The sequence below is a fragment of the Psittacula echo genome, assembly GCF_963264785.1.
Source record: "Psittacula echo genome assembly, chromosome: 3".
NCBI classification, from domain to species: Eukaryota; Metazoa; Chordata; class Aves; order Psittaciformes; family Psittacidae; genus Psittacula; species Psittacula echo.
The window spans coordinates 6014751-6303108 of record NC_137736.1 but is presented as its reverse complement, the minus strand read 5'-3'; the positions used below and the strand labels follow the sequence as shown (position 1 = coordinate 6303108).

At 42.5% G+C, this 288358-nt stretch overlaps 10 protein-coding genes across 11 annotated transcripts in view; 6 read left to right on the top strand and 4 right to left on the bottom strand.

Annotated features, from left to right (window-relative positions):
- LOC308219351 (transient receptor potential cation channel subfamily V member 6-like) overlaps positions 1-18471 on the bottom strand; it is a gene marked incomplete at both ends in the record, with an annotated part of 19756 nt that extends 1285 nt beyond the window's left edge. Inside the window, 13 exons of the mRNA XM_080614186.1 lie at positions 408-676; positions 1588-1654; positions 1910-2075; positions 2361-2437; positions 3568-3654; positions 3974-4186; positions 4966-5112; positions 5979-6154; positions 6363-6461; positions 6985-7125; positions 8068-8190; positions 8692-8789; positions 18341-18471. Coding sequence (XP_080470312.1) covers positions 408-676; positions 1588-1654; positions 1910-2075; positions 2361-2437; positions 3568-3654; positions 3974-4186; positions 4966-5112; positions 5979-6154; positions 6363-6461; positions 6985-7125; positions 8068-8190; positions 8692-8789; positions 18341-18471 — 1794 coding nt within the window. The remainder of the gene's footprint in view (positions 1-407; positions 677-1587; positions 1655-1909; positions 2076-2360; positions 2438-3567; positions 3655-3973; positions 4187-4965; positions 5113-5978; positions 6155-6362; positions 6462-6984; positions 7126-8067; positions 8191-8691; positions 8790-18340) is intronic.
- Positions 18472-41592: 23121 nt separating this feature from the next.
- Positions 41593-62072, bottom strand: KEL (Kell metallo-endopeptidase (Kell blood group)). 2 transcript variants are annotated; one of them, XM_080613800.1, is made up of 18 exons: positions 61326-62072; positions 59407-59548; positions 57761-57964; positions 57064-57188; positions 56312-56458; positions 55071-55133; positions 53929-54117; positions 53388-53533; positions 51985-52108; positions 51367-51477; positions 50211-50309; positions 49526-49603; positions 48992-49095; positions 47945-48055; positions 45630-45697; positions 45240-45397; positions 44893-44988; positions 41593-43622 (listed from the first exon to the last, which is right to left on the bottom strand). In XM_080613800.1, the coding sequence occupies exons 1-18, from the start codon at positions 61341-61343 to the stop codon at positions 43446-43448; spliced, it is 2160 nt and encodes a 719-aa protein (XP_080469926.1). In that variant the 5' UTR covers positions 61344-62072; the 3' UTR covers positions 41593-43445. The 2 variants fall into 2 exon arrangements, with proteins under 2 accessions (XP_080469926.1, XP_080469927.1); XM_080613801.1 differs by lacking the exons at positions 59407-59548; positions 61326-62072 and having other exon boundaries at positions 57064-57186; positions 57761-57849.
- Positions 62073-74677: 12605 nt separating this feature from the next.
- On the top strand, positions 74678-105096 carry LOC308219276 (antigen WC1.1-like; the record flags this gene model as incomplete). The annotated part of the gene is made up of 16 exons (XM_080613937.1): positions 74678-74744; positions 79108-79422; positions 91921-92226; positions 93472-93786; positions 94419-94730; positions 95240-95557; positions 96291-96605; positions 99092-99406; positions 100175-100237; positions 100324-100638; positions 100819-100854; positions 101151-101288; positions 101563-101658; positions 102225-102308; positions 103603-103755; positions 104252-105096. The coding sequence occupies 16 exons, from the start codon at positions 74678-74680 to the stop codon at positions 104350-104352; spliced, it is 3249 nt and encodes a 1082-aa protein (XP_080470063.1). The 3' UTR covers positions 104353-105096.
- LOC308219320 (scavenger receptor cysteine-rich domain-containing protein SCART1-like) lies at positions 86467-90692 on the top strand (the record flags this gene model as incomplete). The annotated part of the gene is made up of 4 exons (XM_080614079.1): positions 86467-86512; positions 86637-86954; positions 87688-88002; positions 90490-90692. 4 exons carry the CDS (start codon positions 86467-86469, stop codon positions 90690-90692), a joined length of 882 nt encoding a protein of 293 aa, XP_080470205.1.
- A 3104-nt stretch (positions 105097-108200) lies between the features above and the next one.
- Positions 108201-113887, top strand: GSTK1 (glutathione S-transferase kappa 1; the record flags this gene model as incomplete). The annotated part of the gene is made up of 8 exons (XM_080614241.1): positions 108201-108266; positions 108800-108881; positions 109649-109777; positions 110106-110206; positions 110391-110426; positions 111899-112015; positions 112557-112650; positions 113847-113887. 8 exons carry the CDS (start codon positions 108201-108203, stop codon positions 113885-113887), a joined length of 666 nt encoding a protein of 221 aa, XP_080470367.1.
- Positions 113888-125941: 12054 nt separating this feature from the next.
- LOC308219240 (rap1 GTPase-activating protein 1-like) lies at positions 125942-148760 on the bottom strand (the record flags this gene model as incomplete). Its single annotated transcript, XM_080613871.1, has 17 exons — positions 125942-126062; positions 128479-128582; positions 129810-129956; positions 131461-131595; positions 132239-132325; positions 132500-132571; positions 134760-134915; positions 135161-135290; positions 135917-136017; positions 136274-136357; positions 136448-136501; positions 136789-136867; positions 140185-140288; positions 145538-145729; positions 145810-145848; positions 146946-146993; positions 148743-148760. 17 exons carry the CDS (start codon positions 148758-148760, stop codon positions 125942-125944), a joined length of 1671 nt encoding a protein of 556 aa, XP_080469997.1.
- A 20774-nt stretch (positions 148761-169534) lies between these two features.
- On the top strand, positions 169535-171520 carry TMEM139 (transmembrane protein 139; the record flags this gene model as incomplete). The annotated part of the gene is made up of 2 exons (XM_080612702.1): positions 169535-169782; positions 171112-171520. The coding sequence occupies 2 exons, from the start codon at positions 169535-169537 to the stop codon at positions 171518-171520; spliced, it is 657 nt and encodes a 218-aa protein (XP_080468828.1).
- Positions 171521-174945: 3425 nt separating this feature from the next.
- Positions 174946-192699, top strand: CASP2 (caspase 2; the record flags this gene model as incomplete). Its single annotated transcript, XM_080613651.1, has 11 exons — positions 174946-174991; positions 175236-175380; positions 178846-179013; positions 181983-182058; positions 183493-183581; positions 185055-185231; positions 186863-186991; positions 187731-187821; positions 191656-191805; positions 191897-192006; positions 192565-192699. Exons 2-11 carry the CDS (start codon positions 175249-175251, stop codon positions 192697-192699), a joined length of 1257 nt encoding a protein of 418 aa, XP_080469777.1. The 5' UTR covers positions 174946-174991; positions 175236-175248.
- Positions 192700-213002: 20303 nt separating this feature from the next.
- On the top strand, positions 213003-248150 carry CLCN1 (chloride voltage-gated channel 1; the record flags this gene model as incomplete). Its single annotated transcript, XM_080612634.1, has 23 exons — positions 213003-213209; positions 218392-218545; positions 218997-219128; positions 220655-220783; positions 220887-221020; positions 221921-221998; positions 225381-225459; positions 228285-228410; positions 230025-230109; positions 233044-233145; positions 234944-235028; positions 235439-235588; positions 238183-238252; positions 239756-239866; positions 239994-240207; positions 240908-241041; positions 241542-241768; positions 241890-241995; positions 243394-243476; positions 244221-244259; positions 245236-245340; positions 247183-247269; positions 247752-248150. 23 exons carry the CDS (start codon positions 213003-213005, stop codon positions 248148-248150), a joined length of 3036 nt encoding a protein of 1011 aa, XP_080468760.1.
- A 15038-nt stretch (positions 248151-263188) lies between these two features.
- FAM131B (family with sequence similarity 131 member B) lies at positions 263189-269374 on the bottom strand (the record flags this gene model as incomplete). Its single annotated transcript, XM_080614240.1, has 6 exons — positions 269270-269374; positions 268023-268058; positions 265378-265471; positions 264605-264802; positions 264147-264290; positions 263189-263727 (listed from the first exon to the last, which is right to left on the bottom strand). The coding sequence occupies exons 1-6, from the start codon at positions 269321-269323 to the stop codon at positions 263189-263191; spliced, it is 1065 nt and encodes a 354-aa protein (XP_080470366.1). The 5' UTR covers positions 269324-269374.
- Positions 269375-288358: the final 18984 nt, after the last annotated feature.

The following is a 288358-nucleotide window of genomic DNA, read 5'->3' as shown; positions in this document are numbered from 1 at the left end:
TCATGTGTAACAACCAAAGAGCTAGGAAGATCCAGGATGGACGAAAAAGGTTGAATGGGTTTCTAGTGGCTATTTGAAATAAGGTAGGAATACCCACAGAGCAAAGGCATACTGTATGATAGTTTCACATGGGAAGATGTGGAGAAGAGTCTTGAATTTAATCACTTCAGAGTCATAGAAAGGATAAAAGAAATTTGGTGGATGATGTACAGAAGCTGTAAAACAGAATTAAAAGAACATGGCTTATTGTATTAGCCCCTGAGAAAAGTGAAGGCCAGGGAAAGGTTTTAAAGTACCTTCTTTAGAGCATGGAAGGCAGAGTAATTGCACTGTCTAGCACATTCTTCTTGGACAACTTTTCCCCTTCTTTATTAAAAGTGAACACTTTACCACCTAAGCTAGATTACCTGGGCTCTCCAGAGCTCATCCCGTTCATGGGCCACTCTCCAATGGGTGTCACCCATCATGGCAATTAGCAAGTTGAGCATAAGGAGCGTGGCAATGATGGCAAAGGCAAAGTATACCACACTGTACATAAAAGGCAGATCCACATCATAATTTGCAGGGCCATCAATGATAGTGAGGAAAAGCTCAAAGGTGGTGAACAAGGACATGGGATAATTGTAGAACTGTCCAAGGTTCTCAGGGTTCTCTGTCTGGAAGATGATGTAAAAAGCTGGAGGACAGCAATAGGAGAAAAAAAGAGAGAGAAAGTTTAAACAACAGGAATCACAATCCAAGAGCAACAACAGGGTCCTGTAAGGGATGCTGGCAACAAAAAGTTGTCTGGGAAGGAGCTACATGTGTTTCTATGCTAGCGCAGTACCCAGCATAACAAAGACAAATCTCTCACTAGAATCATTGGACTTCATTCTAGAATTACTCAGAATTATTTTATTGCCTTTGTTCTCAAAATAGTGATTTTCTCTTCTTCAAGGGCATAATAAATCATGAATGTTAATCTCATTTTCCAAAGACAAGTATCATAAATGCAGTATGTTTGTAAACCTTGACTTATATATGTGTGTGAAATTGTATGGATTCTTCTAATTTCTATTACCCTAGAAAGAGAAAGAATTCAAAACTGAACTTGCATGAGCAGAAATCAGTACTGGAAAAGTGACCATACTCAAAGAAATAGAGGGTATACATCATCATCACCTTTGCCAGCTAACTCAGAGGACGACCTGAGAACAAATCAAAACACACACACTTCATACTGAAGAAGATGGCAGGGCATTACTAAGACGGAGGTGTTGGCCACATGGAGGTGGCTGGTCTCTTCTCCCAAGTAACAAGCAATAGGACAAGAGGAAATGCTTCATGCTGTGCCAGGGGAAGTTTAAATTGGATATTAGGAAAAAATTCTTCCCCAGAGGTTGCGCAGGCATTGGAACAGGCTGCCCAGGGCAGTGCTGGAGTTACCATCCCTGGAAGGGTTCACAAACTGTGTAGATAAGTCTCTTAGTGACATAGTTTAGTGGTGGCCTTGGCAGTCCGGGCATAAAGGTTGGACTTGTTGATCTTAGAGGTCTTTTCCAACCTGGTTGATTCTATGATATTGCCAGTTTAATTTTGTAAACTCACCTGATGCAAAGCCTAGTATCACCACAGCCATGAGCCAGCAAAAGCGCATGAGATCTCCAAATATCATCTGTAGAACAAAGACAGAACCATCATAAGGCCCAACTGTCCCACCAAGTCACAATATAATCCTATGTAAACCATTTTCCAGATTCTAAGACTATGAGTGGACTAAAGAAAACTTCTGCACTAAAGAAAGAACGTGAAAGTCCCAAACCATCTGCGCAAACAAGAGCTTATCCATTTGCCATTAACATTAGTCCTTTGCAGTCTATCTGCAATGAGGGGTCATGATGTAACAAGCCCATATCTATTTGTCTTATACCTTCTGGATCATGATGGTAAAGGGTCCGAGCATCTGGAAGCCTCGTGCGAAGTACATGACATTACACCATCCTAGCACCAGGGCAAAGGACATGGGCACCACCTCACCAGTTGTGCTGGTGAGACGCATCACCATGGTTACTAGAATCATGCAAGCATATGTGATGCTGCAAAGGAAGAAGAGACAGTGAAAAATTTCAGTGGAGGAATTTTACCCTCCTTTTTGTTTCATTTTCAAAAATTCCAAGATGAGCACGTACAGCCACCAGCCCCAGAGGCAAAGAACTCTCAGCACTACATGTCAACTCTACATGTCTACTGGCTCCCTACACAGCAGCTGAGCCAATAGAACAAATAAAGAGAAGGAATACTCTAAAAGAATGGAGCAAGTGACTTATCTGGCAAAAGACAGCAATGGAGAAAATGAGATACTTCAAAAGTAGTGTACTTACACAATTATGTGGAAAGGCCCTCCTAGGATGGTTTGTCCAAAGTATTTTGCTGCTCCAACTCTAAGGATATCTGGGATCTAAGAGAGACATCCTATTCACTTTAGGACTCGGATGAATTCCGTTATACTATAAAATGTCATGGTTATCACCAATATTCACAGGATCTTGGGACCAGCTGCATCTGCTTGGCTGATGCACAGATTGATTACTATATTACTTTAAAAAAAAATGACTGAGTCAGGTGGACCACTCTTGTGATAGGACAGAGATTGCTAGAAAATCTAAGAACACTTGGGCAGATCAAGAGACTTCAGTATGTGGCAGAGAGATGTTGCAGCACAGAGCTGTGAGCCTGAAGCTCATATAGATTACTGACAAGAGACCAGACAAACAGCTGAGAGTCAGAAACTAAGACAAGAAGAGCTTCTTGAGTTTGTTCTGATTCTTACTGTGTTAATTGTAGTATAGTTCTAGAGTCATGACCAGCACAGGAAGAAGGACCTGTCCTTCCAGAACAGATATGGGCAAAGAAAAACCTGTTTACAAGTCCTGTATTGTTTCAGTTATCCTTGGCACCATCATTTGAGTTTTCGCATGTAAAAGATTCAGTCTTCTTTTTCATGTTGTAATAAAATCAAGTAGGGTTGGTATTTGTTTTCATTTAAATAACTTTGCCTTTTGTTTGAGAAAGAGAGAATGAGAGTTCACGGCAAGGAGGACACCTAAACACCTCCACCTCTGAACTCTGGCTGAGTAAGGCTCCTGTTACAGATCCACACAGTCACTGATCTCCGATTAAATACAAACTTTTCTGTGTATGCACAGAAATCACTTCATCCAGCACCTTTAAACACATGAGTATTTCGCGGTGCTAGGTGGAGAATCTCTAATAATCCAATGCAACAGCTGGGATTCAGCTGGATCCACAGCTGGTGCTAACAGAACAGTGGCATTACCCTACAGATAGTATTTGAGATTGCAGCCAATCCTTCTGATTGCTTCTTCCACACCTGGAGTCTTACATTATCACAGTCTCTGTTTCATCCAACAGATACTGTTAGCAGTGTCTATTTCGATAGACCTATATCAAAGCACTTAGACTAAGCAAATAACCCTTGCCAAGTTGTCAGCACAATCACATGCCTATTTAGTAAGTAAAATCTGTCCTGATGAAACTCAAAACTATAGAGCTCACTGTTTCTCTTACCTCAAGGATCAAAATTACTACAGCTCCAATGACCGTGATTAGCTCCCCCACTAGTCTTAGCTCATCTTCATATGTCATGTATGATTCCTGAAAAAAAAGTGAAAGGAAATTAAAACTGAATTTTAAAGGAAGTGAAAGGAAATTAAAAAAGAAGACGGATGAAGGGAAGGCCCACTGTTGGTGAAATAAATATGACTAGGACTGATCAGGCCACAGGAACCAGACCAGGTCCAGCAACTGAGAACAGATAGTACACCATATTTCTCGCTGACAAAGGTCAGCTGGCAGAAAGAAGGAAAGCTGCAATAGCTGGGAACTGGGAAAGACTTGGACTTTCCAGTTTAGTAGGTTAGATGAGAATTGCCTAATGTTGCCTATGGGGCCCTGACTCCTATAGACACAGTACCTGCAGCATTTTCTGGACGTAGATTGTATTGTCTCTGCTGCTTGTTTTGTTGCCTGTTCGGGGTTTCAGAGGTCGGTAGACGCAGCACATAGTGAAGCAGACCATGTAGAGTATATAGAACAAAGCCAGGAAACAGAAATAGGGACGACCATACATATTCCACTTCAGGCTCACCAGCTCCTTCACAGGTGTTAGGTCCAAGATTTGGCGTGCCTGAGAAAGACAGAAAGAAGGAATTAACTGCCATAAGGGTGTTTGTTTATAAGCAAAGTAAAAATGCATACAAGTAAAAAAGATTCGATAGATGGAAATAATACGGGATGGGGAGGACTGTACTAATTAAAGTGTCTTCTTGTTCATTTCCTGTCCTATTAGTATTATTTAAAGTGATTACAACTGGTAGGATGGTGTCCCTTGAAAGTCTTAGAGTTCTGCCTAAGCTTGCCATTACATTTGCTACTTTAATTTTTAGTAATACCTTTACAACTTTTGAAGCCTGCAGCAGAGATTATTTGCCTACTGTCATTAAATGAAGAGAATGAGTGGTTTTAACATGCACTCGAGTTTCGGATTTCTGAACACAATCATGTCTCAGAGAGACATTGTGAGAGTTAATCAGAATCACAGTTACAGAAAGCTACTTGCTAGAGCTACTGTAGAGGTACTTGTCACTGATACATTTGAGCCTGCTGAAAGAGAGAACCATTTACTTGAATCACACAATGTCATTTCCTGTATCTTGCTCATGCTAAGTTCTTTCAATCATCTTCAAGTTTTATACCTCAGAAAAAACTGTATATAAATCAGATGTATATACATCAGATGTAGCCAGGTCATTAATAAGCATTAATACATTTTATGTATTCCCTGCAGCACATGGTACAAAATCCTTGCTCTTGGTACTATTAAAAAAGCTTGAACCTTCGAAGTCATCATTCTTCTTTTATAATCACCATGGTCTGCACACCAAACGTATGTGGTGCCCACAGTACCTCTCTCTTCTTGGTTGAGACAATGAGTTCAAGGAAGGACTGATCTTCAGCCCAGGAGTCAATCTCTGTGAGATCATAGAGAACAGTGGTCAAGGGGCCAAAGGACCAAAGACTGTGCTTCCGCTTCTGCATAAGGTATTGAAACATCTGAGAAGAAAAGAAGCAGCTTGAGGATATCAGGAACTTTCCAGTATATAGTGTATTTGCAATGAGAACAAACTTGTCAAAACCTTTTAGTTACAATGGATTTGCCTTGAACTCGGCAGTTGTAGCAGTTCTCATATCTCTCAGGAACAATTACAACAGGTTAAGAAGTTGAAGAACTTTTTCTGATTCCCATTTGATTATTAGCTCACGCTTGAGGTAAAGGATGAGTGTTTTTTATTTTAAGTTCTAATCAAACTGCTAACATTATTTAACACAATTATACATCCTGACAATAGATTTCATATGGAATTATACATTGATTAGGAAAAAAACCCACCCTTTTGTACTTTTCTACAAGTTATCAGGAAAGAGGTGTTGCAAGGGAAGTGATCCTGTCCTTCATAGATCTACAGAGGTAACACTAAACACCTTTGTCTTCTTGTTAAGGGAAAGGGCGAGAGTTTACATTAAATACTGAGTTCTTGTCTATTAACAAATGTCTGTGAGTACCCGAATAAGTTTCCCATGGGTCACATTTAGGGTAATGAAATCTCAACAAAGATAATAATTTCAGCTAGGCTTTCCAAAAAACTAATGGGGGGGTGGGGTGGGGGGGGTGGGTGTATCTTTATGTTAACACCTTTTCAACTCAAATGCTTCAAAAATTGAGTCAAAAGAGTTATTCTCTAAGTACTCATTTCTTTCATTAGGATAAAGAAATTTCTTACAAAGGATTTTCTTATAAGGGATTTGTTATGTGTCTTCTGCCTCCTAAGAACATGCACAGACTCCCTTGGTCCGGATGATGTCATTTCAAGTTCTCCATTTCTCTTTTATATGGAAGCATCTGTATCACAGAAACTCACCACAGTGTTACCCTCAACTCCAGCCAGTTTGAATGGAGTTAGCCCCTCATTGTTAGGAATCAATTCAAGTGATCCTGGTCCCTCTTTGTTCCTATCATAGGAGAGTATCAGGCTGTACATGTGGCAGGCAAACGTCTTATTAGGTTGGAGAACCAGGATGTGAAGAACAGTATTACCTATGAAGGAAGCAGACCAAATAAAATATGTAGAATTGCCCAGCCCTGTGCAAGACTGGCAATTGACTGATGGCTTTAATTTTCCTCACATCCCTCATCCCTCAGCCATTTGTAATGAGAGAAAAATATGTGCATGCACAGATAACAGAATCTGATTTAAAACATCCATATACACTGTGTCCAATTCAGTAAGCCCCACAGCACATACCCAGGTAATCTTGAGCTCTAATATCAGCTCCATTTTCAATGAGCAACTGCACAATTTCCTCATTTCCCACACAAGCAGCAAATGATAAAACATGCTCTCCTGCAAAGAAAGGAACGGGGAGAAACAACGTTAAGACTCCAGGAGGCAGAGGAGGTTAAAGTATGATGAGGGAAAGCTATCCATGCTACCAAGCTAGAGGATATGAAACAAAGAGTTACCTCAGGTAACCTGTAAATTTCCTGCCCCACTCCTCATTCTACTCAGAAAGGAAAGGATGCCTTCCCCCCTCAGCACTAAAAGAAAGAGGTGTTCTTTCCAGAAGATTACCTTCACAAGAAGGTTGACAAGTAAATTGCAGTATATGCTGCTAGGAAGAAATTAAATTATTTAAATGCAATATATATTTTTGCATACATGCAAATATTTAAATTTGTATGATTTATATATTTATATTTCTATAGTATTTACATACACAAGTGGAGCATTACTGTCTGCTAAAAGATGCGTGCTTGATGACACTTGGAGACACGAGTCTTTACTCAAGCAGTTTAGATGAGGACTAAAGCTAGCCCCCCATATATCCCTCATCACTCTGCTGGTTCCCTCCACCTTTCGACTGTACCGAAATAGAAAAGATTCTGGGATCTGCGCCTGAAGAAGTGTCCAGTAGCCCTTGCTGTGCAGGCATTAGCTCCTCTCTTGAGTAAAGCCTTCACCAAGATGATGTTTTGGTTCACTGCTGCAATGTGGAGAGCTGTCTGGCCTGTAAGACACAGAAATAAAACCTTGCCTTCCAAGAAAGCAGCTTCAGGCTGATCAGTAGCCTGCAGTTCACATTTCAGTCATGGTAAATCTAAGGTTTTGGGACCGCACTCATAGAGGCTATATTATTTAGCTTTGAAGTTATCCCTGTTGTGTGCGAAAGGTTGAACTACAGCTTTTCCAGTGATTCCATTCTACTTAGCTCTTCGTATGAATTCATGAAAACTGACTTTACAACTTGCCAAAAAAGAAAATATGCCAACAGGATGCACCTTCTAGATTTTTGCTGGGGGAAAACAAGACATGCCACACTCTTCCAGAAATTACACTGAAAGCTGTGTGACTGATTATGCTTCCCTTCATGGGACATAAAGACCAGGTCAAGGCAAAGCTCCCATAGAAGACTTATTTTAATCGTTCGAACTAGGTATTAGAAGTTTTAAAGCCCCACCATTATTATTTTTAGTGGTTTCAAGATTCTGTCTGGCCTTTCTGAGTAGTCAATCAGAACCATCCTTTAAAACTGTGGCTCAGATGAGACTCAAAAGCATTGGCCACATTTTTTTCAATCCTGTTCTTTGTCAACCAAAACCCCATTTTTTCTCCTTTCAGAGATGGGTAAAGTTGCCTTCTGTTACAAATGAGTATGCTAGAAAGTAAAATGTACATTTCCTTGCAATCCTGCTGTAGCAAACAGGCCCATATGTGGTTAAGGGTTTGGCAGTTACGCATATGCATGTTTGTACTTGTGCATACTTGGGTTTAATATAATTCCACCTTCCACAAATGGTCAGGAGCCATTTGTATGTTGGCTTTGCTTTGTAACTGTTTGGCACTATATTGAATTAGGAACAGTATAAAGCTGCTTTCTTAAAAGCACAGGTAATACTTCCTCTCTCCCCCTGCAGGGAATCCTGCCCATCTTCATTCCCTAAGATGTCACCTTCATAGAGCTCTGATGTCATCCTCTCATTGATAAGCTCAGGAGCTGCTTCCATCAGAGTCACTGCTGCCTCCATGTTATCATACAAGGCAGCTACATGAAGGGCAGTCTCCCCCACTGCACCTAGAAACAGTAGGAGAAGCATGTGAGTCATTCTAGACAGTCAACTATATCTGACAAAAGCAGAAATTCATATATTGGGGTTGAGAACTGTGGGAGTGCTAGTCCCTCCTTGAGTACTGCCGGATGCCACCTCAACATATGACATGGTAACAGCCTCAAAACTACAGTCTCTGTCCTTCACTCCATCAAAACCTAAAAGCTGAACAGAGACTTCATGTTTTTGTAAGTGACAGCAGTCTGAGGCATGAAGGGGATGAGCACACAGTGCTTCCACAAAAAAGGCCCGTTCAAGCTGTAAACCTCTAATCTTCCCATTCCTTTAGGGTTTGATGAGCTCTCCAAGTTGGAAAACTCACTTTGTTGCAAAGCTGCTAACACAGAGTTAAGTAGTTTGAGTTTGCTAAGGCAAATGTTTCAGCAAACTAACAAACATACTATTCTACTCGTTGTAACAGACTCTTGCTTCCGCAGAAAACCATTTGTCGCAAATAATTGAGTTACCTCTCTGATAGATATCACATGTTCCATCAGTGAGAAGTTTCCTAATGGCTGGGAGGTTGTTCTCTTTGGCAGCCTGGAGGAGTGGGGATTCCCAGATCCTATAGTCAAGAAAAAGTGGCTGATAAGGAATGCCGTTAAATACATGCTGCCTTTCTCCAGAGCTGTCATGTTCTTAGCTTGAGACAGTATGTATCTTCAACGTTTTCACTGAAAGATCAGTAATGCACATCTACCATCTGAGGTATTTTTTGAATGCAAAAAAGCCTGTCACAAGCAACTGTAGTTCTAAAAACCCAGGTAGTTCATAATCTTTTGATTTACTGACACTTAACCATATGGTGGCAGCAAAGAGAAAGACAGGAAAAATAAATGACCAACTCCAAAATGTTTCTGGTTTAGATATCCTACATGTAGAGGCACAGAAAAAAGCAAATGATGGGTCATGGGACCTCACTTGAAATATTGTGTTCTGGTGTCCCCAACATAAAAAGGACATGGAACTGTTGGAACAAGTCCAGAGGAGGCCATGATGATGATCAAGGGACTGGAGCACCTCCTGTACGAAGACAGGCTGAGAAAGTTGGGGCTGTTCAGCCTGGAGAAGAGAAGGCTGCGTGGAGACCTCATAGCAGCCTTCCAGTATCTGACGGGAGGGCTACAAGGATGCTGGAGAGGGACTCTTCATTAGGGACTGTAGTGACAGGACAAGGGGTAATGGGTTAAAACTTAAACAGGGGAAGTTTAGATTGGATATAAGGAAGAAATTCTTTACTGAGAGGGTGGTGAGGCACTGGAATGGATTGCCCAGGGAGGTTGCGAATGCTCCATCCCTGGCAGTGTTCAAGGCCAGGTTGGACATAGCCTTGGGTGGCATGGTTTAGTGTGGGGTGTCCCTGCCCATGGCAGGGGGGTTGGACTTGGATGATGTTAAGGTCCTTTCCAACCCTAACTATTCTATGATTCTACATGATAACCCTCCTGACAGTAGACTGGTCAGCTCAGGAGCCAGTAAAAGCCAGTAGATTTTTTCACACAGCATCTGAATTACTCCAATAATGAATGGAAAAGAAAAAGTGCCAACAAGCATTCACTCCATATTGTAACAATGCTTTAATTGTATAATTAAAAGAATGAGTTCTGAATGTAGCTCCTCACCCTAGAAAGTTATGAAGAAAAATTTAGAAGCTCAGTAACACTATTTTTTTCCTCTTACGCTGAGAAAATACAAGAAATTATTGAGAACTGAAATGTATGCCAGTCCTGGGCATGCCATCAAGCAAGTGCCAGGCTGAATGGTTCACTTATAGTTGAAGAATGCCCTTGAGCCTTCGGGTTACTTTGCAGATCCCTTGGAGCTGATGAAGAATTTACAAGTACAGTCACCAAACTTCACTACAGCAGGATCCTTTGGTGCAAACGGCAGGTGAAGGGAGGTGATCCTGCCCCTCTGTTCAGCTCTGATAAGGCCATACCTAGAGCCCTTGTCCAGTTCTAGGATCTTCAATACAAAGGACGTATTGACCTACTGATGACAGATCAGCAAAAGGGCTCCAAGATGATTACAGGACTACAGCATCTGTCGTATGTGGAAAGGCTGAGAGAACTGGGACTGTTTAGCCTGGAGAAGGAGCCATTCTTGTCAATGTAAGTACCTGAAGGGATGGTGCAAAGAGTTACCTGCAACGCTTGCTCAGCATCCAAATAAGTTTTGCCAGTGTTCAAAATAACGAGTTGGCCACTCAAAAAAAAAAAAAAAAAAAAAAAAAATCACAAAACCCAAAATCTACTGATTTGGGGTAAATGTTTATGTTATCCTTGAACATTTTCAGATTTATCTTTTATTTATGAAAGATGTCTTGGGTGGTTTTTTTAATTTTTGTTTTTATATGAATAAATAATTCTAAATAGCCCAAGTTCAGGAATTAAAGATTTAAGAACACCCTCAAACCCAAAGAAACAGCCTATCTCTTATGAATTTCCAGTATGAAATAGAAAGAAATTCCTCTCTCAAAATGAGGTGAGCTCAGTTTTAGATCTCCGTGCAGGTACAAATTTTATGCTCTCTCACCTCTGCTGTCTTGCAGTGCAGATGTTTAATTTATTCTTAATTATCTAGTACGGCTCAGGCCATGCTGTAATCTGTGATGTGGAATCCGTCTAAGAAACGTAGTAGAACAGTGACAAATTCAAGCTGACATGAACGAGGAGGACGCCAACCCTTCTTTTCCTACCAGCCCCAGTCTGTCCTTTCAGTACAGTGCAACAGCCGCCAATGGACTGGATGTTGGTCTCACACACATACGCACACATAAAAGCATGTGGAACAAATACATTAGTCCAACCATATACCTGGAGATATATTCAATGCTTTCTCCTTGTGATATCTCAGATTTTTCGCCTTGTATTCTGGTATTATTTAGTTACAAGATTTTTTGGGAAATTTAGTTTCAGTTTATAGGGCAAGTACTATATAAAGCAATAGACATTTTGCATTATTAATGACACTGATGTTAGAGTACGTTACTTATGAAAAAACTCTATCGTAAGCCACAAGCAAACCCACACCAGAGAAAAAGGCAGAGAGGATATAAATGGCCCATTGCACATTACGTTTTCTCAGAACTTGTGCTTATTAGGTATAGGGTAATTTAACCATAAAGCTATAGGAAAGCAGGTGCATAGATTCTGTGGCTCACAGAAAGATGTATTTCTTGATTTAAGTTAGTCTTTTATGAAAAACAGGATCTTGAAGAAAGAAAAAATATTTTATATGCCTTTGTCTCTAGATTTTATCTACATGAAATGTGCAAGTTCTGTGCATTTTATATCAGAAAGATACTGGCTCACTTGAGAGAACTTGGGAGATAAAACAAAAGGAACAAAATATCAGAATTACACAGATAAATAGGAATCATCTGAATTAAGTGTAAATTAATGGGCATGGGCTACAAGTAATAAAAGTAACTAAACGTTATATTTATCATTCCATAAAAGGAGCATTTCCTGTCATCAACAGAGCCCCGTTATCTAAGTCACTAGAAATTAGACTAGAAAAACACTAATGAACAAAGGAGAAATAAAAACATTCAGAATATAAAGAACCAGTCTGAACAAACGAGGGAGCTGTTCTAAGGTATTTTTATGTGTCCTTCACACTCTTTGCCTTGCTGTTTTGGGAAGAATTCTTTCTTTATCTTACTCACATGTCAGCTGCATTAGTTGCTAATTACAAGATGATTTGATAAGAACATTGCATCTAGGATCAGACAAAGAGGAACAAAATAAAGTGTAGCTCTGAGCAAAAGTTGTAAGAGTCAGTATCAGAGAAGCAGGTTGCCACCTCTGCCATTATTTTGGCTGAGAAAGATACTGTCTTCCTGGAGACTGTCAGGGTTCAGGAGGCAGGAAGTGGGAAGGAGGTGGGGTTTCAATAGTATAAACAATGCTATAATTAATATGTTGATGCTTTATGTGGAAGGCCTTTATCCCTCAAATGACCTCAGAGAGGAGGATTGATTGAGTAAGAGACAGTGTGGGAGGACACAAACAAAATACCTTTCTCACAAAATTCTCCAAAGCCCTTGTAAACAGCTAAGTACCTTACAAGCCCACTAAGAGGGAGACACCAAATAACTACCATTCATGGCTATTAGAAATACAGGGCAAAATTGTCAAGCCTTTCTACTTACTATAGGAACCTCCAACGGGGCTTGAAGAACCAGAGGCCAAACAGCAAGCTGGTAAAGATCCCAGAAGTGTTGATGAATGTCATGGCACACTGCCTCCGATGCCTTAAGGGGCCATGACTTACATGATTATATCATATGCTTTTACTCTCATTTAATTTTCTGTCCCATGATTGCGGAACCATTTTACTCTCATTTAAAACACACGATTATAATTATAAACTCATTTTTAATACATTACATGTACTGAGCATATAAATGTTAACTACTAAGTGAGACAAAGTCACTAATATAAAAAGTCTAAAAAAGTCACCTGAATCTAGATCCTTCAAAACATTTTAATTTCTTTAAGATCTGGACATTAAACCGATTTTATTCTTGACCCATCAAACACAGCATAAATTTTACTTTTTACAACTCTAGTTCCTGTGCATCAGAGCAGCAGCAGGTAAAATCTGTAATTTAGTCTCTTAACAGAGCTGCCTACAGTAGATGCTTCATTTCTGCAAAGTGCCATTGTGTCACTGGATGGAGAGTGTTGCTTTCAGAGAATTACTCAACTGAGACCTATTTAGATGCTCTGAGAAGATAAATCAGCACATCTAACTTAAGCTCTGGTTCTAAATCATTCCTTTCTTCAGCTATGGAGCCAAGGGACACTAAACTACTAATTTAGCCAGGTAAGTTAGGTCTGGTAACGCTAGGTAGTACTGATGTTGCCTTATAGGAGCAGTTTAGGTTAAGCACAGCTACATAGCTAACCACTAGTTCTCATGGGCTATGAAACCCACAACACTACTTACCCAGAAGTGCTTCTGGGTTCTTCTTACTGAGCTAAGTAATATAGCTATGTTGGGACACTTAGTAAACCTTGATCATGCATTACTGTCAGCCAGTATTCTTAACAGGTGATTCAATGATACGCTCAGGAAGCTGTGAATTGTTTTTCAATATAGGAGAGGACAAAGGCAGGAACACCCCAAAATTCATTGTGAAACAAAGAGAAGTTAGAATGTAGGTCAGATTCTGACTGAAGGAGTCATGTAAAACAGTTTTAAACAAGGTTAAGTATTTCACAAGCACTTTCTGCTGGTAATACGTGCCCTTTCGGATTTACAGCTTCTTCAGCACTTCCTTTGGAGTGCATCCTGTTCTTTTGAAGAGCTAAAGAATGCAATGACAAGTCCGTCAGTCTAAACTGTTATAAAAAAAAGAATTTGGATTTATGGGATTATTCTTTTAAAACAAGAAAATATGTTAAACATGTGAACTGTCTGGACAAAAACCAATCTGAATCTTCTTTTCCAAGACTGAGCTCACCAGAGATGTAACAGAGCATCTCTTTCTCTTCTTTCCTTCCCTTCCCACATTCTATTACTTGAGTCATTCACTGTAGGGAATTTTCCTATTGTTTGCTCTAGTTTAAGTTTGGCATCTGTTAGCTTCATGTTCTATCCCCATGACTATGTCAGTTACTGAAGGTCTAAAGCAATTCTTTCTGTGCGAGTTATAAACTCATCAGCAGGGTATTATTTCAGCTTTCTTTTCTTTCCCTGTTACAGTGCTCAGAATATCCATGCTCCATACCTCATCATGAAATCACCATCTTCTCCCTCCCCTCTGCTAGTATATTTATGTAAATGTGTGCTAGACATCAGGAGAGCAGAGGAGTGCTCATAGGAAGCAAACCAGCCAGAAAGAGGATCAAAGCAATCATCTAACAAGATGCTAAAGAATGAGTTGGGAATTAATAGCACAAAGTAAAAAGAAGACAAGTAGCGGGGCTTGGACAATCAGGGTCAGCAAATTTCTTCAGCACTGACAGAAAGACTCAGCAAATTAACTGGAACCTCTTGTATGTTGAAGCTCCTGCATGGTAAACAGAGCTTCTCTGGAAATTAACAGGTTACTCATTACCAATACTATTAGACAAGAAACTGATAGGGAAGTATTATCTCTTACTCCTTTAGCTATCTACCACACTAAGCAACAGGAATCTTGCTCAGTCTCTTCCATCAAGGCAACCTCCTTGCATTAATCTCATTTTTTTAATGGTGCATCTGAGACCATTCAAGAATAATGTCAACTAGCACTGGAGAGTAAAGAGCCACAAAAAACCTGGGAACTAACAGGGGCCTGAAGTTTTTGTTGCAACATTTTTTGAATGATGATAGCTTTCTGCAAGTTATATAGATTTTCTCAAGCACCTCCAATGCATTATTTCTCAAAGCAGTTTTGTGTTGTTAATTATTGTGCAAAACTGCTTTGGTTTTATTTTTGTTAATGTACCACTCAAATGTCATTAGAATGATTAAGCCTCAGAACATGACATGAAGGCCAGGTGATACCAGTAATCCCTAAGCAACAACTGGGAGAGAGGAGACACACAAAATATAGACTATTTATTGATCAAAGTTATAAAGGCAGGCAATAGCAGAAAGAAATATAATGTAATTGTCTCCTGATCCATGTAACCACTTGCTCTAACTTATTTATTAGTTATTTTTTATGAAAAGTGCAGTTTTTGTATGGTAGAATTTATAAAATTAGATGCCAAGGAGATAAACCTCTTCCTCTGAAGTCCAGACTTAAAACAAAGAAAGGAAGCAACAACTCTTATAGGGGATCTATTAGACTGTGACAGGCATGTGATTCCTGCTCCCCTGTGTCAGACCGGGATTTTCACACGTATTTATCACTTTGCTCCCCATGACTATGAGCTATGTTGGGGTTTTATGTTTGTAATCTCTAGGCTGTATAGATCCCAAAGTATATGCCCAAAGATAATACTAGAAAAGACGCATGAGATGTGACCACTGTCTCTGGGATTCTACACTGACCTACTGACTGTTTAAAACAAGAGTTTTGAACAGAAAGAAACCAGCAGAGTAAGGCAAAATAAACTCAAAGTCCTCTTTAATTATGAGATCAACTGCTAATAAGACTCAAAGACTTATTACACATGAAGAAAGAGAATGGACAGCAACTCAAGTGAAGGTGAGAATAACAAAAGGAGTTAGCTTTCAGGTATAATCATCACCAGTTGCAGGATGGACTATTCATCAGGGTCTGTAGTGAAGGACAAGAGGTAATGGGTTGAAACTTAAACAGGGGAGGTTTAGATTGGATATAAGGAAGAAATTCTTTACTGAGAGGGTGGTGAGGCACTGGAATGGGTTGCCCAGGGAGGTTGTGAATGCTCCATCCTTGGCGGTGTTCAAGGCCAGGCTGGATGAGGCCTTGGGTGGCACGGTTTAGTGTGAGGTGTCCCTGCCCAGGGCAGGGGGGTTTGGAACTGGATGATCTTAAGGTCCTTTCCAACTCTATTCTATGATTCTATGATGTGACAGGAAAAAGCATTGTTGTCTTGCAGACTTTCTGTGTGTAGTCAGAGCAAAGTAGTTACTAAGTAGTAACGTATTTACCATTGCCTTTCAATATGATAATAGTAGAATTTAACTGCTGTTTATTACTGTATATAATTCAGCACCATTAACTCTGAGAAGAGCTCAAGCTGAAGCCACAACACTGCAATTCCACACAATTCCACACAACAACTTAACAGGATGAAGTAAAAGTCCTCATCTTACAACAATTTTTACACAGAAGCAAAGATTTCATAACAGTATTTCCCATAGTCACCACATACATTTTCCTGGTATGTATTCCTCTCTGTACATAATTAAGAACATGAAATCAATAAAACCGATGCCAGTCTTCTGCAAAAATTTCATTTTCTTTCTCCTCAAACTCCGAGTATCTCTGGGGACAAGAAAGGAAAGGAAAGAGTAGGATAATAACAGGGAGAAATGGTCCTGCCCGTCTCTGGAAAAGAGTATCCATATATTGGCACTATGTAATTTCCGACCAAATACCAGACAACTAATTAACGTTAGTTGAAAGCTGTAGGAAACATAGACCTAAACCAGCAGGGAACAGTTGTGCCCCATGCAACCCAGATTTCACAATGATATTGTATGCTCTACATGTGTTGTTACATGGAGTTTTATAAAGAAACACAGAAATGTTAGTTTTGGGGAGCACTGGGGTTGCACCAAATTGCTCTAAGAGAAGCTTACTGAGAAAGGTCTATATGCCTAACAGTTTTTCTGTTTCCTCTATCATTAGCAACACACAAGATGATTGTGGGCCTGCAGCACAAAACTAATGAGGATTGTCAAGCAAAGGTTGGATGGCAATCCAATAGCAGCTTATCTGAAAGGAAGCAAGGAAAAGGAAGGAGCCAAGCTTGGTGAGGCACTGGAATGGGTTGCCCAGGGAAGTTGTGAATGCTCCATCCCTGGCTGTGTTCAAGGCCAGGTTGGACAGAGCCTTGGGTGACATGGTCTGGTGTGAGCTGTGCTTGCCCATGGCAGGGGGATTGGAACTGGATGATGTTAAGGTCCTTTCCAACCCTAACTATTCTATGATTCTATGATAAACCCTTCATGGTAACAGCACATGGTAAAACAAGGGGCTACAGCATCAAATGATGATTTTGGAGGCTCAGGATGAATATTTGCAGAAAAACCTTTTCAGGAGGAGGTTGCTACAACACTGTAATGGGTATCTGAAGGTATAATAGAATATCTGTCCTGGGAGGCTTTCAGGACTGAACTAGACAAAACCAGAACAGTGTGATCTGTTGCTGGCAATAGTCCAACTTCAAGTGGGAGGTTAGATAGGGACCTCCAGATGCTCCTTCCAAATATCTATGACTTAAAAATGTGAAGATAATGTTATAATTATAAAAGTATTAATATATTTTGACTTTTGCACACATTTATTTGGATATTACAGAATCTGCTGAAAACTTATTTTTCAGTTACCTGTGATGCTTTTCATGAGCATTCTATGGAGACACTATTGTTCCCACTATCCCTCCCATTTTAAGTGTATTTAAGTCCCACTTCCCTGAAGTAAAATAGAAGAGGCTTTTGTTATTTGGTTAGAAGCTAGATGATGATAGATGCAAATTCTTTCCTTAAAAACATATGTATATTTGTCCATTTTAAGGTGCTTTCCTACTTACTTCTATACATGCATGTGTGTATACACACATATGTATGTATGTGTAGATAGACAGATTTTCTCCCACACAACCACCTTTTTGTGCCCAGAGATGTTCAGAGTTTTGTGAGGAAAGAAAAAACAAATCTTACCAGGCACTGGCAGCAATTTGTTATTTGAGTGCTGCAGTGTTTGCACATGCAGAAACAACAAGCATCAATGAAAAACAGATGCAGCTGGATTTCCATGAATGCTCCTGCACCACTGTGTGTGGAGGGAGCAACCCTGCACAGCAATAACAAACAGCCGAGGTTCAATATTTACGTGTGAAGGCACAGGCAGTCTTCTTGATAACGTAAGGTCTAAGAGGTGTCACTGTACGTGTTGACACCCAGGCTACGGGGGCGAGAAACAGCAGTCCAACCCAGGAAGTGACTGACCACCAGAATGTGCAACAACACGAAGTCCACTCTATCCCATAGTAGAGACAGCTTTTAGACATACAGAAAGCACAATCCTTGCAACATACCCAGTATTTCAGCTGACTGCAGTACATGTCCCACACACTCTTAATAATAATTAAAACCAAAAAATCCCAAGCAAAGCCAACAACAACAAACACAAGCAAAAAACTCCAAACCAAACCTTTCTCCATTTTCTTGTAAGCTTTACCAATGAAGCAGGAAAGACAAAAGTGCATTATTCATTTATGACTGAAGTCCTGCACTCAGGGTAATTCAATTGCAACCTAGTAAACCCACCTGTGAAAGCAGATAAGATTGGAACTCCAGAAGCATTCCACCTTGAAAGAAGAAATCTGATACAGAAAAGTGCTCCAGGGTTGTTTAAAGTTTATCTACTGGTAGAAAAGCCTAAGAGAAAAGACTGAGAATCAGCTACGGGGAGAGAGCAGCAGAAGAAAGGGAAGACAAAAAGGCTGAAATGCACTGTACCTTTTCTGCTGGAGTAAGTAGATTTCATCCAGATGTTTATCCCAGGATTTTTTGCCTTGCAACTTCTGACTTAGTCCATTCCAGATCCGGAAATAAAAGGGTTTGCTATCCTCAAATAAAGGAACCCCCATAGCACGTCCCTTTTTCTTTCTTACCTAGCTGCCTGGTGGCCAACAGTCCACACTTTGAAAGAAGACAGCAAAGGCTCCCTGCAAGTCAGCACTCCTCAGCCCTAGTCTGCTGCTTACCAAGGAGATTGTCCCTCAGCTGCATCACCCGATCAAAGTACATGTAAAAAACACAAAATAAAATCCCTTGTCCCTAGCAGACCATGCCTGGAGCCTCATCAAGTGCTTAGTTTCCAAAATAGCCCAACCCAGAGGTGTGTCTGATTTAGAAGTAGCTCACCAGCAGCCTACCCCTCACAAAGACCCTATACAGCCCTGAAGAATTCATACAGCATCATGTGCTAGGCTTCTAGTATTTAATTTCAGAACTTAGAAGTAATCATCCTCCTTATATCCAATGCTTCTAGTATTTCATTTCAGAACTCAGAAGTAATCATCCTCCTTATGGATCTCTGAATTCCTCTGGAAAGCAGCATGTAAGCAATTTTGAAATAAGACAGCTGAACAAGTCAGGCAAAACACCTTTAAGGTGAGTGAACATGTGGGAACGTGCCCTAAAAGGCACTGTACTCTGGGAAGGTAGTATAGAGGAGGACACACCTCCCACCCCAGCTGTCTGCAAATCCCATTAAAGAAATTATCATTATAGACTCCACCTTTTCTACGTCAAGCAAAATCACTTCACTTCTCAAGTTGGAAGAAGAGTTTCTGTAGATTGATGTGTAAACTTCATATGTTTCATTTTTCCTTAATGTTCTACAATTTCTCATTGTTTCTTCATTTATTCACATTTCTTCTGAAAAAAAGCTTATTTTGGAAAAGGAATGAAAATTTCTATTTACCAAAAGCTAGGTTTTGCTATGGAAAAATACCATCAAGGTCATGGGGGAGAGTCTGCAAAGCAGTAGTCAAAATGAAGGAGAAAAACATGCTTCCTCTTGTGAAGAAGCTGGAAGCTACTTGGAATCGAAAAAACCAAGCTCCTAGCTTCTAATCTTCTTCCCCTAAAGACTTCTCCTAATATTCTTGTATCTTGAATCAACAGAAATGTCCCTTCATTCTTACTCCTGAAATAAGTGGAAAAGGATTCTGCTCAGGGTGCCTCTTCCTAGGCAGAATCAGTAGGTAAGGGAGTAAAGTGCGTAATGCAATACAGCTGAGCCATCTCTTCTGGTTTATTTAGAGATTACTTAGACTTATCAAACTTATTACAGACATTACTTATCAAACAGACTTTGATAAGTAACTTAATAACAGACTTATCAAACCAGGACTCACATCCAAACTTTTGTAAACTCTTGATGTATTCTATCCTATAAAAACCTAAGTCACCACTCAGAAAAAAAAAAAACACAACAATGCCTTAAGGCAAACTTGAGGAATCATATGAAAATGTAAGATTCTCTGAATTGTCCCATTCTAAGGACAGAATTAAAGGAAGTTAAACTGTCATAATGGGAAAAATGTATTAGTTGCCACATTGAGAGGTCTAAGTACAACAACAGCCAGATATTATGAGCAAAATGTGAGAGGTTTTTAACAATATCAATAATATATCCATTCTAACATTCTTGCGGGGAGAAACACTCAAAGTTGAGAAATGTATTTAGACACTGAAGTGTTAAGTGCCTATGATAGACAAACGCAATCTCTATTTTCCTGGGCTGTTCTCCCAGGCAGAGAATACTTTCTAGTGCTTCCCCAAGGAGTAAGAGCCCTAGAAGACTGGTATTAGCAGGACAAACAAGCAGTGACATATTCCTCTTTTCTGGGCAGACAGCACGCAGACAGCAGCTCTAAGATACAAGTCAGACAGCATGCTGAGGAGAGAGTTCTCAGCTAGCCATGAAGGCAAGAGAGACTGATCAAACTGCAAACCAGTATCTCAGGTGAACAGTCCACATTGTTGAGGGGTGTCTCTTACAACTCTCATTATAGCTTCAGATTGCAGTAAATCTGGCTCAATAGTTTTCCTTTACCCATTTGGATGGATACAAAGTCTTAATACCACAAAAGAGTATTTTCTTGTAACTTAGGATAGAGGAAATTTTCAGAGGTAATAGAATTCAGAGTTGAAAGATGGATGAAATATGTAAGACTATTGCATAGAACAAAATAGCTTTATCAGATCATGGCCATACCTTATAAGCAGTGCTGGGCTTTCAAACTAGCAGGAAGCTGTAAACAGTTTTCAAAATCTCATCTATAGGACCTGATAACACCTAGTAGTTGAGGGGTGCATTATAAGTATGTACAATTTTGGTGTATGTATCGCATACCTGATATCTGCTTGTAGCTCTTTGTATCCCTTTCCATGGCTTCCAAGTCGTACTACAACTCTGGCACCTAGCCTCCATTATCAAGGCCTACCTTTATCTCCTGACATTATCCTAGTTCTACCTGTTCCTTGTTCCAGATTCCTACTGCAATTAGGGTTTTTATCCTGGCTGCCAGTGATGCCCTTTCCTGGTGTGTGTCTTGACTTCTCTTGTTTATGATGGGCTGATTCTGACTGACCTGATTCCAGGAATCTTTTGATTCCAGCTTGGCCCTACCTAACAAACATGACAGCTGACGTCAAAATCTCCTTATACTCACTTTCTCTGCTATATTGATAGGTCATGAGTAGCAATGTAAGCATGAAGAAGTAAAAAGCACAACCTGGCTGAATTTGTTCTCATACCACAGTGCTAACAACAAAATATTAGGAGTAGACTAGCAATGATAGCACAATGTTAGTTCTATGCAGTGAAGAATCACTCCATGGTTCTAGGGGATTTATATTTTGCACATAGCACACTTAGGATGTGCTGCCCTTTGTAGAGCGATAGAAAATGTGTAAATAAGCCAATATGTGGAAATACTTTGGCAACAACCAAGGAATTCCTATTTTCATCTATCTGCTACAAATACAACGGAACAGGAAAGCTACTTTAGCCACTTGGGATCATGACCTTGCCAGAGACACCAGGCTACACTTTTTTAAGTGCACTGCATTTGTTTTAGGCCAGCCTAGATTAAAAAAAACCCACCACAAAAGCATAAATCTGAATATGAAAGAACTGACTTTTGGTGACCCTAGAATTTAAGTTAGACTTTACCAGTAATATGCCTGAAAAGGAAAAATCATTACAGAAAAATTACAGTAAAAGACTACAAGAAAATTTCCTACATAATCTCCAGCTTTCTTTTCATCCCAGGCACCTCCTCAGTTCCTTCCTTCTTTTAAACATAAACCAAAATGGCTACTTCCTGGCCTACTATGAAAGTAATTTCAGTGCTAATGTAGAGACAGACGTAATTTGCACAGTACGTGGCATGGATTCTTTTCCTTCTTAATGGCCCTGACCCTTACATTCCAAGTTGTCACAAAACTCCTATTAACCTTCTTGGGAATTTTGAGTGCTGAAGGTATGTAGGATTGAATCCAATGTGCTTATCTGATGACAAATCAGGATGGGAGTGCATGTTCTTTTTTCTCTTTATGCTTTTCTCTTACAGTTTCTTTAGAGGTGGGAGGGAATTTCAAGAGCTGCGTGATATTTTAGATTTACTGCAAAGATGAAAGTGCAATCCTAGTCTTTAACAAAATCCATGAGAACATGAACTGCACTTTGCAGGAAACAGAGAAGATAAAATATACACCATAAAAGTAAGGATGTCTGCTAAACCTAAAGAGAAATTATATTAGCTGCACATGGTAGAAGTTCATAATTTTTATCTTTTAAAAAGATTTTCAAGGTTTCTGATAAGCACAGCTAAGTATGTAATGAATGGTATCAAGAAGAATAACACAAAGTTGATTTTGAAGAGGAAGGGAAGAAAGGGAAATCAACTCACTTACTACGATGAATTTAAATTCTCTTCTACATTTGCCTTCCAAATTTGCACCCCAAATCCATGTTGAGCATCTGGTAGACAAATAAAATAGCATAACTAGATGCTTAGCACATCTTCAAGCACTGTACAGTCACTGATTAGCCACGTTGTCTTGGCTAACATACAGCCAGCCCAAGTTTTCTACATCAGAGATACGCATTGACCCTACACTTCTGCTTGGACAAAATTTCAGCACAAAGACTTGCCTGTGTAAGGGACAGCATCAGAGCCACAAGCTGCCAGGCCATTTGAGAAGCTTTTATTTTTCCACTGCATGTTTCTCCCTGTCTTGTTCTATGTATTCTTTCTGAATCACATATATGCCCAAGCCTTAGAAATAAAAGAAAAAGCATCTTTTGCTCCAGTTCACAAAAATCTTTCACCTTACTTCTCATAAAGATTTGCTCTCAAGAAACTCCTACCTCAGATATCAGAAGAGAAATTCTGTTGTTTCAGCAACAGCAAAGATAAAAGTGCCTGGAATGCATACCCGAGTTTACACTACCATCTTAAGAGCAAGAGTGGAAGTGCAGCCTAAAACCAGACCAGTCTTTCAGTATCGCCTCTGTATATTTCTGTTGTACTGCAGTTCTTTGCCTGAAATTGCAGCATCTAATAAAAATTCTGAAGATGTGAATTGTGAGAGAAAAGAATGAGGCAAGCAGAAGTACAGGGAAAAGCAGTGAAAGTAACAGTTTCTGAGTCCAGACACGAGGCAGAAAAGAAAGTCAAGAACTTACAAAGTTAGCAGTAAGCAGTGATGGATTTTCTCCATGAGTATCATGGATGATCTTTCATCTGAGAAGGTTGTAATAATGACTAGCCAACAACTGCTTGACTCATTGCAGATGTGTTAGGGAATCTTGCTGGACTGTGATATTTCCAGTTGTTCAAGTTATAGTATCTTACTTATGCAGCACAGGAAAACAAAGCTGTGGACGATTGTATGCAAATGTATGGTATTACATAGAGTTTCGTATCACACAACTGGTACCTAAAAACAAAACTAAGTAACAGAGAAGAATAACTACATATTCAGAAGAAACATCCTAATAGTGTCATCTCCACCAGAACTCGTCTACTGTGTAAATAGGAATTACTTAACTGTGGATAAATCGCAGATAACTCAGAAGCAACTTAACAATGCATTATAAACTATATCAGGACATAGGTGTCCTTTAAGATTCTACTATATATTATGCAACTAATCCTGATATGCAATTCTGTGAATCAGTCTCCTGTTCTGAAGGGGTGCAAAAGGCTGGATTCAAGCTTGTTTCAGATAAAAAATTATGCTGAATTATCTTTATTAATATATGTGTTTATTCTATGTGAACGTGTGTGTGTAGTAAGCCTGGTTAAGAAGAGACTTGAAGTGGAGTGGGTCTCCACTTTTTGACTTGGAGTAGCAGAAGCAAGATGACCTGCTTGTGGCAGAGAACGGCAGCAGAGGAACGGACAGCTTTGAAAGATGCATTCCCAAGGTTCTGGCGAGTTGGGTGAGAGATCAGTAATAGCTCCATTGCATATTATGGAAAATCCTGGTGCAGCAGCACAAAGATCACTAGGCTTCATAAAACTGACCTCACAGACGTCTGCCACAGACTTTCAGCATTTACTGGAAAAGCTAAAGGAAACAATAGCAAGAACTGAAGACCTCTGGTGAGTGCAGCTATTTTGGCAACACAAAGGAGAACTCTAAGTGAAATAGGATCACCAAGAAACTTCCTAAGTAACCTTGAATGAGTGGGTCAGTAGGATTTCATCTCACTGCAGAACCCGGACAAGTGACCTGGATGTTTTCCTGCTACTGTGATTTGAGCTACTAGCTTAAGTTGGAGAAATTTATGTTGGTGAGTTGGGAAGCTCATCACAGTTCAGGTAACAGACCAATCTCCCAGCTGCCTGCTGAAGGTCTCAGGTACTCAATAAAAGCAAAAGAATATCCCTTTGGAAAAGATGGAACAAGTGAGGGCTTGGAACCTCACCAAGACTGTAGACTTACACAAAAATTGTGACAGTAGGATTTGAAGCTGTAAGATACTGAAATCAAGCCCTGCAAGCTTTCTTATTTGGATTTCCTCAAAAGAGGTCTGCAATTTTAAGATAGCCCAAGAGTGTTACTGGGAACCTCTTGAGCCCCACCACAGAGGGGAAAAAACATTGGCAAAAAAAAGAAGCACCTCATTAATTAGTCTTACCTCATGGTCAGGAATGCATAATACCAAAGCCCTTAATTCCATAACTGCAAAGTCCTGTATGTGAGGCTTGGAACTGGTAGACCCTGCTGATGATAAGGATTCAACTTTGGTCCTGGTTAACATGGCAAATCTGAGCCCAGTTAAATATCTGTCCTGCTGATGTCTTGGTAGGGCCATTGAAGTATACATCACAGGTTTCAGGGCATACTGCAAACATCTGTAACATCCCAAAACAAAGCTGAACCATTTCACCTCTTTTTATTCCCTTCTTCTACCTCGGTTAAGTCCCTGAGTGTACTAATTGGCTTTAATGGCCCTGACCAGCCTCACCTGTGATGCCCACACACGTACTCATCACAGGCTGTGAGCCTCCAAGGCTTCCCTGGTGGTAGTTTGGACCTTTCCTTCTGTCCCACCCTGCTTTGCCCCCAAAACTTGTTAAGGATAGAGTGAATTTCTGCCTTCCTTATCCACCCTTGCCTCCCAAGCCCTCCCAGCTTTTAGGGACATCATAGGCAGCCTGACCTCCACTATCCAACCCCAAGTTTCCCATGCCTTCTGTCCTTCTCAGTACTCAATGCTTGGTTCTGTGTCCCTTGAAATAGTCCTATGAAAACCCACAATAATTAAACCACTCTACAAACAGTCCTCTCTGGCCCTGTAAGGTGTGAGAACATGTGTTGCTAGAAGGGGACACTATTGTTAGGTTCTCGAGAGCACTAATAGGTTTGATGGCCCTGACTATTCTAACCCAGAGCCTTCACAAATACATGGGCACATATGCCCTGCCCATGAGCATAAGAGCTCCATTTAAGATCTGTCTTGAGCTTTCAGTTCCTGTCTGAGCTATTTTGTAGGAGCACAAATTTTTAGTTCAGGTACATCTATGCTTGTATTTGGTCATGGGCTCCAGATATCTGAACCCTGACTTCTAACTTGACTTCAAACTTGCTTTGTCAACATGGACCTACCTAATGATAAGTGGACCTTGGTACTATCACTGGGCATCATCCTAATTAACAGATTAACTTCTTAGATTGATCTGAGACATGCCTCATCACTACAAAATTGCCAGACAATTTAGGCTCTTGCTTGAACCTGGCTACCATCTCCATGTCTGCCTACTCAAAGTAGTGTGGGGCTGTACCCTAGTGATGAGGCACCTCTACTGCCTGGTGTGAAGTCATGCTCAGCATCCTATCCTTAGGGCACAGCCTGCCCTTGCTACTTCTTAACATTTCCCTCAAAATTTAAAAGGTCCTGTAAATACCTCTGCCCTTATCACTCTTCAAATTGCAGTATCAAGGATTGTCCCACTGAAGTCTTGACCTGTTCTGGAAGTTTTAGCAGTACAGTAGAGCATGGGAAGAGGCCAGATTTGACTGATTGGTCTGCAAAATTGACTTTGACAATCCACTGTACCTAAAGTAGTATTGAATTAGAAACAAGTATCTCTGCTCACATGAACTTGTTGCTTTCAGCAACAGTAAAGAAATAACTACTGAAAAAATGGTAGAGTCCATTTCTGATGTCTGAAGAACTGCTTATAGAATCTTCCTGGCAGAGAATTGACAAAGGAGCCAGTGGTTTCTTGCTGTTACTATTGGCAGGCCTTTGATTAAGAGAGTATACCAGAGCCTGATCTTAAGCAGACAGAGTTCGAAAAGGCCTCCTCTGAAAAAGAGCAGAGAAGATAGAAATGTTCCTCTCAAGCCGGTTATCCTGAAGAAGGATATTCATCAAAGGACTTGTCCATAGACAGTGGCAGTATTTGTCTATTAATCATCTTTGGTTAGCTAACCCAAGTAAGGCTCAGGTTACTGTGTTACTGTGTGACTAATCCTGTTCTTTCTGTGCAGTTTTGGTATTACAATAGTTAAGAAAAATTCTGGAACACTGTAGCACTCATTGTCCTAAGCTTCTGGGAAAAGAACTGTTATACACCTCATGGAAAATTTATAGTAGAACCTGGACAGTGCTATACGCAAAATGGAACCTATTCAGGGAGAAGGCGGTGAACTTTAAATTAAATTTTAACAGCATTGACAAAAGAAATGACAAATCTCCTGTAACATGGAACTGGTTGGTTTTGATTTAGTGAAATATTAAAGTAACTACTGAAACAAAAATAATTTATTTGTAAATTTAGTTGCTTATTAGGAGTTAGTTATTTTCCCCTTTATTTCTGCTGGAAAAGTTGTTGGTTGAGATTTTCTTGTTGTTTGGATTTTTGTTTTTCCTCAGATTCTGTTTTTACCCTATTTAATAATGCAGAATTATTCTTTTTTGTGGCTGCCTTAATACTGTGCTGGATCAGAAAGTTTCATTTCGTTACAATTTTTTTTGCAGTTTTCATAATATATTGAGAGTTTCTTCACATTCATGTTATCTAATTAGACTTCATCAGTTAATGAATTTTGAATCTGATATACCATGACACCCAAAGAGTTGCAAGACCTGTATTTGCATTGGTGATTTGCTCTTCCCCTCCAAGAAGCTGAGAGCATAAACAGGCTTGTCATTGCAACCACACAATTAAGAACATGATGAATGATGAAAATGAAACATTACCCTCTCTTCCCCCTGAGAATGTTGAATATACCAGAAAGCTGTTCCCTAAAGCAGACCTGCAATGAATTGAAACTGAGCACAGCAAAAAAAGTTATTCTGAGAAGTTTCTTCTTTTTGTTTAGTTTCGATTTGGTTTTCCCTGCCAGGATCAGTTGATTTATTTCTATCACAAAGAGTCTCCTGAAGCATACAAATCTTATGTTTGCAGTGGCAGCTAACTCGGTTCTTCAGGGAAAGAAGTTCCGCTGACTCACATAACTCTGAATATGACAGATACTTAGATAACAAACTCTTAGATCAGTGTTCTATCTTTCTGAGGGTTTCTAAGAATAGGACTTGAAATAAAAAGTTACCTTTCCCTTTGTAAGTATGATTCATGATGTTTTCCTGGCAGTGGCAATGGACCAAGCAATTAAAAATGTTTAAATCTTCCTTAAGCTAGATCTTAACCAAGGATTTCTTTTTGTTGTTTAGATGAACCAAATGACACTTTTTCCTTGAGTGAACAAGGAAAATATCAGTTGTGTTGCTAATGGGAGTATGAGTAATGTGTCACAAAGATCACAACAAAGCACCACAGCATTAGAGATGACTCAGTAATAACCTCACTTCTTCTTGATTCAGTCCTTATATCCCAGTGTGGAGGTGTGGTCACTATACATCCACTGACACTAAACACAAGCTCAGGGATCAATGTAAATAAATAACAAATGCATATTTTATTTTAATTATCCTCAAGGGTTTCTGTAGTGGGTGTCCTAGTTTTCAACCTACTTATCTATGAAACACAACAAGAGCTGGTGTAGGGGTAGCATGTATGCTTTGCTGTTCCTTGTGTCCTGTGTGTTAACTAGCAGAGATTGACTGTCCTCTACTGGACTAATGAAATTTCACCCACATTGTTAGCGGTATCACAAATACATTCAAAGTGTGCAGACAACACCGAAGTCTGGGGAGATTTTGTTATGCTGGAGGGCAGGGCTGCTATTCATAGACTACTTGATAAAATGAAGTAACAGGCCAACAGGAAGCACATGGAGTTCAACAAATACCCAATCTGGGGTCTGGGATAGGAAAACCTCTACATGTCAGTACAGGTTAGGGAAAGATTGGTGCAGACCGTCTCTGCAGAAAAGGTTCTGCAAGTTGAACATAAGCCAGCAGTGTTCCCTTGCACCAGTGAAGGTCAACCACACACATTAGCAATACTGTAGACAGTATGTCAGAGAAATTTTTATTCCCTTCCATTTCAGAGGGGTTACACTGCATATAAGAGACTTCTTCCAGGGCTGTCCCCCACCCAGTGTAGGAGAGATGCTGGCAAACTGGAGTGTGTCAAATAAGGGCCACTAAGGTGGACAACAGTGTGAGAAGAGACTGAGGGAGCTGGGTTTGTTTACCATGGAGATAACTGAAGGGAAGGAAAGGAAAGCCACAGGTCTAATTGCAGTGTCTACCTTAAAGAGGATCATAGAGAAGATAGAGCCAGACTCTTCTAAGAGGTACCAAGGGCAAAAAGCAACAACTTTCAAGCCCTGCAGTGAGGGTGGTTCACCGGTGAGGTAGGTTGTCAAGAGAGACTGTGAAATCTTCATTCTTTTGAGTTTTTCATAACCCAGTGGAATGACACTTTGAGCAAGCTGATCTAGTTCTGATGTTGGCGCTGCTTTGGGCAAGGACAAGTCCAGCCTTTTAAAAGGCTACAAATCTATGGAAGTACGTTTTGAAACAAAAACATTTACAACTCTTTAAAATTAGTATTTTGTTAATTAAAATATGAACTTCCTGGTCACTGGTGTTATTGCATCTAGAGCTGTACAGCCATCAAAATTACATTAATGTCATTATTTTCAAGCATTAGCCAAAGCAGATACTGGAGGTGAACAACTCGTTAATAAATGTGACCCTGCTGTCCTTCAGGGGGTTTTGTGTGAAGCAGCTTTATTTGTATTTTTAGCTGAGACATGAATGCTGTTTACAAACACACTTCAATTTGTGATATAGTCGTGAGTTGGTATAATTAAAACAGTCAATTGTGCTTACAAGTAGCAAGAGCTAAAGCTACATCTCTTATTTCTGCTGAAGAATATTTTTTAAAAGCTGACCTTCGCAAACAAGAGGAAATTCACTTTTAGTATTAATATATATTTTTTTTAATAAACTGAAGTGTACAAGGTTTGGAGGATTTGAATTTTGGGAAAATAAACTTGCAAAATCTCTATTTGCTGGGGGAAAAAAATGGAGAATTCGCCTTTCATAACACCTGGAAAACAACTGTCTTCCCAAGGTGTACCCTCTACCAAATAATTTAAACCTTGACTTATTTGGGACATACACACGCCAAGGGTACAACCAAACTGTGTTCACCACTGTATCTCTCTGTATTAGCTAAAGGATTTTGGATCAGAACCTGTCTCCAAGGAGCCACAGCAGCTCAGAATTCAGTGCAAACATATGCTGCTGCCACCAACCATTCTACTAATTTAGAGCTATATCTGGTATCTCACCACTACACACTGCAAGGATAAACCTACTTCCACAAAGACCATTTTAGCTTTCTGCACACAAGATTCCCCTATGAACCGTTCCGCTTCTTAAACTGGTATCTCTCAAAACACATATTTATAGTTAGGAAGAAGCAACTTCTCAGCTGCAAATCGCGGTATCAGAGACGAGTTGCTGGAGATTCAAGGCCATTGTTCTAAAAAAAGAATAATTAAAAGGTGGCATCACATTTTTTGGAAAGGAACTTCTTGAGGTGTCAGAGTGGCCTCTCACTTAGAGCAGGACCTTCACAAGCACTGATTCACCTCTAAAGTAGGCGATTCCCCATAAATAATGGCAGCATTAGGGCTCAAGTCTTTGCCCATCTTCTGACTTTAAGCCTGTAAGATCAGAGGTCATGTCTCTAGAACTGCTGTAAGAACCCTGTATCTGGGTGACCTTCATGCAAACCCTGGGGAAAAGACCACAAAGTATTTTTCCACCTGAACATCCCTCGTGCCCCCACGGCATTTTTCCATAATTTGCCCTTTGGAGTCACCAAGTTTACTGAAAAAGAAATGCTAACTGGATACACTTACTCCATTTGGCCTCTCCTCTATGTATGAGTGCCAAGGAAAATTGTTTTAAAATGTATTAAAGCCTTTTTTGCCTCTCAAGTTCCTTCTGAAGTCAGCTATAAATACTTACTCCAAATCAACTCTCACATGATGCCATATATAAATTTCATTTATTTATAGATAAATAAGCATATATGATAAAATTATAAAATTATAAATTATATATTTATATAGAAAAAATATAAATGTAATAAACTGGTTATTTCTATTACAGACCAGATCATCTGTTTAGTGTTTTAGTTCCAGTCTTTACAAAGTCACCTCTTGCTCTTTTCTTCTTTAGGCTAGATAGTATTTTTAATCTTTCCTTATTTGGAAATATCCTTTTCCCAGCACTGTGAGACATTTTCATTCCCACCATCCAGTAACAAAACTCTGGTACCTGTTTCTTTTTCAGGAATAACATTATCAGAACTTGGAGTATGGGAAATGTGTACATATAATCAATACACCTGAAGGCCTTATTTTGTCCACCGATTTCCACAGTTCACAAAGCACAACTGATCTGCAGATCTGTGAGTGCAGTTCTGCAACTATTTCATGGACACTTCCAGCTCCATAACATTTTTGGTCGAAAGTGCCTTTGGAAAGGGCACATTACGGTTAGGGAAGAGTTCAGGACTGCAAGTTAGTTACCATTAAAAAAGAAGAGAAGTAACAATACTGACAGTATAAATTTAAACTTCTTATCTGAAGTGGTAGTTCCTTCAGCTACTGCAGCTATGTCTGAAACCATCTATACCAATTTCTTTGCCATGGTACAATGAACTCTTGGTTGCATTGTTAGTTCACATGTTGCCATATAATGAGTGCTTCATAAAGATCTTGGTGATGACTATGAATTGGGACAGTCATTCAGCTGCTGTTGGTTTTCTGCATTAACTGTGGCAGAGTTTTAAATAATAAATAATAACAACTTTAAATAATAGAGAAATGATAATATGATAATAAATTATAAGAGAATTTAACACTAAATAAATTAGATGCTAATTTTTTCCATAGCTATCTGCCCCAGAGGAGTGATATACAGTGAAAGTTTACCCAAATGTACAACTGACTTTAAAAACCAGAAGTAACTTACTATAGAGCTAATAAAGATCAGATGATGTTGCAATTTTAAGAATAATTCTCACTACCAGGAAGCAAATATGATTTCTACCATTTTATCTTTTGTGTCAGTTCTTTAATATCGCTTATGGTCTGTATAATATTATCCTTTCCTATGAAACTATATAAAGTATTTTTTATTTTAATAGCATATTGATCATGCTATGTAGAAACAGCAAACATTTCCAGCCATGAGTAAGCAGCTACAGGAGGAAACCCCTAAGAATAGACCTTTCAACAAATGTTATTTCACATGAAAAGAAGCTCAGAAGGCAGTCATGTAAGTTACTAACATAAGGTGTTTGTGCTTTCCCACCTTAGGGGTTCACTTGTGTGGAAAGAAGGAGAAACTATAACAGAAAAATCTCCAAACAACTTCTATTTGTTTCCCAGGGCGAGACCACAAGATGCACACAAAGAAACGCAGTATAAAAAGCCAAGCTCAGGTGTTGTAGTGGTGGGCACGGTTCAAATTCCAAAACCTACAGATTGCAGATTACACTTTCAGAATACGTTCACTTGCATTATAAACAATATCAACGTATTCCCATTTTGGAAGGACTATCTGTAAAAGGGGGGCCCCTAGATTTAAAAGAGCTTTATCCAGTAGATAAAGAGAAGCACCTAACAGAAGATGTAGATAATGCAAAGCATCTCAGATCATATCTTTGCAGCTGCAACCACTACTTGTTCAGTCTGTCCTGCGATAGTCCTCTGAGTCCAAATGCTTCAGTAGTCCACAAATACTTCTCTCTCCCTCTCCAGACAACACTGTTTACACAATTCCAGTAATTTACCAAGAAACAACATTGGAACATTCAATTTTGGGTTGACTGGTTTTGTTCCAGCAAACTGAAGGGGAAAAAAAGAGAAAGCACTCAAACTTCTAGAGTACTGTATTGTGCAAGTGCCTACGTCAGGCACCCTGAAGACTGTTTGTAATACTCCCACTTAGCTCCACGAATGCAGTTACTACTTGAGCAAAATCTTGGCTCCAAATGAAGCCATTTCTATTTTGCAACTGACTTCTTTCCAAAATCCAAATCCAGTTACATTTAAAGCAGTAGTGCAATCTCTTACATCTCTCTATTCCATTAGAGCAATTCAGTATTGCCAATCCAGGCTTATAAATACAGAAGGAAGAAAGAACGAGACTGGAAGAGTGAATCTTCTCTGAACAGAGAGAAACTGGTATCATGTCTATCCATGGGAAATTTAGAAGTGAAAGTCACTAAGGTTAACACACAGTGTTCCATGGTTATTTAGAAAACATGATTAGAATATCAAGAATGAAATTACTGATTTTCCTAATAATAATATTAGGAATAATAATATAGTTTAGACAATAACTATTTATTTAGTTCTTTTAATACTAAATATTCTTCCTTGCTAGTAAGAGTGACTGAAATGTATTACATGACACAGACTGTGAAGCTTCAGGGGCAGCTCACAGTAACACCTCTGACAGAAGTGAACTATCACAGTCTAACACAAACTACCTAATTATCTTGGATCTCCATCTTATCATTGTGCTGCCCTCATTTACCCCTAAATCAAATTACAACCTGAAAGGAGACTGCAGCAGTGATTTGTGTACCTTATCTAATGAATAGTTACATGATGTGGTCAACTCTAGAACAGGTTCAAGAGAAATTAAGACAGAACCTTGTGTAATTGCCCATTCATAAAGAAAACATGTGAGAACAATGCCACTGATGTTTTGCCTGGGGAGAAAGCGATTCAAGGCCCTGACAATGCACCTGATGACTTCTGCATTCCCACAGCAGCTATACCATTCCTCTTCTCTGTAGTTTCAGTAAGCACGTGGAGAGTTGCCTCACATTCAAATTTGCAATAACCTTGGGTATATGTAGCCTCCACCCATTCGTAGGTTGCAATCTATTGCCATAATGATATATATTAATTTATTAACCAAAATTGAGTAATTACAGTTATCTATTCAATTAAATAATCATGAAATTGTATCTTTTTCCTTCGGCCTTAGATCGCTTCACAAATTAAGAAAATCATATAAGCTGAATAAAAACCAGAGGGTTGTATATATGCAGATTCCATGGGAAATTAATATAACTTGCATTGTACGAGCACTACACTGCTTGCTGCATAAAAACCTTTGAAACCTACAGTACATGTTGGACTGAGTCTCTGGATTTTACCAGCTACTGAAAAAGTGACTTCCTAGATTTCATTCCTAAAAAAAGAACCCTGAAACATTAAGCAAACATGTTCAGAGGGCAGAGAAGAAAAGGCAAAAAAAAGGTAGAAAGGCAAAGAAAACTTCTCACACTGTGTTTCTTATAATCTGAAAGGTAGTTTATTAATTTCCTTAAGAACTTGCTCAAAAGGCTGTGACTTTCTGAAATACTAAGAAGCTGAAACTCTTTTGAAGTCATTCATGGTTTGTCTTGTGTCTGAATTCAGCCAGGGCAGCCTGAAGTAAATTAGAGAGAAAGCGTAAGAATGCTTTAAACCAAACATAACAGTCATTTCAACATTCATTGAATGCACAGGGAGATGGTTGATGATTGCCATAAAGAAATGATGTGAAGCTTGACAAGCCAGACGGAAAGGTGCTTCAAGAGTTAAAGCTTCTGCCTAGGCTGCTGCTGACTCCTCTGCTACTGCTGAAGGCATCAGGTTCTTCATGCATTTTAAAGCAGAGGCCCGGCAGGGGGTGGAATGCTCCGATTTAGAAGCTCCCAGCTGTGAACTTCCTTTGTTATCTGAATTCCCTTTGTTCAGAGTTACAAGCAGGGGCGCTTGTCCCACTTAAATCTAGATATTTAATATTTCGTTAAGTCTGAGTTAATGTAGAAAGCAATTTATTCTATCCTAATTCAGCTCTTCGAGGTGGTTGAGAACGATTGCCTCCTGGAGGCGAGTCGCTATTAAAGAAGACTAGGTTTAATACAGACTTGATCACACTATGGATGTTGCATATGCTTCCACTGTTATTATTTAAATAATTAATAGCAAACAGGACAAGAGCAGATGAAAACACATCCAGCAGATGGCACAAGGAGAGAATGAGAGAAGAAAGTGGCAATACAGCTCAGACTTCAGGGTAAATCCAATTCACACTTAAAAAGAAAGTCATCAGCCAGTGTTACCATCACTCCCAGCTCAGGAGCTTTTAATTTGTTGTTATTGTGTCATGGTGAGATAGATGAAACCTTTGGGGCAAGGATGTTATCTTCATCTCTTGAATGGGATGATACAATCTGACTGCTGGTATCTGCTGTTAGAAGAAGCAAGATATTTCCATCTTCAGGATCCAATATTAGTGGTGGAAAATTGCCACATTTTTCCAAACACTGCTCTTTTTCACCCCTCTAAGTTTTCTGTGTATAGCTTAGAAGCTGTGAATTCTCCACAAGAAAGCAAAGAGTGCATGCCTTCCTGTGTCATGCATGTGACAGTAACAAAAACCACATCCCAACAGACTGGTTACCTTCTGATAATAACCATGACAGACAAATAAAAAGAACCATCTGCCAGGGTGGAACTAGTTCCTCAGAATTTGCAGTGCACTTTTGGACTCCCTGCAGCACTGGATCAGTAGCCATAATACAGAAGTGTCTGCAGGCACTCCACCACACACTTCCACTCTACACCATCTGTGGCCTAAGCTGAAGCAGTCCATTATCCCAAACACAGAACTTCCAACGTCTGTTATTCCTACCTTGCAGCTGCCCCGTCATTCCCACCCTATGGTCCAAAAAACCCTCTGTCAATTCTCTGTCCTGCCCTGCATCTCTGCACTTATTTCTGTTCTGGGATCTTCTCACAGATCTGCTTGTGCCATTTTCCCCATATCTGTTCCCTGGCTGTTGTAGTTCTGGACATTTCTAAGGGGATCTGCTTTCAGTCATTTTCTGGAGTTCCCCGTTACAGACTGGAGCATCCAAAGTTCTCCATCTCTATCAGTTTCCTAATCCTGGCATCAAAATCAGTCAGTGGGTGTGCCTTTAGCTGCAGGGCACTGTCCTGTTCTCTGAGGAATACAGCCTTGGGGTAGGATGCAGAAATTCACTGATTATGATCTTTCGGACCATTTCCTTTCTTCCCTCCATTGGCTCTTTTTTGCCTCAAGGCCCTCACTGCTCCATCTTGGGAATGACTTTACAGCCTCCTCCGCCTCCTTATTACAAATCCAATGGGGTTTTGACCTCACATAGGAGAGTCATCTGATACAGACAGTGATAACCTTCCTGGTGCTGCCAATTGTCCTGGGCTTCACTGGACCGGAGAGTTGCTTTACTACATTTCATGCACCAGCTCTTTCAACCTGATGAGGTTTCTCCCATTAACTAGTCTTATCCCCCTCCCCCAGCCCAATCTGAGAGCAGTGGCCAATGTGCTGTACTGGCTTGGGTATTTTCATTGTCTTTGCACCTCACATTGGGTTATGTTGCACAAGTAGCTACTGGAAGAAAACATGAAATATTGAGTCAAAATCCCTAGCAAGATAAATTACTGCTATGACTGCAGGGTCTGGAGCATCTCTCATGAGAGGAGAGATTGTAGGAGATGGATCTGTTTAGTCTAGAGAAGACTGAGAGGCAATCTCATCAACGCAGATCAGTATCTCAAAGGCAGGTGCCAGGAAGTTGGTGCCAGACTCTTTTCAGCACTGCCCAGCAACAGGACAAGGAGCAGTGGCCATGAACTAAAACACAAGAATTATCACCTCACCATGAGGAAGAACTTTACACAGAGAATGGAAGAGCCCTGGCACAAGCTGCCCAGGGGATTATGGAGTCTCCCTCTCCGGAGACATTCAAAACCCGCCTGGACGTGTTCCTGTGTAACCTGCCTTGGCAGGGGGTTGGACTGGATGATACCCAGAGCTCCCTTCCAACCCTAACAATTCTGTGATTCTGTGACTCTAGTTTATCCAATTGTTTCAGTGTACTCATCTATCTCATAGGCTGCTCATTCCCCACCACTCTAAATCCACTGTATGGACAGAGGAACCCATATCCATTTTTCTTTTCTATCTTGAAGCCTCTATTTCAGAGGTGTCCCAGGGCAGTGCTGCAGCCTACACTAAGAATCCACTCTACTGGCTGCAGAAATACACCCGTATCTCTTGGTCTGGTTAGGAAAGCACAGCCTTAGGAAGGAATCTGTTGTCCAGTGCAATCAGTGTGACCATAAGCAGACACAACCATGAGGATTCCAGCAAAGGACAAGGCCATGCAGAGTAAGATTTTTTGAATGGAAGCCAGTCTTCTTCAGAGTGGAAGTGATGCAGGAAGTGATGTTAACCTACTAAGTGTGTGAGCACATCAGACTCAGATCAAGATATGTCCAATTTAGGCACAATATCCAACAACTTTTTAAACAAATCAGTTCGATTCATTTATTGAAGATAGATTTCTATGGTGTACAGCAATCTTTGCTTCCACATGGGGTGGCAGTGCTAAAAAAGTGCAATTTAATTCTGGGAATAGAGATGAAGTAGAAAAAAAGTCAATAGTAATTTAATTCTTTCAACTTTTTTTGCTCTATTTTTCTTGTACTGAATGGATACATACTTGTACCCACACACACAAAACACTGTAACAGGGAACATTCGGAGAAATGCACAATACAGGGTCTGAGAGGCACAGCTGAATATCCTACTGCTGTAAGCAATACTGAGTAAAAATCCTCTTTGATAGACAGCCTGGTTCTGTTCTCCATGTGTTGTCCTTCTTTTTTTTTTTTTAAACAATTTTGCATTTTGATTTTTTGAGTTGTGTTTAAGCAGCGCTTCTATTGGCTTGAATCTTTCTCGTTTCACATTTCATCTTAGTACATCCATTTCCTATTTCCACTATACATATTCTTTGCTGGTGAACATATATAACCACAAACCAAGGAAAAGAAGAAGCAGAACTCTCTGAACTCAAGCAAGGACTGCATAGTCACTGTGTCTCTTCATAAGGCATTGTAAAACCTGTATAAAGCTTCTATTGAATTTGTAGTGTTCGGCAGTCAGTAAAGGGCAGTCTAGCCTTCCTCTATCCCATCCCAATCATTTGCTTCTACTACCTAGCTGCAGACTAGCCTTTGTGTGACAGTACAATTAACTGGATCCAAAACTCACCTGTTAGAAAAGTGACCCAATAAAACCTGTGTTTTAAATGGTTTTACGTTATGTACCTCATTAACTGAGCCAGACCAACATTGGTGTCAGCACAGGAGAAGATGTAGGAATAAGCCTACTGTGACAGGATCCCTTGCTGTGGCAGCACTCTGGACTTACTCCAGAATGAATATATTACCATGACCTCAGCAGTAGTATGAGTTTCCACATCTGGCATCTATTTACTTACCTACTTTGATTAAATAAAGAATTTCAGAGGTGCAGGTGAGGACTTGAAAGTATTCCACACTCCCTGTGAGGAATGCAGAACACCTTTGATATACAATCTTACACTGAATTGGATACAGATTCCTTTAGATCCAGGGATCTCTTTAGGGAACTTGCCCTGGGAAGTTGCTTTACTAGACACCCTGTGGGTCTGAAAGTTCCACATTCCAGTCCAAGTCCCTCTTACTCTGTCCAATGTGCTCTATCTTCAGATCTGTTGAGGCTTTCATCCTTCTCCTGTGTCAGAGTATATAGCTACTGATACCCAGTATATTGATCTCACTCCTGATACATAGTATTCAGTAGGAGACAGGACATAAGAAATTTTTGCAGCCATGTAATACTCAACCTTTCAACTTAATGAATACTTCTGAAAAATTCATCTTCTAAGATCCTGATGTCTGCTTCCAGACAGCATTTTCTAGGCTGAGTGTAAATCCTTTTGAAGACCAAAACTGGAAAAAAAACCCTTTAATGTTTTGGATAGCAAGCCAAATGACCCAAGACCACCACCTGGTGTAGAAATCTCAGTGTCTTTAAATCAGTGTATATACCCTTGCGAGTGCTTACTTCTGTAGTGACTTTCATAGGCCTGAGATAATTGTTACTGTGATTTGACAAGCTAAATTCCTGACTTGCCTAAATTCCAGACAGGTTTTTGAGCATCTCAGAAAAAAAAGGGAGGATCTTGAATAAACCCACCACTATTAATAGTAGAAAAGGGGAAAAAAATGAAAAAGGAAGACCAACAGTAACACGAAACTGTATAAATTCAGGAAGTGTGGAAGATATTTGATACAGCAGACGATAGTTTGAGTTAAATGTGAGTTTGAAGATAGGTAGAAAATTGTCTCCCAGGCTACATGGTGGAAAGTCATCAATGGAGTCTTAAAATACAGTCTGGACATAGACTCATATTAAAGCAAATTGGCAAAGTGAATGTCAAGGGTTAAAAAGCCTTGAGATTCCCTTCCCTTCCTCCTTCTCCCCCAGTAGAGTAGGTGCTTTGTAACGTAAACTGTTTCTGTATTGATGTTAGATCACCATCTAGAGGATATTTTAAAACACATGCTTGTCATTTTCCTGGTTTTTGTTTTTAAATGTATTTCTATTCACAAAGGCAGTTGCAAAACACTGATCGATTAAGCACTGAAGTGGAAAATTCATTACATTTTTCTTTCCCCTCTAGTTGCACCAGTCTTATAACTGGACATTTCCTGTCCAGTTTCAGTCAGTTACTTGTGAGCACTACTTGTAAGGGGGAGATGTTCAGGATTGTGTGACTATTCACATCAGCTTTCACACTCCTTTCATGCTTTAGGATGCTGTTAGCTACACATGAGCAAAGTCCACAGTGTTTCTGCCTAACCACCTATGACACCTTTGTATGGAAGACAAGTCCAATGATGTCACAATGTGTCCCCAGTGAGACCGGTGCTAGAGAAATCACTACTCCATTGGCTGAAAAGGAGTGAGGAGCAAAAGTGTCTTGTGCTGGACAGGAGAATTGGATGGCGGGTAAATTAACCCTGACAGTTTTCCTGGGATTTACCATCTATATGATGGGCATATTCCCAGCCACTTACTGTCCAGTCTTCTCTAATGCCTTCATACCACTGAAAAGCAAGACCAGGATTCGTATAGCTGCAAATGAACAGCAAGAGCAAAACAGTCTATCAGCAGGTGAGAGGATTTGTTGATAAGTTGAAGTGAGAGAATGAGAAAGAGGAGGCTTGGACAGCAAAAAAAAGGCAGAAAATGAGATGGGGGGTGGACACAGAAGCTTGGGTTTGCAGGGAAAAAAAAAGAAAAGAGGATTGAGAAGATGTGTGCCAAGGGGCAGTGGGGGTCAAATGGCCTCTAAGGAGCAGGCCAAAGGAGGTGATCCTGCCCCTCTGCTCTGATCTTGTGAGACCTCACTTGCAGCACTGTGTGCACTTCTGGTGTCCTTAACAGAAGGACATGGAGCTGTTGCAGCAAGTCCAGAGGAGGCCACGAGGATGACCAGGGGCTGAAGCACCTCCCATATGGAGACAGGCTGAGAAAGTTGGGGCTGTTCAGCCTGGAGAAGAGAAGGCTGCGTGAAGACCTCAGAGCAGCTTCCAGTATCTGAAGGGGGCCTACAGGGATGCTGGAGAGGAGCTCTTCATTAGGGACTGTAGTGATAGGACAAGGGGTAATGGGTTTACAGTGAAACAGGGGAAGTTCAGGTTAGATATAAGGAAGACGTTCTTTAATGTGAGGGTGGTGAGGCACTGGATATAGACGAAATGCATGAATGAGGGAATAAGGAAAGAGAAAATCAGTGGAAGAAAGATACACTTGTAACAAGAGGGCAGGAAAAGATTGTCTTGAGAAAAGAAAATATCCTGCAAGTGTCAAACCACAGGAAACCAGATTCCAGTCCCCAGCTCTTCCAGTGTCTTGCTTCTTCTATACCTCATTTACCTTTGTGTTGTGGTTTAAACCCAGCCACACAGCTCATTCACTCACTCCCCCTTTTCTTCTCCCCTCTCCAGGAGGGATGGGAAGGAGGATTGAAAGAATGTAACTCCCACGGGTTGAGATAAGAACAGTTTAGTAACTAAGGTATAGCACAAATCACAACTGCTACAACCAATAATAATAATGATAAAGGAAATAACAAGGGAAGAGAATACAACACCTCACGACCTGTCAACCGATACCTTGCCCCCACCCAGCAGTGTTCCAGCACTTACGAGTAACTCTCAGTTATATCCTGGGCATGACGTGCTGTGGTATGGGATACTTCTTTGGCTTGTTTGGGTCAGGTGTCCTGTCTCTGCTTCCTCCCGGCTTCCCCTCCTCCCCGGCAGAGCATGAGGCTCAGGAAGTCCTTGGTCAGAGTAAACATTACTGAGCAGTAACTAAAAAACATCGGTGTTATCAGCGCTGTTCCCAGGCCGAAAGTCAAAAACACAGCGCTGCACCAGCTACTAAGGAGAAGAGTGACTGCTACTGCTGAACCCAGGACACCTTGTAAAATGGCAATGATGGTCTCACTTTCCTGGATGACCATTCACTACCCTGCTGCAGGGTAAAGAGAGAAAAGTTTAGACCAAGTTTGCATGCTCACATCCATACACGTCAAGAAACCACACTTGAGAATTATGAGGATGCTATGGGGACAGTGAGCATAGAATAATATATACTGAATGAGGAAGAACAGAACAAGAAAATGACAAAACAAAGGAGGTTATGAATGAAAAGTTGTTCAGTATGAAGGAGAAAATGGAGTTGAAAATTTAGAAAGCAGGGAGAGAAAACAGGAAGGGAAACAGAGGTGAAAATACCCAAGTATGAAGAAAGAAAACTAGAAGAAAGCTGATGTTGTCCCTAACCTCCCCTAGGTAAAGACTGGGAGAAAATGGAAGAAACATTTGTGGCCTCATCAACAGGGGAAGGAATGGAGGTGATTGACATGGTGCAGCACGAGGATTCAGAGGGACTGAGGAATTCAGCAGTGAAGGATCTGGTGCTGGATCTGGCTCTTGCTCTGAGCACTGGCAGCATTGTGCTCTTTTTTAAATGTGTGACATAAAGCATGAAATGATTGCTATGGTCATTGATGATAACAGTTTGAACATCTACCTGTGTTTTATGATAAGCTATTAGGCAGCATGGCTTCTCTTCACCAATCATATCCCAGGGAACTTGCAGCACTGAAACAAGGGCTGGGATCCTGTATAGTTATTGAGAGCGTTTCCAATAAACAAGAATTAATTCAAATCATCAACTTCAAGGTGACCTTGTCTTTAAAACAAAATATTCATAAATTCATCATACATAGTAAGAACAAGAAAAAATTGCATATTCCAGGGACCTGTCCACGTCATGCACAAGGTAGATACAAGAAAAGTTGAAGACTCCTCAAAATGCAGACTCTCAACAGTTTTTGCTTTTTCTATATATAATACACAAAGAAGCCAAGTAGTCTCAGCATGCTGAAATAACTTCTATATTACACACAAGGTCTGGTACAATGCTAATTGCTATTAATCTAGGAGATAGTGTGGACATATTGCTAGGACAAAATTCATCAAATGAGTGGAGGAAGAGCATACACTGTTTAAAGAGTAAAAATAAGCACAAGCCCAATTTGTTATTTGTTATGATGCAAATGCATAGAATTAATTCTAGGTACTATTATTTATTACTTGTGAGGTTCAGCTATGAACTTCAGTCATGCTGGGAACAGTACAAGTACAGAACAAAGAAACAGGCCTGGTCAGTGCAATCCAAACCACCTTTTTCACTGAAGCAAACACTTTACTGACATTTTAGTTAATTAATGAGAACAAAATCTCTGAAAAGTCTTTTCTTGGAAAATATTTACCTGCATTAGTCAGTACTGGAACAGAAAAACGGAGTAATTAGGATTTTAAGAATTTGTACAATGCTTACATTGAAAAGGGCTATTTTCACTTGCACCTCTTCTACAGACAATCCCGAGGCAGCCAGTATAATAAGTAAAATCAAAATTCTCCCATAATCAAGAACACTTTGAAGAACATGCAAAAGGTAGCCGTGTTTTGTATATTTAACAACTTTGATAAATTCTAGAACATCGATCAATATTTTCTAATTATCAGAACCTGAACTTGCTCTTGAGAATGTGCTATTAAGCGTGTCTCCTGCTACCCTAAAATATATTACTTCTTGCTCTCTTTTCCTTTAAAGTAATTTAATACATAAAACTAAATTTCAAGTAGAAAGTAAAACCTTACAGCAACTCTACTCCTCTGTTTGGATGTTATACATTTGCAAATATAGGGATGAGAGAACCAGGTTCAGGATCCAGAGAAGTTCTTGGAATTCCAATTGTTCAGTCTTCCGAGACTTCTAAAACCCCTTGTGACTGTTCCTCCACCCTCAACCACATCCTCAACTCGAAATATAGACTAAAAAAAAAGAATCTTGTTGGAGAAGAAAGAAAGAGGAAAGTCAAACTCTTCCCAGCTCCCAATCCTACTCTCACTAATGAGGATGCTTTCCTCTTCCCTCTTTTGTCTCTCAGGAGTTTTGCTGATGAAACAGAGAACAGGGAAGGTCTTCAGCAACCTTCATTATTAGGTGACTTATCTTTCAGCCTAGAAGCTAGAGCCTTGAGTCTTTCCTAGTTCCTTTCCCCATTATTGGTAGTAGAAGAGAAGAAGAGGATTCTTCTCTCCCTGGTAACCTACATGTGTTGTTTGCCACACGTGTGTCTGAGTTATCAGCTGGTCTTAAACCATGACACACAGTAACCCATAGGATTTCTCTAACAGCAAATCTTATGTGAACAAGTCTTAGAGCTCCAGCTTATTGCCCTGCCCATTCAACATGACTGTGAGGTTGCACGAATAGGCAGGAAATGCACTGAACAGAGGGACTAATAATGTAACAGTCTTTCTGTTTATAATGACTCAGAAGTTGTTGTCTACTAGGTAGTCATCTTGCTACCTTAGGACTTGCTAAACTCTAGAGATGTCACATCTGGGACAGTGTTGAGAGCAGGAGAAGACCCTCTTCTCTTATGAGCTCAGTTTAATGATTTTGCTACAATCAACTGCTGAGAAAAATAAGAAAAGGTAGGTAGGAGAGGGAATGATAGCACTACATCACCCTTGGGGCCCTGAGAAGACAGTCATACTTTTATAGGTCAGGCCTTCCTCTCCCTATGGTCACACCTCTCTTCCTGTTTTCCCATGCAGATCACCAGATGTGGCATTTCTTGTCTGGGTTCATTGGGGATCCACTGGGACAGTGAAAGTGCTTGGCAAAGTCCTGGCTGTTGCTGACAGGCCCACAGACACGAAGTGGCAGGGGACTGTGTGGATCTGTGTTCAGGGAAGACTGTAATTTCTCAGGATCCTGGTGTCCACACATTGCCTGAAAGGAAGCAAACCAGGGAAGTCAATCTGACTGAAAGTCCTCATATAAACAAGACTTTAGACTCCTCAAGCCCCTGCACATTTGACTGAGGCTGCTGGAGTAAACAAGGAAACACACATGAGTGCCAACTGTGTTCAGGTCTTTCCTTCCACCACCACAATTTCTGACTTCTGTTTCCCTAAGCCTCCCTGTCCCTATTTCCCTATCTGACCAGCTATCTGCTCCTTTTCTATGCTGCATAGTACAGAACACAGGAAATTTAGACCAACTTGGAGTTTAAGCTCATGCAGCCTTGAACTCCATCTAAAATACTGGTGTAGATGTAGTCTCAGTGTCTAGATTTAGATTCTTAAGCAAAAGCAATGACTGTTTATCCTTAGACAACATCCCTTTACTACTTGAAAGACTAGGTGGAAGGTTATGTGACTTTACTGGTGTTAAACTAGCAATCTAAGTCTTTCGTGTTTTCAGTTTTTATTCATTGACAAATGATGCAATAGCTGTCAGACAGCCTCTGAAATGCAAAACTTGCCACCAAGACCCAGTAACCTGTGATTTCAGAACTGCTTTTCTACCCACTGTTCTGACCTAATGTAAATACATGCACAAAACCTTTTCCTTTACACAATTACAGCCACTTATTAGAGTGTGACTTTTCTGAGTAGAGAAATCCAATCATCTATTATGAGGAAATAAACTGCACAATGACAAAGGTACAACTTTGCAGAAATCATTAAGCCAGGTTTCCACAGAAATCTTCAACAATGTGTGCATGTACTTCTAGTTCTTTACATCTAATTAACATTCAAAATCCTTTTTTTCACTCTCAGTTACTCAGAATGATAAGACCTCTAGTTATTCACCATGACGGAGAAGTGGGTGAAGGAAGGCATGGAGAGACATGCACCTTTTCCTGTAAAATTCCACTTTCCATGTTCAAGATTGCTCACAACAGTAAAAAAGTACTTAGAACCTGGCAATGAAGCATGCTTTCACTGACACAACTTGTCTGGTACAACTTAATTTTGATAGATTTCAGAGCTTTGGAAAAGATATAATTGCAGACAGGTCTTTTGTTAGCTTTGAGATCCATAACAGGTTAGGGTTCATATATGTGAATTTTAGTTTTCTTTTCTCTTGGACACATTGGTTATTCTCAGTTCTGGGAGGAGGGGGAAAAAGTGATTGAATATTGAGAAAGACAAACTGTAATAATGTGAAGGACGATAGAGAGTGAGAGACACAGAGGTAGGCTAAAATTCATTACATGAGCAAAACTGAGGTAGAAAAGCTGGTCATGTGAAAGTCCAATATTAGGTAAATCCTTCTCTTCTTTGTGCTTTTTCAGCCAATTCTTATAGGCCTGTAGAGAGAGAAAACTAATAATAATAAATCTCCTTTCAGATAGTAACCTAAACCCATGTCTTCTCTCAATGAAATATATAAATCTAGTATATATTTAATAAATTAGCAAGTTTGCATCTCTCTCTCTTCATTCTGAGAGTCCCTGCTGCTGACCATGGCCTTAATAAAAACAGCATAACAATCTTGTCACACACTGGTTGAGTTGTGTGGTGAGACTGTGAGATTAGAGAGGTAAGTATCCTACAATACCTGGTAAGCAATGGCAAGCCCTCCAGTGTCAGCTGTATTCTCCAACAGTGTAAAAGTACCATTGACCTTAAAGCCATAGCTTTCATACTGTTCAACCAAGCAGTCTATAGAGTTCTGTAGTGCACCCCTGTTGCATGTAGGACAGCCCCCAGGCAGCACTGTGGGAGAAAAAACATCCTAAAAAGTAAAGGTTTTTCTGGCATTCACCTGTATTCTTCACATTAATCATTGAGTCATCTTAGTAGTCAGCATGGCCTGTAGTGGGTTTTTCTTAGCTTCATCTACCTTATAGGTGTACATTCATACAGGGGCCAGGATTTAAGGTCCCCTGAGAGAAAGTACCAGTGGGGACCTAGAAGAATAAACAAAGACACCACAGGATGTACCCACCATAACCATAAAATGTGTGAAGAAGTTCATGTGCCATGAAGACCCCAATGGCTCCGAAGTTCACAGCACTGAAAAAGAAACATGAAAGGAGTGCTTTTGGAAAGAAAAAGGGGGCAGGTGAGCATTCCTTATGGCCATTGAGCACAACTGTGGGCTGCACAGGAGCATTCTACCCTGAGAGCACTCAGAAGCACTTTCTATTTACTGTCTCTCAGCCGTGGTACACTCTGTAAAAATGCAAATACTAGTGTAAATTATTGTCCCAATGCTTAGATTTTTACTATGGGCTTGTATTAAAGTATTTATAGCTAATAAGTCATCATAATAATGAAGAATCTATGAATGAGATTCTGCCTTTATGAATTCTAATGACATCTACTGTTACTGAGTTATGTCCTATTTACCACTACTGGCTGAACTGCTGCACAAACAGTAATGACAATGGTAATAATACAAAAGAAGGATGGATGGAGAAACAATCTTGCAACAGTTCTCTAGTGAAAAATGATACATACAACTGGCAAGACAAATTAAAATCATGAAGATTTGACTACAGTTTCTCTTGTCTAGCATTTTGTGATCTTGCTACCAGCAAGAGATTGTAATCATAGAATCATGGAATAGTTAGGGTTGGAAAGGACCTTAAGATCATCCAGTTCCAACCCTCTGTCATTGGGAGGGACGCCTCACGATAGACCATGACACCCAAGACTTCGTCCAACCTGGCCTTGAACACTGCCAGGAATGGAGCATTCATAACTTCCTTGGGCAACCCATTCCAGCACCTCACCACCCTCATAGCAAACAACTTCTTCCTTATATCCAACCTGAACTTCCCCTGTTTCAGTTTGAACCCATCACCCCTTGTCCTATCACTATAATCCCTGATGAAAATAGAGTTCTGTAATAGAGATCTCCAGCAGTTCATTCCAATCTGAATTTCTAAGATTCTATGAATGAATTTAAAATAGTCACACAAGAAAGAGTATCCTCAAAATGTATTTCCATAATATGAAATGATGGGCTCATTCTTTCTTTGCATGCACTGATTAATGCTGTTGAAGCATGAAATGTTTGTAGTAGATCATTATTACATCGCTTGGAACTCAGTAGGAAGTGAAAAGAACAGAACAACTCATCTTCTCTTAGAACTGGTCTTTCAGAAGCTCTGTAGCTGACAACTTCCTATTCTTGCCCAAAAAATGTTGTGGATGTCTCACCATTAGAACTGACCAAGGTCATATTGGATGGGGCTTTGAGCAACATAATCTAGCAAAATATGTCCCTACCTATGGCAGGATAGTTGGACCAGATTTCTTTAAAAGTCCCTTCCAACACAAACCATTCTATGATTCTATAACAATTGTATTGCTTTGCTGACTTCTTATTTTAAAAACTATCCTCACAGTCATTTCAATTGGCTTTTGTCAGTAAGGTTTAAACTTTTGGAGCATCATCTGAGATAAAAGCTATTGTGCCAACTTACCAAAAGCTGATCGGGTTTGACTTATCAATCTACTCAACTGAAATGACAGTGAGTATTTTACTAACATGGAATACAAAAGGAATCAGAAGCTATGGACACTTTTTCAGACAGGAAGAATATTGTAAGTGACAGCCTACCCTACTTAACTTTCAGTACAATGGGATTAGGAAATCTATCTATCCATTAACATGCAAAAAAAGGACATCAAAAAATATTTTTACTGTCAACTGTTTTAAATGCTTTTACTATCAAAAAATGCTTAACAGATCTGCTCCATATGATGAAAGAACCCAACTATAAGAATCTGGTCTACAGAATTGTCATTGTGGAAGGGGAAGACTTGGAATTAAGAATGTATTTGCTTATTAGAAAAGGTTTACCTAAAAAAAATAAGAAAAGGAACTGTGTTTGGCCATTTGAAGACTTCAGACAAGAAGCTGCTCTGCGAGGCTTAAATTTTCTCTGGATTAGATTTGCATGGGTCAGAGTTTTGGAATTCTTGGAATTGAGAAAATGAGAGGCAAAGGTGAAATGTCTTCTTTGCAGTTAACCTACATGAGATCTCTGCCCCTTTGTTCTGGAGTAATATACTTGGCTCAGCTTAGTTTTACCTAGATTCTGATTTTGCTCCAATGGTATCAATGATCACACTCTCAGAATTCACAAGGCAGTATCCATCTGGCTTTAGAAAAAGCTATTCCCCCCCGCCCTTTGTTTCTTGGATGCAGTAAGAAAAAGTGGTTAAAGACAGACCCATTAAAATTCTTCCTGGAAACATCGCAAAGCCAAGGGACTACATTCAGCTTCCACCTCTGCAGCCCCTTCATACCTGGGAAACTTTGTGTGGAAAAAAGGGCTGCGGAACATTCCAGCAGGAAAGACCACCATGTGTTGCCTTATTGAGTAATATGAACGCACAGTCCAGGGGGACACATGCCAGCTAGAAGCAGAAAAAGAGAAATAAGAGAACATATTAACTCTTCTCATCACTCGCTCTTTTCCTCCATTGGTCTTGCAGAAATGATCTGCTTAGTACAGCTGTTCATACCGCAGCACCAAATGATGAAATTCACATTTTCTACAGTTAAAGGTGTTTGAAATAAACCCTTACTTGCTTACTGATGGTCAGAACAAGTAGTAGCTTAGCTTTCATACACATTAAGGGATTCACCCTCACAACTTCCCTGCCAAGTAAGTCAGGATTCATAACCTCCTGTGAAGTCCTGCACAGAAACTCTTCAGGTAGTGTGAGGTCCTAAACATGCCTGTGAACACTGCCTGCCTTATGAAGCACCACATGTCATGCCTTTGAGATGATCCTGCCAGCATTGGCATCACCACAGTGCTTTGCTGTTTGCTTCGCTGCTAAGTCCAGGACAGCTGTCCAGCTCCCTTAATCAACAGTTTATTGACAAAGAATGTTCTTTTTAGTTCAGGGGTATGGGGCTCCCTCCACAACAGTGGGGTTTTTTGGTAGCATGAGCTCAGGCTGAATGCAAGACAAGCTGCCATACTCAAGGGGGTTTTAAGCAGGATGCAGCAATTCAGTCTTGCATCAAAGAAGGACAACAGCATCTTGTCTTGCATTAGGAGAAGTGTCGCTGGCAGCTCCTCTATTCAGGACTGGTGAAACCACATCTGGAAGTACTCTGTCCAGTTTCACACAGACACACACACTCTCCTCATCTTCACTACTCTTCCTTCTGCAGTAAGAGATATAGGCATACAACTGGACACAATCCTGAGTGACCTACTCTAGCTGATCCTGCTTTGAGCAGGACAATTGTACTAGGTGGTCTCCACAGGTCCCTTCCTAACCTCAGTTCACAAGTGTGTGATTCTGTTGTATTTTTTCAGGTCACTATCTGGCACTTACTTATTCTGTGAAGGATGCTGAAGGAGTTTCAAGTAGGAATTTTCCCTCTGTACTTTCAAGCAAGCCACCACATTGAGGAAAAAAGTGTCTTCATTTATTACCAGCTGAGGGAAGAGATGGGTAATGTGAATGTTATAAGGCATGAGCAAGGAACTAATTGGACAGTATGAGAAAAAGGCCCATGGGTCAAAAAAGGGTTCATCAAAAGACAAACCAATGGAATACTTGTCTTTTTTTCTTTCTCAGTTCTAAAGACTTTAATTTAAGACATGACAGGAATGTTATATGCAGGCCAAACAGAACATACATGCAGATCACAACCAATCTCTATTAGGCCACCCACACTCTAAATATAGGCAACAGTATAGAAGAAATACATAAAGGTTCTCTGGGCCCATATGTTCTCAGAGAACGCAGAGTAGAAAATGTGCATTGGTACAGAGGTCATAGCCTCTTTTAGGAGCAGACAAGAGAGCAGTTGGTACAGGCAAACTGCCAATAATGAGGCAGGCATGTTTACATTATATAGCTCACATTCTGGTATTCCATGTTCACTTTGTCGATCTGGAGTATGTGAGCTGGATAGCCAATCTCCACTTGTAGTTTGGAAACCTAATAACAACAACAACAACAACAACAACAAACATGAGCAATACAAGGTTTTACATTTTAGCAGCAGTTTTAAAACTCTATTTCTAAACAACCTAAGTATGATCTGTAATTCAACCCTTCAAAATGACAGCTACTCTGTTTCAACAAGACATCTTCTCTTGCTACTTTGCTTTCTTAATTAAATGACCTGAGGCCTAGTGGAGTTCTCATCTTCTTTTTCTTTATAACAGTATTTTCTGGCATACACCTCTCTGGGTGTATGGAACTGAATATCTCAATACAATTAATTCATAATAAAATTAATATTGAACTGCTATCTCGATACAATTAATTCAGAGTATCCAATGGACAAACAAACACTGCGCCTCTCTATGCCTACGCATCAGTGCCTGATCACATGTGCACGATGGCACTCATAGAACCACTTAAAATTCTCAGTGATTATTCTACCAATGACAGCAATATCTGGTTCTGACATCCTTCATTCCCCAAACAGTGTATAAGACTGTGTGCCTGTAGAAGCAGGTTGGAATGTGTGAACAGGGAATATGTCTGCAAAGGTTTCAGGAAAAGGAAGGTCTCAGTAACTTTTGCCTTCTGCACGCACCAAGACTTTAGCCTTTTGGCGAGTCTGTTCATCCATCCACTTCAACTGATCCAGTTGGTCATAGAGGGCATCTTGGATCTCGGAGAACATCTGCTCAGCCTGCCATGAAGAAAAGAAGGCATGGCCAGAACTGCAGAAAAACATTTTTCAGGTTTAGCTACCATCTTCCTATGTTCCAGTAATTCAACCACAGAATAATTGAGGGAAAATTCCTCTTCTTGTGGTGAAAGAGGAGATTTCAGTTTCTACAATGATTGAGGCTTAAGTTATTCAGCATCCAGTGGTTCTTCATGGGGCTTATCATTCTCTTGCGCATACCTTTTCAACTTGCTTCTCATGGAAACTAAGAATGAAACATAATTCTTTTTCATTCAATCCCTTATGGGATAGGAATGGACTGATTGCCCCACTTCTTGAGTAAAATTAGAATTCAGTATCCATAAGGATTTCATGCTAGTGTCTCCCTTTCCAAATTTATGGCAATCTGAGAGTCTCCTTCACAGAATTATGTTTTGTTCATTCAGCTTTGTGCTTCACTACACATAGTCTTAGTTTTCCATTAACTTTTGCTGCAGTTATTTACTCTTGTCAGTTTATACACTGCAAGCTCTTTATAAGACCTAGTGCCTGCACTAACTTCCCCCAAATTAAAAGGGACTCTGGTTATCAAAGGAAAAAGAAAAATCCCACACTGCAGGCAGGTGCTCCTTTTACTGTGGACCCACTCAGAATGTTTTGGCATGGATTTGTTTCTGTACAAATGGCCATACAATGCATTAATGGTTTGGGAATTTAAAGTCTTATTTAAATATGTCAGATTGGTGATGAATGCTGTTAGTACTGTCATTCCAGGAAGCTCACTGACATTGCATGCATTTGTACGGCTGTCATAAGCATTGGTGCTGCACATATGACTTTGCTAGCAGTTGATATAAAGATAATAACTGGCATTTAGCAATGATTATTCTACCAATGACAGCAAAATCTGGTTCTGACATCTTCCATTCCCCAAAAAGGAGGGGAAGTGCATAAGTACAGGAATATGTAAAAAAGCATAAAAACCTACACATGATTTTGCTGCCTTGATGTGGTCTTAAGCTGGCATGTCAAAAAAAGACAGATGAAGCTGATTGGGATTAATAGGATGAATACCTACAAGTGTCTTTGTCTGCTGAGGGAAAATTTCTTGCACAATCATCTGCCCTAGAACTGGCTCAAAGAAAGAGCTGGTATCAGTCAAGCACTTCCTCCAGCGCTCAGCTGGGATCTGTAAGAACAAAGAAAGAAATAGGGACACATGAGAGTGAGGACAGAGAGATAGGAATACTGTAAAAAGATACATAGATGTACATACTTGCTGCTATCTAAAAAATGACAGCAGTGAATGATAACAAATGTAGCTCCATTTAAGGTGTCTCAGAAGAGTTTAATCAAGTAAAACGTTGATTTCCTTATGATTTACTCCACTTATTTTCATGCAAGACGAAGATTCATATGCTAGCTGAGACAAATACATAGAAGAAAGGTGACCATCTACATATTGTTCTCTATCCCATGACGCAGTGCATTTAGCTCTCTAAAGTTTTTTGTGTCTTGTCGACTCCCACATTTCTTTGAGAAAAAGGAAGCACTTAATGGCTTAGTGAGAGTAGCTTTCCTCCCCAAATCTAAGAAGCACCCATCCAGACAAGGCACTGAGAGAACATCCACAAGGCATGTCATAGGGTGTTCAGCTTCTTGGAGGCTGAATGAAGATGGTTAAAGGCTAACTCACCATTCTAGATCCCATTTTTCCATAAAGAATCTTAGATAGTTCCAGGCGTGCATCTTGGAATCGACTGTCAAGGGCTGGGGAGAGATTCCCAACCAGACAAACAATCATATAAATGTGAAGGACCCTGTAGGAAAATAGCATTTAAAAGGACTGAAGATTGAAGGCTGGTCACTATAAGCACAGAAGTATGGCAAGTGTGTGAGAGAAATAATTTGTGGCAGAGGAACCCTAATAACCTGAATAATGACAACAAAGTACTCTGAATGGGCTACACCTTTGTCTGTCAGAGGAGGATGACTTGACATGAGTCAACCAGAGAAACTCTCCCAGAACACCACGAAGACTCAAGGGTAATTGCCTGCTGTGGCATAGTATTCTTTATGGGAAGCAGGAGAGAGACTGTTTTTAGGACTGGGTAAAACTTATTATAGAATATTTTGAGGGGCCTGTGGGATTCTGTGAGACTTACTATGGGATGTTTGTGGGAAGGGCCAAAGGCGGGGAAATGGAAGGATCATGGTGGACTGGGGGGAACACACATGGGAAAAGGGAGAAGAGGTAAGAGGGAATGTCTGAGCGAAAACTTGTGGCTTGCCATGACATCTGTCTGACTGAGCCCTGCACATGGTCACCAGAATCTGTCCTATCATATTAAATGCTATGCTTAAATAACATCCTACTCTCTGTGTTGGGATGGGATACTGGAGAAACAAGGAGTCTGAAAATTTACTGGAGGGACTTTGGTTCAAGCTAGATGCTAGAAAGTGCAGGGGTCTGAAAGTTGCCTAGTGATTTGGACCAGCTACTGGAGAGATCTGCACATATATATGTGTGTTTCTAACAGGAAGAGACCAGAGCATCAGCAACCAAAGTAGGGCTGCAAGACTCAGGGGCTTATAAATCCAGGTGCCAGCAGCTGTGGACACCAGCGGATCTGGGGCTAGCTTCTGGACATATAGCTGGCCTGAATATCTAAGACCAGCTATTGGAATGATCCACATTGTGTGCATGTGTATACATATATTTCACTAGTATAGACCAATCCTGATCAGCTGGAGAGGAGAAGTAGGATCAGGCTGTCTGAGCTATTCATATTTGTATGAGTGCTGGCGGTGGGGAGGGGAGGGAAAAGGGTATGCCAGTAAAGGCACTGTGTTTCATCTCTGTTTATCTGTGTGACACACATATATATATATGTGTATACATATGTATTGCTTGCATGTGCAAGTCTATTGAGAATATATTCTAAGCCTTGGTACTGGCTAAACCTGTGGATACAAAGCCACAGCAGCCTTGCAATTCTTCAGCTACTGTGCTCAGCAGACTGTAACACAGAACTCTTTAATTTATGGCTAATATTTCTTGAAGCATGGACAACTACAACCATAGAGATTGACTCCTACCTTTCCTTGCGCCATTGTTCGATAAGCTGTGACATGCCTCTTATGTAATCCATGTCATGCACTGCAACTGGCTGAGACAGGTTCATCTGCATAGGATGGAAGACAGCCTGGAGACATGACAACCAGTCTATAGCTGGTGCCTTTTCCTAGAAGTAAAAAAAAGCTTACATGCTGAACTATGAATCTAAATTGAATGACAAGAAATAACAGAGAAACTGGTGCAGTCTTTTTAATACTCTTAAGAGATACTTTCAATAAGTCAAACTGGTTTTATGATGTATTGATTACAATAGAAAAGGAGAATTGCCTTTTTTATTATTGAATTAGGACCAGGGAAGAGAGAGAGTTGTGTGCCTGAAAAATCCAACTACTGTCAATAAAAGACTGCAAGTCAATAGGTTATTTAAAGCTCAATAGTCTCCAAGTGTAAGTTGCAAGGGAATGGCATCTAAGCAGAGTGTCTCCTATCTCTTTTGATCTGGATCTTCAGAAGGTGTATGTCATGTGTTATTGTGTTGCTGAAGTTCTAAGGCATAGATACCTGTAGCTCCCTAATGGTAGTGTGAAAGAACAGCATCCCCCTCTGCTGTCTTTCCTGCAGTGGGGTGACAAACTTCTGGAGGTTAGAGATGAAGGACAAGGTAAGGGAAAAAGAATCCGGGGGACCATCCTGTTGCCCTCCAAGTAGGCCCCCCACTTTCTTCAAATATGAGAGGTACACACGGAGAACCTGCAATACAGAGCGTATGACCAGTGGGAGAAACATGTCTGAAAATCAATCAACCTATTCATTCATCCTTTTAACCATCCACCTTAACCATGTAAGTTTCAATCTTACAAAACCACTGCAGTCCCAGCCCTAAAACTCTCTTCTCCACCATCTTCAGATGGAAGAGTTTGCCAAGCAGAGCTCCTCTCCCAGTGAAGAACACTGAATTCCCAAAAGGCTATTTTTGTCCCAGTTTTAAGTAACATTAAGTATCAGAATCATTTTAGAGATGTAGACCTGCCATCTCTGGAGTCAAGGGAGAGAGATGTAGTGCTATGACGAGCCAGTAATTTGATGGAGAGAAAATGCCAGCTTCTTGCTTCTATGCTCATGAGGTATTAAAGGAATGGTTGTGATGGGTAGACAGGCTGATTTTTTCTGAGGACTCTTCTGGAAAAGTCAGACTGAGAAACTGAAATCACCTTAGTTTTTCTTATAAAGTTCATTCAAATGACAGAGCTGTGATGAAATTCACTTTGCTGCAACAACTCTCAGTGGCCAAGAGCTTGTTTCTGCAGCTTAGATTAGAACGTTTTAAAATAGCTTTTAAAATGTTAGCTATCCCTCCACCAATACACAGATTTGAAGTTATAAAACCTTACTTTGGATGAGAACATTCAAGGGGAAACCTAGAGGGAAGCCCAGGTTCATATTTCTTAGCAAATAGAAATAAAAGTGATACTATTCTGTTTCTACACTAGAAGTTTTAAACCCTACGTCTAGAAATGGGTTACATTTCACAAACTGTCCTTTTTGAAAAGTAGAAAGTTTTGTGAATAATTCCTTCTGGAGACGTTTTCCGAGGCCACTGACCGTAACCCATGGGAACAGACCACTCTGACCCAGGAGGCAATTCAAGGGGATCCCTACACCAAATAGCTATTTTTACCTTTCTTCAGCCTCTGATATGTTACCTCAAGATAATTTTTCTCTTTGAATTTACTCTCAGGTGGCATCTCAAACTCAGGATGGTCAATCTGCAAAAAGAAGTACACACATCTCACTATTATTATTATTATTACTATTGATTATTAGTACAATACATCTCACTCTTCCCAGAAACACTGGGAACGCGAGCATGTGCTCAACAGGCTTTGTTTCGTGTCACAAAACCTGAAACCTTAATAAATTGTTTTCACTTCTGGAAAATATTTGCTATGCAATTTTTTGGATCTATCATATTCTGCAGCTCATTTACAAAGCTGCGGTGACTGAGAGTCACCTGTAAACCAGATTTTTAAATATCTCTACGTGGGGCACTGATTTTGGCTGGGATAGAGTTAAATTTCTTCACAGGAGCTTGTATGAGGCTGTGTTTTGGATTTGTGATTAAAGCACTTAGTGTTGATAATAAGGGGATGTTTTCATTATTGCTGAGCAGTGCTTACACAGCATCAAAGCCTTTTCTGCTCCTCATACCGCTCTGCCAGTCAATAGGCTGGGGGTCCCAGAAGCTGGAAGAGGACACAGCTGTGACAGCTGAACCCAGCAGAGCAAAGGTATATTCCATACCATATGATGTCCTGTTTAACAATAAAAATGGGGGTGAAGGAGGTTGGCCAGGGTTGGCAGTGAGCAATATTTTTAAATCACTTCTTTTCTTTTCTTTTCTCTTTTCTTTTTCCTTTTCCTTTTCCTTTTCCTTTCCTTTTCCTTTTCTCTTTTCTTTCTTTTTCCTTTCCTTTTTCCTTTTTTTTAATTATTAAAATGTCTTTTCATCGACCCATGAGTTTTCACATTTCTACTCTTCTGATTTTTCCCCCAGCCCACTGAGTGGGGGAGTGAATAAGCAGCTGTGTGGTGCTTAGCTGCCTACCACATTTAAATCACAACAGTGAACTGCAAAATTCATAACACACTATGCACTTATTGTCCATTATTGTACTAGTCATATCACAAACATAACACAATGAAGTACATTCTATACTGTCACGCAAAAGAGATGAGAGAAAGTAAACAATTTCTTCTTCCTCATCTGCTCCTTTTCCAGAAATAAGTGCTTTTTATGTAATAAAATCAAGCAGCTTACTGAAAGTCAGGAAAACTTTTTCAGAGAGCACAGGCTTGACTTCAGCGAGGCTGGGCCTCATGGGCTGTGTAATTGACTCCATATTCCCAGTGCTTCTGGATAATTCCCTTTCTTTAGTCCACTTACCTGAATAATATTGGTCTTGAGGTCAAAAGGACTAGGTCCCACAAGGACTCTGAAAAAGGGAAAGGTGCTGTATCTGCCCATGAGAGTCTGAAGAGTTTCATTAAAATCTTTTGCTTTCCCCACACCTGTGATGTTCCATCCACCAATCTAGAGAGGGAGGGAGAGAGCAAGACAGCAGGTGGGAAAAACACTTGCTTGATCTATATTTACTAAATCTTTCTTTTCACTCCTATGAGCTCAGTCATGATGACAGCTGAGAGACAGCAAAGCAGAGAGCAACAGGGGAAACTCATGAAGAGTTCTACATACCCTGTTGTCTTTAAGGTGACCTGTCACTTTCACTTAAGCAAAGCAACAAGCTTCAAAATGACACAGGGAAAAGGAATGGTAACTATCAACACAACAATGTGTACAGGAAAAAAGCAGGAGAAGGAGAGAGGAAAGAGGATCCTGTTGAAACTGAGCTTCTCAGATTAGAAGTGATCCCTCTCTACAGTCTTGGTTGTTGTACAGTCCTAAAGTGATATATAAGAACATGAGGAAAAATTCAGGTATTTGATGTTAGAAAATCAGATCTTGAAACAGTATTTAAATCTAGAAGGTTTGAAGTTCTGCTGTGAACCATGAGCTTATTTCAGAGACAGGTGCTAGCAAAATTCCATCATGTAGGACCATATGACACTAACATCACACTTTCCTTTCCCCTGCAGAGATTATCTTGTGGAGGGAAAAGAAAAAGCATAAACACTCACCTCATTTAGGAGGTCCTTCAATGGCTGAGTTCCTTGGGATTCTATCCTTTGGGTATCCATGCAGGACTGATAGAACTGGATTGCTTTCTCCTTAGCTGAGCCTCTTATCCCAAACTGTGGGCTCTCTTAGAGGAAAAAAATATAATCAAAACCTACAAAAGTGGTTAAAAATTGTTGGGGCAGTATTAGAGCAGAGAAAGGTTGTAAGAAAATGCTACACTGCACTTTGATTCAGAACAATATAGTAGATACATCCGTACTTCCCACAGTCACTCAAAGCAAGTGCCATGACTTCTCCTGAAGCCAACCATGTGAGTTTCTTTGTGTGGAAACAGGAGCACAACAGGAAGGTGATGTCTCTGGGCTTCAGTCCCACAGGGAGTCAGGACATATAACCAGAGCGCACATTCAGACAAGCACAGCAACAAAGGTCTACTTTTGCAAGTCAACACGAAAACAGTTTGGGTTGCCATCAGAATTTCACAGTGTGACTTTCGTCTGTTACACTTGGCAAGTGGAACTAAAATGCAGCTATTGTAGTATGACATGCTTAAGAATAAATCTGTACCTGTAATGATGGAAGAATGAAAAGACTGGATTCAGACCCTGTTAGGAATTATTGTGCTCTCAATTACTGGTCTTGTCAGCTCTGACTGAGGAAAATGCTGAAGGTAACACACCACTCATCTGTCCCTACCTAAAAGTCTTTTCAGGATCAACTGGTTTTCTTCCATCAACACATCAAATACATTTAGTGATTCTTCTGTGGCTCTGCTTGAATGTTCGCCTTCCCAGCTGCCACAAGCATATTTGTAGAAATCCTCACAGGGGTCCACACTGTCATTCCTAGAATTCAGGATCCTGGCCAACAGTGTAAGACCCAGCTCGACATCACAGGATCCTGGGCAGGAAGCAAACAGGAGAGAACTAAACAGTAACAATGGAGAGTGAGAACAGCTCCAAACAACAACAAAAATGAGTTATCTGTGGGACATTTCCACCTGGAGATTTCTGTTTGGTACAAACTCCTTTGCATGCAGAGTGTCAAATTCCTTGTAAGTTTTTGCTGACTGTGGAACAAAGCGTGTTCTGTCTTTCACTTCACAAGAAGATTGCATTTACACTTTGTAAGTAAGTTTATTAAAGTTAAGGACAGGCAATCAGCTCAGAGGTAGTGTCCTCTCTTTCATACTATCTAGGCAGTCACAGGCTGGATTATTCTGCCTTCTCAGTGTATTTTCTCTGAATCAGCCAAATTTGGCCAACTGATAAATTAGAAGCAACTGTAAGTGTGAACACATGAAGCAGAAGAAGGGCATAGCACCAAGGAAGTAAGGAGGTAAATTGAAAACATGGAGGGAGATGTTCAAGCATGGGAAATACTTCTCAGCAATGACACTTGTTAGAACAGAACAAAGACTTTCTAGTACATCTTGCTTTGATCTAAAACTCCCTTTATCTAAACAGCTGCAAATCACTGGGTAGGTGTTCTCATTTGGTTCAGTATTTTGTATCAATATCAGATCAGATCAATTATTTACTGAAATAAGCCACTTGTAAATCAAAGTAAGACTTTCCATACTACGGGTTCAACAGTTGACATGGGAAGAGGTAGGCAGAGTGGAAACAGACAAAATCTAAACTGAAAGTTTTTCTTGGTCTCTGTAGTGAATGGTCTCCAATGCAGCGGTCGAAGAAAAATGCTAGGTGAAGAGTCAATACTGTTTATTTTGGAGCAGGGGATGTCTGTATCCACCAATATGAATGCACGTTCAGTACTGAGCATTCTAAACGCATAAACATTTACAAAGACCATTTTGTAGAGAGCTGTTTAATGAATTTGAAAGACAAATTAATATTTCTGGTCCATGCTTACAGCTCCCTTCCTTAGCAAAAGACCATCACTTTTCTTTCTAGACTACAACTGTACTGGGCTCTGCTAGAAAACTAGGACCAGACTTAAGGTCTGGTCAGAGATGGAAAACTGGAGGAGGAACTCCAAATCTCAGATTCAGACCAGTTTCCCAGAGGTGGCTATGACAGAGCATGACGTGATGATGTGATGCAAGACAATGCAATGATGCTCTCTCCCAAAACTGGGCCCATGCATGTTAGATGGCAGGCAGAGGAGGAGGACAGGTGTGGCCTGTCCCGTATGGCCCAAGGGAGAGGAAGAACAGCGTTATCTTTTTTACAACCAGTGTTATGATACTTTGAGAATCTGAAAATCTGATTCTCAACACAGATGCTGAGCCTAATACCCAATGAAGGCAGGCAGGAGAGAAAGAGGTCTTACAGTTGGGGTGGGTGATGAAGCAGGGGGAAGGATATCCTGTATTATACCTTGACCACAAGTCATCACGATGTAGGTGATAAGCATTGTAAAGCCAAGGAGTGTACTGAGAAGAAGTGCACACAGAAGTAAGCATTTTCTCTGAAAGCATCGTTCTTTCTTTGCACCCGTTCTCAGCTCCTGGTCGTGGGTCTGAAGAGACAAAAAGAAGACAAACAGAAAAAAATTAAGAAAGAAAAATTCATATTAAAGTTATCACTGGTCATATACTCCATCTGCCACCTAGCCTATTAGAAAATAACTCACAGGACTAGTGCCAGATTACCAGCAGTCATCCAAGTCATCTAGGTGACTATTCCCTGAGGAACTTTCTCACCTCCTTTATTTCCTTGTCATTTCTAGCTAAAGCTGTTGCACAGTGTTATGAGTGTTATGCATCAGAAAGGCAGCTTGCCAGCCGTCCCTCCATACCTCCTTTTGGTCTATGGAATCACCTTGTATATACCTCCTGAAGATATCAAAGCCTTTTTGAGCCCATAAAGCTGATAACAGGATGGCTAGGACTGGTGGTTCCTTATTCTATTGCAATCTGGCGCAATTACAGTGTGCTCATTTCAAATGCCACAGCTAAACTGCATTTGTCACCACACACAGTATCTATCTTCTTTAACACAAAAACAGAAAACACAGATCTTTACAAAAATTACAAGAAAAAATGAAGCAAAATCAGACAAGAATTAAGTACCTCAGAGCATTTAATAAATATGCCTGCTGTTAATCATCTTGCTTAATATACTATATACAATTCCTGTATCAAAACTGTAACAGAAAACACAGAAAGAAGTAGGAAAACAGACTCCATTTTATAGCTTTCAAACATACATTTTATTCAGTCATTAACAGAAGCCTCTCAAAAGCATATGGCAGCAGACTTGACTCAGGGAAACTGCTAACAAAGGTTAAATGCCTAACTGCTTTTCTCCTTTAAAATCCTATTCTCTTGACTTCTTTAGGCAGGATATAAAGTAAATAAATGGAGAGCAAGTACATACAAGTGAATCTTGTTATTAAAAGGTGCTAATAGAGAACATGATCATACTGGCAAAGTACAGCATAGGAAATGTAAAGGAGGAAATTCCAAATTCCTTTTATATGCCCCTGTAGGTAAAACACTTTAGCTTTTACTCCTCAAGTAGAGAATAAGTGTCACGACCTATCAGTATGGCAGGGAAATGAGCAAAAGAAAATTAGTTTGGCTGAAATAGAAGAATACTTATTCGTCAATGTGCAAGCTCTCATCTCTCACCCTTTAGGAGACAGCGAATGAGCTACACTCACAATGTAAAAGTTACACACAATACTTTTACTTATTTCTGTTGTCCTTGAATGTTTTGTACCTTTAAGCAACCCCGAGGAAGCAATTCAGTTCAGTGCAATTTGTCTGTAAATATGCAATTAACACTTTACTAGTTATTTATATAAAACATCAAAGCAGGAAAAGGAAACCATACTGCATGGTGACCAATTAGGCTTACCATGCCATTCTCACATTCAGAAAATTATGCCATGTCTACCCACAGCTATTTGTGGGGGGGGGGAAATTGCATGTTTCTGTGTCAGTAATTTCTTAAGTCATTTGTTGAAAGATGAAAATTATTATTATTATTGTTGTTGTTGATGATGATGTTGTCGTTACTTATTGGTTAGTGCTTCAGACATATCTGAATACAGCCTCAGGATGGCCATTTGGATGACTAACAGGAAGGGCAAAACACTCCTAAATCCTCCCATCCTATTTCACATCATGAATCCTGAAACTGGGACAAGCCCGTTCTGGATCCAACCTGTCAAAAACTCAACTGCTCTGGCTCCCACAGGCAATAAGCAGTGTAGCTGTGACAGCAGAAGAGGAAGAGAGGGGTGCAATGAAGGTACCTCAGCAGACTACAAGACAGACCCATTTCCTTACCTCTGGAATAGTCCTCATCCTTGTCACAGAGCAGGTTTTGCTTCCGTGGTTACCACAGTTGTCAACTCTGTTTACTTGTTTACTATCAGTCTTCTGTGCCAAGACACACTAGGAAGGTCAGAGACAATCTTTTCTTCCCAGCTTGGCTGATTGCTGTGGGGAGGAGAAAAGAGGAAAAGCCTTGAGAAAAACGCCCTTAAAGAAAATGTGAGGGAGGGAAAGGGATACATTTCTTCAACTCTCCACCCACCTTCTCTTCTTAATACCTCTATTTCTCAATGAACTGTATTTTTTTTTTTTTGTTCCCTTTTGCCTCTCCCAGAGTTTTTCTGTCTCTTGGAGCTGCACTGAAATCTTTTTGAACAGAAGTATGTGATTCTCTATCTCCCCCAGCCTCAACTATTTGCTGCTTCTTTACTCGGCAACTGCCTTACCATCCTGCCCACCCAAGAAGCCTGTTTTGGGCTGATATTCTTACTGCTAGTAGCCTGTTTCAACCTGCTGCTCTGGGGCCTGGAGGCCTCTGCCTATTGCAAGATAGTGTGGGTTATGAATCCAAGTGCTCCTCCTCAGGCAAAATAAGGCCAATATGCTGACTTTCTTTTTGCTTTCACTCATCTGCATCTAAAGTCCATTCAAACGGTGAACACATGTGCACTTCTGATTTGTTTTCTTTTGCATTAAGCAGCATAAAAGAAATAATCCATTACTGATTCTATTTACAGTTGTTTGTAGAGATGCATACTGGAAAGATTTGGGAAAGAAGTTTCTCTGCTTTGAAGACTGGGAACCAGGATCACTTCCCTGAGGCATTAAAACTGAATAGTGACCAGTGGGAGCTGAGACCTTCTCAAGTGCAGTCGGGAGCTGAAAGAGATCACAGAAACATAGAATGGTTTGCTTTGGAAGGGATCTTAAAGCTCATACAGTTCCAACCCCTTGCCATTGGGGGGGATACTTTCCACTAGACCAGGTTTCTCCAAGCCGTGTCCAGCCTGGCCTTGAACACTGCCAGGGATGGAACAGCCACAGCTTCTCTGGGCACCCTGTGCCAGTGCCTCAGCACCCTCACAGTATTGGTGTCAGCTTCCAAAATGACTGAAACAAGCAGAATACAGGGACAGAACTGTTTACCTCCCAACCTTGCTAGTCTATCAGAGGAATACGATGCCTTGGTTCACTAGTCTGAATATAGTTACATATCTGTTTAGTTGTTCAGAGCTTCCCAAATTTTTGCTCTCTCCTAAAGTCCAGAACTTCTCACCTTCATCAGACTTTTTTTCCTATTCCTGTAATGACTGCATAATTTCTTCACACCTTGATTATGCTGTGACAACAGACTTCTTGAATAGCTGAAACAACTTACACCCAGTTCTTTCTACTTCTCAGGTCACTAGTAGCTATATATTTCTACCTTTATCAAGCAGCACTGAGTGTTGTAAAAAAAGTCCTTGCATACTGAAAAGGAGATCCTTGCTTTCCTTGCAACACATCACTTCCCTTCAGCTTAACATCAGAATCCAATTTGCAGATACTTCTTGCATAAATGGTTCAGATTCCACTTAGTGGAAGTAACAAGACACTGCTGGTAGTCGCAACTCTCACATCACTGGGAGGAGCATTACTGTGATCCATAATGTCTAACAGGTCATTGTGGCCTAAAATCATTTACAGCTAGCCAACTCTCAAATCTTTGTGCAAAATGCAAGATGGGAATATGTAGCAAAATCCATCCCTTATAATCCTTTGTTTTAACATAGCTTTAAGTCTTCCATGTGTTTCTGCCACATTTACCTTTGAACCTTTTCCACTCTTCCCTGCTTTAGATCTTTTCTCACAGTAGCTACAGTTCTAATACTCTTTCACAAATGCTTTTCAGTAATTGCCCTGGTAATGTAGACAACAAAATGGTATGAAAATGTGTGTAGCGACCTGATGAAGTTTAACTATGAGCAATCTTACAGTGAAGATAGTGACTAGACATATTTGTTCATGACAATATTCACTTTACTTATCTGTCTTATCAGACTCTTCCATCTTTGTAATTATAGCATCCTACAGCTCCCAAGCTTAAAGTAATGAAGCTAGATTAATTTTTGGTTTTCTAATGAGTACCATGTAGGCTTTAAAATTTCTCTGGCTAAGGAATTCATTGCCTTTTTGTTTATAAAATAGCTATAATCATTTTGAATACAATGCAATTTAAATTAAAGTAAGTAATAAAACATTGGCTGAGGTGTTCAGTTTTAAAGTTAAACTTGAGAAGACCAAAAAAGCCTTTAGGTCAATATGACGATGGGATATGATTGGAGTCAACATGGTTTCCTGAGCCAGTATATTTTAAGCAAGTCTGCTACCTCGTCTGAATTGAAAGTAATTTTGCCACATAATTTGGCACTCCATATGGATTGTCACACACACTATCTAAAGTTACTGTGAATTTGTATATATGGACTATTTGGTCAAGACCTTGTAAGCTAATCAGGGCATATCCTGAAACGTAGTTGGATCACATCCTCATTATAAGCATGATAGCATGTTTCAAGAAATTAAACATACATCGCATTCTGAGTGAAAAGCATGGGTCTTTGAATTAGTATATATTTCAGTGGTGTTGTGATACTGAGAAGGCTTTCTGGAAAGATCTGTCATAGATGTGATATTACCTCTCCTAAGATATCACAGACCATACTGACATTATATACTGGATCTATCAGACACTACTGTTAGTTTCCATAGGAGGAATATTCTACCGAGTACCATTCTGCTGCAACAGAGTTTGTTAAACAATTCAATAAGAAAGTTGAACTGTTATGGAGAGAATCAAGCTGTTAAAACTTTTTTATTCCAAAATTCATGTTTCTTTTCAGAAACGATATGGATTTATTTCATATAGGTGCTCTCTCTGTGCTTGTACTCTGAGAGATGCAGGCATAAGACATCTTTTATCCAAACTCATATACCCCTCACTTCAGAAAAATGTCTGCAGTGATTAGCTGAAGCTGAGTAATTCAGAGGCTGTAGTTATGTACCTTTTCAAGCAGAGTTTATCTATCAGAGTAAGCACACAGCGTGTTTGCATCTGGTACCAATAAGGCAGGGAAGCATATGTTACATTTTCCAAACTATAGTTGGAATTGGAAGTTTTCTTCAGGTGAGGTGCCACAGGACAGGATAATGACTGTGTATGTCTTTAAGTCTTGAAAACGGTCTGCCTTGGAGGGGATTGCATTATGACAGTGTGCGATCCGACATCTTATTGAGTATAGAGCTTGTAGAGTTTTGGAGATCTTGTGAAGTATGTGAACTATTAATGTATATAAGACTACAGTGCTGTATATGTGCAGTTGGTTTTTTTCCTGCTAGCACAGAAGTTTCTTTGAAGACTCCTTTATCAACTACAGAAAGTGAAGACAAAAAGCTTCCCTGTAAACTTTTTCTAACTACAGAAGCAGGAAGAGGGTGTTTGTAGGGGAAACGTCACAAGTAATCCTTATCGACTGATTCTTTTCTTATCTTTGAGGCACAGATGACAGCTCTCCTCTCTTGAGCCCACAAACTAGTGGAAGGACCTCTAGTTTTTAACTCTGTGACAGACACTTTCTCTTCTCTATATAGTGCATTAGCTTTTCCAAATGCAACACTGATCAGCACATTGAAAAGAACACAGTGCTTGACATGTCTTCCAGCTATCACACATAAAAAGCTTTAACAGCAATTATCTTTTAAACAGTTGTACAATTCAAAGAATGTGGATTAAGTGTATTGATGTGTGTTTGACAGATACTGTTGCAAGCATTTTTTATGCATTCAAAATGGTTAGGAATATATGCAGATTTCTAAAACATATTTCCTTAATATCTGTCCTGAACTGAAATTTAATTTAAATTTAATCTTCTACATTGTGTGAAAAGTAAATCCCCCTGCAACAGTTTGGTAGGGTGAAGTGTTGCTTCACAGATTGATGTTCCAGCTTCAACTTTCAAAAAATATGTATATATCATAAACTGTACACAAAATTGCCAGCTTTATGTAATTAAATGAAAAAAAGGAGCATTGGAAAACTGTGATGCAGCAATGTTAATGTCACTGGCCATCTTGGAAACTCATATGGAAGGTTATCCCTCACAAAGAGACTATACCTCAGTTTGAAAATTAACTTGTCTAACTTAAGCTTTTCTACCTCAAATGGTCACTGATGGTACCACCAGTGATCAGTGTGATCTGTGGATTAAAGAAACACGAAAGAAATTCTCATTTATATGAAAGACCGCTGCCAAAGGTTAGTAATAGTTTTAGTAGCCATCAAAAGCACAAATTTGTTTGGAAAAAATCAGAACACTGTAGCACTGTGAGAGCTTGTTGCTTTACTAGCAAAGTTCAAAGAACCTGAGGCAGGATAACCTGAAAGCCGTTACGTTTTCCATTGTGGGTGGGAGGACTGATGACAGGATAAATTCAGTTTAAACAGCCCAAAACTGGAGCTGAGAGTCAGGGATCTACCAGTGTTCTAACTGCCCGGTAGGTGGCATGGAGATATCCTTTCTGTGGCAGAAATGCTCTCAGAGACTCTCAGTCACTTACACAGATGGAAACTTTTCACCACCCTTTTTTCCCACCAAATACCAAGGTCTCTCCATCTATTTTCAGTCCATCAGGTACACAGAATCATAGAGACACAGAGTGGTTTGGGTTGGAAGGGACCTTTTAAAGATCATCTCCTCCGGCCACCCTGCCATGGTCAGGGGCATCTTTTACTAGATCAGATTGCTTAAAGTCCCATCCAACCTGACCTTGAACACTTCCACTGATGAAGCATCCACAACTTCCCTGGGCAGTTCTCCCAGCTTCTTCGGGCTTCTTGTTCAGTATCTTTATTTAGGAAAAGGGACAGAAAAGTTACTGTTACTTCTAACCACTAACATCAGTCAAAAGATTTTAGGTTCACAGGTGGCAGGAAGAGGGAGAAAGACCAAAGGTTGTAACCACAGACTAGCTCAGTGACTGGTAATGTGGTTACTTGGTTGAATCTGCTAAAGAATATGGGAAAAAAGGTGGGATAGCCTGACCTGTGTGGGTCCTCCAAACTGATGATTCATTAATCAATTCAAAACAAAGAATATAGTCAGACCAGGAAGCCAAGCAGATAGAATGGATACAAGGTATGTGAATCAGGAAATAGACATGAAGGGTAGCCTTGATGACAGAAAAGAGGTTGGTTTCAGGTACTAGAGAAGGGAAGTCTGAGAAAGAAGATAGGAGAATAGAGAAGATTAAACAAAAAAGAAGGGAGAAGGGGAAAGCATTGAAAGTAAGAATGGGAGAAGACACTGAAGCTGAAACTACTCAGCACCCACCTTATTTTCTCTACTTTCCCTGGGCATCATCCTGCTCTACATGAATGTCTTGTATTATTTTCCATGTTACATTAATATCTCATTTTATTGCTCCACTGGGCACAATCTCTAAGAATAAATAAGCTTAATTATATCACTCCAGGCTATTGTTAATGATTTTGAGGTTAGTCGCAGTTACTGTACTAGTGAGTACTTGAATTTCTTTCTATGCAACAGAATTGTATTAAATAAGGTTTCTTGTAGGTGTATATCTTTTTACACATCCAGGCATTAATTGTGAAACCATCCCAAAACACACCTGAGGTGTCGGTTTCCATTCTGAAAAGCAAGCCCAGCCTCTGAAACACTTATTTCAAATGAAGGAAGGCAAGAAAAAGATTCCAAGCATAATCCCTGAATAAGCAGCCACACAGCCTGCTATTAAGGATTCATGCTGAAGTAAATGAAATTGCTAAGTCCAACAGACTGCCAGAGGGGCTCTGTTAAAATTGAGTGTGTACCAACACTTTTCTTGTTTCTTCACAGTGCACCACCTTCCAAAATACATCCTACAAAACCATTTTCCATAGTTCTTTAAATTACTGGCTACCTACTTTGTCCTTTAAAATCACTGACAGGCTGATTTAAAAGGATATTTGTTCAAAAATTCAGTTCTGTTTCTGAAAAATCAGTAGAACAAAAAATCGCCTTTCGTATTTAACACGATCAAAAGTGGTGATGTCCTCTGTTTGACTGCACTAGCCCTACATATCCAATTGAGGTGAAAGACAACCTTGTGTAAAATGCAGAGTTGATCACTAATATCTGCTTACGGCAAACTCAGGCTAAGTTCTGTGCTTGGTGACAGTGAAATAGCCTATATAACCTAATAGCCTAAATAACCTTGTAAACTAAAGGATGGGTGCTAATGTGAGGTGAAAAGGGCCTTGAATTTCAGAGATTCTGAGGCTAAGAAGCAGAATCAATTATATTTCACATGTAGATAAAGTCCTTCTGATGCAGTATCACTTGACACGTCTGTTAAAATGCAATAATCATTTGACCAAAACTCAGATACTTGTGTCTCAACATGTACATTTTGCCTGTAATGTCACAACAAGAAATTATGCAGAAGCAAGAGGTTTACAGTTAAATTAGAAACTATAGGAATTCCATGCCATTGGCAATGCTTTAGAAGGCATCAGCAAGGACACTGTTTTTCAATCCATATTTTTGCCATTAGTTAGAGCTGTGGACCAGGTATTGAAGTGTCAGTGATAAAAAGTCTTCTCTCCTGTTCAGTCCCCAAATGTGCCGTCCCCATTTGTGTTTCAGATCATACTTGATACTAAAGCTTTTCGCAACATCACAAAGAATGCTTGTGAAATGCTGACACAATTTAATTAAAAACTAAAAAATGAGAAAAAAATTGACCTTCCCTTTCCCGAGCAGACTCGCTATTTTCTCACTCTTGTACTTCCGCTAAGCTTTCATTTTATGTCTTATCTTCTTACCCTTTTCATCCTGTTCGGTATCTCCCGCTATTGCACTGTGTTTCAGTAGGTAAGGCCTATGCTCAGGATTCTGAAGATTTCAGGTTCCCCTCCTATCTTTGATCTTGATGTACCATGTGGTTTCGAGTCATCTGCTAACTTATCCGTACATCTGTAAAATGGAGTTGTTTGTATCCGCCCAGCAATGTGGCATATTTGGGAATTTAACTAAATAATTTCCTCTGTGATTATGAGGTATTACTGTAGTACACAAAGTCAAACCGAACAGCATAATTAACCAGGAAAGATTTTCTTCCAGACTGGAAATAAATACATTTTTAATAGATTTTAAATGAATAAACTGTGTTTCCATCCACCTCTCAAATGCAGGATCAGCTTTCTCTGTGACATTCCTGCAGCTTCTATTCCAAACTTTTCTAAGAAGTTTGCAATGAGAATATATGTCACATTTTATGTCTCTAAAGTTTTAACACTAGAAACCCTTCATCTCTACCTGAGCTATGCTGCAGCTAGGCCTGTGCCTTTACATGTGCTTAGCTGATCCTGACCTGCAGGCTTGAATTCCTGGCTTGATGGACATGCCTTGTCACTATGGACTTGTCTGGCAACCACTGGGCTACTGGCTGACCCTAGTTACCATCACAGAGCTTATCTGCTATTCTTGCTCACATGCTTCAGGACTGCATGCTTGACAGCCGACCTGCCTGCCTTGTGGTGATGTGAGCTTCTTTGCTCACCTTTCCTTATGGAACAGCTCCTCCTGCTGCTCCTTGATACACATGGCATTGTAATTTACGCTTCATTAATCATTCTCCCTTTGGTCTCCCTTTGGTCTTTACGACATGTTGAGTAGCTTTTGAAATCAATGTACTGACAGCAGCCCCTACAAATAGTGTAAGGAAGAAGTTCTTTATTGTGAGGGTGGTGAAGAGCTGGCACAGGTCGCCCAGAGACGTGATGAATGTTCCACTCCTGGCAGTGTTCAAGGCCAAGCTGTACAGAGCCTTGGGCGACATGGTCTAGTGAGATGTGTCCCTGCCCATGGCAGGGGATTGGAACTCGATAATATTAAGGTCCTTTCCAACACAAACCATTCTATTGTTCTATGATTCTACTAGGCTTACAGGTAAAATGAAGTTCTTAAACAGTTGTCCTACAGTATTATTAAATGGATTTCTAAAAGCCTCCTCTGAGTCTTAAGACCTTCTGTCCCAAACATTTACAAAAGTGAATGAAGAGAAACATGCAAACATGTCTTGTTAGTATATGCTGCTTAAACACTTATTTTAGAGCTATACATGTGTCTTTGAATTGCTGTTATCTTGAAACAAAACATAGAAAGAGGTAGGAAATTGAACTAATGCACTTAATGGTAAAGATGGGGGTATCTAAAGGAAAACGAGCAGTTAGGAAGGAAACCGCTTCCTTACTCGGGCTGTACTGGAGGGATTTTGATTTTCAAAGAAATGAGTTGTATCCTGTGGTTAAGTTAAACCTGAGCTTGAGAAGGAATAATCTCTCTATCTCAAACCGACAATGGTTTAAAGAAACACCTGAAATGAAGTCATCTCAAGAGGTATTTACTTTTGTGAATCTTCACAGATGTATCTTTCAAAAAGTCCTAAGAATTAGTCATTCATTTTGTTACCCTCTTGTGGGTAGAAATGCTTTGGGAGAAGTAGCAGTCAAATAGTTTCCAATAGAGGCATGATTTGATGAAAGTATACTTTAAAATACATATTTATGTATATAAAATACATATTTGAGAAAAATTTGTTTTCTTGGATGAAGGTCTCAAGTGCAAGCCAATATGATTCATATTATAAGGAAAGTCAAAGTGTCATTCGGATTCAGAATAAACTGCATTTTGATGTTATGATCCCTTGAATGTCTTTGTCACCAGGAGATAAGCAAACGGAAACTGGAATTTTCAGTGACTTCTTTGAATTTTGGTCTAAGACAGATTTTTTCAGTGCACTTTCTCTGAGATACTTGAATTTATACATGGAAACTTTGGTGGTTACTTTTTGTAACTCTTATTTCTGTCTTATTTTTCCTTCTTATGTCTTTTTTTATTTTTCCTTAAAATAAATAATAATAAAAAAAAGTATGATTCTCTGCTACTCTTTTTCCTTCCAGTTTTTATTCATTTCAAGTAGCCATGGAATCACTATTTATTATTTTCATCAAGCCATAGATGGGAAAATTAACTTGAGGTAACTGTCCAGGATTTCATCATGAGTGTGCAATCAACGAATGACGGAACAACTGATCCAATGGCTTCTGAAAATTTGCATTAATGATGGTGCATTAAGGTATAAGTTTGCTTCACAGAATGGTGAGGTCACCTCTAGTTTTCAATTAAATTCCAGGATCTCAGCTGTCAAAACCAACATTATTCTGATATGAGATGTTTGCTGTATAGTGCATCTGCAATTGGTAGCCATCGCTACTGTATCTTGGGCCTGGGAGGAAGCGATCCACTTAGAACAAGCAATTCATGGGCACAAGCAGATCTTGGTTGTGTTTGAAGCATCAGAGAACATCCAGGATTGGTGGCACCAAAAATCATGAATTTTTTGACAGTTTGGTGAAGTGATCATTCCATTCCCTCACTTGGCAAAAGAACTAACTTCTAAGGTATCCTGAAGTGAACTGCCTTCATTATAATATTAAAAATCATGCCCATTGTTTAACCACAAAATTATCCTCTTCCCCCAAGCTCCTAATTTTAATTTCTGTACTCCTCTATGCAGTAGTCTGCCTTCATTTGCACTGCATTCCAAAGAGAATTGAATCACCACTGAGTGATTCAATTAACAGGGGTAATTACTAAATTAGCCATCTTCAGCGATTTTGGGAGTGGCTGATTCAGAGGGATTAGGTTGGCCTAGCTCCAAGTTCTTAATTCGTCACTGTTGGTCTGATTGCTTTCTGTGTATCTGTATAGTCTAGCCAGATATCTTCAACAAATACTTACTAATCTGAAGTATATGCATCCTATGAACTTAGATGTGTCTCAGAAATATTAACCCTTAAAAGGTTAAAGAAATCGTTCTGAGATTTACTACTTACAATATGGAAACTCTGACTGAGCACACATTCTTGTACTTCTAGAATGCTATTGTTAGGAAACATGCCACCAAATGCTTGAAAGAAGCAACCACTCCTTCAGTAGATCTCAGATTTTACTTGTGACCCTCCATAAAGGGTCAGAGAGGCTTAAAGGGAGAAAGAAACCATGAGCATCTCCATCTGCATCTGTGTGGTGCCACACTAAAAAATGCTAGGTTAGAAAACACTCTAAATGTAAGAAAATCAGCAAAACCACAAATACTTTTGCCAGCCAGCTACTGAAGCCAAAACACTACCATGGACATCGTGGAGATGCAGTTGTATCTGCTGTGCCTGAAAGTGCCAAGGAAGAGGTGGCATCTCATGGATGCAAGCTTCCTTCTGAAAGAACAAAGATACTGGCCCAGGGCCAGCTGTGCTTCAAAAAGCCAGCAAGTGTGAGGTAGCTAATTGTGCCAGACAATCTTCCTGAGCAACCTGGTTATGGTGGAGGAGCTAGCAGTACCCAAAAGTGCCAGGTTGTAGCATAAGATACTCCAAAATGTTGGAAAATTCCAGAGAACACTTGACAACAGGGCTCCCAGATGCCTCCTTCCACTACCACAAAGCCATTAAGGGTGGCTAAGCTAGGAAACATCAAATCCCTGAAGCTGTTCAAAGACATGTAATGGAGTGTACTGAAAGAGGACCTTGGCATCTCATATCTGAACATCCAGAGGCTGGTTTGGTATACAGAAGCACTTCCACATGAATGTGAACCTCAGTATAGGCCAACAAGTCTACAGAACCATTGCCATTGCTGATGGTCCTGGACAGCTTTTCTGTGTTTCCTGAAGGCCACTGTGGAGAAAGCTGTGCCCTAAAACACTCTGAGCTCTCATTCATGGACCTCCAGAAGGATGAAGATGATGGCGGAGAACTTTTTCCAAACAGGAACTCAGTTTATGACAGGTGAACTTTAAAGAAAACTGCAAGATTGCTGTCAGCATCCGTATTTCCAGAAGAAACAGAATCCTCAGGCTGTGACTGGCTTGTAAGTGGCCAGGGAAAGAAGTGAAGAAGGGAGAGTTTGACTGGGGGGCAGATGGTGAGTCCCTCACAGAAGAAGGGTTTCATCCACCTGAGGAAGGAGCAGAACTTATGGGTATGTAGACCAAGCTGTTTGTGCTTAGTGGAGATGGTGCTGGCTTTTCTTCTGCTATCTAAGCATTGATGGCTTACCAGAATGCCCCTCTACCCAAGGGATACCAACAGCAATGATGGACTGTGCAATTTTAACAGATGCATTTCCTGATGCTTTTCCATATAGGAATATTCTGTGTCCAAATCTAGTGGGAAGAGACCCTTAAGGTCTTTCACAAAACATTGCTAGGTAGATAAGGCTGGATGACAGATGCAGCATCATGGTGCCATTGAATTTGTCCTTGAATAGATATCTCCTCCTAGTCATTCAACTGGAAGCACATCCTGACGTCATCAGTCATATTCAGGATGAATATAAGGCATATTCACCATGGGGACTGCCACTGGGCACAGAGAATTCATGCTGCTAGTCTCAACCCAAGTGAATACTGACTCTGATGACATCACTGTCTGCAACGGGAATGAGAAGAAAAAGGGAACACCAGCTTCTCCCTAGCTGGGAATTCTGGAGTTCTAACATCTATGGGCCCTGTACCTGTTCACTTGGTCATTGTGCCCATGAAGGAGATTCTAGTCATCAAGGGCTTGCATACCAAGAAGCAGATCTCACTCTCAGACTTCCTGGAGTGGGTTTAAAATGTCAGTGAGAACTCTGTTGATGGCTGCTTATCAGCAGAGTGAAAGAGTGCTAAGTGAAACCACTGAACCTTGGTACAGGACCAGACATTATAATGGATACCTTGTCATTAACACATCTGTAGTGGTTTTTTCCTCACCCTGAATCGATTTCCAATGGGGTCACAGTGACTTCCTGTTTTTCAGAAGGTCTGTATCAGTGAGCAGAAGCAGGCTGCTCTGCAAGGGCAGGTCAGCCAGGAACTGAAGCTGACAGCAAGCCAGGCATGAGGCATCCTCACCAACGGGCATAGTCCCATAGTTCCTGAACAAGAAGAATGGATCAGGTCTGGTGACTGCAGCCAGGTTAAGTCAGCAGTCCAGGCAATATAGACAAGACAATAGTAAGGTGGTGGGTCCAAGGTCAAGCCATAAAGTCAAGTCAACAGATCAGGGTCAGAATCAACAAAGTTCAAGGCCAGACCCAATTTTGGCTGCCTTATAGCTCTAGCAGAGATCACAGGCAAGTGTCTGAGCTCTTGAGCAGCTCCTGAACAGAGTGGGTAGCCTCTGACCAAAATTCTCTCTGCTCTTTCTCATGCAGCTCTTTCCACAGCAGTCTGATCCAAGATTCCACTGCAAGGTTATACAGACCTTGAAAAGGCGGACAAAGCCCACTGAGAAAGGAAAGAGGTTGTTGGTGTAGCAAAGACCTAACAGCTTGCATATCACTGAATTTGGGATTCTGGATAAACACCAGGTACATGCCATCAGACCAAAAGAGTATGTGTCAGCGTCATAAAGAGGATTGTGTGTTTAGATTGGTGTAAACAGATAGCATCCTGCAACTTGTTCCAGATGCCAAGAATGAGTCAAGTAGCCACAGTGATTAACAGCAGCTTTTACTTCCCTTAATTCACCATTCTAGGCTGAATGGGAGAGTGGGAAGAACTACCAGCAACGGTCATAAGTAACCTGAAACCAAGAGAAGCCTAGTATAGGAAACAGGAGCTCCTGTAATTCACATCCTATGGAAGGTGGTCTTTCAAGAGCTTCTGTCCATATAGTTTGCAAGTTTTGACCGAATAAGGAAGCCTTGAGAAGTGCCTGCCTCAAGAACGCAGCGGGTGTAATTTTTAACTCAGACAAGTACCATGAGTGATAAACACCACTTCTGTTGATTTTATAGTGCCATACAGTTTCTCCCAAGGAGGTGATTGAGCTACACATATAGGGATTTTCTTTGGCTTTTTCTCTTCCAAAGTAATCCATAAAATGACCAACATTCTGTACTTTCACATTGCTTTGTCAGATGAGAAATAACCATTTTGTGGACTGCTCTGCCTGTACCATCAGCATTGATCCTGTAGTAAATCACGACAATATCAGTGATGGCTTCAGAAGCGCAATCATCCTTCATATAAGGTCACAGGCACTATTTTCAAATTTTATTGGAGGCTTTGGTTCTCTCAAGATTTGAGATTAATCTGTTGATAATGTCTAAAAAGGTGAACAATATTTCTATTGGTTCCTTCACATAGTTCATGCTAGCATGTGAATCTATATATTTCCTCCTTTGTAGTCATTTGTGAGAGAGACAGAAGCCCACACAGAGGTCGGTCTAGGCTGTGCCTAACAAAGAGCAAAGTTTCATCTGTCTACTGTCAGGATGGCAACAAAAGGACATCTTTCTATGCTAGCACTGTGGCTTGTCCTCTGCATTCAGGTCTCTCTGGGTAAGTACATACTTTATTTCACATAAGGCAGTGAGAAAGGAAAAGAATGTAAATTCAATATAAATAGGTTGTTGTTCCATCAACCTCTAAGGCAAAGTGACAAGAAGGTGTTTAAATACATTTCTGTCTTTGATTCAAACTCCTTGGTGATTCTGAGAGAAAGAAGCTTAAGCCATTTGTAGCAGTTTCGTATTTCACTCAGACAACAGTTGCTGGCCATTCTCACAGGAATTTGAGTCCAATTTTTGTAGTGGAAATCAGTGGGATATCATTACTACTGCCTTGCCTCCCCTCCTAAGGTCTGTGTGGACAGAATGAATAATTCCAGGTTTTTATTCAACACCAGTTAAAATTATGCTGCTATGCTCTATGTGTCCAGTGGAGTTTGGCTGGGGAACATACCATCCCCTCACTTGTTCTTATACATCGAAAGCTTATAACTATTTGTCTCTCTGCTCTTCTAGAGCTGTATGTACATGTTCGAAGCTCATACCCATATGATGAGAAAAAGACTTCATAGTTAATACTTTGATGTAGCATGGCCCTAGTCTTAAAGGTTCTCACCAACTGTGTGGATGTAGTCACAATTGAAGTGACTGCAAGAGCAGGCACAGGCCATTCTGGCCAAAGGAGTGTGAAGAACAATATCAAACATTTGTATTTAGGCATCTTTGTAGCAATGTTTGAGTGTCAACTGGGCAGTAAAGCGAAAGTGAGAGAGTTTTCTTCCAACTTCTTTTTAATAACAGGGAATAGTAACAGAGTGACCAACTGGCAGATGCAAACGACAGTAGCTTTACCTTGACACTATGCTCGGCACCTAGGACCCATGTTTCTGCTCTGACTCTGCTCGCACTCTCACCCTACCGCAGCCCTCTTCTGTCCCCCATGGAGGGATGCACCAAGCCTTCTCATCTGCTGAAAACCTCCACTTAGGGTCTTGGTGAGGAATGCACGACCCATTCTCATCCCTGCGGGGTGGATGGGACGAGGGAAACTAGGTCTTCAGCTGGAGCAAGCCAAAAATCTGATGCCTTTGTATCCTAGCAGAACCTCACTCTGTGACTAGTACCACTGAATTTAATTTCATGTTAAGACGTGAGAGACAACCTGTTGCAAGTACAAAGGGATTTTCTAGTTACTCGTAATCTCAACTGACAGCAAGCAGTGTGATATGTATAAACACTTCCCTCTTGAGGAAGAAAGAGAAGGTGATACTTTCAACACCACACTGTTTTGAAAACCTTACCGGAAAATCCTAAGCTCTTAGTGCAAATTAATTATCTTTTGTGGCTTATCAAATACCATCATTGATAAGAGATGGTCTCTGAGAAGTGTCTTTCTGGACTATTTGCAAATTGCTCTGTTTTCTGTTCACATCACTGCCCAGTGCTTGGTCATAATGAGTACTGCAGGTTTATCTTGGTACCTGGCCAGGTTCTGATACCTTTCTTGCTTCCAGTGCGATCTGTAGAGTTGGTATGAGGGTACAGCAAGGGTCAGCTGCCCCACAGTCCAGTCAGGGTCCAGCCTCACAGTACCCAAGAGAGGCAAGCAGGGCAGACCTAGGGGTGATAGCTGGGTTCAACTCTAGTGGCCCACTTGCCTCAGATCATTAGTCAAGTTCATGGTGATGAGGCAAGACCAAGGTCAAGCTGAGAAGTCAGTCTGTGTCCCAGAGTGCAGATCAATAGGGCCCATGACCAGGCATGGATGTGCCCGAACTGAACACAGAAACACAGTGAACTCAGGCAGGGACAGTGCTAATTTGGGACCAAATTTACCAGGCTTCTTACACATTTGTCCTATAAACCTTCCCTAGCTACATGGTCAATCTGAATGACTCTCCAGGCCCCAAAAGAAGCTGCCACTTCTCTTCAGGGATTGATCTGCTCCATTAGATGCTGAAATTCAAATCTGATCAAAGTCAAGATAAGTCTCAGATGTGGCCATCAACCACTTCCTGACTCTTGTGTGCACTTAGCTTGTAGTTTTTTCTTAACATAGAAATACCAAGATCCTGCACGTGGTTTTCCACAGTTTGATTTTTCACCCATTTTGTTGTCCTCTTTCATGCTTTAAACACCAATGGCTTCCAATTCCCACACTTCAGCAATGTCAACATGGCTTTTTTGTAAGTTTTTCCCTTGAGAAGCACAAAGCTCATATCCAACAACTTGGTTACAAGGGGCATATGAGCAACAGCAATAGGTAACAGATGAATATGGTCAGTACAGAACTATTTAGTTGTTAAGGGTCAGAATTCAATTCTTAATGTCGTCACAAATGCTGCAGAGCTTCCTTTCCTCTGAAACATAAAATTCCTTTCAAATATTTCAATGTTCTATGTGTGATTTGATTCAGCATTTATATCCAGCAAATAATTACATACTCATCTTCATTTCAGGTTGTCCTGTCTCCCAAGGTTTAAGACACATCTCTTTTCACATTATCACTGCTTCAATGTCTCATTACTGCTTGATAAAATCCTTCTTAAAAACCCATCTTGTGCAGGGGTCGCTGAAACTGGTAGCATGCTAAGAGATAAGGCAGCTACAGCTCTGTTTCCTGAGGTTCAACTGGCAGTGAGGCTATAGCCTCAGTAGTCATGCATGTATGTAACACACATATACTTATATACAGGTATGTGCACATACACACATATACATATGTACATGGCTGGCCACATGTATAGAAAGATGTAGCAGTGACACAAACACACACAGCACCAATTGCCTAATAATGAACAATAGATATAATCTATCTTAACTTCTGTAAGGCCTTTTACGTGCTCCCAACACTAATTCTTGTGATTAATTGAAGATATATGGGTTTAATGGATGGGCTATTAAATGGATAAGGAATTGGCTGGATGGCTGCATTCGAAGAGTTGCAGTCAATGGCTCAGTGTCAAAATGGAGATCAGTAACAAGTGATGTCCCTCAGAGGTCCATACTGGAACCAATACTGTTCAATATCCTTCTTAATGGCATAGGTAGTGCTATTTAGTGGGATTGATCTCTCTGCTGAAAGAGCTCAGAAAGGGTCAGGGCAGGGCTCTGACTGCATAACTGGGGTTCCCCCATCTATCATTGTTCCTCTGTTTGCCTTTGCACATGGAGACAAGCTTTGTATCACATAAACTAACAAACGGATGACATCCATACTGTTGTTTAATTACAACAATGACTGGTTTTGATGGAATTTAGCACAAGATTCAATTCAGGGTTTTTTTGGCAGAAGATTTTTTCTTTACACGTTGTTACATCTTAGGCTACACGCGTCAGTTTTTCACTAATGTTTACTGTGTCTGTTTTCCAATGATTACTATGTAAGATGCAAACTCAGTCCTGTTCCCCTGTGTTTCTCGGGTCCTAGCAGGTCTCTGTGTGGCTTGGCTTCCTAAGAACTGCTTCTGTGTCCCACCATTATTCCTGCATTTGAATGTGGCAAAATTATCCCCGTGTTTTCTAGCTTTAAATCCCTGTGCTAAGCTACCATATACTATTTAAAGCATCTATAGTAGCAGTTCAACACTGTAAAGCAAGAAACCAACACCTTCTGTCTTCTGTCATGCTCTTTATCAAGTGTTCTGTGATGACTGTAATGTTATTTTGTGAGTCCACAGGTAAAAGGACTGGGAAATGTGTATCTGTATCAAAAGAAAGAGGCACACTTGGGAGCAGAGGAGGAAAAGAGGGTTCTTTGGGCATGAGCCCCACCCCAAAAGATGGTGGGGCAGGAGGAACGACATGAAGTCTGTCTTCTTCTTAGGCTGCTGCACCTCCTGAGACAGCTTGCCACTCCTCAGGAGTATTTCTTTGCTCTCATCAGTTACCCCTGACTAGAGGACCCTGTGATTAGGGCAAGAGAGAAAGGAAAGAATAAAGAGTATTAGGATACTGAATCGCAAGTAATAGTTTGTCTGAGAAGAAGAAGTTGAGGCAGACAAGGAAAATTGCTTCTTCATGCACTAAAGAACACAGGAATGAAGAAATTTCACATTCCTCAGTGAACATTTTCAGCTGGATATCATCATGGCAGAACAACAAAGAAAGAAGCCTCTGTGAATCACATAGTAGGGACGTTACTCAGCATTTCCCAGCCCTGATAGGTCAGAAGAAGAGAAAGTTCACCTGTCATTAGAAATAACTCACACTTCAGCAGTGCAGTTAGCTCAAAATTGTAAATACAGACAACCCCCTCCAAAAAAGAGAAAAATCACTTTAAATTAGACTATTTAGAAAGGTGAACCAAATAAGTCTAGTTTAAGAGTAATAACAATCTCATTAACCATCTGCAGTAGATAATTATGATTAGGCACTGTTCTTCCCATAACCTTGTTCTGTCTCTGTGTATGAAGGTGTTGATGAATTGAGACTGTCAAATGGAACTGGCCCCTGCTCTGGGAGAGTGGAGATAAAACATGAGGAGCAGTGGGGAACTATGTGTGATGGTGACTGGACCATAAAAGATGCTGAGGTTGTTTGTAAGCAACTACAATGTGGATCTGCTGTTCAGGCTGTTAATGAAGCTACCTTTGGACAAGGATCTGGACCAACATGGTTGTACCGAGTCGTTTGTCGTGGGGACGAACCCGCTATCTGGAACTGCTCACATGCTGGTTGGGGTGCTTTTTCCTGCCCACATACCCTTGATACTGGAGTGATCTGCTCAGGTAAGAAGTCATCTAACCTTGCATAATAGAAAAATGCTATGAGGTGAGACCAAACTTTGTCCTAGCTGGATAAAGCCAAGTACTGCACAGAGGTAACAATTTTTCCATGGCCTCCACTCAGCCAAAATAAGTTGCACCAGCACTTATTAGATTAAGGACAGAGAAGGGTGCTTAGTTTTGTCTTGGGAAGACATAATGCAAGCAGTTAGATAGTGTGATGTCTGTGGAATAATACAACATACAGTGTGGACAATGAAACAGTATGCACAGTGAGAGAAATGAAAGTTTGGAGATGCCTGGCAAGTGGATTATATAGGCCGACCCTTTCCTCTCCAGCAACACTGTTAGATGCTATGTTCTCATAGTGGTAGACCATCACAAGCTTTGGCCACTCAGATAGCAAACACAGGTAGCACTCTAGAAGGATTAAACAGACACTATCTGTCGGCACCACGAAATGCTGCTTGGGCAGGAATCATACATCCTAAGTAATTATCATACAGGCTGGGGAATGGAGGGATTGAGAGTTCCCCTGAGGAGAAGGCTTGGGGATACTGGTGGGTGAGAGATTGGACATGAGCGGCAATGTGCACTTGCAGTGCGGAGGCCAATCGTATCCTGGGCTGCAGCCAGAGCAGTGTGACTGGGTCAAGGGAGGTGATCCTGCCCCTCTGCTCTGCTCTGATGACAATCCACCTGGAGTACTGCATCCAGCTCTGGAGCCCCCCGTACGGGAAAGACAGGAGAGGGTCCAGAGGAGGGCCACAAAAATTATCAAAGCAATCAAACACCTCTCCTATGAGGAAAGGCTGCAGAACAGAAGATCATGGGGAGACCTTATTGCTGCCTTTCAGCACTTGAAAGGGACCTATGAGAAAGATGGGGAGGGACATTTTAGCAGGGCCTCTTATCCTGATGATAGGACAAGGGGTGATGGTTTTAAACTAAAAGAGGGGAGATTCAGGCTGGATGTGACGAAAGAATTCTTTACAATGATGGTGGTAAAACACTGGCACAGGCTGCCCAAAGAGGTGGTAGATGCATCATCCCTGGGCACATTCAAGGCCAGGCTGGATGTGGTTCTGGGAAACCTGCTCTGGTTAAGGATGTCCCTGCTTCTTGCAGGGGGGTTGGACTAGAGGAGCTTCAAAGGTCCCTTCCAACCAGAACTATTCTATGGTTCTCCAGTTGCAACCATACAATAATGAGCAGAGTGAGTACATGGACAGGCAGCTGGAAATGTAGAGCTGTGCAATGGTTTACTCATGCAGCCTAAAAGAAAACCTGAGCTCATTTAGGTGATAAAGTACACGACAGCCCTTCCGCTGGATTGGGAAGCCTGCAATTCTGAAATCCCTCAGAAAATAAGCCTCTATTGCTTGAAGAGCAGGGTTTACTTACTGATTGGTCTTTGGACCAACAAAATACGTGCCTTTACATAAAATAAGTAGAAGTAATCATACTTTACCTCATATACTGCCTTCTTGTTTATGTGTTTTGCACGGACAAGGTCTGAATCCAGTAATAAATAAATGCTGAGACTGGTATGATGTTAACACCTATAATGTGGTTCCCAGAATGAGAGGCAGAGTTTTACTGACTACATGTGCACATCGTTACCATGTCAATACCTATTATCTGGAACTAATGGTAGATTTTATAATGTATGTATTTTATGATTATGATGACGGTAAAGTAGATTTTATAATGGATGCATATTCAAACACTTCTTAAATAGGTGTTTCACAGAGGTGAGTGGTAAAATACGTTGGCTAAAAGTGGCAGGGTTCCAGTCACCGGAGGCTGCAGGGCTGCCCTGTGCTTCTGCAGGGAAGCCATTCCAGCTGGCTCTGAAAACAGTGTAAACAAGTCATTGCACACCAAAACTTCAACAAATCTGAGCAGAAAATAATAGAACCATAGAATACCAGGTCGGAAAGGACCTCAAGGACCATCTTGTCCAGTATTTCTAGGCAAACCATGACCTAGCCTAGATGTTCGAGCACGTTGTCCAGCCATACCTTGAAAGTGTCCAGTGCTGGGGAACCCACTCCTTCTCTGGGGAGACGATTCCAATGGCTGATGATTCTCATTGTGAAAAATTTTCCTCTTGTGCCCAGTCGGAATCTCCCCAGGAGTGACTTGTGCCTATTACCTCTCATCTTTTCCATGTGACTCCTCGGCACCTATGCTTCAACGTACCAAAGAAATATGCCTGCAACCGAGGGGGTAACCATCACTGTTGTTTGTTGATGTAGATACTGAGGAATGCTGCCTAACCATAGAGGTTCACTGTACAACTTCTGGGTTTAAGTGTCTGTCACTCTTAGAGTGGTTTCCTCTGGCACTTTCTCATTCAGAATGATGAACAGGATTGTTAGCAGATTCTGGGTTTCACTCATCACAGCCAAGTTCCTAGCAGAATCAGGCCCCTCTAATTCAATTTTTATGTCTTCACTTCTAGAGTTCCTGGCTCTGAGGCTGGTGAATGGCAATGACTGTGCTGGGAGGCTAGAAGTTTTCTACAATGGGACATGGGGGAGCATTTGTTCCAATCAGATGTCTCAACTCACTGCAGTAACTGTGTGCAAACACCTGAACTGTGGAGATGGTGGGGAAATCGCAAGAGACTTTGATTCTATGCATTTGGTTTTGCTCTTTGGATAAAGAACCATTGCATGAGTTTTTTCCTTGCCAGCTTCAGGACTTCATATTTGTCCTTTTTGATTTTTATAAGGTTCCTGTCAGCCCATTAATCCAGCCTGTCCAGTTCCCTCTGAACTGCAGCTCTGCCCTCAGGGTTATCTCCTCCCACCCCCCTCAAATTGGTAAGAGTGCCCACCATGACCTCCTTCAGGTTGTTGATAATGATGCTAAACAGAACAGGTCCCAGGAAAGACCCAACAAGTGGTATTCCCTTCTTGCCAGCTGAAACCCACTAATCACTAGTATTCAAGTTTGACCATCCAATTACCTTCTTCCCCGTGTAGTTTTCCACCCACCCAGACTATAACATCCTGGTCTGAACACAAGAATATCGTGCAAGACACTGTCAAAGGCCTTGCTAAATTTGAGGTAAATGACATGTGCTGGTTTCCCCTCATCCACAAATCCAGTCACTTTTATCAGAGAAAGTAAAAATATCACACCAGCATGATATAACCTTGGTAAATCCATGTTGACTCTTCCTATTCACCTGGTGCCCAACATTGTGTTACAAGAGGACTCACTCCATGTTTTTCCCAGGCACCAAGGTGAGGCTGACTAGTCGTTAGATCTCCAGACTGTCTTTTTAGCCTTTTCTGAGGATGAATGCAACATTTCCTGTTTCTTCTTTCTGGGGCTTTCCAGCTCCCTATTCATTTCAATAATGGAGTCTTAAGGACACACACTAGTAAATGACTTTTTATTTAGAGATTGCTACTTCTCAAGTATTTGGCAAACAGTCAGAACTCCCCTCCTTCTGTAGCTTCCCAATGGTTTAGTATTTTCCAATAACAGGAAATGAGCATTCCCATACATTTTCTTTCTTGCCAGCAGCATACAGGAATTGCCACAATGATTATTTCCATGTGTCAGTGGAAATCATCATTCTCATGATGCCACTGTTGTATGTTCAGGTGAGATTCTGGACTCATGGACATAATTTCCATGTGTCCTACATGTCTTCTTCCTGTCAACCCACAGTTCAGAGCCTTTGCATATTTCTGTGGTCCTCAGTGTTCTTAGGTACTTCAGCAGCATACAGGAATTGCCACAATGATTATTTCCACATGGTCTTCAGAGAAGTGACATGTGTCTTGCTCACGAAGGCATGGGATTTATTAAACTAGCTCAGTACAAGCAACTCTTGATGCTGGATTTCTTGTTTTGGTTTGGTTTGTGTCTTCTCCAGGTTTCACTGGGCTGCGTTTGACTGGAAGGGACACCACCTGCTCAGGACATCTGAAAGTAAAGCAAGAAACTTGGGTTACAGTCTGTTTTTCACACATCGATTTCAAAACTGCCTCTGTTATATGTAATGAATTAGAGTGTGGAGAGGCTGTGGATATCTTGAGAGGAATTCACTTTGGAGACAAACCTGAACTGATCTGGCAAGAAAAGTTTCAGTGTCTAGGGAACGAGACTCACCTTGCACACTGTCCCAGAACGCTGCTCCATAATAAGACATGTTCTCATGATGCCACCGTTGTATGTTCAGGTGAGATTCTGGACTCATGGACATAATTTACATGTGTCTTCTTCTTGTCAACCCACAGTTTGGAGCCTTTGCATATTTCTGTGGTCCTCAGTGATCTCAGGTACTTCTCCTGCTACATCCTGAGCCATTCAAGGAAGGCCAGGAAGTAATAGAGCAGCCCCACCATCTCTCATTCATTCTACTGAGAGCCTGTTGCTCTAACCACTTCACTTTTGCACTAGGGATTCAAATCTCAAAAGGGCTGTATTTTCCTTTATGATACTAGAGGTACGCACTCGTTAGTGCTGAGAACTCCTTCTGTGCCTTTTTTATGTACATTACAGGAGAAGTGGCCAGAGCAGACACACAGGAACATTTTCTCTGCTCAAAGTGTGTATGTTAATCATGTACTTCAGTTAAGGATAAAACTGGGAGAGGTGCCATGCCTCCTAAAGCTCAAAGGAGGCATAAGTTACAAATTTACGTGACTTTAAAGAGTTGTCAGGGGTCTGGATGACTTTATTTGTGACTCCCCAGCATTGGCTGGGGAGCTGTGGCAGCCAAATGGACCAGCTGAGGTACCAGTAACCATCAGGTTATCATCTTGCACATCGGAGCAGAAATCCAGGTCTCATTAGGGGGAGCACAATACAAGGACCAGGCAATGGTAAGAAGTAACAGTGTGAGACGATGACAGACAGATTGCATGGGGCTGGCACAGGACACCACAGTCCTACCTGTGGCACACTTAAATTATTGTGACTATGCTGATGGGCATGGACTGTTGTGTTCAGAGCCTTATGCTGCAGCACAGATGAAAGCTGAAAGCTGTGCACTGCAGTTGCTGCTTACTGGGATAACCAACTACTGGGAGAGGGAGTGCTACTGGTAGCTGCTACTTAGCATTTCTCACATGCTCCAAACGCAAGGCAATGCTGGATCTGCCTCTGCAAGAAAAGGTGTTGCAGGGTAGCAACGTTATTGTTGTGAGAGGAGAGAGCAGAGCAGAGGAGGAGACACTGAACTCAAAGTCAACAAACTTGAAGTCATGTAGTGCAGGCTACAACATGAACAATAAGGATTTGGGGTTATTTTTCAGAGCTGTCTTAGGAACATTCTGGTCTAACATTCTTCCCAGTAACCGGAGGCATAGTGAGTGCTAGTTCTTTGCAGCTAGATCTCTCTTACAGTTTTCAATGCAAAAGCACAAAACCCCCACCAAACCCAAAGCCCCAACCCTGCTGAGTTCCTTTTTTCTTCCTGCAGGCTATGGTGGGTACAGGTTGGCAAATGGCAGTACCACATGTTCAGGGAGAGTAGAGCTTCTTCATGGCGGCACGTGGGGAACCCTGTGTGACTACCTGTGGGATTTACCAGCTGCCAATGACCTCTGCCAGCAGCTGAACTGTGGGGTTGCCCTACAGATACCAGATGGACAGCCCTTCGGGAAAGGAAATGGATCTGTCTGGAATGGCACATTCAGCTGCAAGAAGGATGGCTCACATCTGAGAGACTGTTCTGTGAGTGTGCTAGGTCGTGATGAATGCCCTGCTGGAAAGGACGCTCGTGTAGTGTGTTCAGGTGAGCAGTGGAAAAGTCTAAGAGCAGAACAGAATTCCTTTTTTTGCGGAAAAATATGGACCCAAAATCCAGAGGGTCTATGTGGAGCCGAGCTATCATGTCTGGTCTATGGACAATCCCAGAAAAGGCAAAGTAAACTATCAGATGTAGGGTCCAACTGGAGAGAACAGACAGGAGTAACTAGATGATCTTAAGGTCCTTTCCAACCCTAACTATTCTATGAGTCTATGAGTAGCAGGAAACAAGACTGGAGACAGTTACACCAGTCACATAGCTGAGGCAAGGACTGAAGACCTGGTCCATGTTTGGGTGAGGCCCTAGGGTGCACAGCTGGAGGCCCTAGGTGAGGCTGGTCAGAATAACTAAGGTCTATTGGTTCACCCAGAGCCCTGAAACCTAGCGCCTCATGTTTAAAAATTGAAAGGGGACCAGATCCTTGTTTCTAGTCATCCTTCTCAGTAAAATAGGGTTGACTGAAGTCCAGTTATGAGTATGGAAGGTCCAGTGGCCCAGTGGAGTGTTTTTACTACTGAATACTAAGGAAAACTCATTCCCATGTCCCAGTCACTTTCAGGTCATGACCATGAGCACGTACAAACATGACATCTCAGTACTCACTTCTTATATTCAAGGGTGCCCAGGGGGCAGGTTGGTGAATGGCACCACCTGCTCTGGCAGAGTGGAGATCCGCCATGGAGACACATGGGGAAGACTATGCCGATCCCACTGGAATTTGAAAGCTGCCAATGTTCTCTGTCATCAGCTGAACTGTGGCTATGCAAAGTCAATCCAGACAGGAGATGATTTTGTGGACAGGGATGGGCCTGTATGGAGAGATGCTTTTCACTGTGATGGGACAGAGTCCTGCCTGTGGGACTGTGCTCAAGTGACTTTGGGAAATCCAAGCTGTTCAGCCAGAGAAGCAGCCACTGTTATTTGCTCAGGTAAGGCAGGAGTGGGCTTTTACGGGTAGTGCAACTTCAGACCAAAGCAGCATTTGTGATGTTACTTTGCCAAGCAAGTCTGGTATGTCCCTCTCCCTCCCCCTATCTTATCCCTTTTCCTCTCCTCTCCTCTCCTCAAGTTCCCTTCCTTTTCCCTTCCCTTCCTTCCTCTCCCCTTCTGTCCCTCTGTCCTTCTCAATCCTATTTCCCCCACCCCTCCAGTCTTTGTTTCAGCATAGAAACTTCATTTAGTAGAAGGACTCAACTGTGCCTGACTCCTCATGGGATTTAGTCTTTAAGCTGGGGAAGACTTTTTCACTTCCCGTTGCAGACCCTTACATGCATGAAAGCAAACAAAGCCTTAACAGTCTGCCTCCTTTAAGCAGTACTGAGAATTATTGTTTTACTAACATAGAAATTTGTCTTCTGTCTCTGTCCTGAACGTTATTTCTACTGCAATAAGAGCAGTAGATGTTACTCAATACATTTTCCAACTCTCTTGAGTCCAGGTCTTGCTGAATCACTCAGACTCTCAGGTGGTGAGAGCCGCTGTGATGGGCGAGTTGAAATCTTACTCCATGGCACATGGAGCAGGGTCCTGGATGATGACTGGGACATTAAGGATGCTCATGTGGTATGCAGACAACTAGAGTGTGGAATTGCCAAGAAAGCCTATTACCTTCCAAGGTCTAAGCGAGGCATCGGTGTTGTTGGCTTAAGAAGTGTCCAGTGTGCTGGAAATGAGACTCAGCTGACGCATTGTAAGACTTCCCATTCTCACACAGTGCCATTGGGAGTTGCTGAAGATGTTGGTGTGGTTTGCTCAGGTGAGCTGCTTCTCAGGGTTAAATCTAGCCCACCTTGTGCTGTGGTCTCACCAAACCTTAAACGGGCATGGGTCTGAGCTTGTAATATCTACCTGCTGGTATACCCTAAGGGACAAATGATAGTCAAGGAAGCAAGTGTAACTGATAAAATGCTTTCTTCATCTGAATTTCTTATAGCATTTATCTCACAAAATTAAAAGAGAAATAATGGAATACAGGAGCCATAAGGATACTGATTTTTTGGCCAATATTGCCACACATTCTGATTGTCACTTGGGAATTAAATAGGTTTTCTTTTGTGACATTTCCATATTTATAGGTACCTGAAGCCTTTGCAAAGTAAATCAGAACTGTTTCTACTCTTATTTTGTAACCCATCTGTAACAGTAATTGTCTCTAAGTGAGTTTAGATAGAAAACAGCTTCTCCAGCTTTCTAAGTTGACCTCTGAATATAGTTAGCATGACCAGATACTCCTTGTTTGCAACTTTTCACAGTAATTATTCAAATATTTACCTGAAACAGGAGTAGGCCTTTCCCTTTATGTGGTTTTAGCTCCTCAGGAGTTCTGTCCAAGAAACCATAACAGAAGAACATACTGTGATACTGTGATACTGTGAACTGGAACATAACAAGAACATGATGCCTTAAAAGTGCTTTAAACATACAGCCATACCATGCACCTGTGTATTATTGTTCTATTTCAGGTTGACAGATGGGTTTTCTTCCTGCAGGTAGCAGACAAATCAGGCTGGTGAATGCGACAAAGCACTGTGCTGGGAGAGTAGAGCTTTATCATGATGGCATCTGGGGCACCGTCTGTGATGATCACTGGGACCTATCGGATGCTAATGTTGTTTGCAAGCAGCTGGGATGTGGACATGCCATCAAGGCATTTGACTCTGCTCATTATGGGGAAGGCTCAGGACAGATTTGGCTGGATGATGTGAACTGCACTGGGGCTGAATCTGATCTCTGGGCATGTCCTGCTAGGGCACTGGGCCAGCACAACTGCCGGCACAAAGAGGATGCTGGAGTCCTATGCTCAGGTGTGTTCAGAAAATCCTTTTCTGAGCCCGTGGGTTGAAAGGGGAGGGTTGCATAAAAGGGAAGAAGAGATTATCAGAGACTTCCTCAGACAGCCTCTTGCTTTCTTGACTACAAGCGCAGTTGGTCAGCATATCCCCTTGGTCCCACGAAAATGGCTAAGCATGGTGTGGGGGATTAAGGACAGAGAAGGGTGCTTAGTTTTGTCTTGGGAAGACATAATGCAAGCAGTTAGATAGTGTGATGTCTGTGGAATAATACAACATACAGTGTGGACAATGAAACAGTATGCACAGTGAGAGAAATGAAAGTTTGGAGATGCCTGGCAAGTGGATTATATAGGCCGACCCTTTCCTCTCCAGCAACACTGTTAGATGCTATGTTCTCATAGTGGTAGACCATCACAAGCTTTGGCCACTCAGATAGCAAACACAGGTAGCACTCTAGAAGGATTAAACAGACACTATCTGTCGGCACCACGAAATGCTGCTTGGGCAGGAATCATACATCCTAAGTAATTATCATACAGGCTGGGGAATGGAGGGATTGAGAGTTCCCCTGAGGAGAAGGCTTGGGGATACTGGTGGGTGAGAGATTGGACATGAGCGGCAATGTGCACTTGCAGTGCGGAGGCCAATCGTATCCTGGGCTGCAGCCAGAGCAGTGTGACTGGGTCAAGGGAGGTGATCCTGCCCCTCTGCTCTGCTCTGATGACAATCCACCTGGAGTACTGCATCCAGCTCTGGAGCCCCCCGTACGGGAAAGACAGGAGAGGGTCCAGAGAAGGGCCACAAAAATTATCAAAGCAATCAAACACCTCTCCTATGAGGAAAGGCTGCAGAACAGAAGATCATGGGGAGACCTTATTGCTGCCTTTCAGCACTTGAAAGGGACCTATGAGAAAGATGGGGAGGGACATTTTAGCAGGGCCTCTTATCCTGATGATAGGACAAGGGGTGATGGTTTTAAACTAAAAGAGGGGAGATTCAGGCTGGATGTGACGAAAGAATTCTTTACAATGATGGTGGTAAAACACTGGCACAGGCTGCCCAAAGAGGTGGTAGATGCATCATCCCTGGGCACATTCAAGGCCAGGCTGGATGTGGTTCTGGGAAACCTGCTCTGGTTAAGGATGTCCCTGCTTCTTGCAGGGGGGTTGGACTAGAGGAGCTTCAAAGGTCCCTTCCAACCAGAACTATTCTATGGTTCTCCAGTTGCAACCATACAATAATGAGCAGAGTGAGTACATGGACAGGCAGCTGGAAATGTAGAGCTGTGCAATGGTTTACTCATGCAGCCTAAAAGAAAACCTGAGCTCATTTAGGTGATAAAGTACACGACAGCCCTTCCGCTGGATTGGGAAGCCTGCAATTCTGAAATCCCTCAGAAAATAAGCCTCTATTGCTTGAAGAGCAGGGTTTACTTACTGATTGGTCTTTGGACCAACAAAATACGTGCCTTTACATAAAATAAGTAGAAGTAATCATACTTTACCTCATATACTGCCTTCTTGTTTATGTGTTTTGCACGGACAAGGTCTGAATCTAGTAATAAATAAATGCTGAGACTGGTATGATGTTAACACCTATAATGTGGTTCCCAGAATGAGAGGCAGAGTTTTACTGACTACATGTGCACATCGTTACCATGTCAATACCTATTATCTGGAACTAATGGTAGATTTTATAATGTATGTATTTTATGATTATGATGACGGTAAAGTAGATTTTATAATGGATGCATATCCAACACTTCTTAAATAGGTGTTTCACAGAGGTGAGTGGTAAAATACGTTGGCTAAAAGTGGCAGGGTTCCAGTCACCGGAGGCTGCAGGGCTGCCCTGTGCTTCTGCAGGGAAGCCATTCCAGCTGGCTCTGAAAACAGTGTAAACAAGTCATTGCACACCAAAACTTCAACAAATCTGAGCAGAAAATAATAGAACCATAGAATACCAGGTCGGAAAGGACCTCAAGGACCATCTTGTCCAGTATTTCTAGGCAAACCATGACCTAGCCTAGATGTTCGAGCACGTTGTCCAGCCATACCTTGAAAGTGTCCAGTGCTGGGGAACCCACCCCTTCTCTGGGGAGACGATTCCAATGGCTGATGATTCTCATTGTGAAAAATTTTCCTCTTGTGCCCAGTCGGAATCTCCCCAGGAGTGACTTGTGCCTATTACCTCTCATCTTTTCCATGTGACTCCTCGGCACCTATGCTTCAACGTACCAAAGAAATATGCCTGCAACCGAGGGGGTAACCATCACTGTTGTTTGTTGATGTAGATACTGAGGAATGCTGCCTAACCATAGAGGTTCACTGTACAACTTCTGGGTTTAAGTGTCTGTCACTCTTAGAGTGGTTTCCTCTGGCACTTTCTCATTCAGAATGATGAACAGGATTGTTAGCAGATTCTGGGTTTCACTCATCACAGCCAAGTTCCTAGCAGAATCAGGCCCCTCTAATTCAATTTTTATGTCTTCACTTCTAGAGTTCCTGGCTCTGAGGCTGGTGAATGGCAATGACTGTGCTGGGAGGCTAGAAGTTTTCTACAATGGGACATGGGGGAGCATTTGTTCCAATCAGATGTCTCAACTCACTGCAGTAACTGTGTGCAAACACCTGAACTGTGGAGATGGTGGGGAAATCGCAAGAGACTTTGATTCTATGCATTTGGTTTTGCTCTTTGGATAAAGAACCATTGCATGAGTTTTTTCCTTGCCAGCTTCAGGACTTCATATTTGTCCTTTTTGATTTTTATAAGGTTCCTGTCAGCCCATTAATCCAGCCTGTCCAGTTCCCTCTGAACTGCAGCTCTGCCCTCAGGGTTATCTCCTCCCACCCCCCTCAAATTGGTAAGAGTGCCCACCATGACCTCCTTCAGGTTGTTGATAATGATGCTAAACAGAACAGGTCCCAGGAAAGACCCAACAAGTGGTATTCCCTTCTTGCCAGCTGAAACCCACTAATCACTAGTATTCAAGTTTGACCATCCAATTACCTTCTTCCCCGTGTAGTTTTCCACCCACCCAGACTATAACATCCTGGTCTGAACACAAGAATATCGTGCAAGACACTGTCAAAGGCCTTGCTAAATTTGAGGTAAATGACATGTGCTGGTTTCCCCTCATCCACAAATCCAGTCACTTTTATCAGAGAAAGTAAAAATATCACACCAGCATGATATAACCTTGGTAAATCCATGTTGACTCTTCCTATTCACCTGGTGCCCAACATTGTGTTACAAGAGGACTCACTCCATGTTTTTCCCAGGCACCAAGGTGAGGCTGACTAGTCGTTAGATCTCCAGACTGTCTTTTTAGCCTTTTCTGAGGATGAATGCAACATTTCCTGTTTCTTCTTTCTGGGGCTTTCCAGCTCCCTATTCATTTCAATAATGGAGTCTTAAGGACACACACTAGTAAATGACTTTTTATTTAGAGATTGCTACTTCTCAAGTATTTGGCAAACAGTCAGAACTCCCCTCCTTCTGTAGCTTCCCAATGGTTTAGTATTTTCCAATAACAGGAAATGAGCATTCCCATACATTTTCTTTCTTGCCAGCAGCATACAGGAATTGCCACAATGATTATTTCCATGTGTCAGTGGAAATCATCATTCTCATGATGCCACTGTTGTATGTTCAGGTGAGATTCTGGACTCATGGACATAATTTCCATGTGTCCTACATGTCTTCTTCCTGTCAACCCACAGTTCAGAGCCTTTGCATATTTCTGTGGTCCTCAGTGTTCTTAGGTACTTCAGCAGCATACAGGAATTGCCACAATGATTATTTCCACATGGTCTTCAGAGAAGTGACATGTGTCTTGCTCACGAAGGCATGGGATTTATTAAACTAGCTCAGTACAAGCAACTCTTGATGCTGGATTTCTTGTTTTGGTTTGGTTTGTGTCTTCTCCAGGTTTCACTGGGCTGCGTTTGACTGGAAGGGACACCACCTGCTCAGGACATCTGAAAGTAAAGCAAGAAACTTGGGTTACAGTCTGTTTTTCACACATCGATTTCAAAACTGCCTCTGTTATATGTAATGAATTAGAGTGTGGAGAGGCTGTGGATATCTTGAGAGGAATTCACTTTGGAGACAAACCTGAACTGATCTGGCAAGAAAAGTTTCAGTGTCTAGGGAACGAGACTCACCTTGCACACTGTCCCAGAACGCTGCTCCATAATAAGACATGTTCTCATGATGCCACCGTTGTATGTTCAGGTGAGATTCTGGACTCATGGACATAATTTACATGTGTCTTCTTCTTGTCAACCCACAGTTTGGAGCCTTTGCATATTTCTGTGGTCCTCAGTGATCTCAGGTACTTCTCCTGCTACATCCTGAGCCATTCAAGGAAGGCCAGGAAGTAATAGAGCAGCCCCACCATCTCTCATTCATTCTACTGAGAGCCTGTTGCTCTAACCACTTCACTTTTGCACTAGGGATTCAAATCTCAAAAGGGCTGTATTTTCCTTTATGATACTAGAGGTACGCACTCGTTAGTGCTGAGAACTCCTTCTGTGCCTTTTTTATGTACATTACAGGAGAAGTGGCCAGAGCAGACACACAGGAACATTTTCTCTGCTCAAAGTGTGTATGTTAATCATGTACTTCAGTTAAGGATAAAACTGGGAGAGGTGCCATGCCTCCTAAAGCTCAAAGGAGGCATAAGTTACAAATTTACGTGACTTTAAAGAGTTGTCAGGGGTCTGGATGACTTTATTTGTGACTCCCCAGCATTGGCTGGGGAGCTGTGGCAGCCAAATGGACCAGCTGAGGTACCAGTAACCATCAGGTTATCATCTTGCACATCGGAGCAGAAATCCAGGTCTCATTAGGGGGAGCACAATACAAGGACCAGGCAATGGTAAGAAGTAACAGTGTGAGACGATGACAGACAGATTGCATGGGGCTGGCACAGGACACCACAGTCCTACCTGTGGCACACTTAAATTATTGTGACTATGCTGATGGGCATGGACTGTTGTGTTCAGAGCCTTATGCTGCAGCACAGATGAAAGCTGAAAGCTGTGCACTGCAGTTGCTGCTTACTGGGATAACCAACTACTGGGAGAGGGAGTGCTACTGGTAGCTGCTACTTAGCATTTCTCACATGCTCCAAACGCAAGGCAATGCTGGATCTGCCTCTGCAAGAAAAGGTGTTGCAGGGTAGCAACGTTATTGTTGTGAGAGGAGAGAGCAGAGCAGAGGAGGAGACACTGAACTCAAAGTCAACAAACTTGAAGTCATGTAGTGCAGGCTACAACATGAACAATAAGGATTTGGGGTTATTTTTCAGAGCTGTCTTAGGAACATTCTGGTCTAACATTCTTCCCAGTAACCGGAGGCATAGTGAGTGCTAGTTCTTTGCAGCTAGATCTCTCTTACAGTTTTCAATGCAAAAGCACAAAACCCCCACCAAACCCAAAGCCCCAACCCTGCTGAGTTCCTTTTTTCTTCCTGCAGGCTATGGTGGGTACAGGTTGGCAAATGGCAGTACCACATGTTCAGGGAGAGTAGAGCTTCTTCATGGCGGCACGTGGGGAACCCTGTGTGACTACCTGTGGGATTTACCAGCTGCCAATGACCTCTGCCAGCAGCTGAACTGTGGGGTTGCCCTACAGATACCAGATGGACAGCCCTTCGGGAAAGGAAATGGATCTGTCTGGAATGGCACATTCAGCTGCAAGAAGGATGGCTCACATCTGAGAGACTGTTCTGTGAGTGTGCTAGGTCGTGATGAATGCCCTGCTGGAAAGGACGCTCGTGTAGTGTGTTCAGGTGAGCAGTGGAAAAGTCTAAGAGCAGAACAGAATTCCTTTTTTTGCGGAAAAATATGGACCCAAAATCCAGAGGGTCTATGTGGAGCCGAGCTATCATGTCTGGTCTATGGACAATCCCAGAAAAGGCAAAGTAAACTATCAGATGTAGGGTCCAACTGGAGAGAACAGACAGGAGTAACTAGATGATCTTAAGGTCCTTTCCAACCCTAACTATTCTATGAGTCTATGAGTAGCAGGAAACAAGACTGGAGACAGTTACACCAGTCACATAGCTGAGGCAAGGACTGAAGACCTGGTCCATGTTTGGGTGAGGCCCTAGGGTGCACAGCTGGAGGCCCTAGGTGAGGCTGGTCAGAATAACTAAGGTCTATTGGTTCACCCAGAGCCCTGAAACCTAGCGCCTCATGTTTAAAAATTGAAAGGGGACCAGATCCTTGTTTCTAGTCATCCTTCTCAGTAAAATAGGGTTGACTGAAGTCCAGTTATGAGTATGGAAGGTCCAGTGGCCCAGTGGAGTGTTTTTACTACTGAATACTAAGGAAAACTCATTCCCATGTCCCAGTCACTTTCAGGTCATGACCATGAGCACGTACAAACATGACATCTCAGTACTCACTTCTTATATTCAAGGGTGCCCAGGGGGCAGGTTGGTGAATGGCACCACCTGCTCTGGCAGAGTGGAGATCCGCCATGGAGACACATGGGGAAGACTATGCCGATCCCACTGGAATTTGAAAGCTGCCAATGTTCTCTGTCATCAGCTGAACTGTGGCTATGCAAAGTCAATCCAGACAGGAGATGATTTTGTGGACAGGGATGGGCCTGTATGGAGAGATGCTTTTCACTGTGATGGGACAGAGTCCTGCCTGTGGGACTGTGCTCAAGTGACTTTGGGAAATCCAAGCTGTTCAGCCAGAGAAGCAGCCACTGTTATTTGCTCAGGTAAGGCAGGAGTGGGCTTTTACGGGTAGTGCAACTTCAGACCAAAGCAGCATTTGTGATGTTACTTTGCCAAGCAAGTCTGGTATGTCCCTCTCCCTCCCCCTATCTTATCCCTTTTCCTCTCCTCTCCTCTCCTCAAGTTCCCTTCCTTTTCCCTTCCCTTCCTTCCTCTCCCCTTCTGTCCCTCTGTCCTTCTCAATCCTATTTCCCCCACCCCTCCAGTCTTTGTTTCAGCATAGAAACTTCATTTAGTAGAAGGACTCAACTGTGCCTGACTCCTCATGGGATTTAGTCTTTAAGCTGGGGAAGACTTTTTCACTTCCCGTTGCAGACCCTTACATGCATGAAAGCAAACAAAGCCTTAACAGTCTGCCTCCTTTAAGCAGTACTGAGAATTATTGTTTTACTAACATAGAAATTTGTCTTCTGTCTCTGTCCTGAACGTTATTTCTACTGCAATAAGAGCAGTAGATGTTACTCAATACATTTTCCAACTCTCTTGAGTCCAGGTCTTGCTGAATCACTCAGACTCTCAGGTGGTGAGAGCCGCTGTGATGGGCGAGTTGAAATCTTACTCCATGGCACATGGAGCAGGGTCCTGGATGATGACTGGGACATTAAGGATGCTCATGTGGTATGCAGACAACTAGAGTGTGGAATTGCCAAGAAAGCCTATTACCTTCCAAGGTCTAAGCGAGGCATCGGTGTTGTTGGCTTAAGAAGTGTCCAGTGTGCTGGAAATGAGACTCAGCTGACGCATTGTAAGACTTCCCATTCTCACACAGTGCCATTGGGAGTTGCTGAAGATGTTGGTGTGGTTTGCTCAGGTGAGCTGCTTCTCAGGGTTAAATCTAGCCCACCTTGTGCTGTGGTCTCACCAAACCTTAAACGGGCATGGGTCTGAGCTTGTAATATCTACCTGCTGGTATACCCTAAGGGACAAATGATAGTCAAGGAAGCAAGTGTAACTGATAAAATGCTTTCTTCATTTGAATTTCTTATAGCATTTATCTCACAAAATTAAAAGAGAAATAATGGAATACAGGAGCCATAAGGATACTGATTTTTTGGCCAATATTGCCACACATTCTGATTGTCACTTGGGAATTAAATAGGTTTTCTTTTGTGACATTTCCATATTTATAGGTACCTGAAGCCTTTGCAAAGTAAATCAGAACTGTTTCTACTCTTATTTTGTAACCCATCTGTAACAGTAATTGTCTCTAAGTGAGTTTAGATAGAAAACAGCTTCTCCAGCTTTCTAAGTTGACCTCTGAATATAGTTAGCATGACCAGATACTCCTTGTTTGCAACTTTTCACAGTAATTATTCAAATATTTACCTGAAACAGGAGTAGGCCTTTCCCTTTATGTGGTTTTAGCTCCTCAGGAGTTCTGTCCAAGAAACCATAACAGAAGAACATACTGTGATACTGTGATACTGTGAACTGGAACATAACAAGAACATGATACCTTAAAAGTGCTTTAAACATACAGCCATACCATGCACCTGTGTATTATTGTTCTATTTCAGGTTGACAGATGGGTTTTCTTCCTGCAGGTAGCAGACAAATCAGGCTGGTGAATGCGACAAAGCGCTGTGCTGGGAGAGTAGAGCTTTATCATGATGGCATCTGGGGCACCGTCTGTGATGATCACTGGGACCTATCGGATGCTAATGTTGTTTGCAAGCAGCTGGGATGTGGACATGCCATCAAGGCATTTGACTCTGCTCATTATGGGGAAGGCTCAGGACAGATTTGGCTGGATGATGTGAACTGCACTGGGGCTGAATCTGATCTCTGGGCATGTCCTGCTAGGGCACTGGGCCAGCACAACTGCCGGCACAAAGAGGATGCTGGAGTCCTATGCTCAGGTGTGTTCAGAAAATCCTTTTCTGAGCCCATGGGTTGAAAGGGGAGGGTTGCATAAAAGGGAAGAAGAGATTATCAGAGACTTCCTCAGACAGCCTCTTGCTTTCTTGACTACAAGCGCAGTTGGTCAGCATATCCCCTTGGTCCCACGAAAATGGCTAAGCATGGTGTGGGGAATTAAGGACAGAGAAGGGTGCTTAGTTTTGTCTTGGGAAGACATAATGCAAGCAGTTAGATAGTGTGATGTCTGTGGAATAATACAACATACAGTGTGGACAATGAAACAGTATGCACAGTGAGAGAAATGAAAGTTTGGAGATGCCTGGCAAGTGGATTATATAGACCGACCCTTTCCTCTCCAGCAACACTGTTAGATGCTATGTTCTCATAGTGGTAGACCATCACAAGCTTTGGCCACTCAGATAGCAAACACAGGTAGCACTCTAGAAGGATTAAACAGACACTATCTGTCGGCACCACGAAATGCTGCTTGGGCAGGAATCATACATCCTAAGTAATTATCATACAGGCTGGGGAATGGAGGGATTGAGAGTTCCCCTGAGGAGAAGGCTTGGGGATACTGGTGGGTGAGAGATTGGACATGAGCGGCAATGTGCACTTGCAGTGCGGAGGCCAATCGTATCCTGGGCTGCAGCCAGAGCAGTGTGACTGGGTCAAGGGAGGTGATCCTGCCCCTCTGCTCTGCTCTGATGACAATCCACCTGGAGTACTGCATCCAGCTCTGGAGCCCCCCGTACGGGAAAGACAGGAGAGGGTCCAGAGAAGGGCCACAAAAATTATCAAAGCAATCAAACACCTCTCCTATGAGGAAGGCTGCAGAACAGAAGATCATGGGGAGACCTTATTGCTGCCTTTCAGCACTTGAAAGGGACCTATGAGAAAGATGGGGAGGGACATTTTAGCAGGGCCTCTTATCCTGATGATAGGACAAGGGGTGATGGTTTTAAACTAAAAGAGGGGAGATTCAGGCTGGATGTGACGAAAGAATTCTTTACAATGATGGTGGTAAAACACTGGCACAGGCTGCCCAAAGAGGTGGTAGATGCATCATCCCTGGGCACATTCAAGGCCAGGCTGGATGTGGTTCTGGGAAACCTGCTCTGGTTAAGGATGTCCCTGCTTCTTGCAGGGGGGTTGGACTAGAGGAGCTTCAAAGGTCCCTTCCAACCAGAACTATTCTATGGTTCTCCAGTTGCAACCATACAATAATGAGCAGAGTGAGTACATGGACAGGCAGCTGGAAAAGTAGAGCTGTGCAATGGTTTACTCATGCAGCCTAAAAGAAAACCTGAGCTCATTTAGGTGATAAAGTACACGACAGCCCTTCCGCTGGATTGGGAAGCCTGCAATTCTGAAATCCCTCAGAAAATAAGCCTCTATTGCTTGAAGAGCAGGGTTTACTTACTGATTGGTCTTTGGACCAACAAAATACGTGCCTTTACATAAAATAAGTAGAAGTAATCATACTTTACCTCATATACTGCCTTCTTGTTTATGTGTTTTGCACGGACAAGGTCTGAATCTAGTAATAAATAAATGCTGAGACTGGTATGATGTTAACACCTATAATGTGGTTCCCAGAATGAGAGGCAGAGTTTTACTGACTACATGTGCACATCGTTACCATGTCAATACCTATTATCTGGAACTAATGGTAGATTTTATAATGTATGTATTTTATGATTATGATGACGGTAAAGTAGATTTTATAATGGATGCATATCCAACACTTCTTAAATAGGTGTTTCACAGAGGTGAGTGGTAAAATACGTTGGCTAAAAGTGGCAGGGTTCCAGTCACCGGAGGCTGCAGGGCTGCCCTGTGCTTCTGCAGGGAAGCCATTCCAGCTGGCTCTGAAAACAGTGTAAACAAGTCATTGCACACCAAAACTTCAACAAATCTGAGCAGAAAATAATAGAACCATAGAATACCAGGTCGGAAAGGACCTCAAGGACCATCTTGTCCAGTATTTCTAGGCAAACCATGACCTAGCCTAGATGTTCGAGCACGTTGTCCAGCCATACCTTGAAAGTGTCCAGTGCTGGGGAACCCACCCCTTCTCTGGGGAGACGATTCCAATGGCTGATGATTCTCATTGTGAAAAATTTTCCTCTTGTGCCCAGTCGGAATCTCCCCAGGAGTGACTTGTGCCTATTACCTCTCATCTTTTCCATGTGACTCCTCGGCACCTATGCTTCAACGTACCAAAGAAATATGCCTGCAACCGAGGGGGTAACCATCACTGTTGTTTGTTGATGTAGATACTGAGGAATGCTGCCTAACCATAGAGGTTCACTGTACAACTTCTGGGTTTAAGTGTCTGTCACTCTTAGAGTGGTTTCCTCTGGCACTTTCTCATTCAGAATGATGAACAGGATTGTTAGCAGATTCTGGGTTTCACTCATCACAGCCAAGTTCCTAGCAGAATCAGGCCCCTCTAATTCAATTTTTATGTCTTCACTTCTAGAGTTCCTGGCTCTGAGGCTGGTGAATGGCAATGACTGTGCTGGGAGGCTAGAAGTTTTCTACAATGGGACATGGGGGAGCATTTGTTCCAATCAGATGTCTCAACTCACTGCAGTAACTGTGTGCAAACACCTGAACTGTGGAGATGGTGGGGAAATCGCAAGAGACTTTGAATACGGCAGAGGTTCTGGGCCCACATGGCTGGATCACATTGAGTGCACTGAGCAACAAAGCTCTCTCTGGCAATGTCAGTCAGACCCCTGGAATGCCCAGTCATGTGATAATCGAGCAGAAGAGACCCATATTTCTTGCACTGGTAATTAGAAATGCATCTGTACAGGACTGCCTAGACATATACATAAACCTATGCATGCATTTATGGACATTGCAGTAAATACATCATGCTCATTTGTTACCTTTCATATATTATTTCTAGACTCATGCAAATGGCATGAGAAAATGTTTTTTCTTCACCTATATCCTTGACATAGATGAGTGCATTAAAATTACACAAGTGTCATCGAGTGCAGTTACCCAGGAGGAACCCCAAGGAAGTCCTTCATAGGATGGTACCATTTCATATTTTTAAAGCAAAAACCTATGCTACACAATCAATCTGTGAGATCTGAGTTAGGATCAGACTTCTCAAGAAGTTTAGAGGCATGTATGTATTTCTACACGTACGGAGGCATATCAGTGCATATGTACATGTACTCATACGCATGCATGTAGCCATGATCAAATGTACGTATTAGCTCAGTTCTAAAGGTCCATTTCTAATGCCTGCTCTTATGACCGTATTTTATACCTGTGGGTTCCCACTCTAATATAAATGAACTCTACATGACATTCAGATCTCCTGAAAGGGATTGCAGCTGCCTCACACAAGAAGGGACAAAGCACAGTCATCAGGAAGGTTATCTTATTCACAGCGTTAGCCAAAAAGAGATCCATCAAGCACTAGATAGGCCATGTATCTATTATAGGAAAAAAAAAACACCTTTATGATTAATTTTCAGGCATTTTATACTCCATTTCTCTTTTCAGAGAATAATCTATTTACTTCAGTATTTAAATTCTGCAGGAAGAAAAGAGGCAACATCTCCAGCCACATTTGCCGAGTGTCCAAACTCTACAAGCTGTTCAGGTACATTTACCTCTTCATTACTCCTTATTGGTCCCTACGGACCTTCCTGCTGTTTCAGCAATACAGACGGTTTCTGTGTTTTCCAGACAGGGAGAAGTTACGACTCATAGGAGGACAGTACGGATGTTCAGGCAGAGTGGAGATTTGGCAGCAAGGCTCTTGGGGAACAGTCTGTGATGATTCCTGGGATTTGGCAGATGCTAATGTTATATGCAGGCAGCTCGGCTGTGGATCTGCTCTGTTTGCTCTGAGTGAAGCTGCCTTTGGGGAAGGGACTGGTCCCATCTGGTTGGAGAAGGTGCACTGCAAAGGAACAGAACTATCTCTTTGGGACTGTCCTGCCAAACCTTTGTTTGGCAAAAACTGTGACCATAAGGAAGATGCTGCTGTGGAGTGCTCCGGTTAGTGACTGGTCCTTTGGTTCATTGCACAGATCTGTGAAGGAGGGAGAACATTATGTCAGCTGTACATCCCACTGACTAGCTCCTTCATAATCTGACTGCAGAAACCTCACAAATGATGTGTTCTCCCTATTTTTCACACTTGCCTCTTTCTTATCTGCACTTGCCTTCTTTTTGCAGGTGTAACAGAAACAACAGCATCACCCACTAGAGCAGGTAAAACATTCTTCCTTCCCCCTTTCTTTCTCCCGTCAAATGAGGATTTAATGTCCCTGGTACTGCATAGCAGGTAAATCAGCAGTATATTGCAGCTCATTGGAAAGCAGCTCCCACAGCCTTTTATAAAGGAGAGCCAAGTGGCACTATCCCCAGCTGCTGAATTCTAGCAGCTTGAGCAGGACCCACAATTGGGCAGCAGGTGACCTGCTAGCGTGGGCACAGCAGGAGGCTACAGAGGACCAGCCTTTTTGATCACCTGATTCTCTATCTGTTGCTTCTTCATGTCCATTCAGACCCTCCCCGCCGCCCTGCAACAGGCAGCACGAGACTTTCAACACCTATCATCCTCTGCATCGTCCTGGGGGCCCTTCTCTGCCTGGTCCTTGCCATTCTTGCTGGACAGATCCAACGTGCCAGGGCACAGCAGAAAGGTGGGTCCCTCAGGACTTGTATGAAATGCCTCCTTGACAGGGCTGGTGAGAGTTTAATTGGCTGGGGATGGATGACTGAGATGAATGGCATCTGCTGCCACACTGAAAGCTTCATTTACCATCTGGCAGTGCTCATCCTCAGTCAGCATCTCTCAGTGACTTTCTGGGTACCAAACAGGCCATGTTAGACCCCTTTAGGTCACTTGTCCTTTTCATGACCCTAGCCTGAGTATGAGCAGAAACTGTGTAAGTGATTATTGCCTTTTAATTTCAGGCTACAGACTACCCTATGACCCCTTCTCTGAAGCTGTCTACGAAGAGATCGACTATAACCTGATGAAGGAAAAGCAGGGCATAACTGGCCTTTCAGGTCTGTATGTCTTGCTCTTGTCAAGGGAAAATTCCTCCTGGTGGCCCAGACCCCAGTGTGGTACTTTGCAGCTCCCAAATCTACTGGGAAACTGAAAATTCCTAGATCTGAGGAGAGGTGTTTCCTCCCCACCAGATTAAGCCAATTCCTCTCCTAGGAACAATTCATTTTGCGCTGTCCTTGCCACAGCCATAAAGCATAGATCAGTATAGGTCAAACAACCAACCAAAACACGAACAACTCTTGCTGCAACTATTTAAAGCAGGAACATATAAAGGAATAATTATTATCCCCCTCCCAGCAACTCTGTGTCCCTGTAAGCTTCCTCCTCTTGATCGCTTTTCTCCCTTCATGGCTTACCTCCTCCATGAGACACAGAGGTGTTAGGGGGCCCTTGAAGGATTCTTTGCTATTCCTCTGTAAACCCTTTACTTTGTAGGAATAATACTGACTGCCTGAGAACCTGTTGGACTTGGATGGTACATACATGAGATCTCTTTCCCTCATGAAGTCTTAGCAGCTAAGGAGAGTTTAATCTGATATCACACTCTTTCTCATTTGCCTAGATTCTTATTCGGAGAGTTCAAAAACAAAGACACAGTTTTATAGCGGGGACAGTGATGAAGAAAATGGTCCTGGAGCAACTCAAGGTAATGGATAATAGGGACCTACAAAAGAAGAGACCCAAAATCAGGGTAGCTTACAATTCCCAAAGCATTATTGGTGATTAATTTTTTAGTTTTTGCTGCACTTCGTGTCTACTAAATGATGTTTCGATGTGAACCCGAAGTTTCTGATTATCTCTTATGGTGGAAGAATGTCATGCAACCTTGCACCCAAGTGCTAATGTTCTCTTCTATACATGATATTAAAAAGAAATGTTTGCTGGTAGTATTGTGGTCTTCACGGGATCCAGTCACAGGAACCCAACAATTCGACAACTGCAACTGCAGCAGCTTCTCCTCTGAAATAAACGGGGAGAATTAAGACAGCAAAAAAGCATGCTCCAAATGAGAATATTGACATACGACTGGAATTGATTTAGCAATTTTAAACCAAGTGATCTGAAGAAAAGGCGATTTGCCAGACATGAGGGGTTTGTGGGGTTTTTTCAGTTGGAAAAGCTGAGGGAGAACAAGTGTTTGGAGAAGAACTGCGTTTTCCTAGAGCTGATGAAAAAGCTCTCTTAGCTATTGCCTGGTCTCTGAGAGATCAGCTGCCATAGGCACAAGCAGTTTTGGACCTCAAATTTTTTATTGCTTTTCTTATATTAAGTGTTTTTATTATTTAAAATCAAACTAAAAACTTTTCCTTGATCTAAAATGCTTATCAATAGGATAATTATGCCAAATAAGATTTTTTTCTTGTTCAGATTGAATATTGAGTATAAGGTAAAAGCGAAATAGGAATGTTTTGATTGACTTTTAATCTTATATATGTATTATTTACATGTCCATGTTTGTATGTATATATCATAAAACAGTGAAACGAGGGATGGATTCCAGTTAAGTACAGATCACAGAGATAGCTGCCCCTGAGGAATCAGACAGCTGGCTACTCACAGAACTGATGCTGATGGAGGGACTATTCAATGAATAAGGATTTAGCTGAATGGCTGCATCCATAGTGTTGCTGTCAATGGCTTAATGTCCAAATGGAGATCACCAAGTGGTGTCCCTCAGGGGTCCATACTGGGACTGGTACTGTTCAATACCCTTCCTAATGATATAGGTAGTGGCATTGAGTGCACCCTCAGCAAGTATTGGAGCTGTATTATTGTTGTCTTGAATACCTTAAGAGTCCTCAGGAGGATTCTCGGTTTATTATTGTTCATTATCATGATGACAGTGTCAGTATTATAGGCCCTTATCACTGGATCATCAGCTACTGCTTTCTCTAGAGGAAGATCTCTCCCTGTTATAGTTAATACCTGTACTTTTCCAGAGGTCTCTCCACTGCCTGAAAATGCCCTGGAAGATAGTTACGATGATGCGATAGAAGCTCCTGGACCTAAAGACGCTTCTTTTTCGGAGCAAAATGATCAGGAAATCATTGGGATCCCTGAAGAAAGTGACAGAAACAAGGATTCACGGACAGGTGAGGCCAGAAGAGCAGGCTGTTGGTTTTCATAATCTATAGTTACTGTACCAAACTCAGGGAAAATCAAGGTGGAGGGTATCTCAAGGTATCACTTAGGTTTTACCTAACCACTGCCAGCAAAGAACACTACCTACCTACACAAGGAGTGTAGGTTAGATGTTTATTATTCTGTTCTTACAGCCATTCAGTAGCAGTGTTTCCACAACCTTTGCAGCTAATCTATGCTGTGTTTTACACCTTACAGCTATAAAACTATTGCCTATGGCCTAACCCAAGTCTTCACTGCTGCAAATTAGGATTGTTACTCCTTAGTACAATGACCATGTGTATGTGTAGCAGGAGGCAGAATCATGCAAACATTTCTCATAGCCATGCATACGTAAGGTTCTGATTTCTGGAGGAGACAACTGATAGCCCACGCTGACAGCTGCAGAACCATGTAATATGTTCAGGATGTGCATTTATCTCAGTGTTCTTCCCTTCCTGTTTTCAGGCTGGAGTCCTAAAGTGTCAGGAAACAGGACCTCTGCAGCTGACAGACATTCATCTCCTGCTCTTGAAGATACAGGTTATGATGACATTGAGGAGCTGTGACACTGATAGAGACCACTGAGTTGTACCGACCACCTTTGTTAGTACACATCTGTTAATAGAATGATAATCAGGTACCAGTAGAACCAGAACAACTTGCTTTTAGGATTAGTTTACCTCAGTTTGGTTTATTTGCAGAGAAGTGATTACATATTTAGAGAATGCGCAAGCATGACTGTTAAGAAAATCTATCTAGTTTCCCTTATAATTTCCTGTTGTCAAGACTACCTGGACAGGTTTTGCTTTTTATTTTACAATATTTTTCACTGTATTTTTTTTTTCTACTGAATTTGTTTTTCAACTTTGGATATTTTATCAGAAATAGTTTAAAGATATCCTCTCAAATTTATGCTTCTCCTCCCAGATCCATGAGGCAGCTTTTTGGAGTTTATTAGGAATGGAAACTGAGCTGTAAGAAAATCATCAAAGTTCCAGTTCATCTTTTGGATATTCGTGCTTGTCACACAGAATGTGAGGACTAGAACCAATTTTTGAGATAGTGCTTTGAGAGATGAGAAACTCAACAAGAGGTTAATTCTCATCCTCACTTTAGATGTAGGTCTGTCATCTGAGTTATGTACAAGTGAATCACACATGTGATTTGAAGGAAAAGCTTCTCTTTTCTCCCTCTATACCATGACTTACTTCCTCCCAAACTCATACCAATTATATAGTGAGTTCAATTTCTTTCCACAAATGGCGAGTGGTGGTCATACCTACAGGTGTCTGTCATGTCATTTCTTCTAATCATACGAAGGCAGATTGAAAAAGACATGTTGATGGAATAGAAGGCGAGGTATTGCTGTCTTGGCTCCTAATGAAGTTTCTTTCAAGTCTTGAATGTGAAAGAATGTTTTAATGAACCTTATTCAGATCAACTAAGTATTGTAGAAGTAATACCTGTAAGAGTCACCATAATCTAGATGAGACTCTCATTTGTACACGAAAACAACAGTGGTTCTAGCCATCAAAGAATCATAGAATAGTTAGGGTTGGAACGGACCTTAAGATCATCCAGTTCCAACCCCCCTGACACATAAAGAAACATGAGTTTGTCCCAAGCAGCTGAGAAGACACACAGACAAGCAAATCCTTTCCCAAACAATCTCACTAACCTCATTAGCTCAACATCAGGACACCTTACAACCCTGTGCCAAGGACTGAGGCAGAAGAGACTGGATTGAGATGAACTGAATACTTCTTTGTATTCAGTGAGTATCCTGGCAAATCTACACTTCCCTGTCTGCCTTCTTTTCAGCACCGAGTGGAGTTTCCTGTGGAATTTTGTGAGAGCACAGGAGTGCTCTGTACTGCTATGATTTTGTGATGCATAGGATGTTTCTATCTGTGTAACTTTCTCCTTTCCAAGCTGGCCTGGAAGTAGTGAGAAGGAAATCCAAAAGGATAAACAAGTCTGGCAAAGATAAGGCACTTCATTAAAGGAGATCCTAAGGGAATGCAACCACCTTGACATCTAAATCCAAGCAAGAACCAACATCCTCATACTATCCCTGCTCCACCTGATCTGAATGAAGATCCACTAGGTACAACACGGATTCACCCCACAGCTGGGCTAAGACGCTCTGGCTGCCGAATGGCTAGCTACTGCATCCCAATCTCTTCAGCTGCTGGCACTTGGTCATAGAAGCCCCTGAGATCACAGCCTAACTCCAGCTGCTGTTACAGACCTCCAAACACTGACATACGCACACATACGCTCACAATTTCCCAGCAGCTGGCTGGAACTCCCCCGGTCCTCTCTGGTAGCCAAGTCCTTCTGTGCACTTGCCCTTTGAGACAGATATGCAAAGCTTACTGAGACACCCTGGTCCCTGTGGCAGCCAAGTCATGTTTACATACGACCAACCCTTTTTATCCCCTTATACCTCTAATTTCACACAGTTATTCCTCCCAAAACCACCCAGATTCACTCCTTTCCCCGTCTTTGTTTCCTCCCAGAAACACCCCTACTGTAAAACCAAAATGATCTTCCCCTGGAACTCAGACCCTTTTCAGTATCCCTACCCTCCGACAGTCCTGTTCCTGCTGACTTCATGAGTCCCTAGACCGTGCGGCTGACGTCTGTCCTGGGACAGCCCTTGGTAGGGCAGAACAGTGTGTTCCACCTCTCAAGAGACCCACTTTGGGTTCTCACATGCCACTGAGGTGCCCTGAGCACCTCTGTACCTGCAGAGATGTACCCGTGACCTGCTCCTGCTTGGATGGCTTGGACGTAGCCAGGGCAGGGGACTCCCCCACCCATCATCATCTTTCTGTGCTCCTCTGTGGACGTGCATTGTTTTTACCAGATAACCTACAAATTCAAGCTGTATTACTCGGTTCATAGAACTAAAACCCGGAAAGACTCATGTCTAAGTGGGAGGTTGCTAAGGGAGCTCACAGCACACTCCATAGGCAAAGCCTCTGCTGATAATCAAGGGACTCATGCGTGTAACAATGATTGTGGGAGAAGTGTGTAAGTGCACACCTATGCCAGTGAGTACTGATCCAGACCAGCTGGCAAGCAAAAGACCCATATACTGGGTAAGACGGCTCAGGATCAGGGCATGAACATGAGAGGGGCTAGGGGGCTGTGCCCATTCAAGGGGTCTGTAAAAATATTCGTGTGCTTGTGACTCTAGAGGGTGAAGGGTATGTTTTCACTAGTGAACTTAACTCCAATCAGCTATAGAGCACCAGGACAGGACTAGGCATCTATACGTACTTTTAGTCCTGGTATGTCGTATGTGAATGCTGTTACAGGCAGCACTCTGCCTGTTTCAGGCTGCGTAGCCATGTCAGCATCCTCAGTGTATGTGTGAGTGCACGTACCTATCTCTGTGGGGGACACACACAGCCTCACCGCCGGCTGAACCTGCACCTCATACAGCAGCAACCACATCTGCAGGCTCCAGTGGCCTGGGAGGAGGAACTCCCAGACCCCAGAGGATACCCATGTCAGCTGTCTTTTAACACCCCTTAATGTCCAATGGCCTACAAGGATGCTGGGGAGGGACTCTTCATCAGGGACTGTAGTGCCAGGACAAGGGGCAACGGGTTAAAACTTAAAACAGGGGAAGTTTAGATTGGATATAAGGAAGAAATTCTTTACTGTAAGGGTGGTGAGGCACTGGAATGGGTTGCCCAGGGAGGTTGTGAATGCTCCATCCCTGGCAGTGTTCAAGGCCAGGTTGGACAGAGCCTTGGGTGACATGGTTTAGTGTGGGGTGTCCCTGCCCATGGCAGGGGGTTGGAACTGGATGATCTTAAGGTCCTTTCCAACCCTAACTATTCTATGATTCTAAAACGCTTACAAAAATCGCCAGTGTTTAGAAAGAATGGTTCTTAACGGCAAGGTTTTTCCAGCCAACAAGAACTTCACCTCGTCACCCCAAATGATGAGATTTCCCTTTTCCCTTTGATTTTACACGCCCTCCGCAGGCTCCGGCAGGGAAGCCGTGCTCCCGGGAAGACATGCCGGGCTGCTCCGCTGAGTCAGCTCCCAGGTTCCCTCCTCGGGAGCCTCCTCTCCTCCTGCCTCGCCATGGAGAAGAGCACAGGCTCCCTCCCGCCTCCCCGCAAAGCCGCGGCTCCGCACCCCTCCTCTTCCTCGCAAGCCGCGCTTCAAAGGAGAGGAAGCAAAAGGCACCTGGAGCCGGGACCGAGCCCCAACCACGCCAGCAGCACGGGGGAACGGAGAGAGGCGGAGCCGAGCTGACGAACGGGAGCTGCTGCCTACGGGAGCCGAAGGGCGCTCCGCCTCCGCCGTCCCTCGCCCGGCCCGGGGGAGGTGCCGCTGGCGCTGGGGCGCTCTGGGTAGTGGCGCCGGGACGGGACAGGACGGGACAGTGATGGGGCGGACGCTGGTGGAGCTGTTTTACGATGTGGTCTCCCCTTACTCCTGGTTGGGGTTTGAGGTGAGGGCATGGCGGAGACAGAGGGAGGCCGTTCCTGGGAGCTTCGCTGTTCTCCCGCTGCCCGACCGGGCCTTGCGGGCTGCTGCTGGTTCCCCTCTGGGAGGCGGCTGAAGGGCAGCTTGCCCGGCCGGGGGCAGCGCCCTTCCCACCTTATGCTTAGGTTTTGTTTTAGTCTCACTCGTGAGGGGCATTTCGGTTTCTTCTTCTCGTGTCTCGGCCGAATGGCAGCACAGCCTGTGTGTGTTCTGAGTTTTGATGTTTAACAAGCGGAAGGGTCCACTCACGAGTTTGGTCTTTCCCTCATTTAGCCTTGCTTAGACTTGTATGGTTGTAACACAAACGCAGTCTCTTCAGTTTCTCAGAGATCAGAACTCTCTAGCGGCATCCAAAACAGGCTTTTATGACTATTGCTAATACAATAGAAAAGGACTTATTTGCAGTATCTCTTTAATGCCCTAGCTTATTTCCTAGCTGTGCGCAGCTCTATAGGCATCTATTCTGACTTAATCCATCACTGCTTTTTTATGTTGCAGGTGCTCTGCCGGTACCAGCACATCTGGAACATTGATCTGCGCTTTCGCCCAGCTTTCCTTGGAGGCATAATGCAAGCAACTGGTAGGCAATACAGAGAGATTAGCTCTGTAGGAAAATACCTTCTTCACTAGTAAGATGCTAGTGGGTAAGCTCTTAGTGAGGGCAGATTCTATGGAGACAGTTTCAAACTGAGATTTGGCACCAATAACTAAATACAGAGTTGCAGGGCTCAGTAGTGACTGAGAAATCAACCACACGGAATTTCATGCTGTTGCAACTACACAGCCAGTGTTTGTGGCACATACAGTGTATGACAAAGTGCATCGGTTCTAAAACAGGATAATAATAATTTGATATGGAATGTTTTCCTAGAGGTTTTCTCTTGGATTCACACCAGGATTAATTTGTGGAGCACTTGCAGTTTGTAATATGCATGAAGGATCCAAGTATGACCTAAAATGGTACTCATGGCCTTACTAGAAATTAATGGCCCTGTTAGAAATTAATCACTGAGACTTACAAACCATAAAATTAACAAGTCTCTGCATTTGTTTACCCGTGCATTAACAGTTGTTTAGCTTAAAAGTCATCTGTCTGAATCAGTATAAATCCCTGCCAGGGCATTTTTACCATGGTTTAAAACTGATTTTGCTAACTTAATGGGTCTGTTTGTGCAAAACCAGTCTAAATCACGTTTAAATCTTAGCATTATCTTTGGAAACGCTGTGTATGTTTCAGTAAGTCAATATGAAATCATAGTCTTCCTTAGGCACATGTATGCATGAGGTCTAATTTGTCCAGTTTTGGTTTTGTCCCGAAAAATCTCAACAGAACTATCTTCCTGAAAGGTAACAAGCCCCCAGCAATGTTGCCAAAGCGTGCAGAATACCTGCTGAAGGACATAAAAAGGATGGCAAAATACTACCAAGTGCCTGTACACATTTCGGGAGATGACTTCAACCGTGTCCTTGGTACAGGTAAGTTAGAGTCTTAGCTTAGTTGGCATCTTTCAACTCTAGCACTTCTGGTTCAAGTTCTCCCTAATAGTAAAAATGAATTCCTTGTCCACAGCCTCTTCCTGTATCTGTGAGCAGTGACATTTGTACATTTGTAACCATAAATTTATGGAGAAATATGGTTATGAATGATATTAGCATGGAAGATACTGTGAAACAACATAACCTTTACAGTGTGGGAACTGTTACAGAGAAGATCATAACTGTTCTTGGGTAGTACTTGTGCAGGCCATATCTGTTCCTGATCTTGTGCCTTCAGTATGTTTCTTTGTCTTCCCACTAACCCCAGGCACTCTTGGAGCCATGCGCTTTATCACAGCCATTGATATGACACAACCACAATATGTGGAATCCTTATCTAGGGAGTTCTGGCTACGTTTTTGGTCACAGGTCAGTGTTATATGAAGCCAACTTCTTGATCCATTCTCTGTCACCCTTCCCATCCCACTTTGTTCAAATGTGGAATTTGAGGAAGAGAAAGGAAATGTCTTTTAATGCAAAGTCATGAAACTTGAAGTCCAGAGCTAAGCTTTTGTTCTTAAATACTGAATCACGTGTTTTATTCTTTTACCAGCATGAAGATGTCAGTCAGCCAGCAGATATATTGGCTGTAAGTGTCTCCTTTTTGTTGGTGCTTCTGCGTTTCAGGTACAGATTCTTACTGATGCTTGGATCAGTAACAGACATGAAGTCAGCTTAGTCAAATGATCACTTGAGAAATTTTAGCTAAAGAAAAGTGGATTTCATTTCCTAGCAGCTCTGTTGGGAATGATTGGGTGGAGGGTCAGGCTTTGAATCACACACAGAACCCCTGCTTGGTGGTCTGTGAGCATCCCCCTATGTTCAGCAAGGCATGAACAAGGTAAGCATCTTGTTTGCTCATGTCTTGTCTCCATTCACCCGTGCAGCAAGCACTAGACTTTGGTTCTGGAAATATGGCATTCGAAGGTGGGTGAGGCGTCCCAACGTTTTCATCCAAGTCTTTATAGGTGAATTTATTTTACACATCAATTAGAAAAATGAAAGGTTGTTTATTTTTACCATATTTATAGATGGTGTACTTATAGATGGTATATTTAGACACCATATTTGTATGGTTCCTCCATATTTTTCACTTCTTTCTTTACTCAGCAGTAACTTCACATAAATTAGAATGTACAGTCTTTGAATCCTGCCCCAATCCACTTAAATACCCCTTCAGCCCTAAAATGGTGAGGACCAGATACTACGTCTCTTTGTACATGTTGCCGTCTAAACACCGGGGCTACCAGACATACAAAGGAATTTGTTCTATTCCAGTGCTACACTTGTTTATTTCCTATTCAAGCAGAGTGAAAAAGAGCCGGGGATGGGGAAGTAGGAGAAGGTACAAGAAAATGTGGATGCTAAACAGAAAAGTGATTAAGAGAAAGAAATTAAAACCCATTAACACCTGCATGTGCAGGATTACTGGTCCCCATGCAATACTGTGACAATTTATGTCACTCAGGTGGCTGCCATGAAGTTAACATTCTTTGTGGAATACTTGGTTAAAATAGGTACTTGTAACATCAAAGTTACCCAGTAAACATTGAACCTTTACCTTTGGCCACTTTATCTCATTCCTGTGTGGCAGAGGCGCAGAGGAGGTTAAAAAGAAACAGCAAGAACACTAGCAACTGTTTAACCTCTGTGAGTTGCGGTCTTTTTTCATGCAGTATCACATGCAGATCCTATGTGGCCATAAATTTTGTCTTGGCAGGCTTGTACAGTAAGATTTTCAGAAGAACACTTGTATCTGATAAGTCATCAGATCAGAGGGTAAACTTTTTGTCCCTGTTTGGTAACTCCTGAAAGAAAGTGCAGCTTCGGGCTTGGAAGTTTAGGATAGCCCTTCTGCTTTCTATCTATCTAAGAGTTTGTCAGTGGTGAATGGGTTGGGAACACAGCAAGACAGTTGCACAGGAAGTACTTAAAGGGTATTTTGTAATGTTTCTGGTAATAGACCTTGGGTGACAATGCTGAAGATTGAACTAACCAGACCGTAGTAGAAGTTGGAATATTTAGTATGAGAATACTCTTAATTCTGTCATGTTTTCTCAGGCTGCCAGACAGGCTGGGTTGTCTTCAGAGCTTGCCCAGAAAACACTTGAAATGATTTCATCCCCTGCAGTGAAGAACCGACTGAAAGAGACAACAGAGGAAGCAATAAAATACGGGGTGAGATGCTTCCAATGCCAGCTGGCATCACAGCTGTGCATTCCTTTCCTATTAAGAATACTGGGAAGCAAGGAACAGTGAAGGTGATGATTAGAAAGCAGTATATAAACCATCTCCCTTAAGTGGTCTTTGCTTTTTTTTTTGACCATGTGAAAGCTAACTCACTGTCATTGGTAGTTTTTTTCATTGTCATCTGCAAACCCAAGGTTGAGCCATCCAGCTCATTCCAGCTGGACAGCAAGGATGGGGAGCTATAGGATCAGCACTAGGAGATACCATTTATTGCTGCTTGACATAAAACTGTGGATTTATCAGGCTGAGGTGTTTTGGTGGTTGGTTTTTTTTGCTCCTTCAACAGGGGCACACAGGCTCTGGAGAGTCATCTTCTTTGTGATGGCTCCAATTAGGCTCATCTTTAAGAATGAAGAAGGTGAAAAGAAGGGGAGGAAAAAAGTGCTTTGTATTCCAGAGGCGTGATGATGTGTCTGCAAAAATTGCTCTCATTGTAACATTCTCTGTTTCATCTCCATGGTGTGAATAGGCATTTGGGATGCCTGCTGTTGTGGCACATTTTAATGGGGAACCTCATCTCTTTTTTGGCTCTGATCGTTTAGAGCTGCTAGGCAGCGTTATAGGTGAGTGTACCTAATAACATCAGTTTGGGTTTAATGTTTTCACCCTCTTTGAGTGAAATATGTAATACAGCTAAACAAAACACTGTTAAGGTCTTTCAAATATTAAATAATGTTGGGTGTCCTTCTCATGGGATGACACTGCTGACTGGAATGTATCTCAGTACAGCTAAGAGTGACCAAAGATGTAGTCCTTTTCCAAACAAGAAGTAATTCAAGTCCTCCATCCTCTCTCTGTATGTTTCAAGGCTTTGTGCTCCACATGCCATTCTCAAATTACTACCAAAACTCTTTAATTTTCAGATGTTCATATCTAACCTTTCAGTACTGGGCTAAGATTAAGACTATGGCTGACACTTAATGTTCCTTCTTAATAGAAGCACATTATCACAGCTTCCCAGTCCATAACTTGTAATTGCATAACTACACAACTTTTTAACAGGTATTCCTATACTGACCATCTTTCTTTTCTTTTTTCTATGCAAAGTTTGTATTTTTAAAGATAACTGGAATAGGTTGTGATTAATAAAACTCAGTCACCTGCTTTTACGTGAGTTAGAGCACATTTGACTTTTGATCTCAAGATTTGTCACTTGAAAGGGTTTGTCACTAGAAAGGGTTTGTCACTAGAAAGAGTTATGCATATAAATTAGCTGTGATGCATTTGGTTTAAGTCATAGGCTTAAATAGAAGGGAATTTTTGAGGTTTATTTTCTGGATTGGTTTTTGAGCCTATAAAAATACTCTTGTTGAAAAGGAGAGAGAGGAAGATGAATACCCAACACCCGCTACAATAGTCACTAACCCTAATTGGAATGTTGTGGCCTGGTATCTAGCCTCAACTCCAAGGATTTCAACAGATTTTCCTTCTGTTTCTCTGACTCCCCAGCCTTCCACCCTTATTCTCTTCCTTACCTCCCAGCCCCTCAAAGCGGGAGTCCCTCATGCAGAGCGCCCCAGACATGCAAAATCTGTGTGACAGAGGAAGACAGTTCTCCTGTACAGCTTCAGTTGTGATGAGACAGTGACAGATGCATGGAGCTGGCTGAAGCATGCCGGACACAGTACAAATCTGTATTTCATCAGCAGTAGATACCCTTCAGAAGAGAAGCAGGAACAGGCATCCTAGTGCAGAAATGTGACTGACCGATCACTTAACATGCATTTAACTTTCTCTCTCGTGCTGGTTTGTCTTGCAGGTGAAAAATGGCTGGGACCAGTTCCAAGCCCAAAGATGTGAAAAGTCCTGGGGAAATATATAAGAATTAAAATATATCTGTACATGGTCAGTCCTCAGTGATTATGTGAACGTATCCAATTTTATGGAGAGATGGCTTTCTCATCCTTAATAGCTAACTTTACAGCTCATTCTCTTCTCTAATTATGATGAATTTCAAGGTTTGCCAGTATTGCCAGTCTGGTGAGGTCTTTGCTAATAAAAATGTGCTTATTTTCTTTCAATAGCTTAATGATTAACATTAAAGATTAAACATTTAACTTCTTGGAGATTAAACGTTTTTCTTTCCTGATCAGTTCTCTTCCTCTTACCCAAAACGCACAAGGATTAAATTGTTATGGGACTGTGATCTCTGGATTTCACATACCTTTGTGCTTATCCTTTATAAACACACATACATACAGCTTAAGAGAAGTTAGCCACATTCTCCTTTTATTTTAAGTCCAAGGTACTACATAGACACGAGAAGCACAGGACAAGGTATTCACACTTGCCTTTTACTCTGCAGCATGGCAATTAAGGGGACACAAGAGAGAAGAGTGGAAGACAGAGGGACAATTCAAGCCTAATGAAAAACCTAGGGAACCAGTCAAGTATCTCAGAAGGAACTGTGCCCCTCCTGGACAGTATTTCATATACCTTGCTCTGTGGTGAGTGACATTTGAGATGACCATCACGCAAATGCTATCTTGGGAACCAACCCCAGACCCTGCAGGGGTTTTAAATTAATGCTGTTTTTACAGTAATGTCTTTGGAGGACAGTGGTAAATACCATGTGAATTTAGCTGGTAACTGAACCAGACTGTGTTTTGATTCCTCAAGGGTAGTCTAATTGCTGTCTATGCAAAGGTGGTGTGGATATGGCTATATATGACTTCCCAGCATATATTCTGCAGAGAGAAAGACAGGCAACGAATAACATGTAAGAAATTTCACACTGAAATAGTTTGAACCTGGCCCTATATTGGCTGAGTTGGAATAACACACTTGAGTATTGATTTCTCAGTGATTCCTGCCTGTCTCTGACACACCACTGAAGGAAGCAGAAGAGCTAGAAGCAGCTGGAATGCCATTTTTTGTTGCTTTCTGAAATTTAAGTAAAGCACATTCATATTTGGTCATTTAAACAGCAAAGCCTGGAACAAAGCATCAGAAAAAAGAAACCTGTATCCTTCATGTTCTTACACCTGTAAGTGTTGTGGTAGTATCATGTGTTCCCCCATCCACAGTTTTCCCTTCTTGCACCACTTTCAGCTCTTCATGAAATATCCTATCAGTTGAGAACTTCTTCCTCCTTTCCACCAGTGCACCCATTAGTCTTTGGGCAAATCCTGCCTGGAATTTAAGGAGATCTTTGTGAGAGATCAGAGGCTACGTTCCTTTAGGCGTTAGAATGATAAGGAAGTTATGTAGGTGGATGTCACGGGTTTCTTTGAGCCCCTTGAAGCCACATTAAAGAAATTTACCATTACCGCCCTTGAAATTTGCTGGTCTCCAACCCGTGCTATCAAACTGATTCTGAGGTTGTGATAAAAGTGGAAGGACTGAAACATTACTTCAGGCCAAATCACCCACTGGCCTGGGGCCACTGCCAGAAGCAATTCTGTCTCAGAAGTGGGTGAAACGTACTTTTGTGGAGGTAATGAACTCTGGTAGGAAGGTGGGAAGAATGCAAGGAACATCTTGAAGTCTTTTCATGGTGAAAGCCAGGGTTTCATGAAACTTTGTCCTTTCAACCAGCTTGACTGAAAAAGACCCCAGCCTTTGTGACAGAACGCTGTTGATTGGCAGATGGACCAAATGAGATGGATCTTACAGACTACTATATATTTAGACCTCATAGCAGTCTTCCAGTATCTGAAGGGGGCTTATAATGATGCTGGGGAGGGACTTTTCATTAGGGACTGTAGTGATAGGACAAGGGGTAACGGGTTCAAACTTAAACAGGGGAAGTTTAGATTGGATATAAGGAAGAAATTCTTTACTGAGAGGGTGGTGAGGCACTGGAATGGGTTGCCCAAGGAAGTTGTGAATGCTCCATCCCTGGCGGTGTTCAAGGCCAGGTTGGACAGAGCCTTGGGTGCCATGGTTTAGTGTGAGGTGTCCCTGCCCATGGCAGGGGGGTTGGAACTGGATGATCTTAAGGTCCTTTCCAACCCTAACTATTCCATGATTTCCCAGAATGATTTTAAAGGCCCTTAGACCTACCTGAAATCAGTGGAAAGGAAATTCTCAACGCCATAGGTACTAAAATAGTACTTAAACAATACCAAGATAAGGAAAATTCAAACTCGGGATTTTCCTTACATTGTTTATTGCCTGTCCCACTAATGCTAGGCTGAAAGCAAACAAGCAAGCATAAAGTAGGCAGAAAGTCACAAAATGAGCAAAAGAAAGTGGTTCTGTCTATAATGAAATCACAGGAAGCAGAGGATAAGTGCAAAGAAAGCTACACTGCATCTGAGCAAAGGAAACCAGACAGTGAAAGAAGAGAAGGTAAAGAGATTAAGGCAGAGAGGTGCCTCAATGCAAAATGCTGTCTCTGACAGGGAGCAGGCAACGAAGAAAGGCAGAGCTTAGATGGATTAAACAGGCCAGAGTTGGCTGGCCATAGAAGAGCCTTTGGGGAAGGTTTTCTGTGAAGCTTCACAGTATTTGCTCTGCTCTCTCTGTGAGGTCAGAGGTAGCCCAAGGGCCTGCCTCCATGTTGAACCATGGGCTTGCAGCACTTCTCCATGTCCATTACCTGTGCTCCTCACCCAGCGTGCACCAACACTGTCCTCCAGCGGTGACCTCACACGCAGCACAAAATGGAAGCCTGCAGAACAAGGCAGTTCTTTAACCTTCCTCTGCAATCATCTTCTTGTCCTTTCAACCCTCAGCAAAGCAAAGCTTCCTAAATCAGGTTTCTCTCCTTTCTCCCATCCTTACCTCTGTGTGAGTGAGAAGGAAACGTTTCATTAAAGCACTTACTGGATTATGGTGCTGAGCATCTGCTTTGCTGTCTCTTCCTTTTCCAGTGGAGCCAGCAACACTGCTGGAAGGAAGCAACCTGCTTCCTGGAAGGGAACCAAGCACAGAACAATAAAGAAATAATCAAGAGAGGATCCAGGAGGTGCACACATAGTTAGTTTTACCCAAAATTTCCACAGATCTGTGGATTATGCACATGTAAGAGTGAAAGGAATGTATCTATGCCTAACTTGACTAATGTTACCTTGACCTACTCCTCATTCCAGCTTGCAACACAAGGAAAATGACTACCTGGCTTTCATATTATTAAAAATAAAAATAGAAACCATTGGCCACTGGTTTGAGGCCGTGTTTCAGTGCCGTAGCTGTTCTGGCTATAGCTTCTTGCCTAAATAAGCTATATCTAATGAGTAATGAAGGCATTCTCCACCTCCCAAATGTTTCCATCAGACCCCATTTTCTATTTCTGTAACACAAAAAATAGTTTAAACTAATAGAGCAGGTTCCAGCAGGTGACAGCATTATGCAGTCAAAGCTAAGAAATGCCAATGAATACATCTGTGCCCTTATCCTTACGAATACACTCAGTGAAGCAGAGTTTAATCATTCTGTGTTTCTCTTCCTTCTCCTCCCTCTTCCCACATTTGACCTGAGGGTTTAAGGAATTTGCCTATCATCACGTGTTAACACCATGGCAAAACCAGGGATGAAATGCTTTGCAAAATTCACATATGTAAAGCATAGTTCTGCTTTCATCTCATGTTCACCATACACACTTTCCAAGAAATGAGTATGATGTCTTTTAACATAACAGCCCTCTTTCTTACACCAGCCTAATTTATTCTTAGGTAACCCTCCATCCTGTACACTACAGATGGTTTACAATTATTAAATATAATCATTTCATAAATAGTAGAGTTTCTGGGATTTAATGCATAGCTGTATTGCAACGGTAAATCTGTGTTGTAACTATTTTCTTTGAATCAGAGGAAAATGGAGAGTTCAAACTAAGGAGTTGGTGTCAGTGTGACAGAAGGAGCAGATGAGTTACTTTGCTGCATACCTATCCACCACTCCATCAGGCGGGTTAAGAAAGCTGTAAAATTCAGCTAACAAGGGATTCCTGCAATAAGATGGCAAGCCAAGATGTTCTTCACAGGAACATGTGTTCTTTTTGACCTATACATGATCGTATCAGTATTTGCTAGGGAATGGATGAGATGCAACTGTGTTTCAGCAGTTTCTCAAAGATGGACTATTCCTTTTCCCAATTTCATGATGTAATGTAAAACTCTGTCATTTAAAAACAAAACAGGTACATCACTGTCGTTTGTTGCTAAATAGTGGCTTTAAACAACATGAATTTGCAATACCAGGGTCCTTCTCCATTTTGTATGTATTGCAGCTCCAGTACTTTGAGATTTAATTATATGTTTGTAGGTAGTGACTAATAGTCGAAGTAGTGACAGGACAAGGGGTAATGGGTTAAAACTTAAACAGGGGAAGTTTAGACTGGATATAAGGAAGAAATTCTTTACTGAGAGGGTGGTGAGGCACTGGAATGGGTTGCCCAAGGAAGTTGTGAATACCTGATCCCTGGCAGTGTTCAAGGCCGGGTTGGACAGAGCCTTGGGTGACATGGTTTAGTGTGAGGTGTCCCTGCCCATGGCAGGGGGGTTGGAACTGGATGATCTTAAGGTCCTTTCCAACCCTAACTATTCTATGATTCTATAAGTAACTTAAAAACACATTTAAAACAACTATGCATATTAACTAAGCCAGAAGTGTCTTCAAGAAAGTGTTAAGGTGGGTGATAGCTGAATTTATATCCTGGCCTTGAGGTCACCTCTGCCTCATGTAATATGTGGTGGCACATGACACATGTTGGTGCTTTAAAGCAACTCAGAAAATAGCAGTTTTGGCAGCAGCAGTTCTTTATGTCTTTATCTAGCACTTTTCTACTGCAGAGTACATTGAGTCAGCAGCTTTTTCCCTAGGTGGCAAGCTGGGAGCTCAGAGCGGGCTGGGACCTGTACTATCAAGCTCACACTTGGATCTCAATCTGAACTTTCATAGCTCAGCTACAGCTCTAGGATCCAGTGGGATTTTCTGTTTAAAAAAGAATGCAGGAAGAGAACTGTTGGACAAGTGTGCAGAGGGGGAAAAGGAGAAAGAACACAAGCCAGTATAATAAAAGTTTATAGTTCCACCCGGCCTTACATGACACCGGTAGATGGAAGTGGTAAATGGATTTGTGAAAAGATCACACATGGATGTGGGCCATGGCAGGGCAGGCATACAGCACTGCTAAAACCAGCACTGCATTACGTCAGACTGGGAATGCTCTTGGAAAAAATGGAGGGAAAGGGGAATTTCAGTTACCCAAAAGGTCAAAAGTTATGTGAAATCTTTTACTTGATGACAATAGACTCAAGCAGAACAAATCAGTTTGCTTTTACACTTACTTTCTGCTCCCGCTAGTATTTCTCATCACAAGTAAACACAAGCTATTAGTTCACTTTTGATGGGGAACTATCACACCTGCCACTAAGACTACAGGAGTGAATACAGCTCAAACGTTTGTGAGGGGGGCTGTGGCCTGCTCAGGATAGTCCCAGACCTGTGGAAATGGTAGGCTGCACAGTGCCATGGTGATACAGTGAAAATCCTCATACCACCAGGCACAAAGTAGATATTGCCTTTATGGTGTCATTTTCAGATCCCTTCAAAGAGACACAATTTCATGGTGTTAGACCTCCTGGCTTTATAGTATTTATTTATCACTCTGAGCTGATGACACTAAACTTGAAAGCCTTGAACACGAGGGTCTACAGAAGCTCATTCCCAGCTTCTGCCTCTTTAATAGGAGCTCATTAGCTGTCTCCTGCTGTGAAGGTTCCCTACATGCTCATTTTCCATATCACCACATTTAACACCTTTATGTCTCTCCCTCAGGACAGGCAGGCTCTGCATATAGCACACCACTTGCTAATTCTAGCATACTGCATGGCTCTCTTCTTCCTCTGTGTGATCAGTAGCTCCATTAGTTTATCCTTTTCTTCCAGTTTCAATTATCCTCTTTTTGGGTTCTCTTGGGCATCTAAGCAATCATGCTGTGAGTTGTTCTGCAGGAGTGGAAAAATCTTACAGAACATCTCACAGAACAGAGGTCTCTGCAGAACATCTCACAGTAGCACAGCTCCACTGCCTTTACTAAGATATAGGCAATTTTAAGCAGGGACCTGATGTCTGCTCTTGATACCTCATACAGGCCTGCTGCAGAGATTGAGAGACCTAACTCTGCCTTCAAAGTAAACTGGCTCTGCTGTCTGACCCTTGTAATATTTTTCAGCAACCCCTTTTCACATAATTCCTATAAAGATTTCACTGTTCCTTCCCACCAAGGCCTCTTGCCAACCAAGTCCTCTTCCAACCTTGCCCTCTACATAATCCCTAGGATCTCTTACCATCCACATAATCCCTAGCATCTCTTACCATCTCAACCTGCTCTTATTCCAGAATCTTTCAGCAACAAACATTGAGTTCTGCCTTCCACAGCTCCTAATGGCTTCCCAATCTCAAAAAAGCTTAGTCATTTCAATCATACGTTCCCAGAATCTTGCAGTCCCTTCAGCCTAATTCTCAGAAACAGACTGAAACTGATTTAAATTTTCCATCATTTCAGCTTTAGGCTGATGCTCAACAAGAAATGCTTCAATCCAAACCAGTTCATTTTAACAAAGTCAAACAACTGCAAACAGGGTCTGAGATCAGGGCAGCTGATACCACCTCAACAACGGATACTGCAGTAGTTCTGCCTGCTGTAGGACTAAAGAGAACTTGTAATGGCCATAATCATCTCTGCACTGTGAATGAATCCAAGCTGACTTTAATCAACTACAAAATTTAATCAAGTACTACATTAAGAGCCCAGCTTCAGCAGTCAAATAGCTCAGTGTAAGTTAGCTACCTGATTACCCACCTTCTCAGCAGCACAGTGCTTTGTTCAGGAAGTACTGTTTCTGTAACTCCCATATCTAAACGATTTGGTTTATAAAGAGACATGGGCACTGCATTCAGAAAAGCAACCACTCAAATACATGCTCTCCATAGCAACATAAACACATTAATTATTTGCTATTTACTGTAACTTCTGCTACAGTGTGCACAGCACTATTTACTCATGCTACTGAAACGCACTTCTCCTCCTATTCTCTCCCCATTAAAGTTTACATGCTGTTTTCTCTCCCCATTACTAATGCCTATCATCTACCTATGCTTCTCAGATCTTAGGTACAGCATACAAAAGACATCGCTCAACCTCTCCTGTGCCTCCAGAAGCTTAGGTAGAGGATTTGTCCTTTTTTCTTTCTTTTTTTACCTGGTGAGCTGGAAGTACTGGGTGTGCAGTCACTGTCATCCAGCCATATGCTGTGAACCACTGAATCCTGTTTTGGAGGGCCCTCAAGAGAGCACATCAGCTCCTGGAGAGGGCAAAGAAGATGTATTTTGACAATGCACTTGGTAAAACCAGGGAGGGCAGCCTCTGTTTGTTAGAGATCATACACCCACCCTGTCATTCTCCTCTTCCTCAGATGTTTCATTTTCTCTCAAACCACTACAACAACTGCTTACACTGGATGAAGAACGGGATAATGGCTGCATCACACAGTATCCTGAAGTCTGACTCCTGAGCATTCTGTGAAATGCAAGCATTCAACATCATCATGTTTATTGTTACACACAGGCTTGCACTTCTTGTGACATATTTTATTACATAGCAGTCAGAAACAGAAGAAATTCTCCATCCACAGCTAGTTTTTCCACCTAAGAAGAGAATTCAGATCAACTGGCTTGCGTTCCTTCACTTCTAGTGGCTACTTCATTTAGTAGAAACACCACTTCTTATTTCCATACTGGATAATTGTACGACCTAGCAGTCTTAATGCAGAGTTGAACCACCTGAATTTAAGCACTGTTTACCTGTAGACATTCACTGAAGTCAACACATGCCTTCATTTGGGAGATCAGAGATTTTAGGAGCCTAAATAAAACATGATGAGGTGTTAAACTGAGTATAAAGGGAAGGTGCTACTCAGCCTAAGGCCACCCATTCCCACAGCCACTCTCAGCCCATCATATCTGGTCTTAAATGAAGTTCCAGACAGTACAAAGGGACTATAAAAGCACATTTTTCATGTCATGGAGCTTATAAACTGTTACCACTGTGTTTCTGGACACCGAGGCAGTCTGGTGCATGTTTCATATCTGTCAAGAAAGACCCTTAAGGTCAGCTTCTCACAGCTCAGAATTTGGGATCCACTGCTTGTAGTCATCTCGGAGAAAGAGCAGTCTATGAGGCTGATACGCTCACATGGTGGAAGGTGCACTGTGCATGTAAGCCTGGCATTTGTGACAGAATAGTCACTGCCTGCACAAGAGACCAGCTAATCAGAGAGAGATGAAGTGCTCCAAAATGTTAAGAAACCCCCAAAAGCTAAAAGAGGCAAGAAAGATAAGACACCTTTAACATACTAAATATATTTATTCCTTCAGAAACACTGCAAAATATGGCCAGTCTGACCTACAAGCAGTAATGAAACCTAAAGTCCCAGGCATATTACATGCCAGCATGCAACAGGGAGAACAGTAAAGATTGGGCCAATACAGGCCAAGATATTTCCTCAGGAGATTAGGAAATATATTTTGGAGGAAATGAAGGCCAACATGCTTCTCCCTTGGCAGAACAAATCAATAACATGAACTTAAATGACCTGGGACTTAGATTTCCACAAAGTATCTCCTTATCAGCATCCTTCCTCAGCAGGTTTCTCCATCCTCGTTCTCTGCACTGCACTTCCTGACCTATGTCATCAAAAAGCACTAGAGGCAGATGGGAACACGTTCTTCTCCTCTTGCCTTCTGTGGGCCAAGCTGTTCTGTTCTCACTCATGTGAGGGGAGGGGAACAGAAGGGGAGGCACTCAAGGTGGCCTCCTCTCCCCATCATTAGTAGAGGCTGGTTCAGTGGCTGCTGATTGGGCAATAGGAAGGGCATAGAGCCAAAATGCTCCAATAGGAGCTATCTGTCCATCTCCCTTTCCCAGGATTTCTGCTCCAGGAACTGCCAGTGGAGCGTTACTTGATGCCACTTGGTCTCTCCACAGTCCTTGAGGTCCTCTAAGTAAGTTCATGCTCCTCTTAGCCCGGACTCTCATTTCACCCCAAAAGTCTTGCCAGTATCTTCAGTGAGGCAACCAATGACTGAGTAGCATCCGGTCCACTCCTGATTGGCTTCATGTCCCCACTCAGATGTGTCTGAGGAGGGAAAACACACACACAAAAAAACCCATGTACTTTTCCTAGGACATGAACATACACAGTACAGTGCTTGAGTTTTGAGATGCAACCCTAAAAGCCATCTGCTCCTGAGGAGTTTTGCTACCTGGTTACTTAGGCTGGGTTCATTCTGTTGAGTCTGCCCATGGGAAAAAAGATTATTTGGAAAGCTACGAGGACAGGAGACCAGAAAAACAAAGGACAATTGTCCCTATGTGTAGGAGAGAAGACACTGTTAGGCCAAGTGAATGAGGAGGTTTCATGGATTTTGGGCTGATCGCTGCAGAAGGGTGTGTTGAAAACCAGCATGTGAGAACATGAAAAGTAAATGCTGGTTTGTCTTTACTGTAAAAGGATAAATCTATTATTTATGCATTCCCCTTGCATTTATTTCCAAGTTGTTTTTAGAACATAGATGAAGAGTTTGATCATTTAAAGTCTGGAATTTGGAATTGCTACTTAAGTTTAGCAAGGAGATGCTGGGCATTTTTGCTGAGAAATCTCCAGTGATGCTACTCCCTGGACAGAACCCAGAGTGGATTAATGACACGCTACCAGAGTTATTTTTAATATGAGCTGCATAAACTACCACAGAACTAGCCAGAACACTTTCTGCATTAGAAATATGCCTATATTGTGATCCTAATTTGCAGTTCCACAACTAATGACCAACAAATAGACTAATCCAGTAGAACTTCAGTAGAACTTCTGTCTCTAAGACAGACTGTTAGAATGACACTCCATGCTTGCTCCTGCAATACTGTGCTAATGCTCTCTCGGTGAAAATGGTGTGCTATACATGGTGGAATTATGTGTTCTTAATTCCTTATCCCAGATACGATGCAGAAGGGCTGGTCCCTAACTCTGAAATCACAACTCTAACTCTGGCTAACCACCAGTTGTGCAGAACTCCATGCTACATCCAACCTCATGGACAAACTGTCCAGGAATGGGCTAAACTACCACAACTGTGGAAGGACATTTTTTGGTGATTGTACAAGTGGGTTTGAGTCCACTACTGGAAAAAGATGCGTAGAGAGAATCCTGGGGACAGAAGCAGACAGAGTGCTAAGTCATACAGGTCATGCCTCACGTGCATGAACAATATTAATGCAAGTATTGTTCGTGACATCCCATGCTATGTTTGCTTTCTGAAAGCATGTGATACCAATCTGAAACAGCCACTGCAGCTGGCTCACCTCCTTCAGTTGACGAATGGAGAATGGGGCTTTGGGAAGTGGGGGAAGCCCGTAATCAAGTGCAGAAATCAGGAACTGATGTCAAGACAGCTTCATCCTTTTTTTCCAGGACACCTTCTACAGGAGGGTAACCAGCACCAGCCAGGCTGAGATGTTTTCTTACTAGGTAGAATTCTTGCTGATTATGCAAGGTTACTTCAGCTATTTAATTAGATCAAGAGTCCCTCACAAACGCCTAGCCAGGAACTTGTAGTTCACTAACAAGGTCCAGGTGATGCTGAAAGATGGGGGTTGCTGACCAGTCAGCAGTTCCACATCCTGCATTCTCTCTTGTCCTTGGCTGTCAGAGCTAGCATCTTAAATGGTCTGTTATCTCCTAGCTGTGCTCTCATCCTCCTCCACACCAGAATTTTGGACACCCACACAACCTAAAAACTAGTATCACAAAAACATACTTACCAGAACTCTGCATCTGGGCTGTGATAAAATTCTGGGCAGTCCTACAGCATACAATAGGGTAGCTGAACTACTGCAAACAGTCACCAGGCTGTAATTCTTAGGGAACATTGGGTCTAGTTGGAAGGAAGGCCCTTCCTTGCCAGACTTGGCACCTGGAGCAACTAGAACAATCCAGGCCTGGTTGTAGGGCACCTTCTGAAATCTTCTTAGAGCAGCCCCAGTCCTGAGAAAGGGACATACAAAGTACTCGGTGCCCTTTTTGCCACAGGTCTCATCCAAATTCTCATGACAAAAATCAGGTGTGGGCAGGCTGTTCCAGAAAGTCAGCTGTAGTCATGGGTTTAAAAGACAGACTGCTGGGGAGTCTTGGAAATAGAAATGTGTGGTTTCCATGAAGTTCTGAAGGATCCTGGATAGGATCACAGCCCAGCATAATACAGCTTAGCAACAGCAAAGCTGCACTACCAAGAAAGTGCATTTTTCCAGTTTTTGACCACCAGAAGCTGGAGAACTCTTTTGCAGACTACTGCATGTTGTGTTTTGCAGAACACTGGCTGCGGTGTGGCACGCTTTATCAATGAAACATGCACATGGGACCCTGCTGTAACACTCTGGGATGACTGCAGACACCTAGTTCACACTGGTTGGGAGTAGCAGCATACATATTGCTTAGAGGGGCAGAACTTGGGTACAACCCAACATACCCTTGTCCAAGCTTCTCCATAAAGCTCCAAAATCACTCCAGAGCAAACTATAGAGGAAACATATACATGAGTAAGCACGGATAACTGGACAGCTAGGGATTTGTGTATCCTGTTGGATGCAAGCTAATATTACAGTAAAGAGATAGCCAAAATCACCTTTAAGTGGTCCAGCCTTTCTCACTGGCTGTTTAAGAAAGCTCAGTTCCTTACTTACATGCTCTGAATTACTGTGCCATGGCCAGAAGACATCTAACTTTTAAGATGCTGAAATGCCTGATGTGGACAATGTCAGGAAAACCTCCAACAGAGCAAGACATGCACCACCACACTTCAGCCAATACCAAACACAGTGAGCAACTTCCAAATACTAACATGATTTTCAACTCACTTGCTCTTCCTGTTGGGGAACTCTGGGGAGCTGGGACTGGATGATCCATCAGACTTCAGGTCAAAGAACGTCCCTGGACTGTCCAGCACCTTCTGTATCCTCTCTGCAGTGTCTCTGCTGGGACAAAAAGAGAAACCAGCTATAGCCCAGGGATAGAGTTAACCACTGTCTATTCTAACACTTCCTTACAAGCCACTTCCTTGCAAGAATACAAAGCTAGATCTCTTGTATACACAAGAAAGGGAAGCAAATGCAGTCGTGTTGAAAAGGACAGACTCCTTAGCTGTCACCTGTTGAGGGCAATATATTAGAAGCTACCAACTTTAAACTCCTTATGAATTGATATAAAAGCATAAAATAATTCCAGTATTCTCCTTAAATTCTTCAACATTTTCTTCTACCCCTCCCCATTTTCCCATTTCATTGATTTTAAGCTTTATGATTTATTAGAGCTTATTTATTGCATAGAATATATTCATATTTATATTTCTTTTTATATAATGTATAAATTTATAATGCATAATATATAAATATATTTATATATTTATTGCATAAAAGAGGATTCAGCAAATTTCCCTGTTTCAGGATGGTTCCATTAGTTTGATTGCTACTAGTACTTGCAAAGACGCTTCTGCAGAAAGCTGTCTGTGTGAGTAACTGACAAGTGTTTAATAAAGGATAGGAAAACTCAGGATTTCGCTGGGGGGGGGTTGTGGCTTCAGTGATGGAGTTCACAAAGTTCCTCTTCTGCTCTCTTGGCCAGTTGATCCTACCTATACCCCTTCACATCACAGCTCCTCGTGCCCTCAGTTGTGTTAATACAAATGTTTGTGGGGCTGGAAAATATCCTGACAAAAAACAACCCTGGAACTTATATGACACAGGAACTAGTGGGATGCACTGGGTCAGCTCTGTCATCAGAGCCTGCATATCATAAAGCTTCAGGGTGAAGTCTCACAGGACATGTGGAGGACACTGCTGTTAGAGAGCAAGACCGCTCCAGCTTCCTTCACTCTTGCTGAGTGTACTTTCCATCTGCCTTGGTACCCATCAGACTTCTCCATGAGCCAGTTCATGGCAGAACCTGGCAGCCAATTAATCCAATAAAAGAAAGTTGGTACTTTTTCTGTTAGATTAATGGGCTGAATCAGTTCCATGAAGGGTCCACTAAGCATCTGAGCCATCACAAGGAACAGGACAGGATGGGGCAGCTGAAAGAGAAATCAGGAAGGGGAAAGTATGGTACCTGCTTTTCAGTAGCAATGAACTTAGAACAGACCAGTTGCTAGTGAAACTGCACCTTCAAGAATTACCCAACAAGGCTTCCACAAAACACTCACTGTGTCCCATACATAAGATTACAAATAAGCAAAAGGAAAGCAAAACAAACCAAACTCCCTCCTAGCAAAGAGCAAGGAGGGGAAAAAAAAGGAAAAATTCAGGATTTTTCCTTGTTGTAGAAAAGCTTTTACAGATCTTTAAAGAGGATAGTGAAGGATGCTGCTCACAAAGTAAGGGGTTGAGGGGCATAGCTGCATAAGGTACAAAACTATTTAATGTAGTCAGGAGCTGTAGTTACTGTGTTGGCTGAGACTGTTACAGGGAATTTGGCTCAGATTTTATTTTTCTTTAAGAAAGTTCTATAGTATTTATATTCAGATTAAGTCATAGGCACCTCATTAAGGAAAGGTCCAAGATAATAATTGGAAAGAAGGGAAAAATGTAGTAATTATCCCTAGTGTGAAATCACTGGTTTCTACATAGAAAATGGCTTTTCCCCTTTTACACTGAGTCATTAAACTGTTCCCTGGAATTCTTGCAGCTGGGAAAACTACAATAGATGCAGAGCACTCCTGTGACTTTTAAGACTTTATAATCTTAAAAAGGTGTCTCAGCTAGAGGTTAGGCAAATTTATCCATTTACCTAAATAATCTCTCATCACCGACAGACAACTTCTGAATGGTTGTAATCTGTCAAATATGCCAAGTCATGCCTTGAATCTATACGTTACCTCTTCATTATAATTCTTTCTAAGCCCATCTAACTTAAACACTAGTCATTCTGACTTAAAGCATTTTTAATTTAATCCCTTTAAGATACTGGCAGTTTTGCCTATTTGAACTTTTTAACATGAAAACAAACACATACACCCCCAATTTCCCCTTCCAAAGTAAAAGCTTTTCATCTGACTCTTAGCTAAAGTGGCAAATACAGAACAGGAGAATCAGTTGTCCTGGATCATACTGCACAATATTCAAGAGCAGTCTTACTATGTTCCTTCACCTGTCTCCTCCCTTCTTCCTCAAATATTGATACTCTCCACTTCCACACGTCCTTTTTTATTTTGTCTGTTTCTGTCATTTAGCCATTTCTCCATTAGTAAACAATCAGGCTTTTCTTCCCATTCCAACCATTTCCATTTCAGTTCTCACTCCTGTTGACTCCCTTTTGTCCTTATATGTGCCTTTCTATCCTCCTTTTCTCATCTCCTCCTGCTTTCTTTTCTCTGCCTTATCTTCCCACAGCTCATACCTCTTTTCCTCCTGTATGTTCTCAATGCCAATAGCGCTACTCCGTCGCCCATGGAAGCGGCTGGCTCGAGTACGTGATGGGCTCCTACCAGGCAAGGCAAAAGACTACAAAAAAGGAAAGTGTGACAGAAAGGAGGGGAACAAGACAGGAAGAACTGTGGAGAACTGGAAGCATGGGATAGGGAGTTTGCAACATGGATCCAGATTCTCTCCTTTACTCTGAAATACGGTAGCACGGCCCAGCTCCACCAGTGCAAGGAGCACTCTCTGTCAGTGAGAAAGAGAAGCTAGGCTTATAAAGGTGGCATGAAAAAGAGACAGAGAGATATAGGAACAAAGGCAGAACAAGAGATATAGCCCATATACAGAGATAGAGACTCAGGAAGGGAGATATCCCATATGATGAGAGAAGGAGAAGGTAAGAAAACTACAAGTTAAAAGGGGAGGAGGTGGCAGCAAACCCAAGTTGTTGCTATTCTGTGACTTTGTTGTGCTGACATACAGAATTCATGCAACCGAGCAAACTGTCACCAAGGAATTCCCACACTGAAAGGCATCTTCCTGGCTTACACAGAGATGTTTTCTTGTTGGTTGCCTGTATTGACATCATTAGTGCAGAGATCACAGTCAATTGGATGGATTTTGACCAAGGTAACCACATTTCCAATATCAGAAACACGTATCCTTTCCTGGCAATGTTTGTAATGGTTTTATCATGCTTACACTGATCAAGGATGTTTAGTATCCTCATCAAATAAGAAAGACTTTGATGATGACTGGAAATACTCACTCTTTTTATCACCCCAAGTTTTTTTTAATTTGCTGCTTCATCCCAACATGCGAGTTCTATTTACAGCAAAATAGCACCTTGAATAAACACCGTGCACCTGGTTTATCCTACAGAAAATAATCTGACTGGTGAAACTGAAGCAAATGGAACAGATCTAGTGTCCTTATGTTCTGAGCTCTTGCCACATGACAATACAATACCACTGTGGTCAAACCACTCTGCATGCATCCTTTTAAGGTATGGCAATGTACAGGCTCTAATCCAGGATAACAGAGATAGATGTCTGATGTAGAATCATGTTTGGCTTTTTTCCCCCCAGTCTGCAACGTCAGCTCTAGTTTACAGCTGAACTGTGGCTAGAGATAGCACAGATAAAACAGACTGCAACGCGTGCTGTCACCACTCGTCAAACAGGATGATACGACAGTAAGAGATTCACAGAGGGACAAGAGGACAAACTAATAGGAAAAGAGAAACAAACCCTATGGATGGGTCACGAAGGTACGCCAGGTTTCTCATGAGAGCCTACCCAAATACCTTACCGCAGCAACAGCCTTAGGGCCCTCGGCGACACTCTGGCTGAGGGCAAGGCCAGCTGGCGTGGGGCGGCTGGGCAGGGTAGCTGGCTGCTGCTTTCTCATGGATATTCCCATGGTATCCAGGCTCTGGCTGCGGCCTCTGATCACCCGCTGAACAGGAGGGAGGCAGGGAAACAGACAAACACAGATACACATATAGACATGCACACGGTAGGGTAGTATGAAAATAAAGCACAACAGATTGGGTGGAAAGTTGTCACAGACCAACACCAGAACCACAGACATCCTAATTCCTAGAAGGATGCATCTTAGATATTACCCATTTTTGGTCCTAGGCAATTCAGTGCCAGGGAAGAACTCTTCCTTGAGCATTTCTCTACTTTTACTTCCCTTGTCCTGTTGCAATAAATTCCCTACTACTATCCCAGCATACTGGATAGACCAGCATAATCTGTACGAGTCCCACCCAAAATCATACTGTTCAAGACTGTAAGGTTCAGTCTTGCACAAACTTGAGTGCTGGTTCCAATGGGAAAGCAGCCATATCAAAGTCGGCAGCATTTGAAAAAGCCATTTTCTAAGTTTACTCAGCCTTTTACAACCTTTTCCAAAGGTCATCTGTCTACGTGACATGCAAGTCGCAACATCTGCTACAAGTCAGAAAAAGGACATTTTGGGATAATTAGGATAAGACATGGATGAGTCCAAAATTCCTGGTTAGCAGCAAAGACAGGATAGACAGATTGTATGTAAGAACAAACCTCACTAAAGCTTCCCAGCTCTGACCAAAGCTATGCATATAGCTACCAAACCTGTACCTGAATGGATTAGTTTCATAGCCCTTAACAATTCTAACCAGCCCCCTATACAAAGCAGGTGGAGGTCATCTGAAGAAGTGCTATTTATAACACATCTCTCTGTCCAGACAGATAACCTATTATACAAAAGAAATGTTGAGGAATTATCCACAGAAGTGGAAAAGGGAAGTAGACAGAAAAGTGATACAAGATTCTCTCGATATAATCGGTTCAAAACTCAGGTTTGCCTATTCACATGAAAACTTTGCTTCCTGATATCATCTCGATCACTTTTAAACGTGAGTTCTGTCACTTGATCCTGACATCACAAAAAAGAAAAGCATCATCTACACTGAACAAAGGTAAATTAACTCTGGCTTTTACAGGGTAAGTAAAGCATCACAGTGTTTGTACATAGTGCATGAACAGATATGTTAGAAACTCTCTTGCAGTGGCTCTTGCAACTCTTTCAGATATAGTGAGAATGAATTGGAAGAGATCTGCCGGAGGAACTGAAAGCTGCTTGCTACTAGTTATTACAGCTCCTCTTGCAAACACTCCTTCTGTAGTCATGGAGTGAAACCCCATCTGACACCAGCAAGAAGTACAACGACTTCTGAGGGACAGCATGGAATTCCACCCTGGACCTCACTGCAGCTCTGTAGGGAAGAACACAGAAAGGGGAAAAATATCTCTTCTTAAGAGACATGGTAAAGCACAGCTGAAGATGCTCTCAAGAAAGTATGGAAAGACTTAAGCACAGCTGCTCAGCAGGGTCAATATTCCTTGGAGGGACACCCAATGAACTTGAGAAAAGTGTGAGCAACTGGGTAATGAATCAATCCGCTATGGCTCACCTTGAAATTCTCAAGGAAGCCCCCACTGCCGTTCTCTATCTTGTCATCCTCCCCTATGGGTAATCCCATCATACTGCGGCTGCGAAGCTGTAGCTCCTCAAAAAGGCTCTCCAAGAGGGCACTCCGGGTTCTTTCCTGCATCAATATCAGGAATGAAAACACAGTTATTATTCAGAGTGAAGAGATTTTTTTTTCCTCTCTTTTTTTCGCAATGTCTCACATACTCCTTGATCAACCAATCATCACAAAAATTACTTTGAACAGTATGAAGTGGCTTTAGCTGTATAGGTATGGAATATATGACAGTAACACCCAGCCCTCTAAAGGCCTTTCTAAAGCAAGTCATAAAAGACATCAGTATTTTTTACAGGTGATGTAACAGAGGCATGTTTTTTAATTCATCAGGCAAGCAGCAGAGTTTGGAACAGAATTTTGGTACCTTGAACCAAAAATCAGTAATATCAATATAAATCCTGAAGTACAATACTCAGTTTCAGCTAATAGATGATTTCCTCCAGCAAAATGAAGGAAATGCATCATATTCCCATTCTGACTTGAGGATTAGATCTTTACATTAGAATGCACTTGTGCATATTCTATCACACCTGCTGTGAAATAGAAAGGAAGCATCACACAGCTGATTATGATCCCATTTCATCTTCCTTTTTCAAGCAACACAATATTAGAAGGAAGTAAACCAATTGTACTGTATTTTCTTAATCTGTCAGAAATGCAGTTTTTATAACTTCTAATGGGAGCAACCAGGCAATAGACCCACCTCTAATTTAGCAAATTTCTCAGCTCGATAGCAGCTGTACTCAGCATTGATGAGCTTGACCAGGAGAAACTCACGGAATTCTGCACTCTACAAGTCAAGATGAAGACTAGACTGGAGATGAAAACAGTAATAAAAATAGCACACTCCACCTTACTGCTCCTTAGACCTCCAAGACCCTTAGCCAGACTGACAATACTGACTCAGAACACAGGGGTGTGTGCCACATCCCCCTGCCATCAACACTGGACCAGAGAAACAAACCTTTCTAAATATGGCTGGATTTGGCAGAGGGGGTCCAAAGAAGGGAACATCATCTCGGGCTGTGACTGAAACCTGAAACAATATAAGAGGCAAAAAATAAGTACTATAACACAAATGAGACTACCAAAGCCTTCAAACTACTATGGTACATCCTATCCCCCCTGAACATTTATATAGCTGAAAGAGATCCAGTGTGCTGCCCTGTGCACCCATCTGTTTCTGAACTCAGTGAATGGATGTGCTGATTTATCTCCCCGAAATTCAGTCAGCTGGATGTGCACACATTAAGCAACAAAAATCAATTGAAATAATTGAAGTTTTTTAAACAGTATTTTCAGTAAATATTTTTAATAATAACCAGTGTATTTAGAACAACAACAACAAGATGCTTCTATTCAGCCTGCAATATTTACCTCCACTAGAAGATCCTTTGCCAATATGGTTGTACCGTATTGTATGTACCAATATGTATGGGGGTTTTTTGACAGAGAATCCTCAGTGGAGATAGCCCCCTCTGTGTGCACTGTATCTGTGACGCCACCTCTCAGAGACACATGTAATGGAACAATACCATTATTTGCCATCTCATACAACAGGGAACAACAGCATAACAACAGCAACTGCCTCAACACTTCAGTGTAAATGTCACTGAGCCCATGAGAGGCATGAGTTCAATAAGAGAAAAAAGGAAAGGGGCCCTTGATTTAATTCAGATTTCTCACATTGTAGGCCAGCTCCCCTACTTACAAGGCCCCCCTCTCCCTAGCTGTCTACCTCCCAATAGCTACAAGGCCGCTCAATAGCTAGCTATTAGTTAAAATCCTGCTGTGCATTTTTCATTTTTCGACTGCAGAAGTTGATTCAAAGAAATAAATGTCATTAATATTCCAATTTAACCTCTAGGCACTAAAGCTTAAGTAAAGGCAAAACGGGTAGGAAAAGATGTTCCCAAACTGCAGACTCTTAGGCACTTGAACACTCTCAAGGCAGAGTAAGTTAACACCCCCTTGGAAAAACCTTACAGAACACTCTACATTGGCTTCAGTGTCCAGACTGAGACTACTTTCCCTGCCCATGGCAGGGGGGTTGAAACTAGATGATCTTTAGGGTCCTTTCCAACCCAAACTAATGTATGATTCTATGGTTCTATTTGTTTTTCATTAAAAGATACAAGCAACCCTACCACAATAACAAAAACAAGACCATTGCAGACAGGCAAAGATGAAAACAGGAGTAGTAGAAAGAGACAAGACAAATATCAAGCTTCCCCAGCTCTTTCTCTTGTCATAAAAAAAAATCCAGTGAATTTCTGTGCCCTACAAAATAGAGGACAAGAGGAGAACTGGAACACCATGCCCCAGATCAACATGAGGCTATCTTTTAACTACAGACCTGGCTGCCCATAGCAAAAGGAACAATGGAAGGTGGCTGTTCCATCCCCAGCACCCTATTTGGTGGGAGTGGAGATGGGGAACCTGTCCTCATTTTTATATTCTTGGTGTTCTTGTAGACCTCCATGGTATAAGGACTCATCATCACCAAATCAGAATTCCTACATAACATGAGACATAGCACTTTGATTAAAATGGTTCTACAATGGAAAATCCATCACAGAATGAAAGCTTCCATATATTTTTCTGCTGTCTCAGCGTGACAAAGTTGAACATTAAGGCATCCATACAGAGTCATGTGCCAGAAAGAGCTGTGTCCAAAGGCTGCAGATAGGGAATTCATCTTCTGGCAGGGCTTCTTCCAACTGGAGGGCCCTAACAGGGAGCACTTTCCTGCCAGATGGGCATCAGTTCTGGGATCCCCCAAAGCACATGTAGCTGGCTCAGGTTATGCCAACCATCTGTACCTGATGTACAGGTTCAGGCAGTGCATGATCTCAAGCACTGTGCTGTGCACATGAGCAATGCAGACATGGCCGTCAGTCAGGTGAATGAATTTTATGATGTGACTTATATAGTACAAGCAAAACATCTCTCAAAATAGGATCAATTGTACCGCATGCTCTTTGATGTAAGCAGAACTTTTCATTTTAACTCGTCCTCCTTGAATTCCCAAGCTTTAAGCTCAGAAATTCATCAGCTACTTTGAAAAACATATAACTACATTCAAGGTTTCATGTATAGATACTTAACAAATTAGGATGACAGCTGGCTGAACCTACACCTCTCCCAAAGGCCCAAGAACAGCTTTTCACTTCAAGCATTGGCATCAGTATATCAATACAGAGGAACCTGTTGGCTCTGTCTACCTTGTAGAGTGTGTCCCCAGTGGTGCCATGAGTGAGCTGAACTACCACATAAGCATGTAGGAAATTAGAAGCAATCATATCAGGGACAAAAGGTGTGCTTTCATCTTGGAAGATGATGGCTACAATGTCATTCCCAATGTGACGCTTCCGCTGAAGCTGGAGAGGAAAAAATAATAAAGCAAGAAGGTAGGTGAAAATGAGCAGAACGGTATAATAGAGCCTCAAACATGAGTAGTGTAGCATCTCTAACCCATGTGTTCAACCAAATCCCTCATCACTACTTTTACCATTACCCCAGCAGTAATTATGCAGCTGGGCATTCTCCCCTCTATGCAGTCCCTCACCAAATACCCCTCCTCTCTTAGCCCCACTGTTGTATTCCTTCGTTTTCCCTTCAGTACCTGCTGGGAATCTCCCTCTGTGAAGGGCAGCTTCGTAGATACATGAAACATGATCTCCTTGCCCCGGAAGTTTGTATAGACTGACTCAGTGCCTGTCTGACCTCTGGTAACATCCAAGCCTCCCCGGAACCTGAGCAAATCCATACCGTGCCATCGGTCAGGCATTAGGACAGAGATTAGAAAGTGGAGAGAAGAAAGATGGTATCAATAACAGTAGCTTGGTACATCAATATTATCAAAGATATATATTAAGAAATCAGTGATAGTGAAGGCAATAAATCTTCCCCAAACAAATGCACTGATTGAAGCTGCACAGTATTTAAGCTGATGAGCATATGTGCTTGCTAAAAGTCATGAAGTTAAACCAGGGATCCTCAAAGGAGCTACTTTCTTTGACAGTCTTCTGAGAAACACAATCCATATTTTACAAATACAGGAAGGATGAGCTGCCCTAAAGAGAGACTAAAACAATACTGACCCACACCATTGTGAAATAAACTTACCTTTGCATAGCCCAGTAAAATTATTCTTTGCTGATATTGTGAGTCAGATTAAGATACAAGGAGACCTTTAAATGACAATACCAGCACAGACCTAAGCTCCAACTTGTTCCCAGACAGGATTGCTGGCAAAAGCATTCTGGGCTTCTCCACCTGCACTGGGATTCAGAGGACACCTCACTTAGCAGAATCACAGCCTTTGAACACACGGTATTCCTTAACTCCATCTGGCTTTCTAACTGCGCTGGGTACGCACCCACGGAAATCCTGCAGCTGAATTTTGTCACCAAGGAAATCCAGGAACTCCAGGAAACCCAGACTCTCTTCTGTGTTACTGAAGACTTCTTCTTCCGTCGTCTTCAAAAGACAAAGGAGAAGTCGTAAGGAGCACAAGCAGTACAAAGAAACAGGAAGCAATTTCTATACACAGTTCAACCAGCTTTGAGGACCTGTACAAACAAATCAATCAACTTGATGGATGAAGCTTCCACCCTCTCTCTTTACAGCATGTGTATTTCTCACAGCATAACACAGACTTTCTTATTACACTTAAGTTAAGAGAACTGACTCTTTTTGTTTTGCCTCAATTATTATGGGATCTAAGGGAGCTTACCTGTCCAGGTTTCTGGTAGATGACCCCAAATTTGAAATTATTGCTTATGACATGCTCATCAAAAGCAACAATAAGCTGCGAAGCCTGAGGTAATGAAAATACAAGTTATCAGTTGGACGTCATTAGCCATACCTTAATGGAAAAGGGACATACGGACATATCAGAACATTGTACCTTGGGGTAGAGGACAGGAAAGAAGCGTTCAACATTCACATCCTCACACACTAGCTGTTGAGTGAGAGAGAGCAAGAGGGAAACAGAAGTGAGATTATCATGTGTCCTGGTTCACTGTGGGCATGAGAGCATGGGCACTGCTTCCAATTATCTGATAGGAGTCAGGCAAAAATTCGGAGGTAAATTTAGAAGAGAAAGAAAGGAAGATAAAGGGAAGCGTAAAAGAGAAGTACATGACAGTACTATTGGAGAATAGTAGAAAATAGGGAAGTGGGAGTACAGAGGTAAAAACAACTTGAAGAATGAGGCATTAAGAACAGTCAGGCAAGCATGAATCTCACCTTTGCCATCTGGACGGCATTGGGAAACTCATTCAGACAGGAAATGGGGATCAGGTCATGTTTGGTGCCAGTCCGAGTCCTGATACAAAACAAAAAAGTAATTAGAGAAAAGGCTGCAGGGAGACACAAGCAACACTGGCTCTTTAAAGAAAGAGTAGCCATTCCTTCACGTTATCCTTAAAGCAGCTAAGTTCAGGATTAATTTGAAGTCTGGTCCATAAAATCACTAGAAAAGGGAGGTTATTTACACTTCCTGTTGCTCAACAGTTGTTGTGGGGAGCAGAGGAAGACAAAACAAGGATGCTTAGTCTCTTGCTCCTTTGCATTCTTTTCTTGCTTGAAGAAGTATTTTGCTCTCCCACAACCACTATTTTCTTTCACAGAAATCTAAATGCTGAAATACAATCCATGGACACAGCATTATAATGGATTCATAAGATTATACAATGAATGTGTGAAAGACTGTTAAAAGGTATGTTGGAGACAGCCTCAGAAAGCAGATCTATGTCAAGTATAAGAGGTAGAAACTGGTGTAGCATTGTTCCAGAAAGCTGATGAAGGATCCTCAGCTGATGGCTCTGAGATGCGCTGATGGCAGAGGAACACACATAAAGTCTCACAGAGATGAAGAAGGGGCATCTGAGGAAATAGGAGCCAACAGGGAAACACAAATAGAACACTCCAAAGGAATTAAGAAGTGTTCCTCTAAGAAGGTGATGAGGCCAACAGTGCAGCTGAAGTGCCACTATACCAATGCACACAGCAGGGGCAACAAACAGGAGCTGAAAGCCACCATGAAGCTAGAAAGCTGTGACCTGGTGGCCATTACTGAAAGTTGGTGGTATGGATCCCATGACTGCAGTGCAGCTCTCCATGGCTACAGGCTGTTTAGAAGAGATGGGCAAGGAAGGAAGGGTGGAGGGGTTGCCCTCTACATCAAGAGAGCAGTAGAGTGCAAAGTGTTGTCTCTCAAGAATAGCCACAAGCTGATTGAAAGCTTATGGGTAAGAAACAGGGACCAAGGCAATAAAGGAAACCTTGTGACTGGTTCTATTACAGGCCGCCCAATCAACTCAAGACTTCTTACTCCAGCTACAGGAGGCATCACACTCGCAGGCTCTTATCCTGCTAGGAGACTTCAACCACCCTGACATCTGCTGGAAAAGTAGCACGGTGAGCTGTAGGCAATCCAAGAGACTCCTGGAGTGCACTCAGGATAACTTCTTCAGCTAGGAAATAGATAGCCCTACCAGCGAGGATATGATACTGGACCTAATGGTCACCAATACAGGTCAGCTAATAGGTGATGTCAAGATTGGAAGCAGCCTGGGTTGCAGTGATCATGCACTGGTGGAGTTCACAGTCCTGAGGGAGGTGAAACAGGCAGAAAGTACATTCAGGACCCGGAATTTTAGGAAAGCCAGCTTCCAGCTCTTCATGGAGTTAGTCAACAGGACCCCCTGCCTTCAGGGACAAGGGAGCAGAACAGGGCTGGCAGATCTTTAAGGACATTTTCCATAGAGCACAAGAGATTGCGATCCCCCGTGTAAAAATCGAGTAAGGAAGGCGAGCTACTGGTCAGACTAAAAGGCAAGAAGGAGATGCACAGGCCATGGAAGCAGGAACATCCTGGGAAGAGTATAGGGATGCTGCCTGGTTGTGCAGAGATGAGGTTAGGAAGGCCGAGGTGCAGCTGGAGCTGAACTTGACAAGGGATGCAAAGAATAACAGGTACGTCAACCAGAAAAGGAAAGTCAAAGAAAGTGTGCACCCTCTCAGTGAGCAAGACTGCTGAACTGGGAACAATGGACAAGCAGAAGTCTGAGGTACACAACAACTTTTTTGCCTCAGTCTTTACTGGCAGCTCTCTTCCCACACATCTCGAGTGGATGAACTGCAAGGTGGGAAATGGGGGAGCACAGTCCCTCCCACTATAAGTGAGGATCACGTTTGTGACCATTTGAGAAACCCAAACGTACTCAATCTATGGGACCTGATGAGATCCATCCCAGAGTCCTGAGGGAATTGTCTTATGTAGTTGCTAAGCCACCTCCATGGTATTTGAGAAGTCATGGCAGTCAGGTGAGGCCCCTGGTGACTGAAAAAAGTACAGTATCACACCCAGCTTTAAAAAGGGTAGAAAGGAGGAACCCCAGAACTACTGACCTGTCAACCTCACCTCTGCACCTGGGAAGATCATGGAACAGATCCTTCTAGAAGCCATGCTAAGGCACATGGAGGACAAGGAGGTGATTCAAGACAGCACAGCTTTACCAAGGGCAAGTCCTGCCTGGCCAAGCTAGTGGCCTTCTATGGTGGAGTAACTACATCAGTGGACAAAGGATGTGGTTCTGAGCAACATGACCTAGTTAAGGATGTCCCTGCTCATTGCAGGTGGGTCGGACTAGCTGAGGTTTGAAGGTCCCTTCCAACCCAAACTATTCTATGATTCTATATATGTATATTAAAAGAGATATGTCTTTCTAGGGAAGAGGAAATATTGGGCTGTCAGAGACCTCTTCAAACTGTTATAAAAAGCTCTTGCGCAAAAGGCACTGCATATAATACAGTATCTTAATAAAAGAATTACTACCCTTTTTCTCCTCACCAGTCTCTTCCATGTAGGAAATATTTCCTGGCACAGCTCACAAATAGGCTCTCTCTCCCTTCCCAGATTATTGCTCTGCGTGGCACTCTGAAGTGCTCTCCACATACAATGGAGAAAAATCACCACTGCTTCTCCTGTAGCCAACTCCTATGCAACCAGTATTCTTTCCTCAGTCCTTTGTGAGTCCTTGTCAGCAGCAACTGCACATCAGTGGGTTCCAGTAGCATATTGCCTACTGGAAGTGCATCACAGTGTGGTAAAAAGCTTTCCTGCAGCGTGCCTCTCACCTGTGCAAGATCCACCTCTGTTCGTCCTCTAGTTCATTCATCATCTGACATTACCCAGGTAATGGCTCTTTGTGGAAGCCCTAAAGGTTATGGCACATTGTAAGCTGTCCTGGGAAGCTAAAGAACATTCTAGCTCACCTTTAAGGGAGGTTTAGTCTCAAGTACAAACTCCAAAGGCCTGGGCTAGGCTGCCTTCCATCAGGGAATCCATATTCTCCTAGAGAGTACTCGTGTATCTCTAAGTAAGCAGAATAAAAACTTTCTTTTTGAGAGAAGAACAGACGTTCACCCAGTATAAAGATGCACCTGCAAGCATGACTTCAGCTTCCTAAAAGAAACTGCTGAGAAACTTAGAGGGAAAGGCAAGAAAAGAAGGCTCAAAGGTTTCTTCGCAGTTCACTGCTGGAGAAAGACATGAGATTTGCACCCATATTGAGAAAGCTCAAGGTAAGGTGATAGACACCGCACAGTGACACACACTTCAACAACAGGCACTATTACCTGAGCAACAGGCGTAGATTTTCCTGTTTCTCGATCTGTTCATACTTCACAGAAAGTACCAGGTAGCCCAAGGACATGTCACTGGAGTAAAAGTTCTGATGCTCCTGAAAACAGGAAGCCAAAATGCTTTATTCCCAACACGCTCCCCAGAGACGTTTACCAGATTTTTTGCATACAACTTGTCACCCAAGAATAGCTGATTTTTTCTTTGACTAGCAATGGCATGCTTGAAGATAGGCATACGCTGTCTCCCAGCCCCTTGATGATCACTGCATAAGCATATCAATCAAAGCTCATCCACTCTCAGCTCAGTTTCTCCTCAGCTGCCCATCATCATAAAGGCTCCTGAGAAGGAACAGGATGAGAACATTCAGCAACACATTTTGAAGAAATCAATTTTCCTGTAAATAAATGTGTATCTTTCACGGACTTTCCCTGTATCCATTCAGGCCCTTCACAACTAAGTAGTGGTCTCCAGCACATTCAGCTGGATGGGGTCATGGGAATTTTCTATACGAACGAGTAATGGCAGGATCATTATACCAAGTGGCTGATCTGTAAGAGCACTCACACCTCAGTGGGGATCCATCAGAGGTTCAGGTAACTTCTTTGCAGATGAAGACTGGTCTCATCAGTGCCACTAACACTACTTACACTAAAGCTAAGCTTTAGTGGAGTGTGCCTTCAACAGAGCACGTCATTCAGTCACACAATGAACTGCAATGCAAACATTTTCACAGGATCTATATGCAAGTGGCTGCAGTCACACATTTCTCCTGGGTATACAGCCAATGGCCTGGGTATAACAATATATATTTTATATACTGAGACAGATAGGTACAACATATATATATGACCTTTAACCTCAAATGGTTAGAGGCCTTTCGACAGGGGATGTGAACGGAAACCTCTAGCACAATGAGAATACTATATAGGTGGAATCATTCAGAAATGCTTAGATCACTCCTATCTTCCTAGTGGAAAACCACCTTATGGCTAGGTTTTGGAGCTGGCTGCTGTATAAACTCTGACCAAAGAACTGAGACTGGACTCATGTTTTCAGCAAACAGTCCAAATTATTGGATTTGGGGTATAAGCAGGACATAGAGACTAGTGAATGTCATGCAGGGGATCCAATTCTCCTTGCATTAGATTTGATTAGATGAATATCTTAATCTCTTGCTGCTAATAAGAACTTCTATTGAAAGGGGCAGTAATACATTCCAATATTCAGCCTCCAACCCAAGAGAATATAGTGAGATCTGTATCACACTTTTGAGCTAGCACCGATGGAAGCTGGGGTAGGACCCCTTCTCAGAAAAGAGAAGTAATAATAAATAAAACAAAATAAAGAATTTCCAAACCAAAACAGTCTCAGCTACCCTACAGCAGGCAGAATTATCAGTGCCTCCTTATGCCTCAGCACCACGCAAACAAGGAGAATGGCATACAGCAATCTGCTGATAATGGAATCAGGAATGTGTCCACAGAAATCATCAGTGCAGAACCAGTTTAGGCAACAGAAAACAAAGTAATAAAAAAATCAAGGTTTTCTTTTGGAATCTCCTGTAGACAGATGATGTACGTCAAGATACCCAGCTGGATTATGCACTCACATGGTTCTGTAGGAAAAAGAACCTCTGTCCACTCACTGAAAAGTCAGATGCTCCCAGGAGATAAAATGCACACACTTTAATGGGGAGCTTGATTCCTCAATTCCACTGGTCAATTGCTTCACAGAGAAGAGGCACCATCTGCTATCTGGCTTGTTGATGTACTTCATAATCATAGTGCTGTCTATCACCAGCTTACTTGAAAGATACATTCAAAGTACCCTGCATACATTTTAGTGTGTACAAATTATTTTCTGATATACACCAAAGGCTTTATGCTGGTTGGTTGTAGAAGTGTTTGTCATGGTTGAGTTAAATGGGGGAGAGAGATTTGCACAGCCCTGCAACTAATGAACGGGCTGTTCTACCACCAGAATAGCAGTCACCTCAAATCAAGGACAGAGGCACTTGCAACCTGAGAAGACAGCCAGGGAGCATGAAGTAAGTAACTAGGATTGCAAGACTCAGGGGAAGCCTTATTGCATGACACAAGGGTGTTATGCACTGGGACAGTAAGGTAAGTGTCCAGTTGTACAGTCAGAACTTTCAAATTTGGAATACGTTTTGTGAAAGGAACACTCTGGACACAAAAAAAAATAAGAAGAACTCCATAGGAGCAAAGTGTGTAATTTGATCAAAGAGTTGCTCATCTGATGGTTCCTTCCTCAGCTTTTTGCCTAGAAAACACAGAAGGTCTGTTCTTTCTCTGGTGGATTGCAACCTCTCTCAACACACAGGTGAGATTGGCTTTTGCTGTGGGAAAACTCTGAACTCTTTTTTCTTATTAGTTATAGTTCTGACTCACTGTGAAGTGAAGATACATCTAATGAAATCCTCTGATTATGTGGGTGGACACAGAGAGAAACCAGTCCCCTCTCTGTGGAGAAGGAAAAAGAATAACCAAGACCACAGTCACTACCCTGAACCTGCATGTGAAGGTGACGCTACTGACCTTACTTTAAGTATTAGAGTCCTTATGTCATTGTCCTCTCTTCCTCTCTGAGGCAGAAAGTAAAACAAACAAAACCACACAAGAACACCCAGAACTGCCCTGCTACTGACTTACGGGGAAGAAATTTCGTGGCTTCTGGTGCTAGCATCATCCAAACAGTGGGTCCCGGAAAAGATAAGGTATAAGGTAAAGAGCAGCAAACACAATAATGTGGCTGCTGGCTGCAGTGTTCAAATCACAGGAGTCCGGACTGATCTGTCACACAAGTTATTGGTCGTGACTGAACTTATCTTACTTGGGAAGAAAAGATGAAATCCAGGGAATCCCAAGGCTGACAGGACAGTTTATTTCTCCATGGCCATGACTTTCAGGATACTAATACATTTTTGTGATGTGAACAAGAATCAGGTGCAGAAGTCATTGTGTCCAAGGGCAGAAAGACAGAGCAGCTGAGGAACAGGCAAACTTCAGGAGCAAAAGAGCATGCTCAATGGGCAGTTGAAATTTAGAATCAAAGAGGTACATGAATCAAAGAAGTCACATGCTCAGGTGGATGTCCAGTAGAGGCTGTTAAGGAAAAAGATGGCACAATGCCACTAAAAGTCAAGACTAGAAGTCAGAACAAAGGAATAGAAGCCAAAGCCTGAAATTAGCTGCAGCCAAATTTAACACTGAGCTACAAAGACCAAAAAATGGGACACAGGCTTCTGAGCCTGGTGTGTCTCATCAGTTCTTTTAGCAATAGGAAGCCAAAGAACACAAAAAGGTCTTTCCAGGATTCAAAAGTCATTAGCCCATTCTCTTCCATCAAACAACTGAAAATAATGGAAAACAATTAACTTTGAAAAAGCTTGGCAAATTTGCATCACCTGGTAAATACTGGGATAATTTCATCCCTGAAGAAGGAAGACAAGCAGCCTTGGTGGCCGAATTGATTACACAATGACCTACAGAAATATTATGATACTTGAACATCTAAAACTAACAACAGTGATAGATAACTAAAAAACTTACAATACCGAGTAGGCAGCATCATTATTCCAGTTGTTGATATACTTGAAGCCTTCTTGTTGGAAAAGTTCAAGGTGTTGTTTGTCAGTCAGATGACAACAAGGACCAAGACTCTACTGCAATTGTTGTCAACTGCAGAGCCACTAAGGCTGAGCTGGTACTGAAATAATACCTGATAAGGTTGCCTTCTTGCCGGCCCTCTCTGCATATCTGCTCTATCTTGGGCTTCTCATGAGAGGAAAACAGTAACAAGCTCCAAAACACATGTACTTGCACACCAGAGGAAAATTATTATGAATATGAGAAGACTTGCAGTCTCAGCAAGTTGGAGAACACGTTTACTAAAAGCACAGACTTGTAGTGAAGCAAAATTAGAGACGCTTTAAAGTAACAAAAGAGATCATCACAGTTACACCTAATAATAAAAATGTCCTTTGACTACTTCAAAGAGTTTCCACCTCTTTACCCTAGGTTAAGCTAGAATTTCACACTAACAACTTAAAGACATAGCTCCTTCTACTAAGAATACTCCATATTCAGAGCACTGCAGCAACAACACTTAAACCAGCACAAGGAAAGGACAGCATAATGGAGAAATACATGACCACATATGAATGTATGGCAAGAAAGTTTCTCTCATCAACACCGTCAGCTTCAAGTGCTTGTGAAACTGCATCCTAAGGTTCTCTGTCTGGTATTCCCAAGGCATACCTTTATTAAATCCTTCCTGGCTTAAAACTACTTCTCTTTATTATAGTCTTGAAAACAACACAGACATTGAATAATTCCCACAGTGTAAGACATAAAGTTTTACAACCTTCTTCCTATCTTTCAGTCTAGAGGGGAAGCCTCCACAAAGGACACTATATAAACATCATATTAATATTGGTTTCTAGTGTTGAATACTACACAAGATCATTCAGACAAGCCCAACTACCACAGAACAGGTCCTCAGCGTTGCTCAAAGGTTCACCTTTTCCCTAGCTTTGAACTTGTTAAGCAGTTGCAGACAGAGAACACTGAATAGGATGCTTTGCAAGTATACCTGTCAGGCTTTCTTATCTCCTTATGCCATGAACCAAATCTCAGATGAGATCATGGGTTTGTTCTCACTTGTTCTTGATGGTTAATATCATCCTGAGATCTAGTCTGGGAATCGATCAATTCCCTGAACAGGCTAAAAGACCTTAATGGCCAGTCAGCAAACATTCACTTTGTGAGGCCAAGCTCTGTTTCCCTATCTGTCAGATTGGAAGTCAATGAACACTTAGCACCAAACTAACTTAAATCAAACAACTATAAAACACATTGTCCAATTTCTTCATGCACATTCTGTGATGACTATACTTGCTATTGAGAAACATGAACCATTTTGCTTACTACTGAGGAGCTTGCAGTGTCAGTGCTGAAGTCCCCTCTAAAAACAGTACCATCTCAATTCCCAGTACTATTACACTTTTTCCCTTTTAATCATCCCAAAGTTGTTATCTGTCATGGAGCCTCAGAAGAGCTTCTTAACCAAATATAAGCATTTCCTGTGCGAATCTTTTTCTTCTGTTAGCACACAGGATGATGCACATATCACAGAGGGGCAGGACCAAGTTGAAACACTACAGGCCATATGGTAGTTTGTACCTCATTTACATTAGTTCATGGCATCATGAGGAACTGAAATGCAGCAGTTGTGCCGTTATTTCTAAGTCCATCAGAAAAAGCCTGAGAAGCATCTCAGCCCTGAGGCTGGGTGGGCAGAGAAGGCTCTGAAGGACACCCTTACCTTCCCCAGGAAATGTTTGCGGTACAGCTTGGCTGTAGGGTCACTTTCCAGTTTCACTTTACCACTCCAGGGAAAGGGTACATCAGACAGAGTTGGACTCGAGCTGGAGAGGTTGTGGCTGGTCCCTTCAATCCAGTAGCCCCCAAACTGGGGTAAGATAATGAGAGGATACGGCCACCCTTTCTGTAATACCTATGCGGAAGGACAGAGAACATGAATGCTGACAGGCCAATAAGTCCAAGGGAAAACAGAGGAGAGCAGTACTAACTCACCTCGTGGATGCTGGGGTAAGGAATATACTCCTCTTCTGTCTGAAATCAGAAGAAACCATTAGTAAAAATGCATGACATCTTTTAAAGTGTTATGAATTCATGACGGTGCAAGCTGTGCCCTCAGCTTCCACTCTGCCCTAGTTCATCTTTAGAGTTTTACTTTAGGATTTAAGGTTAGACTCCATTTTCCAGGTCTCAGCAATATAGAACTTCGAGAACAAGAAATTTAGGAATCAGGTTTCACCCACCTTCCTCTTTGAAACTACACAGAATACAGGTGTACAAAATGAAGAGGTAGCCAAACTAGAGGGAAATTGTATGAGGTTAAGAGTGAGAGCCATTCTGCTTTTCTTCCACACAGTGTTAGACAGCTGCTGCTCTTCTCCAGACAGAGATGACAGTAGGGATGGCAGAAATAGTACTATTATTGACAAAGGGATCAACGTTGTGTCATCTCCATAGCTAGACCTGTGGTATACAACTGAGAAGTCGTGAGGCATCACAGTTAGAATAGGAGCAGTATCTGAGCCACTTTATGCCAGTTGGATGCCCCTTCCATCACCACAAAGAGCACTGACTATCTCTGTCAGAATTCAGCTATATCAATTCTCTATGCAGCTTCTTTTCAAAGTCATTCCAGGATTAAATTCGATGTCAAGGCTGATTTTAAGGTTACTGTGCCTGAGCGGGGACTGAAGAAATGGAGAAAATTTCAGACGTTGAAGTTGGGAATCTGTTCTTACTGGCCGAATATTGAGGGAAATAGACCAGCTTTCTAGTAGCATCTATATGAGTCCTCAAGCAGACTACTGAAATAAACGCAATGTGGTTTCAAAACTATTATTATAGTTTTTCAACTTAATAAATTTAAAGAAATTACTTAGTCAAAACTAAGATTGTTAATAATACGAAACACCTCTTGGAACCACTTAAATTTGTAAAGGGAAAGTGTTGATTCTATTTCAGCTACACAGTTTCACCCTCTTGTGCAGCAACTTCAAGGGAGAAACAAAAAAGAAAGCAAGCATGTATGCGTTCTTGGGCTGTTTGCAGGCACCCTGTTCACCTCAAGGTGAAAATACACTGCAAGCCAGGTCAGTAATTATCTGTCATTCTCAACAACAACTTGGCCTGACCTTGAGAGGAGCTGGAAGGGAACATCTTTGCTCGTCCAGACGACTTCCCTGGAAACATAAAAGTCACAGACAGTGAACCTTATGTTTTAGCACGTCTGCTTCACTTACCCTTGGTGTCCTTCTCCATACCTCCAATATAAGTAATTGTCTCTCTCCATAAACTTCTATTTTATGCAAGTTTGGAATAAAGACGAGGAGTAAAGCTAGAACTTGGTCAGTCCCTTAGTTCGGCATCAAAACTGGAAAGCTCCCCTCACTTTACACCTCTTTAAAAGCAGAAAGCTTTTCTTTCAAGAAACTGCTGCCATACTTCAGGAGCAGTTATTAATTCTTCTAGTGAAAGCCATGTGACAAAACAAGCTAAATGAAAACCCCTTATGTCTTAACAATGAGCAGCTAAGAAACCAATCTAGATGCAAAATTAGGTGGTCTGCATTTGTTTGAAATTCCTATCAGTTCCTTCTGTTATATCTTTAACTAAAGAGGTCCAAACCCAGTGAGAGACAGCTTTCATATGGTAAGCTGGGAACTGATAAACACTGAGAATCTTAAGCAACAGTCTTCCAGTAAGGGAAATCTGCTATTGATTCTTCCTTATACAGATTCCAAAAGGCCTGGAAAGGATTGTCACACCTTTCAACATGCTCTTGAACTGAATAAGAAGCTCTGCACGCTCCACCTCACTTTCTAGCACAGTGAAATGAGCTAGCCATGCTTGTTATTCTACAGTACTGAGAATATATCCCATAGTTTCAGTGTCAGCAGAGCGGTTTCAAGGTCTGTATCTGTATACACATGAATATACAGAAGATACACCTTCAGTCCCTCCCTCCCTCCCTCTTCCTTTCTAGTCTGCCAAATAACTCTATGCGTCAGCCTCATAACTCTATACTGAGTTACAAAATGCCCAGCATTTTGCTGCTACCTTCTACCTCCTCACCTTTGCAGTCCCACCAAAGTCTTGCATTTTCCTCATGCCCATAATTCTATCACCCACATTCCAGAAAATAAGTTAATTGTTTCTTATAAGTTTAATTCCTGCACATAATAAAAAGCAGGAGTTATGTGCCATGCTACATGTTATGTTAGGTCAAAGTTAACTGCAGCATTTTAAAGAATGTTGTACTATTCAGAGAAAATCTTGGTAGTCTCCAAGAATGCTCTGTGCACAAATCATCTGAAAATTCAGTTTTAAAGATCTTTTATAACACATTATTACATCACGATCTTTTTATTTGGTAGGGCAGAGTTGGGTTTTTTCCCCTTTTACTCTATTTTAATTTTATAATGTAATATATGCAGCTAAATGCACATATTTCCATAAGAGAATTAAGCCCGAGTCCTCCTGTCTTCTGCAAGTTAAAGACAGGGTCTGCAGTAGTTATTTATTAAACTGGTTGACCTTACTAAATACAGTTATGTTAACATCCCATTAATCACCTGTCATTAGCAGCTGCCACCCAGCAGATATATAGTTTCATGACAAAGATGCCAGCGATACCTTAATGCGGCTTTGATTTTCACTCAGAATCACACTTCTGCAAAGGACACAACTATAATAATTTGTGTCTATTGCTTCCATCGTGATGGCTGGAGAAATGAACACAGGAAAACGCTTCTGAAACCCCATTCAAGAGTAGGTACAGAAGCTTGGGCCTAGGAGAGCTAAATATTCTGCAAGTCCAAACTAAAGGGTATTGGGTCTGAAGTGGCAAGACAAATAGGAGCTGATTATTTAGTTGGCTATGAAAACAAAATCAAGAGATCCCAAAGTTTGGCAGAATAACTTCTCCTTACCTGCATTTTTTCAATCATCTCAAACAAGTCCACAGTCTGTGAAAAGGAAAAGACAACAGGGAAAACAACTTGAACATTTGCAAAAGTTAGCATTAGCTTCTGTGGCAGTCCACAGAAGGTTAGTGAAGGATCCAACAGCTTTTCCCATGTTTCGGCACAGAAACTACCTGCTCACTGAAGACCAGATTAAATCATTCTTCCTTAACAGATAGCATGGACAATATAATTGGCCAAATAGTCTTCAACTTGATTGCAAAAGTTTGACCTGGAACGTGCCTGGACAGGTATTAGGAATTCCTCTCTTTCAATGGGTCAGACTACCAACTTGATACAGCATAGCATAAGAAATGATTAAATGAACAAGTTTAGGATTCTTACAGAAGTGGGCGACTGTAGCTGTAACACATAGAATCACAGAATCAACGAGGTTGGAGAAGACCTTTAAGCTCATCCAGTCCAACCTCTACCCCAGGACCACCAAGCCCACCACTAACCCATGGCACTGAGGGCCTCATCTACATGGTGTGTGAACACGTCCAGGGATGATGACTCCACCACCGCCCTGGGCAGCCTGTTCCAGTGCCTGACTACATGTATTTACATGAGCTTGCTTTAGCCACTTCTTCTGCTCAGTGGTTCAAGGCACATCCCAACCCTGAGCCACAGGAACATGGACTGCCTTTACCTTGTTGGGGATAGCAGGAGCGAGAGCACATGGAAAGCCTTGGGTGGGAGAGTCTATAACATCACGGAAGCAGCGCACCCCCTTCTCAGACCTCCTGCAAGACAGAGGCAGAACGGGTAGAGGGGAAGAAGAAAGAACTTCTAACTCTTGGAGAACTCGAGATGCCAGTGCTTGCCTGCATTGCCTCCTTTGCCTTCTGCTTACTCTTCCTCTACCCAGACCATTTCTTGCCTATGAGGAAGCTGTCATTCCCTGAGAGATTCTCCGCACTGTCTTTTGCCACCTGCAAACACCCTGGATATAACAGCAAAAATCTTCCCACTCCGACTGTTCTGCCTCTGTTCACATGCACTATTTTCCTCACAACTGCCATGTAAGTGCTGAATGATCTTTTTCACCAAGTTCCTCCTCTATTATAGATTTGCAGCAGAATTAAAGTTAGGTCTCACGGGAAGCTTTGGGATCAGATCTCAAAACTGAACCATATTAAAAGAGCTGAAAGCTCTGAAACATCTGAATATGAGCAGCGAAAGAACAGCCCCAGTTGCCACAGTCTGGGTATTAGTCTCCAAGGCAGGAGCATAACAGCGATTGTGCTAGAACAGAACTGATACACCCTGCAGGAGAGATGCAGACACAGTTCGGTGTTTCCACTACTGGTAAAGCCAGCATGCCCGGGCTTTTGTCTGTACATCTTCTATTGAAAACTTACTATTATTTTGGCCCTTGCTGGAGCAGCAGTGTACACAAATAGCAGCAGCATTTCCTTGATTTCATAGAAGAGAAAACAAAAAAGTAACTCAAACAGTAGTTTAAAAGACATATATTGCATTGGTCATTGCACTATGGACAGTCTCACTGCTGCAGCTCTACTACTGTTAGTTAATAAATGTCCCACACTATTCAGTTTCTACTAGCAGTCACAACTGGGGTTTAAGTCACCATGAAGGTCACACAGGTGGAGCTTGGAACAAAAAAGCAAGTTCCTAATACAAAAGACAAGACTCCACTTTGTAAGGCAATCATGAATACGGTTGTTATGCGATCATATAATGCAGTGATGAACTGGTATCCTCTAGCTGTTAGATGCATGACTCCTACTGCATCCTACTGCAGTTTCTTCCACACTAAGAAATTGGTATTTGTAAGTCATGCAGACTCTTGCTTTGAAACCAGTGGCTACATTCCCTGTTGCATGGAAATATAACGTATTTCTGCAATCAGGAAGCTACATTCTATTACAAGCTCCATCTACATCCTCTATGCCCATTAATTTTCTGACAATTCACAACTTATTCTAGTAGCCCAAAGGCATCATGTAACTTGCACATAGGCTGATCTACACAAAATAACACAATGCTTCCATCCCATTATTTTCTCCTGAAATTCAAATGACAGAGATCTGCGCAATGCATTTAGAGATTAAAGCCATAATGTACACAGGAAAGAAGATGTAGGAGTGAGTCCTGATATCCTCAAATAAATACTGGAATAGTTAGATGGCAAGTTTATTCTAAATTAATATTATACCAACACACACTTTATTTATCATCCTAGTCATTTACTTGATGTTTGGGACTGATAAAATTGATACCCAAGGCAGTATATTTAGTATATATAGTTTTATTGTTTCTTTTAGAAACATGAATTTTCTGTTCTGTCAGCCCCGGAAAGGGTAACAGCTTAATGTGATAAGCTCTCATTTTCAGAAACTAGCCAACTCCAGAGAAGCATAATAGTAGAACTTCAGTGCAACTGGATACTCTTGGGCCTTGTTCCATGCTATAGTGCTTTTCTTTGGCATGGCACTGGTTTCAATTCCGAATCATTCAGTAAAGAGTAGAATGCACACGTGCACCATGGAAATTTGGCAGCTCCTACATGAGGTCAGTGTGGTCAGTCCTGCCCTTGTTCTCTCAGCATAAATTCATCCCTACACTTTGGACTGACCCAAGCTCTCCATGCAGCAACTGCTCCTGACCAAATAGATGCTAATAGATGCCAATAGATGCCAAAATCACTGGTCTTACCATACATGTAGAGATGTTCTCAATTCTATAATGATCCCAGATTAGAAATGTGCTGAGGGACTTTAAAAGTCCAGGAGAATTACTTAGATTTTATGTTATTTCAAAATACCACAATTATTTGCAGTCATTGTAACTATTGCTTCAAAGCCCATTTGTGAATTTGGAACTTTTGGAATGAAAAGCACTAAGCTTTTTTTTACAGAAAGAGCAGAATGTCATCTTTCTGGAAAAGGAAAGCAATTCCGCAGGCTGAGACAGGAATATGTACGTGTGAATCTGTACTTGCTGAAGCTTAATCTCTAGGAAATGGAAACAAGGGGAAGCAGAAGACCTGGAAAATGCTGCAGACTAAACTAGGATTTTACTAGAGGAAGGCAGCAGTGCACTAATTTCAAGCAGGTAGCCAAACTAAAAACAGGCACTGCTGATCCACTGCTAAAGACTCCACTCTGAACTCTGAAGTGCAAGAATCCCTTTTGTAGACTTCTAAGCCACTGTCTCCACACACACAACTCTGCTCATGCCCTGTATTCCTGTATTGCAGCATCCTCTGCTATTTCAATCCTGGGATCTTTCTATACAGCTCTCTCAGGATAATTCCCATCTGCTACAGCTAAGCCAGTTCAATAACCAAGTCAATGCTAGTATCTATTCTGTGAGAAATACAAACTGGCCTTGGCAGGTTTCACACGTCCCTTCATTCATCTTTCTTGAGTTTTCCAGGTGTAAAGGGGATTTGCTGCACTCTGAACAGGTGAGTTCTCAAATCATCTCAAATCATCATCACAAGGAAGCAGGTGTACAGCTATTGTAAAAACCTTTGCTAATCTGGAAGCTTTCCATCAGGAAAAACAATACAGCATGATTTTCAGCTACTTACGATTATGATTTCAGCTAACAACAGTCACTACAATAACTGGCGTCCCAGCCTGAGAAGTGATTCTTGCAATGAGACACTAATAGGTGTTTTTAATTACTCAATGCTCACACACAAATCCCTAAAACTCAACCAATTCCATTCCGTTTCTGCCCGCAGCCTCTGACCTCCCGTTAGGAACCTCACTTCCAGCCGCACCAGTACCTACCCTCCGCAGGCTCCGGCAGGGAAGCCGTGCTCCCGGGAAGACATGCCGGGCTGCTCCGCTGAGTCAGCTCCCAGGTTCCCTCCTCGGGAGCCTCCTCTCCTCCTGCCTCGCCATGGAGAAGAGCACAGGCTCCCTCCCGCCTCCCCGCAAAGCCGCGGCTCCGCACCCCTCCTCTTCCTCGCAAGCCGCGCTTCAAAGGAGAGGAAGCAAAAGGCACCTGGAGCCGGGACCGGGCCCCGGCCACGCCAGCGGCACGGGGGAACGGAGAGAGGAGGGGGAGGAAGATGAGGCAGCGGAGGACGGGGTGATGACTTCCCCCCCGCGCTGCGGAAGAGCAGTTCCCCTACATCCTTTATGGGGTATCCATGGATGGTCACAACCTGCGGGAGGGCACTGCTGGGACAGCCGACCCGAAGAAGCTGTCTTCCGGGGAGTCAGTGATGGTAAGACAAGCAGTGTTGGACAAGGACAGCAGAGGGGTCTCCCATTCAACTCTCATGTAGAATAAGATCTCTTCCCCAAAGTGGGAAAAGTGAGCATCAAGGCAATCCTCCACAACTTCCGATTCTTTTCAAGGGCAGACTAAAAGGATACCAAACCTACTACCCCTTGGTATGTGGAGCTGATGCATATGAGGTACTAGAGATTTAGCCTTCCATTCAAGTAGCTCTCTGATCTAACATGTAAGCTGTTCTCTAGGGAAGCTCAAATTTTAAGGGGTCAGAAACATGTATTTTTGTTCACTCATCAAAAACTGAGAGTAAGATCATGATTTTCCATTGCAACAATACATACACTTGTGTTCAAATAGGAAAACAGCTCCTCTAGACACACTTTTTTTCCCCCTGTGATTCCAAATTTCATTCTACGGGATGATGTAATGTCTCCTCTTCGCATCAGGACCTCTAAAGGCAGCAGCTACAACCTTTTGCCAAGTGTCAGCCTCACACTGGATTTGTTCTAACTCATGAAGGGGCCAGTAGGAAATGAGAGACAGGATTTGACAGAGGAACCAGGTCTTTCTATTTCCTCTTGTCTACATTCCCCCAGCCCCGGCAAATCCGATGCTGGAGTAGGGGCTAACTAATTCAGCCCACCTCCTTGCTCCAACCCAGATGCCTCCCAGATGGGTCCAGGACACTGAATACAACAGCTGCTTTCTGCACAGGCAGTTCTTACTCATTCACCTGGATCTCTGATGTGACTGGGCCGAGGCAAAGAGCCAAGCTTGCCACTTCTGCTGCATCCAGGAAAGAGGAAGAGACATTATTTTCTGCTGTTAGAGAGGGCTGCCAGCAGTAACTACTGCCCTCCCCCATCCCAGGGTCAATATCAGCAGCGATAGCAAGCCTGGCCATGGAGAAAGCAAACTATACAGAGGCTGTTCTGCCATTCTTCGGCAGCTTGCCACTATAGACAAGAGCCAACTTTGTTTCCGTACTAAACAACACTGGGCTCAGCTTTCATTTAACCGTCTCACAGCTTTGTCTAACCTCCTGTGCGACTCCAGTTGTGTACAAAGCACTGAAGACTCACAAGCAAACCAGCACAGTTATTAAATACCCTAATTACTGATCTGATCAGCCTCCTTTAGAAATAAACATATGAATAAATCACTGCCACATGTAAGCAAATCGTAGGCCCCCTTTTCACTTACTTATAATCAAGCTAACAATTGTCACTACTTACACAAGTGATGCCACAATATCACCTAAACAAGACTTTAGTTGCACTAAGTAGATTCAGTTCCTGTTGATACTTGCATTCTTATATGACTAATTCAGTGTACTTGTAGTCCTGTGTTGTAATCCATATATTTGTCTGTATTCGCATAGATCATCATGCATTTTATAGTTATTGTGTGTTTTAGGGACTATCGCACAAGTTTCTGTTCTTTCAGGTATCTTTGTAGGTATGTTAATATATGGATTACAGTAATCGGTATCTATACCTTTTGCTGTTTTCCCAGGTTTTTTAAACAGAGTTTTACCATTCTCACAAATGCATTAGCATTTCCTCTTGCTCACATAGGAAAAGTCTATCAATTCTAACACAAAAACTGTTCTCTGCAATTTCATTAAGTCATTATGAGAACACTAGAAGGTCCACAGAAACTGTGCAATGCTACAGAAATACAGCAGCATATCCTTCAAGGATAAGCTCTTCAGGGCAGAAAGTGGTTTACTGTAATATTACACTTGATCACCACAAACTCATAGATGCACACACAGAAACATATGTGTTTTCACATCAGCTGCTTCCACAGACCTATGCACACAGCTTCTAAATATAGTACTGAGTATGCAGAGACAGCACCTCCCACTGCCCATTTGCACCCATCATTTTATGTCAAAGGTTGACAGAATCAGGGTGGGATTTCTTTGAACAGACCTTCATTCATGCCCCCACCCCCATTTCTCCAGTTTGTCTCATTTCCTACGCAGACATCTGCTCTCCCCACCTCCACTCTCTCCAACTGCTTGTCTACATAATGCAGCATAGCACGTCTTAAAACCCATACAGCCACTTTCCTGCTGAGGCTGAAACTGCCCCAAAGTCAATCCATTACACAATGCCACGCGAGCAGCAGAGATCTGAATCAGCACACTCCCCCCCCCACCCCCCCCCCATCTTTGCTCCCATTCCCTCTAGATGCAAAACATATTTAATTGGCATTGCAGGCAAGACGAGAATAAAACCAGCTAAGCTGTTCATCCCCTACCTGAGCAAGGCTCTCTCATCCCCAGCTGGTGAGCAGATGGAGACAGGGAACCCAGCTGCTCTCCTTTCCTTGCACTATCAATTATTCACGTAGGTTGCAGTGTCCTCCCTCTCCCTCCCTCCCTTTCTCTTCCGCTGCCCCCACCTGCAGATGAATGGAGGTCGGTGCTGTCATACTTGAAACTAGAGATCATTGTCGATGAAGAGCAGCCTGTGGAGCAGCTCTGCTTCTATGCAGAGAAGACTGGCCCTGGCGGAAGGGGCCAGACCGGCAGCTCCATAGGTGGAGCACGGGCAGCCCTGTGCATCTATATCCTGCTCCCTGCGCTGCTAGTCCCAGACCTGCAGGGATGACCTTTATAAAGGAGAGGTGTTTTGGTGGCTTTGGTTGCTTCCTTTTGGTTTTGGTTATTTTATTTCATTGTTATTTTGTTTTTCTCCATAGCAAAGCACAATTTTTCAGTCCTCTCAAGTATAATGAGAGTTATTTGGTGGCAGTGAGCTGGGTCGTGGAGATTCACGTGTGTGGATCAGAGTACGAAGGGAAAGCAGCAGACTGGAAATACATGAGAAATGCTTCCTTAATACTGACTTACTACCATTGCAGAGGCACTCAAAGAGGATAATCTGAGGGGACAGGATAATACATTACTTTCTGCAACACTTTTGGTAATCCTGTGTCATGAGACTGACCTGTGGATTGGAATGATTGTTAGTCACAATTTTTGTAGGTAATTAAAGAAGCTCCTATGGTACAAGTCATAGGCAATGGTAAAATGAGTTCTGGAAGATGTAGCTGAAGGCATTTAAAGCATTTTGCCTTTGTAGAGGGTTGCTACCTACAACTGTGTGAATGCTTTAGATCTGCCTCAGAGCAAAACTGGTTTTCATTCCTAGGCTAAACCACTCTATTTTGCACTGGAGTTAACTCATTCTGGTCCCATCAGCCTGCTGGGGGATCTCCTACTACGTCACGTCAAAAATACTGATTCCTTCTGTTAATTCTTCCCATGACCATAGCCATTGCAGAGGCACCATTGAGATACACACACACAAGAACCCGTATCAGGGTCCTCAAACTGTAGGTCATCATTGGCTTTTCTGCCCTATTTGACTTCTTCCATACTTGGAAAAAATATCTCCATTAATTTTACCAGAAGTCATAAATTTTCCTGAAATTACATTAAAAATAAAGTACTGTCCTGGGTTCAGCAGTAGCAGTCATTTTTCTCCTTCTTAGTAGCTGGTGCAGTGCTGTGGTTTTGGCTTTCAGCCTGGGAACAGCGCTGATAACACCGATGGTTTTAGTAAATGCTCAGTAATGTTTACTCTGACCAAGGTCTTTCTGAGTCTCGTGCTCTGCCAGGGAGGAGGGGAAGCCGGGAGAAGCAGGGACAGGACACCTGACCCAAACTAGCCAAAGAGGTATTCCATACCACAGCACGTCATGCCCAGGATGTAAAACTGGGGGCAGTTACCCGGAAGGGCTCAATCACTGTTTGGTCGGGCAGGGTATCGATGGGCAGGTGGGGAGCAGTTGTATTCTCTTCCCTTGTTATTTCCCTTATCATTATTATGGGCGGTAGCAGCAGTGATTTGTGTTATACCTGAGTTACTGAACTGTTCTTATCTCAACCCATGGGAGTTACATTCTTTCAATTCTCCTCCCCATCCCTCTGGGAGCCGGGGGGGAGAAGGGGGGGGAGAGAGAGACTGCGTGGTTCTGATTTACAGCTGGGCTTAAACCACGACAAGTACCTAATAAAAATGTTGGTATTGTAACCCCAGTTGTGAGTGAGACAACTCTTAAAAAGAGGGCACTGTAATTGTATCTGCAATTGTTTTAATTATGTTCTTCTCTTCAAAACTTCATGGATCAAGATTTGTCAGCCTTTTCCCCACAGTTACGCAGGCTGGAAATGCTTTATTTTAATAAAGAAAAAGTAAGCAGTTTGGCATGGAAACCAATAAATTCTATAGATGGAACAACAGTGAATTTCCCTGGATTTGTTTTGTGTAAGAGCTCTAAGAGCTCTGACTGAGTCTCCTGGAGCACTTACAAGACCCTTCTGTTGCGCTGACTTTTTGATGAGGTTCACTTCGCAACCTTTCCCTCTTTTGGGACATTTACAGGAATTTTATTTCCCAGTGGACCATTTTTATTAAGTTTATAGGAACCTTTTCTCTGAGATAAGAGAAAAAATTATCTTTGACGTCATTATCAAAGATATCTCAAAGCGATCATTATCAAAATATAACTTGGAGAAAATGCTCAAATGAACAAATTGAGACTTTGATCCCCTAATTCTGGTAGAAGATAATAATTCCAAAGGTTGCTGAGGAATAATGCTGTACGGATGCACGTACACAGACTGTCTAAGATAAGTTTTGTTTCCAGAAAAGCAGGCTAAGAACAAAGTGTGGTAAAACTCAATAATGTAAGAAAATTGGTATTGTAAGTATTAGAAAAGCAGTCTTGTTTGGCTTTTCAGTAAACAATGGATTATCAGTACCTATATATCTACCTGCAGATACAGAAGCATAAATGTATGCATTTTATTCTGGATATTAGATCCATACTCGACTCATTGTGTGACTATTCTGGTATTTTACAATTTTAAATCAGTGTTATCATAACCTGGTTCATAAAATTATAACATCCTGCCATTTCTACAAGCCTTTAAATCACCCTTAAACTGACTGGGGCTTCATGTTTTGTCTATAAAGAATCTAGAAGAAATTGTTTCCATGTAAGTACTAACAAGTCATGTTTCCTTGCCACGTTTATTTGCAGATGTCACAATACATTATTATTACCACTACTCTACATATGGATAAACTGGCACAGAGAGACCCTCACTGTTACCCACGGCCAGAAAGAGGAAACAGCTCAGGGTCTGTCAAAACAATCGTATAAACAGCTTGAGACACTTGCAGACTACACTGACACCAAGACAATTCCACTCGGACCAGCCTGCTGATCCAGGTGACATCCTGCTAGTCAGGTGCAATGAACTAGTGTTCAATGAACTAGTGCTAGTGCTGGTGCAATGAAGCCGACTGCAATAAGTGGCCAGGGGTGGAAATGGGCTATGGCAGGACTCCCTTTTTTTGCAAGTAATAGAATGATGAACTGACCCTTGAAACTGCCTCACGAACCTCCTGTCAGAGCCCCTAGGCAAAAATGCAGTTGATTTTCAAGCTTTAAGCAATGCTTTCTGCTAGTAGAACTTAATGATATGAGAAATACGTATTATCTGTCAGTAGCGTATGAATTGGGGGAGATTTTGACTGTGTGTATGTGCACAGCAGAAGAACAAGAGGTAACATTCAGGTTGCACCAACGAAAATTTCAGCTATCCGTATGGAAAAATTTGTTCCTCTCATGAGGGTTGTTCAATATTGGGAAGAAGTGCCAAGAAAGACTGAATAATCTCCATTCTTGGAGACCTTCAGAAGTATGGATGAGGCCCTGAGCAGCATGGTCTAGCTTTGAAGTTGTCCATTTTGTGTAGGGCAGTTGACCTAAATGAGATCCTTCCATCCTAATTATGCTATGGTGTTAGAACACCTGTGGCAAGGAATGTTCAAAAGCTCAAAGTTCATCATTTCAGTACAAAATGAGGGGCTTCAAGTTCAGCAGTGTATCAGATCATAACCGAGTTCAAATTCTTCACTGGTTTTCACCCTGAAGTGATCAGGTTTTCTAATCCTTCAGTGGGTAAGGATCTTCTTGGCATATGTAAGAGCACTGAATGTCAGAGAGAGTTTGTAGCATCCAGCAGGTCCTGCCCTGGAAGTGTATCACAGGTGCTCAACAAGAGGATAGCTCAGGCAGATGGCAAAAACAAGGCATGTGAGGCCAGCTCTAGCAGAGGAAGGCAGCCCCAAGAAGCTCATATTTTGCAGGCACTAGTGCATTACCAGTATTATAATCATGCCTAAGAGAAAAGATTTAGCTCCTGGGCTTTACTGCACAATCAACTTCATGATTGTCTCTAACCAATAATTGTAAGAAATACCTTCTGCATACTCTTAGTCAGCCCAGTCCCTCAAAAGCAGTAATATACGGACATACAAAGCCAGTTCATGTCTGTGAATTACATGTGAAATCAAGGCAGAGACATGAAAGGATTGCCAGAGTCATGTTAAAACAGATGGATGGACAGACATTTTTGGCAGCAGAGACAAGCCCTTGAAGTGAGGGAAGGCTCAAGAGCACATAGGTGAAGATAGGGACCTTGCCTAGGTTGGGTCAACAAGTTTAGCAGTGTGCAGCAATGAAATGCTATTCAAGCTAGGGGAATAATACTGGTCTAATCCAAACAAAAGGATAGGGCACACATGCAAAGTTTTTGTGCTGTGTATGTACCCACAAGTTTCCAAACTGGCACTGGGACTGCTAGGAAGATACACGGGATGGGGAAGAAGGGAAGTCAGCCCTGGAGGGTCAGTGCAGGTGAGGACAACGAGGGAATGCCAGGATGGAAAGGCAATCAGACAAGTTTCTTTTGCAGAGTTAGGGATAAAGCTGCTCTCAGCTTCTATCTGCAGATATTATGATTTAGAATCATAGAATCATAGAATAGTTAGGGTTGGAAAGGACCTTAAGATCATCCAGTTCCAACCCCCTGCCATGGGCAGGGACACCTCACACTAAACCATGGCACCCAAGGCTCTGTCCAACCCAGCCCTGAACACCAGCAGGGATGGAGCATTCACAACTTCCCTGGGCAACCCATTCCAGTGCCTCACCACCCTCACAGTAAAGAACTTCCTCCTTAGATCCAATCTAAACTTCCCCTGTTTAAGTTTGAACCCATTACCCCTTGTCCTGTCACTACAGTCCCTGATGAAGAGTCCATCCCCAGCATCCTTGTAGGCCCCCTTCAGATACTGGAAGGCTGCTCTGAGGTCTCCACGCAGCCTTCTCTTCTCCAGGCTGAACAGCTTCAATGTTCTCAGCCTGTCTTCATATGGGAGGTGCTCCAGTCCACTGATCACCCTCGTGGCCCTCCTCTGGACTTGTTCCAACAGTTTCCTGTCCTTTTTATGTTGAGGACACCAAACATAATCTGAATAATCTGAATCAGATGGGATTATTCCCCACAAACACCTCCTGTCAGCCTGAAACGGATGGGAGCAAAGGGGGTTAAAGCAGCCTCCAGTAGGAGGGGTAGCAGGGAACGGCTCCTGTCAGACCCCATCAAGCTAGGGAATCCCTGGCGCCAGGACACCCAGATGACCCTCTTCTGGCAGGAGACCCCTCCTTTGGACGGGATGCCGTGAAGTTGGAAAGTTGCTGCCGTCTCTTTAAGAGTCGGAGCAGCTGCTTATTAGTGTGGACGGCACGATCCGCTGCGGTGCGGGCGCGGGGTAGGGAGCGTCCCCAAACTACCGTGCTCTAAACACGTTAGGGAAACCCGATGGGACTTACACCCCGGGGCACGAAAGATCACTTGTAAGCACATGGGGAGCTGATGATGATTTAGACTTGATCAACACCTGAAATGTGATTTCTGTGAAACGTTTCTATTCCTTTTTTCCACTGAAGGAGGCTGCGAGACAGCTGAGTAAAATCTCTGCCCTATGCTCAAGGCACAAAGTAAGAATGAGGCCCCATTCTAAAAGCATTCGTCCTCCGGGAAACCTGCAAACAGATTTATTTAAAGTCACAGTGTAAAGGTTTGTAGCAACTGGAAACTGACCTGAGACTACCTGAATCAGAGGTCAGCTCCTCAGCTAGGAGAACAGTCCCCTTGCTTCCCCTTTCCTTGCTATTATTGCTCAGTAGAAGAAAAGCATACAGTGCCCTTAGTTCAGGAAGGGGAGGATATTGTGACTTCCTGGAATCAGGGCAGTAAACAATGTGCAGGCTGTTCACAATGAATTTCCTCAAGAGAATTGCCTGAAAAAGCACCTACTGATTACTCAACGAGGATGGGCCACCTGGAAAAATAGGTTATGCAGAGACAAAATAATGGATCATTTCTTTGCTAACCAATAAATGACATATGAAGAGTAAGGAGGGTCTAGTAGTGTACAACAGCAGGGAACAGCCAATACTGACTTAGACAAATACCTGGCAGATATAATGTCATAAAAATAATCACGGTATTCAGTAAGAAAACGTCTACCACTTAGGAACCATACACTAACTCTAAATTAATACCTAGAAATGGAATCATAGGAAATCTGTTCATGGAGAAATGTGGGGGATTGTGTGAATGACTAAACAGACATCCTACTGTGTTTGTACAGTACGTATCACAATAGAACACAGTTCCAATTGGCATGGGCTGTACAGTGTAAATATACATATATTCATAAAATACATAATATACCCTATCAGCCCTGCAGTAAAACTGGATCTTTGGCTTCAAGTTCACTTATTACAGACATGTGCTCCCTAAACTTTCTGGAGTATTGTCAGACAACGTCTCACAAAACAGTGTTTCCACATCAAACTCCAATGGCAGAACAACTAATGAAAAATGAGCCTGTGGACCAATTTGTTCAGCACCTCACTGGCCTGGTAGCACTAAGAGGACAAACAACTGAGCACCACTGGAAAATCAGCCTGCATAGAGCACAGTTTATAGTAAGAATCCAGTAGAATTCCTAGACTGCAGGGAGCTGAACTGCTACATCAAAGACATCCTAGTAGACTGCATTGAAACTGTCCTGTGTTGTCATTTAACCCCAGCCAGCAATTAAGCACCACACAGCCACTCACTCACTCCCTGTCCTGGTGTCACCCAGTCCTTTTACTACGGTAATTTCTAGTCAAAACATCTCCATTTAGAGGGCCACAATTCACAAGAAGCCTTGCCTTTGGTTTTCTTTTGTTTGGAAACATATTTGCAGTCAAATTCTACACTTGTTTGACCTTCCAGTTACAACACTACCTGTAAGAAAACCAGCCTGCAAATCAACAAAATGTAAAATAGGAGCATAAAAAATAATCTCTGAAAAGATCTCTACAAATCTTTTAATGATTCGTATTTTGGTCTTAATTGTATTAAACAAGCCATATACAGTTTGCATGGAAATTAATGTAGTTCTGCCTTCTCCAGCCCCATGATGAAGTGTGTTGATCTGGTAGAAACTCATGTTGCCAGTTTCATGTACTTCAGGTTTGGGATTGTAGAAACTGTGAGACACACTTAACAAAGTTCACTGTAGCTGGGCTGCCATGCAAGGACACTTCAGGGTAGAGTTTCAACAGGAAAGCAGAAGCAAGAGATGCAGGAAGCTGTAGTACTCAATATGAGCAAACACTTGTCAGGGATTTTGCGTTAATAAAGATCAGTGCATCATTTGTCCTTTAGAGTGCTCATAGGAAATTGGACAAATCACCTTCACTTCCACACGTTTCTCATTCTGCCCTATCCCCTGCTTTGCAAATATAATTTCAAGAACAGCAGGCGAACGTGGCATCACCAAGGAAGCAGAGGAGTCAGCTCTTATCATGAAGGCCCTTTATCTTCTCTTCAGATGGCTAAATATACATCCCATCGCAGTGTCTGAAACAGAAATTTAGGAAGTCTTGATGACAGCCAGAGTTGTTGCTGAGTAGCTTGATGAACAGGGAAATCAGGGTAAATACAGCAACACCAAAGACTTGGAAACAATAGCACCATCAAAAGCTTGGAAACAAGAGCACCGTCAACGACTGAGAAGCTTCATCAGTATCAATGGAGACTTGTCAGTATTGATGGATTTACAGCAAGGTGTAGACTGGAAACTTGTGAGAGGTCTGGGTGTGTTGCAGTGCCACAGTTTGAAGTGTGAGAAGTAAAGGGTCATATAATGGTGATTCAAACAAGAGATTATTATCCCTTTTTTATTTCAACAAGTGAGACGAAATTTAGAAGAAGCAGGGAGGAACAGAGGAGGCAGTGGGCAAGAGCAGATAGCTCATCAGTAGTTCCAATGTATTCAAAGAAGTCTCTTCAGCCCAGTGTCAGTGAGAGCTTTTCACAGTTCCCACTGGCTCCTGAAACACTCTGACATCTTCCATCTGTAAGGAGTTTCGCAGAACAGGCTTATGAATCAGAGGTTGCCAGTAGCCAGTAGACGTGACAACTCTTCTCAAGAAACAGTGTCGCCGTCACATGAATCATCTTTGGCATCCAATATGATTCAGAACATTCAGAACAACACAGATGTCCTAAATTATGACCACCCTATCCTGAAATTCTCTGATATTCACAGAAAGACCCTTCGCAACCAGTCATCACTTTTCTTGTGAATACAAATATGATATGGAACAAGCAGACTTGCAGTTATCACCATTAATAAATTCTCTCAAAGCCATCAGTTCAACCATATATACACACATTGAGTGTTCTGGTCATTTGTTGCCTACAGTGAACAAGAAAGCTATCTCTTCAGAACAGAAGCCTTCATAAAACAGAGTTTCCCTTCACAAACAACAGGAGCTGCAGTATCACCACTGCTGCTGCCTCAGGAGAAAGCAAAAGTGATGTCCTGTTTTCACAGCACAGCTTACAAACAGCAGCCTGGTCTGCCAGTGATGTGGCATGGTGTTGATGCAGGCACTGTCCCTGCAGCTGATGGCTGACCTTGGAAACAGTCATTCACCACACAGCAAAAAAGCCATCCAAAACATCTTCACAATGCCATGCTACAGTGGTGCAGGATAACTCTCCAGATGCCATACAAACTGCAATACTGCAAGACATGATCATGGCACATATCAGAAATATGTTATAATGTGCTCTTGCTAATTTGGCAATGCCCATTAGAAGTGCAAATCCATGCCAGGACTGGATAAAACCTGCATGGATCACTAGATAGACTGACAGCTCACACATGGAACCATGCCAGGATAAAAGTTACATTCTTTTCAGCTTACGTGTCTGTTTGCTTTCATGAAGTAAGGAAGAAAGTGCTCTTTCATTGACTCCTGTGAACACCCCATTTGCATGAATGTAACTGAAATGTAACACCCATTTGTCCTGAGGCAGAAAAAGGAACCACATCAAGCTTCTCCTCTCTGATGTACACTGCCTTTGTGGCACATGGCTGGAGCAAAGCACAGTGAAAACTACCGCTAAAACTAGTGCTGAAAGAGTGTTGTGTTTGAATGGAGAATATATAGTGAAGAAAAAAAAAAAAAGGATCACTTATAGATGCAGATTTCAAGCAAAAATTGCCTTTATTAAAATAGATTTTACTAACTTTTTTCTTTCCTGTTTCTTTTCTTACCAAGTTATCTCTCTCTGGCCTTCCATACTTGTGGCCATACTGGTGTTTCCTGCGTGTTTTTGTGACTGTTAGTTTACTAACCCAACAGAAGATAGAATTCATTTTCCTTTTTCCTGGTTAGTTTTAAGCCCTGTTAACAATCAGAACATGTCAGGGAGGGGTCCAGTGCGTAACAGGTTTGGCAATCTAAGCAGCAAGAATAGGCCACTGGGACCAAGGAGGAAGATAGGGAATGGGAATTCTGTGGCAACTACACATTAACTTCTCTCACTGCATCTTCATTCATCCTTTGGCTGAAAACTTTCCCATTTTTGGAATGGTGAAATTACATCTGGAGAAAAGGAATGCAAATACTGTTCCACAGTGAAGCAGCTCAGCATATACAGGTCTTACTTTCTCTTATTTCCAGAAACACCTTGTACAGTCTAGAATGACAGCAAATGATCTTCCTGTGTTCTTTCAACTATCCTCAATTGATTTCTTCATTTCATCTTGCAGCTGTTTCTTTCTGCTCACTTGTTCTTTCTACAATAGGTATGCCACTTGATTCTTTCACCATATTCTAGCAGCAAGATCTGAACTGTTCTCCGTCTTCACCTTTAGCCACAGCCATCTACTCCTCTCTCTGATCCACATTAGGAGCTCTAAACTGGCAAAAAAAAAGAGAAGTCACTGTAGTATTCCATTTAATAGCATTCTAATCACGTGGGTGAATTCTTACACAAGAGTGCGTACTGCCAATTTTAATCCTATGTACAGTAACCTCTGATTTTTCATCAGTAGAAGTACTGCAATGCGCAGAGTTTCTACACAAGTACAGAAGGTCCTCCAACAAAACGTAAATAATATAGACCAGACTGAGCTCTGTCATGAAACTAAACCAGCTGCAGAAAGCTTTACTGATGCTAATGAAACCTCATGGTTTTAAAGCCCTGGCCCTAAGGAGAACTCACAATAAAAAGCTAAAGCAAAACATGATGTAAATGAATTTAAAACACTGTAAGAGGAGATAAAACCCCTCATATATCACATCGTTGGTAAACGCTTGGTACTTAGCCATCCTTCTCACAGCAGAAACAGAGGCTCTGCTTTATTAATTTTAAATACTTAGGAACTTTAGGTGTGCAGACAGCTCTGGAAACACTTGTCACCTTAAACATGACTCCCCACTTTCAGGAAAGAAAAGTCTATTAGTTGGGCACAACATAACAAGTGTCTCTGACTCAGTCCCTTAGTCGAGTCTCTTAGTAGAGTAGATTTACGTTTTTTAGCTATCCCTGGGACTGTTAGAATCATAGAATAGTTAGGGTTGGAAAGGACCTTAAGATCATCAAATTCCAACCCCCCTGCCATGGACAGGGACACCTCCCACTAAACCATGCCACCCAAGGCTCTGTCCAACTAGTTGAGGAACTAGTCACAGCAGTAGAAGCTCTCTTTGCAATATCAGTCCTTCTGTGACCACATCTCAACCTTGATGTACAGAGAAAAGCCACTGCAGGTAGAAGGCAGCCATGCCAAATAAACCCCACCATACAGTGACTACACATACGCTAACTTTCAGCTCTTGTCCTGTAAGAACTGGAATAAGCTGGAAGACAAAAAGAGGTTGCCAACTACCACGAAATGTATGAACATTCAACTATGGCAGGTCAAGCACAACTGCGTCTCTTAAAGTTACACACTGGTTTTTTGAACATCTGAGCATAGGCATAACTTCCCTTGGGTTTTGATTTCTCCTTTTCAAGACATTAGACTTGACCAGAAACATATCAACCATAGTTCATGGCTGCCCCGTGACCTGTGTAATGATGCAATGTAATGGTACTCCTGAACAGAAAAATCCACATCATATTTCACAGAAGTGACTAAGCGGAACCTAGGAGACAAAAGGAGACGTAGACAGCACAGGGAAAGGTGGTTCAGTAGCACTTTGTCCCCAGTACTTGCTCAGGCTCTTAGAAATTGCTTCAGGACAAGGTTATAGGGAAGACTAGACACGGTGATTTCAGAGAGATTAATTGTGCTGTGGTATGTACGTCACAAGCCCTTGGGAACAAAGTAAGCTTCTCTGCAGACTGAGCTGATAAGTGAGCTTACTGTAGGTACTAAGTTAATTAGTAGGAGTCTGGGCAGAAGGTAGAGTAGATAGTGAGATGAAGCAAGAGAAAGGTGAAATGCTTCCCAGAGACTGAAAGAAGAATGAAGATCAACAACAGGAAGAAAGAAAGGATAAAAAAAGTGCTCTTAACTAAAGGAATCTGCTGTTAAATGAAGTCTGATCCCCATAGCATGATTGAACAACAGAAAACAGACTGGTATAAAGAAAAATGGAGGCTTCAATTCATTTTTCGCATAGTCTTTAATAATTCTGATAGACCTTGAGCTGCCTGGTCCCCTGAGTTGGAGGACCATGAGTGTGGGAACAGTAACTTCCCATTTGTGAACACTGAAATTGTAAGGGACCAGCTGTACCAGCTACATGTACTTAAGTCCATGGGGCCAGATGGGATTAACCCCAGAGTACTGAAGGAGCTAGCGGATGTTATGGCAAGACCCTTCTCGATCATCTACCAAAGGTCTTGGAAGGTCCCTGCTCACTAGGGATAACTGCTCACTAGTTATTCCATTAGCATAGTTATGCTATTACTATGGCAGCATCCTTCTGGACAAGTTGCCCAGCTGTGGTTGAATGTGTCCAGAGGAGGGCAACAAAGCTAGTGAAAGGGCTGGAAGGAATGTCCTATAAGGAATGGCTAAGGACTTCGGGTCTACCTAGTTTCAAGAAAAGGTGGCTGAGGGGAACTTCATTGCTTTCTACAGCTTCCTGAGGAGGGGAAATAGAGTGGGAGGCTCTGATCTCTTCTCCCTGACATCTTGGATGCATGGGAATGGTTCAGAGCTATGCCAGGGGGAAGTTTAGACTGGACATTAGAAAGCATTTCTTTACTGAGAGGGTGGTGAAACCCTGGAACAGGCTTCCTAGAGGGGTGTTGATTCTCCAGGCCTGTCAGTGTTCAAGAGGCATTTGGACAATGCCCTTAACAACATGCTGTAAGTTTTGGTCAGCTCTGAATTGATCAGGCAGTTGGACTAAATGATTGCTGTAGATTCCAACCGACTGAAATGTTCTGTTCTGTTACGCTATTCTACTCTATTCTGTTCTGTTCATTCTTTTTCAGACACGCACTAAAGGTTCAGATGGTAACAGACCTCACAAAGTAATTCAGTACCTGTTCTGTCGCTTATCAGTACCCCTCATTCCCAGATACATCAGGGCATAAAAAGGAATTTAACTCATCCCTCTGTGAAATAACAAACCATTGCCTCCTTTGTAAAATCAAATGGGATAAAACAGCATGTGACAAACAGCACGCAACCAGGATCGAAAAATGCGCAGATTTCTATTTTACAGAACTCATAAGAGTTACGTGCGGGCCATGTGACATGGGCTGGGCCAGCAGCCGTTCCTGCTTTGTGAGGCAGAGATCAAGATTCCCCTGGTTCGCAGGGCGGTGGTGGTGGAAGAACATAGTTTTCAGGGCGGTTTCTCTCACTAAAGTAAAGCAGACCAAACAGATCCGACACAGGTAAGCACTCCCCCACTGCTCACTCCTCCCTCTTTCCTCAGGAGTTTCCTGCTTGCGTGCGATAGACCTAGAAGAGCTGCAAAAGAGTAGAAGGCATGTGAACGTCTAGAAATTGCCTTGGATTAAGAACCTGGAAAAACAAGGTTTCCCACTCAAAACTCATACAACGGCATCTTCCCACCATTCAGCAGTGGCTGGCTTTTAGTTTCAAAAGAAATCTTCATTACCTCCCTAGAAGAAAACTCAAAAGGAGGGAGAGTTTTTACCAGTGTCCCATCCTCAGGTCAGAAGGAAAAGAAGCAAGGACAAAAAGCTTGCACATTTTTCCTTGTGATGAAGAGAGAAGGTAAAACATGACTGTTTCTACCTACCGAAACCTGTCTCTGGTAAGTAAATGCTGAAAAACAATGTAGTTCTTCTTCTGGCATTTGTGTATATATATATATGTATCTATGCTCTAACAGGAGAACACATACTTTGTGTGCAAAAGCACACAATGTAACATGTACGTATATGTTTGTTAGGAGATGCGTTCTCATAAAAATGCCCATTGTGTCATGCTTTTGTCATGCTGTTGTCATGCTTTTTGACACTGTCTTCATCAAAACAGTGGGATATGCATAGGTTAGTTTAACACATGCAAAGTGACATGCAGAAATTGTTGAATACAGATCCCTGGTATGTGTTCCATATTGCCTGCACATAGTGCAACTGCTGTCTCCTTCCCAGAGATTGGGTTTGGAATGGGGGACAGGAGGGGCTCTCGTGCCTGAGGATGGTGCAAAAAAATCACATCAACAGAGAAAGAACTGACGATATAGGCAAATATTCAAACACATGCCTACATTTTGCAAAAACAGACATACCCCAGCTACATCTAGAACCTAAAGTAACGTTATTGCTATAATGCTACACTGAAGCTAGGCGTTCTGTTTACTAGAGCAGACAGCCCCATTAATAAGGCTACTTTTCTTCCAGGATCTGAACTAGTATCTGAATGTTTGCTATGCAATGTACCAATGTCCTAGAACTAACCTTTAAATTCTGTGTTTCACTTTAATAATAACCACAAATCTGCATCCTAGACTGCTCTAAGTTCTATTAAGAAGCCCTGTTTAGATAAGCCTGGCAATAAGTGCTCATGGTCTATTTATGCATTTTAGGTCTGTGTGTCCAAATGCTCCCATTATTTAGTATGCATTCACATAGGAAATTCTAGTACATTTACACTGGCATGCATTTATGCGTGTGTTTCCCCAGGATATTATGTATGTGCATAGCTGCATGTTCTCATGATGGCATGTACTTGAGTATGTATGTTCTTATTTTGGTCATGATAATTATGACTTCTGTTTCATGTTGAAAAAACTATTCCATCTTCCACAGATGTCTGTCCCCTTAACTGCTCATCTGTTTTCAAGTGTCTGCTACCAGCATCTGTACTGCCATGTGGTTAGAGACACAGTGGAAGAACATCCGCCAAACCTTGTTGCTTCTTTTCACTGCTGCTCTTCTCGTTGGGGTCACCATGCTGGCCATTTCATCCAGCATCAATCCAGTAGGCTATTTTTTCCTAGGGGTAGGGGGAGTGTGCCTGATCGGCTATTTGCTGAGTGTGTTTGTTGAGTGTTACCTGAGGAATCGACAGCGACATGACGCAAATGAGATAACCCCAAACAGGCAAAACCAAGCAGGGTAAGCAGCAACCTTGTTATTCCTCTTACTTTAACTCTCTCTCCTCAATCATGGCCATTTTACATATTGTTTTGCTGTCTTTCTCCTAGGACACAAAACACAGACTCTATTCCAGAAGTCTGAAGTTCTTTTCCATAGTTTTCCTTCATTCTTCAGGTGGAGGTTGCAAATGTCTCTGCCACGCATGTCCTGCATCCTGTCCAATATATATTTTCTTCCCCCCAGGAACTGATCCACTAACAATTTCCAAGGTTAAACAGATCCAGGCCCAGTTTTATGTTTCTTTGAGTAATTAAGTCTTGCCAAACAATGAGTCAGACAAGGAAAAAGAAAAACTGCTGAGGCAATACTGAATCTTAGCTGGGTTTAGCTCTATAAACCTTATCTCTAGAGCAAGTGTTCCTCGGCAAACTTTTAGAAAAGAACCTGTAACTGCGTGTGTTTCCAGTCTTAAACATCCAATTGCATAGTAATAAACCCTGATTTTGAGAGGCTCTGAATTCCTCCACATCTTTTTGGCTTCATGCACGTTTGCAGGTTCTCAGCGTCATCTAATTTTAACCCCTATTTACCTACTGTAGTTGGAAGAGTTTACTTGTAGCTTTGCTTCCTTGTCTGTGTATTCCAGATAATCATTATCACATCCATAAATGACTTGACATTCTTAAATACAGGGTTTGTAAGAGGGCAAAATATTATTGTGTTTCTTTTTAGAAGGAGTAAGTAAAAAGGAGTCTATATTGAGCTTTGCTAGCTTGGGAACTTACTAGAACAAAATGAGTATGTTTATTTAAAAATACAACCTAAACAGGAAAACGTTTCTAAAATAACATTTTTCTCTGCAGATACTCTTTTTAACACAAAATAATTAGTCTTTTTTAAACTAAATGAAAATACTTGGGCTTTTTTCCTTTTAAAAATAGACAAACATTGAGCTAATGTATTAAAAAAGCAAGGTCCTGTTTTATTCCAAGAAATACTTAGCAGTAATTCTTAATAATAAATTTTAACTGGTAGGAGATTTAAAATGAGGGCCATCAAGCCAAACCTAGGACACTGATGAACAGTGTGGGTTTCCTCACTTATTCCAGAGAGTGTGGATGAGAACGGGTGAGCCATTCTCTAGAACATGAAGCAAGATACTAAGTTAGCTGTACAAGTGAGCTGATCCAGTGGCAGAATATCACATACAACAATGCCTTGTGAGATATACTGTCTCAGCCCCATCTATTGATTGGTCTCAATAGTACATTATCTGGACTACCTGCTTCTGCGTAAACTAAGCAGTAAAATAATCACTGTAACTGCCATTCCTCTTTTTGTGCATAGGGTGAATGCTGCCTATGAAGCACCCACCTATGAGGAAGTGATGACCATGTCAGTTCCAGCAATATGGACAATTGCATCCAATCCAGGCTTAGTACCCTCGCCACTGAATGAGCCTCCTCCTTACAACGTAGTTACTGAATCATCCACCCAAGAAGAGATGATGGTGGAGGCTCTCAGGGTGTCAGTGGCATCAGACACAATGCGCACCTCTGAGACAGACCCAGGACCCAGGATGCAGTTGCAGCTCGTGCTGCCCCCAAGACTGCAGCGGTTTGTTTCGGATATCCATGAAGTGAAAGGTGTTGAAGACAGGTTTGAACCGCTGGAGCCACTTACTCCACCACCTGCTTACGAGAGTGCTGTCAACGATGATGTCTTTGAAGATGCCTTCCAGCCCTCCATATTATGATTCATTTCACCTTCTAGCAAAGCAGAACAAAATCCTCTGCCCAATACAGAATGCTCCCAGAGGGAAGGTGAAAGAGCTGAGATTTTTCACACCAGAAACTGTAGAAATTTGCCTCACCATTCTTTGAACCAGAGCTGAGCTACCGACACAGCTTCTGATGTCACTAGAATCTTTTGCACAAAATACAAACCAATGCAATACCACAATGCTTTGTCTTGGCAGATACATAAAACCACTGGGAGGAAAGCCGTGTTAGACCTGGCAACAATTCTTAAAACTGCAGATACACCTTTATGGGGAGGAATGCGAATCCTGAGAAAAGGTTTTCCGAAGGACCTCTGAAGAAGGACTGTAGGATGCAGCCAGGAGAAGTTGCCTGGGAAAGGGGAGAAATAGAAACAGCATGAAGTAGATTCTGCTTGTGCATTACGAACAGCTTTGCAATCATCAGTCACCCTAAAACCCCTACTGAGAGACTGAGGCTGTAGCTCCCCCGAGTTGCTGCTTTGCAGCAATACAAATTTATAGTCTACACTGTTTGTTGCTACCGCTCTGCTGCACTTGCTGGGCATCCTCTGCTGTGCTCCACTGCAGTGTGACTGAGGGGAGGGGATGGCTGTCTTCATCTAGAAGCTGGCACTACCTCATACTTGTCTCTTGGGATTGAAAAGCTGATGGCAAGCATGGCACCATGAAATTATTTCAGTCCTTCACAAGGTTCTCACCTCCCACAGCCCGCAGTGGTGGACAAGAGGGACATAATAGCAGCTTTCTTCCTGTAAGAGGAGCCGGCAGTGGGATATGTACACACATACATGTCCTCTGCCTCAACCACTACTCTTTGCAGCTCTACAGGAGGGTGTATTTTTCCACTGTACTACAGGCCCAAACAGATGACTCGAGATAACTTTATTGTTATCATGGCAAGCATTTGCACCTCCAGCTCTCCGTAATGCCACCATGCATGGAGGCTTCTCTCTGGACTCTGCAAAGGGCCAGTCCATCTGCCAAGGCCACAGCTGCAGCACAGCACCCTGGAGAATAACAGCTTTGAGGCACGTGTGGTGTTCATTGTGGCTCTAGGCTGGACTCAGGTTCCAGCTCTCACTGATCAGTGATGCTGTGTGGTCGTTTACAATGGTAGAGCTAACCTGACAGGCTCTGCAGCGTTAAAGTGGTCTGCAGCATGCAAAGAGACATTCATGTCTGGTGAGTGTCCAAATATAAACAATGAAATAAGGTGGTCCGAATCTCTTTATGAAGGAGAGCAGCAATGATCAAAGCTGTGTCTCATATGACTGCATCACCTTTAATTCATATGAGAAACCATCAAACCACAGGCTGGAAGCAAATAAATTATTTCTTATTGTTTGATTCTTTTAAGACCAAAGAAAGAAAAAAACCCAAACCTTTTTATGTTGTTTATAAATAAACCGCATTAAAAATACCTGGTGGCATCTTTAGTTTTTCCTCCCAAAAGAAACACCCCAGAAAGCCATGCTTTTGCCTGCATTCAGCTTATCTGATAATCTTGGCTTAGAGTTTAATTTCTAAATCTACAACTGAATCACATTAATATCATTAATGATGCAGCTATGATGATACCATTATCTTAGACTAAGATATAAATCTGCTGATAGAGGCAGTGTGATTTCTTTAAAGCCAAACACTTGGTGCATTTCCCTCCTATATCTGCAAACACAAAAGAACAAACCACAATCAAAAACAATACAGGTATACCATGCAGTAATAGAAACAGAGCGTAAACTGGGCCATCCAGGACCTTTGTGAGTGCACCTAATTGCCAGGAGTCAGGAAGACATTCAGGCAGCCAGCACAGACAAAAACTGGTCAAAACAAAGGCCAAAATGTCACCAGTTTTGATCACTGGGATACGTATCTCTAAGTTATTCAAGCCTTTGGACTTGTGTTAAGTTTTAGCATGTGAAATTCCTGTGCACCAAGGAACAACTATCTGAAGCTTTACACGACAAGAGCTGTAAATTTGCTTTTGCTAAAAGGATTTTCATTTGCTTTTCCCTTCATATTTCAAGTGTACTCTGCACAACTCACGTGCTCCCTTCTCTCATTTAACTACAGAACATTACTTGAGCTCTTTATAAAGGAGCGTGACCAGCAGGTCGAAGGAGGTGATCCTGCCCCTCTACTCTGCTCTCGTGAGACCTCACTTGGAGTATTGTGTGCAGTTCTGGTGTCCTCAACATAAAAAGGACGTGGAACTGTTGGAACAAGTCCAGAGGAGGCCACGAGGATGATCAGGGGAGTGGAGCACCTCCTGTATGGAGACAGGCTGAGAAAGTTTGGGCTGTTCAGCCTGGAGAAGAGAAGGCTGCGTGGAGACCTCATAGCAGCCTTCCAGTATCTGAAGGGGGCTTATAAGGATGCTGGGAAAGGGAGCTTCATCAGGGACTGTAGTGATAGGACAAGGGGTGATGGGTTAAAACTTAAAAAGGGGAAGTTTAGATTGGATCTAAGGAGGAAGTTCTTTACTGTAAGAGTGATGAGGCACTGGAATGGGTTGCCCAGGGAAGTTGTGAATGCTCCATCCCTGGCCATGTTCAAGGCCAGGTTGGACAGAGCCTTGGGTGCCATGGTTTAGTGTGAGGTGTCCCTGCCCGTGGCAGGGGGTTGGAACTTGATGATCTTAAGGTCTTTTCCAACCCTAACTATTCTATGATTCTATGATTCTATCAATTTCAGCTGATTTCAGCTGAAATGTGTGTTAACAAGAGACATAATGAAAAATCTATACAAGAAATCCAACCAAAAAAAAAAAAAACAAACAACAAAAAGCCAGTCACAGAACTGGCATGTTTGCAAGGAAAGCTGCATACCTGATATACTACCCACACACAGCACCGCTCTCATTACTCTGATGTGCAAGACTAATCCCTTCTGCCATGCCTCTCGCCTCCAGGTCACAGAATCCCAGACTGGTTTGGGTTGAAGGGACCTCAAAGCTCATCCAGCTCCAACCCCCCGCCACAGGCAGGGACACCTTGCACTAGAGCAGGTTGCTCCAAGCCCCTGTGTCCAACCTGGCCTTGAACACTGCCAGGGATGGGGCAGCCACAGCTTCTCTGGGCACCCTGTGCCAGCGCCTCAGCACCCTCACAGGGAAGAGCTTCTGCCTAAGAGCTCAGCTCAGTATCCTCTCTGGCAGGTTAAAGCCATTCCCCTTGTCCTGCCCCTACAAGCCCTGTCCAAAGCCCTTCTCCAGTTTTCCTGTCGCCCCTTTAAGCTCCAGACGACTTCCATAAACACACCCCGCACCGCCACGCCCGAGCCCAGGCACGAAGAGACACGAACCCCGCCGGGGCAAGGCGCGCCCGCGCATGCGCACGGCCGCGGGTGACGCCTGACGCTCGTCCTGTGGCGCGGAGCCCTTGCCTCGGCCACGTGACTGAGCGGAGGCAGCGCGATCCGAGTCGCCGTGGCCGCCGGGGACGGGTGAGTGCCGACGGGCGATGGGTGCGCACCGCTCGGTGGGAGCCGGGTCCGGGGGGCACGCAGAGCCCTGCGCCTGCCTCAGCCCGTGCGGGTTTGGGAGCCAAGGGTGGCGGAGGGTGTTGCAGGCCGCTTCCGGCCGTTGTCAGGCGGTGGCTGGCTGCGGGGTCGGTCCGCTTCCTCTTGAGCGGAAAGAAAGGGTGGCTCGTACAGTTGAGTTGCGCTTAGGTCTCGCCTCTCCTGCTAGGGAAGCGTGCGGCATGCTGCAGTGTCACCAGGAAGCACTAAAGAAGAACCGGGTGATGCTGGCGAAGCAGCTGCTTTTAAGTGAGTTGATGGAGCATATGATAGAGAAAGACATCATCACCGCGGAGATGGTGGAAACGATACAGGTATGCAGGTTGTACTCGACTACACCCGAGCCTTAACCCTGAGTTCTAGTTAAGCTTAGTGTCGTTCCTGGCAATGGTAGCATGGTAAACTGCATATTTTAATGCGATTACATGTGTGGAACGTGCAAAGCATGTGGGTTTTGCTTGCAGCACACGGGAGAACTGTAAGCCACTATTTGCAATACTGATTTTGGCTGGGGCTTACTAAATCGTTGGCTTGCATGCTGGTATGGAGTTGCCGCAGAGTGTGCTTTGTGAGTTCGGTAGTTATCTGCCAGTCCTTTGTTGTCATTTTGTGCCTGCATATGTAGAAGTAGAAATGACACCTATTTCCTAAAGAATACTATGAAAATAAGTAAATTAATATATTGTAAGCCAGCTTATTGTGTCACCTGCCACTTACAGAGTTTGTACTTCATCTGTGTTTTCCTGAACTGCATGAAGAACTTTACATGATCCAGCACCCTCACTCTCACATAGCGAATGCTGTTTGTACACTTTTGTTAACTTATCCTGTGTAGTTGGTACTATGAAGAGAAGTCACTGGAAGTATCTTGGGATTGCTCCCAGAGGCATGGTAATGCACTGAAGTGTGTGCAGGATGAAGGTAAAATTCTTCAAAGAGAAAGCAGCCTGGAAAGGAAGTGACTGAAGGTGTATGTCAAGTGCATCTCAGGACTCAGATAAGCAATTGAGGCATTTTTTAGTCACTTAGTAGGATTGATGGTACTGTCATCAAAACAGATGCTGAAAAACAGGATTTTGAGCTATTTCTGGGCACTGCTGCAGGTGGTGTGAACCTTAGACTGTTAAGGTTTTTGAAAGTAATGAAGAAATAACTTCCTGATGAGTTTTGACTCACATGTGTCACATAATGTGAAATTACTCATGGGACCTGTTAAGGGTACCTGTGCTAAGTAGTTGGGAGATGCAGGCAGTCTCACTTGAAATAGCTCAAATCCCTAGTGAAAGAGGACAAAGGTGCAGCAAGGCAGTGAAAATCAGAGAATGAATCAAGAACTGTTTGTACTGGTTTTGGCTGGGATAGAGTTAATTTCTTTGTAGTAGCTAGTATGGGGCTATGTTTTGATTTGTGCTGAAAAACAGTGCTGATAACACAAGATATGCTCGAGTATGGGTGGTTAGTAGGGATGTGCAGTTGCTGGCTTGCAGTTACTGAAGGGGGACAGAGGGGAGGAAAAGGAGAAAAAGGAAAAGAAAAAAAGCCCTGTCAAAGGTGGGATAATGCCAGAGAAAAGGGTCTTTTTGGCAAAATGCTGCTGAGACAGGGGAAGAAGACGAGAGGAATCTTCCCCTTCAGGTATAATTACATAAAAGGAGATGCAGCAATACTTAGTAATGGATTATCAATAAGGAGAAAGGTGTTACCATGGATAAGTCAGGCAAATAGCAATAGCTTAGTGAAAAAAATTGTGCCTAATAAACCTACACACATAACTAAGAGTTTAAATATATATATATAACAATAGCAGTTTGAGCAAGAGAACAAAGTGACTTGAACTACTGTTGCAGGGTATGAATCCGGACATTGCAATGAAAACAGAAGTACAGTGGGGAAGAAGGAAAGCACTGACAACTGGAACAGTAGTACTGTGAAATAAGGATAGAAATGAAGGGAACATGCTAATAACAGTGCTATAGATAAAAAGGAATGTGCATTTAAAAAAAAAGATCACTTGAGTCAAAACCACTTTCTGTTGCATTTCATTTTCCTATAGTAGGTCTGTGAGTTTGTAGTAGTCCTCCGCTCTGGCTGAAACATGAACAAAAGTCTTGGAAGTGCCTTTAGGTAGCTTGTTCTTGAAAATGTATTGTGATGCTAATCATCAGGTACCTTAGTGGAAATAGGAGGAGACAAATGCCACAGTGGCTGATAGAGTGTAGATTTTCCTGGATATTCTAGCTGACTGGTTCTGTATAGCCTGCTGCTTCCCCGAGACGTTAGGAAATTATTAAGATCTGGATAAATATGTTTTAAATCATCTTGTCTTAAAAACAGTTACTGGTCCTTTTGGTTTGATTTAAACTAAGCAGAAGAATAAACACAATGGAAATAGGGCAAATTCACTTAAATAAACTTTCTTAATCCAAGGAAAGTGAAATAAACCAAGGAGCTCAGGGCAATGAAGGAAGGATGAAATTTCTTCAAGTGTAAGGTGCTAAACCAGTACTGAAATTTTACATGTAAGAAAAAGGTGAGAGGGGAGAATATTGCAGAAAGAGCCACTGAAGACAAAGGTGGTTTTGCAGGATGAATAGCTTACAAGGAATATAAAAAGTAAAGAGTTTGTAGGTGTATGCTGGAGAAGAGCTAATAAAGAGGAGCAGGTTCCTTTGATGTCCAAAATGGGGAGAGAGAGTAGGAACTTAGAGGCGTGAATTTAAATTAGGTCATTCAGGAAGATACTAAACAGTTTGATTTCTTTGTTTTCAATTATATACACTTTGAAGAAAGAATAAAGAAAAATGTTTCCCTTCTGAATGTTTGCTGACTATTGTTTAGTATAACCTGAAGTGGATGTGGAAGTTTCGTAAGGAGGATAACTTAATGCTTCCTTAAATACAAAAGCTGCTGTATTTCATTATTTTGGTATTTAAGTCAACATGCCCCATCCCTGGCAGTGTTCAAGGCCAAGGCTGGGAGCAACTTGGTCAAGTGGAAGGGGTCCCTGCCCATGCCAGGTGGTTGGAACTGGGTGAGCTTTTATGTCCCTTCTAACCCAAACCATTCTATATTTCTGTGATCCTATGAGTCAGGAATAAGTCTGCCAAAAGCTGACTACTGTACCTGCAGGATCTAAACATTCTGGAAATTTCTTAACTTTTCAGTAAAACTTAAGATCCAGTTCTTGAGGTCAGCTTGTGTTCTTCATTATGATTTATGGCTTAGAGTCATAGACTATGAAGACATAAAAACTAAGGTGATTAGTGTTCCTAAGTGTGTTATAAAGAGCTGCAGGCCTACTAGAAAGGAAGAAGTAATTAATAGGTGCTTTAGAATATCAGCTGTTAATTTACTTTATTAGGTAAAATAAAATTCAGTGGGCTTACAGCAAGATACAATATATGGAGCTGGTTATCTTCTGTGGACTAATGAAGAAGTGTTACCAGGAGAAAGGGCCAAGTATTTTCATACTTCTGCAAAGGCACAGGTGAGTTATTACTGTACATACTTCTAGTCAACAGTGCTCTGAAAGTTGAGGTTCCCGTTAGAATATGAAAAGGTAGTTGTGTTGTCAAGGGGAAGAGGCCGTTTATGAGGAGGCTGAAAGAAAGTGGTTTGTTTACTGTAGCAAATGGAGACTGATTTATAGAAAGAAGTTTGATTAATAAGGGAAAGGACAGGAGAATACTGAAGTTAAGGGATATAGTTGATACAGAATCAAATGCTATTAGTCATAAATTAACATAGTAGAGTGTGCATTTTTTTTTCTCTGGATCTAGGCCAAGCCTGGGAGTTTCAGCCAAAATGTGGAATTCCTCAATTTGCTGCCCAAGAGAGGTCCTAATGCGTTCTCAGCATTCTGTGAAGCTCTACGAGAAACCAAACAGCAGCATCTGGAGGCAATAATCTTGAAGACAACATCCAACCTGAGCCAAGGGATTGCAAGGGTACAGCAGTTCTTAAAAAATGAGACTGGTGGATTGCATTTCAGATTGGGTTTGGGCGAAAAGTGGTAATTTTTTCAAATGGGGAAAAAAAGGGTTGTTTACAAAGGTCAGGATGGGGTTTTGTTGCAAACTGAAACTTACAGTACACATAGTGAAAGCAGAGGGGAAGGAATTTGGGAAGCAGAGAGTGTCACAAGATGGTAGAGGTTGGAAGGGACCTCTGGAGATCACCTCGTCGAAGTCCCCTGCTCAGGTAGCGTCACCTTGAACAGGTTGCCCAGGGCTATGTCCAGATGGCTTTTGAGTATCTCTAAGGTGGGAGACTCCGCAACCTGTCCAGGCAACCTGCTCCAGTGTTCATCACCCTCATAGTGAAAAAAAGTGTTTTCTGATGTTCAGAGGAGACCTCCTGTGTTCCAGCTTGTGCCCATTGTCTTTTGTCCTATCCCTGGGCACCACTGAAAAACATATGGCTCTGTCTTCTGTATACACCCCTTAGAGGTACTCATACGCATTGATAAGGTCATCTTGAGCCTTCTCCAAACTAAACCCCGCAGGTCTCTCAGCTGTTCCTCATCACACTTGTGCTCCAGGCCCTTGACCAGTTCCACTGTCCTTCTGTGGACCTGCTCCAGCACCTCAATGTCTCTCTTGTAGTGAGGGGTCCACCACTGAACACAGGATTCAAGGTGAAGCCTAACCAGTGATGAGTACAGGGGGATGATCACTTCCCTGCTCCTGCTGGCCACACTATTTCTGATCCAGGCCAGGATGCTGTTGGCCTTCTTGGCTGCCTGGGCACAAGCTGCTCACGTTCAGCTCTGTCAGTCAGCACCCCCAGGTCCTTTTCCGTGAGTAGTTTTGAGCCACTCTTCTACAAGCCTGGAGCGTTCCATGGGGTTGTTGTGGCCCAAATGCTGGACCCAGCACTTTGCCTTTTGAACCTCATACCACTGGCCACAATCCATTGATCCAGCTGGTCCAGATCCCTCTGCAGAGCCTTCCTGTCCTTCAGCACATCAATACTCCCACCTGACTTGGAAATTTACTGGGGGTGCCCTCGATCCCCTCATCCAGATCATCAGTGAAGATACTGAATAACACTGGTCTGAACACCAAGCCCTGAGGGACGCCACTAGTGACCAGTTGCCACCTAGATGTGATGCCATTTACCACCACTATTTGGTCTTGGCCATCCAGCCAGGTTCCAGTGAAGAATCCTCCTATCCAGGCCATGAGCAGCCAATTTCTCCAGGAGAACATCGTGGGAAAGTGTCAAATGCTTTACTTAAATGCAAATAGACAACGTCTGCAGCCTTTCCCTCATCAACCAGGCAGTCACCTTATCATAGAAGGAAATCAGGCTGCTCAGGCAGGACCTGTTCTTCATGAACCCATGCTGACTGAGCCTCATCCCTCCGTTTTCCTGCACATGCCTTATGATCTTACTTGGGATCATCTGCTCCGTGACTTTTCCTGGCACTGAGCTCAGGCTGACAGGCCTGTAGTTTTTCCAGGGTCTTACTTCTTGCTCTTTTTGTATAGAGATGTCATGTTGGCCAGTCTCCAATCCCCTGGGAACTGCCAATTGTACCAAAACAGCTGGTAGATGATGGAGAGTGGTTTAGTGAGCTCCTTTGCCATCTCCTTCAGCACTCTTGGGTGGAACCCATCTAGCCCCATAGACTTGTATACGTCTAAGTGGAGCAGGAGGTCTCTAACCATTTCTTCCTGAATTATGGGGACTCCAGTCACCCCCCCCATCTCTGCCATCCAGCTCAGGGTACCGGCTACCCTGAGACGGGCTGGTGTGGCCAGTAAAGACTGAGGCAAAGTCAGTGTTCAGTACCTCAGCCTTTTCCTCATCCTCAGTCACTAGGTTACCCCTTGTGTCCAGCAGAGGATGGTGGTTCTCCTTGGCCCTCCTTTTATTGCTAATATGTTTGTAAAAGTACTTTTTATTATCTTTGATGGCAGTGGCCACATTTAGTTCCATCTCTGCCTTTGTGTTTCTAGCTTTCTCTCTCCGTAACCTAACACCCTTGTACTGCTCATGGGGTGACAGTCCCTTCTTCCACAGGTGATAGATTCCCTTGTTTTTCCTGAGTTCCAGCACTGTCTCCCTGTTCAGCCAGACTGGTCTATTCCTACCAGGCTGATTTTTCAGGACAAAGGGACCACCTGCTCCTGCACCTTAAGGATTTCATTCTTGAAGAGCGTCCGGGCTTCCTGGACCCCTTTGTCCTTCAGTAATGTTTCCTGAGGAATTCTGCCAACCATTGTCCCAAAAAGGCCAAAGTCAGGCCTCTGGAAGTCTAAGGTGAAGGTTTTGCTGACCTTCTTCCTGACTTCTCCAAGGACTGAAAATTCAGTCGTTTCGTGATCACTTTGCCCAAGATCGCTCAACCATCACATCACCCACTGTCCTCCTCTGTTTGCCAACAGCAAATCTAACCAGGAGTCTCCCCTAGTTGGCTCACTCACCAGCTGGGTTAGGAAGCTGTAAGAACCTCCTGGACTGTTTCTTCTCTGCTGTGTTGTGCTTCCAGGAGACATCTGGTAGGTTGAAGTCCCCCATGAGAACAAGGGCAAGCGATCGTGAAACTTCTCCCACTTGTTTGCCATGAAAATGAAACCTTGAAAGCAAACAGAACGATAGGAATCACTGGGCAAAGACATTTTTGGGAGAAATGAGGAGGATATAATGACAGTGTTAAGGTTTTCAAACTGGGGACTTGGGTAGAAGTAGAGATGAGCAAAGAAGGGAAGAAACTTTGACTTGACAGAAAATGCTGTTGCTGTCTTGTTGTGATGTTTCACTGGGTGTGAACCATCGTATTTTCTAACTGATATATACGTGTATGTAAATGCATGTGTCTGTGTGCCATGATACCTACAGTCTTGTATTGCAGAGTGAAAAATAGCTGTTCTATGCAACTCTTTTCATGGATTTATTGAATGTTTTGTAGCTTGAACACCATTATGGATCAAATCTTCCAATCCCTATCAGTGAGTCATGTAATTCAAAGAGACGGCGCTGGATAGGTGAGTGGCGCTTGACTTGCTATCTGCTTAGTTTCTTAATACTCTGTTAATTCAGTTCTAGAAATAAGCTTCCCTCCACTTTGTTCATCCCAGGAATGCAAACTTGGCAGTGAACTGGCTATATTGTGATCAGATGCAGGAGGCTAGAAAATGAAATGGCATATTGGAAGAGAGAACCCAAGCAGTTTCTAATCAGCTTCCCTTATTCTCACAGGAAATTTTGTTGCTCAAATAGTACATGTCAGTAAAATTTTAGATTTTGGAAGATTTTTGTTTTAAGATCTGTAATAAAGTTTAATTGAACTAGAACTGTGAAAAGATCCCAATTTTGGGCAGTACTCCTTAACTTAGACTTCCTTCTTGGCAAATAACTTTAAGTACAAGGCCTTGCATATGTTACGTGGACCCCATATAGATTTCTCTAGCTTTTGTCAAGTGTAGCAAATCAACTTTTCTTAGGAAGAATCTGTGACTTAGATCAGGGAACCAGTTGTTGGAATGAGTTTCCTTGCTGGTTTTTATGTTGCCCCTTGTAATGCCTGGAGTGCTCATGTTCCCTAGCCACAGCTTTATCTGTATGCTCGTTACTAGGAGCTCTCTCTGGTGTTAAAAAACAAGTTTCCAAATTTTGAAGGCCTTGTTTTAATTATTTTTTTCTAATTATTTTCTATTTAGGTGCAAAACTTGGATTGCTTTGGTTTTCTAAAGCATAGGTTCCTCTAACTAGGAAAGCTATGTAAAAGGCTGTAAAAGGATTTCAGAGGATATCGTGAATGTCATCTGTTTCTTCTGGACAGGGGAGTGAGAGTTTTGTCTGCAAGTGGCAAATAGTTGATTATCACTCCCACTATCTGCTGTTATCCAGAGGAAAGGGTTGGTCAGAGGCAGATAAACAGAAAAAGATGTTGCGCTTTATGGTGATTAGAAACATCTGGTTTGATCACTTACCCTCGTGTTCAGCAAAGTAGAAGTCATTGTATCCAGTGAGGGAGGCCTTTTATGAAAGGAAAAGCACTATTCTAGTTGAGTATTTCTAGCAATGGTTTGTCTGTGAAAGAAATAACATACTGTGCAAAGCGACAGAAAGCTCACAGCTCTAATTTTAGATGAGAATTATGTTTTCATGCCCTAGAACCAAATTTACTTGGCCTTAGGTAAGGCTAACCCACTTAAAAGACAAAAAAGAGTTGCCAATTAAAACTATAAAAAAATGAGTATACCATTCCAGTACTTTTGGGGTCCTTTTTCCCTACTGTGTTTCATTGTGTGTCTGTAGTCCCTGTTCAAACAGAATTTTTAGAGGTATGAATATTATAATACAGGAATATGTCTAAGTCCACATAGATGAGAATTTGCAAGTTACTGCCCTAATGCAGAGGCTTTGTAGTTGGAGTTTTTTGTTGTTATTGAGATGTTTGTTTTGCACAGAACCAGTGGAACATTCCTTGGATAATGGAGATGGTCCCCCGGTCCCTCAAGTGAAGTACTGCACTCCCAAATTTTATCATGATCATCAGCACTTGGTAAGTAGTTGAGAGAGAAAATCTTGAGACATGAAAGACGTGAAGTGTTTGGACATATCAGCTGAACATGTGTGACTTAAAACTGAGTCAAGGTGCTTGCTTCATTGGGATGCAGATCGGTGTTGTGCTGTTTGTGTCACTGAAAGGTGTTACCAGTTCTGTTTGACTTGATGTAGTTCTAATTTACAAGTGTCAAGAAGTTCTGTAACTCTGCAAATCTCTGCCTCTGGTGTTTTGTTCTTGAAGAACTTTGTGAGATGCCCTCTATTCTGTTGCTTTGTGTAAGGTGTCAGTCTTATTGCCTCATAGATATTTGTTTGCATCCTCATCTCCTGTGTGATGACGCACCCTGCAAATGGCTCGAAGATACTAGAATTGTGTTTCAACTAGTAGTCACAGTCTTGGCTAGTTTAGTTGCCAGCTGTACCATGAAGAGTCTCTCCTTAGTCTCAAGAACCAGATTAGGATTAGGTGCTGGCTAGAACAGTCTGAACTTCTAATTAGCAGTGTTAGAAGTTACATAGGTGGCCTAATTAGTTTTTTTGTTAATTCTATTTGTTAAGCATAAATTGTGGCAGGGTAAATTAAGGGAAAAACAATCATTTTGTATAATGGCGCAGACACTTTGCTAGGTTACACAATGTGCTAACACTTAACACTTCTCTCACAGGCTCTATCTGCAGCAAAGCAGATTGGTTTGGGGTTTTTTACTATTGACTTGGCTCCTTTTACAGCTGTGCCTGGAGGCACCTCATTTGATATGCTCCTTTGGTATTAAATTTCACTTTCCATTCACACGAGTGTTAGTAACAGACTTGTTAGAGTGGGAGGGGGCAGAAAGGGAACTTAATTTGAACAGACCTCTCTTAAGTTAATTCTTTCCCTTGTAACCTGCTATATAACTTTCAGGATCAGTGATTGACAGTTCCTTGCTGTTAGAATTGCACTCGTGTGCTATTTTACATCTGTGTCTGCTCTCAGCAGCAATTAGGAAACATTCATTAAATTTTACATAGTGTTCTAAGGCAACATGGGGATGGCAGAAATATACAGGGCTGTGCTGGAGTGAGGGTGGGAAAAGAATTAGCGAGGCCCATTTCACAGTTTGAAATGCTGTGTTTCTTTTACAATGAGAAAGAAGGCAAGCTAGTATAACATCTTCATAGTGGTGGTGCAGGGTCAGCAGTTGTGGAGACTTGCAACTACGGTTTTCTTTGGGACCCTTTGCAATACAAACAGTGTTTTATAAAAACCAAAACACCAAAACCACCGCAACAAAAAACCCAAACAAACGAAAGAACACCAAAAAAAAAACCCAACCTAAACAGAAACCTCAGAAATTTGACCTCTGCTGGTTTTGTTCCTCCTCAATGCAGAAATCCTGGGGATCAAGTTGGTATGTAGGGATTGCTGGTCCACTCTAACACTTTCCTTATGTAGTCAGAATTTACAAATCTTGTATCTTCTTTGCAGGCGTATAAGCTGATATCAGAGCCCCGAGGCTTAGCACTTATTCTCAGCAATGTCCATTTCAGCAGTGAGAAGGACTTGGAGTATCGTGCAGGGGGAGATGTGGACTGTATTTCCCTGGAGGTGCTTTTCAAGCATCTTGGGTATCAAGTGACTGTCTTCCATGATCAAACTGCACAGGTAAGGCGGGTGGATCCCAATACTTCTCAACCAGTATGGATAAGAGTTTGTAGCTATTACGTAAACTTCCTAAGAGGTTCCCTTTGGTATAATAAAGCTCGAACAGAAAGATGTGAATGGTCCCTTATGAATAGAAAATAAGGCTAAATGGGGTGATGTCTGCTTGCATACTGACAAATATGAAGAAGTTTGGAAGGCAGAGGACTTAGGATGGAAAGTAGGATCAGAAAGGATGTACTGCTGTAGTCTGACTCATGCAAGGGGCAAAAATTTCTAGACTGCACCTGGCAGGTCTGTTAAACCCACAAATGAATAAAGTCTGCAGTTTACTCTAGATAGACTTCTCCAGTGTTCTGCTATCCTAAAGGTTAAATGTTGCAGATATTTCACCTGGTCTTTGAAAGTGTGAGTGGTGTTTTCATGTCCTTTCACTGATGGATTCAATTGCCAACCTGTTTACCAGTCTTCCAGTATCTGTGCAGTTAAGTTCTACTCTTTCAGTCTTTGTTTTGTTAGAGAAGTGACTGTGCTTCAATTAGGGAAATTGATAATATTCCATGACTGACTGAATCAAGCCACTCTCTTTCCCTAGGAATGCAATTGCTGCCTTCTTCGTCCTTTTAAATCACTGTGAAACCAAGTGTTACAGAACCTGTTAAAGTGTGTTTTATTCAAGAAGGCATCTTTTGCAATATTATATTGCACCTGCCATGTTGTCAGAGTTCCTGAAGCTTTCCACGTTAAGTTGTTGTGTTCTGATCACTAGTGTTTGAATGCCTGAAGTACCAGAATATGTATCTGCTAAGTTGCTCCAGTATCCCAGCCGCACTCAAGTGTAGGTGTAAAACCTGTATAAAAATATAAGTTGGTTTCTGTTATGTTGAATGCATATGTACCAACTTGGATACTTGCTGCATCCCCCTGTTGGCCTAAGTGATTCCAACTTCGCAATGTTATCCTTAGGACTGACTATTACACACAAGAACATTTTGCTGCTTTTTTTTATGGAACACATCTTTCGCCCTGTAAATTTGATGTACATAGGGTTTATTTCCTAACAGGAAGACAGGACAGGATCTGTTGGAGTTGGTCCAGAGGAGAGACACAAAGATGATCAGAGCACTGGAGCATCCCTCCTATGGAGACAGGCTGAGAGAGCTGGGGTTGTTCATTCTGGAAAAGAAAAGGCTCTGGGGAGACCTTAAAGCAGCTTCCAGTACCTAATAGGGCTACAGGAAACTTGGAGAGGGACTTCTTATAAAAGCAAGTAGAGATAGGACAAGGGGAATGGTTTGAAACTGACAGGGGGAAGATTGAGATGAGCTCTGAGGCAGAAATTCTTCCCTGTGAGGGTGCTGAGGCGCTGGCACAGGGTGCCCAGAGAAGCTGTGGCTGCCCCATCCCTGGCAGTGTTCAAGGCCAGGTTGGACACAGGGGCTTGGAGCAACCTGGTCTAGTGGAAGGGGTCCCTGCCTGTGGCAGGGGGTTGGAACTGGGTGAGCTTTAAGGTCCCTTCCAACACAAACCAGTCTATGATTCTGTGACTGCTTGTGTTTTAGCCTGTATATTGCCCCACTTTCCCTGTGCAAGTCTGGAAAGCATCAACCATTTTTGTTTCCTCTCTCTTCCAGGAGATGCAGAATGCATTGGAAAGATTCTCTAAGATGCCAGATCATCGGGATGTGGATTCCTGCATTGTAGCCTTACTTTCCCACGGTGTAGAGGGTGGGGTTTATGGCAGTGATGGCAAACTACTGCAGGTATATTGCTGTGTCCTGCTGTGTTGTTGCAGGTTATCTCTTGGAAAGTAACAATGGAAAGAGATAAAAAAGCCAAAACTGAAATGATGAGAGACTGAAGATTCCCTATTTTAAAAAGGAGGGCTTGTAGGAGAAAAAGTACAAGGGACTGTCTATGAGAGGTCTGTAAGATGTGCCATAGAAGGGAAGTTACTCCATTCTCTCTTCTTATACAAGTACTACATAGAGTGCATGAACTCTAGTAGAGCTTGGGGGGAGGGTGGAAAAGTTGTTACATGGTGAGTTTGGAGACAAAGGAGAAAATATCAAGAGGTAATAACAGAAATGATCAGTATCTGAAAGGGGCCTATAAGGATGCTGGGGAGGGACTCTTCATTAGGGACTGTAGTGACAGGACAAGGGGTAACGGGTTCAAACTTAAACAGGGGAAGTTTAGATTGGATATAAGGAAGAAATTCTTTACTGTGAGGGTGGTGAGGCACTGGAATGGGTTGTCCAGGGAAGGTTGTGAATGCTCCATCCTTGGCGGTGTTCAAGGCTGAGTTGGAGAGAGCCTTGGGTGCCATGGTTTAGTGTGAGGTGTCCCTGCCCATGGCAGGGGGGTTGGAACTGGATGATCTTAAGGTCCTTTCCAACCCTAACTATTCTATGATTCTATAAATACATGGAAGCAAAATGAGACTGGGTTTGGCTCACAAAAGGCTGCAGTGAGTAATATTTATCATCTTTCTTCTTTCAGTTGCAGGAGGCCTTCCGGCTTTTTGATAATGCAAACTGTCCAAATCTCCAGAATAAGCCCAAAATGTTCTTTATTCAGGCCTGCCGGGGAGGTGAGTGCCTAAATACTAAAAGCCATGTATTTGGCATGCCATTAAGGCTCATTTTACACACGTACACACCCTCACATTCAACTTCCTGTCAACTTTCCTCTTTGCTTCTCTCAGGTGTAAGTGGGACCCATATTCACCTCCCTCTGCCCTGCTGCTGCCACTGCATCTGTTGCTCTGTAAGTGTCTTTTGCTCTGCATGAGGTGTGTGCATTGACTTGCAGACCCCAGAGCACTTGAGTGATACGAAGCTCTATTATATCCCAACTCATATATTGAGGCTTTCTCTTGCTATGCCTGCAGTAGGGGGAGTGGGGCATATGGTACATCAAATTGCAGCACAGCATGGAGTGGTACACTAGCACTGAAGTCTTGTCTGAGGTTCTGTCTGTCCCATGATCCTGGAGGTGTTGTGTCTCTTGTTTTGTCATCTATTGAGCTATCAGTTGGCTCCAAATGTGTGGGTTTTTTCTTTTCCTTTATCCTGTCCTGTTTTCAACCTCAAAATGCTTTAGACCCTTTTCCACATACTACTGTAGAATTCTTACCTACTGTTGTGCATGATAGTTCTTGATTCTCACAGACTTGTTCTTTTTCCACTCTTTCTGTTCACATTTTCTTCAATTCTGCTGTTTGTTTTCCCTCCTTTTGTAACTGAACGCGTCTGTAACAAACTGCTTTTCAGATTTGCTGGTGACCCAGTTTTTCCTTAAAGTGTTTGGACTTTTTGAGGTCACTCTGAAACTGCAGATACTCTGAAGAGGAGTTCTGTCTTAGGAAGTTTTGCTTTTTACCTTGTGAGAGAGAAGTTCTTGCTTGCGTGTATGCTTTTCCCCTTTCTTTTCCCTTGTTTCTTGGATTTGTCTCTGTTCTTTTTCGCTTTTAGCAGAGCTGCTTTATAATTCGTCCTCTTGCCAGGTGGATGTTTCTTTTGCCTGTTACTTACTCGCGTTTAATCCCAGTGCAGAGAAAAACCCAAAGTCTACATGAAGTATTTTTACAATCAAAAATAATCAATTCAACTGAGCATTTGGGAATGTTATAACATGCACATTTGCAGTATAAATTGAATATAGATACTTTCGAATATGCAGACTCGTAACATTGTGGAAATAGGTGTAGTAAGCCAGAATTTGCAGCGGACCTAATTAGTTGGTCAGGTTTAATTGACCGTAATCTTATAATAATGGGTCTGTCAATGTCGGCAATTCGGACTTGGCCTTCCTATACCCGAAAAGTTTTCAGTTGGAGTTGGAGCTCTCTATGCAAAATGCTGTAGAACTGGGATACTGCAATAGGCAAAGGGTTGAGACTCAAGCAACTGAAAGGGAAAATCTTTCTTCAATTAAAAAGAAGGCGAGGGGAAGCCTTTTGTAAACCTTTCTTAAAGCTTGATTAATAGCTGCAGGGGAAAGCTAATTACAAAGTAAACTGAGCTGTCAGTAGAAATGTGTGTCCTTTTGTTATCCTTTGAATGTTAGCATTCAAAGATTAGACTAGCCAAAAGAATGTTTTTTTTCAATAGCAGAATCCAAGTATATAGTGTGGGCAGCTTTATATTAGTACTTTGTCCCTCTGTGCCATGCAAGTTAACTGGAACCAGTTGAAACTGAATGCAAAATGCATAGGTTATTCTTTTTCCCCTAAGTTTGTGTAATAGGCCTTACCTATCTTCTGTTAATGACACATTAAAAACTGTAGATGAAGAAGAGTTGTTAACAGCCTACTTAATTTCCGAAGGGCCTTTGGCAGAAGTCTCCTAAAGAATTGAATAGTCCACCTGCAGTCACGGATCAAAACCCAGCAGCGACAGAAAGGAATGGGAAAGGACAAATTGTCACATTTCACTATGACATAAAATGAGATGCTGTACGTGCTTAACGTCTGTATTTAATGTAGTAGTTGATCCAGAAAAGTGAGAAGCGTTGGCAGGCCGGTTAGCTCAGTTGGTTAGAGCGTGGTGCTAATAACGCCAAGGTCGCGGGTTCGATCCCCGTACGGGCCACTGTTTTCTGGCGGTGTTCAAGGCCAGATTGGACAGAGCCTTGGGTGAGGTGTCCCTGCCCATGGCAGGGGATTGGAACTAGGTGATCTTAAGGTCCTTTCCAACCCTAACTATTCTATGATTCTAAATAACAACAAATAGGTGGTTAGCCTTTATTTAGATCAGTTCAGAAAACAGCTATCGGGGACCTTGAGTAAAATTTAAACAGGCTGGTTCAATCTGGGTGGCAGCTACCATTGATACATACTGGAGGTTGAGTGTGCAGAGGAATATCTAACCCAGTGCTTCATACTTTTTAATTATGTTGGTAAGTTGACTGGAATGGTATTTGAAGATAAATGCATGAGGAAGACATCTAATTCTGAAGCTTTAATCAAAAAGGTTTTGGCTGTATATTACGGGATGATGACAGCTTGAATAATACAGCTTGGTTGTAAAATTGAGTCTTATTTGAAATAACATACACTGTGAACAGTATATGGAATTTTTTAGGAAGAACGAACAGCATTTGGAGACGTGTGATAAAATACATTAAAAAAAATGTAGTTCAAAATGGAAAAATTTGCATTGCTCCCTTAAAGAGATGAAGGAACTTGATGGAAGCAATCATGAAATGTTGAGCTGTGGAGCCTTAGTTATGGGCTATATCTGTGTGTCCCACAATCCCAGTCTGGTGTGTTTGACCCTTCCCACTGCTGCTTTCATTTTGGAGGAAAACAACACCACTGCTGACTTTTCTACTGTCCATTTTCTGTGCCATTAATTATGAGATGCCACCAATGTCACTGCCTGTAAACGGGTTAGGAATCCAAATGCATTTCCTTAGGCACAAGCTGGCGACAAAAACCTAGAGCCATCATGATAGGAAGTGGACACTTATGCCTCCTAAAACTAAAATCTGACCCATACTGTTAGGAAGTAGAATAGTAGATTCTGATATTGCAACGAAAGGGCAAAATCACATAAAAACCCCCTGTAAAATATGGTTTTATTTTTCATACAACGTAGTTGGGCTATTAAAGTCACTACTACTACTACTAAGCAGTTAGTGTAGATTACAATGGGAACTGCATCGTGTAAACAAGCAATTGAGAATATCTACACTTGTCATAATACTAATGAATCCTGGAAAAGGTATTAAATGTTCTGCAGGTTTTAAACTAATCTCCATGTACTGGGGTTCTCTCTCTAGTTTGGGGGGAGATTATTTTACGTTTTACTATTGCACAATGTATGCTTTTGATTGAAGCAGAAGTTATATATTGAAAGCCTTGATTTTAATCAGGATTTAGAGCCAGGTGAGATATTTGGTCCATGTTTCCTTGATGTCTTGAAGGTAGACCTTAGCAACTAAAATCATAGCTTTTGCTTGAGTTCTGCAATAAGGAGGTAATTAGTATTGCAAATTAGACTAGACATATTTGGACGTTTCTAAGGTAAGTAAAAGTGGAAAATAGAAACTTCAAGGTCTAGGCATCGAATCCTTCCATGCATGGAGTAGAACTATCAGGAGCTTTGCTTTCCAGTTATCCCATGGTCTGCATAGGAAAGGAGAGGGGAAAAAAAATAATCAGCTTGTGGGCTAACAGTCACATTAGGTTCGGCAGCTGATGGTATCTACATTAGTTTGTGCAGAAGAACTTGCAGATGAATTTTAAGAACAGCTAAAACCACTTAAAAAGCTTTCTGGTTGGCGGCAGTTGTGGCATTGCTGACCAGAGCCCCAGACAAAGGAAGAACAAGAAAACTACTTCCAGTAAATACGGATAATTCCTTCTTTTTCTTTCCTTTTCCTTCTGTCCCACTCCCTCTTTGTTTGTTTGCCCCCTCAGATGAGACAGACCGGGGAGTGGATCAGCAAGATGGGAAAGAATGGTCAGATTCCCCAGGCTGTGAGGAAAGCGATGCAAACAAGGAAGAAAGTCTCAAGCTGCGTCTGCCTACGTGCTCGGATATGATCTGTGGATATGCTTGTCTGAAAGGTACTGGAGAGAGACCCTGATTGTTAAGGCAGAAGGAGGTTTTGTGTGTCTGCGTTCCCCAGAAACTTCATCATACACAGTTTCTTCTTAGGCACTGCAGCCATGCGAAACACCAAGCGTGGATCCTGGTATGTTGAGGCTCTCACCTCTGTGTTTGCAGAGGACTCTCGAGACACTCACGTGGCTGACATGTTGGTGAAGGTGAGCAGGAGTGTCTTTCCTCTCCCAGACTTACCTTGTATCTGAAGAGCCCTCCGGTGCTTCACATTGGTAGGATTAATCTACTATTAAAGCAGTTGTTCTTGCCTTGTTTGCAGCAAAATTACTACTTTTTTCCATATTTATTTATATGCACTTCCACAGCAGTTTAACCAAAGTAAAAATGCTGTTTCTTTGACTCTGTCCATTCCTTGTGCACTCACATGGTGAACTTAAGAATCAATCTGCCAAGAAATTACATTTCTTCTATAGAAACAGCTTTTCTTTCAGGCAGATTTCATTCATTGAACTGGCTCAGCACATAACCTCACAATCACATAAGGTAAAGAATAAGAAAATGGGGGTAGAGGGAGTGAAGACAGCAGTGTGAGGAACCTGAGCTGCTGTGGAACTGCACGCAAGTTCATTATCCTTATAATTTAGAAAGACAGTACATAAGGGACTACTTAGTGAGGTAAACAGAATAATCTGCCAGTACAGAAAACAATGATGTTTTTCTTCCTTGTCTTAATCCTCCTGGTGTTTTGTTCTCACATCTAGGTGAACAGGCACATCAAGCAACGAGAAGGTTATGCCCCAGGCACAGAATTCCACCGCTGCAAAGAAATGTCAGAATACTGCAGCACGCTCTGCCGGGACCTTTACCTGTTCCCTGGTTATCTCCCAGGAAAATAACCCTGCCAGCTCTGTGCAAGGGAGATACTGCCTAAGCTGGACTTGGAGTATGGATGTCTACGCTTTCATTCTTCTAGGCTGCAACATGAGATGCGCAAGCAGGGAGTGATGGTTTATATCTGGCCAGTGCGATTCTTGATGTCTTTAAATAATCTGGCAACTCTCTAATCTGATTCAGTTCAGGGTTTAAAATTCTGATATCCTGACTTAATCCATATGTATAGAAATCAATGGAAAGAGGATCAGCACTGGAACTGGGAAGAAGTGGGAACGTCCTTTGGAAGGAGACGTTAAGGACATTTCTAAGGAAAGTGAATGTGGAAAGGGAAACAGACTATTCATACAATTTTTTAAAAGTTAAACCTTTCTGAAAGGAAAATTATTCATAAAATGCTACTTATTTTATGCTTGTATTTTAAATGTTTTAAGTACTTTCTGCCTGGTTCTTCATGCGGGACAGTCAGCTCCTGTGAGCGGTAGAAAAGGGCTCCCTTGTGAAGGAGACTTCTTCCCCTCTCTAAAATGGAAGGTTATTGTTTCAGTACTTGACACTTTCATATCATCCTGATAACTTAAAAGTCTGGTTTTGCACATTCCTTCTGTAGCCAAGTAGTCAGAAGAAATACAAGACATCCCAGGTTATCAACAAAACAGGTCGAGATCTAGGGTTTCTCATACAGACAAATAGGTTCCATAAACTGCCCCAGAAATAGTTTTGAATCTAGAAATTCTAGGTTAGCTCCCCTTAGTCCCAAAAGTGAGCAACTGCATGGAATATTGCTTTTGAGGAATTTGTTTGCCATTGTACCTGTGTGTCACAGCAGGCAGAGCATTCAATCCACCAGCTTCTCAGGAGACACTGAATTGCACTGTACAACTGGATCCCTGAAACCCAACAGCTTTGTACAAAAGGAACTTCTGTCTTTTGTTTAGTTAACAAAAGTATTCAAGGCAGCTCTTTACAGTCTAAGCATGTTGCTTGGACTATTTATCTCTGCAGTTTGTTTCCCTTTGAAATGAAAGGGAAGAGTTTCACGTTATTACCCTGTTATGTGTTTTCTTTCTTCAGCCATGATCATTAAGCTGTTGTGTAGCTGGTGCTGTTTGCAAAGTGTCATTTCAAATCCTCAGTAAGAAATAAGGCATAATCCGTCACTTCTGGAAATTTCCTACGCAGTCTCTTCATGCATGTCTCTTGCTTGTGTCCAGTTGCAGTTACTCCCATTTGATGCGATGTGGGAGGTGGGCATTGTGCTCTTTTTGTGGTAAAGCCTCAATCCTCATATACTGGGTTGCATATGAACTGCAGTCTGTGTTCACCTGAGTCTCGATCCCCGTTTTGTAGCAGCAAGATGGTATCATTTCTGCCTTACTCCTTTTCTGTTAAGTGTGGCTTTTAAAATACCTTTTGAGGGATAGGGTCATGAATAGGAAGCACAAAGGGATACGGAGGGAGGCTGGAAAACTAGGCATGTACTGTTCTATTGTTTCACTGAGGCAAATGAAGGCTATGTGTTGTCCAGCTGACAAAGGTGCAGCATCTTGCGCTTACCTTGCACGCAATGTGATAAACAGAACAAGGATCATACTTGCCAATTGGTGCCTTACTCTGAAGTTAAGATGCTGGTTTAGGGGCCATTGTACCTCCGTGGAGTATAAAACCCACTTTCTTCCCGAGTGCTCCCCCTTTGAAATGGTGCAATATTTTACAGATAGGTATATGAATGAAGTAGTCCACTCTGATGGATTAGATTTCTGTAGGATTGCATCAAGTTGCATTATCACTGCCACTTTCATATATTCTTTTTGTATATTTGTATTTTACTGCCTTGAGGTGTCAAAATAAAGAATTCTGGTTTGATTAATCTGTATCTTCCATTTGGAGAGCAGTACCTTGTGCAGAAATGTAGCTTCTATATAAAGAGAATTTTGCATGATTTCTTGAGATAGTACTTCCCAGAAGTGCTTTTGAACTCTTAAGACAGAAGCCGAGAAGCTTGCTACTTTCTGACTGCAACCAGCATGGGCCGCTTGTAAGTAAGCTCTTTGTCTTTTGAGAACCACCAAGTAAGAGTCTGATGTTGTGTTTCAGCACTGAGATATTTAGACTGGGAAAACTGTGGGCTTGGTATTCTTGAAGGAAGAGTTGGTGCCAAAATGAAGGGTTCCTGAAAAAAAGGAGTCTTGGAAGGAGGAAGTGCCCGGGAAGAAGGTCAAGATACCAGCTAGAGGCGAGATCTTGGAAGCAGCGAAAGATCCAGGGGATCAGAGAGCTGCATGGAAGCGAATGCTAGGGGATGCCCAGAGGTGTTGGCATGTAATGCCTGTGACTGGGAGCAGAACCAACGCGACTTGGTTTTCCACCTTCACAGATGAGCATTGATCCAGCTGCTGGGAAGGGAAGCTGAGGTGTGGGAAAAAGCCAGTGAGTGACTGTGAAATAAGAAGGTAAAGGCTCTGTTCTCATCACCTCTGGAACAGTTCTCAGTGTTCAGATCCAGTAAAGGTTGTCATTTACTCTCTCTTATCTGTGACACTTAGGGTGTTTTTCCTGAGGAAAAGAAACCATTGCTTTTTCAATAATAGCAAACTCTGCGAGAGGAAATCTAGTAGTAATATTAGCAGTGGAATTACCAACATCTACCTGTTGGTAGTAAGGGTTTCTAATAGTCCAGAAGATGAAGTAAACAGGATGTTTATATTTTCAGAGAAATAAGTTCTGAGCTGCTGGCATAGTTTAAGGAATGACTTTAATAGCTAGGATAACAGGACAGTGCTTCACATTTGGCTCAAAACAGAAAGAATGAGCTCTAAAGTTTTGTGGGATGGGGAGTGGAAGCAGTGAACAGGAAGTAGACAAAGTATTCTACAAATCTGGAGTTGCATGTAAATCATTGTATTTATTAATAGATCAATTCAGTAAATGAATACAGTTGTAGCAATTTTGAACTGGTTTTGTTTCCCCGTTGGCCATTGTGAAAAGTAATAGATGCTGAAAGGATTTGACTTCGGAAAAATAGTTCTTGGCTTTCTGTCCCAGGCCCATGGCTGTAGCTGCTGATTTTCCATTTGCAGATCCAAACAGTAGGAAGGCTGAGTGAGCATCTCGGAAACAGACCCATGTGCAGAGGACACTGACATGACTGGCTAAACACAGTGCAACAGATGAAGAATTGCCTTCATTGGCACCTAGCCTCAGTGCTACCAGGACTCAACACTTAAACAGCCACCTCCCCTTTCTCTTCATCTGGTAAGGACTGAAGTTCAGTAGTGAAAGCATTTGCCCCCCTGCACTCTCTAGGTTTACAGGCACATTCGTGGAATGCATAGAGCATGGACCCTCTGTCTCTCCCATACTGCTGCCTAGATCTTGGGCCTTCTTAATGGCTCTGTGGGTCTTCTTTGCTCCTGCTGGCTAGTTCAGCTTGATGCTTGCTAGCAAACAGGTGTGCTCACATGCTCATCCCACAGGCACCCCACACTCATGGATGCCACTGAGTACCTAATACCCCTAACTGGACACAGAACCTCTTGCTGGTTATTCCAGTCCAGGTTGAAGTTTGCTGCCAAATTACATCCATCCATCCCACGGTTGGAGAATCCTCCAACTAGTACCCAGGACCTCACGTGGGTCTGACCTGTAACTAGCACTTGGGCACCAAATGAGAGAGCTATGTCTACTCCAGCTACTGATGCTGAGATCTCACTTGCTCCAGTTTCTGGCCCCAGAGTTCCTACAGCCCTGCTCTGATTGCAGTTTCTGACCACAAATCCACTCATGCCCGTCTCGCCGGTTGCTGGCGCCTCAACCTTACAGCACTTGCAGACGTGGGATAGTGAGATTTCATGGGAAAACAGCTAAGAAAGGATTTAATAAGAACATAGGACAGACTGGTGGTCAGGTGCAGCACTCAGTCAGGCAAGCACACTGACCAACCTTGGTTTTCACAAAACTGTCCCCTTTCTGTTCCCCACTTTCTTCCTCCTCAACCTTTTTCCTTAAGTTTTGCATAGTCCCACAGACCCAGTCCAAATATCTCCAATCCTTATGTTCCCATTATTTACCCCTTCTTACTAGTTATAAAGTCCAGGCTGGCCCTCTCCAAAGCTGTGCCTATAGTTTCCTCATAGTCCATCAAATAGTGACTGGAGGCATGATAACATATTCCTTGTCTCTCAGGTATGAGTCTCCATGTGGCTTTGCTTGTGGCTTTATCAGTTCCTTCTGCATTGAAAAGGTCCTTGACTGAACGACCTTAATAAGGGAAGTGCTTTCACCTTTCATACCCTTACATAACCCATCTTTATTTAATGGGAGAAAAGTCATGTTGTTACCTTAAGTAACTGTCTACCTACATACAGAATTTAGCAATTTCCCTGATTGAAAAGCTTTACAGATAACAAAGGGAAAAAACCCCAGCAGATGTCTGTGAAAAGAGCTGCGATCTGTGTTATCTGCTTCATTCCCACTGATCTCTGGGCTTGCTTCTGTCTCAGGCAGTAGCAGTAGCTACATCTCAGGCAGTCCTCATGGATCAGAGGGGCTGGGTGCAGCTGGGCTTAGTTTTTGAGTACCATCAATTGGACACTGTAGGTCCGGTTGTGTGCAGTAAGAACTGTCATGATTCATGGATTCACAAATAGTGCAGTTTATTGAAGCAGCAGGAACACAGATTTGGAATTGCTGTTGATGAATTCGCTAACTGCATTAGCACTAAAATACAAAGGCTAACCAGCAATTAACTGAGCTCGTATACAAAAATAAACCAATTGGCAATTGGTTTATTACCGGGTTACTGTGGAGTTTACTTCCACCTTGGTATCATCCAACATAGTTGGAGGTGCGGATCTTACCGTAGAGGTGTCCCTGCTTCGGGGAGGAGAGAGGAGTGAGCCCACTGGCTTGTCGGAAACGTGGGGTTGTATCCACTTCTGCCATCATGGAGGAGTTAAAATACCCGATTTATACATGCAGAGAAGCGGAGGTGAGATAGTAGCCAAATTACTGACTGCCATCACAGGCAGTGTGGGGGCAGGTTACCCAGAGAGGCTGCGGAATCTTCTTCATTTTTGGAGATACTCAAAAGCCGTCTGGACATGATCTTAGGTGACTGGTTCTAGGTGGCTCTGTTTGAGCAGGGGAGTTGGAGCAGATGACCTCCAGAGGTCCCTTTCAACCATTCTCTGACTCTCTATAGAAAAGATTCCGAGTGTTGGTTATGCCAGTGGAAGAAGGTTTGTGAAGGTACAAAGCCTATGAGGAAAGCTGTTGATTTGTGGTGAGATACTGTGGCCAGGGAATCAGCAATAATGGGTATGCTTTAAGAAGAATCATGTTGTATGTGAGGACACCATATAGTTTATATAAGGAATAGTCTTCCAGGGCCTGCTAGGTGAATGTACCTTCTCAGATGCTGACACTTCACAAAGTTGTCCCTGAGGCAGGTTGTAGGAATTATCCTGCTCAAGTTGCAAGATGCTTCTCTTGTCTCTAATTCTGGTAATTTTTATTTTCATCCTCTTCTTCCCTAGTCTCTCTCTGTCATTAGCCCTATTTTTCTATGGTCCTGCTGTTGACCCCTTCCAAATGCAGTGAAGAATGATACTGAGAGAGGAAAGGGAAACTTTACCTCCTACTAATTTACTGAGTTGTCCTGGTGCCAGGGCAGCAGAGGGATATTAAAGCAGGGAAGCGGCTGCTGTGTCCAAGCACTGACTGAACAGGAGGGGGCAGGGAGTCTCTGGTTACACTCTCTGTCTTTCCCTCACCAATAACCTTCTCTCTCAGGGTGCTCTTTGGGATTTTAGCTGGAGCCTTGCGTCCATTTCACTCCATGATTTTGCTGTGGAGAGCAGGCGGGAAGACGTTGCCCTGAACAACCTCTGCTCCACAGGACGCTGTCCCTGGGGATATGACTGGGGATGCCTCTCCAACAAAAGCGTTTCGATACCAACAAACTCTGGTGAGTACAATACCTGTAGGCAGAATGTTTCCTACACGATGGCTGTTCCCTTCTGTACTTAAGTGGCTAAAAATCTTCTTTGCCTACCAATATCCTTCCCCGACTGCATTAGGAAGAATCTGTGAGAGTCCTGCCTGAGCACATACCCCAGTAGTGTCTTCCTTCAAGAGCAAATGAGGCCATATTCTCCTTTTCCCAGTATGAAAATTGTTCCTAATCCTCATGGGTGAAAAATCTGCATCACTGCATTCACCGGACAAGGTAAAAAATGCTGGAGGGCCTCAGGGCTGAGTCTGCAGGGATGCCTGGTCTAATACAGCTGTATAGAAAAGTAACTGCTGGTTCTGAATGGGTTTCCTTTTTCCACATAACTCCAGATAAGGCACTGAAACCTTTCCCTGTCCTTCATTACAGCTCCCAGAAGACATGGTTAGGATTCCGCTATGGTGGGTGTTAACAGGTGCCGTGAAAGCACCAGAGCATATTGCTCTATGGCATCTTTTGGGCATACCCCAGTGGGGTCTTGCACTGCTTTGGTTTATGGGTATTTAGATGTCGTTTGTAGTGTCACCCTACTTTCTGGTACTATAAGAGATTGCTGCCAAGTAGGAGAACTAAGATATATCGCATGTCATGAGTCCTCACACTTCTCCAAGCAAACTGAGGTAGCAGTTTGTACTGCATCTAAAAAGCCACGTCCTGTGGTCGCTAAAGTGAGAGTTAGCATCATGCACTCCAGGTTGCTTAGGGAGCAGCATGAATGGGGTCCAAGCCTGTAAAAATGAATGATGGCCTGTTTGTACCTGAGCGTGTAAGTTTTGGTAGCAGTGTTTGGAGGCAGATAAGTCTCTGTTAGTTTGAGGAAAACATGAAATCTCATCTTCTTTGAGCTACTGCAAAGAAAGATGGAGAGACTTCTTTAGAAGCTGGAACATCCAGTTTACAAAGGGGAACGTAGGGCTGCCTTTGGGAACAGAAAGCTGAGGTGAGGACCAGGAAAGCATCTTTCAGTCCAGCATTTTCTGCTGCTGAGCCCTGCTCTTGCATATGATGTACAGATGAATGAAGAATTGGTTGTGTGATCATTAGTGTGACCGTATAGCCCTTTATGACTGAAAGCTCGATTTTGAATCCAGACTTATGTAATGAATGTAGATTTCCTAGTGCTCCACATAGGCACATCACAAGCTCAGCAGTGTTTTCTAAGGATACTTTATTACTTGTCAAGTATTAACGTTGCTGAAGGAACCAATCATTACAGTGGAAAGGCTGGATTATGAAATATTTCATCTCTGTTTGCCTAGCTTTCTGGAGTACAATGCAAAAAGGTAGCATCCTGAGTGTCAAGATCAGGTTGCACAACAGTAGATCATTTGGACTGGATATAGGACAGAATGGGATTGCAGTGGCCTGTTTGCACAGTATACAAACAGGTAAGGTTTGTGGAGGGAGAGCAGGAGCTGGGTTCTGGAAAAAAAATTCAAACTCAGTTGGAGTCTGAGCTGATCAAATTGTGTGAGGCACTGAACTGTAAGGAACAAAAACCTGAGCAAAAGCAGTGGTAAAGAAGAGAGCATGAGACAGCGGCAATAGCGAGTGTACTACTTGGGGAAATCAGCTATATTTGTTCTGTAACTGTAACAAACTCATGAATCCCTAGGATTTTCAGGTTTAGATTCTTTAGAACTAGACTGGTCAGAATATTTAGACTAATGACAGTTTTTCTGGATGCTTTCGGGAAGACACAACTAATTAGGTCAAGTTATCCGTATAACTTGTGCTAAGGCAAGTCTTTGACAGTATTTGTGCATTACTTACTAGCTATTCAGGAGGGAAACAAAGATGATGTAGTGCATGGTCCTCATTTATTCATAAATTCATCCCAAATATTTGCCATTGAGAGGTTTTTATGGCTTCTGGACAGGACAGGATTGTTTAATAAATGATAGCTGTTTGATCCCTTAAGTGTCTGCATAAACCAAACCCAGTTCTTTAGAACTGAATTCAAGTCACCCACATCCCTGATAAGCTTTATAATAAGGAGGCAACTATGCTACAACCTATTTCATTAAAGAGGTGGATATAAATGTAGGAATTCTTCAAGAATGGACATATATACTTGAGTTCCTAGGGATCACAAGCAAAGTAGCGGCTAGTTACCAAGAACAGCCAGTTGCTGGATCTAATCCAGGCATTGGTGTAAGTAGATTCTGAATCACTAACCTTGATGAAGGATGAATTATTTCTCAAACAAGAAAAATGAAGAGTTATAAAGATTAGGTGGCAAGTGAACAAGCGACTGTAATTGTGGATGTACTTGACTCAAGTGGATCCCAGACACTTTCAGGACTTGAGTGCCTTAGCAATTGATGCCTTAAAATGCTGTCTTTAGGAGCATACTCCTATCAAGTATCATCATTACCGCAGTCCACTCGCTGTAGTCAGTCGTGTTAGTTCTTTCTTGCATACTGAGTGAACAATAGCAGAGAGCATTTCCAAACTAATGCTACATAATCAGGTTTCATACGTAAAGCAATCTCTGCTCTCCAGGAACACTGGTCTTTTTTGGTCTTTTAGTAAAAGAGAGATGCTAGGTCATCACTTGGCTTCCAAGACTGTAGGAATGACTTTTTTTTTACTCTGATTTAGAAAATCCATTGCAGTGTCTCAATGCAAAATCTAAGTCACTTACGAAGCCCTTATGCCTTGGGATGGGGAGAGCTGGTAGTCTGAGTAGTTGCTGGTCAGGCTTCAAGGTCACAAATAATTTACATGAGAGTGTTGATGAGTCAGCTGACTATTTCTTGCCCTTTGATTCCTTCTGTGTTTAAAGTATCTCTGTTTATTTATGTAACATGGCTACTCCATTAATTTTTTTCTCTTCCTGTCTCAGTCTTTTGTATTGCTCTCCCATATTCTCTTTAGCCATTTCTTTCCCAGGTGTTCATTGCCTCTTAGTCGTTTACCATTCTCTTGTTACCCTCACATACCTTTTTCTCGTCTTGTCTTCTGCTGTGTCTTCTCAGTTTGTCTCTCTGCTGTTCCTGCTTTCAGTCTCTATGAAGCCAAGTGTTCGGTTTCACAGCTGTGTTTTTCTCTGTGCCTTCCTCACATCACTGCCATTGGATTCTGTTCTAAAAATATCCCATGTGACCCTTTCCCTGTGCTGTCCCAAGGCAGTGGGGGGATTCTCCTCAGCTTCCCTCTCCTCTTTTTCTTTTTGAAGATGTTGTCAATGTAATGTTAGAAGGCAGAAGAGACCTGGAAAACTGAGGTCATGAGAAGGATCTCTTGTGCACATTTCTATTGCTAATTCCAAAGCTGGGGAGGACAACAAGCAGATGAATACAGGGCCAAGCTCTACAGGACAATTTGTAGGCTGCTGATAATGACAGTAGAAAAAACAGAGGAGAAAAGAAGAGGTTCATTCCCATCTTCCCTTAAGTCAGACTAGAATTTAATATCTACTGAAGCTAAAAGCTTCCTAATCACTTATCCACCATACCCACCTTGCCATCTGTTTCCCTTGTTTTGACATCTACTGCCTCAGTTCTATAGGCATATTTGAAGATCTGCATTGATTTCTCTTCTCACTTCCCATTGGTGGGATCACAGAACTAATACCTTGCCTTGTCAGAAATTCACTGCAGAAATCAGTGACAGGGTCTTGCCCTGGCTGCATGGTACAAGTGCCTGGGGAGTTGAAAGTCATTCCCCTCTAATGTACACATAGCAGTGTTCCTCTTCTGTAACCATCAGCCAGTCACTGGGCAAACTGCAAAACCTCTTGCTTTTGTGCTGTGGGATGTTTGAAACCTAGCAGGGTAGCTGCAAGCTATAAGCTTTTTTACATGGACAAAGAAAGTTCATAATTGTTTCAACAGCTGATTCTTGCATGCTAATTTGGCAGTTTATCAGGTTAACTTACTTCAGACAAGTTGGGAGGCAGAGATTTGGGGCCGGGGTGGAAAGGCTGTGTATCAGCATTCCTGGTACTTCAGAAAGCTAGACCTGTTGCTAGTAAAATTGTCAACAGCAGTAGAGGGGCAACTGGAATACAGAGATTTACTGCCCAGGCTGTACAGCAGGTGGCATACAAAGTACAGCGCATGGGAAAGAATGCGTTGGTACAGGAGTGTACAGCAAATACAAATCCTCAAGGTAAAGCTGCTGCTGTTGTGAATCTCCGCAAAATCTCAGCAAAGAACCTGGGCATGCTGCAGCAAAGCTGGCAGGAAACACTTCATAAAAATAAGTTATTCTGTTCATGATTGCTTTAGTGAAGTACCAGAAAGTTGCTGCTGTTAGTATTCATAGAACAGCTTCCACAGAACCTGCATGATACAATGATAACTGTTAACTCACCTTGTTGACACAGAAGGAGGACAGACATAGGCTGGAGACTACCTTATCAGAACCTGCTTATTCAAAGTGTTTTAATTTACTATTAAGTGACCTAGAACAACTTGGGGAACCAGATCTAATTGCTGGTTGTTTGCACGGCTTGTTTGCAAATACTGAATCCAATACCAAAACCTCTTTGTTAATTATGTAGATGATGGAACTGAGTAAATTTGCAGATAATGCAAAACTGGGGTGAGCTGTTGATACACCAAAGGGTTGTACTGTCATTCAAAGGGACCTTGACAGGATGGAGGAAAAGGCAGAGAAGAAGCTTATGAAGTTCAACAAAGGGAAATACAGAGTCCTGCACCTGAGGAGGAGTAATCCAATACAGTACATGCTGGGGACTGACTGGCTGGAAAGCAGCTTGGCAGAAAAGGGTCTAGGGGACCTGAGGGACACCAAGTTGAACATGAGCCATCAGTGTGCCCTTGCTGCAAAGAAGGCTAATGCTGTCCTGGGCTGCGTTAGGAGGAGTGATGCCGGTAGGTTGTAGGAGGTCATCCTTTTCATCCACTTAGCTGTGGTGAGGCTGCATTTGGAGTCCTGTGTCTAGTTCTGAGCTCCCCACTTCAAAAGGCATGGGGCTACTGGAGAGAGTTCAGCAAAGGGCCACAAAGATGATGAAGAGACTGGAGCATCTCTCGTATGAGGAAAGATTGAGACCTGTAACTCTTTAGCCTGGAGAAGAGAAGGCTCAGGAAGATTTTGTTATCTGATGGGACACTGAAGACGATGGACCCAGACTCTTCTCAGTGTTGCCCAGTGACAGGACCGGATGGAATGGACACAAATTGAAGTACAGTATGACAATGAGGGAAAAGAGGTTTTGCTGTGATTGAGCATGGCACAGGTTGCCTGAAGAGGTTGCAGAATTTGCATCCTTGGAGACCAGGTTGCCTGAAGAAATGGTAGATGCCCCATCCCTGGTGCAGTGTTCAAGCCCAGTTTGGACAGAGCCTTGGGCAACATGGTCTAGTGTGGAACTGGATGATCTGAATGTCCTTTCCAACCCAGACCATTCTGTTATTCTGTGAATTCTGAAAAGTTTTGACTTTAATAGAACAAGATGCATATTACCTGACCAACCCACTGCTATGTCCCAAGATACAGCAAATCGAACCTTCTCAGTTCACTTTCTCTATACCACTCATGATTTTATTCATGTCCAGCCCTTATTGCCCTTTCCAGCCTGGGAGGTTCAAGTCTTCTTAGCAGTTCCCCGTGCAGAAGCTATTCCATGACTATCCTCTGAAACTCTTCCAGTTCTGCTGTGTTCTTTTTGAGATTGGGGGAAACAGAAATGAAGGTATCACTCAAGATGCATGTTGCATTTAATTTGGACTTATTTTCCTCATTTTAGACCCATGGTTCTAGAAGAATCCTGAGGGAGTCATTACCATGACCATTTTGTTTATCCCCAAGACCTTATTCTTCAATAGTAAAAGTCAGCTTAAATAGTAACAGTTGGACAATTCTTGTGTGTGCAAAGCTAGAACATCCGTTCCTCCTCAGTCATCACTTTACATTTATTGTGGCTGTTTCATCTGTCATTTTACTGCTCAGTCATCCTGTTAAGGTCCTTATACAGTCAGCCTTTGTCTTTACTCCTCTGAATAACTTGCCAACAAACTGTGAGCTCTTTGCCAGGCCAGAGAGGTGTTCGATATTGAGCTGCTTAACATCACGTTTATTATCAGTGGTAGAGAGCAAGGCACTGAGCGTATACTGCTTTTGCTCCCAGTTCCATATAGGAATAGGGCATGTTGGAAATCTCATTTCCACTAATCAGAAATCCATAATGCTCCAGCCCCATAGGGTAGAAGAACTGCAGGTTCACTTAAGATTCCCTGGAATGGTAAAGGCAAGTGCAAGATTAAACGCAGCACAGCCGTGCAACATTATGGTGGCAGAAGAAACAGCTAGTGTGGTGTAGGAGCTTCATTCCACAGGTACATGGAATTCTTTCTGTTGGGAAGATAAGGAAGGGCTAAGTAAAGTTCTCCTCTTGCGTAAGCATGTGTTTTAATGCTTTATGTGAATGTGTACATTGTAGCTGAGATGATCTATTGACCACCACATGTAACAGCTTCATACTTAAATGCTGCTACCGTGACCTGTGGTGAACTCCTTCAGAGCATGGCACTCAGCAGTTAACCACATAAAGACCTGGCTGGTTTTTTCCATCAGTTTACCTTCACAATGCTAAGGGCAGACAGAGCTGGTGCAAGGAAGGGAATGTGAGTGTCCTTTCTGGATGCTGCTCACAGCTTTGAGGCAGCTGTGAAGGTTCAGGCCAACATTGAAAAACCTTGAACTGCTGTGTGTTCTCTGCTCTTTACCCCAGCTTCTCATGTACCTTTCAGAAGCAGTCTGAGCTGCTTTTACTCCATGACCCCAAAAGAGTTCCTTTTTGGTTTCTGTTTTTCTCTTTTTAACTGCCCTCGTACCAAAAGATAAAAGACCAGACTTGACCCTGTCTGGAAATGAGGAATAAGGGAGACTAAGAAATTTAAGGTCTGAAACATTACTGGCTTTTGATTAAGTGGGTGCAGAATGCGACAGGCAGCCTCTTCTGTGTAGGGCTTGAGTAGCATGGGCTGTTCCAGTCTGACTAGTAGTCCTTCACCCATAGAAAGAGAGTCAGAATATCTTCAAGAAGTAGTCCTTCTCTATAGTACTTTTCAATTCCCATTCAGTTCTAGACCTGAGCTACCCCATGTCACGCTTATTCATTACTTTTATTGTTCCATCACTGTGTGAAACTGGTCAAATTCTAAATAGGCTACCCACAGGCATAACCGTATTAAAGAAACAGCACCCTGAAACATGATTTACAACAGCTTAAACTTGTGATGCAGTGCTAACAACAGCCCAAAGTGCCTTCCTGGATCAACCTTCCTGAGATCCGCCCCACTTCTTCATCTCAGCAACATCATAGGGATCAGAACCACAGGGGCTGGACAAGTTCTCGATTGTCCTTTTCCTTCAAAAGTGCCAGTCCGGGGAAAGGGAAGGAGGGAATTCATGTATTCAGCTGGTACTAGGAGATTATCCAAATATCGCTTGCTTATTGTTTCTTAATGTGCTGTTTCTTCAGTCTTGTTTGGTTTATATTCTACTCAGCCATCTAATTTCCAATGCCTTATAGAACCTGAGAAACCTTATAGCAAGTACATAGTATAATGTTAGCGTAATGTATTAACAAAACACCTGAGGATACTCTGGCACGCCTGTTATAAAGAGTGACTTTGTGCAGGAGGGAGAGACCAGCTGCAGGAGTCAGGCTTCCGATGGTGAATGTTAAGGAGGTTATCGGTACACTGTCAGATTGAAGATTGAGGAGAAAATGACAGGTGCAATTTTATGCATTTATAAAACTATAAAGTGTATTTTCTTTATAGCATATAAAGCATATAAAGAGCATATAGAAAAGCATATTTTCATCATTTCTAGGAAGGATAGTGAAGTTACAGAAATCCTGTATTTTCAAGTGCAGGGCAGATCAGAGTCTTTGAACAGTCGAACAGAGAGAGCAAGAATGGTTCAATTTAAATAGAGTACCAAACCAGGAACCAAAGTAGTGGTGTACCTACCGGTATGCAGATGCTAGAATTATGAAAAATAACATATAGGACCAGTCTCTTGTCGTAACAGAAGATACACCAGGCCTATTAAAATCTGTGTGGTAGACAATCAATGGGAAATTGTAATACCAGCGTAAAAAATCTGCTTAAAGATAAGGTATAGTGTTGGATCTGTGTCACCACCTTCTGAACCCGGATTGCAAAACTCGTATGTTGGTTGAGACCAGAGAGCCAGTGAGAGCAAGAAACAACGGTAACAAAGAGCTGCAATGACCCCCATATAGGCTTGTCACTGGGTGTGAGTAGATGCAATTGGTGATTGTGGAATAGTCAGCTAGGAAGTGCACAAAATGTTATGACTAGATACTGTGCTAAACAGTTCCACAACTTAGTTGAAACCAGCACTTCATAGTGACCACAAAGTGCTTGAAGTCGATATTCCTGTGGAAGCAATAAGGCTGAAAAGAATCCACTAGAATAGATCAAACAGAAAACCATATAAAATGAAGAAGCCTTTTAATCAATTAAGAGACATGACCAAAAAGTGAAACATTTCCAGAAGGTCTGGGTAACTGAAGGACACCATAGTGCGGTATCTAAAGAGAACAGGTCCAAATAGCCCTCAGTCTTCTTTCATCTGCTTCAGATCCTTAAAATGATCCCTAAAATCCTGGCTGTTCTCTGCCAGGATACAGATTATATGTTTGCTAGAACCCTCTCTTTCTTCAGGGTGTAAAAGAAACGTGTGGTATGATCTGTCTCCCAGAGGAGCTCCATGAATGACCAGGAAAAAAAACCCAAACCCAAACCAGGCTAGGACAAGTAAACTTGCAAATCCTACAGCTTATCCTACTTCTCCAAACGCTTACTGTAGAAAGATGGATCACAAGACAGCCGAACACCCACCCCGCTCCAAAACCAGTACAGTTGCTCTGTTGCCGCATCCTTCTGCTGGCAGCTGTCTCTGTGTGTAGCTATGGCAAGATAGGCAGGCACATGCCATTTCCCAAGGTCTTTGGTCCTGTCTTTTCGCAGGTCCTACTATGCCCATGTTAAAATGGCCAGTAGGCCAGCAAGAAGTGACAGCAGCCCTCCCAGAGTGGGTGGTTGTCTGGAAGGGACAGCAGTTCAGTGTCAGAGGCTGCCTGTAAGATGTTCCAGTGCAAGATGCAGATTCTGGTTAGTCAGGAGTTGCTCAGCCTGATCTTTTGAACTTGGATATAGGTGAAAGAAGCATTCCTGTCTGGTTGAAGGTGGTACCAGGTGTCCTTTAGGGAGAGCTGACCGATGATGTCTGCCTGCTCTTTCCAATGCAGCTCTGTGCAGAAACACAACTCACAGCCAAGGCCGGACACTCCTGTGGACTGATACTGCTGAGGAAAGCATCCTGATAAAAGTGACATTGCAGACCTGGTGTCAGAACACGGATATTAAATGTATTAATGCACTTCCAAGCAGATCTGAATGTGCAGCAGCTAGTTTAGTACGATTATGTTCCCTAGCACTCAAGACAATAGGTCAAGAAAGGACAGGGTTGTAATGATCAGTGTGGCAAAACTCAGTATGAAATTGTACAGACAGACATGTCTGTCCAAATGGTAATGCTTTGAAGTACAGTTAAATTGCCAAGGTGAAAGTCTCGTGCAGCTAGCACAATGGAGAACCCTCCTGCAATGAGAGTGCTCCTTAACTCCATCTCATGGGGTTTAATGACAGGATTTCAAGCTGTTTCACTTGGAGAGAGAGAAGGGGGTGAGGGGTCTTCTGGCCAGCAATGGTGGTGCCAGTAATACAACCAGCATCACTGTTCAAGTTCAGAACTTGCTGTATTCCAGCAAGTTCTGTAGCCAGAGCTGTAGTCCCTATGTTACGGGGAAGCTCTCTGCTCCCAGGGTCCCCTTCCCTCCTTGAATAGGGTGGACACTGATGAAGAAGAGGTTGTAATCTGCCATGGCGGTGTTCAAGGCTGGGTTGGACAGAGCCTTGGGTGACATGGTTTAGTGTGGGGTGTCCCTGCCCATGGCAGGGGGGTTGGAACTGGATGATCTTAAGGTCCTTTCCAACCCTAACTATTCTATGATTCTGTGGCAGGGTCAGCTGCATCTTGTCCCCGGAGGAATGAGTCTTCAGCTGGTGTCACAGCTTGTCCCTCAGCATGATGGGTCTGAGGAGCCTGCAGGCTTGTGTGAGCCTGTGGTCCTTGTAGTGCCCAAAAGCCTGTGGAGTGGGACATTTCTGTCCTTTTCCTGCTATGTAAAGGTCCCTGGCCCAGCCAGTGCACCTGGCTGAGAGCAGTGGCTCTTCTGATGCAGGGACAAGCAGCAGAGGGAGTGGGATTTGAGAAATTTCTTGAGGAGCATCTCTGCTTTTGTTCTTGTTTTCTGACTGATCCCTATCAAACTATGCCGCAGACATAACACTGCTCATGGATCAGAATACGACACTGATATAGATAGGAAAAAGTTGAGTTATACTCCAGAGCAAGGGTAGCAAATACTGTCAGTGATTTCTGCTTACTCTGAACACCAAGTAATGCACATGAGCAAGGCTGTGAGCAATGTTCTTAAACATGCAAACATGACATCCAAACATCAGTAATTTCCCACAAGCAATCTGAGTGAGCAGTTTCTAGAACTTATTTCAGTTCTCAAGTTAAATGAATGTTAGAATAGTTGCCATCATTTATCCTCTATTTATTAGCCCATTATCCTTCCACTGCTCCTGACTTCGGTCAATAGCTTCTAATGTTGATATTTCAGCACTCCCTGGATTCCTGTTCCAGGTATAATATATTTAGATGGCATGGACATTAAACGTCAGCCCTGGGACACAATGCCATTTATGGGGCACCTTCTGCACTTTCTTCTGCTGGCTAATCTGGGCTTGAAATACCTGTCTCTGTGATATCTGGTAATTATTGCACCCTCATGGCACCTTTTTCACTTTGTGACAGTCAAAATAGGCTCGTGCTGATTAAGTATACAGAAAGAGTTCCACAGAGAAAAGACTTTCTGTAGCCTTCATGCCAAAATGACCCAGTAATTCAGCCTGGGTGCCCTTGCTTGATATAGTTCTTCCCTTCCCTCAGCACTTTCCTACAAGTCAAAGAAGGGGGCTGATAAGAGAGGGAGGGAGTCCAATAAATGCCATGCTGGCTCTCACTATCATCATCCCTGTGTCAGCAGCCAGTGATAACAGGAAAGGTTATCATCGCAGGGGAATTGGTTTGCCCTCGTTTGTGATGGATTTATTGTCCAGGTGCTAAGAGAGCTACTATCTTCCCTCTATTCACCTTCTAACATTACTACCAGGGTTTGTTTTATGGGAAGCAGGCAAGATCCCTTGTGTAAGAGGGGTTAGGTGGTTTTGTGTGGGTATCTGCATTTGGATGTGGGAATGAGAGGAAAAATAGGAAGCTTAGTCAAAACTGTACAAGATTTACTAGTTTAACTTTGATAATAGATCAGGAATTTAAAAATGGTGGTGATAACATATCTGTGCTACAACTTTTATACTGGTATTATTTTTCTCAGCTGGGACAAATGGAGAGGACAAACTAGTACAGTCAGCAGCTAGTACTTGGCAATGATGAAGTTCATATAAGTAGTTTATAGCATTTGCTCTAAAACCAGGAAAAGTCTGAAATGTAAGCAAGACCCAAGTGTTACCAAGAAAAGGCTTAGGTTTGCTTATGTCTCATTTGTCCAGTATCTCCACAGATGTCATGTATTTTTTCATGCACTAGGATGGTGAATTTCATTTCTCAGTCTTCTCCTTGGTAGAAATATCTGGGTAGAGAGATCAGAGGTAGAGAGATTGTTTGATGAGAAGTGCTCTCCCCCATGGTCCTTAGCTGCAGATGTCCTTCGAGCTAGGTCCTTAGAGTGTATGCGTGTGCCACTGTTTCACCTGTATAGTTATCAGTCTACCATTTGGTGCACTGGATGAGGTGTATTATGTTGTGGAAAGTACAGCTGAGGGTGCAGGGGGTTTGTGGGTTGCCTTCCTCATGAGGATAGTAAAGGCTGCTTGTTTTGAGTAGCATCTAGAGCCATGTGGCGAACATTGGCCTTGGGCCCTTTCATGCTTTTATTGATGAGGTGAATGAGGCTGGGGCCAGTTTGGAGGCTGACAGGGGACAGTTCTTGAAAAAAACAAACTTTCAGGGTCATCTTCTCATTATTTTCCATGGGAATTCCACACCAGAATCATACAAAACGGTGGAGTTTGATTAGCTGGCCGTAGGGGGTTCTTTTTGAAACTGAAGCAATTTGTGATGTGCTATTCTTGTGCCTCTGGAAAAACAAGAGCTAGAAGAGAGCACCTTTGGCTAAAGGTTCCCATTGGTTTTCTCCAGTAGCTGTGATCATGAGTGTTCTCCTCCAGTAAACAGAACAGTAACTGAAGATGTGGTTCTGTGTTGCAGCTTTGAAGTTTGCTGGGGCTTACTGTGGTTGGTTTTTAGGTTTTCTCTATATGATGTACGCTTATATTCTATGTATTTTTAAGTATTTTCTACACTGTATTGTGTACGCTATGCATGATTTTTTATGTAAGCCATAATGACACTGGTTTTCCCAAAGCATCTTAGTAAATTGGGAGTAGTTAATGCCTTTATGAGGGAAACCTAAGAGGGTATCAGAATGCTGTTCTCTGCTTTCCTAGACACAGTCACTTAGAAACTCTTCTTTAAGGTGGTTCATTACAAGTTTTGCCCTACCAATGTGCCACAGTCTTCCTCCAGGAAACATTGCTTATTGACAGCAAAGTGAGTGCTGGTGAGAATGAAACAGATTTTGAGGCAGCACTGATCCTGCTTTTGTAAATACTCAGGGCTTGCCTGGCCTGCCACCACGTGTGGGTTGGACAGAGTAGCAATATTCATATAGATATTATTGCTAATGGATATCCATATGGATATGGTTAGCAGAAACATTGTAGGAGGTAGGGAGGTGGTTTGTGGAGGAAATCAAGTGTGTGTTCCTCTCAGAGCCTTTCTTTGTACCCCATTCTAAAGGGCCGTGCATACTGAGAGAGCCTCCAGGAGAAATGTTTTAGAGGGGTCTGCAAAATGAAGTAGCAAGACTACTGTTCTGGACACCAGAGAAGGCTGTTTTGCCTCTCTCTCCCCCCCCATACTGCCTCAAAAATCTCTTTTCCTGCAGTGTGAGAAGCTTGGAAACCGTCATTCTAGAGAGGTGATAGTGTACAAGAGGAGGAGGAAGAAGTTAATAGCAGCTCTTTAGTGATTCTGAGGCATGCAGGGTCTTCTTGTACACAGTTTGTAGGATCTTAAACTCAAAGCTCACTGTAGATTAATTGCCATTGGAAGACGTATAGTTACAGGCAGCACACTGACAGTACTGGGAGCTATCCCTAGACGATGTTTTGGAACATGCCTTTCATTCCTATCACTGGTTGGTAGGTCACTGGTGTTGGCTGAGCTCATTGCTTTTTTTGCCTGGCCAAGAAACATGTGCCATAGCGGAGAGGAGAAGCTGTTGAACGCTTTAGCCTGTGGAAAAGTGAGCATCAAGAAGAATACATTTCTCTATATACCCATGACTGAATATGCACAGAGCAGTTTGATAGCATTCTCCAAATGTGTGAAGTATTCCCCATAAGGGCACATGGAAAGGCTGAGTTTAAGCTGTAATGCCCAGCAGTTTGCAGGGATGCCTGAGTTCTCCATTAGGACTTGCTGCTTCTCTTGTGGACCGTGGGCTTAGAAAAACTGGGACATTGAGTGTGCACCCATCTTGTTCTGTCTCACCATAGTTGCTGGCATCTTTATGATTGTCACTTAGTCTTTTGGACACCTGATATCTGGGGAGAGAATGAGGAAGCCTATTGAATTTTGTTCTCATTGCAAATACAGCTTGCTCAGAATAGGGAAGTGTGAATGAAGAGATCTGAATAACCATTTTTGCCTCCTCTTGTCTGCTTTCTGTCTCTGTACTTCTAGCTCTGTGTTATCACCTTCTTTCCACCCCCCCTCCGCACTCCCCTCTTCCCTCTCCTTCAGGAGTTCCCCTCTTGCTCACACCTGATATTCAATCCCAGCAGAGTCAGTGCCTTTTGCTGAGATCATGTGGCAGGAGAAGGTTGCTATAAATAGAGTTGAACCCTGCAATCACTGCCTTTGGGTAGGAAGGGGAGAAAGTGAGAGAAGCACAAGGAGGAGGAGGGGCAGAGAGAAAGTGAGTGCAGCAAGAGGACAAATCAGAGTGGTCTGAGGAGAGAAAGAAAGAAGAGAGGGAGCAGAATTAAGTGTGGAGGCCATGCACTTGGCCAGAACATGAGGTGGTTCTAGGTAAGGCTCAGAGCAACAGCGCTGTTACAACTGAGCATGAGGAAGAGTAGAGGCATGGAAGGCTCAGAGACCATGACGCAGGAGCCCAGATCGAAGTCAGCTTTGTGGGGGGGCACTCCGCAATACAACCATGTCTGCTTTGAGAAATGCACCCGTTACGGGATACCTGTGGAGGCAGGACATGAGGCCAGGGGGACAGGGGACGACCTGCACTGCCTGGAGAGCTCCCTCAGCTACCCACAGGTAGGGCTGGACAACTGGGACGTTTGTGGCAGCACAGGTCTTCCAGGGATCACATAGGCTCTTGGGGTTCCCAGGACGGTGCCGGTAGAGCACCCTGTCCGTTCCCAATCCTACCACCTCTCCCCGTCACTTGCCGGCTCTCAGGTCAGGCATATTAACTTTTGTGGTTGTAACTACATCCATGAGTGCTATCAGCATTTTGAGTCAGGGGTCATTTTCACCTGCTGTGGACGCAAAGAGTTAGAGTGGACAAGCTGGGATTGGGAAAATCATGCAGTCTGTTAATGTATTTGTAACGGCAAAGAGAAATCACAGCTGCATTGAGCTGTGTGGAGAGTGATATTAAGTACAGTAGAGGAGTGAATAACAGCAAACGGAACAGTGATGTATATGGATGGGTATCTATGTGCACAGGTGTATAGACAACGTGATGCAAAGTTCTGTTCTCACTTTTCTCTGACCAAAAAGCACTTTGTGGTCACAGACCCATAAATGTATTTTGATACTTTTGGTAATTGTCAGGATAGCTGTTAAGTGAGGATTTTCTAACCCTGAAACTTGACCTGACTCTCGCTCTAGTTCATACAAGCAGTGGTTCAGAAAACGTACTCTGCCTATGGCTTTTTGTTCCACTATCCTCTGTATCTCCTCTACCTCTTCTTCTGGAACAGCCTCTTGCAAAGGGAAGGTCTTGCAGCAGAGTCCTGGTGTCTTATTTCCTACCACTCTGCTCAGACTAAGCTTACCTAAGGGGGCTTTAGAGCAATGAAGGATGCAGTCAAGTGGTGAAAGAGAACATATGAATGTGATACTCTTATAGAGTGGATGTTTCTTCTTACATCAATAGAGAGCCCTTTTCATGAATACTTAGGTGAACAATCAGGAGATGAGGAAAAAAGCCACATTTGCCACCAAGAAAACCTCTTCCAATAGATGAACATCCCAATGGAAATTACATGTGCCACATTGCAACAGGCACAGATGACACAGTGAGGCAATACAACCCAACTCTGTGCTCTTTCTACCTCTTTTGCTCTCATCTTCAGAGGCATGCTGGTCAGTGCTTGTAGATGGACAACCTCATGCACAAACGGGCACGTCATCAAATGCATATTCCCATGCATATCTTCAAGCAGTAGTGCCCCCAAGCAACCATGCATTTGTAAACACGGTTTGCAATCTGAAAGTTAAGACAGCTCCATTTGTAGATTTACTATATGAAAATTTGCAATATGACAAAGAATTTACTATATGAAAATTAGATTTACTATATAAAAAATGCCCTAGAATTACTTTTATATAAACGATCAGATACACATGTGCATGTATGTTTATGTATGAAGCTTTATATGCAGACATACTCTGACATAACCGGGCTTGCTGTACATATGTATGTTTTGCTAGCTGTTCATGCACATGCAGATAAAGTATAAATATGCACTCTAATGTCCATCTTGTACAAACATGCACGCTTGCATCATTAGCATGAAAAACAATTTGTTGCACTTGTTATTATCCATTTCCATGCAGAGTAACCATTAAGATTTCTTTCCCCACTGTCATGTGTAAGAAGAGTTGGCAGAGAGAGATTTTGATTCTGTTGTGCCCTTTTCTTCTGCTAGCTGTTGCCTTCTGGTTTATATGTAGGTTAGAAGCTGTTTTAGACTGGCTGTGTGCTTTGATATAGTTTACACAAGCCCCAGAACAGTGAAATCGTGGTCTTTGGCCTGGGACCTTCGGAGAACTGATGGTCAAAAAGCATATAGTGGTCAATAGATAATAAAATAGTAATAATAGTATAATAATAGTAATATAGACATAATTTTTTACAATGAAGATAAAAGATAGCAGATATATGACAGGTGACATAATATACATTGACAAAAATATACATTATCATACACTGTAGGATTTTGTGTTGTGTTCTTTCTGCATGAAAAAGCAGCTACAGCTGGCGAAGTATTCAGAAGCTGTGTTATTCGTGACTTTAGAAAGGGTGTTCATGGCAGAGAGCTCATCCAGCAATACACAGATGGGTGTAGTGGGAGGGATGTGTTATTACAAAGAATTAGGCAACACAGTAATATCAAATAACAGGCTCACAGAAAGATGTAGGTGGGAGAGGCCTCTGGAGATCTCTGGCCCAAGCCAGATCTCAGCTTTGCCTTCTGTTGTTCAGGAAGGAGTATTGTCTCGTTGCTTCCCCCTGCCCCTCACAGGTATCTCTTTGGTTCTGTGTCTGAGAAGTTAAGCCTAGACTTTTACTGATGTTTAAAAAGCTGACTTACAAAGTGAGTTTGGGCAGGCTTCACCTTTAAGACCAAACGTGGCTACGTTTTTGTGATCCATAGGAAAAAAGATCTGGGAAGGTAATTTCAGGAACACAAGAAGGAAGTGAGAGCGATGAGCAGTAGAGCCCAAGGCTGCCTCAATGGCCAGAAGCAGTAGACTGAAAACATGCACTGGCAGTGCTGTGGGAAGGGATTTCAGGACTGGAATATGCTGTGGAGAGCACATTGTTGAGTCTGAATGGCATGGGGAATCGCTTAGGCTTTGGACTGTGAAAGAAGGGCAGTTTTATGTGGGTGCTGAGCACTCAGAAAACAGCTCCTAGGGAAGTGCTGAGGTTATGGTGCTGTGCATGTGTTTTGTGTTTTTCCCTGGGAATCCTGTGCAGTTTTTCCTCTGTTACTCAATGAAACTTTCCCATCTTTTTTTTTTTTTTCCTCAAACCCTGCTTAAACACTAAGAAATGTGTCCTCCCTGAACGGGAACTTCACCCTGATTGCACTTTGTCCCTGAATGGTTTCTGTTTATTCCACCTCCCCTTTCCTGCCTTTAGTGGTATTTATACCTTCAGCTGGTTTGGCACCGTTACCATGGTCTCACTCAGCATTTAGCCAAGCTAGGCTTGATGGTACCTTTTCTGGCACAACCTTTGAGGTGGTAATTGATACCTTTTACAGTTCCCTCCAGTTCTGATGGTGCTCAGAAACACTCTGTTCCTTGTGTTAGAAAAGGAGCATCAGAAGAAGGAACAGTCTAAGTCCTACTGTGTTATATTTTTAGGTTTACATACCTTGTAATGGAGTAGATATTTCTTGCCTAACCTCATTTTGCTTTAAGGTCGTCCTTTGGTTTCTGGATTCTTTCTGTCCCACAATCTCCTACCATTTTAAATACTGCCAGAGTCTTGGGGAAGCAACAGCACGTGTATGAAGCATGCTGTATTGAGACTAACTCATTCTCCAGGACAGAACCTTCATTTTTGTGCCCAACAAAACAACTAACTCCTTTTTTCCTGCATCCTGAGTGCATCATTTTCCAGTCAGATAGAAAAAGTGAATAAGGATACTGTATGAGGACTTCTACCTTTCATACTATTATACTGTCACGCTGTTCCATCTGGGCAGATGCAAGTCTAATTTGAGCATCGTACCTGGCACGGGTTTGAGTTCATAGTTTGGATTAAGCTGCATTTGATGACCATGTAAAGGCAATGAAACATGAGCTGAGGTGATGTGAAGATGCATTTGTCTAAAATCTGCTAGTACTTGGCATTTCTGGCTGAAATAGACCCAGTGAGAGAAAGAAGGAGCAGTCGACTATTTAGGACTGGATTCTATATTTGACAGCTTACCTTGCACACAAAGTTCCTCAGCCCGATGTTTCGCTGTCCTGTCTGTATTATGAGAGTGATAGCATGGTCATTCCTCGCTGCAGAGTATGCATGTTGTGTAACTTGCCTAGAGTATGCTGATAATCATATGGTTAATAATTACATTAAATTTGTCAGTGATGAATGGAAGAATGCGTTCAGGTGTTCAGATAGGAGCTCTTTGTCTAAGAGTCAGCAGGTAAGGCACCTTAAGAATAGGATGATTTATTGAAGTCTAGATGGTTTTGTTTTCACAGAACACACAGTAGGGTTTTCGAAGGGAGCACGTGGTTCAAGTGCCTCTTGAAATATATATATGCAAATAGATAAACTACTTATTACTTCAGTCATATCTGTTATGTGGAAACAAGAACTGGTAGAGCACTGAAACAGGTGCTCAGAGAAGCTGGAGAATTTCCACCCTTGGAAATGTTCAGGAGTTGTCTGGGCAAGGTTTTGAGTAACCTGATCTGGCTTTGGAGTTTGCATACTGTGAGCAAAGTCTTGGACTAGAAACTTCCAGCCATGCCTTCCAGTGCAGATCCTTCACCGAGTCTCTGAACCTATTTGATCTCAAGGGAAGAGGAGCAACATCTCCTGTGTTACTTTGAAAGGAGGAGACGCAAAGCTGTCGAATAGAAATGTCTCTTAAGAGCATAGCAGAGCTTTATATCTCTCCTTTGTCTGTCATCAGGTGGTAGCCTGACCTCAGGTAAAGCCAAAGCTTGTTCATTGAAGGACATGTGAGGAGGAGGGGTTTATTCTCTGCTTCTCAAATGCACACCTTCCCCACCTATGCTATGAAGGAGTGAGGTAGGATAGCTGCTCTTCACGGGGATACAGTCAGGATCCTTGAAGCTCCCTTGAGATCTTGTTGACGAGACAGCACAACTGCCAAGTTTACTACAGATCCATGTGTGAAATGTCACTGGTAAGCGCATGTGGCTAGTTTGGAATTGCATATAATCAAGTGCATTTCAAGATGGTAGCTGAAGACAAAGACTAGATTAAGTAGCTAGGAAATTCAGAGGAGCTGGATATATGTGAGGAGTTAGCATGATGATTTAGGTAAATAACGGGAGGAGCTGTGCAGTACCCTGTGATATTTCTGAGCTGATGCTGCTTCTTTTCCTCCACCGTGGCTGTGTGCCCTGTTAAACATTCCTTGGCAGCAGGAGGAACAGATGCAGGACATTCATGCAGCCTGTTTGATAGTGTAGTACCTCTCCAAGCCTTCAGAGATGTTTCACAGTGCTGCTGAAATCTATGGGACAGCCCTGAGGGTGGCAGCCTCATGTGAACTCTTTGCCCTTCTGTTTTACCTCCAGAAAGCCTTGCTCCATCTGTTCAGACCACAGCCAGCTCTTTCTCAGGATGTTAGAAAACAACTAATAGTCTGTGATCATATCTTGTACCCCCAAAAAGGAGATGCAGTCCATCTGCCTTTTCATCTTTAATGTGATTTCTGAAGGAGCTTTTGCCTGACCTTTTCCTTTTGATCTGTCTTGCTTTCTGCTCTTCTAGCTTTATGGCCAATACACAGACCAGGTAACTGACTTTGCAGACAAGGAAGCAGCAAAACTACTGAATAAGAAGCAGGCCCAAAAGAACAATGAAAGACCCCTGAAACGTGATAGTCAAGTGCAGATCAAAGAAGAGCACTATTCCAAATGTCAAGGTAGGGGCAATTCATCTTTCATTACCCTGTGTCCAGATACTGGGTAGGCCAGCCAGAGACATTTAAGCAAGGCAAAAAGACAAGACAATTATGACTGGGATGAAGAAGGGAAGGAAAAGGAACCACAGTGGATTAAAAGGGCTTTTTCATGTGAGCTTTCATCCTAGGAAAAGCCAAGATCTGTTTGGAAAGATGCTGAATTCTGCTCTGTGTCTTGTCTGTCCTCACCCCACACACACCTCACTCCCCCCTGTGGCTTTGGGGGTTTTTAACTGCATAAGAGTTTGCGGGACTGTGTAAGAGAAGGATGGGTACCAGTTCTTCCACACAAAGCCCGTGATGCTTCCAAATAAATCCTTACTGTAGTCAGTTCTCAGCATAGGAGAGGAGAGGCAGGCACACGCTTCGTCTGTGTTCCCTCAGTGTTTCTGATTCACTCTTCCCTCCACAGACTGTGCTAGACGCATCCAGAAATACGTTACCAGGAAGCTTGGAGAGGACTGGATATTCTTGATTCTGTTGGGTCTGGTCATGGCGTTGGTGAGCTGGGGAATGGATTATGCCAGTGCGAAGAGCCTACAGGGTGGGTCCCATTCAGGTGTTGCAAAAGCACTGTAAACAAGACGACTGTTTTACGAAGCCCAGTGACATGGTTATTCCTCCTTTAACATCAGTGTTCCCATCCTCACCCCTTGCTGCCTGTGGTGCAAGTCCCCCTTGAAGTACTTGCAACATAGGAGAGAAAAGGTTCACTAGGGAGAGGTTCTTTAAAGGGATGGCAGGATCAGATTTGGAGGTAAGCAGGCAGAAACAAAGGATATGTGTATGAGGAGTCAAGGACAAACCACTATTGTTACTCCCTTTCCCTCCTGCTCCCTTGAATATGTAGGGGCACAGGGAAGTGGTACTGCGGTCCTTCCTATTATACTATTCACATCCTTCCCAGGGGTATTGAGCACATGAGGAATGGGGAGGGGAAAGGGTTCTTGGGTGCCCTCCCAACACTGTTTCTGCTTTTAACCTCATTATTGTTCTTTCCAATATTCATTTATACAGTGCCCTGCAGTTTCCTGCTACCTGGCCATGTAGTGCTCCCTCCTTTGGCTCTTTCCACAGAGGTCTCCTAATCACTGTCTGGAGTGATAACAAGATCATTCAGCCTCCTTTTCCCCCATCTCAATGTACACATGCACACACCACATTGCCCACATCCTGGTAAATGCACTATTTCTTTGTCCTTACCCTCAGTGTCCCAGTCCAGACCTGCACATGCACTCAAAGCCTTTTCTCCCAGTGTTCTTGGCTGCTGATGTCCACTGGACACTGCAGTTTCTCAAAGCTCCCAATACTCCTTCACCCCAAGTGTTCCTTCCTCTGGAGCTTCCACATCTGCCAGGCATCTGGCTTCCCCTAATAGTCTCAGAGTGCCCCTGTCCTTTATACTCCCTGCAGCTGAGTCCTTTGGGTATTTCTTTCCCTCTGCCAAATCTCAGCCTCCTGCTGTGTGGGGAGCCAGCTCAGGTAAAGGAGATGAACTGCACAGGAGCATCAGTTCAGTTTGGATTCTCGGCAGCTCGTGCTGTTGTTCCTGGCTGAGCAATGGAACCACTGCTGTTTTAATACTTGGCACAGCTCCCTTCATGGCCCGTAACTGCTCTAAAAGGCAAATCATAATCAGAGCTTTTAAGCTAGTTTTTATGAAGGAATGATTTTTCATGTGATTGAGATGGAGGAGAAGGCACTAGCTATTGGTGGACCACTTTATTGTCCTTCAGGACCCACATAAGGCTGCCAAATGAAAAGACCCTGTACAGTGATTCGTCCTTACAACTGCATATAACCTCTTCCTATGCCACATTTGGGCACAGGTATTAGTAGTGTCTAAGAATAGAGAGCCAATTCTATCCATTCCTGCAGAATGCCTGCTTTGTTTGGGAACTGTTACTCAAAATGAGTCAATGGTTGTCTTAGAAAATGAGGGCTTTAGGATATAATTTCTCCGGGAGATTTAGTATGGGCAGGTTTAGCAAGTGTGTGATTCTTTGATGTCTACCAACCTGTTTGGAGCACCTGTGGTTACTGACAACTTCTTTCTTTGTGTGCCTACAGCCTACAAGTGGATGTACAGAGAGCTGCACCCGAATGTCCCTATGCAGTATCTGGTGTGGGTCGCATTCCCACTTGTTCTTATTCTGTTTGCGGCCATTTTCTGCCACCTCGTCTCTCCACAGGCTGTTGGTGAGGGCAGAAGGCATGGCAAGACCTGTTTCTGTCTGTCTCATTTGTCTTATTCCGTTTGCATGGGAATTCTGTTCATCCCCTGCTCTCCTGTCGTTTTCAGGGTCTGGGATACCAGAGCTAAAGACCATTATGAGGGGAGTGGTCCTCAAGGAGTATCTCACTCTCAAAGCTTTTGTGGCCAAAGTTGTGGGCCTCACAGCTGGGCTCGGAAGTGGCATGCCTGTGGGGAAAGAGGTAAATATTGCTGTTTTCATGTGCAGTAGTGGCCAGAACCTGGAAGGTGAGAGGAAAGCCAACTGTATCCTGGGCTGCATCACCTCTCTCATGAGACCCCACCTGGAATACTGCATTCAGTTTTGGGGCCCCAAACACAAGAGGGATGTGGACCTGTTGAAGCAAGTCCAGAGGAGGCCACGAAGATGATAAAAGGGCTGGAGAACCTCTCCTATGGAGACAGGCTGAGAGAGCTGGGGTTCAGCCTGGAGAAGGGAAGGTTCCACAGAGACCTTATTGCAGCCTTCCAAATACCAAAAGAGTCTACAAGAAGGCTGGAGGGGGACATTTTGCAAGGGCATGTAGTGATAGGACGAGGGAGAATGTCTTTAAACTGAATGAAGGAAGATTTAGATTAGATATACTGAGTTGTTAGGCACTGGAACAAGTTGCCCAGAGAAGCTGTGGCTGCCCCATCCCTGGCAGTGTTCAAGGCCAGGTTGGACACAGGGGCTTGGAGCAACCTGCTCTAGTGCAAGGTGTCCCTGCCCGTGGCAGGGGGTTGGAACTGAATGAGCTTTAAGGTCCTTTCCAACTCAAACCAGTCTGGGATTCTGTGATTCTAGGAGTTGTCTGTGGAAGAAGATTCTATGAATGTTTTGTTTTGCTGCCATTCTTCTCCAAAGCTCTGCTCTTTCCAGCAACACTTGCCTTATGTTGGCCATTTTCCTTCTAGTTAGAAAGGCTTGATATAGAAAACATCAAAGAAATTAAGTCAGGTAGTATTTTAGAGGGATAAAACCCAACGATTGGAGGACTGGCTGAGATGGCCAAAGAGAAATCTGAGATCTGCAATGGCTAAGTGGTTGTCAGTAACCAGATGGTAACCCTCTCTGATTTCTTCCTCTTCTTTTCTTCCAGGGTCCTTTTGTGCATATTGCCAGTATCTGTGCTGCAGTACTCAGCAAGTTCATGTCAATCTTCTGTGGTGTGTACGAGGTAAGGCACATGTCTCTGCATACAGGTCTTCTACAGGTTTAGCTCCTAAGACACATAGGATAGTATTGGTAGGCCACAAAACAAAAAGGAAACGTATGGATTGCAGTTCACCCTACCCTACAAAGCAGTAAAATACAAGCCAAAGAAAATGGTAGTGGGAAGCCAGATACACAGTCAAATAAGACCACCAGTATTACCTACCAGTTACATGGAGAATGGTTAGGAATATGCATTTAACAAGTTTTCAGTCTCATGATGCTGATACTTAATGCACTGTCATCTTTGTCTGTATAAAAAAGTAGCTGCAGGCAAAGATCAGTTTGTCTTTAAGCCAAATTTATACAGCATTGCTAATTATAGACACTGACACTGTCTCTGGGCTTTTGCTGTCACAGAACAGCCTCTGCAGGCTGATCACTGTATTGACTAGTTGTATAAAAAAATCCATTCACTACTTATATAGCTACATATAGAAACTGCTTTACATAGACTCTTAGCAGAAACTGGCTGTGTAATACAGCAATGGGAGATGCTGTTCTACTTGAGTAGATCCTTTCTGCTGTCCTGTTGTTAGGACCAGATGTCACCGCTGAAGACCAGCTGACAGTACTAAAGACCGCACTAAATGTGTAGAGCCTGCTATTGGTAATAGCAATGGCTGAATCTGCTGCTGGCTGTTGCTTTGTTTCATTGTTCTGGATCCTAACCCCCCGGCTTTGCTCCCTCTAACCCCAGCATGCCCTTCTCTGGCTGCACTCTCTGTTCCAGAATGTACATAGGCAGTTCGACCTCCTGGTGGCGGCTTGTGCAGTTGGAGTTGGATGTTGCTTCGAGGCTCCTCTTGGAGGCAAGTGTCTTCCTATCTGACATTTAATGTACGACTCGTTTAGCCTCTTGCGGTGAGATTTTGTGCTGTGAGGAAAGGTTCTCCACAGATACCTCTCCACTCTAGCGACACAAGTTTCTTTCTGTGTGGAACTGGCGGCAGTGAGAGAAAGGGAAGGAAAAGTGACACCTATTAATATGCTGATTTCTAATGATGCAGCTTGTACAGCCCCTGCCCAACCTAGGGTCCTTTCCAACCCTAACTATTCTATGATTCTATGAAATGTGATGTTTTTTCTAAGCTGGCTTTATTTCTTCCATGCACTGCTTTCCTGTTAGTCTTCAAATGGATGAGTTACCTGACAAATGCAACATGGTCTTGCATTAACAATAATTGTGATCTTTACTCTGGTGCTGTTTAAAAAAAAGGGAGGAACATTGTTTTTCAGCTACAAATTAGAGATTCTGCAGATGTTAACTTGAGAAAAGATGTGCCAAGAAGAAAAACAGGTTCAGCAAGAGACGGGCTGAGAGCTGTGTGTATGCGGGCAATATAGCAAGCTGGAGACAGGCTGAGCTGAAGCCTGAGACTTCAAGATAGAACTTGTAAGTCTACCAAAAACCATGAGAGAAAACAGGTTCAGAACCAAGGATTAGACCACACTCATGTGGAACCATTGGTAGCATACAGGAGAACAGGGTCTCTCTTAATGGTAAAATAACCCAATGCAAACAAAACCAAAAGCTTTCCCTAACCCAGTCTACAGCTCTTGTTTCTTGCTCTGTACTTGACATTTTTACTGTCGGAGACTGCGGGACACGTGCATAGTTCAGTAGGAGAGGCTAGAGAAGAAAAGAGAAGGCTAAAGGGACAGTGGTCTAATTCCTATCTTCTATAGCTAAAAGAGATGTTAGCGATACAAACTCTTCTCAGAGAACAGTGAAAGGGCAAGAAACAGCAGGCACAACTTGAAGCAAAGGAAATCCTATCTATGCATTGGAAGAACTTCTCCCCTTGCCCCAAAGGTGGTTCAGGGTGGCACGTGTGAAGAGCGGCTGGGGAATCTCCATCCTTGGAGGTGCTCAGGGCTCATCTAGCATCCTGATCCAGCCTTGTTAGCCCAGCTCTGAGCAGATAGTTGGAGAAGAGGTACCTTCCAGACTAAAACTTGCTGTGAGTCTATGATAACATTGTAGTATGGCAACAAACTGAAAGTTATCATAGCTTATGTAGCCCTAGCTGGGTTCCTCTTAATGATACAGACTGGGAGATGCCATATGCCACAGGCTGTTCTCAGTGGTTGCTATAGGTTTCTTTGTCTCGTTGTGTTCTTCAACATTGTCCCATCAGGCTTTGCACCTTCAAACTAGTCTAATAACTTCTTGCTATACTGCAGGCCATGTTGCGTGTACCCTCAGTTTCAAGGTGTTAATTTCCATGCCGGTGGGCTATAACACAACCCTCCCGGTCTGCCAGACACTTCAAACTGAACCCCATCCCTTTTCAGGACATGATTATATTTTAAGGTCACAGGGGCACTAATAGGGCCCACAGATAGCCCAAACCTGTGAATAAAGAAATACTATTCTGCGTTAGGGAATGGTCTAAGGCCCTTTTTGCTTGGTTGTGCAGAGAGCCTTGAGACACCTTTTGGTTGAGACTGTACCAGACACCTGCTCAGGTAAACAGGAATTAGTTGCCTGCCGCTCCAATTCCCACCATAACATAGGCTCACCCTTGCTCAAAACTCTCATGGGAGACCTAACAGAATACTTTGGGAACACATGATAGTAGAAAGTACCAAATACAGAGGCTTTTAACACCGGTGTATTAAATACCACCTGGGGTTTAGACCAAATAAAATAAAACCTATACGCTCATCTTTCACCATTCTCAGGCACTTCAGGGCCAAATGCTGGACAAAAAGTGGAAGAGCACTTTCTACCTTTCAACAGCTCTGTGTCTTCCAAAACTGTCTCAGGAGGGATTCTACCTTTCATACTTTCCATTTCCCTTTGGTACCATGATTGTTTTCATCAGGACAGCACAATGCTTTACTGGGTGATCTGGTACCCACACACCTGGAGTGGCAGGACCTTCAGCATCTGTCCACGCTTGGTTCTGGACGTGCACGTGCATTGCGCACACAGACTCACAGGGCAGGTTTTTTGAGGCTCTCTCTGGCACGTGTGCATCCTGAGATTCCCTGCCAAAGTAAAAAACACGGAACAAAGTATGCACCCTCTGGAGGACTTCCCACTAGACATTTCTCCTATAGCGACAGAAATCTGTGTGTTTCAATGACAGATGAGATGCTGTCTTCTCCACGTGTCTTGAAGATGTATTGCAGATATGTGCCTGTCTTGTGCCAGGTCTTGCCTTTTGAACATTTTCAAGCCATCCAGAAGGGAGAAATAAATATAGTTCTAACCCTGAGACTGGCGACAGAGCTGGGTGACATCATGTGGCTGTACCTGCAGACTTTGTTACTCACTCCCTGCTTTCTTTCCTTCTTCCTTCTGTTTGTCTGTCTCTCTTTGTCTCTTTCACCAGTAGCAGCCATATTATTACACAGATGTCCTGACTGTGGGTTGCGCCGTGGGGGTCGGCTGCTGCTTTGGGACACCACTTGGAGGCAAGTGGCTGTTCTCTTTCCTTTTTCTCAGGTACCTCAATCCTCTCCTGCCTAGTTCTCTTCTCTCTCCCTTTCCCGCACTGTGTTTTTGGTCTGTCAGTGACTTTTACCAAGGAAGCTTACATTTTAGCATTACCAACTTCACCAGTAACGGTGGGGAACTCATGGCTTTTTTCCCACATGTTGTCAGCCTTCTGGAGGCAAGAGGGGAAGGCTCTCTAGAACAGTGGTCTCCAAATTGGGATGTGCATACCCAAGGAAGGAAGGAATGGGAATGAAGCTTTACTGATATTCAGTATACGTATTGGCAGTATACGTGATGCCCTCAATCTGTATATCAGATGGCCACTTGTCATGTACAGTGCATGAAGAGTCCTGGGTGTAGGGTTGTTCACAACACAGAGGGTTGATCGTGGTGCCCTCACTGATGTGCAATGATACTGCAATACGTGCGTGCCCACTTCAGTGGGTTTATTTATTGTATTACCTAGCATTAACTAAACTGACCCTTACAAAATGGACGAGTGGCTTAAAATGAACCCTGCAAGGAGACTGTGGGTTGAACATAACACCAATACTACAAGCACAGATCAACAACAAAAAATGGCAGAGCTGACGCTTCTCTTTCTGCAGCCTACTACAGGCTCTTAATCAGCCACTCTATGAGGAACAAACAATGACCAGCTAATCAGGTCTGTGTAAGTATATACTTGTAAGTCTGTGTTGTGCTTTCAGAAGTTAGCTAATGATGGTATGAAGCCATCAGAATTAGCAAGACATTTAAAAGCTGAGCATCCAGAACAAACCTGTACAGTTTTCTCAGCAATGTCTCAAGCCATGTGATATCCAATCCAGTACCTTTCAAAATGTCACTGAGCTTCATGATAAATGTTTAGAAGCTTCCTTTGAGGTTTTTTGCTTCATACAAAAGACAAAAATCCACATATGACTGGGACGATGCCTGTTCTTCCTGCCACGGTAAAAAAGGCTGAAACAGCACACAGCAACACAGCAGCAAACTAAACTGCAAACAGCATTGAAAGCAAACACTGTTGGAAGACACAGAAAGCATTGCTGAAGGTTTGAAGAATGAAGTATCAGTGCACATTACACAGTGTGAGAGGCTTGCTATGCAGCTGGATGAAAGTACAGATGTTTCTAACATGTCTCGGATTACAGTATTTGATAGATTCTGTTTTGATAGTAAAATACATGAAGAACTATTCTCTGTGAGCCGCTAAAGAAAGATCTACCAGAGAGTCTATGTTCTCAACAGTAAATTACTTCTTTAATAAAACCTCTTTATGAAAAAGCTGTGCAAGTGTAATGACTGGAGGAGCAGCTGCTTTGACTGGCATAAGAAAGGGATTGTGTAGTAAGGTTACATAGAGAGCACCACACCTGAAATTCATTCACTGCACTGTTCATAGGCAAGCTATTGCATTAAAGAAATCAGAGCCAGATATGCACAAGTGCTACAGGATGTCATTGATGTGCTTAGTTTCCTAAAAACCAAGACCTTCAAACAGTACAATCTTTACAATACTTGGAAATGAGACAGGGGATGACTCTGAAAATCCTTCGTAACATACAGACATTTGCTGGTTATCTCATGACAATGGGCTTTTAAAAGCGTTGTTGAATTTAAAGACCAGTTATGCATTTTTCATTTACAAAAAGACAAATGTTCTGGATTTGCTGATCTTTTCTGTGATGACAAGTGCTTCTGTCAGTAGTATTTAAAAAATACATGCTTCATGTATATATACTTGGATGCTGGAGAGGGACTCTTCATCAGGGACTGTAGTGACAGGACAAGGGGTAACGGGTTCAAACTTAAACAGGGGAAGTTTAGATTGGATATAAGGAAGAAATTCTTTACTGAGAGGGTGGTGAGGCACTGGAATGGGTTGCCCAGGGAGGCTGTGAATGCTCCATCCCTGGCAGTGTTCAAGGCCAGGTTGGACAGAGCCTTGGGTGACATGGTTTAGTGTGAGGTGTCCCTGCCCATGGCAGGGGGTTGGAACTGGATGATTTTAAGGTCCTTTCCAACCCTAACTATTCTGTGATTCTGTCCCTTCAAGGTGAAAGTGATGTTCTAACAGTGGGTGAGAAAGTAACTGCTTCTCAAAAGAAACTCTGTGAGTTTGTTGCCAAACAGATTAAGAGTTTCAGTGGGTTTTGAACCCATTTGTTAAAGATGTAAAAATTTATCACCTGATCAGTTTGCAAGAAGAGCTGACATCAGGGAAGATGGAAATTTACTGTCCAAATCTCAACAACAATCTTTGCATAACTGATGGATGGGATTGAAAAAATAGTGCCATGATTAAGTCAGCACGGCCATTTCTTTCTTTCTATCTTCTCCACCTGGTGAGATCTCTTTTTTCAGCTACAACAGCAATCAAGAGAAAGTATCAAATAGGAAATAGAAACAGATCTTTGAACCACTGTATTACGAAGTGTTAAACCGAGATTTTCAAAACTAAAGAATAATATTTTTAGTGGTAACAAAAGATTTTTTCTTCCATAATAAATAAAGCAATTTTTTAAAAAAATCATCTTTGCCTCATCCTTTTTCCTATTTCTATTTTTGTATAAGTTTTACATTTTATGTACTATGTTAGTACAATAGTACATGAATATAATTTTTAAATAAATATACGTGTATTGGGGAGTACGTGCTCAAAAATCTTCTACTGGTAGGGGAGGGTGATCAGAGAAGTGAGGAGACCACTGCTCTAGAAGACTATTTAGAAGCCTTTCTCATGCGTCTAATATTACACTTCTGATTTTAACTTTGCTCCTTTTCCAACTCTTTTTAGGGGTCCTTTTCAGCATTGAGGTCACTTCCACCTACTTTGCTGTGCGCAATTATTGGAGAGGTTTCTTTGCAGCTACCTTTAGTGCCTTCATTTTCCGAGTGCTTGCTGTTTGGAACAAGGATGCAGGTAAGCTAAGAGCCATTCCTACTCTCTCTGTATAAAAGTTGCTCTGTTAATGTATTCTTTTCCATCTTCCTCCAAACCACCACCTTGTATAATGTCTGAAACTTCTGCCTTGGCATGTGACTTCCAGCACTACAGAAGGAAAGAGAAAGGGAAGTATCTTACATTTTCAGTTGTATAACCCAACCTATTCCTGTGTGTGCTGGGGATATGACTAAAACATGACTGAATATGAGTCCCCGCAAGAAAGAGAGACCCTGAAGAGGGATTTTTGCTTCTACTCAGTGTAATGTCAAAGCTTCAAATATAGAGGTAGTCCACCACAGAGGATGCAATGCATAGTACAATGTATGCTGCTGCAATCTGCTGGAAATGCCAGGGTCTGCTTTGGTCATCTCTCAGCTAGAAGCATCAAAACCAAGTAGTCTAGCAAACGGAGGCGGTGAAATGATTAGCATGCTGCAGGGTTGGTAGGATCTGACTGAAAAAATAACCCTCTCAAGTAACTGGGAAGTGTGAGTGCAACATTTGTACAGACAGAAATAGCACAGGACAAGCTTGTTCAGAAGAGCATTTCACATACTGTGTCAGTGGAGTTCCAGCTGATGCAGAAGGCTGCCCTTTCTTTGTAAACTTCTTGCTTATAATTTCTGTATGTTTTAATATTACATTTGTATGTATTTTATTGATCTGAGCTCCATGTGGGCAGTTCCCTTACTTTAAACTGCCCTTAGGTCTCTTGACTCCACAGGGTTGGATTTTTTTTGTGCTAAGCTATCGCTTGGTTTAAATATTCTCTTGAATATAGAAAATGACAACACGGGACCTGGTCCTGTCTGATCAGTTAACAAGTAATTAATGCCTCCTGTAATTGTCATAGAATGCTAGATTTTCACTGCTGCTTTTCTTTCCTCATTGTGCAAGTATTTCCTTCATCCAGGGCAAGGTGGGATTTATATCCATCCTCATTTAGCTGCATTTCCACTCTGCACTAGATTGCTAATTTGTACTTTACCTCTTGGCGTACAGATATTTACTGTTTCTACGTAACTAGGTACTTCTAGGATGGGTTTCAACATCTGAGTCGTTTTAGCAGTGCAACACTACCAGGAGAAGTGAGCTGGAGGGGATGGGTCTTAGCTGATATTTTCCATCTCTTGATTTTGAAGACTTTCATTCTTTTAGTAGCAGTCGAATGTTTTGCAGATAAAACTTCAGAGCGTATCTGAGGGTTTTTTTCCTAGAAAGCAATCAGAACTGAGTGACACAGCTTCTCCAGATACACAAGCACTGCCTGCCTTGGCAAAGAGAGCTGTCGGAGTCAGTGAATATAGTGGGAAGAGCTTTTATTTTCTGGGATTGTGTCTAAATATATATATATACATTGTTTGAAAATAAACCTATACCACCTAAAGTGCTAGGGTTGCAAGTGCTCAAAAACAGGCACTACTAAAATCAGAGCAGTCTGCCAATCTGTAAATTGTATGTAATTGTGATCATGAAACCACACAGGAGCATGTATATCTAGTTCCTTTGTCCCTCCCCTTAGCTTTTATGCCATTTACCTTCTCACCTCATTATTCCCTTTCCTTCTTTACCTCTTTATTTCTCTCACAGATACCATCACAGCCCTGTTCAGAACCAACTTTCGCATGGATTTCCCCTTTGATCTGCAAGAGCTACCAGCCTTTGCTGTAATAGGGTAAGTTCCCAGGAACCTGGCTCCTTGCCCTATAAAGGTTATCATGTGAGCCCTGTTGGAAGCTCTTTTGCAAAACAGTTACATACATCTCTTTCGGACAGTTTGATTGTCACAAATAAGGCCTCTGCTTGTCGGGATTCCTCCTTCAAAAATGGTGCCTATGTGGCACAATGGGTAAGGAAGGAAATGTGGGTGTTGTCAAGTTGTTTGTTATTTACTTTTCATGCATCTCTTTCAGCAATTAAGTTCTGGGAAAAAAAGTAAGTATGACTTGGTCTAGGTTCTGAGTATAGATTTCTGAGTATATGTTTCTGATTTTATAGATTCTAGGCCTTTCAGTTGTGATGGCGTCCCCAAATGAACTGACCAAACAAGTATGGTCTTTTCACTTGACAAAAACAGGACAAAAGATTTAACCAGGAAGTTTCCCTTTTGCAAGGTCAAAATGGTTTTCATTTTCTAAAGAGATTGGAACACTCAAATTGGTGGCAAGGGTGACTGAACGATAATAGGGTTCAATGAGAACAGCGATTAATCTGATTGTCAGATTTATGTTATTTATCGAGATACCTGAATTGGCTTCATTTGTGGAGGAAGTTTTGGGGAAATGAATGAATTTTAGAAAAATTAGAAGAGAATTGGGAAATACTTGAGAAAAACTGAGTTTGGAATTGCTGTGAGGAAAAGTCACCAAGAAATTAGAGCTTGAGAGAGGCTCCAGGGAAATCACTGCAGAGCAGTACTGAAGGGAGTGGACTGGAGAACAAATACCTGTGCTGGTGTTGTGAACACATTCTGTTGCAAGACCTGGATCCAAGATCAGAAATATATCTGTGGTTTTCCAGCTTCTTTCAGCAGGCTGCCCTCATATTCATTTACTTGAACATGGGATTTTTTGAAGGGATTTTTTGAAGGCACCAGACGTTGAAAATCTATGAACATATAGGAGTTTGGTTATTAATGTATATCCATTTTGTTCTTCTTAAATAGGCTTTGCATGCTAAACTTGGGGGAATCTGTTTAGATTGGCAAGGAAAAAGATAATCCTTGTGATTTGAAGTATTGTGTGCAGTTCTGGTATCCTCAACATGAAAAGGACATGGAACTGTTGGAAGAAGTCCAGAGGAAAGCCACGAGGATGATCAGGGAACTGGAGCACCTCCCGTATGGAGACAGCCTGAGAAAGTTGGGGCTGTTCAGCCTGGAGAAGAGAAGGCTGCGTGGAGACCTCAGAGCAGCCTTCCAGTATCTGAAGGGGGCCTACAAGGATGCTGGGGATGGACTCTTCATCAGGGACTGTAGAGATAGGACAAGGGGTAACGGGTTCAAACTTAAACAGGGGAAGTTTAGATTGGATATAAGGAGGAAGTTCTTTACTGTAAGAGTGATGAGGCACTGGAATGGGTTGCCCAGGGAAGTTGTGAATGTTCCATCTCTGGCGGTGTTCATGGCCAGGTTGGACAGAGCCTTGGGTGACATGGTTTAGTGTGAGGTGTCCCTGCCCATGGGAGGGGGGTTGGATGATCTTAAGGTCCTTTCCAACCCTAACTATTCTATGATTCTATGATTTACAGCTGCTAGAATGCAAAACTTCTTGTCATTGTGGTTTGAACATAGTTGGCAGAGCTATTTTTTTAGTAATGCACATAGAAAGGAGTATATGACAACAGTGAAATGCTTTCAAATGCCCAGGTATCCAACGTGGTATGTTTTTAAGAAAATCTAAAGACCTGGACTGTCTTGGATAGAGCCATGATGCCAACTTGGAATGCTCCAAATTCTCTTAACATTAGGTCTCAAAGTTGAAGTCTTTTTCTATCCAATATATTTCTTCACTTTCAGGTCAGACAAAAAAACCTGAGCCAGCTGAAGTACTAATAGCAGTTAGATCATATTCTTCTGTGTCAGCAAATTGTGTTAATTTGCATATATATACAAAATATGTATATATATAAATATATATACAGGAGGAGCACTTCTATTGTATTGTCAAATTGATAGGCAGGAATGGAGTGATCTATTTTTTAATATAAAGTATTATAAAGAAATTCAGTTCACCATGCAGCCTTTAGGACTGGTCTGTTTTAACAGTAGTGCTAAGCAGTGCTGGCTTAAAATATTTAAGAGAAATTCAATGGACACGTTTGTCTAGAATAGCTTTATATTTAGTTTAAACTTGTTTCCATGCAATTCTTAAATGATCAAGCAGGATTTTTTCAACATGCATCTTTTTAAGTAAACTAAATTAATCTTTGAATGAAATTGGTCAAAAGCCTACATAACATACAAGAAAGGAGAATTCTATTAAGTTTACAAATTAATAGAATCTATTTATCTATTTATCCTCAGTATTCTGTGGTCTTGCAGGTCTCATTAGCATGCAGAGCATTGTAGCTATACCTATTTTGACTTTATTAGGATCAGGAACACAGGCCTAAGTAATTAGGATCATAGAGATGACATACTTTGCTGTAGGCACGAGAATTGCTACTCCTTTTAGTATTTGATGTAGGTATATAACTTTGATGAATCAGAGTTAAACTCCCTTCATTTGTATTATTTCTTGTTCCAACCTGATGTCTGAGTTCCAGAAACACCGGTCTTTGCCCAGTTGCTCTTTGTCAGCTCCCACTGAGACCTTTCTGTCCTTTTTTATAGATTATTTGTCTAGATTATATTATAGATCTTTATAGATGAGATTTCCCTCCCTGTAAAAAGAAAATTGATTTGGTAAAACGGCAGTGTGTGTGACAAAGGTCCGAAATAATCTCTCCATTTTCATCAGGGAGTCAATGTCTTCAAATGAGTTGAGGCAGGAGGTGACTTCTACAAGACTTCATGAACAGCGGAAGATGAAAACCACTTGAACTCGTTCTCTTGGTTTGTGTATTATCTGTGGTTTGATATGATTTTATTTCATTTTCTCATCTTCAGGATATGTTCTGGATTCCTTGGAGCATTTTTCGTTTATCTCAATCGCCAAGTGGTCCTGTGTATCCGGCGTCATACGGCCCTGAGCCAGTTTCTCACCAAATAGTGAGTGCCTTTGAAGATACTCTCTTTAGGGACCAGATTTGTATACTCTACTGGTATTGGACAGTAACGAATGCTTCCTGAAAGCTAGTAGAACAATTTCAAGTGTAAGATAGTGAAACTATGAGAAACTGAAATTATATCAGAGTTGGGTATTTACAAACATCAGGAGAATTTGTTCTGCACTGGATTTTCTCTTGATCAGCCCCCATAGTTTCAAATAGCTTCTTGATTTAAAAGGGAGTCTCTGTAATATTCAGTAAGAGGACAAGGGAATCTATTCATTGGACAGAAGATGTTTTTGATTAGAAAATCAGTGCTCATGCTCTTTAAGATTATGCTGCTCCTCGTTTGGATTTTTTTTTAGAATCTATGAAAAAGAAACTCAACATCTATATTTTCAGAAAATTAAATACAACTGAAATCGAAGCCTTTAGAATCTAATTGTTTTTTCATCAGAATGTAGTCAAAAAGGTAAAGAATGTGATGCAGCTTTGCAGTTGCTGCGTATTTACAACCCAACGGCTGAAACTGATAATAACCAAATGGTGTGAATTGCAGCATGGAAGAGAAATACAGAACAACATAAAACTCTTAGCAATAAAGGTTCACAGGGCAATTGAAAATACTTTTTTTCCCCTCTCTAATTAAGTCACAACTTCCAAACTTATAACCTGAACAAGAAGAGGTGACGAACTGTAAATGTCTCCAGGTTCTTTACAGAAGAAATCTGATGCTATGAGGATTTTTTGAGATGAGAGGTGTGCTGGACCTACATTTCTTAGCAAGCTGCATATCTGAACAGGAGAAAACTGCTAGTTAAGAAGTTCAGTCTAACTCAGTGTATCATGTGGAAGAACACTTCTCTTTCTTCATGATTTAGTATTACCCACAAGCACTAGCAAAGCCATCAAAGTTAATAGAGAAGTGGAGCAAAGCTTGAAAAGGTGGAATTTAAACTTCTAATTTCTCAGAATTTTGTAGGTATTAGAAAGAAATTAAAGGTTATGTTTTGTTTTCCTGAATGCTACAGCATCTCAGACAGATCTTCCTATTGGGAACACAGTAATTTGTCAGGGGAGACCGGACAGGATTTGTCCAGCACATAGAGGCAGCTTAAACTCGTGTTGTCCCAGTGCCCTTGAAATTTCACAGCGTACCCAGAAACCCATCCTGGGATTGGACACAGCAGTAGGAAGACACAGGTGGCTTCAGCCTGCCGTCCAGCTGTGTCCCACTGGTCCAGCACAGATAGACCCACTGGCCAGCAAGGACACCTTCCCCAGAATTGTGATGGTCAGCAATTCAATGGAAAGAAAAGCAATTTTTCTCATAAGAATTAATGCAAAGGGGAATGCATGCAGAAACCTATTAAAAAAATCTACATTTAAATATATGAGGACAGGATACATTGCATGGGGGATGAAGAAGCAAGACTTGAATAATAAGGACAAATGGAAGAGGCGCTGGCCTTTGACAGTGGGTTCACACGTCACTGTAAATACACATCCCCTCTCCACACCCCACATACTCATGTTTGTGCATTTTGTACATCCCTGTCTCACTCCATACCTCCCATTACACTTATTGTAATGGGGAAAACAGTTTTGCTGGCAGTCAAACTCTCTGTGAATGATGACCAGTGGAGCAGGGCATTAAACTGCCAGTAACAGAACTCCAAAGCAATTGATACATACGTGACAGAGAGCTTTTACAGGAACAGAATTCATAGTCCTGAAGTGATAGCGCTTCAAGAAAAGAATATGAGGTTGTATTTTAATAAACTTTACTTTCTTTTCAGCCGCCTCATATACCCTGGGGTTATAACCTTCCTTATAGCAACTATGACCTTTCCTCCCGGATTTGGACAATTCATGGCAGGAGAGGTGAGAGTGGGATGTGTGTTTGAAATCCTGTGTAGTTATGTGGAGCAGTCTCTCCTTATCCTGTGACCCAATAATTTTATGTCATGGAAAGAGGAAAGAAGCTATGGGAGGAGTTTGGGTTGAGGAGGAACTATATTCTGAGGCTCATGATCTCTGCTACCTCCTTCATATAAAACTAGAAAAAGGTCCACTCTCCTAAGAAAGTAATAAGGAAGATGTTACCCCATGTGTAAAGGTAGTTATGCTTTTCACCAGTCCAGGTAAAGTATTGCTCTCTTCCAGATTAAAAAATATGAATTGGGTCTTAAAGTCATGAATTACCAGAGTAAAAATCTCCACTTTCTTGGAACAGAGGTAGAATATTTACTCCATCCGATCTCATGGCTCATGCCTTGTTTTTTGCTGTTTAGTTGATGCCACGGGAAGCCATCAGCTCTCTCTTTGATAACTATACCTGGGCAACATACACAGGGGACCCTCAGATCCTGGGGAAGTCTGCTGCCTGGATCCATCCTAAAGTCAGCATCTTCATCATCATCTTCCTCTTCTTCTTCATAAAGGTAGGAAACCCAGCAGACCATAATCCTTCTCCACTCAGAGTGAATGTTCTTGATCATTTGTAAAATAGCTTTGAACTGCCAATGAGGAGTTGCTGGGTATTGAATAAAGCACTACAACTGCAATGGCTTCTTATATCTTTTGATGTGATGTTTGCCCACCTTGAATTAGATTGCCAAAATTATTATTGAATCGTTTCCTGGCCTTACTGGTGACCTCCTTCACTGCTCCCTAAGTCATCTTCCTCATGCTTCTCGTTGAGTGACCTTTGGTACCCACTGCAGTTGGTAGGGACAATTCCACCAGGAAAAGATTTCTCAGGTTCCACAAAAATAAACAATTCAGTAAAAAGCTCTCAGGTATTTTAGGTTTGGTCTAAATAAAGTCTGATAGAGCCTACTTGATACTCCCAACTGTAGATAAAAGACAAAGAAGAACATGCAAGGACAATCTATAGCTGCGTTAGGCTCAGGGATTAGCAGTACTGTAACTTGATGGGCAAATGCAGCTGAAACCAGTTTTGCTCACTTCTTGGAAGGCAACAGCAGGTTAGATGTTCTGAGCTGCCATGGTCTGTGGAAGTTGCAACTGTTCAGCCTCTGAAAAGATCAGCTGTGTAACTTATACGTGACAGCACAAAGGGAAGAGGTTTGAAAGACGAAAATCTTATATTCCAGTGTTCAAAATACAAGTAGCAAGAAAGACCTTTTTTTACCATAAAATAGTAAAAATATCATAGAAATGGTGATTTTTGTTGTTGTTGCAAAGGAGCAAATCAGCTGAGGCCACCTTGGCGCTATCAGTTGAACATTTTGGCAGATCAGGAATGGACAGCAATGATTGATTGACACAGCTGATTCCAGCTAAAGTAAAAAAACCTGTACTGAGTTTCTGACAGGCAGTTAAGGGGTTCTACTTCTATGATAATTCTGATTATATGTACCAAGCAGATAAGGTCTCATTTACTTAAATAAAAGAGGCATGGACTACATGGCGTATCTGACCTGAGTCCATCTGTTCTCCTTTGGAAGAGCTATATCCTCAGACACTAGATTCATTGGCCTTGTCCCATTAACTAAAACCTTTCTCAATTCACTAGACCACTCTTCCATTCTGGATTTATTCAGAGCTGGGATAGGCCATATAAATAAGAAACTGATGTTTCGACTCTGGGCAAAGACAGCCTGATTCTCCTCTGCAGTATAGTTCCAGTTCTCAGCTGTATATATGGCTTGGGTTTGGTACTGTAAAGACAGAGCTTAGTTAGCTCTGTCTTTAGTTAGCAGTACTTCACTTGTGCAGCTTGCTGGCCTCTGTAGCAAGCCAGGAACTTCTCTTCTGGAATATTCAAATAGCTTATGGAAGGAAAAGCAACAGCCCATCTTCACAGCATGTTCTCCTACCATGGGCTGAGAAATACTGTTCTGGCTCTTTGTTACCTTTGTAGAGGGCTTTCCTAAATGGCAGGCTATATCTTGCCTTCATTTTCCCTTTCCAATGGGAGTTACAGGGGAAAAGTTGTCTTGAGTAGACTTTTCTCACCAAACCCACCTTCTACAGATTAGTATCTCATCCATCTACAGCTACAACCATGTCTATAGAGAGGCATCACTGTCTCAAAGGTGGACCTCAAAAAGGAAGGGTTTGCTCACCCTGAGGAGAATATGTTTCTGAAATACCTGAAAGTATTGCTCTTGATGTGCTGGACCGTGGTTGTCTCTCTCCTGTCAATGATGCTGCTGCAGCAAGCGACATCTTGCCAGTACACTTACTAGGTACAAGCTTTCAAGACAGCAGCATTCTCTGTGTTTCCCTCAACTGTGGAACTCTCTTGTCACACTGCCTGAGAAAGTCTGAGCATATTGGCCTTTGAAGTGTTTGTAAGAATAGGCTGTGGCCTCCAGAAGAAGTCTGTATGTGCTGGGCTAAGTCATCATTTGACTTGGTCTTAGCGGTACCAGTATGGATTTCATCATTTTGCTCAACATAGTGATAGGACAAGAAGCAACAGGCACAAGCTGGAATAAAGGAAACTTATGAGAGTTGGACTTTAGGAAAAACTTCTCCTCTGAGTGTGGGTCAATAGGGGCAAAAATGCCCAGAAAAGCTGGGGAATCTCAACCCTTCAAGATGTTCAGAACTCACCTTGATAAGGACCTGAGAAACCTGATCTAACTTAGGACTTTGCCCTTTTGGGAGCAGGGATTTGGGGGAGAGACCTCCAGAGTTCATTTCACACTGAAATCATTCTGAGTCTGTGAAGTCTGGACAACCTTGCTCTGTGAAAAGCTGAGCTGTTTGGAGCAGTGGGAAATTGCAATTTCTGAGGTCCAAGGCCAAAGAGTTCTCTCGTTCATCCGTCCCCTTGGTGATTCAGCTTCCCTGCCACCACAGCAGTCAACCAGAGCTCCTCTGCATCAGTGTTGGTGTTGTCAGAGTTCCTCCAGCTCCCCTTCACACCCCACAGCCCCTTTACCCTTCACTTTCTGGCTGAACCACCAGATCCCTCATGGATTCACAGACTGGGCAGTAGAGTGGGGCTGCAGAAAGTGCTATTGCTGCTCAGTAACAACTGCACCCTCTGCCTCTGTTCCAGTTCTTGATGGCTGTCATTGCTACCACGATGCCAATCCCCTGTGGAGGCTTCATGCCTGTTTTTGTCCTAGGTGAGTTTCAATTCTGTGTTGCTGCATATAGGCCTGACAGGCAGAGAGGATGAAACATTGCAGATGAACCCAGGCAGGTTTCTTCTAGTGGATGAGGACTGATCACTTGGTTCCTACGACAAGCTCAGTTAACATCCATATAACAACCTCTGAGTCTCTGCTTCCGTAATTTTCCCACCACCCAAATCCAAATGTTAAGGAGAAATCCCTGTCTTTTACATAAGGAGAGCCACACTGTGGGGAGGCATACTGAGCCAGGCCTTCTAATTCCTCTGCCTCTTCACCTACAGAGAAACTTTCAACCTATTAGTAGTAGTAGTTGCACCTTTCACCCCTGAAGACCAACCAGAGAGAGAACCTCAAAACTAGTACCTGCAGTGTAATCCACCACTTAATCATTTCTGCTGACTGAAATCTGGTAGCATGGAGTCTGCTGGTTTTTAACTTGTTTTCATTCCAAGATCAAAAGTTAAAAAGAATATGATTCTAAAGTTAAGAAAGAGAGGTTGCATTAGACTAAAGTGTACAAGCTCATGAAGTTCAGCACTAAGTACCCGCAGTTCTTAAATGAAACGCTGTGTGCTAAGGCCCTCTGGGTTCTGGCAGGCAGCAACTGAACATGAGTCAGTAGCATATCCTTGCAGTGATGAAGGCTAACACAAACAAGGCTGTATTAAGAAGAGCCTAGCCAAGAAGGCAAAGAAATTGGGTATTCCCCTGCATTCAGCATTTTGGGTGTGATTCCAGAATATTTTGTGTCCATCAGTACAAGAGATTTTGACAAAGTGCAATGAGTCTAGTGAAGGTCACTGAGATTGTTGGTCCTGGAGCTCAGAACAAATGAGATCCTGAAGTGTGGCTTGTTCAGCCTGCAGAAGAGAAGGGAAGAGGGGATCTAATGGTGGCTTTCACCACCTAATGCAGTTAGGGGACAGAGAGGAAATACTCCTCATATAGACACACAATAAAAAATAGGTAAAGGCACAAGCTGCAACAGGGAAAATTCTGATGGGACATAAGGAAAAAAGAAATGTTTCCTCGGTTCAGGTGCTCAGAAAGGCTGGAGAACCTCCATCCTTGCTGACTGTTAAAGCCCATCTGGACAAGGCCCTGGGTGACTTAATATCACTTTGAAATTAGCCCTGTTGTGAGCAGGGGTCAGAACACGACCTCCGTGAGTGTTCGGACATTCACTGAATGAGTGTGTGAAGGGCCTCAGCTGTGATCTGGACTGACACTGCAAGAATTTCCTCCTGTCTAAGAGGAAATCACAAACACTGCTGTGCCGAAGTGAAAGAATGAGGGGTCAACTCTACTTCCATATCTTAGTACCCCTCTCTCCTCTTGAAGTCTGACTTCTGTGTGTTTTGACTCTTCAGTTCCCGGTGTCATTTTAATGTAAGTTTTGATTTTGTTTCCATTAGAAAATAGTCAAGTGATTGCACAGCACAAACTGGGTGTTCTTTAGATGTTAATTCCATAACCGTCAGTGATATTTTCCAGGTGCTGCATTTGGGCGTCTTATTGGGGAAATCATGGCATCACTTTTTCCCAAGGGAATCCTCTTTGATGGTATTGTTTATCAAATCTTACCTGGAGGGTATGCAGTCATTGGTGAGTTTCCATGTCCTTGTTTTCCTTCACCTGGTCCCATCCCCATGACTTTCCTGGTTGACAAGACATGCTGTTTCTGTATGACAGTCGTTGTCTCTCTATTCCTTTTGCACCTTACCTGGGAAAGGCGCAGCAGCAATGACAGGAGCGGTGAGCCACACTGTCTCCACTGCTGTGATCTGCTTCGAGCTGACAGGTCAGATCTCTCACATCCTCCCTATGATGGTGGCTGTCATTCTTGCCAACATGGTGGCCCAGAGTCTGCAGCCTAGCCTCTATGATAGCATCATCCAGGTGAAGAAGTTGCCCTACCTGCCAGATCTGGGCTGGAATCACATAAGGTATAGTGGTAAAACAGAGGTGGAGGTGGGGAGTGGCAAAGAAATAAAGAAGAGAATGAGATCATGGGAGGATAAAAGGTCATGAAAAGGGGATAGTACTACAAAGAAAATAAGGCAGAACATGCCTGCAGCTGGAAAAAAACCAAGAATTAGTGTTCATACACAGAAACGGAGCACAGGTTTGAACAATCTGCAGTGTTAGGAATTTGTAGTAAAATTACCACATTGCGCCAGTTTCAGAAGTTAAAAATCAAGTGCCTCTTTTCCATTTTGTTCTGGGGTTTGGATTTTTTTCTCCAGCAAAAAATAATGCTATTTGGATATTTTGCTTCAAACAAAATTCAGTTATTCATACACACGTCTTCCTGTCTTTAATAATATGCATAGGTATGTATACATAAAACATCACTACATAGATGTAGATATGTGTATATATATACATATATATGTGTGTATTTTTATTATGAGGGGCAATGGAGTGGAATACAACTGTAATGAGAATCCAGTTAATCTGTGTTGATTGTGTTGGAAAGTCCTCTTTGGTTCCTCTCACAGAAGATTATTCTTCTGTATATTCTGTTCTCAACTGTATTGAGAACATGTTTTAAAGAATTGGTCATTTATATATTTCTTGAAGGGATTTATCTGCTAGACATTTTTAATATGCTAATTATTCCCTTTATTGTCCATGAATTCACAGCAAATACAACATCTTTGTTGAGGATATTATGGTCCAAGATGTGAAATTTGTCTCTTCCAACTGCAAATACCGAGATTTGCAAACTCTTCTCCAAAGCACCACTGTTAAGACTTTGCCTTTGGTGGACTCACCAGGTAAGCAAGGTGGAGGAACTGGTCCTTCCTGAAGACTCTCAGGTTAAAGAGCCATAGAAATTGGCTTTCAACTTGCATGTGAAGGAGACAGCGTAACCCACTACATAAAAATCCTCCTAAAAATCTTCCGCTATGGATGGTGTATGACAGAAGGCTGTTTCAGGTGGTCAGACAGGTAAGCTGGAGTGCGGGTAGTGAAGTAGATAGAGCAGGTAAGGGAGGTGTGTGGGAAGTTTGTGGACTGAACTGTGGCAACAGGGAGGGATCTTGCCTCTGATGTGGTGCTGAGGAGTGGCACAACTCGGGAATGGTGAGCTTCCCACAGCCCCGCAGAGGACTAGCAGCAACTAGCAAGGCTGGTCAGTGGCTCTTGCATAGCTCTAGACAGTACGAGTCCGAGCACTTTGAAGAAGATGGAGGGAGGAAAGGGCAGTGTGTGGCAGGGGACACTGGAAAAAACTCTTAAGTGGCTTAATGGCTTCTTGCTCTGTGTTCTGCAGAGACCATGATCCTTCTGGGGTCTGTAGAGCGATCTGAACTGCAGGATCTCCTCCAGAGACATATAAGCCCAGAACGGCGTCGGCTCCTCCACAGGGAAATGCAGCAGAAGCTGTCTGAGGCACCCTACGATGGGCACAGCAAGGGACCGTGGGCAACCCTGCCAAAGCTGAAGCGAGAATCTTTTGCTTATGTTGATGAGGATGAGGATACAGATGAGAAGGGAGAGGTGAGGGTGAGAAGTGAAGAGACTACAACACAGAGACTGCTTAAGAAGCAGTAAGGCATTTGGAGAGGCTGGGAAAGAAATGACACAGGGTGGACTTTATTTTCTTTCCTCTCCATAACAGTTGCCTCGGCCCCCAAGTCCCACTCCCAGTTATCCAGAGGAGCCCAATGGCCCAACAGCTCCTCTTAAACAGATGCCTGAACCTTCAGAGCCACAGCGACTCCCAGGTAACTTCTGGTGTGCCTCAGCTACATCCTAGGCAGCTTGTAGAAGCTTTCATGCTAACCGTGTGTACATGCCTGGGCAAGGTGCTGATTTCTGAGAGGCTGAGAGAAGGAGCTTTCTCTGCTGTTCCTGCATTAAAGGTTCTTTGTTAATGCGCTTCAGCATCACCTCAACATACCTGTAAATACGTTTTTGTTTGTGACCCCTCAGAGAGCATGGCAAAAGTAAACCCACTCAGGCTGCTCTCTGTCAGTGCTCCTCATTCCAGCCTTTGCTATATTATACCCTTGGACATTTTCTGGAGTCTGCATGGAAAAGTCCCAGCTCTTGCCTCCTCCACCCTCGTAGCTCATTTCTGATTCATGTATCATGTACACTTGATGCAGGATGGTGGGGTTTTTTTCCTTTACATGTCTTGAAATGTGCAGAGAGTGAATAAGCACAGAGGTGTAGCCCAATCTCGAGAATGAATACAGAGGGCAGAGCTCTGGCTCTTTGAAGGATATAATATAGCATGCAGCACATCCTGGTACATCATTCACGTATGACTAAATCTCTAAGGCATAGGAAAATCCACTTTGTGCTTCCAAGGCAGAGTGGTGGGACAGCCACCTACGGAAGCAGAAAAAGAATCACATCAAAACAAAGACAGTGTGTGAGACATTTTAGGTGAAGCTGGTACTGAGTGATCCAGGAGTGACAAGAGGAAGCGGAGCAGGAGTGTCTTCTGCCATCATTTTTAGTTCGGTTCACAGCTGTCATTGTTTCTGACCAACCTTCCTCCACAGCCTTGTTCACAACAGCACCAAACCCTATCTCCTCTTCTTCGCTAATTCCTGACTATCCTGCCTGGAGAATAATTCTGGAGTGCTTTTCATTCCCACCATTGCACTGCTGGCACAACCCATGGATTCCTTTGTACCTGTCACAGTATTCAGGCTGTTGATACGTTTTGTCTTTGAAGTAATTTCCACGTTGTCACCTCTCCTTTCCATACTCATCCTCCAAAACACATTCTCTTTGTGGACTGCAGAAACCTCTCATCACAGCAGTTTATCCCTTGTATCCGTGCTGTGTCAGTAGTCTTCCTTCTGTTTGCTTTGGTTGGTTGGTTTTTTTCTTCAGGGACGCTGATCTATAAATGATATCTGCAAGGCTACTGTGTAATGAGTTGTTTCTTCTCCTTGAGGAAAAGATATTGCATGGGAATATTTATTCCGGCATGTCGCAGATACCAAATTACAAATTGAATGCTATTGATTGTGCCTGGCTCAGCTCTGTCATGTACCATGTATGTCCCTTGTATTATTTCCAAACCTGCTTTGGGCAAGGAGTTGGGCACGGGGCTTTGTATTTTTGTCTCTTATTTGTTCTCCTATTTGTTTGTTTTCCTTCTTCAGGCAATTTCAGGAGTTGGAGGCAACTGATCCAGCAGCTTTTGTGCCATTACAGCCGTGCACGTGAAACAGAGAGTGCTGTCCAGGTTAGGGATACAGAGAGCCCAGTAGTCTGAAGAGGGAAGAGAATGCAATGGTAGTAGAACCTGCTACTTAGAGCCATTCAGCACTTGGCCAAAGCATGGACACACTTATGGTCCTGAACTCTGACAACATCAGTGGGGAGCTCTCTCCAAAGAGAAAGGGTGTGATTCATGTAAAGGAGTATGGCTCTTCCTAAAAAGCCATCTGTGCTCAGGTGTAAAGGGTACCATCATGGCTGAGTGTTGGCAGTTTTTCTCAGTTAATAACTTATGCTATTTTGGCTAACCTGGAGTAAAGTTCAGTTCCATCCCATTTGGCAAACAGTATTGGTGAGATAAAAATAAATGCTTTTACTTTGTGCCATGATAGGTTCCCTTGGGTAGCCTGATATGCCTGCACAGGGTTGGTGGATATCATACAAAGCTTATGGGAGACCCATCTACTCTAGGGCCATGGTTGAACCCCACGTGAGATATCCGGAAGCATCTAAAGCAGTACTAGACGTTTAGGCAGCTGAATTGGGCCACCAGCATTCCATAGTCAGTCTTCACTGGCAAGGGAAGCACAGCCAGTACAGAGTACACCTTATAATGTATGTGTATAAAGAAAATCAAAGCACTCAATAATACCCCATTTGGAACAAAAAGGGGACCAGATGGTGTGAGGAGACTGTGCAGGTTTTTCCTTTCTGTACTCTGTGAAGCTCTGGGGTCTTTGTCTGTCCTGAACAGTGTTTTCTCCTGCAGGAGCCAGTGGAAGCTGTTGAAATAATGAGGCCAGAAGAGGTAAGACTGGGTGCAGAAAGGGAGTGGGATTAATTAAGTGCTTCTTTTGCCCATTTCCTATCACTTGCAATACTTCAACAACCTTAGTGATTGCCACAGCCACAGCTAAAGCCATTTTCTGCTTAGAACTGCACAACGGGCTGCTCTTACCCAGTAAGTTATTGTTCTGCTAGATGTGACTAATCTGATCTAGCTTTGAATTCAGCCCTGTTGTGAGCACGGTTTTGGACTAGGGACCTCTACAGTTTTCCCCTCACCTAAATCTTTCAATGGATATGTGGTGTTCCTTCCTGTCTTACACAAAGGAACAATCGATAAGCTTGCAGTGGTAAGGAAGATGCACTCAGAAGGGAAAGCTAAGATGTGGAGACCTCATAGCAGCCTTCCAGTATGTGAAAGGGGCCTATAAGGATGCTGGGGAGGAACTCTTCGTTAGGGACTGTAGTGACAAGACAAGGGGCAACGGGTTAAAACTTAAACAGGGGAAGTTTAGATTGGATATAAGGAAGAAATTCTTTACTGAGAGAGTGGTGAGGCACTGGAATGGGTTGCCCAGGGAGGTTGTGAATGCTCCATCCCTGGCAGTGTTCAAGGCCAGGTTGGATGAGGCCTTGGGTGACATGGTTTAGTGTGGGGTGTCCCTGCCCATGGCAGGGGGGTTGGAACTGGATGATCTTAAGGTCCTTTCCAACCCTAACTACTCTATGATTCTGTGTTCATTTCCTCTTTAAGCAGTAAGGAGCAAAACCTCACCTTCTCAGAAAACCTCTGAGATACTGGGATTCCTCTGTTTCCACAGCGACTTGACATCTGTCAAGGAAAGGATGGGAAACCTGAGGGGTGAGATATAATGGGCAAGAGGAATGATCTATATAGGGAGGAAGAAGCATTAACAGGAGAATGGAACTAGTTTGGGTACACAAGACATCAACGCTGCTGATTACTGTAGGAGATTCCTCTTCTTTTCCTGTATCAGATAGATGCTTGGGAACAGGAGGAACTGAACAAGAACGTGTGCTTTGACAGCTGCCGCATAGACCCTTCCCCTTTCCAACTGGTGGAGAGAACCTCCCTGCACAAGGTGGGTACAGATGTCTCCCTGAGGCATGCACTGTTTCTCTCCATCCTATCTTTGTGATTCTAGTCTATGACTTATTTCTTCTCCTTGTCTTCAACTACTATCACCTGCTATTTCCACATCCAGCTACAGAAGTCAGCGTGTTCCTAGAAACTTCTGTGCATACCTCCAGTCTCCTGCAGAATGAAAGGCTGCATGATAAGAAGTCTAAGTGCATTTACTAAAATAGATTTGGACACCACATAAGATTTACCAGCCGCTACATTAACAGAAGCATTGTATGCCTTGATGCTGGGAACATTACACTGAGATTTACACCCTGCTTTGTCAGTGTGCAGGCCGGGGGGGATTAGTCCTAGATTTCTCAGGGTGTTTCTGTCAGGGGTAGAATCTGCCTGAGTGCTTGAGAAGAGTTGCTTGAAACCACCCTATATCATAGGCTATTCATTTAGGTGAAGAACATGGAATCTCCATCATACATCTTCTAGAGTTAGCACAGGATGACTGGGGATAAAAGCAATCATTGTAAGAGAGGACTGAGCTTTCACTCAGTGGGAAGGGAAAGCAGTTTGCTGAAGCCAGAGTGTACAGTGCATGTCTTTATCAGTATTCATTTGACATGAATAGTTAGCAAATGCACATAATTAATCATTCTTATCAAAGGGGTAAGATCTCAGCCTTGAGCGAAGTAAGAACAGGTTAGCATAGACTTAAGATGAATTTGGTGTTTTCTAAAGGGCTGTCTGAAGTCATCTGAAAGCCATTAGTATTTATCTTTGAGAATATAAGAAGTTATAACTAAAGACTGCAAATGGGGACAGTTTTATACCACTCATAAAAAAGAGCAAATGAGAAACTCTGAAATAACAGACAAGTCAACTTAACTTGGGTGCACAAAAAAGGCAGGAATAATCAATGTGAAGCATTGAGCTAGAGCTACATGTAAGGCAAAAATATCACACCTGATCAAGATCAAATTGTATTTAAGCAGGCTGATTTTCTTTTACATTAGGGTAAAATGTCTTGTTCCTGACAAATGAAGTTGTCCCTAGTTTACACTTGAACATGACATTCAATATCTCATGTGATGATAAAAATAAGGGCAAACACCAGCTGTGAAAGAACGACTGCATGTAAGGCCACAGGTAAAGTCCAGGTAGAGCTGAGCTTAAAGAACTTGGAGGCTGGAAACACACCACAGAGCACTGAGAATGCTGACAGTTTTAGGAAGTGTGTTCTATGAAGAACTGTAAACCAATGCGGTCTATTTAGGCTAAAGCAATCATGACTGATAGCAGCATGATAGCTGTCCTTTTCAGGAGGCTTCAGAAAAGGGAATAACTTGTTCTCAGTGTTTCCACTGCGCTGGATAAGCAGCAGCAAAAATAAGTTTTGACAGGAAATATTCTGGAACGGGAAAAAAAGACATTTTCTGGTGTTAAGGAAAGCACTGGAATAAATAACCTAAGTAGGTTCTGGCTTTGCATGTTCCTATGTGACAGTTTGATTTCCAGCAGCAACATTAAATAGGATCTGCATAAGTCCCCAGATAAACAGGATGTTGCATGTGAATCCCTGTTTGCCACATGCAGGATAGGAGTAACCTTGAGAATGTGCTCTCCATCATCAGCACACTCCCAACTGTGGCTGCACAGCAAAAGGACCAAGGGGTGGTATTTGCTAGCTGCAAAAGGGGAAGGGAAAAGGTAGTTTCTTACTGAGATAACAGCAGACTCATGTGCCTCTGTGATTCCCATTTCTACATCCCAAGTCCCAGTTGTAGCACAAAGTATTATGCTACCCATCCAAAGTCCCTGAAATGATCTTTTGTGTTTTCACTCATAGACACATACATTATTCTCATTACTGGGCCTCAGCCATGCCTATGTCACCAGTATGGGGAAGCTGAGGGGAGTGTTGGCATTGGAAGAGGTAAGTCCAGATCCTTCCATCTCCTTCTAATCAACTGCAAATGTCCCGTAGATCAATGCAGTAACCTGCAGGTGCTGGAGGATCCAGCTGGGAGTATTTTAATACACTTTCAGCCCAGTGTTGAAAGCTTCTGAGTCAATGCTTTGGAAGCTATGGAGATGAACAGATGACTGTATTTCAGAGGAGGCAGCAGGTATTATTTACAGGGATGTTGGATGGCGCATCCTTTTCCTGAACATAGAGCTTTTAATTGATGGCTGTTATTGTCTCTGAAAATGGTATGGAATTTCTTATTTACCAGGGAATGAAAAATTACACCACCAGTGTAAAAGATGATCTTCGCAGGCAGGCCCCAGAGGTAGAGCTGTGACTCTCTCTAGTTGTGATTCCTTTACCCTGGACAGTAGATGAACTTCTGCTGGGTTAGGGCTGGGTCTGCCTCCCTCTCATCCATTTTTGCTGAGCTTTTTCTCTTCCCGTAGCTCCAGAAGGCAATAGAGGGCTCCACACGCTCTGGGGTTCGCCTGCGCCCACCACTTGCCAGCTTCCGTGATACCAACCGGAATTCCATCAGCACGGAGAAGGCCACTCAGGCCACTCAGGCGTGGAGCCTGCAGGACAACTCCATGGCGGCAGCACAGCAAGCAGCGGACTTGCGCACGGAGAGCCCACTGCTCCCCGGCACGCACTCCCCCCAGCACTCACACTTCCGTGAAGAGGGGGAAGTCCCATTCTCCACTTCTGCCACCGATACCGAGTTGGAAGAGATGGAGCTGACAGGGCCAGTTGCTGAAAACATCTCGGACATCCTCAAGGACATAAGCCTACGCTCCACTGACCTGGATGAGGATGAAGATGAGGATGAGGATGTCCCCTTATAGCTGGTGTGAGGGGAGTAGTCATTCACAGTCTTCAGTTGAGCCAGTTTTCTTGTGTTTGCTCCTCAAAGAGAAGCTTTTGGATGTTCTTTGCAATCGCCACAGAGGATTGATTCAGCTGGGAGAAGGGGCATCAGACTGACCCTTTCTACTGCTGCTCTGTGTCTGTGGAAAGAATATTGGACTATATGGGTGCGTGCAGGAGTCAGATGTGGACTGCAAGGTGGTTAAGATTGGGCTTACAATACTTAGGCTTCTGCCATGTTTCTATAACATGGTAGAAGGCATTGTAACAGGACATGAACACTGCTGGGCACCGTCAGGATGCTCTGGCTCAATCTGCCATGTGGAAACTGGAGAAAGAGCAGCTTTTCTCATTCTCAGTTGGTGTCATCTTGGAATTGGTGTCATCTGTGTCACAGCTGGCTGCACGTACCAGTGTAAACACAGCCAGACCGCCAGCCTAGGAGCATATTGCTGCTTCTGACTGCAATCCTGTCCATGTTGCCACAGTTCCTTTTCTCTAGCTCTTATCTTGCATCCCCCCCAACATTCCCATGTAGAACATTTTTCCTCTTTCTCAGTTTTAACTCTGGGGTTTTCTTGGGTGGGTGTGCAGTTAGGAGCTTCTCCTCTGTCCTTTAGCTGAGCCATGCCCTAAAAATAGATAGGAGGAAAATATTAAGTCTGTGTCTCATGTCTTGAATTCAGCCAGGGCTCTAAGAAAAGCACTGGAAGGGAGGAAAGCCTCTTTGTTTTCCCATCATGTCTGGAATCTTTAAATAGAATGGGAAACTCTTAAGTGGGGGCATCCTCAGTGTTGGAGGAAGAGGAGTGACCCAGCCTGTGTGCACCTGTATTTCACATACCTGTGTCTGCCTCTCTGAATCACCATTTTTACAAAGTCATAGTCTTAAAATATAGGAACTGAAAAAGGAATTACGGAATGTTAGCAGGGTGACAGCTACAGCAGAGGGAAGCCACATTCCCTACACCTTGAAAACACGTTTATCCCTGAAAATTCCTGCTCTCTTTCCTGGTAATTCTACCCTGCCTCCTTTCCACATATTTCTGCATATCTGGAGTTCCAGCTCTCACTTTTTCCAGCTTGTCTCCGTTGTGACTAACAGTAAAGACCTCGCCCCTTGTCTGCAGCATCCCCCTCTATTCCAGTTCTAAATCTGGAGCAGATCTTCATCTCTATCTTGCAGAAAGGTGTCTTGTCAGTTTGTGTCACGCATACAAAACCTCAGCATCCAGAGGGAAGATGCTGCTTTGTTTAACTCACTGTCCTTGTGAGGTTTTCTCAGTAAATAGGCAAAATCAAATTCTGTGTCTTCTGCGGCTTTCCTCTAACGTTCTGCATTTCTCTCTATCACATTTCTGGTGTGTCATAGCACTCAGATGAAGTCCCGTTGGATGTGTTTCCACTTATCAGCAACAGAGAAGAAATTTAGGCTCTGAGAATACGTTCTGGGGGGGCATTCTCCCCGATGCTGGGCCACATCCCGATATTAGCAAAGCATCACCTGACTCAGAGTGACCGGTTTCACCTTAATGGGTGATTTTTCATAAGCTGTCTCAGGAGCACGTAAAAACCATTCCTTCTAACCCAGTCTCTCTAGGAAAATTCCCTCTTGGCTTTAATGCCAAGGATTGACCTTGCGCCAGTTCCTCTCTGATGATGCTCATGGGCGGGAGAGTCTGTGACAAGGGAAATCTCCCCTACCTGGGTATAAGGAACATGAGGAGCTCCTTAATGAGAGAGATTGATTTGGTTTTGCTGTCTGGAATCCAGAGCCCACCAGCTCCATATTGTGTTTGACACACGATCCCCCTCTATAAGCTAACTGGGAACAGCCTTTCCCTGGCTAAATGATCTCCTCTGACGTCACCCTGTCCTTGTGAGAAGATTGTGGTGATCGGAGAGCAAGTCCCTTGCACACGTCAGCTGCTTGCCTCCACCGGAGGGTTGTGGCACATTTCTAGCTGCCAGGCATTAGCACACAGCCTCCCTCCTACCTTTGTGTCACCTTCCCCTGCCTACAGAGAAGGGGCAAAGCAACTGCTGGTTTTCCTCAGGGAACGGTGGTGGTGTTTTAAGGAAGCGCAGGGGAAAGGCCATTCCTTTTGAAGACACATAAATGTGTGGGGAGTGGCAACTGTGACACCAAATCTGATCTGAGGATCCACACGCCTTCAGGAAGGACAAGTTTCTGCAGGTCAGCCCCTGCCTTATTATACGACCAAGTACAGGGCTTGCATTTTGCAGCTTAGCTCTGAGACAAGGAGAAATTTTGAGGCAGGAGTCAATACACCTCCCCCTCCTCTCTCCTGAATACAGATCTATGTTCTACTCCAGTCCCACACTTCTCCTACGGTGTGTTACAGAAGAGCTGGGATCTGACTGGCTGAGAAAGCAGATGGAGTCTAAATCAAAGCCAGAGAGTGTGTGAGTCATGACAGACAGATTGTGAGCTGGGGGAGATGAAGCTGGAACAAAAACTATGCACATGGAAAGGCTTGGAGAGCTCCGAGTAAGTCACAAGCTAACCTGGAAAGCTTCTTGAGCCCTTCACCTGAGAGCACAAGCACAAACACACGTATGTCCACATACGCGCACGCGCATCTCTCTCCATTCCTGTTGCCTTTAGCTGTCCCGGCATTACCATGAGGAGCTGGACTGCTCTCTGTGGGGAAGCTGAAAGGTGAGTGTTACTGCTGCTCTTTGGAGGTACTGCTCAAGATTCATTCCAGGTATGCCCTCACCCCTGAAGCAGAAGCAACATTCATCTGTACCATTTTCTCACCTGAAAAGATGTATAAATACCTTTGTGTATAGGGAGCCAGGAGGGGACAAAGTACATCCTGCAAAGATGGTTTGCGATGGCTTTGCACTGGATGTTTCCACTTCCGTTTTACGAATACAGTCTTCACTGAGCTAATGCTGAGTACTGTAATAGGTGTGAAATGTGCAATAAACTGACACAGGACCTTTGTCAAGAGAACTCTAAACTTCACCCTCTAAGGCAATCCCAGCAGGCCCCCTCAAAGCTTAAACTTAAAAGCTTTGTCCGGCAAACAAAGTCACACTGATCTATCACTCTAAAACCCGCATCCCTCATCCTACCCAAGCAGCACAGACTTGGCTGCCCTACACACACAAATCAGTTCTGCTCCGGCCCAGAATATCTCCAGAATTCGCATCAGTGCTGAAGCCTTTCCATTCAGCGGGGAAGTCAAATCTCAGATCTGCCCCCAAAACTCCAAGCACAAACCTCGACAAACAAGAAGCTCTGAGGCTGTTTTAAACCACGGAAGCTTGCTTTCCTCCTTAATGGCACGTGCAGTTGCATAGAATCATTATTTTAATCAGAGATTCATGCTACACCAGGCTTGCCGCTACCACTCAAAGCACTAAAATAGAGCTGATCTTTTTCACCATTTTCAACTCCAAACACGTGTCGAACTACATTTGGTACCCGACATATAATAGTCTGGAAACAACATGATACTGAAAAATAGCCATCAGAGCAGGAGGTGTTGGGAAAACACTACCACCACCACCAAAAAGAGTGAAAAACTCCTTTGACCTTGTATCTTCAAGATAAAATTAGTCTTGAGCTCATCTAATTGCCATTTACTGATACTCTGTTGATGAAGGCAAAAGGTTATCTATTAAATTTTCATCTAGCAAAAAGTTGAACCCTTCCTTTTCCATGGCATGTGAAAGCAGAAGTCTTATTGCTAAATTCACCAATATAAAGAACTGAAAAGAAAGAAGACTTAAGGTTGACAAGACAACAGGTAGGGCTTTGGGTAGTTATGACAGGTCTAAGAGACTTGGTCATGATTAGGATGAAGGAGAAAATGCATGAAGATGGACAACAAGAAAAGTCTACCTGGACAGTGTAACTTTGTTTTGGTTGGCAAATTACTTCAGACTAAAGAAGTTCTAGCTTGTTAGCCCTATGGACAAAACCAGTCAGTACAAGCAGAAATAGAGACAGAATCAAGGGCTCATAAAAAATAACTCTCCCCATCTCCCCAGCTATGAAAACACTACAGAATTGTGTCTTTTGTGGCCAAAGAGTACAAGACGGAGCGATAAGCAGCTGAGCAAGTAAAGATCCCTCTTGGACAAGTCATTCTAACCCAGGAAGGGTATAATTAAAACCACACTATTAAAAATGCTGTCACAGCAAGTGCTAAATTTTTCATGGCCACATAACCAAGGATTTGGGGGCATAACAATTTAATCAACACTGGAAACCAATAATCCATATTTCTGCACAAAAGCCATGCCTGGGCAGTAGCATTCTCAAATAGAGAAAAAACTGTTTTACCTTAAGCCATGTGATGCAAAATGTTTAAGGCTTTATTTGTGGGAGGGAAGCTTAAACTGGTCCTGACCATCAACCACAGCCTCTCGTTGTGTGCCGCAACCCCCCATACTGGACAGACAACCCTGTGCACATGTACTCACACACAGCCCACCTCTTCCAAATCACGGGCGTGCAATAGCAGGTAGCTCTGTGATTGGGTTGCCTATGCTTTGAGCCACATCTCGTTCTCCTTCAGCTGGCTGGAAGTCAGTAAGTCCTGTGCAGCCTCACAGCATTAAAGACAGTACTGTGGACACTGGGATTCCTGTGCTAGCTAGATGAAGCCAGTCTCTGCCAAACCTATTCCTCGTTCAAGCTCTGGCTTTCAAATGAGCATTTGCTCCCATCCCAGAAGCTTGGGTGTGCTGCTTGTGCAGTCATCTGCTGCTCCATAGTAAAAACAGTTACTGAAACGTATCTGGCCAACTTGAAGGATTGCACCTGACGTGGAGGACAAAGTATGTTGAGGCAAATTCATAAAGGAAACAGAATATAAAGAAATGAAAATGCGGCTTGCCTGCTGCATAGGAACAACAACCTAAAAGCTGCTAATAGCTGGCTATTTACTGAATAGCTACTTACTTAGTTTGAAGAACAGAAGGTAAAAATAGAAGACCTATTAAGATATGTTCAGAACTAAAGTCACACAAAAGCAAGTTAGAAGCTTGCAGTTTTTCCACACAGAAACGAGTGCAAAAGACAGCAATGGAAGGTTTATGAGGAATTTGCAAGAAAAAAAAGTAAATCTGCTTTCTCCCACTTAAGCAAATGAGCTGTGAAAAGAAACGGGAGCTGTGAGATGTTGGATTATGACCAAATATGCCACAGAATCTTATGCTTAAACCAAGTTTGCTGTTTCTCTGTCTGAGGAACTGCACAGAAAATACCCTTGCAGCTGGCAAAGTGCAGAGCTAAGTGAAGTGTGCAGCAAGAACGGTCTTATACCTTTTTATTTACTGTTTTCATTCACTACTGGAACATGAGAGCTTGTAAGACAGTAACATAAGAGAAACATGTTGTAGATTTGCCATCCAGTCTAAAGAGCAATCAGCAGAAAGCGGAGATCAGCGTTTGGGGCAGATACCACAGAACAAAGTCATGCAGCTAAATGCAGAGGAGATGTACTTATCCGAGGGATAGCTCTAAACTAGTATGATGGTAAAATAGTTCTGTTGGGTGAAGCACTCAGCAGCTGCACGTCATCTCTGGAGCATAATGTGAAATGTAAAAGAAGAGACATTCTTCCTATGCAGAAGTAGGACTTCCAGGTCCAGAGTCATGTCATTCTTACAGAGGCTTACGGCTTAAACGTGTGGAATAAGTGATTCCATTTGACATACTGCATTTAAAAACAAATAGTGACAATTCAGAGGCCGTTTTGAAACAAAAATGTAAAAGAAACCAGAACCCGAGAACCAGGAGCTGGGACACTTACAGGATGGACAAACCCAAGTAAGCAAATAGATAAAACCCCAGAAAACAAAACCCTAAAGGAGTTCAATATGTGTGTCTTGTAGAAGTCACAGTTAATTGTACGAACACAATTATGCAGACATACATACCAAGAGGAGGGTGGAAATCTATTCAGTAGCAAAAGCAGGTAAACTGGAAGGAAGCAAATTAACTTCAAATGGAACACAGACAGCAAAGATTAGCTGAATAAAGCAGGACAAGTGACACTGCTTAGCCCTTGCAAGAACCAGTGGAAAAGCGTCAGTATCGTCACAAAGGAAATGGGTATCTTTCATGGCTAGAACTTAGAATTCTTGTATGGTAAAAAAGGAGCTACTAGGTATGGCCTAATGGCCTGCCTAAATCCGAAGCAGATGATACAACGATGTTGGAAGTGTACAGATGCTCCTCTCCCTCTGGACCAACCAATTCAACAACCTGCTATGAGACCAACGGCCTGAGAAGCACTGATTTAAAACTGCAATGTGAACCCGCAGCCTTGCTACCCAATGCCAGTCCCTTTTCCAACCCCAGCATCAGACTCCTCCTTTTTGTGTCCTGTCCTAACCTGCTGTTGTGAAACTTCCACCCAGCTCTGTACCAGACGTGTCTGTATGTCACCAACATCAGGACAAACCTTACATGTATTATCTAGAAAGTGCCGTTTCAGTGTAACAGTGAGGAAAACTCACTCTGTGCTAAACTAGAGAGCCCCATCGATGTGATCCTATCACCAAATCTGCCATAATGGCCTGGCATTTATCTGACAGGCACATAAGAGATTTTAGCCCTGCATGGTCAAATGAGTGATGTTCTCATCTTCTTAATTAGAAATAATGTATCATACATTTCCTGCTCTGGAACGCTTCTTCAAACCACCATGGATCCTTTTCAACGTCCTCCATCCGACTATCTCATTGAGACCCACCCCCTCTTCCTAGGATGCACCTTCCTCAGACGCAACTCCCCTGGAACCAGTCCCACAGAAATAAAACACTTCCACCAGCCAGGATGGCAAGACCACATTCTGTTTAATAACAACTCCATAAAGGACTGTACATGCTATTTTGAGCTACCTCCCCTCCTTTACTGTGGTTGCTGCCACATACAGGCATGGAGGTGTATAGTGCCATATATTTTCCTAAGTCTATATGCAGTGTGTGTACATGTATGTATGTGGTTGTACATGTATGTATTTATATAGCTTTCCAGAAGTGTTATCTCATAAGTCACATTATCAAAACATGCGAAGTATATCCAACAAAAATTTTCAGGCAAACATGTTTTGGAGCTGGAAGACCAAAGGCAAATCAAGACTCATTTTAGTTACTAAGGGCTAATGTGGGACAAGTAAGGATGAAAGCTTTCAGTACTGGGTCCCTTTCCCTTTATGTTTTTCTTCCATTTAGTACTTTCCCCCCAAACACCAATGCACCTCTGTAAACACTAGCCTGAAAGAAAACATACAATCACCATGCAGCTACCCCCTACAGAAAATGTTTACAGGCTCTGTAAGCTCTTTAAAATTGCTTTGCAACAACCTCTGTTGTCCCATACACTTAATGCTAAAGCAGTTTCAGATACTGAGAATATAACATTTGAAGACCCAAGTCTTTAGTGATATTTAAACATGCTTCAGGAATCCATTCCGCATGCCACTGAGACTCCCATCCACCACCCTTTTACCTCCCACATCCTCAGGCTGTACCCTCCCATATCTGAAAACAGCTGAAACAAGAGAAACCCTGTTCCCCATAAAGTTACTTTGGAGTCCAAATTTTATAGCATAGGGATTGCCAGAGACGTCCAACCATGCACAACATCCACAAACCAGAGAAGAAAAAATGAAGCCAAATAAGAATATATACCTGCAAAAGAGGTTTTGGCTTGCTACATTGCTCACACATGCAGTATCTGAAAAGAAGGGAAGTCCACCTGCACTGGGAACATGGCAGAGTTCTGCAAAAGGGTTCCCAACCTTTTCACCTCCAACTCATGACTAAATTTCCATGTCCAATGAAAATGAATACAGAAAGCCAGGGAATCTGGACTAGATGCCTTTACCTTATTTGAAGTAAATCGTGGCGCACGATCTTGTCTCCATAACGGAGGAAAGCCTTTTTAGATGTTTTTGTCTTGCTAGCATGGATATTTGATCCCTTATGGTCAAGCAAAAGCAAGACTTGGTTTCAAAGGGCATTACAATGTCCCCAGTCAATGGAGATGGGGAAGATCCTCAGCAGCATTCTTTCCACAGAATACTGCAATCTCTCTCTTCCTAGAAGACAGCATCAGTAGTAGCTCCTAAGGGAGGTTGGAGCTAGATGATCTTTAAGGTCCCTTCAACCCAAACCACGCTATGATTCTATGGTATCTGCACTGAGAACAGTCGTGATAAAGTCTTCATGGTTTTAGTAAGCAAACTCTTTCTCAGAGAGTGACTGCCTGACTACATTTTTCCTCTTCCAACAATGTGTATCTGCAGCAGAAAAATACATCTTTTTGTTGTTTCTTTGTTTTTCTCTTCCTGCACAGACCAACAGAGATGATCGCAGAGCCGCTCGTGATTTTCAAGGAAAAGATAACACTTTGTTCTGCTTATGCTGCGGAAAAATGTCAGTGCAAGGATATCAAATAGACCCTAATTCTCTAAGCACGGGTCTTCCATGTCTGCTTGTTAACATCATAACCATCTGTGTCCATCCCTGCCCCAGTGAAGCTGGCTGCGCTGCTGAGAGAGTGTAGTGTCCTAGCCAGCCTTGCCCAGGGTCCATGACATGCTTTGAAGCAGAGACACATTGATCTGGCACAGATGTTCTGCTCTTCTCTGCTGCTCCTGTGCAGGTGGTTCGCTACTACTTAGCCTGGAAAAAGTCTATGATATAAAAGAGGCACCTGACATTGACTTTACAGCTTGCATTCATGTTTGAGACTGTGCTTTAATGACTGTAGGCTGTCCTACACATATATTTAGTTCTAATAGGCACTACTTTACTCACATTTCCCTGTTTATTTGTCCTTTCCCTGAGCCATGGCATAGAAACCTTTCCCTGTCAGATTGCTTCAAGGGAGGAGAATCAAAGATGAAGCTTCTTCATATTTTCTTAGGTGTACTGGCATCAGCTGCTGAAAAGCCCTGTATTTGAATGGTGGTTGGTTTCGTTGGTTGGTTTTCTTCCCTTTCTTTTCATTTTCCTTTTGGAAAAAGTCACACAGTTTCTTTAAGGGAAATCCCAGATTGTTTATAGTTGTCTGAACAAGGAACATGGGACATTCCATCTGGGAGAAATGAGAAGGAAGAGCTTAGACTATGCCAATGTTGCTCTGCTCTCTACAAAATTTAGAGGTGGATTTATTTTAGTCTGTTTCTCCTTCTAGGCAATTACCAATACAGCAGTTAAGGCAAACTGAGCTAAATTTAGATACTTGGGGTTTCCAGAGAGAACAGATCCCACATTATCTTCATTTGGACAATGACTAAGTTCCTATTTGGTGTATTTCTGACATGGTTTCCCTGAAGAATTAAGTATATTGTGAAGGGCTTTGCAGCCATGATGAAAAAGAAGCCAGCAGGTGCCCAAATTCAGGGAGGTCTCTTTCCTACCACTGCGTCTTTCAGAAAGAAATGTGGCTTGGACCAAGGAGTACTCTAAGCTACACCAACCCTGGAGCTACAGCTTGTGTAGCAATTCTATAACTGAGCCCATTCTGCCTGGAGCCTGCCATGGTAAACATAAGATGTCCAGACTTTCTCTCAATGTCTTTCCCTCTCTGGCTAGACTTCTCCCTGCTGTTGCACAGAGCACACAAAGTTGTCCACAAGCCTGTATTGCTGCACACTACTTTGCCTCACCACCATACCTCCTACCTATGTGAAATAAAGAGAATAGTTTCCTTCTCTCCAGTTCTCTGGGCCTACAACTAATAGTTTTCAGTTGTTGCCCACAGTACATCATGCACAGACTCTGCCTAGGTGTGAAATGCCATTCTGGATCTCATGCTAAACTGGAACTAGCTTAAAGTTGGGGATAAAGCTCATGTCCAACAGCTATGCTTCACTCCTGCACAAGGCTCTGCCTCTTGCCATTACAGGAGAAGACTTACCAGTATCTTTAGCTGCCATGGATCACTGAGTGCATATGATATTTGTGCATGTTAATTTTACTAATTCTATGCATATATCACATTACTCATCTCCTCCTGCCCAATTGCAAGGGTTTATCTCAAAAGAGCCTGTAGAAGGGGAGAGAACAGTGAAGGAGATAACAGGGCATTAAATAACAACAAAACCCAAATCAGGTGAGAGCGTACTAGGAATTCTAAGGAAAACACTAGAGAAGGAAGGGGGGGAATATGTCCTCCCTGGTACCCTAGCTGGGTTTATTCTTTTCAAACAGATATTTTACAATCAGCTTAAGCTAATTTAAACTGCATCTGCAAGCAAAGAATATTCTTCAACATGACTATCTGCATACTTCACCAGCCCACAGTGATGCTTGCCTTACCGAGTAAACCAGTACCAGGAGCTGATGCCACTGAAATCCTTATCTTGTCAAGAGATTGGGTTAGTTTTCAATGGGTCCAGTTTCTGAGCAGCCAAATGAGTGTCAGCACTGTGCTTCTTAGGCAGTAGAAGTATACAGCTGGTGGTGACAGAAGGGAGGAGGCATGACAGCTCTTTTTAGCAGCTTAGAGTCATCATGAAGATGCCATTTCAAAGTGCACCTTCCAGTCTCCCTAACGTGATATAAAGGCCAGCTGCTGAGACCAGTGCTATCTCTCCCTCTGCTCACAGCTGTTCCCTCTTCGCTTTAATGGTAAGCTAAAAGGGCATTGGCTTGTTGTGGGGTCAGCTGTGCACCAGCATCTGCACAAGAATTACAGATGGGAGGTGGGCACAGTCAAGGACAGAGCAGCTTACCACTTGATAAGAGGTATGGATAAACCCTGTTCTCTGCTGCAAGCCTATCATGAAAGGGGATGTCAAAGGTTTTTAAGGGGGAAAACAAGTGGGTGACTTGTCAGCAGCTTCCCAGAAGAAGATGATTTAGAGGCACAGAAACTGAAAGAAGCAGATTGACTTTTCCACCCCAGAGCCTAAGGTAATGGAGTTGAAGAGAACTCACAAGGCTTGTAAGGAAAGCTTAAGATTTATATGAGAGAAAAACTGATGAAATAGTTTAGCTTGTCAGATATGAGCAATCATGGGAAAAGGAACAAGAGAGAATTTGCTTGCAGTGGAATCTGAGATTTTTTTCCGTTACGGTCACCTGTGTTAAAGCCTTCCTTTGTGTTCAGCACAGTAATTCCAACAAGTTCCTGCTGGAGATAAAGGCTTGGGGGAGAAAGATGGGAATCTTCTACCTCCACTGCTTCAAGAAAACCTCACCTTCTTATGTTGTGCAGCTCTGCTTTACAAAGGGCTTGTGTACATGAACAGCAGGGCTCGGTTTCTTGGTAACTGCAGATCAGGGATAGTGAGCTTACCTTTCCTTTTTATTTTCAGCCCCACAAATGTGATTTGGGCTCTGAGTATTTGGCTGTACTCTCTCCAACTCATTCCTCCTCACCAGGATAAAAGAACTGCAGGCCAAATTTTGCTCACAGAGCACCTGTGCCTTCCATATGCTTGAATAGGTGTAGCTATATAATAACAACTGCTTTTCTGGGAAACGTACAGTAGGTTCCAGGTCCCTCCCTCTCGTCTTGGATACACACAAGCAGCAGATCTGTTATGTAAGAAAAGGCCAGGTTATAGAAACCCTTCTCCATTTGCAAAGAGATTCAAACTGCCTTTCCACTTCAGCTCAGGATGCTCACTCGGGTAGCAAGTGTGGATGGGCAGACCTGCTCTCTCCAGTCAAGCTCGTGGCAAGTGTAGATACATTTCTCTTTTGGACTGCAGGGAGGTCATGGTAAACAGCATTTTTGGGTGAGGGTTTTGGGGGTGCCGGGGGGGTGTTTTGGTTTTGTGGGGGGTTTTTTTGACTGTTTTTGGGGGGGTTGTTTTTAATTTTTTTCCAGAAAAAGGCTGAAATTGTATTTTTCACAGAAAGTTAAGACCTTTATGAAAAAAAAATGTATAGAATTTAGTAAGCTTGAAAGATATTTATAGAGAGCAGTGTTCAAACCAGTCTTAATGATAGTCTACCTACACAAGTTACAGAATTACACAGCAGGGTATAATTTTCTATCCCATTCCACAGAGGTTAGAGAAGTCTACAAATAGGTTTTGTCTTCCTATTGAACTCCGTAGAATCTTCTATAAGGTAATTTTGTCTCCCCACACTTTTTCCCATGTGGCTAATTCCCTGTCACCGCCTTGTATGGAGATGATGTACATCTTCTAGACATCAATCAGACGTCTTAGTAAATGTATCACACACGTCCACATTAAAAGAAGCCATGGACAAGTTGACCCACACGTCCTGTAAACAACACAGAGGGATCATTAGAAGCTACTCTGAAAGTTACTGTGAACGTCCAGATTGGTCCTGGAGAGGCACATGAGAACAAAATGGTTTGGAGGAAAAAAGCAAGAAGCCACCTAAAAATCTTCTCCCATAAAGGAACATGCTGAAGCCTTTCTGTTCACCTGAAGCCTTAATTAAATAATAAATAAGAAAAAGTTAACACTTACTCATTTGTCATCTGCTGAGGTGCTTTTGGCACCTGCCCCATCTCCCTGATCTGGCTACTGTGATTTCCTAGGTCCTGCTCCATGGCTAGACCCAAACCAGTTCAGGACAATGAGCTAGCACTGACCCTGCAAGAGCTGTAGGAGATAATCTTTATCCAGCCTTCCTGCCCAGGGGAGGTTAGCACTTCAATGTGTAAACATCTTTAAAGAGCCATTGAAAGGTCACCATTCAGGAGAAGAGCTACCTCCTTAGAGAGGTGTGAGCATGCTCAAGCAAATGGGTAAAAAACAGTGGTCACAAAACCCTTTATCTCTTACCAGCGCCAAATTACCAGTCATACTTAAACATCCCAAATGTCTTTCCTTTCAGAGGTGCAACAGCAAGGGAAGACAGAGCCGCTTAAGTGGACTTGGCTGGAAAGACCTGGGTGTTCATAGAGGAGACCCTCTTCATGCAGCTGCCTGTGTAAGTGGGGAAGAAGCTGAGTGGGGTGAAGTTCTACCTGAGAGTCCCATTCATACTTTTCATAATTCCTGGATATCATCTGCTTTGCTTGCTAGGAGCTGTCTGAACTCTGACTCGTGATGATATTACTTCAGGCACATTATATTCTCCTTAGACATTCTTCCTGGCAAATATGCTGGGACTAAACCTGAACCAGGGAAGAAGCACGTAGCACTCCCCTGTCATCCGAACAACGCACAAAGCCTGAAGAGGAGGCAAAGAACAGACAAATGTATCATGAATTAAACAGAGTAGATGTGAGTCAGTGTAAGTGAGAGAGAGTTGCCCCTGGGACAGTATGGCAGTGCCCAGCCAAATTCCTTTCCCTAGCTCATCAGATCTAGCTCTGATCTAAACCCATGTTTTGCTGACGCTTCCTTACGAGTGGTATTGCAATTAAAACTCAGCACTTGGTTAATTCCTGCTGGTTCTGTTCACTCCTCCTACACAATCGATAGCCTTGTACATTTCTTTAGGTTGCTTTTACCCCTGTTTATTTTCTGGTGAGAGCTCGAAAGGAGACAGTTCTTTCCATTTCCTTTCAAAACCCTTCTCCCTCAAAGGGAGGTCTGTAGAAACATGGCAAGGAATTCCAAGAGACCAAATTCCCCCTGGTCAATGAACCTTATTTTTGTAACAACAACAACAACAACAACCAAAAATAGAACCTGTACAAATAGGTAAAACAGCTGAAATCAGCTCTCTCCAGTCCTAAAAAGGAGATAGAAGGGAAAAACAAACAGCCCAAGTACTGAGCATTATTTATATTGCTTGGGGGTAGGAAAACGAAAGAAGAAAATACAGCAGGAAGAAGAAATAAACAGGAGGAGAAAACTTCATCTCACCCCTTTTTCTTCCAGCTATATTTGGCACTGCAGAGGATAGGCAGAAATGGGAAAGGTGCAGTATCTCTATTAAGTGATGACTGGAGTACAGGTCATTCCCACTATTAACTTATTAGGAACACTTACATAGCAATATAAAAAGGTTTAAAAAAAACCCCAAAACTGAAAACTCCAATGTAAACTGGATATCTGTGATCTCATAGCTGTACACACTGCTCCTGGATCTGCTGCCTACTCTCTAGGTCTCCCCATACTGCTGGTAAGGGAAAAGACAGAAGGATACAACAGCAGCAGCACCAAGCTGGACATGTTCTCAAGCCCCTGCAAGACTCAGGTTTTATAACTGTCTCCATAGCCGAAAATGTCCTTTCCACTGGCATCAAGTGCCCAATGCCAAAAGGACACACGGCTCCTGCAGCTCCTGGGAAGGCAGAAATTTCAAGGAAAGAAACAAATAAATGAAAGAGACCAAAGCACGAATATCTGAGAGCAGGGTTAGATTCATATCTGCATCCATTCTTCCATGCCACAGCAGAGCCATGCGCACACAGCTACAACATCTGTACTGCAGCACAACCCGTGCCCACGGAGCGCAGTTTGTATCCATCGAGCCTACAATTTCCTATCAAGGTGCTATTGAGGATCTGGTTACCCAGCGAATCTTTCATCTCAGTAAGTCTGTATCAAATACAACCTCATCCTCTGTATCAGCCACAATCAAAATACTAGTGCAATCTATATTTGTAAAGCCATATCTTCATTTTAAACCAGTTTATACTCATATATTCTATCAAAGGGGACCATGTCCACAGAGCAACATCCATTCTGCCAAGACGGATTCTAGCCACACAGCTGCTCTCTATACCATGTCTGTTTCATCAGCAACATCCCCAGTACCAGAAGAGTTTGTATCCACAGCCAAGACTTTGTATTAAAAAGATTTAGAAATTATTTACCAATCCAGACCTCTCCAAGCACCTCACATGTGTTGCCCAGAGCAATGAAAACCAAAATCGTGTGTCCATGGTAGAGGGGAAGGAAAGGTCTTCATGTGGCAATCACGTTGAGATTTTCTTCTTGTTTAAAAAAATAATTCAATGTCAGGAAGGGAACATGTGTCTGCTCCGAAGTGTGGGGGGCTGGAGAATCCCTGTAATTTCATCCCTTGCCACCCCTTTCTTTACTCAGCATTGATGAGAACTTCACAGAAAGCATCAGTTGTTTGTTTCCCCCTCTTCCTCATCAAAGGACTGCACCCCAGAGGAGGTGACATCTGAGACTTTGCGGCTCAGTGCAGCATGTTCCATCTCCTCTCGAGGAGACAGCGATTCCAGGTCCCGGCACACTGCATCATCCTCCTCTGGAGACGGCTTCTTGTTTAGGAGAGGAGCCTTCTCCAGCTGTGGGTTCCCTTCATCCTCAATGTGGTCCTCCATGTACGTGCTGGACTCTGCCCCACACTGAGCAGTCTGCAGGGGCCACACGTGGACCAGCCCTGTGCTCTGGATGAAGTTCTGCTCCTGCCGCTGTTGCTGCAGCTGCTGCTGCTGGAGAAGGCTGCTCTGAATCAAAATGCTTTCCTGAAGGTTTGTCTGGGATTCATCAAAATTCTGGCCTAAGTAGGAGGCAGTTGCTGGGGAAGCGATGAGGGACTGGTCACTGGTCTCCCAGGCGTCGGATGAACCTAAGCAATACATGCCCTGTGAGACGTAGGAGTGAGGCCAACTATCATACTGCGTCTGGGCCATATGCTCTGCAAGTGAAGGAGAGAAAGAACACAGTTAGACACTTTGTCTAAGCCAACCTGGCTTATACAGATAGCTTATGTGCCTGTGCGTGCCGCTGTACTGTACAGGGTAGATAAATCCTTTAGAGGGGAGGAAAAGTCACTTCTAGGCAGTAGGCAGATGAACTTGGTTATACCCACAATTGACTGCAAGAGCTGTCAGCTTTCCACAGTTGTGCCCCAAAAAGGCAAAGGAACTGGGCTTTGGAGCCTCCCTGTTAGTACTAGATTCCTTGGGCAGCTCCACAAATAGGTGATGCCTCTGCTATATCCGAATCATAAAAATTGAGGCTACAGAATGAAAGAGAGTAGAGGGAAATAGGGCAACATGAAAACAAGAGGAGGGAAGGGGTGTTCCAAGACTAGCAAGAGGCACCAGAGCTCACCTTGGCTCTCCATTAGTTCTTGATAATTCTCAGAGTAGTTGCCTGCTGGGTTCTCCTGATTTGAGTTTACACTCACATCCTCGCCATCCATGGAGGACCAGGCCATGAGAGTTGCCTCAGAAATAGCAAACTGTTCCATCACTCCTGTGCCAAAGGAGACAGGGAGGGGAAGCAGGGATGTGTGAAAGCCTCTACTTCTCATCACACTCCTTAATCTCATCTCTTCACACTGTCCCACTCAGCATGTCCCATCCTACCTCAGCAACACCCATCACCCACAATTGGCTCTCACCCTCTCCACCTCTGCATTCCATTGGCAATACTCCAACCACAGTCTCTCTCTCCTTCAGCCATGTGAACTATCCACAAGCTCTAGGCTCCTACACTTTGGTCCCTCAAGGTTTCTGCTCTGGGACATCCCAACCAATCCAATCCACATGCCAAGAAGTTAGTGCTACCTGCAAGGAACCGGGCTTCCTTTTCACCATCGCTCAGATCTGAGTAGGCATCAGCGTCTTTGCGTGCTGTCTCATGCGTGTGCTGCTGCTGCTGGCTGTTACCTTTGCCCCAGCCTTGCCACTCAATCATGTGAGCCACCCGGCCTTGGCCCATAGCTGTTGGCTTTGTGACATGGTCCTTCATGCTGCGAGATATCCCTAAGGGGCCAGACGTTAGAAAACAAGGAGGGGCTATTACACAGCTCCAGGGTTGTCTGCCACACTGTTTACCTCTCACGGAAGTGGAGTTTCTCCCCTCCTTTCCTGATGGGGTTCATGCCTGGGGTTGGATGTCTCCCACCTCTCACTGTATCACTCTCCATCTTTCCTTGAACTGGCTCTTAGAAGGAGGAAAAAGGGAAACCCCAAATATGAAAGACAATTTCCTTCCTTGCCTAGAATCCATTTAGGACAGATTTGGGCATGAAGGATGAGGCCTGGAAGTGAGCAAACTGAGAAATAAAAAATGGGGTTAATCCCAAGGCTGCTTGAGGGTAAGCAATTGAAGATGTCTGAGCTGGGGTGCATGGTGCAAAGCTGACAGGAGTAAGACAAAGCTGCTCTTTGAAAGGGCAACAACTGAGAGATTTCTGTATCTAGAACCATAGCGGTGGATATTCCTCTAAGGCCTCAGAAAGGCAAGACTCAGAAAGGAGCAGTTGGGAGAGCAACAGAGGGATATGTGAAGAAGCACAACCGCTGCCAAGGATAAACCCGAATTTTGAGGACCTCACCAGAGAAAGATGATTTAGCCAAAGCCCCAATCCCATAAGCATTGGAGTTGCGTTTCAGTTTGGGGAGGATGGAGGTCGTATCTTCCATGGAGAGCTGAAAAGAGAGAGAATAAGAAAAATTATGTACAGAAAGGAGAAGAGGAAGCAAATTTAAGTGAGAAATAAGTACAAGGACTGCAGAAGCTAAGGGGAAGATGTGGAGCAGAAGCAAGCAATAAGAACAAAAGAAGGGAAAGAAAAATCAGAGGCTATTTAAGCAGGACTGGATATTGCATAGCATTGGGACTGAGTGAGGCAACGTCAGTGGGAGATGCAGAAGTAGTCAGTGAGAAGCTTCCTTTGGCTGCTGCCAGTCTTCTATAGACATGCTGCACTGGTCCCAACTCTGTTAAAGATGTGAGACGTGGCTGATGGATAATTCAGGGAACTTAAAATGGGGAGCTGACACTGTGATAGGCATGACACAGTAATGCTTCATACTATACATATTAATTTTTATGTTACTTTTGGTTTTTATTTCTTCTGATATGGTCTTAATACAATGAATGTGACTGTAGCAGTGATGTTTTAAGCACCTACAACTATCTGTAAAGAAATGAGGTCTACAGCTCTGCTTAATTCCCTTTACTCTCTGTGTTCATCCTCAGTCCCTGAATAACAAGGATAGGAAACTATGGGGACAGGCAGCAGTTACAAGCATCATCATAAAACACAATCCCTCACTGGGTTTCTTCAGAGATGCCAGGCATTGCACGTGAAAGAGTTGCTCTGGAAACTGAGTGTAAACGCAGCGGCTAAGGCATCCTGTAACTTTGGAGCTAGGAATGTCTGTGTGTAACATGTGAGCTTAAGAGCTCAGGAAGCAGGGGAAGAACAGTAAAAAGTGAGAATACAGCCGTTGTTCCATGATACATTTCCTTTAGTGATGAAGCTGTTTGAAGGACTATCTGTGCCCTCACTGGTCATTCCTGCCTGGGCGCTGCTGCTCAGAATCCACCCATTGGTTTCAAGACAGCCTGGGGGCTGTGCTGTGAGCCACCTCATGGAACCAGTCCAGAAAAGAAGCTGCAGAAGGCATCTACCACTATGAGGCTGGAGAACTGTGACACGAAGGCAGGAATGAAGGGGAATGAAGAAAACTCATAAACCAGCTTTGGTACCAAGAAAGATCTATGAAATTATACTGAGAAAGAGCTACATTATGAGAGAGCTGACTTGTGTACCTTGTTTTCACCTAGTCAGGGGTGCAGTGAGGAAAAACAGACAGATTTCTTCTAGGCAGTTGCCGCATACACCATTATTTTCCTGCACAAAACTGTTTCTCTAAGCAAAAGATCCCAAGCCGTAAGTGCCACAAGGAATCATAGAATAGTTAGGGTTGGAAAGGACCTTAAGATCATCCAGTTCTAACCCCCCTGCCATGGGCAGGGACACCTCACACTAAACCATGTCACCCAAGGCTCTGTCCAACCTCCCTGGGCATTCACAACCTCCCTGGGCAACCCATTCCAGTGCCTCACCACCCTCTCAGTAAAGAATTTCTTCCTTATATCCAATCTAAACTTCCCCTGTTTAAGTTTGAACCCGTTACCCCTTGTCCTGTCACTACAGCCCCTAATTCAGCCTAATATTCCCTAATATTCAGCCTGAAAATATTATAAGGGAAAAGCAGTAAGCGTGCACAATTTTGTTACAGATTCAAAAGCTTCTGTAAGGAAATTTTGATCATATTTTAAATATTATATTTCAAAGAAACGACATTTGAATTCTTTTTTATTTCAAAGTACCAAAGAAAGAGATGTCAGTAGGCCAAGGGCTAGTTATAAACATGAGGCCCCTTGATATTCAGTGTCACAAGTGCTTGCCAACCACAGAGAACCAGAAAATGACAGCCATTTATACTACCAAAAAAGGAGCTTCTAATCCTGCTTTTCCAAGAGTACAAAACTATCAAGCTGATTTATGTTTTCTCCTGAGCATAAAAAATAGTTTGGTAGCACCAATATGCATGATTTCATTTTTCGGCTGGTGCTTTAGCATTAGTGAAAATGAATCACATAAAGCCACATTTTTTTCATGGCATAGGTATTAAGAGCAAAATATGTGTTATCTAAATGTTTGCTTGTTTCTTCTGCTGCTTGTTCACCAGAGTTAGCTGGTAATGAGCATCTCCGTCAGGGGACATTAAGAATGCTTCTACAGTTGTACGCAGCTGAAAATGAGGGATCCCTTTCTCCCCATATCCCAGAGAAGATCAAATGATGCTCTAATCAAAGACTACTGATTCTTTTAAACGTGCTGGACAGACCCCTTTTTATCTATCAGTGCCCCTAAATCTCAAAAATAAACCTACAAAATGACACACATTAGTCCCAAAGAGGACAAAGGCAATCTCATAGTCACCTGCAGACCTAAATGCTTGCCAGACAGCAAAAGACACAGAGGAAAACAAGAATTCATCACCGTTCTCCAAGTTATAGACAATTCCCAGAATTTCAGTGGCTCTTAAGCTCTTTTCCAACCCTAACTATTCGATGATTCAATGATTCTATGTTTCCGTTCTGGTCTCCACTGTACTCAATGGCAGACAAACCCTGGTTCTTCCTATGACTAGAAATGTGAACAGTGGTGTGGCATATACTCACATTGATACCATCCCAGGAAAAATCTGTCCGTGTTTGCTAAAGAAAGCACAGAATGAGATCATGTTAATGCAACAAACAAGTTGCAAACATCAAGATGCATCACTTTGAGGCTGACACAAGGAGGAGCTAAACTACCTGTGTATTTTGAGTATAATACAGGGAGTTACAGACTTATTTCTGCTGAGATTATTTTCTCTTGTGGTATTTCAGTTTGTCCATTCTGGCACATTTTCCCTGCACAAATTAGATCCCTTTCACGTATCAGCCATTACAGTACCAATTCATAGTGCATTTCCTTCAGCTGGGAGGACTCGCATCTCAACATCTTGGCTTTGGGGATGTGGACACTCAGGAAAATTTAGATGAATCAGTTACACCTATGGTACTCATTCACATACAATGTTCACTGAGGTATAGTTTATGCTCATCGATTCCTAGATCTGCATTTGATTCAACTGAATTTTCCATACAAGGTTGAGCCCCACAGTTCCTGCCAAGATTCCATGAAACAAGTTTCTTGCAGCTACACTCCAAGCCACCAAGGAATAATAACGAAATAAAAATATCTATACATTAGCATTTCGGAAAGGTTTACAAATTGTGTGTTATTTGGTCATGCTATTTGCGAATGTCATTTGTGATTCCTCAAATATTATGTGTTTCAAATAGCTTTGACCTTTTTATTCATCGTGACTGCATACTCTGAGCCTTACAGAGCTGAAAATTCAGGTATCTAAGATTGAAGAAGCTGCAGTAATTCAGAACAGCAAATGAATCAGCCCTTGAGATGCTGTGTGGTAAATCAGTTGGCAGCGAGTTACTAGGGGGTGCATCCCTAAAATCCAAATGGAGACAACTGTGTTTCTTCAACAGATTTTAGCTGTACTGAGGAAGCTGGGGCAGACACTGTGCTGGACATTTCAAGGAATCCATTATTCAAGGACTGCAGACCTACAGGCTTGTCAGAACTGCCACAGTTTTTCCCATGTTCTGTTCCACTCCAGTCCTGAGTGGTTAAAAGCACTTTCATCTGCAAATTCTTACTGTGGATATTGTGAAGGGAGTGACTCAACTCTATTCAGTGCAAGCCAAACTGCACAGATATGTAAGTCTGATCCTTGAGTGCACAGTGGTATTCTGGTCCTCTCCCAGGCTGCCTCAGTAATGCACAACACCTATTTCTGAGCTCAGAAAGAACTGAAACTTTCCCATCCCCATGGGTAACTGGGTGTGGGACAGGCACTCACCTCAGTGGAAGGTCGATGGAAGCTGCTGCCATGCAGTGAACTGGTGCTGTCCATATTGATTTGGTCCACATCTTTCAGTCCTTTCCAGTCCACTGCAATCACCTCATTTCCTGTGGGAACACATCTAGTCAGGCTTCTGAATGACACTACCATTTGTTCTATGAAGTCTCAGGCCAGCTCAGCTCAGCATACAGGAGAATCACTGAGTTTTAGGCCACAAGAGCCTTAAACCAAACCTTCTGGTTTTAATCAGGCTACCTGTACATCATCAACTATTATATTTCACTCAGTTATCTCCGTATAATCCAGTATCTGAAGGGGGGCTATAAGGATGCTGGGGAAGGACTCTTCATCAGAGTCTGTAGCAACAGGACAAGGGGTAATGGGTTAAAACTTAAACAGGGGAAGTTTAGACTGGATATAAGGAAGAAATTCTTTACTGAGAGGGTGGTGAGGCACTGGAATGGGTTGCCCAGGGAGGTTGCGAATGCTCCATCCTTGGCTGTGTTCAAGGTCAGGTTGGACGAGGCCTTGGGTGACATGGTTTAGTGTGAGGTGTCCCTGCCCATGGCAGGGGGGTTGGAACTGGATGATCTTAAGGTCCTTTCCAACCCTAACTGCTCTATGATTCTATATGAAGACCAGTCATTTGTGTTTTTCTCAAGCATAATGTATGTTTGGCTACAGCTCCTCAGAAAGAAAAAAATCTACCAACTCTTTTGATATTCTATTCCAGTATTAAACCATCATCACTTAAAAAGACATTTCTCCTTTATAATTTGAATTGGTCTGACACCAGCTTAGAGCTGCTGGTGCCCTTGCTTTGCTGTTCTCAGCAAGATTAAAGACCTTTTTAATACCCACCATTACATTTCAGGGAAGTTATTCGTACACTTGCTTGTCTTCTTGACAAACTAAACAGACTGAGATCATTAGATCTCGTACTGTGGAGCACTTTTTCAGTCCCCTTAAAAAATATGTCTCTCTTTTCGAAAGACATTTCAAATGTTTCAGTTCTTTAAAATGTGGACATAAAAGCATACACAGTAATGTATGTAAACCTAAAAATAGTTACTTACTGCTGCTCTTCAAATTAACCCATTGTGCCATAACCTCACAGGAGAATCTCACATTCAGCTGTCTGTTCGCTCAGATCCCTAAGCACTTTGTACAGCTTTCAGGGGTTGTCACCCATGCAAAAGCACAGACTGTGCCATTTGATTTTACATGCGTTTTAATACGAATTAAAGTATTTGATTAAATATTATTATCATAAAATAGAAATTCTAAAATTGAATAAAGAGAAAAATAAGATTAAATTGTAATGAAATTGTAAAAATAAGATTAAATTGTAATGAAAACTAAATGCAAAGTAGCACATTTTAAATAGTCAGCCAAGTAATCAAAACTACCCTATCCAGTTAGCGATTACTTGTACCATCATCAAGCTTTGTTAAAGGTTATTTACTTCCATGTCACAGAGGAAAGGTTGTACTGTGTTGAAACCGGAGCCTTTTGGAACCTGGCAAGAAATACAGCTCCTCAAGTGATTATCTATTCCTGGGATTGATTCACCAATATCAAGTGTATTTGGAATACATGCCATTGCATGTGATTGTTCTATATTCATTACCTTTTAGCTTTCTATTTACTCTTTATAGCAGATTTCTCCTTCACAGACACATGCAAACCCCCTTGCTCATTCTAGCATGTTTACAGTGGCTCATCACTGCACTTCCTGGACTGAAATCTTCTGGCAGTCAAGAGATGCTGTGCTCCACAGGGCCTGCAGGAAGCATGGAGGCACTTACGGGTGGGAAACCTGAGGCACCCATGAACTACAATTTAAAATGCAACAGAAATAATTCGGTCCCTTAGAAAGGTTAAATCCAGTGAGACGATAAGCAGGAGAAAGCAAACGCCATCTGAATCGGTGTCTACCACACCTTCACATCTCTTTCTGAATCAAAACCCAAACCAACAAGGCATATTTTCACCTTCACATGTGAAGTATGTTTCTGCTCATCCGGTTAACTAGAACCAAGTACTTTAGTAGCATCCCACATATGTCTCTGACCAGGCTGAGTAAAGTTGCTCTTTCCCGAGTTGCAGAGAACTTGAAAGGTGATTCCTGTATTGTATGCTACAAAGGTGAGCACAGACGTCAGACACAGCCAGACTTCAGAAGGAGGCACGACATGGCTATGATGAGCACGACAAAGATCATCTTTCAAGGTTGTGATCCTCTTGACTGATTTTCTTCACAAGGACATGCATGCATTTGGCCTTACTGAGCTCAGTTATCTAATTCTAATTTAAGTCCCATCCCAGGAGCTATCAGCCCACCAAAGGCCCATCTCCACATGCCCAGAGGAGCACAGCAGGATGATGGCATGTGGAACACAACTTGCAGACTAAGAGGAAGAGACACCCTTTCTGGGTCCTTCCTAGGGCTGTTCCAGGAAAGCCTCAACCCCATAGTCAAGGGAAAGCCTATCAAGATCAGTCAGGGGAAGAGGCTTTCAGATTCATTTTTGTAACTGACTGGGGTGGTTACTGCCTTAGGGGTCTGGCACCTACTATGAGAAGCAGGAGAAGAGCATTTGGTGATAAAAGGGATAAAAGGGGCTGGTAGCGTGTAAACACATCAGTAGGGTTGTCTGGCTGTGCCTTGTGCTTATTTTATGCAGTCTGTCCTGTCTTCTTGTTAAATTCCATTTCTATTTTCTGGCATGAAGGACATTCTAGTCTGGGTGCACGTTTCGTGATGGAAGTCTAAGTGTCAGGAATTGGAGAGACTGGAGAAGCAGGAGAGGTTACACCTCTCCATAGCAGAAGGCAGCTATACAGAAGAATACAGAATGTATAGAATACAGAAGAAGTTATACCTGCCTTCAGTGCAGGTAGCAGCGTCACGCCTGTTTTATCTCCATTTACCCTAGATTTATTCCCTGTCCTCTCAGCTGTTTCTCAGCATAATGCTGTGGCCCTCCTGTAAGTCTAGATAGACATCCTGACACACAGTCCAAAACAGGCTGCAGCACTGCTCTGCAAATGAAATGCAAAGACCCCCCTTATCCTAAAAGACAGACCAACTTCGTTAAGCCTGGTGCTCAACACATGCAGTGTTTGCATGTTTGGCAAGTGACACTCAACCTTTGTTCCTAATTCTGCTAAACCACTGATGGTTTCCATCAAATGTTAGACTGTGGAAAACATTAGGATCATTCTGGCAGATCGTGGCATCACATGATTGAAGAACATTAACATCAAACTATCATTTGTCTGAAATTCCACACCTCTTCCATAATAGAGTGAAAGGCCTATGAAATGTATTTATTACTGGTTTTCTCCAGCTGAAATTACCTAGACAAGGGAAGAGAATGAGTAATATGTGATCTTGTGTGCACTATAAAGACTAATTATTGAAAATTCTTGATCTAAACAGTTTCACAGGCAGTAAGAAAGAAATAAATACATCGGGAGAAAATAACTAATAAATGTTTTTAAATGCAGTGATATCTGCCGAAGCATTAACACCATTGCACACTGTGGTTAAAAAGAAGATGTCTGGATTCTAATCGGCATTGGTCCTGGGGCAATGTTACTTCCTCTTATTGAAAGTTGGATAAAGGTTAGTGCTTTGATTTTTTTCTTTCTTTTTATTGTTAGGAGTAGCGAAAGCAACTTCATGGAGCCTGGTGCTCAATACATGCAACATGGAGTCTGGTGCTCAAGTACATTCAACTTGACAGGCCCAAAGTCTGTCAAGTCATTAATCCACAGACATGAAAGTTCAAGTTCTGCTCTGACACATGGAAGGGAAAAAACCCCAGAAAAATCAGAAAGAAGTATGGACAGGGGAGCTGGAGAAGAGAAACTGAAGGCAGAACATTATATTTTAGTATTGTCTTTACTCAACCTCTTTCTTCAATTAGTATGTTGTGTTTTCTGCTTTTGCAATGGTACATTTCTTCTCCAATACAATTTCTTTTCTCAGCCAACTTCCATTCCAGCTTCTGCTAATCGTCATGACTATTCCATTTGTAATTCTATCACCAATCATCTCTTAGAAAACAGTATTTGCTCTTCTCCATATAGACCAGATAAGCACTTTGAAACATGAGAGGGTCATAAAGCTGATTTTAAAGTGGGATTTTTACAAATAAATGCTACTGAATTTCCCATTGAAATGTTCTGAAATGAGATGCTGACAGTTTTCTTGTCATTGTTTCTGTACGGTGTGTATAGGAAGGATATAGAGGGCTCTCCTTTTCCTTGCACTTTTTAAAGATTTCTTGATTTAAAAAAAAAAAGTATTATTTGTTTGGGTCTTCTTTAACATCACAAATTCCACTCTTGCTTTGGAAGACTCAGTAGATGACTGAAGAAGATGTAGGAAGCTAATTACATGAAGCAGTGAGAGAAAATCAAAGCAGCTGAAATATATTAAGCCACACTGCTTGCAAATCAGGGTTGCTTTGTATTTTTAACACAAATCTGATAAAAAAGCTCTGACAAACACTCATCAGAAAAAGATGCCTCCATCACAACTGAAGCAATGTTCCAACTCCAGTCCTCTAAGCCTTTGGGGAAGAAATATCATTCCTTTTTCTGTTACAATACTGTTATGGTAAAAATTAAGATTTATTTTAAAGTTGGGCTTTTCTAAATAACAAAAATTAAAAACATTTAAAGAGGAAAAAAGATGGGGAAAGAAAATATCCTGTTCCCCACTTTTTTTTAGTATCGTAACTTTGGACTCTCAGATAATAGAAAACGTGTGTGCTAAGCATTCCCAAGTAATACGACGTAATGACCATTTTGATGAATGCTGGAAACATCCAAGAAATCATCTGGATGACTGCATCCACCTTGCTGGTCCAATATTATTACTTTTTTCCTTGTTCAGTAGCTCATTTTGCCACATACTTTAATTTACCATGGAGACACAGATTTTCTTAGTTGGACGTATTTTCCTTTCTTTGCATTTCTGTGATGACAGGAAATTCACCTTGTTTTGAAATACGTATCACTTAATCTAGGCAAGGCCATTCTCTTTGGGTTTCCTTTTGGAATTTTCTCCATTTCTATTACCACTGTGTATTCGTTGATAGTATATTTTGTACCTCTGCCTGTAGTTTGTTCATTTAACAAGGTACATCCTTGAACCAGGCATCTGCATCTATACAGGAGCCTTTAATAATCTATTTTGTTGTAACTTATGTGCTGGATGCTAAACACCTCTAATTTATCTTCTCTCTTTTGTTCCACACTAAGTAGATGAATACAACTTTAGAGTCTCAAATTCTAGTTTTAACTTCTTGACATGATGCTGGTGAAGGTGTACACCATATACCAAACATGTATTTGTGTCAGTTGCTTTCTGATGTGTCATGCCAATTAAGAAAAATACTGATTAAACAATTAATTTCCAACACCACTGTTCTCCACTGTTAGCAAACTTTCTTGTTTCTCAAGGTTTACTTTCTAGCACAGAGTAGAAACATGATCATTCAATACTGGTAGCCAATGTTAATGCTGGTAAAGATCAATATTTAGAGTAAATGGTTCAATTATTCTTTTGCATTCCCTTCTTTTCCCTGAAAGACTAAGAAAACAACAAATGTAATTGCAGTAATTATGATCAGTCTTTACATTGTTCTTTCCCTGACATCAATTTTCATGAATCTCATGGGAGCACAGCATCTTTGTCAAACACAGCATCATCATGTCCTGTCAAATGTTGTTGAAAAAGAAGCGCTGAAGCCGCTAGAAAGGACTGATGGATGGATAGCATAACCATAGAAACCTTTTCCCTTCCTGAATGCTTTACAGATCCATTCAAAGCCAGCCAAAAGGTCAACATCAAGGAAAGGAATAAACCTCTGTCAGGCGAACTGTCTCTGAGCTGAACCTCAGATGGAAGCATTCAAATTAGGTAAAGCTGAGAAATCAATTAAGCTGAGTTATTCATGTAACTGCATAAGTATTCTAGCTTGTGTTGCATAAGGAAATTAGTTATCTGCTGCTGGCACCTATCAACAGAATCACTTGTGGGAGATGAAAAGAAGTCTGTTTTCATGGGTAAGAAAGGCCTGAACAGTTTGTTGCTCATCAAGGCAGAGAAATGGTCTCCACAAGACGAATGTCTTCTTCTTTAAAAGTTTTGATCAAGAATGAAAATGCCTACAGCTCTGAGATGTCTGTAAGATTAGGAATCAAATGGGCAGCTCTCAGGATCTTTGCTTTGGATTTGGGTAATCTAAATTCTTTGCCAGACCATTCTGCTTCTTTTCGCAGGTACGTCCCTTTTTAGAGCTGTTTAGGAAACACTTTCAAACCAATACTAAAGGCTACTGAATACTATTTCCTTGTAGCTAAAAGGAGATGAACAGAAAACCTAATGTTAGACACAGGCAGTTCCGTTCTGAGAAGCAATCATGTCATTTAAGCTAAAGAGGTACAGTAAAATGAAACACATCCAATTAATACAATTAAAACAAAAAAAATCAAAGCCCTGTCTCATTTGCAGAACAAGTATCAGCCAGCATGAACAGCGGCGATGGATTTATCCTCATTCTTCACTGCTTCTCTGAAGTGCAAGGAATGTGTCCCCAGGGGCCTCATTCAGCACAGTAAGTATGAAAACGTCAGTATGAACCAAGGCCCTTTTTTGCTGGCCTATAGCCAACATTACAGAAGTAATATGCATCAGGCCATTTCATATGTTGCTCTCCATATGTGTTTAATCTCTGTGGCCAGCATGTCACATGGACACTGTCCTAGAGTGTAAGAATACCGTGAGTTGTGACACCTATGTCCCATAGCTTCCTCTCTACCATCTCTAGTGTTTCCAGTCAGGAAGAAAAATGTTGGTGATGGAGCTTTGTTCATTAACTGTATTTCCTAAAGAAGAGCCGTCCCAAATACTCCTTGGGAGTCAACCAGCAGATCACAATACACCTTTCTCACCCCAGGGATGCCCATGGTCCCCCTCTGTAGGGTGGGCAGCACCACTGTCAAGGTGGTATCAACAGGCCAAGGCGATTCACTGCTGCACCTTTGGGCCCACCGCCATCCCCCAGCCAGCAGCACAAGTTGGAGGAAGAAGCGGGACAAGAGCCTACTCAAAACACCAGCACATGACTCACACAGAGCAACCCATCAGTTCCAGACTTTGCCTAGTTTCAGATCCAGCTCCTTCGTGAGATGTATCACGGTACTTGCTTTATCCAGAAGTGAGGTGACAAAAACTGCCGTTTGCATCCTTGCAAAGGATACTGCTCCTCACATTGATACAGAGCAGAGGCAAGAAGGAGGGAGGACTTTGTGTGCAAGCCTACTTCTGTTTGGATAACGTTTATTTCTGCATTTGCCTATGGCTGACCAGAACTCACTGGAGCCCCTTCCTACTGTGGCTGAGATCTCAAAAACTCTCTGCCACACAGGCAGTAACAAAGCCCCACTCCAGGCTCTCCACGACTGCCACTCTGAGTCTCTCAGGACTGAACAGCTTCGCTTCTCATGAGAGAAAGGCATGAAAGTTCTTCTGCCCCAAAAACTGGGACTTCTGCAAAGGGAGGGACTGCTGCCCAGTATTTCTCCTCAGCACAGATTACTGTCATTAACTCTCCTCCTCCTGGTCCCCCAACCAGGAGAAAGTGTTTAACAGAATGGATAATGGCTATTTTGTGGGGACCCTGAAGGCATTCAGTTTCAGCTTCACGGGGTTACTTCAGTAGCTGTGTACAACTGCAGAGTGCTTGTTCAAGCTCAGCGGGGTCCTCTGGGCATCAAAAGGGGAGTGAGTCAGAGCTGCCCTATTCCAGCCATTGCTACTCCAATCACCATAGAGTCCTTCCTCTGTATTGTCTATTAGGGTGTGATGGGCCTGCTGCTCACAGAACTAAAGTTGTATGTAGTCATGTGGGTTTAATTCCGCTGACATGCCTCTTCTCCCTCTGGTACCAAGAAGACCTGAGACACATGAGTCAACCAAGACACCTATGTAGCATCTTCCTCTGACCAAGCCAACTGAGTCAAGAGGTCTCACCGCATCTTTGGAAACAGTTAATAAGCAGGCAGCTAGCAACCTCCCACCAGGAAGACAGTGCTTCCTGCTTGGAAAGCCTACCTCTGTGCTACCAGCCACTTTCTGGCTACTAGCTGGTATAAGAGGGAGGTCAAGGTGCCTGAATAGCTGCAGAGGTGGTCAGAAATGATGCAGTAACTTTTCCTTCAAGGAGGATTATGATCATCAACAACCAATGAGTGCTGACTCAATGCTTCAACGACCCAGTGCAACATTGACCAGCCTCCAAGAGAAAATACTGGATTTGGGGGTGGTCTTTTATGGTTTGGACAATCCAGCCTGGATTGTGCTGGCATGTGCCTTCCCCACCATCTCTGAGATGTCTGTCATTCTACACTAGTGACCCAAGAGGCCTCTTCCAAGACTTCCTTGAACTACTGGTGTTTTACAAGGCCTTCCTCAGAACCTGGAAGCGTTCTGGAGCAGTCAAGGCCCTCATGATCATCACCAGCAAGGGGAAATCTCCCTGTCGAGCCTTAGCTGAACAAACCTCACCTCCAAATGCAGGCAGAAACCTCACTGCTGAAATGGAAGGATCATCCGTGCAGCATCACTAAAATTGGGGACCACTGGGTCTATGGTCAGTGAGCCTGGATCAACCCCACACTGTTTGCCTAGTGTACAGTGTAGAACACGAAGATAATACTACCATGTCCTACCTCAGGCAAGTCCCATAGGAAGGTAGTCTCCTCCAGGACCTAGCTCCAAGGAGATATCTCTGAGGCCTCAACCTGTGACTCCCTGTCCAGCTCACACACCACTTCAGTAAGCTTTGAGCAACCAGATAACCTCCCTTGAGAACACTTGTAAGAAGAGTATGAAGATGTATGAAGAAGAATACGTAGATATTCAGAAGTAGATAGTATGAAGATGTAGATAGTATGAAGAAGAATATGTAGATATTCATGCAGCGATTGCTCAAGTTCCTCCCCCTTACACCCAACCACGATGTATGGTTGTAGGACCACCCATTTTCAGGAGAGGATGAGGAACCCTGGTGGCCAGTTTCCACTCTGAACTAATTCAATGGATGACTTTGAATATAAGCTGGAAAAATCTTCCATCAAGCAGAGGCACATGTTTGCTCACAGGACACCCTGACTCATGTCTCTTATGCAATGAGAGGGAGACTGGCATCTCTGTATATCAAGTATGCCAGTCTTCTGACTCCTCCAGAATTTATCATCAAGATTCTGGCTGCTCTTCTCACATCTTTATTTGTACAGTTCCCATCCCAAGACCTACTAAATTCTGGGCCCTCTTTATCAACTACCTCGTTTCTCACCTCCAGCTCTAAGAGGAAGAAAACCCAAGATCCCAGCAACTAGCAGTGCTATTTCTATTCCCTTGTTCTGAGCAGGGCATCACTTAGGCAGCCTCTACCAGCCCAGGGATACCATGGAAATACAGGGTTGCTCTGCTAACTGTTCCTCTCTGGTTCCCTGTTGTCCTGGGCTTAGCCTGTTAGTCTTTACCCTGTTCTCTTATTTTTCTACTTCTACTCCACCATAACCCACCCCAGCTCAATGATTGTCTTTCGCCCTGGTTTCTTTTCTTCAATCTCTTCTTTTGGGAGTTAGTGGAAAAGTAGGCATTTAGTGTTTGTTTTGGATAGATATCAGCTTGTCCCTAAAGTGGGAGGGGATGTGTAAGAAAGAGTATAAGAGCAGGCTAAACAGTACTGATATTTTCCCAGAATACTTATCCTTGCCTCAACTTCTCCTCAAATAGATCCTGAGACAGAAATGTTGCCTCTGTATTTAGTAACCTTTAAAGGTGTTTTCTTCTATTCCTCTGTTCACTTTTTAAACTAAAGAAAACTCTCAGTACCCATAGCATCCTATGTCAAAGAGTTCCACAATTTAACTCTGCGTTACATGAAGAAGCACTGGTTTTTGCCACTTGCTAGTTTCACTTGAGATCTAGATTCTGTTTTGAAATAGGTAGTGCGAAATATTCTCCCCTCTTCGTCTTCTCCGTGCTGCTCGTATCACAGAGAAAATACATGATTTTATGGATGTCCATCATAACTTTCCCTAATCAATCTCTTTTCCATACTTGAGAAATCCCTGTCCATTTAAATGGCTCCTCACATAAATCACACCATGCCTTTGCTGCCCTTTTCTGAATCTTCTCCAGTTCGATTGTGTCCTTTCTGAAATGTGAATGGACAATCAAGGGCAACACGTTATATTCAAAATAAAGGCGTAGTATGGATTTATGCACAGTATAATGTTGTTTCTCATTTTATTCTATACTCTTTTCCTAATTACTAACATTTGATTGGCATTTTTACTGGTATTTAGAATTAAGCTACTCATTATAACCCCAAGATCTCCTTCTCGCATGGAAATAGTAAAATCAGAAACCCCAGCGCTGCAAATGTAACACTAGAATCACTTTGCCTATGTGCATCATTTTACATTTCTCTACCTCAGATTTCACTCATAAATTTAACACATCGTCATTTTCAATATTGTGAAATCCTTTTGCAGATCTCTGCAGATAGATTTCTGGTTTGCTCCCCCAAATGATTATTGTAATTATCTTACTTTGTTACCTCATTATCCCCCCCCCTTTTTTCACATCATTCATAGATGCGCACAAATCTGAAAGCTTGCTTCCTACATTTTACCCAGCTACTTCCTAATTTCAGGAAGCTCCCTTTGATTCAACAGCAGATTCATGTCTTTAACAGCCTGGTGTGAGTGACCTTTACAAATGTGCTTTGCAAATTCAAGCAGACTACAGCCATTGGATCTCCTTTGTCAATATGCTTGTTGACCCCCCTTCTAAGCCTTACAAGGTGTGGTATTCATTAACAACAGTAGTGTTGATGCTTTCTCAGTACATCTTATTTGTCCATGCATACACTAATTCTGCTCTTTAAAGTAATGTTCATTAGCTTGGTGTATCTTGTTTACTAGCCTACAGTTTCCAAGATATCAAAATAACCTTTAAAACTGGCATCACATTACCTACCTTCCAGTCCTCTTGTACCAAAGTCATTGGAAGGCTTTACAAATCATAACTAGCAGTTCAGCTCTTTCAGCCTCAAATTTCTCCAGAAGTCTTGTATGAATACCATCTGATGACTCGATACACTCTTGTCTACCTGCTCTACAACCTCCTTTACTGCAGCTTTGATTTGAAGCTGATCTTCTGACGTATGAAAGTGCATCAGAAAGCGCAACATCCACAACTTCTTCCACAGTGAACAGACACAAAATAGTTGTTTTTTAGAGGCTGGGGGCAAGGGGTGAAGGGTGCAGTTCCGCTATGGTCTTAATGTCTCTGCTTCACTAAATCCTCCTAACTGTTGCACAAGGCAAGTTACTTGTCTTTTATAGTCCCTAAGGCCAGCTCCTGAGGTAAACGTTTCATTTGCCAGCCTACACGCAGGGTTAGCTGAAGTCCCTGTTAGTACCATGCTTCATGCTCTTTGATCTCCCTCTGGCTGTCACAGCTTGCTGTCACAATCCTGGCCAGTGATCGGAAATGGTCGGTACTATAATCCCTAAAGCTAATTTTCCCATGTGGAACATCAATCCATGTGCTAGCCATTTGGATCACCAAACTATTTTCTCCTGTAAAAGTCTAGTATAATCCTGGATTTGAGAATTTTCAGCTTAAACTCACACTGAAGCATCCTGATCATCTAATCTGACCTTCTTAAATGAAGAGGCGCTAAAGGTATTCCCTTTGTTAATTATACTTTCTATTGCTGGCTTGAACTAGAGCTTTCGGGGTTTTCTTAATCTTGGTTTTCATGTGTTCAGGTAACAGAGGACTCAGTACAAGTCTCAGTAAATTATTCCAACAGTTAAGTATTTTTACCACTTAATTTTTTGCCTCGCTTGCCTCATTTGTGTGTCTGCCACCCTTCCATCACATCCTAACTGTTTTCTGATAGGTTGAAGAATCAGGTGGTTTTGAGGGGGGGGTTAATTCACTGTAACACTTAGACCGACATCAAGTCAATTCTGTAAGTTTTTATTCAAGGTCCCATGCCTATTTTCTGGCCATTCTTCAGTTTTGCAGTAATTCTCAAAGTGATAACAACAGAATTAGACACAATACATGTAAAATAATTCTTTTTCACAAGTGCCAAATGCAGTGAAAATATAGCCTTCTCTCCTGTTCAATACTCAGCTCTTAATACATCAAAAAATCACATTAACTTCTTCAGCTGCAGCATATCAATAGTAGTTATTGATTTACTGATTATCTGTTCATATGTCTCTAAGCTTTTTCAGTGTGAATGCTTTCTGACATAGAGCTCTGGTCCTGTAAACGCTGTTCACACTCTGCTGTTAGACATATGAACTCATATTTGGTTAGATTGAAACACACACTGTGTGTCAAGAGTCAGTACTCCAAATGAATGAAACTTCCATATCAGCGGTTTATCTTTTTCATTTTTAACAGTTCTTCCAGTCTTTGCAAATTCTACCAAGATCAGTATTTTACTGACTACTGTATTAAGAAATGTGGGATCACATAAGAAACACAAGCTTTTCAACGATTCTTTCTTTGTTACCGCTTTACTATCTATTGAATTTTGATACACTTAAAATGTACTGTATTCATACATTATTAGTCAAAGAATCATATGGTACTAAGTTGGTTGCTAACTGATTTGTGGGGTTTTATCTTTTATCAATCTAGTATTTTAGCACCATTACCATGATTGTAGGTAAAGGTACTTCTATCATAGAAGTACTTGGCCACAGGGGGTCCCATAGAAGTCATGAAATGAAGTTAGCTTGACAGAATCTGTTTTGCACAAGCCCATTCTGACTCACATATTGTCATCCTCAGATTTTAGTGGGAATTTTATCAGATTGACAACATTAAGTACCTGGATCATCTCACAGAACTTTTAAAGTTATAATAAAACCTCAGCTTTTCACTTCCAGAGCTTCCTCACTATTTCAAGCCTTACTGAAAAACAAACCTTTGACTTTTTATCCAACTGCTTAAAAGCACTTGAGGGCAAGTTACTTTGAAATGGCTATTGTACTTATCAGTCTAAAATCACGGTTGTTTGCTGTTGGAGAGCATATCTTATTAATGAGCTGAAAACTATTTTTCTCCTACTTCCCCCCAAGAAAACAGGCCTAGAATATGTATTGATTAGTTCACTTTTTCTGCTTCAATACATGTCAGTCTATGAAAGTCAGACTCCCAGCTCAGTCACGCCAATGAAATGCTATTCATTACTCCCATTTTCCCCTTAGCTCCTTTGTAATTTCTCTCATAATTCTTTCATATTACCGCCCATAAGGGTTTACAAAGTCAATATGCTGCCCTTCAGTTCTGTTCAACAAAATCATGTCTGTTGTGTTGTCCACCAAAAAACCACAAAAGCTTCAGTCAATCAGCAACATGACAAAGACTGTTGTCTTGTTTTCTTATACTAATGACAGCTGCTGATACACTTGCTTTACACATGGGTTTTAGCATGGTTTTGTTTTAAAGCTAGGCTTATGCAATCATGCTATTTATTAGCCCTCTCCCCACAACAACTTCAAACCCTAACCTATTTCAGTAACCCTGAGAAGAGAGAGAGGGGCCTCAGAGGTCATCACTTTGTACACACTTCATGACAACTGACTGCTAGGTCCAGGAGACAGTCTTTGTTCAGGTCCTTACTGGCAGATATAAGTTCTTATCCCACAGCTTTTTAGTTGATGAGTTCTTAAAGTGATCAGATTGAGAACTGCTTGAAAGAAGAAAGGCCAGACTGGGAAGAAGGAGGAACAATGAAATGAGGCTAAGCACAAAGCAGTCTGATCTAGAAGGAAAGGTGTCCTTTTGTCCTTCTCTTCTGCTTGTCTCTCCCCCAGGTAGAAGAGGAACAAAATACCCAAATGCCCTTCATGTATTCCCACTCTTTTACCCATATTCCCTATAAAGTGAAGGTTTCTATGCAGAGCTCTGTGCTCCTTCCCCTTCCACCTATGTGGAAGCAAGTAAATGAACGTATCTGCAAGGCCATGACTCAATTTCCTTCTACATTACCACTTCCTTTCCTAGGCTTCTCCCTCTATTTGTTTTCACTGACTCACTTATGTGGTGAAGGTGAAGGAGGGAGAAACTGGACACTGGGCCCCTTGACGTGATGTACCTATGCAGGCTTCATGTCTCACTTTTTCACACTCCATGTGCATAGCCTACACTTGCCATAGCAGATCTCACTCCACACACCTTCGGATCTGTGGGGGGGATGAGTAGGAAGAAAAATGAAGGGGCTGCTCATTGATTGCTCCAGCTGCTTACCCCCTCTCCTGTCAGTATCTTACTTTGCTCCCACTCTGCTAAATGTAAAGTGGCTAGATTAGAAGTAGGTGGTCTTTGGCTCCACTTCTCCTACTGTGAATGCTATAAGCCACTCGTTTACATTTCATATAGCACATCCAGTTAGAAAGCAACACAGAAAGTATGTACTCCTCCCTCTGACAGTACACTGACCATTCCTTGTAGAGGGGAGTCCAGCAGGCCAGCCAGCTAGCTTTGCCAGGTCAGATTTGACCCAGAGATGGCTAAATGAAGAGCGCTGCCTTTTCCATTCTGTGTGGCCAATGACTGATAACTCTGTGCACGAGCCTAGCTGTCACTTGAGCTGTTTCTTGCAAAATTGCCAGATCAAAGAAACCCATGGGGAGGACTTCAGCTGCCAGCTGAGGTTGTTATGGTGAGGGAGGTTGTGGCACATGGTGCTCCTCACTATTGTCACTTTCCTTTAACTACTGAGAGTGTACAGGAGTGTACTAATGACATGTAGAAGACCTGGGATCCTCCAGCAGAACAGGACTAAAGCAACAGGTCTAACCTGACTCAGAAAGGCAACAACTCCAGGCTTTAGATCTGTATAGAGCATAGTATCACGGGATAATTCAGGTGGAAGGCACCCCTTAAGGTTCAAACTCCTGCTCAAAGCAGAGTCAGCTATGAGGTTAGACCAGGTTACTCAGGGCTTTATCTTTTCTGGTCTTGAAAACCTCAACGAATGGACACTGCACAACCTCCCTAGGAAACCCCTTCCAGTGCTTGATACTCCTCATAGTCAGAAACTTTCTCCTGATATCCAGTGTGAGCATCTCCAGTTTTCTTTCCCCACACTCCAGAAGTACCTTAGTGTTCAATTTCTTGGAATAGTTTTCCACTGTCTTATGTCACGTCACAAAAGGTGTTTGCTGCAGGCTCCCATGCAAAGACACGAGAGAAATCAGAGACATCACTGGAAAAAAAGAAACTGGAGCAATCTTGAGTTTAATAGGCTTGAGCTTCCTATTCATTTAAATCCATTCAAGGAATTAAGCGAGATCTTGTCACAATAGCCAGAACAGCCAGTATCAGGAGATAGCCAAGCCGTGGTCAAAGGTACACTTGCAATGCATTCAGACATCTATGGAGGCCTAAAATCTTAAATTTGGCTAATTCAGTTACTGACAGTAATCAAGTGAATTTCGCATTGAGCTGGCAGTCAAGTATCTACAAGTTCCCAGCTGGATTTTGCAACCTTGACTGTCCAGCAACTTCAGTGAAAACCTCCTTTACATCACTGAAACCGAGTCCCAGCTGTGCTGAGTATCACTAGTCAGCTCTCTGGGAACTATCATGGAGTAATTATCACCAATGTACAGACCTGACTTGTAGCTATTATCACAGGAAGAAACCAGCTGCAATGCTCATTGTGTAACTGCTACCATGCCATGTAACACAAAGCACACGTATGACATTGAGGTGTAAGTGGGTGCATCTGTGGAGAAGATGACTGGATATCAGTTTAACCTTTCAAGATCACTTTTCAGCTTTTTTCATACCCTAGGAAATCCTAATTCGACTATTACCATTGCGATTTCTGGTGTCCTCTATAAGATTGAAAGATCACCTCACGCAATGCTCCAGCCTTGGGGAAGAGCAGCTGGAAATCTGCTCATGGAAAAGGCCCTGAGGGTGCTGAACGACAGGGCTGAACATGAGCAGCTTGTGCCCAGGCAGCCAAGAAGGCCAACGGCATCCTGCGTACCACAGCCTGCAGGGCCACGGCAGTGATCGTCCCCCTGTACTGGGCACTGGAATCCTGTGTTCAGCTCTGGACCCCTCACTACAAGAGAGGCATGGAGGTGCTGGAGCGGGGCCAGAGAAGGGCAATGGAGCTGGTGCAGGGCCTGGAGCCCAAGTGCGATGGGGAATGGCTGGGGGACCTGGGGGTTTAGTCTGGAGAAGAGAGGGCTCAGAGAGGACCTTATTGCTCTCTACAGCTACCTGACAGGAGGATGGAGTGAGGTGGGGTCAGTTTCTTCTCCCAAGGAGCAAGTGACAGGAAAGAGGAAACAGACTCAAGCTGCAACAGGGGAGGGTTAGACTGGAGGTGAGAAACAATTCCTTCCCCAAAGGGTGCTCAGGCATTGGAACAGGCTGCCCAGGGCAGCTGGAGTCACCATCCCTGGAAGTGTTCACACACTGTGTATATGAGGTCCTCAGTGACATGGTTCAGCGGTGGTCTTGGAAGTGCTGGGGTAATGGTTGGACTGTATGAGCTTAAAGGTCTTATTCAACCAAGTTGATTCTGTGATTCTATATTATATGACTCCATTTCAATTTTATGCATATGGAGCTGCTCAGTTATGACCCTCTCAGTTACTTTTCACTAGGGAGAAATAACCAGAAAACTCATATTTAGGAAAGAAAATGTAAAGTTGCATATCACTAAACATGTGCAAACTATGACATCTAACTAGATCATAGTAAAACATCCCTGCGGGAGATGGAGGAATCATGTGGCTTGCTTAAAACTGGAATGGAAAAAGGCCCGGAGCAAGCTCAGGGCACAATCCTGCACCGGCCCTTGTGTGGTGAATAAACTAAATGTGACTGATCGCAAGCTTTCTATCACTAATTAAAACCTCCCAGAATCTGAGTTCAAAATATGCTACATGCAAATTCAAAGGTAAAACCAATACAAGCGTATCACCCTTCTCATATCTACAGGACATACATGGTCTTGGAAAGGCAATACAGAGCCTGTATATTGAACTAATTCTGCAAAACACCAGATACACTATAGAGCAAGAACACAAAGCTCTACTTGTGCTAGGGCGTTAGTTTCCAACCACTTCCTAGAACTCAGACCTAGCACTGATTTCCCAAAACACGTCTGGAGGATCCTCCCAATAACTCCAGGAAGGCTGGAGTGAAAAATCTAGGCTGCCAAATAAGAATTGTTCTGAACAAACCTCCTTAAGCCAAGAACTCCAAGTAAAACTCGTGGATCCCACCTTCACCCAGTCCAGCCTCTAGGAGTTAAAACAGATGAAGCCCCTACTGAAGCAAAACAGTGTAAAAGTTTCAGATGAAGCAGGCATCAGACACTATTACTACACTCATATCTGACTCATAGAGATTAGAATCGTGGTTGTGCAATTCCCCTTAACACACCTTCATAAGGTTGATGAAAATTCCTCAGTTAGCTGTATAAGTAGGTCCCTAATGTCCATTGTGCTCTCACCATCTAAAATAAGCATGTATTGAATAAACCTCACTATAGTATGGAATGTCCAGTAACTACACCATGAAGGTCTATATCCGAGTGCAATTTGCAGACAAAGCGAATTATCCCATCATCATTTTAATGCACAGATGTTCTCATATATTTTCATCTATGCCCACATATATGTATGACATTTATATTTACATATATATATGTAAGAATGATACAAGCAATAGCTCAGTTATACAAAGCTTTTCTGTAACGCAGATTCCAGGTCACAAAGTACAAAAATACTGCCACGCACAGGAACAATACCTATGTGGTTAAGTATGACAGCTTAACCACAGTTTGGAGTGGAGAGTGGATGTTACTAGATGTGTGTTTGTTCTGTATTTGAACAGTGCTGTGGAGAGAAACCAAGAATTAATGCTGCTAGCTCAGACACACATTGAGAAAAGGGGTATATGTAATTTGCTAGCTAACAGGATAAAAACGCCCTTGGCGATGTGCATATGTGGATGATACAGGAAAGGCAGGAGAGGGACGCAATACATGTTTTGGTATGCTACAGGGATGTCTTTACCTCATCCAGGTAAAGAGCTTGAAGAATCTTAAGGGAAATATTGCAGTGAACTTTGCCACGTGGACATTACAAAAGCCGTAATAGACTTCTTTAGGTCTTGAAGATGTTTGAGACTGGTAAAAGACATAGGTTGGATGTGGGAACTAAATCCCGAAGTAGAAACTGGAGTCTGTTGCTTAAAGGTTGCTGCTGCAGGAATAAATTATTCCCTGGAAGTGCTCTTACAAAGGGCTTTTCCCATTGAGCCAAGACGTGTCACAGCAGCAGGCTTTGACACAGTCCCTCAGATTTATTCTGGGGACGTGGTTCAACTCTCTTGCCCTCGGAGGTTTCTTTTTCCCACAGACGACACAGTGCCTGTGTGCCTTGTGGAAAGGCTTGAGAGACACGTACTACCAAATTAGCTCAGGTATTCTCCCTGAGATTGTTTTGGTGTCTTGAATGACATATCCCCACATAACTAACGTCTGCACATGTGGTTTGCACAGAAAGAAATTCTCCTGTGGGGAGGAAAGCGTGCCATGAGATGCTGTTTTTACCTGTAGAGACCTGTGCTTAGGGATCAAGGGATCCCTTGGTATCTGCAAGTGTGTAGGAGGGGAGAGCTAGGTTACATAGCCTAAAGGCTTGGGATCCTCTGCTCTGAAATCTGCGTGGCCCAGTGGAAAGATGCGATTCCTCCCACTCTGTCCCCTCGCCCTGCGAGAGGAAGGGATTCAGTTTTGTTTGCTGCTCTCCATTGAAGTCTACGTAGGGGGAAGGGGAAGAAGACGTGCAGATCATGCACCGTTATGCATCCTCAGCTAACAATAAACCGCTACCGAGCGAAGGAGGCAGCCTCCGGCCGCCAGATCCCGCTTCGGGAGGCACGCCCCGCACCCACCCCCTCCTCCGGAGGCACCGCACTGACCC

Bases quoted from the DNA above. Each gene is read 5' to 3' on its own strand.
- KEL (XM_080613800.1), bottom strand. The intron at 57,965-59,406 runs GTATAATACAGG...CTTCCTGCCCAG, and splicing joins CGTGATGACTTGTGGTCAAG to GATCCTGTGATGTCGAGCTG. The intron at 50,310-51,366 runs GTAGGTATTCAT...TCTTCATGGCAG, and splicing joins CTCAGCAGACAAAGACACTT to GCTGAGCAGATGTTCTCCGA.